General features: G+C 48.2%; 9 protein-coding genes and 1 long non-coding RNA gene across 10 annotated transcripts in view; 6 read left to right on the plus strand and 4 right to left on the minus strand.

The window, feature by feature from the left end:
• Positions 1–15243, minus strand: part of LOC144147389 (uncharacterized) — a 35457-nt gene extending 20214 nt beyond the window's left edge. The window contains exons 1-4 of the mRNA XM_077679513.1: positions 14943–15243; positions 12705–12753; positions 9785–11582; positions 8773–8889 (exon numbers count right to left, since the gene is read on the minus strand). Of these exons, the coding sequence (XP_077535639.1) occupies positions 8773–8889; positions 9785–11582; positions 12705–12753; positions 14943–15112 (2134 nt within the window). The 5' untranslated portion in view covers positions 15113–15243. The remainder of the gene's footprint in view (positions 1–8772; positions 8890–9784; positions 11583–12704; positions 12754–14942) is intronic.
• Positions 15244–16415: 1172 nt separating this feature from the next.
• LOC144146220 (kelch-like protein 7) lies at positions 16416–28680 on the minus strand. Its single transcript, XM_077678184.1, has 5 exons — positions 28597–28680; positions 22680–22820; positions 21709–21861; positions 17773–17975; positions 16416–16437 (listed from the first exon to the last, which is right to left on the minus strand). Exons 1-5 carry the CDS (start codon positions 28678–28680, stop codon positions 16416–16418), a joined length of 603 nt encoding a protein of 200 aa, XP_077534310.1.
• Positions 28681–55868: 27188 nt separating this feature from the next.
• Positions 55869–61471, plus strand: LOC144146222 (polycystin family receptor for egg jelly-like). The gene is made up of 4 exons (XM_077678185.1): positions 55869–56077; positions 57391–57625; positions 58579–58761; positions 60869–61471. Exons 1-4 carry the CDS (start codon positions 55869–55871, stop codon positions 61190–61192), a joined length of 951 nt encoding a protein of 316 aa, XP_077534311.1. The 3' UTR covers positions 61193–61471.
• Positions 61472–64941: 3470 nt separating this feature from the next.
• LOC144146223 (high-affinity choline transporter 1-like) lies at positions 64942–83442 on the plus strand. The gene is made up of 8 exons (XM_077678186.1): positions 64942–65134; positions 65416–65523; positions 67377–67532; positions 68037–68185; positions 71648–71797; positions 78071–78200; positions 78689–78906; positions 83425–83442. Exons 1-8 carry the CDS (start codon positions 64942–64944, stop codon positions 83440–83442), a joined length of 1122 nt encoding a protein of 373 aa, XP_077534312.1.
• Positions 83443–86748: 3306 nt separating this feature from the next.
• Positions 86749–95611, plus strand: LOC144147390 (uncharacterized). The gene is made up of 4 exons (XM_077679514.1): positions 86749–87073; positions 89550–89833; positions 94449–94732; positions 94804–95611. Exons 1-4 carry the CDS (start codon positions 86899–86901, stop codon positions 95414–95416), a joined length of 1356 nt encoding a protein of 451 aa, XP_077535640.1. The 5' UTR covers positions 86749–86898; the 3' UTR covers positions 95417–95611.
• Positions 95612–106290: 10679 nt separating this feature from the next.
• Pelo (pelota mRNA surveillance and ribosome rescue factor) lies at positions 106291–130753 on the minus strand. The gene is made up of 11 exons (XM_077676532.1): positions 130571–130753; positions 129610–129702; positions 126925–127075; positions 125323–125413; positions 122680–122843; positions 118194–118254; positions 115529–115569; positions 112998–113118; positions 111839–112031; positions 108246–108352; positions 106291–106509 (listed from the first exon to the last, which is right to left on the minus strand). The coding sequence occupies exons 1-11, from the start codon at positions 130609–130611 to the stop codon at positions 106418–106420; spliced, it is 1155 nt and encodes a 384-aa protein (XP_077532658.1). The 5' UTR covers positions 130612–130753; the 3' UTR covers positions 106291–106417.
• Positions 130754–140033: 9280 nt separating this feature from the next.
• Positions 140034–145333, plus strand: LOC144145031 (uncharacterized). Its single transcript, XR_013317401.1, has 3 exons — positions 140034–140448; positions 142903–142987; positions 145214–145333. It is a non-coding gene; the product is annotated as an uncharacterized LOC144145031 (long non-coding RNA).
• A 482-nt stretch (positions 145334–145815) lies between these two features.
• Positions 145816–174082, minus strand: LOC144146224 (high-affinity choline transporter 1-like; the record flags this gene model as incomplete). Its single annotated transcript, XM_077678187.1, has 9 exons — positions 172209–174082; positions 166641–166748; positions 164725–164880; positions 162281–162429; positions 156709–156858; positions 155186–155315; positions 154474–154691; positions 150760–150961; positions 145816–145943 (listed from the first exon to the last, which is right to left on the minus strand). Coding segments are annotated over exons 1-9 (1248 nt in total), but the record flags the coding sequence as incomplete, so codon positions are not given.
• LOC144145030 (fasciclin-1-like) lies at positions 168128–172248 on the plus strand. The gene has a single exon (XM_077676534.1). The coding sequence runs from the start codon at positions 168423–168425 to the stop codon at positions 170436–170438; it is 2016 nt and encodes a 671-aa protein (XP_077532660.1). The 5' UTR covers positions 168128–168422; the 3' UTR covers positions 170439–172248.
• Positions 174083–182441: 8359 nt separating the features above from the next.
• Positions 182442–214556, plus strand: LOC144145032 (SEC14-like protein 2). The gene is made up of 12 exons (XM_077676535.1): positions 182442–182612; positions 188515–188584; positions 190025–190068; positions 197385–197447; positions 198955–199048; positions 200454–200548; positions 205459–205537; positions 207995–208075; positions 209252–209338; positions 209740–209846; positions 212360–212651; positions 214283–214556. Exons 1-12 carry the CDS (start codon positions 182574–182576, stop codon positions 214378–214380), a joined length of 1149 nt encoding a protein of 382 aa, XP_077532661.1. The 5' UTR covers positions 182442–182573; the 3' UTR covers positions 214381–214556.
• The last annotated feature ends 12159 nt before the right edge of the window (positions 214557–226715 follow it).

Genomic DNA, 226715 nt, shown 5'->3' on the forward strand with positions numbered 1-226715 from the left:
CCCCCTGCATTCTCGCTGAATGCCACGTGATAGCGTCACGTGACCTGTCGCGCCACTGTGCGGTCCGCCTACGGCACATCTAGCGGCCCTGTGCGCGCCTTGCGCATGTGCTAAGAGTTACAAAAATTAAAGGAAGCTCACACCGATGCATGGCATCTCACTTCTAGTACGCCAATGTGCTAAAGCCTGTGGCCTCCAGTGTTCACGTAAAAAGGCACAGCTCCTTGTCGTCCACCCTCACGCCAAACGACACATCAAGAAACACATTCAAATACTCCTTGATGGCCAGGCCATCACTCCAAGCCCCAGCATCAAGATCCTGGGCCTACATCTCCAGGCCAACACCGAGTGACGAATCCTTGCAGCGCCTCAAACAGAGCATAAATCATATCATACACATGATCAGGCGAGTTGCCACTGTTGCGACCGAGTGGGGGCACCCGATTGGAGCTCCGTGGCCTCAGACATACGAGTGGTAGCGTGTATGATGCGAGCGGCCAGCCGCTGTTGGAGCCGTGAAGAAGTCCAGAAGCCGAAGGCTAACGTAACTGTTTACTTCATAGCGAGAAGTGAGCCGAAGCCAAAGAACAATGCCCCGACGGGCGAGGTTACAATACATGACTCGATCAGAGCGACAGCATGGATTCGCTGCTCAAACAGGAATGAATTACAACGCTTGCGGGGCTTTATTTATACCCAAAAGCGGTAACGGTCAAAACGCCAACAAGCAGCAACACGCCACGAACGTCACAGACACACACAACGCTCTTTCCAGAGTTCGTAAGTCGTCGGTAGCCTCGGCGCACGTTGAGTCCGAGAGAGGGGAGAGAGGAGGACTCCGCTGAGTTCGCGGGGCCTCTGTGTCCTTGAAGAGCGTTGACACGAGCCTCGCCGGCAGCCGCCGAAGTTTTGAAATGCGCCGAAAGCGAAGCGTCCGACTCGGCTTGTCGAAACTTGTCACCGACATGGTGGCGCCCGACGGCAGAAAGGCGCACGCAGTGGCTTCGCCGCAAAGCCGAAGAGTGATGCGGGAAAGTACGGCGGCGCTGGCCGATTCGTAACACCACCAAGAAGTGAGGCCTCAAGGAATCCGATACCTTTCGATTAATTCAAGCTCTTGTCCTATCGAGAATCACTTACGTCAACCCCCTGTCTGCTTCTCGGCAAGGAGGACATAAAGATGCTTTATATAATGATTAGAAAGGTGGTTTGGCAGGTCATTGGTCTTCCCATGAGTGCGTTCAGACAGGCTGCTCAGCACGGGGCTCCACAACACGGTGGAAGAGCTGACAGAGGGCCATCTTTCTAACCAGAAGCTTCGATTGAGCAGAACTGGGGTGGGTTGCCGCATCCTTCACCAGATTGGCTGGGCAGCACAGAATGTCACTCCGCTTGATGTACTCCCGGACTCTTGGAGACAAGAACTAAAGATGCTCTCTTTGCTTAGAAATATGAACCCCTCACACGACGAGGGTCGCCGACAAGCACTGGCTCAAGCGCTCAACACCACCCTCGGTGGGGATCATGCAGTTATCTACACAGACGCCTCGCAACATCGAGGGCAGCAATACGCCATCATAGTAGCTACCTGCAGAACCAACCTCCTTGTGTGCAACTTACTCAAGACCCAAGACATGACGGCAACAGAAGAGGCAGCCATCGCCATGGCTCTCACTCAACCAGGGGTTCGGAAGGTAGTCACCGATTCCCAACAAGCATGCGGGAATTACCAGTTGGGTTGGGTGTCCCGACATGCACTGCGTGTGCTAAAAAACACTCCTTAAACGGTTCCATTCAGCTCATCTGGACACCCGCTCGCGCTTCCATGGCGGGCAACGAATGCGCCCACCAACAAGCCTGCGCTTTTAACCCCTGTGCTATGAAGCTGCACGAGGAGTCACCCGCTTGTCACGTTCAGGGAGGTAACCCAGCATTATCGCCCTCAGAGACAGACCCTACCTTCGCCTTACCCTGACCTTTCCAGAGAACAACAAATGACCCTACGGCTCATACAATCCGGCTCCTTCCCACACCCGGCGCGTCTTATCTTAATGCCCCCGAATCGCTACTACGCTGAATGTAAATTTTGCTGAGAAGTAGGAACACTCAGCCTCATAATTGGGGTGTGCGACTTTTGCCCTGAGCACCCTCCTCTCTTTCTGTCAACTACCCAGCAAGAGCAATAAGAGATGCTGCTGTCCAGCCCCTCTCTGCCTACCCAGCTTCAGCTAGTGGGTACAGCACAAGCGGCGCGGACTGCATATGGGCTCCAGTGAAGAAGGAAGCACTCCCCTGGGCCGCACTCCGGGCCGTTCAGAAATCTGAAGTATTTCATCCTCCACCTCGCCCTCCTCCTTGTCCTCCTCCTCCTCCGCCATCTCTGTCGCCGATCTCGTCGCGTCCGTCCGCGTCGGCAGAGACGGAGAAGTAAGATCGTCTAACACCGGGTTTGAGCTTCCTTTAACTTCATAAAAAAAGAGTTTCCACTCATTTGCTACACCAATACAACTCATACAACCACACTTCATGCATCATGCATTGATTTAACCTTACCAAGAATATCTATTTGAAGTAATAAATGGTGTGGTTAAAGGCCAACTGCACTCAAATTTTCGACAACGTAAAAATAATGTCACCTAATACTACATATAAAAAGGATGCAAAATGCAAAATACAGCGCTTTAAACAACGCCCGCGACACAAACGGCTCGCGACATTTGCGTTTTCGGAACCGAAACTATAGAGAACTATACCGAAACTGGATAGAAAAGGCGGCCATAGCAGCGGCCGTACGTGACGTACGTGATGGAACGGAAGCGGCCGCGCCAGGACCGGTGGCCGCTCAGAGCCGCCTTCAAATGCGCGTGGTAGCGCCGCGTTTCGCTATGTTATTTCCACAGAATGACTTCCACTAACGTTTGCCCATGATAATGGAGTTAGGCTCAATTCCGGCATCCAGTTGCTATCAGTCGAGATGAAGTAGACCGCCCGACAGTAATTTTTTTTTCCATCATAATAACTGCCGCAGTAGCAATGTTTAGCATTGCAAGTAAAAAAGCGGACCCTGATTTACAAAGCTACTTGCCCGTACGATTTCGAAAAGCAGCTTTCGTTATAGCCGACGCCTCGGCTATCACGTCGCTCTCTTTGAAGGGAACAAACCGCACGCGAGCGGCGATCAATCACTATTTCTACTATACATTACATACAAACAGCTTCGTGAATATCAGCCCAGTATTTTTCGCCTTACTGGACATCGAGAATCGAATTGTAAAAGTGGTGTGAGACTAAGCCATCTTCCACAGCTAAATGATGCACCAAAACACGAAAACATTTCGTATCTACCGCAGTTTTCTACTTTAACCAGAGACACGTGCTGTTGAAAATGTTTTACTTTCAAATAAAATATATCTAACGCTCAAACTAAATACTTCACGTGGGGATTGAACAAAAATATAGCCTATTGTTTAGGAGAGGAGCAGTTTCGTTAGTTTTCGCACTTCGCGAAGACGACTTTTTTTTTATTATTATTAAATGGGCTCATGAACTGAAACCCTGCCCGTTCCACAGAAATATAAAGGGTAAATTAAATACATTAAAATGGATGTTTGGATTTAAAATTTAAAAAAGGTAATTAAACAAGATAATTACGCAGAAAATTACTCACTACTGAACAATGATAAATACAAAATATCTAAAAGCTATTATCGCGTTATTTGCCGCTGACTTTGTTTCTGCGTGTGTGTGAAATTGTGACAAAATATTTGAGGGGTTAGTATTGTTTTCTGCGGATGTATGGAGAAAGGCTGATTTTGGTTCACTTAGCGAGTGAGGCAAAAGTCACACAATTGTTTATATCCGCGTGTACAACAATTCTATTTAGGTCGTCAAACTTTTGGAAAGGTCTAAAGGATAGAGGTGGCGTTGGGTCAGCCCAAATATTGCAAATATTGGACGCAGAGGTGCAAGTGGTCAAGAATTTATAAAACTTTTTTTTTCTGAGGTTAAGGCAATATGAAAGACAAATGTAAGGCAGGTGGTCGTTTCGCGCTATTTTTTTCTTTGAGTAAACATATTTACAAGTAAAAAGAGTTTTGCTATCTCCAAGACGTTCGCAAGTGCGTTAATAGTTTGTAGACTGCGAATTTTTCTTTTTTTGCATTGAAAAAAAAAAGAGAGACGGCGGTACAGCGCGCTGGTCTAGCAGAGAAACCCCGGGCGAGTGCATCCCTGCGCCCGGCGGAGCGCCCTGCAACTGCAAGTCGCCGGAGAAGCGCGAGCTTCACGGGACAGGTTCCTCAACCTCCGTCACAGGCCGCTCGGCACTTGTTTCGGCGACTCTCCGCCAGGTGCAAACGTCGTCTGCTCGGAGGTACTTTGAACAGCGGTACCTAGCGCTCTCTGTGATTACAAAGCTAAGGATTTCGCCATGGTGATTTGAAGAGCATTGGCCTTTAAGTGCATTTCACTTCTCTCTGGTTTCACTATTTGTAAAGCGATGTGAGTGGATTTAAGTGACGTCGCATGGGTAATCGTTGTGGGTGCCGTTTACAGCTTTGCTTTCCGACCACATTCACAGGGTGCATTGGCGCGAATTTTTTTGCATGCGCTGTGTTATTTGCCTTGTACCATGCTCTCCTGCTTGTACCGGATTGTGGCCCTCAGTATAATAAATCGATAAAAATAGATAAACTTCAAGGAGAAACACCCAACTACTTGGTCATTAATTCACCTGGTCTGCTCGTCATGAAACTTAATGAATGCCCCTTCATCAACCAAGAGAAGACACAAAAAATGAAAGCCGTTCCGCTCAATGTGAAAGCTGTCGGAAGTGCAGAGCAGTGACTCGCCATAATGGTCTGCAGCGCCGTTATACCCTCACTTCTGCATTTCAAATTTCCCGCCTTCCCAGTGCTCGCGCGCCCCCTGCCTGAAACTGCGCCGGTGGGGGTTGTTATTTTTGCGTTTGCTTTACTTTCGTATGCTGGAGCTATTTTGCGTCATTTAGAAGGCGTAATTTTTTCTTGCGCGGTTGGAGCCTTTCTGCATCATTTCGAACGCGCCACTTTGTTCTTGCGCGGCTGAAGCCTTTCTGCGTCATTTCGAACGCGCCATTTCTTGCGCGGCCGCTTTTTTCGCTTACTATAGTAGAAACCAACCCAACGAGCGTTCCTAACTGAAGGAACGCGGGGGCTGCCGGTTACAGATTTTGCCTTAAATGTACAGGCGTCCACAGAATAAACCGGACCAAGCGAGCGGCGCGCGATAGCTATCGGTGCGACACCTTCCGGCCCAGCGCCTGCTGTTGAGATAGCGGAGGGCGCATGCGTGCCCCTCCCTATAGTTTGTGCATGTCAGTTTCCTTGACTGCGGCTGCAGCACTCCGTTCCTTTCGAATGCGACGCGCGGCGGCGCCTTGCGCGGCTCGCCTACCGAGCGGGCGTAATGCTTGGCATGCAGCGTGCGCCATGCGCTGATCGCCGCGTAACTGTGCGTTCATCTGAGAATGTTTGTTCGGCGCTCTTTTTATCATTTTAATGACTGTAACGCAAACTGGCGTTGCAGAAAGGCTGCGATAAACATGACTAAAACAGTGCTGGTCGTTATGCGACGAACACAGTTGATAGCAAGAACTGAATACAGCGAAGGTTTATTCGGTTCGGAACAAAAAAAAAAAAAAAAAAAAAAAAAAAAAAAAAACATCGGTGATTGTCCGAGTGGTTCCCCTTATTAATTGTGTGTGACATTTCCGTCGTTTTTGATAACTTCACGAATGCGTCGGAGGAGCGACTCATAAAGCGACTTTATGATTTCGGGACGGGGGCGCAGGCGTCCCCACTCATCTTCCACTGCCTGCCACAACTCGTCCGCCGTGCGACCGCAGTCATTTCGTTTGCCAATATTCATCTTCATAATCCCCCACACATTTCCTATCGGATTTAGGTCTGCCCCGCACGGAGGCCACCGCAGCTGTCGCACCGCGTGGTCCTCGAGCAGTGAGCTCACGGCTCGGGCTGTGAAGACAGGGGTTCGGTCCTGTTGCAGGATGAAGCACCCGTCCAGGACGTAGGGGAGCAGACTTGTCGAAATGATGTTACAGTACTGGGAAGCATTGAATGGCCCAGAAATTCTGACGAGGGGTCCCAGGCCGTCCGCACTCATTGCGCCCCATACGCTGACGGAGCACCTCCCACTGGAAAGGACGCTTTGGATGTAGTCGGGCTGGTATCTAAATACCATCGGGCTAAATACAGAAATACATTCAGGAAAGATATCTCCGAGGAAAGATATCTTCGAAGATGTTCGGAGGGTATACTAGATAAATCAATGAAAGGACATTCGCCGTGTTTGATAGTTTACATCGATTGAAATTACTGGCACATGTTTTTAGCGGGAGGCTGCACCCCCACTGCCACGTAGGCGAACAGTATCCTGTATAAAACTATGCATCAATTTCATCCTCTTTCCACATCGGGAATTACAAAAGCCCCGTTAGCCGATGCGGGTTACCTGAAGTGTTTCGTAAAAAAACAGCGACAAGAAACGCGTAACAAACGGTGCTTATAAAACTACGATTAAAACGCTTCAAATGAACCCAGCTGAATAAAATTTACAGGGACATTGTATATCGGTTTCTCCGAAATATAGTTATTAACAGGTAGTTATGCATTGCTAGACTTAACAATTACGATTAGCGTTGCACTCGGGACCCCCGAAGGAATGCTCAGCAATTCTCACATTAAACCGTGCTCCCGATTTGACCTCTTACACATTAAATTGAGAACGACTCAGCGTGCAATGGAGCGGAAAATGACAGGTGTAACATTAAGGGAGAAGAAGAGAGCGGAGTGGGTCAGGGAACAAACACGTGTTAAGGACATATTAGTAGAGATTAAGAAAAAGAAATGGACGTGGGCAGGGCATGTAATGCGAAGGCAAGATAACCACTGGTCATTAAGGGTAACAGAGTGGATCCCTAGAGAAGGCAAGCGTTGCAGCGGGCGGCAGAAAGTTAGATGGGCAGATGAGATCAAGAAGTTTGCGGGGATAACTTGGTCGCAGTTGGCACAGGGCCGAGATAATCGGAGAATAATGAGAGAGGCCTTTGCCCTGCAGTGGGCGTAGATAGGCTGATGATGATGATGATGATGACTGTAGTAGTTTTTATATCATCTAGAATGCACATTACCAGCTACGGTTCACAGTTTAGTTTCGTACCTGCAACTCATCGTACGCCAAACACGCCGCTGTTGATCCCAGCGAGTGGAGAAAGTCGATTCATCTGTGAATATAACTTCCTTCCACTCGTCCGTTGTCCACAGCTCCACTTCCCGGGCGAACTCCAGCCTTTCCAGCTTCTGGCGGTCCGTCAAGCGCGGTTTCTGCGCTGCCAGGCAACTCCCGAGTCCCGCCTCCTTCAGTCGTCTTCGAATTGTTTCGCAAGAGACATTCAATGACAGCTCCTGTCGAATTTCTTTTGCAGACAGGAGGGGATCTGCCACAGCGGCTGCGACAATCAGTAGTTTCTGATCCTCACTGGTGACTTTAGGCCGCCCGCTGCGCTCTGCGTCAATGCGTCTGCCCTGATCATCGCGGTAAGCTTGAATAATGCGGCTTACAGAAGTCCTAGACCTCCCGGTGAGGTGGCAACTTTCCCACTGAGTAGTCCCTTCGATGAAAAGTCGAACTATGTGACTCCGTTGCTCGATGGGGACGCGGGAAGGCATTCTTCACGAATATGACCATGCAGGACGAGTTACGTGCTTTATACGCTTCATAGCTATCACTGTCAAATGGGTGACATCACTCACACCGGCAGCTGTGTATTTCGGTCTATTTTTCCGAAGCGAATAAACTCTTTCCTTCCTACTTTCTTCCCTCCTCCCATCTTTAAACCGCCTCTCATATGCCGCACGGGAAAAACTCGAAATTAAAAAAAAACATCGCTGTTTTTAGTTCTATCAACTGTGTGTTGGTCGCATAACGGCCAGCACTGGTTCAGTCATGTGTGAATCTTTACCGCAGCCTTTCTTCAACGCCAGTTTGCGTTTCAGTCAATAAAATGATAAAAAGAGCGCCGAACAAACATTCTCAGATGAACGCACAGTTACGCGCGATCAGCGCATGGCGCACGCTGCCGGCTGCTGACATGTATCACGCCCAGTCGGTCGGCGCGCCGCGCAAGGCGCCGCCGCGCGTCGCATTGGAGAGGATCAAAGTGCTGCAGCCGAAATCAAGGAAACTGACATGCACAAACTATAGGGAGGGACACGCATGCGCCCTCCGCTATCTCGACAGCAGGCGCTGGGCCGGAAGGTGTCGCGCCGATACTATTCGCGCACCCCTCGCTTGGTCCGGTTTATTCTGTGACCGCCTGTACCTGCAGTTTTCTTTGAGCTAAATAACGGGGAGATGTTTGACAAGCGCCAGCGGTTCACGATGTTTGAACGGTTATTAGTGTTTAAACCGCGTGGTTTTCGAAGCCTCAGTGTGACTCCCTGACCCCGGTACAGAAGGCTCTACTTGGGTCCGTTATCTCTCTGCGCCGCCTGATTCCGGCAATCGCATCGACCGTTAGCGAGTTAAGACGACAATGCGAGCCCATGAAGTGCTCTGCACTTAATAGCTGCTCCCGTCGAGCCCGCACTGAAAGTGGCCGATTTAGCTCGCCGCTCCGTCTCAAATTCTACACAAATGACACTTTAGCTTTACGCTTGCGCCTAAACCATTTTTTTACTGGCGTTAATGCTATCGCTTATCCGTGGTGCTTACCGACGACGTAGATGTGCTCTGTGCCTATGACGGCTTGGTGTCCGTAGCGGGGCTTGGGCATCTCCCCAGCGGACTTCCACTTGTGGTCGGACGGCCAGAAGGAGTAGATGGCGGCGCCTGCGAAAAGCCATCGTCTTGGAGCATGACGAATTCAATAACGGCGTGTTCCGTTAAAAAAAGGGCTAGCCACTAATAGATCACCAATAAATGTGCCACACCCGCTGACTCCGGTTTTACCCGCCGCGGTGGCTCAGTGGCTAAGGCGTTGCGTTGCTGAGCACGAGGTCGCGGGTTCGATTCCCGGCCGCGGGGGCCGATTTTCTGATTGAGACGAAAAGCAAAAACACCCGTGTGTACGAGATTTCTGCGCCCGTTAAAGATCCCCAGGTGGTCGAAATTAATCCGGAGCCCTCCACCACGGCGTGCCTCATCGCCTGCGTTGCATCGGCGCGTTACACCCTACAATCAATCAATCAATCAATCAATCAATCAATCAATCAATCAATCAATCAATCAATCAATCAATCAATCAATCAATCAATCAATCAATCAATCAATCAATCAATCAATCAATCAATCAGTGACTCTGGTTTTGAAGACCAACAAAGCTACCTCCATGGAGGCCCATCTAGGTAACGCACGATCGCGTGACGTTGAAGCCGAGTCTTCTCGGACATGCGACACCCGCGGCCTCCTCTCAGCGATGCGCGGTCATTCCGTTAAAACAGATGAAACTGGGAAGGTGCATTTGGCAACAACGCGCTGTTAATCACAGACTGACTTTAATCAAAACGTGCTGAGGTGAGGTTACGAAAGCCCTGCATAGCGCGTTGCGGCTGGAAGACGCATCGTACAGGTGTCATAGCTATTATATTGACAAAAGCAGTATTTATGAGTGGTATCTAAATAGTTAGTCATAGAAAACCACAAAAATTGAACGGGCTTTATAGCACGTCGTACTCAATTCAGGGTAACGGAGCCATTTCAGGTTTCTACATCGGTAAGATCATACTTTCGGGAGTGGTGCCCTTGGTATCCACGGTGAGGCCTCCCAACAGCGCAACCACCATCTGCGGGTGGTCGGCCGGATTCTGCTCGAAGCCCCGGACACTCAAGTCGGACGCGCGCGCCGCTACCGAGCGTGCCCGATGCGGAACGTTCGACAGGCGGCGGCGCCGCTTGTCGCGCTCGGTCTGGAACGTAGCTTTGCCGCCCACCAGCGACAGGTCCGAGCCGCCGGGCGCCGAAGAAAGCCGGTTCGCGCTGCGGGTTCTGCGGTGGGCACGTCCTCCTCCGGAGTCCGACTTCTTAGTCGTGAGGGCCAAGTCGGACCTCCCCTTCTCTTTCTCAGGTCTGCGCCTGGGCACCGTAGAAGAGCTCCTCCCCGAAGACCTGGCCCGACTCGAGCTGGAGTGCGACTTCTTGGATGAGCTTTCGCTCTTGCGCGACTGTTTGGAATGTTTGGCCTTCCTCATTTTGCCCCCTCCGCTCTCGCCTCCGGGCACGTCCGCCGAAGCCTTGTCTTTCCTCTTTGAGGGAGAGTGTGTTTCGCGCTTCTTGTTGCCACCCCCACCCGCGGCCTCTTTTGACTCAGACTTTGACCCGGAGTGCTTCTTGCTTTTGTCCCTTTTCTTGCCCTCTTTGCTACTCGACTTTTCTTTGCTGACCTTCTCCTTGCTGTGCTTGTCCTTGCTGGGTTTCTCTTTGCTGGACTTTTCCTTGCTCCTTTGCTTGTCCTTGCCGCCGCGCTTCTCTTTGCTGCCGTGCTTCTCTTTGCTGTGTTTCTGCTTACCGACGCCCTCCTTGCTTCCGGCCTTCTCCTTGCTTCCTTTCGCAGCCTTTTCCTTGCTTCCTTTGTCCTTGCCCTCTTTGCTCCTGGATTTGGTGCTCCCCTCTTTAGAGGAGCTTTTCTTGTCCTTCTTAGCTTTGCTGCCCTTGACGGGCTCCACCGCTTTGGAATCTTTGTGACCCCCCGCAGCATCCTTTGACGCGGACTTGCTTTTACCCTTTTGTTTGTCGAGGGACTGCTTGGACTGCTTGCTGCTTTTTTTGCTCCCAAGCCAGGGACAGAAACTCTTCTTCTTCTTTGGCGGCTTCCCGGACTTGCCCTTGCTCTTTTTGTCTTTGTCCTTCGCTTTCTTATCTTTGTGCTTCTTATCTTTGGTTTCTTTGCTTGACTTGGGCTTGCTAGGTGCCGACTCCACCGTAGAGGGCGGCACGGTAGTGGCCGAAGTGGGCTCGCTCACAATGGGCGGCATAGTGGTCGCCGTGACCGCATCCGAAGCAGCAGGTTTGAGAGCGTCCGCCTCCTTCTGTGTCTCACCGGCACCGTCCTTGAGTCCGTGCTTCTTTCCGGACTTCTTGTCCCCTCTCGAGTCCGGCTTGTCGACGGAGTCACGCTTCTTAGGCATTTCGAGTTTTTTGCCCTCTTCTGTCTTTATGAAATCCTTTGCTGCCGTCATGGGCTCCTGGACAGGCATGGGCTCCCTTGGTGCTTCTTTTTTCTCAACCTTTTTCTCTAGAGCACTCCCGTTGTCCTTGTGCTTGTCCTTTTCACCATTTTTGTCCAGCTTCTCTCTCTTTTCCTCTTCAGGCTTGAGGGTTGGCAGGACTGCCGCCTGCTGCTCCAGGCTGAGCACAACGGGTTCCGATGGCTGCTTTTGCGGCGGCGGCGCCACCGGCACACTGGACGCAGTGTCTGCTTTCATTTGCTCCGGCACTGCGCTTCCGAGGGTGGAGGCGACAACCCCCCCCGGTCGTGGAAGCGAAGTCACCGTGGCCGGTGTGGCTACAGCACCCGCTGTTCCCATCTGCACGAATGAAGGAAAAGCTGCCGATTTTGCTACCTGTTGTATTCGAAACTATAGCTGCACACTTGCGCATCCCGGCAATATCACACCATGCATAAAGAAATAAACGTCCCCCTTCCTGTTCATACAAGGAGCCACGAGCGCAAGAATGCGTAACACACGCGCACACGCACACACGTCAATAGATATACTCAGTTACAACTCAAGAACGGCACCATGTCATGTAGTGTATCACTCCGCCAAAGCGCCGGACCCGTCGCGTCAGTGCGCGCGCGTTTTGAAAGGGGTTTGCTATGAATGCGTGATGTCGTCTGCCTTGTCTCACGCAGTTTGTCGTCACTGGAATCGTTTATAAGCATAGTAAGTCCCAAAAATCACGGGAACGGCTCAAACCTTGTTCAAAATATTCCCAGTAACGCCCAACTTGCGCCGCGCGGAGAAACATCTGGCTACGGTGATAAGGCACAGCGGCAACTTCCGGTGCTGTTCTTAAGTTGTCACCGAGGATGGATGGATGAATGGATGATTGGATGGACGGACGGACGGACGGACGGACGGACGAACGAACAGACAGACAGACAGACAGACAGACAGACAGACAGACAGACAGACAGACAGACCAGACAGACCGATAGATAGAGACAGACAGACAGACAGACAGACAGATAGACAGATAGACAGATAGATAGACAGACAGACAGACAGACAGACAGACAGACAGACAGACAGACAGACAGACAGACAGACAGACAGACAGACAGACAGACAGATAGATAGATAGATAGATAGATAGATAGATAGATAGATAGATAGATAGATAGATAGATAGATAGATAGATAGATAGATAGATAGATATCCCTTTCTCCCAGGCATACGCGCACCCAGGCATGCGCGCTCTCACCTTTCCACATACGCACAAAAAGAATGCAGAGCACGGCTTGGAGCTTGACCTCATTGGTCAGGGAGGAGCTAATACAAATACTCGCCCGACAATCTGTACACTGTACTAGATCTATCAACTTAGTTGGCTGATTAGACTGCGGGCTTATTACAAGCAAGTCAAACTCTACTAATTTCGCCTGATAAATCAAATGCATCGCCCTTTGAGGGACTTTTGTTACCTTTTGCGCCTGTGCATATTGCCTCGCCTTGTCCGTTTTCTGCTGGCCACTGCAAGAAAAGAAAAAAAATGCATACCTTTCGCGCGGGCTTAGCGGCAGCCATAGACAACACTAACTGAACACAATGACCACTCCCTTTGTGACATTTGCAGTTTCTGGACACGCACTGATGACCTTCTACGTCGTTTCAGCAGTTTGACCAAAGCAAACGTCCCCTGAGGGATTTATTAAGTTCTGAGTTTAGCGCGCTTTAGCAACTAAGTGTTTAGAGCGCACCCTGTCACGTATGAAAAACATGAAGGACGGACAACGTTTTAGAGAATATGGCGCAAGCGTGACTCATCGAAAAACAAGAAAAAGCGCATTGAAAAGTTATTTTGCTAAGTTCGTCTCGAGCATCCTCGTTTGAGTTTGAGTTCCTTAGCCAAGCAGCATGTTAGAACAGAGAAAGAAGCGGTCAGAAGAATTGGCGTGACCACAAACAGGACAGCAAGGCAAGCGTGAGAAAACGAATGGCATAACAAGTGACCGTTTTCAAGATACCGTTTTCAATTCTATGTACAACCTAAAACCCAATTACAGGTACAACCTAAAACCCAAATTTACTACGGTGAATTTGCTTTACGAGTCATACCACGCAACTCTTCGAATGAAAGCGCTACAAAGGCGAGTTTTAACGAAAAACAGTATTTTGCATTGTAGTAAAAAGTGCTAGATCATCTGCGTACCATAATTTGCGCGACATACGGTTCCAATGTTCTGAACTACAGGTCTTGTATATTCTAATGTTTCTTTCAATCCACAAGCCTGGTTAGAGACCGTCATTACTGATAAAACCTAACTTTTACCAATAGCACAACTTATATTTATACACAAAATAAATTTGAACACCATAATTTTTAGATTCATTACCGGTGTCTGAAAGGCACAGGAGTTTACTGCTCGAACGCTAGACTCGTTCTTGAGAACCTTCCCTTGTACACGTTTTAATTCGTGGTTGTTCCTAGCCAAGAACTTCATAGTCAAACAAGGGCAAAAATTACTAATTAAACGACTGAAATACGACTCGCGTCGGGCCAGACTCGTCATCTCACTGCACAGAACTAAAGCCGCTGGAACTTGAGCAGTACTCGAAAGAGCCGTAGGGCACAATCTAACGTAAGTAGCAGAACTGAAGACACTATATCTTGGTATTTCGCGCTTGGGACTTTACTCAACGCCATCTAACGTGAGGAGCAAAATTAAAGATATCATATCTTGGGATTCTAGTCTTGGGACTTTACTCAAAATTTGAACGCGCCACCTAACATGAGAAAACTTGTCACTGGAACTTGGACTATTTAAAATAGCTTGAGGGTGCAATGTAACGTGAGGGGCTTTAGAAATAAAGCCACTCGCATTTGCACTACTCAAAAAAGCTCGAGGGCGCAGTTTAACGTGAGGAATAGAACTTCAGTCACTCGAACTTCGAGTTAATTCAAGAGTGCTTGAGGGAATTCAGTGAACGAGGAGGAAAGACTTCTCCTGAGTTTTAGTGGTAATTCTCTAAAGCAGAGTGCCAAGCAAGTGTCCCTCTTGAGGAGGGCAAAGTAACGCTCTTTTTTTTTTTTGACTAATCGTGACTAACGGTCAATGATGCGCCATCAATGCACCCATAAACACTCCTCGTATTCGATGCTCTTATCGATTACTTCTAGGAGGACTTAAACTTATTTTTCTCTTGGAGTGCAAATCAAGAATGCTCCAGTGGTGAAAGAGGGGGATGAATTTTTTTTTCTTACATCGCCTTGCTTTGTCCAATACGAGAAGAAGCCCGGGTAACGTTTTCTGCAGTGTAAAGGAAACTAATTTTAACATGCCACTTCAAACTGCGAAGACACCAATTTGCGGGGTCAGTACTATCAGAGTCCTTCAAAGTCCTTCAATGCTTTACATTGAAGGACTCTGACTCTGGTACTATCTTGCTCGGCAAATGTTCCAGATGGCACATCCCGCCACAATGTTATGAAGTCGCGCTGAAGTCGCGTTATGAAGTCACACAAAATGAAGTGGTAGGCCTCCTCGATTATCAGTCCCTGAACGTCCGCGGTCTGCCCGGGACGCCATCCGGCGCTCAATTTTCCCACGTATTGCTACGGAGCCTTCAGTCCGAGGGCAGTCCTCGGACTGCCCGCGGACTATCCAGGACTGGTTAATCGAGGATGTCCGGTGCATGCGGCAGGCAAGCCCACTACTCACGGCTGCGGAATGCGGTTGCTGACATCGAAGGACTTCTGGACTTCGGGGCAGACCTTGAAGGCTCTGAAACCTTCCACCTGCGCGGGCGTCATGTCCTGGAAGCGGATGGCCTCGACCAACGAGCTGGCGTACTTGTGGCGCGCCTTGCAGTCGTGGTGAATCCAGAGCATCAGAGCCTTGTACAGCGACAGCTCACTGCGAGCGATGGCCGTACGTCGCGGACGTTTCAACACGATGGGCCCATCGTCTGTCGCAAACACCCGCCTTAACTGCGCTGCGCGACAATTTGCCGCCTGCTAACACGACAATAGAGAGTTTTAGCTGACCGTTTTCGACGGTCCGCTCCGGTATCGGCTGCCCGCTCAGCGCAACCAATGCCGTTCGCCGCCAAGCGCACCACGCATGCGCAATGGCGCGCCCGCTTGCTATCGGAGCGGACCGGACCGTGAAAAACGGTCAGCTAAAACTCGCCAATAAAAGGCTGTAGAATGGCGGTGGTAAGCTAGTGGAGTTGGTATGGCGACGTCTTGGCAACAGCGCAAAAAAGGAAATGGGCCCTGTTCATGACGAAGACGAAAAAAGCAACGTGGAAGGAGGCATTGCGCATTTTAAGCACGTAGGACGCATACGTTAGCAATGCGTTGATAGCGCTCTGTGATGAGGAGTTCGGTTCCTTGTCGAGCACGGACTGCGTAAGGTGTGAGTGCTGGACTGTGCGGGGTTCGCCATGCTTGCGTGTTTGACCATTAATTTTGCCCCGATAGTGGTATTTTGTCGGCAATTTAAGATATCGGTATTTCGAGGACGCGGGGAGAGGGGGGGGGGGGGTGCGTGAGTGTGTTTACTCTGGGCGTGTTTCGTCATTGCTGTTTTGTTGAGGCAACTGTGTGTACATTTTGTGCAGTCAACAAATAAACCAGTTTTAGGACCCCTCTCGTATTGCTCGCTGCCTTCGCCAGTCTTTTTTCGCGCTGTTGCCAAGAAAAGGCGTCGAAAATGTCGTAAATTTCAAGAATATCATAACTCTGAACTTGTTAATTATGTTCCCAGCCCCGTTATCCGGGTGTAGCACCAGAATACTTATGCTTGTGGACCGCAAATGACAGACGGTATGCTGCGAAGTTTGGCGTCTCGTAAAGCTCGTAAAATGGTAGCAACGGCTGTATTTAGTAACTCCTTACGAACTTTACTACCTCCCAGAACGGTACTTAGGTCCTGCCACTAAGTGTGGAACCGTTGCTAGTCTAGACCGTGCACTTAATAACTGCGTCTTGTTTGATACTAAGATTCACTGACAGTGACAAAATTCTATCAATTTCTGAACGTAATAACTACAGCACTTTTCCCACTACAAATCAGGATTAAAAAGTTTTTGCAAATCCGCATGCTGACTTGCATATAGTCACATTAAAATGCAGAATTCTAAGATTATTGCTAAAATATTCGAGTTTTGCGACAGGGCCACCAACTCTATCAAATGACTTTCCACTGCTGGCTATAAAAGCAAGAAGAGCAGATGTATTCCTACGGTAACTAAGTTGTACTCGCTCTCCTCGTGCATTCCTTTGATTTTCTTTCTCAATTTATTTGTTGGTTGTGCAAGTGTGATATGTGCGTGTTTAATGTGTCTATGTAGGGCTGTACGCTCAGCCGATACACAAGGTCGCGCGTAGCTTTTTTATGCGTGGCCAGTCACTAAGTTTATACTGGGACAAGTAACTGGCTAGTGTTTTGTTAGTAAGTCCCACAACCTTTTTTTTTTTTTTTAAAGAGTGTTTCTTTAAAGTGCATCTCGAGTTCTTTTGTTTTGTTTCTCTCCGCTACACACCCTGAGTTCCAGAGCTTTGAAAACCATATTCGAAACGCGTGCTTTCATATAATATACGTTCGCCATGTATTCAAACGACATGCGCAACGTTCAACTTGCTATATACGCGAGTATGGACCGCATGCGAGCACTGGCCGCAATTTCGTGTTACAGGGCCATCCGGCCCGACCACGGGGTAGTACCCCTGCTATACACTAACGTCCGAATGTCATTTCAACCAAATGTCATTTGACTCAAATACAAAGTTGTGTTGCTTCACTGGATTTCGAAATGCCATTCGGCTCCAATGACATTCGAGCCAAATGAGCACCCAGAGAGACATTTGGGGCTCTCGAATGCCAGTTCTAGTACTCTCGCGCACAGCGTTCCCAGGCAGCATAAACAAATACATTACTGGCGTACTTAGAACAAACAAAATATTCTTTGCTGTGGCAATGTTTATTTCTCGTTCACTTAAGTTATGATATCGTTGCTGGCGTACTCAGAACAAGCAAAATATTCTTAATTGTGGGACTGTTTACTTCTCGTTTACTTAAATTATGATATCAAGATGTAATAATTCCATACTCTCAGCACCAGTGCGAGCAAGTGACAAACAAGTGTGGCCGGACAGCACAAAAAAAAAACCACAATTGCGATTTAGGATTGAGCAAAAACCGTGTCAAAGCTTACTTTATTTATAATTTGATATCATTTTAATGCCAAAGAAGACTGCTGCTTAATTTGATTGTTGCATTATTGTGTAAAAACAGAACTCGACAGCAGCACCACAACTCAGCACGGCGAGCAATCGTTAGTTTTCAAATGCCATCGAAATTGTGTGGAGCACGGCGGTTTCTGAATGGCATTCGAAGCCCCTCATTTGAGTCGAATGACATTCGGTTCGAATGACATTCAGACGCCAGTGCAGCAGGGATATAAGAACAATTCTTGCTCCGTAGGCCCGACGCAAGGGGGCAGGGTGGCTGACTCGTCCTGGCGTTGGTTATGAAAGGAACGTACTCCTCGGCCTTGATGACGTCAGCTCGCAGGATTTCCTTCAGCTGGGAGGCGTCGAGCTCGAGAAAACTATCGGTCTTGACCACTTCCTCGAAGTTGTGCGTGATGTAGCGGTAGAGTTGCTTTTCTTCGTCTGGCATGTTCAGCCTCTTTGCGGCAATCCAGGCCGGCAGACACCGCTCGACGGGCTCTTTCTCGAACACTTTCTGCACGCGATCAACATCACCCACAGTTAGTTCAAGCATGTTCAGTTTATGTTTTAATGAAATTCTGAGGGGCGTGACAAAAAACATAAGTGGCTTAGCTCGGCTATGCCAGGATATACGTAGGGTGAGCTAAGGTTCACCTTGTTATTCTTAGCTTTCCTGGTTATCTAGGATTATTAGCTTATCATGCTTACTGCTGCTTCAATGACACACACACGGCATACGCATTATGTGACATGTATATTTATCAAGCGGCTCCGGCGCAGCGTCACCAATCGCCCCAGAGCTACGCTGGTTCCACAGGCGCGCGCCGGTGTTGCTGCGACGCACGAGCCATCGGTTCCACACCCGGCTACCCCTCGCATGATCATCAAGTGGACCGGGCCGCCACGCGCCGAACGGAGGTCGGCGAAGACGCTGGGCGCGTGGGGTGTGTGAGAGACACCGGACAGCGAGCAACGTTCTGGTCGCCCTGTGACGTTACTGCTCCTCGCGCATGCCCAGCACGGCTCTCCAGGAGCCGCGCGAGACTGCTCAACCTCGGCCAGTGTACCTCACGCTAGAAAACAGGTTTTTTCGTGTCTTTTATGAAAAATTGAAGGAAGGCGATTCCGCACAGACCTATGAACAATTTCTTAAGGCGAAAGCTTCAGATGTCTCATCAAGGGCGAAAACAGACCGTAGTTGCTGGCGACTACAGAAATGAAACCAAATTATGGCTGCTGTAAAAAAAAAATAAGTAAATAAATTATACATCGAAACTTATTTAGGTTCCAATAATATTTGAACCCGGGTCACCAAGAGCCGCAGCCCTACAGCACTAACCCTGTACCGTGGCCGGATGAAAGAAGAATTATCCGGATGCTTGTTGCATGACAGCTGAATGTAACGGCACCGCGAACACTATGCAGCCGGAAAGAAGTCAGATAATCGCTGGCTTTCGCCTTCAAATCTCTTACGAGACCTATGTGCCCGATAAATTAACACGTAAAACATATAACTGTTTGCGAATATAAAATCGTGGTCACTGACCAAGTCAAAAGGAAAAAAAAATTGACGTTTCGGAGCCCATACGGGTTCCTTGTTCACAATAAAGCGGACAAGAGGCCGTCGTCAATTTATATGCAAGATATAGCGCAATGACTTCGTGTAGATTGCAGGCATGTTGCCATCAGTCCGGGTGACAGTATGAGGTGTGGTATGGATGATGAGTGACTCGAGGAAAAGACGGGAGGCCAAATATCTTTCTTTTGCTATGATAGCGGTGTCGTCCCAACCGATGCGGTGATTGTGCTGGCAGGCGTGCTCTGCCAGCGCATTCGTCGTTCGATTTTCTTTGGCAACGTCGCGTTGATGCTCCTTCGTTCTTCGGAAAACTTGCCCGTTTCACCAATATAAACGCAATTGCAGTCAGCGCAAGGGATTTTGTCACTCTCCATCTTGTCCTTTACGCTCACGAGCCTGCTGCGCAGCTTGCTTGAAGGCACGTGCGCTACACGTAAATCGTATTTGGAAAATACGCAGCAAAGTGCCTCTCTGACTCCTTGAACGTAGGGAATGGCGGCGCGCATGGTGGCCGTCTTGCTGGCGATTCCGTTCGGTCGTAGAATCTGATTTTCGATTCGTGCCACAAAATTCCTAGGGTATCCATTTGCCGACTGCTCGTGATGCACAGTCGTCAATTCTTCCTTCAATCTCTGTTGATTGGAGCATAAGCGTTTGGCTCTGGTGATCAGTGCCGAGACGACAGACCTCTTGTGGGCAATGGGGTGGCATGAGCTGTACTGCAGGTAGCGCGCGGTGTGTGTCTTCTTGCGATAAACGGTGAAGGAGAGGCAGCCGTTCGAGCGACGAATGCAAACATCAAGAAACGGAAGGCACTCCCCAGTCTCTCGTTCACACGTGAATTGTATGTGAGGGTCAACCGAATTTAGGGCTTCCAAGAACCTCGGCAAGTCTTCCTTAGGGAGGATGCAGAAACAGTCATCAACATATCGTAGAAAGACCTTTGGGGCGGGCGTGAAGTTGTCCAGGACCTTGTGCTCGACCGCTTCCATGACAATGTTGGCTGCGGTGACAGATATAGAGGCGCCCATAGCTTTTCCGTGGATTTGCTTGTATATTTTGTGCCCGTAGGAAAAATAAGTGTTACTGAGACAAAAGCGAAGTAGCTCACTCAGTTCAGGCACGTCGAAGGGAGTCCGGTCGGCGAGTTTGGCGTCCGAACGCAGGGCTTCCGTGCAGGTTTGCACTGCAAGGTCCGTTGGAACGCTAGTGAACAATGCGGCTACGTCGAAAGATACTATAACCTCGTCCTCGCGCAAAGCCAAGTCCCGTACCTTTTCTACAAAATCCGCTGAATTGGCAATATTCGTCGTTGTCCTGCCAGCTAACGGGCTCAACACTTTGTGAAGATGCCCGGATAGCCGGTAGAGCGGAGACCTGGTGAAGTCCACTATCAGCCTCAAGGGAACGCCAGGCTTGTGCACCTTTGGAAGGCCGTAAATAGCGGGAGCGGATCCGTTTGTACACAACAGGTGGTAATACAAACTTTTGTGTTGCGGAGGAACTAACTGAAACAGCCTTGAAAGCAGCTTTTGAAGCTAAGTCTGCAGACTGCCGGTCGGATCCTTTGCAAGGGGGGCATAGGGAGAAAGAACCCGTATGGGCTCCGAAACGTCAATTTTTTTCCTTTTGACTTGGTCAGTGACCACGATTTTATATTCACAAATATGACCCTTGACCAGACGAAGTTTCGTCGAACACTCGACTACATATAACTGTTACATGCTGCATCACAACCAACAGAGCTACCTCTCTAAAAATCTGCGCACGATTTCACATAAACATTTTGATTTCAGAAAGCTTTTCATTCACAGCAGATTGGTCGCATCAAAATAACGTTTCCCATAGGAGCTGTTTTTTTATTGTTATGTTAGTTTAAAAAAAATGAAAAAAGCCTGTTTTCCTAATGCTTTTTTTATTTTTTTTTTAAACCACTTACATCTCTTGTTCAGCCGAGGTCGAATAAAAAGGTGGGTATACACGTACTAATGGCAGCAGAGTTCTCATACGAAAAAAATGGCAGCATCTCCACTCCGTGGATGATGGCGAGGGTGCGGAGTACGGGGATTCGACGGTCATTCGATTTGAGCCGTGGGTTGCACCTTGATCATTCCCTAAATGAAACTGCAACTCAGGGCACAAACTGAATTTCGCTTGATCTTCGCTCGATGGTGGTGTGCGCACGGGTGGACGCGGACGGACAATGGGATGTCCTAAGGTACTCCGCACCGTTACAGGCGAGTGAATAAACCGTTTGACTCTCGGGTATTAACTTACAATCGTAGCTCAATGGATAAGACGATTGACGCTAACTCTGTCTGGTCTACTAGACACAGGCTCGAATCCTGCCGGTGCCTGTGTGATTTTTGCGATAGTAAATGCTATGCGCACGGACGAGGACGGACATTGTGTGGTTCTAAGGTGCACCGCACTTTAAAAAAATGCGGTCATTTGATGTGAGAGGCAGTAAACAATCACCCCTCTACTCGACTCAAGGTGAGCTCTACTCACGGGAGGTAGACGGGCAGGATGAAGCGTCACTTTCACTGATGAGGATCGAGACCGCAAGGGGTCTGAACCCCTCAGCCCGCGGCTTACTTTAGGCGGTTATGCGGGTACAAGCACAAAATATTTCAAAGGTCATGCTCGGAAATGTTTTGAGGCTCACATTCCAACAGATAATCTCGAGGGGCTTGATTTTGAGGCTGCAGGCAGCGTGGTAGACGTCGACGACATTCTGCACGTCGACCGGCGCGGCGTTGCCCCGCATGAACTGGACGATAACGCGGAACGTCTTGTCGTCAATGCCTTTGATGTGGATCTGGGGGATGAAAATATGGGCTTAATGAGCAGATGTACATGCAATAGTAGAACATTGCTGCTGTTTCAAGAGCCATCGCGACTTTCTTGGGTTCGTTGCATGTTTTAAACCTCTAGGGTAAAGTAACATTGGTTGCGAAAAAGTGCGCTTGATGCATGGCTACCGCGCAGCCTTTTTTGTTCGCGAAGAGCTCAAGAGCTACATTTGAGAAATAGATATTCGCATGCTTATTAATTTTCTGAAAATTCCCGAAAGTCCAAGAATCGCAAGGTAACCGTACACAGTGGGAGGCAGGCCGCATAAAACATCTAACGATGGCGGCTGCTGCGGGCTCGGTGCGAGCGTCACCTGCGCCTTACGTGCACTGTATACTTTTTACCGGCCCGTAAAAGTTTTCTTCCAAGCCTCTTTGTTGCACACGTATATATCTTGGCAGCTCACAATAGAAGCTATCACCCTTGTCACGTTCCGTGTGGTGAAAATTGGTCAGGTTTAACACCTGTAAGCCTAGTTATCACGAGTGAAATGAGGCGCATGCATAGATGGACCAGCCGCCACGGAATCTACGGCGAGACTCAGAGACCAAGCGCAGGCTAAGCAGCCGTTAAACCCTCGCCTAGTCACGTGGTACCGCTGCAATGAGGCTCCGAGCGAGCGCAGCTGCGGCGCCACTCCGCAGCAGATCACGTGGCGTGACGTCCGTGACACCCGCCACACTTGCGCTCCGGCGGCTCAAAGTGATTGCGACGCGATGAATGACCTTGAGAAATATGGCGTAGTTGAGCTTTCGCTCTAAAAAACAGGCAGGCGTCACTTACCCTGGGTATGGAGTAGCCCTTCTGGGCTAAGATGGCCTCTTTGATGACTGGACTGTGCTCGCATAGGATGGAAGTGGGGAGCAGGTACTCGTTCTCCTTCAGCTCCACCACGGCGATCGAATTGTGCTGGCCATCTTTTATCTGCGGACGACCATTGCTCATTTAGCTTGAGTGTGCCTGTGACGTGTGATTTTTTCGCATATTCAAGCGGACCCCTTCTCTGTCTCCACGTTGCTTGGCCACTAATAATCGGTTTTGCTTCCATGTAATAGTTCAATGCCACTAAAACCCCTTTGGCTGAAGAAAATTTGTGGCCATCACATTGTAATGCCCCGAATGGGGCCAGAACCGTGAGGAGAGGATAGCTCTCCCTTGTGTGTGCAAAAGACAGTACATCAGGGAAGAACCAGTGTCAGTACTAGGTACAGGACCTTCTATGTAGACCTTAACTACGTCGTTTTTTAGAGAACAGATTCCCGGTATGCGTAGGTTTTGGCGCTTACGATTAGAACAGGCGACAAGCCCAGTATGATAATTGTAGGCCGAGTCCGTTCGCGAAAATGACAAAGTTTGTTTCTTGGGAAGCGAAGAACCGAGCATTCGTTCCAGAGGTACTTTTCCGCTTTCATACGCGTGACAACTAAAAGCAGCAGAGTGGCCGGTAGTGACCGCTTTTCCGGTATTGTACCCGCCAAAGAATACACTTTAGAGCTTGAAACCTCTGCATGTAAGCCAGAAATTTTAATGACTTCATTCCACAACAAGGGTGTCCCGCCCGCGAAATAACTGGTAAATAAAGCGCGTTACGTGCTTTCGTTGCAAATCTTGAAGCCGAGAACATCGAAATGCTTATTAAAGAGCGAAACCACTATTTTTGGGAAAATGCTTGAAACATCGGACAATTACCAAGGACAGCACGGAATGAGAGGTAATAAGGTGGGCCGACAAGTTCGAAGTAATATTTCAAAGCCACACTTTGTGAAACTCTTCAGTAAAACGCTTCTTCCTGGGGCTTGTGGTGGTAGTGGTGGTGGAAAAACGTTGTTGTAAGAGAGGGAAGGAGAACGAGGGAGGTCTTGCGGTCTTTCCACGTCAGGTGACGGCTAATTCATGCGCCCCTGCAAGATCCTCGCCCGGTCGGACGAGAGCCCTTTGCATCTCTGGATAGGAGCTGAACAGACTGGCCGCCACCGCTATTTATTTATTTATTTATTTATTTATTTATTTATTTATTTATTTATTTATTTATTTATTTATTATTTTATTTATTTATTTATTTATTTATTTATTTATTTATTTATTTATTTATTTATTTATTTATTTATTTATTTATTTAGACTTGAAAGCAAGAAAAAAAGTGTCCCAGTGCCTGATCTCTGTAGCTGGTGGTTTCCGCGGTCATGTCTGTATTACATGTGGCACAGTAGCTTGCCCGCGGAGCGGCAAGTACATCGGTCCGGTACATTTCGAGGTAACTGCGGCTTCAGATCGCAGGGTTAGGAAAGATACTTGATTGCATAGGATGCCACAAACTGCTATCATGAGAGTAAGGGGTCTGCCGCGGAGCATCCGAGGCGGCTCAGTTTGTAATGCGTGACACAGTACCTAATGTCAACAGCCCATCCTCCCTACCAGCCCCCGCCCTTCGTATAAAACAGCAGCTCATATTCGCCGGAGCAATCCCAAATAATGAGGCCTCGGGCTGCCTCGTGAGTCTCGTGGAAGCCGCAGTAGGCAGCGAGGATTCGGTCAGCTTGAGGGCAGAGGGGATCATGCTCGGAATCGGAGGTGATCATGGTTACTGACTTTGTGGGCTTTAGGTGTATTTATAGAGTATAGGGAGTGTTGTGTAATTTCTTCGAAGTCGCTGAGGGGTGCTGGTTCAGGTGTCTCCTGCTCGGGCTACGAGATGGGCATGTTCGTTGCTTCTTGCCGAGGAGTAGGTCAGGGTCTACACCTCGCAGCTTTTCCTGTCCAATTTCTTACATTTTAGGATGTACAACGTCGTGTGTCATTCAGCCCGATAGGAAGCAACGGCATGCCTCTCGCGAGTCCCTGACTATATGGTCGATGTTCTGGTTTGCGTGAGTGTGAAAGCAACCTTACTTTTGCCCTCACCCGCCGAATATAGGCACTGGTCTGGTTCCCGCGCTCCTCCGTCACCACGGCCCTTATTGCTCTTTTGCCGTTGCAGTTGCTGCGTCGTTGTGCGCCGTCGTGGGTACGCGGAAGTAATTTTTATTTTGTGCTTTTGTGCGTGCTTTTCTCTAGCAGCTCGGGACATGTTTCGAGGGATCGGGTGCGCAAATATGGACTGAAGCCACAACTCCGGTATCACCTTCGGTTGGCGCTGGTCTTGCGGAGCTAACCCTGGTCAACACTTCGCGGCCCGTAGGTGTGGGTACGAGCCGTGCCCCATTGTTTTACAAGTGGCCTCGATGAATTCTCTGCTGTGTTTTGTAACCTCATACAGAGCAATTTATGCGCAGATGTGCTCATAGGCAGTGCTTGTATGGCTCCGCGAAATGAGAGAATTACGCGAACTGCCTAGAGCAATTTATGCGCAGATGTGCTCATAGACAGTGCTTGTATGGCTCCGCGGATGGAGGGAACTACGCGAACTGCCTATAGTTATAGGCCCTTACTTTGCAGCCTGTGCTGGCCAAGTTTTGGGGGATCCCCTTGTGGGCCGCATTGATGAAAGATCCCGTTAGGTCTAGAGTGAGCATAGCTCTTGGGCACTCCCGCGAGGCAGGGAAGAGGATATACTCTTTTATTTGAACGCGCACATACCGGATCTAGAGATGTTTTGTCACGCCAACTGCATACAGAATTCGTTGCTTTGCATACAGTAGGCACTGAAGTCTGTTCGGGACGATTCTTTCCATGATTTCGCGGTGCAGAATGTTAGGGGTATCGGTCACAGATGCTCAACGGGGGGCTATTTCCCGGGCTTTGGGATGAAGCGAACTTCCGTCATCGTCCATTGATCCATAGAAAAAGTCGTTGAGAAGAACTTCTACGGTGCGGTCGCCTAGTAAGAAGCTTCTTGATGATGCGGTCTGGGCCCGTGCGTTATTTCGCTTCAGCTCTTGTATCTTGAGCAGTTGGATTTCATTACGTAATTCTTGGTTGGGCAGCCCTCCATATTGATGCGGTGAAAAGCCTCCCTCTGTCTGGAGGTACTTCTCGAGGCCCTTTAGGAGTATACGCTGGTACCCGCACAGGTATTAAGTGCGTATGATGCTCCTGTAACGATTCTTCTCCACAATTCACGGGGCGCTTAGGTGCCTAAGCAGGCGCCATGTATTCTTTGGGGTCAGAGTGCCCAGGAGCGCATCGCAAGCTTCTAGCCAACCATACCTGCAAAACGCTGTCGCGTACTTGACAGCCCGCTTATGAGTGATATGCGCTTCCGGAGCCTTCTACGTATTTTGCGTTTATACCTTCTGTGGTTGTGTCCCGCTTCCTATTTGTGTATGAGTATTGAGGCCACATATTTTATCCTGTATGAGGAGGCTGTAGCCTGAATGTGCGCCTGAGCATCTTTCAGGGTCTCTTGAGTCAGTCCGTGAATCCAGGTTCCAGAGTCCGTCCTGGCGGAACTTGCTCGATAGACTGTACTATTGCTTCCCCCTCCCTTTTTTCTTTGGGGGGGGGGGGGAGTTGTGAGTGTATCGCCGAAGTTGTGGGTTATTGTGTCCTATAATTGTTTACAGTATTCGAAGTTTACGTTATTCGGTCAAATCGTCCCGTTCGTCGTTTGAGTCCCTACCGGGGGTTCGCGTACGTATGGGAAGGGTCTGCGGCTGCTGCGTTGGTTCGCGGCTTTGAGGCGGCCAAGGTGGATGGCGTGGCGCTCCCCTTCTTGCTCAAGGTACCCGCAACGGTGTCTCCGGGGCAAAGGCGTTGTGCTGCTAAGGCCAAGGACGCATGCTCGATCCCGAACGCGGTGGGTGTTTTTCTGATGGAGGCGAAAAGCGAAAGCGCCCGTGTGCCGAGATTTCGGCGCATGTTAAAAATCCCCACGAGGTCGAAATCAATCTGGAACACTCCACTACGGCTTGCCTCATAACCCAGGTGTAGCTTCGGCAAGTTAAACACCACAAGCAATCATCCTTGTTGATCGTGGGTTGTACCACACTGTTTAGGTCCCGTACGTCTTGGCGTAGTCTTGTCGTAGGACGTTATTTCGTACTTTCATGCGTGCCGTCAACGGACCCCCTATTGTTGCATGCCTGTCTGAAAGAACTGGGACTGGATGACTTGCAAAGTGTATCGTACGAGCTTTTCTTGTTGCGGGATTCTTCAGTTTTGCCTTTGTGGATCCCTCGCTGGGGCTGGTGTCGGTGGAGCCGCGTCTATTTCTGCTGCTGCTACTTGTTCTTGGCAGTTCGGTTTCTTGCGTTTGTCTGAAGCATTCCCTGTCTGGGCTTTTTCTGTGGTTTCAAGTTTGTCTTGGAGGGCTGCTATTTGTGCTCCGAGATGTGTCCATTCGTGAAACAGCGTAGGTGAGGGTTGCGCGGGTGTGGAGGGTGTGGGTTACCGAGAGCAGTGGGAGATACGGCTTGTGCCCAGTTAACCTGCTCGTGATTGCTTATGCCTGGCGCTAGTGCACGAGTTCCTCCTCCTGGCGTCTCGAGAACCCCCTCCCCAGAAGGACGTGGGGCTCGCGGAAATGCTTGGGACAGCCCCCAGCCACCGTGAGGTGGAAGTCACCGCACAGGGTGCAAAGATGCTGGCATTTGTGGTCCTCTTTAGGGTCTCAGAGGATGAACTGTGGCACACGTTGACGTTTGACTCTGGACACGCCGTTATTCGATGTCCGGTTTCGTGGCAGCAGGTGCACAAGGGAACTGTTTTTTTTATAAAGCGAAAAGCGCGGTACTCCGCGCCGAAAAACGTCACGAGGTATGGTACTTTTAGTCCAGCAAGCTGAGTTACCAACTTGTAGTGGCTTTGGCTGCGATAGGCGTAGATTTCGCACTGACTTTGGTTAAGGCGGTGAATACTGGGCTTCGGAGAAGCGCAAGGGCCATCCCTGAGTCTCTAGAATTTTCGAATATGAGGTTTAACGCTACCTTGCATCCCCAGAAGCAAAATCGCACGAAAACTGCTGCTGCAGTTGCGACACAGTGGGATCGAGCTTTGAAACAAACAGTGCCCGAAACTCACGGTGCGAACGTGTTTGGACAGTGAAGACAAAAAGAGTGCACGACACAACACGATTGGCAGGGATAACGTCCGAACGAGCGCAAGGAATAAAAAAACATAATTTCGTAATTTGCGATTTAATGTACTTGCAAGCTAGTCAGCCTAATGAAACTTACTAGGTCTACAGTATCGTCCTAACAGACAAATGCGGGGCCGTCCGTTTCAAGGTGGCTTTAGATGCTACTATAAAGTCCTAGGGGTGGCGGCTTCATGTTATCTACATTAAAACTGACTGAAATCTACGATGCGTACTGAAATAAAACCCTCCACGGTTATGCAGTCATTTCAGCAGTCCAACGTAACCATTTGTTTCGCGATAGTTCTGACAGAACACCAATCACGGCCATTTTCTGCAACCATACTCCTCCCGTAAAATCCCATGTATTGAAACCAGACGGGAATTTATATACAACTCAACCATGAAGTAATAAGAAAAAGAAATGGCGTAACGATAAAGTCGTTATAGCGGCTAATAGACAGCATTCGCGAAAGTTGGCTTTGCCGCAAAACGATTTGGTGCGCGATCCTCCGGTACGATTAAGCTCCTTGGGAGGCGATAAAAGACACTATACCGGCTTTTATACGCGCATCTTGAGAACTACTCAAACAGCAACTGGTAACTGGTGCATTCACACGCTACTAAACTGCCTGTACGCTCGCACTAGCTGAAACAAAACGCGTCCACTGCGAGTCGTGCACTCACGTCTTGCGTCAGCTCTTTGCCGAAGCCCTCGGAGCCGTCCGCCCGCGTGCTGTCACAGTGCGCGGGGTCAAGCGTGGCGGCCATGGTGGTGGGCCACGAGCCCGGCCGCCCTGGGTGCCGGGATTCAGAGCACGGGGTCGCCTTCGCCCGACTGCCTGCCCATCGGTGCTGCCGCCGCCGCCGCGCCGAACGGGGCCTCCTTGACCACGCTGCAGTCCTGCGCCGCTTCGCGAGAACGGCTCGCGCCTTCTTCGTCGTCTGCGCGCGGAGGTCGGAAAAAACGAAGACCACTGAGCCCCTGACGATGATGATGATTGGCCGATTTCCTGACTGGGTATGCGCCATATAAGAAGGATCATCATTATCACCCATCAGCCGATAGTTTTGTCGAAATGGCCAGCAGCTAGCAGGTTGAATTGACCATGCCGTGTTAAGGCCCAACCACATGGAGGCGTAAAATAGACGTACTCGCGCAACGACGTACGCATGCGGCGGCCTACACCGCCCCATAACGTCGGAGAGGGCGAGTAACCACAGAGGCGCCGCAACGCGCGCCTACTCCAATGTGCCGCGCAGTGTGGCTAGACTACCCCGGACACAGCTTTGTGGCGACCAGTTCAACTACATTTTAACTGAATTAAAACAAATAATCTCAATTCCCCCCAAAAATTACATTTAAAACAGTACTTGCGACCTAAGAATTAATATGCTTACTTGGCAGGCACAAAACGCTCCGCTATATTTGGCGTAAACTCCTTGCCATCATAGTTGCTTGTTGCTTCGTGTATTTTCCTCCGTTGTCTGCTTACTCTCCGTATCTTACAAATTACTTAGTTTTATCACATGATTAATAGCTAACTTCGCTTATTTATCAATTAACGTTACTTGGTATGCAACCTGACCGGCAAATAATATCATCGCCAGAGGTCGACGTCAACGCCGTGCGTCCGAAAGTTTGCGTCGATGTATGGCTGGCTCTTTGCGGAGATAAATTGGTCGCAGTTAGCACAGGACCGGGATAATTGGAGATCTGTGGGAGAGGCCTTTGCCCTGCAGTGGGCATAGACAGGCTGCTGTTGCTGCTGCTGGTGGTGATGATGATGATGATGGCGGCTCTGATTTGGACGTAACAAGCGCATAGCAAAGTACTCGGCGTACGCCGGAGTACGTCGATTTTACGCGTTCATGTGGTTGGGCCTTTAAAGCCGTCAAACACGACGACGTGTTAAACCCTTGAAAGCATTCACAAAACAAAACGAAGACAAAACGCGGCGGTCATAAATATCGACTTATCATGCTTGCCCCGAGAAGTCGGCAATAAGGTATGGATCGCGTTCACGTGACGCACGCCTGGAGTACCGTGAAACTACGATAGTTTCCGACCGTTTTCGGGCTAGGATGAAGAAAACCGCTCTTATTGAATTGCATTCAATAAGCGTTACTTTTCAGTTTTGACCTTGCTACCATTGCGATTGCTACCATACAAAAAATACATCCTGACAAAAATGTTCACTAGTTTGCGTTTAAAGCTCGCAAATGGATCACACTTTACACACTTCTTTCTTGTTTTTAAGGCTGCTAGTTTCATCGATATTAAAATGATTAGTTCGTGAAACCAACATTTAGCCTGCATTGGACGTAAGCAATGTACAGCCTTTTTCAAAATTTTCTAGGACAAGCCTAAAATGCGCAGGCCGCAAAAAAATTCAATGTACAAGCTACGTCCCGAATGAGGCTGAAACGTTTTATGCCGTACAGAAAACCTCTTTCTTTCTTATTGTCATAGCAAATTTTTGCCACATATAAACGTAAAGGTTATTCTTTGAATTCTTTGAGGTCGAGAAGGCTTAGGATTGGCCTGGAAAATTTTGACAAAGGCTGTACCTTTGGACGGCCAATTGTTCATCACTCGGGCTTTGCGTGATACCACTATCCTACATATTTAAGTGTATAAGGAGATCTTTCGAAATTACCTCAATAGTACCGCGCTTGTGCACCAGCGGTCGTTGTGGAGATACATGTCATAAGCGAAAGCTAATTGCATCGCCTGGCTCGCGATGAACACTTCCTTTTTGCTGGGAGGTGTGGTGGCTTCAACTGAAAATAATGCGTAAATTCCTTATTTTTCAGTGATTAATGACTAAATAAAACTTTGACCTGTCCTCTAATCCTAAACAAATCGCTTACGTCAGGCCGCCGTAACCATGATAGCGCTCTTCTATTAGAGTTTATGGAACCAGCCCCCGGTAATATTCCGAGCTTCTGTAATACAAACCTATGTTTTTAATCAGGTGCAGTCAGGCTGGAGCATAATTATTCCTATTCTTGCGATGGTAAGTGACGAAAGGCAAACTCACCGTGAGAATCAAAAAACAGCGTGAGCGTGAACACGGAAATCCCATCCGGGCTACAAAAAGTCTCTTCACAGGCAGCTGGAATATCGAATGGACCCACGGGGGTGCTCAGAGTGGGTTGGGGATAGGAGGATGATGATCATTATGATGGCATTGACCTTAAAAATCCTAGCCTCAAAAGGGAATCGCTTATGAATGCGTATTTTTAAAATCTGCTTCTGACCAGGTGTAACCAAGTATAAAGAAAAGTCAGCGCAAAATATGACGGATAAACAATCGTGGAAGAACAAGCATGGTGGTCTTTAACTAATACGAATGCCCAAGATCGTGCAATAAGTCTTCGAAATGATGCGCGATGTTATTATTTCTTTCTAAGTTTTTTTTTTTTTTTTTGAGGATATTGCAGTTGTTTCGGGGGTCGTAAAAAGCTGTAGTGACGTTTTACTTCGCAAACACGGGCTACACGCAAGCGTGCTGACTATTCTGTTATGTGCCGTGCTTATGTGCCAAATCTGAAATGTGCCATTCCGAGAGGAACATCGCCATCATCATCATTCTAAGGCTCCAGGCGCCTCGTGCTATTTCTGACGTCACTCCTCGCGGCCCCACCGCCCCGACTTTGACCTCCAAGCTATTCTTCGAATAACCTGGACCCTGCACGAACTTTCGTCTCCGCTGTTAAGGCAGCGCTCTCGCTACGACGGCATCGTTGACAGCTTCGTCACAACTGGGGCCCCCATCGTTGAGCGACCCTTGTCCTCAAGCGAAGGAAAGACGGAGATGTAAGTGGGACCTGTTTGGCCGACGGTAAGCCTGAAAGCTACAGGCATTCTTTACTGAGAGAATTGAAGCCGGGTAGCTACTCCATGCGTAACTTACTTCTCAACTTCGAAGATATAACAGCTGGGTAGTGTCTATTATCGCGGAAACCGGGAGAATTACCGTCAGAAATTGCGTACCGCAGTCGCCTCTTATTCGCTAAGTACCCTACGCGGAGATTCCATTGGATAGATATTCCCTAAATAGCCGTGTTTGAGGCTGCCCGTGTGGCGCTGTGGTATAGTACTTGGTTTAAAATTGAAGCGATTTTTTTTTAGCTTTCAGAATTTTTCAGTCACCGTGATTTTGTTAATGCTTTCTTTACTCTGGTTTTTACTATATCAAGAGATCGACGCACCGGAATTCTAGAGTGGGTTGAATGACGTTTAATATTGGTTGTGTTCTGTGTCGTTGGGCTGGGTTAGATCAGGATTGTTGCAGTAGGGCTGTATTTGTTCGGTTAGGTTACGCTAGGTTCGGTGAAGTTATGTTATGTTAGGTTAGGTTACATTGGGACGTAATATTATTCGGCAAATTTTAGGCCAGCCAGCTTTTATGGAAACTGCCGTGAGAATTTCCCGGATGTAATTCTCACGGCTGCCGTGAGATTAGACGCAGCCTAACAGCTGAAACGATACCAGTTCTTCTATCTGCTTTACAAAGATGCTGCCGATACGATCGCTTCCCAGTGCCTCAAGTCTTTACGCTGGTCAACTCAATTTCAACGCTGCCAATGCGTGGGCTTTCGAGCTATGCTCGACAGGTCCGTCAATCCCTAGCCGCTTCCATAACCCCGGGGGGCGCGATTCTACACCTAGCACCACTTACCTACAAAAAAAAGGTCATTCCTAGAGTGAGAAAGTAACCAGCCATGACGTTATTACCAGCACTGACATACTTTCAGGTTACGTCACTGACGACTTCTTTTCAGGTTGGGACGTCGCGCTGTCGTTAAAAGCTTCCATCCTCGCCCATAGCCGGTCGTTTTCGAGTCTGTGACTGTACCGTTCGTGTTTTTTAATGCGCTTAAAACTCCTTCTTCGTTTGCTTAGTTTTCTGACACAATTTTTTAATTTTTAACATAACCTTCTAACGTACGCTGTTTAGAAATCAATCCTCTCTTCTCTCTCTCTCTTTTTCTTTCTCTCGCGTTCTTGGTGCGAGTTCGCAAATAAGCATACCACGATGGGCAATATCTCCCCACTGAAAAACTGGCAGCTTCTTATGACGGAAACGACTCGTTCCAGTTCTGCGGCTGTCTCAAGACTTCCCGTCGCCGATAGGATCTCCTTCGGCGAACGAATTCAGCTGTACGCCCGATACACTGTGGAGCAAAAGTAAATGCTGAGCTTGGTGCTGCTTCTGTCCACGATGGTGGCCGTTTGCTGGTGCGAGGACGCTGCCGAGCCCCTTCGATGCATCGTGCAGCCGACGCAAGGCGCGGTGCTGGAGACCAGCTTCCTGCTCGGCTGTACAGGCGGAAACGCTGCCGCACCGCTTCTGGTCTATCTCGGGGACGACAGCCTCGGAGGCCCGTACAAGGTGCGCAGGCGTCGCACGATCGCCTTCTTTCCGTTTTAAAGGGGCTGTGTAGACCAAAATACAAGTTTTAAAAACGATAGTCTTTATTCAGCTACTTGAACCCAAGAACTTTGTCTGTCTGTCTGTCTGTCTGTCTGTCTGTCTGTCTGTCTGTCTGTCTGTCTGTCTGTCTGTCTGTCTGTCTGTCTGTCTGTCTGTCTGTCTGTCTGTCTGTCGGTCGGTCGGTCGGTCGGTCGGTCGGTCAGTCGGTCTGTCCCTCGATTCAGCCTTCAGGCCGAAAAGTAAGACTTCTTGAGCGAGAAGTTTACATAGGAAAAACATTTCCGAACTACTAAACATGGTGGTGATGTCAATGCTTGTTAACACTGTTCAGCGAAAGGAAAACATTAGGCACGCTAGGAAAGCATTAGGCACATAAGCAGTGCATGCAATGTTAGTTCATGTGCAGCTTTCCCGCTCATGGCAGTCCTTTCAACAGTTATTACTCCGTACTTATTTAGCGAAATGTAAAGTTTTTTTTTTGCGCAGCTAATATTGGGGATGAAAACTAGCTTTGTGCACAGTTTCAGGTCTCGCACGTTGCGTCACTAGGTTCCTGAGCCATGGAAACTATCCCATAGAAATTCATGGGGAGTAAGATTTGACAGCGTATTACACACATATTCAGAATCCTGGAAAATTCTTTCCGCGTTTTTATCTTCATGTTGACTTCTTGCTTTATGCAAAATATAACTTTCCTGAAGTGCTATTGCTAGGTTTCTGAGAGGTCGGAATTTTGAGCGAGAAAGCTGGGGATGTTAAATAAAAATGCATGGCTGCTTGATTTTTGCTACAGGAATAAAGAAAACACGTATAAAGTTTTGATCCAGAATTATAGAAAGCGCCCTCAGGCGGTTCAGTCCTTGGACTGAGCAACGAGAAGTCCAACAGTAACGAAACGTTTCAGCAGATGGCGCGTGCCGTGGAACGCGGGAAAAATGAATTCACTAGGGAAACCTCCACCGGGTTTATGGTGGGAGGAGCGAGACGGGAGGCAAAATGCATGAGAGGTGTGCGGGAAAGGGAAGAGAGCGATTTACGTGGTACAGGCGCCGGAAGACTAAAGTCTCTCGACGACATTCGCGAAGCGAAGGGAACAGATACGCGGCAAATTTTTTATTCATTAAGAACACTGCATTGTCCCGATAAAGCAACCCTTTCCTGGTCAATCCCCCTGAGTGGGTAAGAGCCATTTGTCTGGCGTTAGCACCTCACATTACCACCACCATCCGCTGCTCCCACCATAGATTTAAAAATAATTTTCGGACGTTCTTATTCCAACCTGAATAATTTGACTTGGTTGTATCATGTTGAGATTTGTTTCTTTATTCCTTGGATTACTAATGTCTCTTGCTTACGCTGTTCTTGCATATATACCGTAATTTATCTTGCTGATGTTAGTTTTGTTTCTTTTTTCCTTGCATTGCTGATACGTTTTCTGATTGTTATGTTCTTGCACATATACCATAATTCATCTTGCTGATGTTATTTTGCGTTTGGCGCTGATTTATATATTTCTGCTGATAACGTGTTTCCGTCTGTAATGAATAACAGGAGGGCCCCCCTTCAGTCTCTGACTCTGGGGCCTCCTTCTGAAATTTTGCATTGTACAAACTCTTGTTGTAACACAAAATAAGATAAATTCAAATTCAAAATGTCCATTTTATCGCAAAATTGAAACAAATAACCGAGATATAAGAAGGGAACGTATGAAGCAGTGGCGACTCCCCAGCCGCTTTCCAGCGATTTTTCAATGACGTCGCAGAATCTTGTTAGCGCGATTGGTGGTCGCCAGCCTAACCACTGCCGCAGAAACATGACTGGGCCTCTCCTAGTTCCCTTTGGCCATATCACTTGAATGCTAACGTGCAGTTTGCACACTGATAACTAGTGGAACCCCGTTAGTACGTTTTTCACCGGACCGGGAAAAGAAAACGTAACAGCCGGGAAAACGCAAGAGCGAGGAAAGCCACAAAAAGGGGCCGGCGTCTAACTGGCGTCGTTAAATTACCCCCCTATCTAGGCCTCCATTGTTGCCAACTTGGTTTCTGCCCTTTCTGCCAAATGTAGCGGTATTTTTTGCATTTTAATGTGCCCACTTAGTGTTGCCAAGAGCAATTAAAACCAGCGTCAAGTGATGTTAGTCGTCGTAAAATCACTGTACTACTCACTCGCCGTCGCCCTACTCGTGAAGGTCGACAACAAAATAGGGCGTCCTGAAATACCCGTACCACTCGCTCACCGTTCCGACCATCTGTATGGGTGGTGTAGAAGTAGAAAGCGCAGTGTGTAGAAGGGCGGTGTGGAAGGACTGGCGCAAGTGCTGTATGGGTGGTGTAGAAAGCGCCGAGAGTATAGCAAGGGTGGAGCAGCAGACGACGCGCCGAGATCTATCTCAACTAAGGTCATTTTAGGGACCTTAATCTCAACGCTACCGCAGCGCCACTGCCTGGTCGGCGGCAACACTGGCCCGTGCGGCGGTACTGGAAGGACGTGCTCTTTGCCAATTGACCTTATCTAAAAACGCTGCACGGCACCATTACAACAGTGCGGCGGCGCTAACATCACGCACTTCCGGCGTTCCGAAGTGAAACTTCTGTTGTAAGCTCAGACATGATCATCTAGTGACGGCCTCTCCAGCTCGCTTGCGGCTTCTTGTAGACAGTTCAGTAACAAAGCCTGGCCAAGACTCATCAAAAGCCCAAATGGCGGTGCCCCAGCCGCTTCGGAGTGTCAGGTTGCGATGCATTATACGAGAACGGGCCCGCAGTTGCGACGTTACAGCGGGGTTCGCAATACATTATATCCTATGGGAGCTATGCCGGGGCCGGTGGTACACAGCGTAACAGCCAGGAAAACGCAACTGTGAGGAACGTAACAGCGGGGTTCTACTGTATGTTGTTAGTTCTGGCCCATATTGCGTATCTGTAACCCGAAATTTAAAATGTTTTCAATTTTGTTGGCGTTTTAGGGCGCAGACCTTTGGCGTCCGTCTCTGAGCTGAGCCGCGTTGTCGGCGTAACCGAGTGAGTGGACGACGGCAAGTGAAAGAAAAACTGCGCCCACCTCCCCGCGAGGGGAACCCTGTGTAGATGCGACGCATCGTGGGGTTCACTTGGTGTTTCCGTTGGATTGATTCTGAAATCGCGTCGGGAACGCGTATGATTATTATGTTTTATGAATATTATTATGTTTTATTGGCCAATCTTGGTCAATCTCTCTAAGTTGTATGCTTGGGGCTTCGCTGTCGCAACGACTTTTAATCCATCATTGTTGCTGTAAGTGGGAGCTTCTTTTCTTTTATTGCAAGTGTTAATCATTGCCCCATCATGCGTTGTATCAGTAGCATCTTGACGTAGTTTGAATGAGTCAAGGATATAAGGCGCGTTCGTAGCATTTGATTCTGTCTCGGTTTTGTGGCGCAGTGGGAAGAGCACCATGTACCTCGCGTTCCGCCCACGGGGTCGTGGGATCGAAACCGGGAGCCGCTAACTATTATTTTTTTTTATAGTGTAGGGGGACGGGTGTGGACGGACAACAACGCCGTATGGAGGGACAAGGCGAGTGAATGAGATGCACTCGCATCTAAAAGCGAACGATGAAAGAAAGCAAAGGAGAGTGCCGCGAAATTGGGAGGGGAGGGTGGTTCAGCGTGGCGGCGCGAGCCAGCGCTCTCCGAAAGTGTGCAATGGGGGAGGGGAGGAGGCAGTATCCTGTGCCCTTACGAGGCGCTCGACAGCACGACAATTTGCGAAAACGTTAGGGGGGCTTGCGTGTGACTATGATACGCGTTCGCTCAAGACGCAGTTTGCCGTCCCTTCCTGAGACGCACTTCGCGCCGCCGCCGCAGAGGCTTACCATATAGCTGCCGTCGAGAGAACCCACGAGTGAGTGCTGCCTCAGCGCACTGCTGCTGCGCCCAAATATCGCATTAGGGAGTAGTGGGAGAGTTCCTTTTTTGAGGGGGTCTTGAGTGACTGCAATGGAGCTGAGTGAGCGACCACAGGCTCATTCAAAGTTGTAGTTTGTCATCATGGCCCCTCCAAAGACATTTATGAGGGTCTTTTTGGTCGTCTGCGAGTACGTGCGTGTCGTCGTGTTCGATACGGCGCTATAATCAAGCGCATACTTCCGGTTATTCACAGCGATGTGTTCAGCCGTTTTCAGGGCATTTGTGAGGGTCCTTCTAGCCCTTTTGGAGTGCGTGCTGTCGTGTCTGTTGCTTACGGCGCGAAATTCAAACGCATACTTCTGGTCACTCGCAGCGACCCATGCGCCTTCTCGTTCATGCGCGAAATGCGGTGAGGCATGGCATTAGGGGGTGCAAGCAAGCAATGTTTGTGGTGAGAAAGCGCCATGCGTTAACGGTGCTGTCTTTTCCCCGAGTTTGCCGTCGGGGGACCGTGCAATGCGTGTCGCTGACGATTCGGCGACGGTCGCTTGCGCAGGGGATGCATGGGCTATGTGAGTCAGGGAATTTTCTGATCTGCTTGTCGCCATCGCACACCAGTTATGTGGCACGTCCGCCTGTCTAGCGTAACAAAATACAGCTAGCATAACAAAAATACGGGAGGAACTGGGGACGAGGATCAGTAAATGTTGGCCGCATGCATGACATGGCATGTACAGTCGCCAGCAAAAGTTTGCGGGATGTGCAGCGCGTGGCCGAGCGGCGCAAAACTGCGTTGCTGCGCCATCTGCAGCCAGCGAACGCCGGGTCCAGGCTGAAAGAGCTGGCGTGCTAGGCGCGCTTTGCGCATGCCTGGCCTTTATCTCTCATCGCTCGCTTGCCCGCGACGTGCTTTTGATATTCGCGGTAGCCGCAGTGGCGCCTCGTGACCATCGCCGTCGTTCTGCTATCACTGGTGCAACAAAATACGTAGCCCGCGGCCGCCGTTTGAGCGGCGGGCAACATTTAATAAATCTTTAATAAATTAATAATAGTTTAATAATTTCATAATAATAAATTAATAATAATTTAATAAATCTTAGGCTATGATCAGACTACCGAATCAAAAGCCATATCGTTATCTTGGGACGTAACAAAAGACGGTGTGTCAGGCGGTTTGGTTAGCTGAGACGTGAAATGACGTTATTCTTTAAAGTTATTACGACAGTTGCGGGAACAGTCTGAACCCGGGCTTATTTTCCAAGAGGCACTGCTGGTTGAGCACGAAATATATTTTTATTTTTAACCGAACCTTATATAAACTGTCAGCTAACCTATAATTGCCGTTGTCGTCTCAGCGGCTAATTGTCATAAAATTTGTTTTGGGGTAGTTCCGACAAAACAAGAGTTACATCCCTTTTACAGACAGGTATTTTGTATCGCTTACAGCTTCCCTAAAAACTAACTATGGCAAGTAAATGTGATTCGGTGTAAACCTAACGTCGTCCTCGCGGCCAATTTCAGTATGATGTTTAACATGATACCTACATAGACTGAGCGCTAGGTCATTCACCAGAAAGCTAAATTTGCCGCAAGATTAAATTTGCCAACGCGACTCTTTTCTATGCAGCCCGTCGACGGACGCAATTTCCGACAGGTGGCCTAAATAGTTCCTCTAAAGTAAATTTATTCGTCGACCATTACATGACTTGAAAGATCAGGTTCATTTAATGATGCGCGCCGCGCAAACGGCGGGCGCGGGCCATGTATTTTGTAGCACCAGTGATAGCAGAACAACGGCGATGGTCACGCGGCGCCGCCGCGGCTGCCGCGAATATCAAAAGCATGTCACGGGCAAGCGAAAAATGAGAGATGCCCGGTAACAAATAAAGGCCAGGCATGCGCAAAACGCGCCTCGCACGCCAGCTCCTTGAGCCTCGACCCGGCGCTCGCTGGCTGCAGATGGCGCAGCAATGCAGTTTTGCGCCGCTCGGCCACGCACTGCACATCCCGCAAACTTTTGCTGGCGACTGTACCACATGCACGCTTAGTCGCTAGGTAGGGCACGAACCAAGGCGTAGTGTTAAATTTTATGGCGTGAGAAGCCGCCTTTTGCACACAATGCACGTTCATACGTTCGCGGGAAACTTAACAGGGGGGGGGGGGGGGGGGGGGGGGTAAGGGATCGCGGGTGGATGATGGGAACGACAAGTTGCAGGGTTACTGAAGAACTAGCCCAACAGAACTGAATAAGCCTGACTTCTAGCCTAAATAAGATGGAAACTAAGCCTAACTAAGCCTTACTAAGATCAAGCTAAACTAAGCCTAACAGAAAGCACGCAATTGGCGCTCTGCTCGACTACACTTGAGAAGTAGGCATTCAGGGCCGCTTTAGTTGCCTATCTTTTCTACATTGATTTCCTTCCACCCATTCCTTCCCATCCCACTTCCCCAAGTCTTGTCCGAGGCTTCAGGTCGTGGTAAGAGGTCTTCCCTGTGTTGTTCCTCGGTGAATAAACGTGTTCAAATTATATTCTGTGTGACTCTGATTTTCAGAACTTGAAGGCTAGAATTGATATAAATCATCCATATCGCGATTTTTCATGCATAACGATATTCTGGTCACTAGCCCAAAATTTGGGGGACCCCCAGCCATCTTCTGGAAGGCTTTCCCACTCATTTTTACACGCGTCCATAACTGACTTATTTCCCATCTAAGGTATAGGGTAGTTGGGTGGCAGCGACAGCAATATGACTGCAGTCAAGTCATTGTGGGGCATATGATTAGGTAAGCGTTTTGGCCTGCAGGTAAACGGAGACTCTGCATACTTCATTCAAATGTATTCACCTTATTGTTACGATAATCTGTTAGTAATAATAGTAGCAGCAGTGATAGCGGTATTAGTATTAGTACAAGTAGTATTGTTTGTTGCCAATACTTGTAGCTAAATGCATACTGAGTGATTTGTTAAGGTTTGCAAGTCGCGTTCTCTTATGCATTTTTTAATACTCGAGGGAACGGTCTGTATGCCATTCACAAAAGGTTGTTTTTACAGAGTCAGTGCATGTAAACGCGTTACTCGCCCAGAACACTTACACATGTATACTGGGTAAATATGAATAACTCGGATGCCAGTGGATCGCTTGACTTGCATGGCGACATTGCAAGCGTAAGCGCAGTGTATCCTAAAGCATCCCGACCAGTAGACTTTACAACCGGTCATCCGCATCCACTCCTATCGCAGGGGTTCTCCAACGCTTCATCAAGAACCTTCTGAACGATGCCTGACTGCTAGGCGTACCCCAACAATAAGCACAGTTATCTGGTCATGCCCCCAACCAAAATTCCCATTCCGAACCTTCATTTTCTCCATTGATCCTCACAAGCATCGAACCACACGGTAACTCTACCATCACCACAATTACAACAACACACTGGCAAATCATCGTTGCCCACATCAAATGTAATCATTTTATTATAGCGGCTGCATCAATGGAAACAAACACCGGCATCACGAGTGGCTTAAATGGGCACATGACTGTTTTCTTTTCGCAGGGGCGACTGGTGCACGTGCTTCCGGGTCCGGGCGCATACCGCGTCAAGCTGCCCATGGGTGACCCCGAGCGCGGCTACAGGGTCCAGGTTCGCGTGCAGGGCGCCCACTCGCTGGTCGCCGAAGTCGCCGTGGGGCCACCGCGACAGTGCGAACCGCTCGCCCAGCTGGTGCGCATTCCTTCCACTCACGTACACATGTCTCAACACACCTCGCGGCTTTTACAGGGCTCTAAATGTCAGACTCCGGCGTTCTCAGGCATGCACGGGATATGCACTCTGGGGGGATAATGATCGGCGTTTGTTCCCTGCCGAGCAAGCCCACGGTGCTTGACCCTGTTACGTTGAACGTCTGACGCTGCGCGATGAAACTAGGCTCGTGTTCTGCTGCTATAGCAATAAAATGGCTCATTTAGCGGGGAAGCAGGTGTTCGCGGCGTCTGTGTCAGCGAAGCGTCTCCTAAACCCACGTGACTGCACCGCGTTCCGAAGCACGTGCTCCGCAATATTACAACAAAAAATATGCGTTGCTAGGCACCGTCTTGGCATGCACAGAGCCACATCAAAAGCGGATATTGCGGGGGTAAGGGGGCGCCTCGCCCAGCGGCGCAACAGTTACAAGCGAGCCAGGCCGCTTTGCGTGGCAGCAGACTTTTCAGCAACATCGTCCAGGTGATTAGGTCTTCGGCCAAAGCGCTAACGTAGAAACTGTAAAAAGTGCCCCGCACTAATTTAATCGAGAAACTCTGAAACATAGCTCCTAATTCTGAAAACTCGGAAGAGCATTCAGCGGCGTTCGATTGGAGGTTAATGATTTCGCGTTCACAACTCTTCAGTAGCGGTCCGGTTCTCTAGGATTCTTCTGGGGATACTGTACGCGGCACTTCCGGAACACCCAATCGCAGGTAAACTCAAAATGAAGACAAACGCGTTGAAAAAAAAATATCTGCTCGCTTTCTACAACTGCGAGCTTCCAAGAATGCAACGCTAAACGATACATGCGCTCGTAAAGTAAGCACGTGCTTGGGCAATCAAGGGCAAAGCTAACGCCGTACTGAATGCGTGTCGATCACTGTATCGCCATGGAAATTCTTGTGTAACCATTGCCGCATAATGGTCGCGTTTGGATCCATTTTTTGCCTCCGTTTTCCCAATTCTGGTGGCAGATTAACAGAAGCATTAACAGTGGCGCATTAAGAAAGTGACCCGATCAGCCCATCTTAGGCTACATCTCCCTCATTGTTCACTGTAGTGAGAAAACTTATGCGGCTGTTTTAAATGCCTAATCATTTGCTTGTGGTATCAACGGCGAATCATGATTTAACAGCGCAAGGAACAAGACAAGGAGCAGAAACACACGGGGTGAGCGCTGTTTTCTGCTCCCCGTCTCGTTCGCTGCGCTGTTAAATCATGATTCCAAACCAACTGGCCCAAATTTCCCTTTTTCAATGGGGAAACCAGCCTGCCCGCCAGCCCGCTCCGTCCGCTCGTTCGCTCCGCCTGCTTAATGTGTCAGCATTTCGCCGCGTTTGCAAATGCTATTAATGCAAAGGCTCTATGACATTCATATTTTCATGTCGAGCCACCTATATATTGTCACGAAGCCAAGGACGACGCAGTTGTTTGGAAAAGAAACAAGTTTATTGGAGCGAACTTGTGCTCCCCTAACAACTGAAAAGAATACAGAGGCGGCGAAGCAGCGGTCAACAAAGTGACGTACGTGCGTCGGCGAGCGTCGCAGAATCGGATGCCGCGGCGTCTGCTGTGCAGGCTTTTATCTTTCGGCGCGAGAGTTTCTGGAACCGTCGATTCGCATCCAGAACATTGTAGATCACAGAAGATTATTCTGGGCTAGCGGCGTTAGGGCGAAACACTCTGCTTATCTGAATGAGATAGCCCGTGCGGCATAAAAATAAAGAATGGAACACGCGCTTCGCATGGGACACAGATAACAGAGCCGGGCGCGGCCGGGCATTAAAAACAAACAATAAATAAACAAACCCGTACATGGTTCGCGGCAATATTGTCCCTAAAAACGGTCTTGATGCATTCATGTGTCTTCTCGATGAGCAATGCATTTGTTGTGCGTGGTATTGGGGCTGACTTAGAAGATGGTTTGGTGTGCACGCACCATAGGGTTACATTAAAATTTAACGCAGGGGCCTTCATAGTTTGGTATCACACTTCATGATACCGCGAATTTGTATATGTCTAATCCTCCCAGTTCTCGAGCTTGTGTTGAACGAACATTTGGCTTGTGGAACAAAAACTCTGGGACTTTTGTTGAGCGTAGAGGAAAGTTCATCAATAAAAACATGCTTGGCTTAGGGCCTCTGATTCTAAAGTTTTATATTGCCCCTCGAAAAAAAAAAAAAAAAAAAAAAACGTCTTCTTAGCAAGGCATTTCTGTTCAGAGGTGAAGCTGACGTTAGGCACATCCGAGTAGGCTTGGGTTTTGTTGGCGTTCCCATTTTGTGTGTTGCGCAGTGAAGCATGGCCAACTCTGAAGGGAGTGTGCTTACATATCCACTTTATACCGCTCTCCCCCGCTGCCGCCTCTTTCGCTCTTCACGCGTGTAGTCTATGTCAACCCTGCCGTTTTGTGTGTGCATTCCTAGAAGGGGGAGGGCTGGAAGGGAGGCAGGGTTCATGCGATTACCGTTGACACGCCCGTCTTCCTGCGGGGAAATATCAACGTGGACGTCACACGTCCCTATGCGACCTGACTGCTGTCCTCTGGGGTCGAGGGGCTGGGGTTGGTGCGTTACACAGACAGTAAGATGTCTACGACGCGGGAAGGAAAACAGACAGCTCCATGTTTGTCCCCTAGTACAAAATGGTAATCTTTCCAAGTTTCATTCGGCTAATTGGCTGGGAAGTATGAGTCAATCGCAAATTACAAACAAACGTGGTTTCGTGCACTCCTTGCACTGCGCCCAGCCCTTCGCAGGTCATCCTTCATACCAGGATAAGAGGGCACTGATATTTTTCCCCTGAAAAAGTGTATTTTTATAAATACGTTTGTTGTACAGTGGTGAAGCCAACTTTAAGAGTGTCAGAGTATATAGTAGGACGGCTTAATTACGAATTTACCGATGATTCACCTCGAGAGTTTCCGGAAAGGTCTTTTAAAGGGCAGTTCATGCCAGTTGAGGAGATCAGGGTCGTCCGGGGTTGCCGTGACATCGCTGTCCACGTGGTGTTCCGCGCAGGTTGCCACCCCCGCCGGCCAACTTCCCGAGGGAGAGCCCCTCCACCCGACGCTGTCCCTGGTGGCCGTGGCAGCCAGCTACGCCTATGCGTGCGGCCAGTCGGCGGCCGGCACGGCAGCGCTGCTCCTGCCGCTGCTGGACAGGGCCCGCATGAGGACACCCCTGCACCTCGAGCACGGCGCCGAGGCCCTGCACGCGCTGGGGTTCGCGCTCGCAGGCAAGCCCCTCTCTCGTGCTCGAGAGAAAATGACGCGTCGTTATAGATGCACCGCCATCCGATCCTGTCTCTCGCGAGCAAAGGGTTTCGGATTCCGATACTCGTTCCATTCCCTACATTAGGGGAGCGGGGACCCGCGAGGAGTGAGTGAGCAATTGGAAGGGACAGAGGGAAGAGAGGAGATCGCGTGCTGGTTAGGCCTGCGCTAGCATTTCGGCCCAGTCCAGGATATTGCCCTCGAAGTCAGGCGCTGGGCTGTGCAAGGCAGCCTCCCCCTGCTGCTTGCAATTAATGTTGAAAGATATGGGCGGGAGGTGTTGAACACAGCCCCGCAGGATGTGGTCGAGGTCAGCTCTGGCCTGGCAGAATTTACAAGCTGAGGAAGGATAGGTAATTAATACTAGATGGATGAAGTGGCGGGAGCCAGTAAAACAAAAAAAAATAGCCCTGAGAAAAACTGGTCCCGGACAGAGAATATGATCCTGGAAAATATGTTCCCGGAAAGTTTGGTCCCCCCCCCCCCCCAAAAAAAAAAATTGTCCTCGCGCCAGAGTGGAAAAAATGGCGCCGGAGATAGTGCCATACTCGACCAAACACTATCCCTGGCGAGGACTGAGCCACGGTGACAACGGCGCTGACGATGGGAATGCTGCGAGTAACTTAGTACGAACGCACAAGTTTTTGCTTGTAGTCAGCAATACATATATTCTCACGTCCACGAGGATATGTTCTTTTATGCTTTTTCAGCCGAAGAACTGACATCACTTGAGTTCAACAATCTGACGATGACTGTTCGGGTGATAGTTAACCTCCTCTGCCAATTTCATTCTCTTCGGTTAATCTACCTGGGATAAGGTGGGGAGTGTTACGATTCCGTGCGCCGCTACCATGTTCTCGCGCTCTGCAAGTTGCTGAGTGCTACGGTGCTAAAAAATTTCGCCATCTTCCCGTAGGGGAACCCTGAGTAGTATGCGAAGCAGCCATGGGGTCTACTCAAATTCCCATTACTTTTCAGTTCGATCGCGGCGTTGCGGGAGGAGAATGAGGGGAGCGGAGCGCGGGCGCGCGTCATTTATACCGCAGAGCTACAGTGGCGCCCCCAGCGGAGTATGCAGCGGCTACTGTCGCGTCTCTAATCCTAAGCTGCTTCTCATTATCGCGTGCGAAGCCGCAGGTGTTGCCATTCGTTGCGCAATCCCGGAGAGGAGAGGAGCTTCGGAGAGGAGAGGAGGAATGCCTCGCATACTACCCAGGGTTCCCCTACAGGAAGATGACGACGGTGGTTGAACGCGAAGCTATCTCGTGATGGTTTATCTCTTGGGGCATCCTGCCACAATCATCATCAGCGGTGCCTGGCCAGGCATGCGCAGTGGGGGTGTGGACGCCGCACAACGGCGCCCACACAACGGCGGAGGGAACAGGCTCCACCATAAGCTGCTTCGCATCTAAAAAGCTGCCTCGGACGGGTTATAGCTTGCCGGAGAACGGGCGGCGCGCGAGAGCCTCGCTGTCGGTTACTAAACTTTGGCGTCTGCATATGGTTCTGCGTGTTGAGACTTGCCCCCGGTGAAGCGGACGCGGCAGCCGAGATCTCCTCTCCTCCCTATGACTCACGAGCGCCACTAGTGCCGGCTTTCATGAACTTGGGAAAGAGCGTCCTGTGTGGGTGTGTACTATTTTCAGCCCGTGTGCACAGAAGCATTGTGAAAGCCACGCAGCCATTACGGCTACTGAGTACAAAACCCGCCCTCTTGGTGGACAGCCCAATTCGTTTGGCAGCAGCGAATATATGCTGTCGCTCAGTTCGAGCATTGCTGTAACATCGCCCAGAAGGGTCTGTTCCTGTATTGCTTCGGCTCATCTCTCGCCATGCAGCAAAACCAGTTAAGTTTGCCTTCGGCTTCATGTCATAACCAAGGCAGCAACTTTTGCTGGCCGCTCACCCCCACGCTACCACACGTATGACGGAAGCGACGAAGCCCGATTCGGGGACGCCTTCCCGAATGTAACAGGAATAACTACTCCCGAGGTATTCCAGGTTGGTGGAGCGCCGATATCAGAATCTGGATGGTTGTGCACCGTGCTACTAAAGTATTTGCAATCCAGTGGTGTCATATAAATCGTAGCGTTTATATATAGAGAGTCCCAACGTGACCAAAACTTGCCCCAAATCTCCCTTTTGGGGAGTGATAAACAGAGCGTGTCATAAAGTCAGAAATAAACAGGGCAATCATCATGGATACCTGAACACTATTTCGCTTGTTCTAGCTGCTAATGAAATAATAAAGCTCACAAACATCCATGCATGAAAATTTTACTTAGTCGACCTGTTTTACCCGCATTGCTCACAAGATTATTTCTTTGCAGGTTCTATACGCAGTCACCAGATATTGTGAAAATTAAATTAGGTCGTAATGAGAACAAAGCCTTATGAACCAATCATGCACCCCTGGTCTCACAGCTATGCGCCGTCGTAAGGCGAAATTTCACGACCACCCGCAAAGCTCCTTAGTAAGCAATGCAGGTTCACCAAGTCGAAACAGAGAGGCAACTATGTAGTTACTTAGATTACCGGAGTTCCTTTGCGCGCCCCGTCTTCATCAATTTCCCATCCGCACAGGGCTGTCGCCGGACCGGCAGCTGCGGGTGTCGCGGCTGGCGTCTCGCTGGGCGGACGGCCTTCGCTCGCGGGGTCTTCTCAGGGCACCGCAGGAACCCCGGCTGGCCGCCTCGGTGGCCCTACTGCGCGCCGTCGCCACGCTGCACCGGAACGCGCTCAGGGCCAGCGGGCAGTCCTCCTGCCACCGGGGCCCCGCAAGGGCTGTCTCCAGGTCTGCACGCTTACCCTCACGGCGCAGGCTTCGGATTTTCCGGAAAGGCGTATAGTATACGTTTGAAACCCTGAGCCGTAGCTATCACGCAAAGGTAAAACTGAGCCTCGCTTTATTGCTTACTGCGGATTTTAAGTCTAACTACTCGGCCTTCTTGGTTGAAGGAACGAAACATTTTAAGGGTGCCATAAAAACAAAATACGTATTTATTACGTTTGAAAGAACTGGCCTTTTCTAACTCACTCAGCTCCGTTCCGGCCACGAAATACGCTTTTGTAACAAAAAAAAACGATAGAAAACAGAAAAAAACAGTATTAAACTTGATGCTACAGTGACGTAATATTGGCAGGAAGATTCTTCCAGGTCGTTCCTGCCCATGAAATGGGCAGGAAAAGATTGAAACGACCTTTCCTGCTCCATTGTTTCAACCACCTGCTCATCAACCTCCGTAGCTAGTGTTAAAATCCACCTTTGTTACCAGAACTTATGCGTTCAATGTACTTTTTCTCGTGTAAACACCCCTTACGTAATGACCGCTAGTGGGATTCTTAAGGAAATAAAAATGAAATGAAATTGAATGGAGTGACGTAATATGCGCGAACATTAAATACAATTATCAGTGTGTTAACTGCACGTTAACACTCGTGACACGATAAAATGGAACTACTGGTTCCTCTACGGAGTGTGAGATGGGCAAGGTATAGAACCAAGTCTCTACTACATAAGTATCGCAGGCTGGCCCCACTACAATCACCAAGTCATGTTTTTGGCGGTGGCTTAGGGCGGCAGCGGCCGCCAATTGCACAAGCAGTATTCTGTGACGTCACAGACAAATTCCCGGGAAGCAGTTGTGGAGTTGTCACTGCTTCGTATCTTTTTTTAAAGGGACCCTGCAACACTTTCTTCAACTTTTTTTAATTGAAATGTTAAATGCTTGCAGAGCGTAATCACCCAACACACCTAGTGCTTAGATTAGGGGGTCGCAAAGTACCTCAGCCAAAAATTACTTCTCTATGCCGATCAGATAACTTGTAAACTCGTTCAAAAGATTTCTCTCTCTTTCCCAGTCTTGACGTTCTTCGACGGCTCAAATTACGTCGTTAAGGCCATGTAGCGGCTTCTGGCCGGTTTTCCTTCAGTTGCAGCGATGAACGCTTTTCGATAGAAACTTTAAATATAAAGCCACAAAATCGAAGCAGAAACGGAAGGCGTATCTGGTGCGACGAGCGAATCACGCAGTGCCGCTCCGTGCTGGCGATAACTATAGCTTTCGTGGTGGTTCCAGACGCGAAGGAAAGAGTGAAAGCGCTTATCGAAAGTGTTGCAGGGTCTTTTTATTATTCGGTTTTTTATGCGTTAGAAGTTATTTGCGATGATATGGTATCATCATTATCATCACCACATCTTTTTAATGAACCATATTTCTATTTTGCCGTCATGGACCCAGTAAGGTGCATGAGCTCACAGTTATTAATTATGCGGTCCAAATGGGTACTGTACCAACCGCAATAAAGATGCGTGTTTAACGAAACATTAACGAAACGTGTTTAACGAAACGAAATTTAACGAAACAGGATAGTATTGCACCTTGATCGACAGCCATTATTACCACGCGGTCCAACCACCAGTTTCGGGCTTTTATTATCTAACCTGCAGGGATGTTCAGTGAAAATGGTGAAGCTGCATATCTGGGTGCTTCTGTGCTTTGTTTTCAGATCATCATGCAGAACTGTGCCTAAAATAAACTGCGTTTCCTTTTCGCGTGCTTGATGGGGCTAGGTAATAAGCTTACATAACGGCAGAAGTGGGCAGAAGGCTTTCCTTCGTTTGACTGACCTCAGAATCAAATTACCACTCACCCTAACCAAAGAACTTTAGGGCCAGTTGGGCAACCTTAGATTCTACGATGAAATGCAGAAAATTCGCTTCAAAGTAGACCTCTTACCAACGTCAAGCTCATAAATTGGTCTTCCCAGATGATCCCGAGAGCTGGAAAATTTCTTTAGAAACGATGCACACCGTACATGTGCAAATGATAACTTGTATGTCTAGCACTAGGTGGCAACATTACCAGACATTATTGGCAGTACGCTCCTGAATGTATTGGCAAAAAAGTGAGGCAACATTTCGCTGCACCGGAAGTTCGCGGTGGTGAGTGGGAGTTTGTGAGTATCGTCCAAATGAGCGAAATATTGGCGGAATGAAAACGCAAGCAGCAAGAGCGGCGGGCGTGCACAAAGATTCCAGAGGTGATCAATGAGTTACATACTTAATACTTGTTATACGTGAGTTTGAAAGATGTGTTTGATTTGGGCATACGCTAAATACTACATGTTTCTTGGTCTTTGACTTTCGTCTCAAAGTCAAGATGAACTCAGTGAAAGTGACAACCACCATTCCCACCACGCCTTTAACCTCAATGACGACGAGGTTCGTTACAAGGCAGCCTCACGAGGTTTCCCATCTCTGCAAAGACGGAATCTTAAAAGGCTTCGATTAGGTTCCGGGTACAAGTCTGCGTTCGCTCTTTACAAACATTTTTTTTTTAAGTAATGATAAGAAACATACACGAGGCTAAACGTCCTTGCCTGCCTACACTTCCAAGCAGGGCGCTGCTGTCGACGCTGGACGAAGTTCAGCGCTTCCTGGCCCCATCGGTGCAAGACACTCTGTCGCTCTACCTGTCCGGCTACGGGGTCTGCGTGCGCGGGTTCCGACCCCGAGAGCGGGCCACCACACTGGGGCTGCCCAACGCCAGTGTCGTCACCCTGCAACCGCCTTCCTCTGCCAGGTGCAGTCCTTCTCCCTTTCGGGCCGCTGCGCCTAAGCAAACGGGTCCAGCGGCAAATCGCTTTCAGTTAACGGAGCTGTAGCGTATCTTCGCGGCATCTTAAAGTAAAAATTACAGGAAGCTCACACCAACGCGTAGCATCTCCCTTCTTCTGTGTCTCTGCCGCCTATCTATGGATTACTTGCGTTTCGGATAGGCAGTAGACAGCTAACGATCGATTCGTACATAACAAACCAGAAACAGTTTCAGTTGTGTTCTTCGCAGTCGACCCCCAGGTGTTACGCAGCTGCGGAGCACCTATAAAATATGACTGCGGTGAAAACCCAAAGTCTGAGTGTGTATCACACCGATAATAAGGTCATTCTTAACGTGGTCCTGAAGCTAAATAATAAAGAACGTGTTACAGATACAGTGTAACCTGTGATTAAAGCATGCGGGCCGTAGTCACCCGTGGTAGGAGGTGTATAAAATTTCTCTTCGCAACCACCTGCACAGGGTGGATTGGCCCGCACTTTTTTCAGCTTCCTTTTGCTTCCCACATTTTGATGCGCAACGAAAACTGAAACGGCGAACATTCAGTGGACAGGAGAGGCGCTAACTTCGGGCTAATTTTTTTTGCATTTGGCATGAGCTTATATTCCCTGCAATCGTGTAGAAATGGAGGAGACGGGAAAACAATAAGGGTGCAACAAACGCACCCGTTATAACGTGTTTCCCCGGCTGCAAAAGAATTGGTTGAAGTGTACCATATCAAGAAAAAAGAAGCCGCAAGTGTGAGTGATACCTCAGTTACGCTACACTATACGGCAACGAAATAGGCTTTCTGGAAGAAGCTTTGTGAACATCTTGTAACTTTGTCCGTGTGAACACGTCATCACGTGTGTATTGTTACACCGTTACAGTTGTGCCTTCTCTTCAATTTCTACAGGATATCCGGGAATACAACCCCATGTCAAATGCAATAAAATAAGTTGGAAATTAGCACCTGCCTTGTTTATTTTGTGTTCACCATCCGTATTTTTCGTTGCGCATCAAACCACGGGAACTACTCACCAACTAGCCCACTAAGGTCTCGCTGAGTTCGTTCGCTTCTTAGTCATTCTGGCCCATTCCCTAAACCAACCCGCCTGGTTTCTTAACTGAGTATACATACTGTAGATTATCACCCGTGCCCGCGCGGTGTTGCAGGTGCCTCGTGATGGACACCAGCCCGTTCCCGTGCGCTGACGACACGCTGCTGAACACGCAATTCGTGATGGTGAAGCGTTCGGACGGCCGCTCCGACGCCTCAGTGGTGGAGCTCTTCCTGCGGAAGCTGAACCCCGAGCGGGACGCGCCCGCGAGCCGGGCCCACGCCACCCGAGGTCTCGTCACGCTACACAGACTCGACGTGCCGGCGGCAGCGGCCGGCTTCGACCTCCTCGTGCACTTGGAGCCCGAAAGACCCATCGATCTTCTGCAGGTGCAGCAATCACTCTTGTACTGACGCGACCTTGGCATCTAGCAACCGTTGGTCTGTGCCACTGCAGGCAGCGCTGTTACATCGTGGCTTCAACTGTGCGAAACAAGACGCCAGACGAAAGAGATGGTACGACAGGACCACAGTGCAGCGCTGCGGTCCTGTGTTATGGTCCTGTTTATCCTTCGCTTTCGTCCATTGCCTCTGTTGCCCAGTTGAAACCATGTTGTCGAAGCACCAACTCTGCAGTTTCAACGCGCTATACACTTGGCGTGCACGACACTCGCGGAAACGTGGAGATTTCCATGGGAATATGTCCCTGTACGTTCAGCTACATAAGTGGAAATGGGACCTTGTTTTCTTGCGAGACCCGCCTTCTAAGAGACCGCGGCTTGCGCGTACCATAAGTTGTGATACGGCTTCCGTTGGCAACGCCTACCTAGGCGAATCCGCGCCGGTTCTCTTGCACCGATTTTTAATTGTCTCTGCGGCCAGAAGGGGTAGTTGAGTTCAAGTGCGCCCGTGATTCCCGGAGCTATGCTCAACTTTCGGTGTATCGTAACACTACCTATACGTATTGAATTGCTTCTTTTGGTGAGAAGAATAGAAATGTGTGGGTGGGCTCCTTCTGGAAGCAGACACGTGTTTTGAAAAGTGCAGTGCTTAGAATCAAGCAGTATGGATGCTCGTCTTAAAGGGGCCATGAAGACAAAATACAAGCTTCTTCATCTTTAGAACAGCGCAAAAATGATGCGGACGAGACGTTAATGGGACACTGCAGACCAAGGAGCATGGTTTAAGAGAGGGACATTGAAAGGGCCTTTTGTGGAAGAAAAGGGTCCCTTGTGTCCCGTTTACATCTCGTCCGCGTCTTTTTTTTTTTTAACACGAAGGTGTTTTATTCCGGGATTCAAGAAGATTTCGCTGACGTCATATCCGTCCCGGAAGTGACGCCAGTACAACGAAGCAAGCGGTCTGCTGTTCCAAGGATGTTGTTCCAACACACGCAAAAAGCCTACAGACGGCACCGAAGCTGACGCACAACCAGAGCTGCCGTGGTAGCACCTCAGCCTCTTCTTCTTCTCAGACCCAGTGTTCAGAAACACACATACCCAAACAGGGAGATTGTTCATTTCTTCTACAAGGGGCCACTTTCAATGTTACTCACTTAAACCATGCTCCCTGGTCTGTGCTGTGTTCCGTTTACGTCTCGCTCGACCTTATCTTTCTTGCGCTGTTTAGGGATGTTGTATCAACACACCCAAGCTTATACCTTAGTGATTAACTTCATTCAGTTTGAAAGAACTTGCCTTTGGTAACGCACTCAGCGCCATTCCGGCACGAAATGCGTTTTTTAACCGCTGAAATGCATGAAACATAGAAAAACTCGAATTTCGGGCTACAGAGGTCACGTAATATGGGCCAGAACTACAAACATAATTGTCAGAGTGTTAACGGCACGCTAGCACACAAGTGATACGATTAAACGAAACTAGAGGCCCCACTGTAATCGCGCAGTCATGTTTCGTGGTTATGGCTTAGCTCGGCGGCCGCAAATCGCAGATAACATTCTGTGACGTCACACTGAAATCTCCGAAAAATGGCTGGGGAGTCTGCAGTTAGTCTGTTTTCTATATTAACACGATTACTTTTTGAAGTTCGCGGTAAGATTGGTTGGTGTCGTTGTTATCCGGACGAAGAAGACTTTTTAATGAACCAAAGTTCTATTTTGTCTTCATGGCGCCGTTAAGGCGACGCTGCTGGAAGCCTTTTGCGACGTAACAGTCGGCTTCGTGAAACTGGCAGGAGCATGAGAACGCTCTCCTCTCGCTCCTCGAGCAGGTGACGTTCAGCGCCGGCCGCGAGCCCACGGACGTGGAGCTGCTGCGCAGCCCTGGCCCGGATTGGCGCGGCAACCGGACCCTGGTGCCCCGGCTAGCCCTGGGCGCCCGGCCCCTGTTCGTGGCCGTGCGGCTGAAGCTGGAGTGGGGCGTGGGCGCCCTCAGGCCCGCCGACCCCGAGCGCATTCGCTACCGGCTCTGGACGGCCCTGGTGGCGTGCCGCAGCTGGCGGCGGCCCGCCTGGTCGGGGCGCGGGTGCGCGGCCGAGCTGGACTCGTCGGCCCACGTGCTGCACTGCCGCTGCACCCACCTCTCGTGGTTCTCGGGGGCCCACTGGGTGGCGCCCAACGAGATCACCTGGCGGAAGGTGACCCGCTTTTTGGCACTTCGTCTTGAATTTGTCGACCAGGGCGAAACAGACCCAGTGCTTAGAGGGCTGAGCCTGTTAACACGCGAAAATATTGTGTACAAGTGACGAAGTATACTTCGGCAAGGAAGGCCTTCGTAGAAGAATGTTCAGTTTACCTTTGCACACACGAGGTGTCTAGCAGTACATGCATGCTTTATTCGGTGAGTTTAGTCATAAGGGCAGACTTGAAAATGGGCCGCGCAGTGCCAGGCAAAACGGTTCATATGGGACTGGGTCTTCACCCCGCGCGCACTGTGGATTGAAAAGAGCGCTTGGGGTTTGCTTAGGCTCGTTTATAAGATAAGAATTAAGGCGTAATAGAGGAACAAGCGCGTCAGCAGTGGCCGTCTCACGACTAAATGCGTGGCGCAGGTGTCGCGCGGCGTCCGCGAGCGCCATTTGCTGGTGAGCAGCTGCGTTCTGGCGCTGTGGCTGCTGTACGGCGCCGTGCTGCTGTGGGCGCGCCGAGCGGACCAGCGGGACGAGGTGTACAACACGGTCACCGACCTGCAGCAGAACCTGCCCACCGACCAGCAGCCCTACATCGTCACCATCATTACGGGCTTCCGCAGGAACGCCGGCACCACCAGCAAGGTATAGCCACTCCCGCTGTCCGGCTGCTGCGCCAGCGAGCAGTACCGCTGCATTTCGCTGCAGTTTTACCTATAGATGTACTTCGGAAAGCTAGCTTCCCGAAAGCTACTTTTACAGTAAGCTCGGTGCACTAACAACGCGACAGAAGTCTTCTTTGTTTGCACCGGTTTAATAAAGCTGGGTGGCATGCGCCGCCTCTGGTAACCCGCTAGCAACCTCATGCTACAAGTAACCGACAGAGTGCAGAAACAAGGAGTGTCGCGCGTCCGGCAATTCTTTACCAGTATTTGTGCTTTTAGTCGAGGCCTAAATATGTTTCCATCATACTTGACTGCCTATGCCTACAGTGCACAGCACAGGTCCAAGTAATTGAGCTATCATTGCGCTACAGGTGTAAGCATGGTGTATTACCATTACAATGCCGAAGAGGTGGTTTCCTTTTATAAAAATTGGGATGAAGCGCCACTTCTTCCAAGACTAAACGGTATTAGCAATACCTTCCCAAAATCTCACGCTGTGCTTCGTATACACCGCGTAGGGATACTGTCAAGAACGATGGTCCGTAAATATTTTTCAGAGCCTCATAACCTCAGTTCCTATTTCATAGTTTTAGTCTGTTCTTGCAATCCGCTTTTGGTAGTTGATCCGTAACCATCACGAGGGGGCAGCCAGCCCTGGATTTACAATATTACTAACACCAAAAGTCGATAATCCATTCGAATTGTTTCATTATCATTCGTTTGGACAGGGATGAGCGAGCTTAAAAGTGACTTTAAATTCCCGGAGTTTGAGTTTCCGGATAACGCACGTCGTGGCGCACTTGGACGTTGTTCTGACTTGGCAGGAACGGATGAAGATTTCTAAAAATGTGCGCCAATATCGTAAAGAAAAAAAAAACGTTCCAAATCTCGTTTATTCCAAAGCTCTAAACGTGCGATTCGAGCTGGGGGTGTAATACCTCCTAGCGGCAGGCCGCATTGTGAACGAGCCAGGATCCCGATTTTGTGCGTGCGTGCGTGCGCGCAGGTTTTGCTGCAGCTGGTGGGTTCCGAGGGTTCGTCGCGCACCTTCCTGCTAAAGGACGAGAACGTGAACCCGGGCACACTGCAGCGCAAGTCGGAAGACTACTTCCTGGCCACCACGGAACGCGCACTGGGAGAGATCACAGAGGCAAGCCGCATGTGCGCGAGTTGCACGTAGCCGCCGAATGCTGCTTGAGCGACAAGCGTTGGAATGCGGTCCACGAGTGTGACGGTCGATTGGGGGAGTGGCCACAAACTTATCCTAGTCGTCCTTGCAAATCAGCCGCCGCCAAAGGCTGTGCCTGTTAGACCGCCTAACGTCTACTATTACTGTATCTTATAACTCTGGCCCACTAAGTCGTCTGTTCGACTTAATAAACGGAGTTTAACTCAGAGTTCTTGTGAAGAACTTGTTGCTGGGCAGGTTGACAGATACTTGTTGACCTGCTTTAAGCGCTAAAAAAGGCACCCTGTCCTGTCACCTTTCTTACGTGCGTCTTTTTCTAGCGCTTAAACCACGTCATAATGTGATTTCTCGTCGATGTGTAGAACAGCCCGACTAAAGCAACCATGACGTTACAGTTTTCCCTCGCAGTGCCGAGTGCATCATATAGCGTAACGTATAGGCACGCGTTATTGCAGGTCCGCGATTGCAACAGGCGGGGCTCCATGTCACCACCCTTTCTCCTCGTAACCACGCATGCAGGTGGTGTTCACGCTGGAGGCGCGTGGGCCGCGGCCCGCGTGGTTCCTGCACACGGTGGTGGTGCAGGACATGCTCGAGGACTTGGTCTGGGTGTTCTTCGTCGAGCAGTGGCTGCAGCCCTCGTCCGAGGAAGAGGAACCGCGCGGCTTCAGCTTCCGGCCCGCCGACGGGCAGCAGCAGGCGGACTTCTGGACGCTCTTCAGGTACACGCACCGAGAGGAGCGCTTATTAAAGGAGCGCTTGATGCCGCCTGAAATGGCATATAGCGTCCCGTCATTGTCGGGAAGTGTCTGCAGCGACGTTTTAAAGTTTTAATAAACTGCAACACGGATTGAAGGCGGGCCTGTTGGTACATAACTGAGTTATGAAACAGCACGGGAAGCAGGGCTACAGAAAGGGCACACAGACAGGGCGTTGACTAACAACTGAGTTTATTGTCACTGAACGGGCAATAAATACGAAAAGAAAAAAGACGTGATATGCTTCTTTAGGAAAGATATAACAGCTAAAGAAGACAAAATACAACCAGTTCTATAAAAGGTACAGTAATCTGCATTACTAGCACATTCGTAGCAACTATCATGCCTTGTACCACAACCCTACTTACCTTTCCCCGTTAGAGCAATGGAGGGAGCGCTGACGCAATCCTGTCTCCGGGCATGCATGTTTCAGGCTTCTCTAATATCTCGTCGAATCAGGTCCCGGTATCGCCCCAGCACGTGGCTTTTCTCGAACAGAGGCGAGCAGCCTGGGCATTTGGCAACGTGTACAGCGAGTGTGCTACCTGTGGCGTTTCTTACGTCGCACGCGTGCTCCCGAAGACAATCGTTGAGGCAGCGCCCCGTTTGTCCCACGTACAACCGCCTACAAGACAGTGGTATTTCGTACATAACCTACCCCTGGCATTGGACGTAAGGCTTCGCATGTTTCTTCGCGCACTTTTTCGTCGCTGGTCTCTCACTGTTCACTTTGCTGCAAAGGCTACTTAATTTGTCAGGAGCAGAAAACACGAGGTCAACACCCGACCGCCCTACTACTTTCTTGAGCCTGTGGCTCACCCCGTGAATGTAGGGAATCACGGCTATCTTTCTCTCTCTGGATGGAGGCTCCTCTGGGGTGGTTTTCTTAGTCATTTCAAGATTTTGTAGCCCACGCCTCAGAGTAGCGAATCAGGAAAGCAGACGGCTTGTTTGGGCGTCAAGGCTGCTCTGGACTCGATGATGGCAGGACCTTGACAGCGAGCTTTGTAATGCAGAAGTGGCAACTCCTCGCTTCAGAAGTTTCATCATCCCCATGTGCCCTTCGTGAAACCCATTGTGCAAAAGTTGGCTTTCCTGCAGTTCGCTTTCGTGTTACCCAATCTACGGCGCATTTGAGGCACACAAAGCTTCGCTTTTATGCGAGGGCTGTTGACACGACGTCGGAGAAGAGAAAGCATGGATAAAACGGGTATGAATGGTGAAACGTCACGGGGAGGAATAGACATTCCCCCCCACCCCCTCCCTCTTGCATGCAGGCGGCGCCTGCAGCGGCACTTCTTCACGGGCCACACGTGGTTCAACGTGATCGCGCGCTACCGCAGCTCCAAGTTCACGCGCGCCCAGCGGGTCACGTGCGCCCTGTTCGTCATCCTGTCGGCCATGATGTTCAACGTCATGTACCACGACGTGGACACCAGCTCGGACTCCTCGGAGCACCTGAGCTTCTTCGAGGTGCCCATACACCTCAACGACTTCCTCCTGGGCCTGCAGGTCGGACACTCCCGTCGTGGGCTCTGGGTCGGGGATACTGTATTACCTGGACGGAAACAGCGCCTACGCTTTTACCTGGAAAAGGTCGATGCGACAACGTGTTTAAAGGGGCCATGAAGACAAAGACTGCTTTTTCTTGATAACAATTACGCCAATTCATTGCAAATTTCATACAAGTAATCGAGATATTGAAGAAAACATATCAATCAATGGCGATTCTCCAGCCACGCTCCGACGACTTGTCCATGACGTCACAGAATTTTGTTAGTGTGATTGGGGACTGCCGATCTATGCCATCGTCAAGAAACGTGACTAGGCGATCGTAGTGGGGCAAGCACATTCGTTTGATCGTATCGCCTGAGCGCTGAAGTTCAGTTAACACACGAATAACTGTTTTTTATTATTGACGCCTATTACGTATTATCTGCCCATATTACGTCACTGTAGCGCGAAATTTGAAAGTTTTAGTATTTCTTGCGCTTTCTCGGTTAAAAAGTATTTCATGGTTAGAACAGAACTGACTGAGTTCACAAAGACTACTTCATGGAACAAATGCTTTCATGGAGCATGAAACATGTTCCGTGAAATTCATGGAACGCTTAATAGAACATGTTCCAAGGAATTCATGGAACACTTCATGGAACAAACAAAACTGAACAAATTCTTCATGGCACCTTTAACAGCGGCAGGAAGAATTCCGCTCATGGTTCCTTAACCATCTTCCGGCGTCACCACCCAGAAAACAAGCCCAGTAATGAACAGAGGACGATGCGAGGACAGGACAAGCGCTTGTCCGGTCCTCGCCTCGTCTCCTGTTCATTACTGCATGCGCTTTTTGTCTGTGCGGCTATGAACCAACACGCCCAAACCTTTTCCACTGTGGTGTCGTTACGGTAAGACCAGCTTGCGGTTGGTGCAGCTACCTGAGGCTTCCTCCACCCCTGTCGGCGCAGGTGAGCCTGGTGACGGTGCCGCTGGGCGTGTTCGTCATTTTCGTGTTCAGCAACTGCCGGCCGCGACCCATGAGCGCAGCGCCCGAGCACCGCAAGCCCCGCATATCGCTCTTCAGCTACCTGGACAACCTGTCGCACAACTACTCCGAATCGCGCAGCGAGCACCGAACCCAGATGCTGCAGGTCAGACCGCGCATCCGCCGGCACTAGCTTGGCGTGATGTTTTCGTTGACGTGTTGGCAGACAGCTACCGCTGGATAAAGATGCCCAATCGGCAGCAACCCGCAATTACTATCGGTCGGGGCCTCCCTGGCATTTGAGTGGTTCACCTGTTGTAATATTATGACCGGTTCGACGTCAGCCACTGCCGGCCATATTTCTAGAATATCAAATGAACCGTAATTTTCTTGATTTACTAGACACAACACGTTCTATATCTTTGCGTTGCACCGTTCCAGTTAGAAGCAGCAGAGTATGACGAACTGCCGATGAATATTTAAGAGGATCGTGAAGACAAAGCATTGTTTTATTTTTAAAAAATCATCACTTGAAAACTTGCGTAACTCCAGCACTGGTCAAAAGAACATTGCTTGCGCGAAGAAAAAAAGAGATCACTGTTGACAAACATTCAAATTTCCCGCTATGTAATTGCCGCTGCGCTAAATTTCCTACTGACATCATAGGGGGTATATTAAATGCCTAATCAGTCCTAACTACATGCTATCACTCAATCAGAGCTATCAAACGGAACCAGGGCAATAAAGAAAAAATAATTTCACAATAATGTTCATTGGTCATATAGCTTCTGTTATCGGCCCCCAGTCACACTAATTACTTCGTGCGACGTCGAATGGGCAGTGCGATAGCATGGTTTGTCAGTCGCCACTCTTGTTTGTTTCACTGATCCTCTAGCCTAATTGTACGAAGTTCGCGTTAAAATAAATCCTCACAGATTATCTGACATGGCGATTTTCAAGCGAGCCAAACTTGTATTTGGTCCTCATGGTCTTTTTAAGGATCCCCATCAATCATTGTTTTTAGTCCATACTTCCCCTGAAATAAGGGGTGGCTACGAATTGAGAAATTTCGCCTTAAAATGATTCATTTTCTTGGCGACTTTGCGGCGTGGTGGTCAACAACCAGTCAATGAACTTAAAAGCATTTCTGTTACGTTGAAGATATGTAGCACCCTTTTACGTTTTTCGAATTAGCCCGTAAAGGGCTTGTCTACATGCTGATGTTATTTCTTTAAAGTCAGGTTAATGAAGTTTTTCACATCCTAATGCCGGCCTATAATAGGGACGAAATTATGGGGAACGCCCAGAACTTTATAAGAATGGGAAGGTATTGATTGATTGTAGGGTTTACGCGCCGACGCAACGCTGGCGTTGAGGCGCGCCGTAATGGAGGGTTCCGGATTATTTTGACCACCTGGGGATCTTTAACGTGCGCCGAAATCTCGAACACACGGGCGTTTTTGCTTTTCGCCTCCACCAGAAAAGCGGCCGCCGCGGCCGGGAATCGAACCCGCGACCTCGTGCTCAGAAGCGCACCGCCTTAGCCACTGAGCCACCGCGGCGGGTAGAATGGGAAGGTAGAAAGCCTATAGTTATTTCTGTCCAGTTTGGCGGCCGCGCCCATCCCTGCACAGCACCATCCGATGCTCATTTGTAACGTTTGCCATCACCAGAAGCCTTGTATTGCACGTGAAGCTGCGGCCTACCCTCCTTTAGCTCTGATGTTTCCCTTTCCCCACGCGCGTTCCATCCCTCTTTCCCAAAACCCCATCCGGCCCTGCGGTTTCCCTTTCTCCCCGGCTTGGAGAATATAAGCCCGGCTCCCCGGCTTGGGCTTATATTTTCTGCACCTCACAACGCATCCCATGAAACGTAAAGTTATAAGCCTTTCGTCTTAAAAAATACCCTGCCGTCCTGCTACTTTGGTTTCGAGTACCATACAAAAATGTATTTATATTACTTTATCGAGTGAGATTGTGGGTGGATGTCCCAGCCCGGTAGTCCACGCTGTGCTGCGGCGACGCGGGCACAGGTCGTCAGAAATGCATGTTCTGCGAGAGGGCCACTGCTCAACGGTGGGTGGGTGGGTGTATGTGGGTGTGTGTGGGTGTGTGTGTGCGTGGGGGGGGGGGGGGTGCAAATGAGTTGTATTTGGGGTGTTGGGGCAGTATTGGCAGCATCAAACTTAGCGATAAAAGGCAATGCATGCCTCAATGAATGCCCATTACTGCTATAGCAAGCGTCGTTGAGCTGCCCGCACGCTTTCTCTACAGGAGTACGCGCGACTGGTGCGCGAGGGCCGCCGCGGCCTGCTGCCCTGGTGGTTCCAGCTGGTGGGCTGGGTGGTTGCCCTGGCCGGCTCGCTCGTGTGCTCGGTGGTGATCTGCCTGTACGGCTTCTCGTACGGCGACAAGCGCTCCAAGGAGTGGCTCTTCCGCTCACTCACGGGCCTCCTGCACAACGAGATGATCCTGGAGCCGCTCAAGGTCATCCTCATATCGGCCTGCCTCGCGCGCCTCATCCCGCGGCCGCCCGAGGTCGACGACTACAGCCTCCGCAACACGCTCACCGAGCTGCCGGACGACCTCAGGCCCTGAATAGGGTGGCGGAATTGTGTTCGGAGAAGATTTTTTCGATTATTTGTATTGTAAATAATTAGCGTAATATAAATCCAAGTGGTATCTTTTGTGAATCGCTTCGGCAATATTATATTTGAACTCATAATATGTACTGGAGGTGTGCTTAGGCGTGCTTCAGAGGGCACTTAAGATGTGTGATTTCGTTGGCATTCCTGCTATGCACTGATCATTACCGTAGTTAATTGCGATGCGAGGGGACACTAAAAACTGAATAACTGCCGTTACATCTTCTTTAACGCTGGAATTAATGCTGTTCGTTTGTCTGGAAATAAACAATTCGAGGTGTCATATTACTCCTCCGTTTCCATTTCTGTGTGTTATGGAGAGGGGACATGCAAAACAAAACGTGAGAAGTATTGAGCGCATAATCCCTGTGACTGCAACCGCCACGGGTGCAGGAAAACAAGTATTACCAAGTCGCTACTGAACTTTCTGTGTACGAAACCATACTCCATGCTTTCATACTACAGACCTGCCTTCACACTATATCACTTTTATTGTTCTCCTCACTAATTTTCATGTCCCCCTTTCTTTTTCTGTCGTACTTTATTCTCTCATCCTTCTTTAAACCTGCTCTCATATGGCGCATGACAAAAACACGAAGAAAGAAATGTTGAGCAAGACGGCCATACAGCAAAGGAAACGCACAGGAAGCCGCAGGCGGGGGACGATGTATAAATCATTTTTTATCTTCGTATATGTAAGAAGTAACCTTTTTTTGGGTAGCGACATTCCAGTCCAAAACGGCCCAAAAGAAGTTATGTCCTGCCTGGTGCAGGACGTCGGAAAACGCCGTGGTATGTTGCATACAGGCGGTACACAGCGACCTAAAAGGTATAAAGCATGCACCCCTTCCTCTAACGAAGACGATGGTTGTTGAACGCGAACCTTTGTCGTGAGGGATTCTTTGGTTGTATAAGTTCGGACGCAGTTTCGACCATGTCGAGATGACGCAATCGGATAGACGCCGGCTTCATAACGCGAGGGACCCAGGTTCGATTCAAGCGGCCACGGGAAGCGTTTTTCCCTTTCACTTCACCCACGATCACTCATCATCATCGTCAAAGAAAGTTGGCTTTTCTGCAGGACGTGCTGGCATACAACGACATCAGTGAGGACACTAACGCTCCACTTTAAAACTTTTTTAAGCGAACGTGTAAAACCGATGTATGGGAATGTCAGACAAAAAAAAAAAAAAAAAAGACACGGCGAAACAAGGAACGTATATAGGTTTGCGAGAATTGGAACCCAAGCCGCTACCGTTGGAACCCGGTAGTGTACCTCGAGGGCATGGAAGACGAACGGCGAATTATATTTATCAATTCCTCTAAGAACACCGGTAGGTGGACTAGCATCGGCTGGCCCAAAAAGCTGTCGATGCCCCCCGAGCTCGGACTGAGGACGTCCAATCCAACAATCCAACCTTTTGTTAATTCCGTGAGTTCTCTCTCTCTCTCTCTCTCTCTCTCTCTCTCTCTCTCTCTCTCTCTCTCTCTCTCTCTCTCTCTCTCTCTCTCTCTCTCTCTCTCTCTCTCTCTCTCTCTGCTCCGTACTGTTCGGGAAACAGAATGTAGTTTCAGGATACGCGGGCATGCTATCACAATGAACTAGACAGTAGACACCCAAGTCATGCCGTTGTTTTCCAAGCCCGTCGTTGATACTTTGCAACAGGCTTCGGATGACGCTGCTTCTTCAGTGGCTTCAAGATTCAGTTTTACGAACCTTACGGCAACTATGACACCACCTGTTCTGTTGGGAATTGGTAATTGGTGCGTTTAATGAACCTTGCTTATCATACATCGCTGCAGTCCTTTAGATTTCTGGGTACCTTTCCCGGTTCTGTACGCGCCTGTCCATTCCATATCCCGTGGAGGACAATCACAGCGTATGTAACCTTCATGTTATCATTGCATCTGGCTGCAGTTCGTTAGTTTACTGAGTACCTTTCCGGGTCCTGTACGCTCATGCACTATATATATACCGAGAGGGCCCATCACGCGTGGCGTCATCTATGGGCTCGTTCGAAATATACATTCACGTGTTACTTAATGCTCTATTTAAACGACCACGGGTCTGTTCTTAATCTTGTATTCAAATCATCTGTATGTGTACACAGTTCCTAATATGTGTTAAAATATAATCTCCTACATTGACTTCTAGTGCAACAAATACCACGAGGAAAACAAAAAAAAAAGTGTGGTGTGTAGGGGTTGTGTTTCTCTCTAGCAAACGCATGAGCCAGTTTGAAACCCAACAGGCGCCGATTTTTCAAATTGTTTCCTTCCCTTGCAAAACATTTTCAAACACACGCGGGGTCTATTTTCGCACACTTTGGCATTATAAACAAAATTTTGAGGCGTTCCGCTCCTTTTAGGTCAGTTCCAGCTCTTGTTTTGTACTTTTAGGTTCGGCTACTTTTCTTGAATATTTTTGGACAGTCGAGCGATTTTATTCTGGGTAAGTCCGGGTGCAGACTGCTGCCGCAACTGTAGTAATAACTTAAAAAAATGACGTCATTTCACGTCTCAGCCAACCGAAATCCGTCACATGGCGCTTTTTACGTCCATAGATTACGGTACGGCTTCTGCGTCGGCAGTTGGAACATATTGAGAACTTTTTGTCACTTTAAAATGCCCGGTATCTAGCTGAGCGATTCCTAGCTGTAGTAAGCATATCTGCAAGCTTTTTTTTTTTTAATTTGAGCTTGTTTTGCCCGTTTCAGGTTGGTTTTGCGTGTTATCACTTCCCTTAAAATGCCTTTTCCTGTGGGCAGGTTTCTGGTGTCAAACGTCTCCCAAGCAGGCGCGGGCCCTTACGAAATATGGATTGCTAAGTTGTTGTTGCAAACTTTATTAGATAGGATGGCCAAAGGCCAGGTGGGGGTTGGGGGGGGGGGGGGGGAAGGGAAGGGAGGACGGAGCACTGTTCTTATAATGCCGGCTTCAAGGGTTCTCTTCAGGAGTCGTGCAGACCACTGCTATATTGCCCGTACTAGGCCGCTCTTTGTGGCATTTCGCGCCTCGCGCGCTAACATCTGCTCGTGCAGCTACTGCAGCCAGGACAAATTTGCTCAGAATACCTTAAGTTTTAAATTTTCGCGCTTTCGGCCCCGTGAAGCTTCTCGCAGTTCATCTTCCCCGGATCTGAAAAAAAAAAAAAAAAAAATTGTGGCAGTAACATTGAACGTCAAGCCTTGGAAACTTCTGTTCTGTGAACACATGCCATGTAAATTGAATTTGAACTCACTCACGTCTATTAAGATGCGGGAGGCGACATGGCGATGGTTGAGGAGGAGGAAGAAGAGAAGAAGAGGAGGAGGTGGTGATCATTCAGTCATGATTATGGCTGGCTGGAGATGATGCGTGATATCTTGGGAGGGGAAGTGTGGACCCCATCTCTCACTACCCTTGCCAGGCCAGTCTAGATTGAAAACAAAACAAAACACCTTGAGCATGTAAGAAATTAGGGCCTTCATAAGAGGAAAAATCAGGAGACGACATAGGGGGCAGATCACGGACATTGTCGTGGAAAGAAAAAGAAAATTAAGAACTGTAAGAAGAAGAGGAAGGATTGGAAGAAGAGGAAGAAGAAGAAGCACGCGCGAGCAGTACCGGCACCCGCACAGTTACGCAGTCGCACGAGATTCGAGAGTACCTAGCGCACCCCGTCTTCAATCCAGCCCCGAAGTGAGACAGCAACCTGGCACCATGGTGCTTCAGGTTCCGGCCATGATGGCGGTTATCGGCTACTTCGTCATCGTGGTCTATGCGGGCGTCCGGTTTGGTCGCAAGACGCACGTCTTCAAGGACGCTTTCCAGCTGTCGCACATACAGGAACAGCAGAAGCTCTTCGGGACCGACAGTCATCTGTCGCTTCTTCTCGCCATCTGCTCCATGACCGGTGAGCGGGCTTCCCCTCTGGACACGCCACTAAAACACGCAATTATTCACCAACTGTCCTTATGGGCCGAGGGCTTTGCTGCAACGGCGTAATGAGGGCGTGCACCGGAGTACAAGGAACGTTGAAAATTCCTTGTTACACAGCTTGTTTTATTGAAGTTTGCATTAAAACGAGGGAATCGAAACGAGTGGACCAAACTTGCATTTTGTCTTCAAGGCTCGTGCACGTTGTGGTTCCTCACCTGCGCGACTGAGCATGCTGTGCTTCGGCGTCTTCTGCAGCGGCCTGGGTCGGCGGCGGCTACCTGAACGGGACAGCCGAGGCGGTGTACATGAGGGGTCTCCTGTACTGCCACGCGCCCATCGGCTACGCCATCAGCCTCGTCATCGGTACGCATGTATCAGTTCGCTCGATCTCAGCTCACCTACGCGTAGGTTGGAAAGCGTAAACTCCACCTCACACTGAACTCCATGCCTCTCCACCTTTAGGCTTATATCAGGGCAAGAACGTTCAGTTGCGTCAATTTGAAACGTTAACTTCACGTCCGTTTCAATCATGACCTGGTTCCGGTTGCAAGGTCTCTGACCATCGACATGACAGAAACAGACGCCCCGCCTCGCTTGTTTTGCGTCACTTTCGGGTCGTCTGTTTTCAGTCAATCAGGGCTTGTTTGAAATTGACACTCCGAAGTGAACGTGAAACAGACAAAACTGTAAATTCCGCCACAGATCAGCCCCGTCGTCTTTGTACGTAACGTTTGCGATGACACCATTTTTGACGAGGCGAAGGTAAAGTGTCAGGGGCATTCATGCCTTCGCATTCACAAACCATAGGACGTGCTTAGGTGTCCTCAGATTTTAAAAATGATTTTCGCTCGCAAGGAATTGCGAGATTATTCGGCAGGACGTCGCTACTTCGGTCAACAAATAACCATGCGTCACAGGTCTGACCACCGCCGTGGTCAGTTGCTTCGCAGCCGCTGGGGACTGAGGGCCGAGGGTTGATTGGCGCAGTCATGGGAGGTCGTGGCCATTACTACACCAGGGTGGCCAATACTGCTGTGGTGAGGGAGTGCGTTACCGGCAATGGTCACCAGGATCAGGCCGCCCCCCAAGCCTCCCTGTGACAAGAACACGCGGATTTTTTTTCGGTTGGAATCGCGCGGCACCGGGATTCGAACCACGGTCCTTCTGCACGCGAAGCGGATGCTCGACCTCTACGCCACCGCTGCACCGCTGGACAGGAAGAGAGCGGAGTGGGTCAGGGAGCAAACTGGTGTTAAAGACATATTAGTAGAAATTAAGAAGAAATGGACATGGGCAGGGCATGTAATGCGAAGGCAAGATAACCGTTGGTCGTTAAGGGTAACAGAGTGGGTCCCTAGAGAAGGCACGCGTGGCAGGGGACGGCAGAAAGTTAAATGGGCAGATGAGATCAAGAAGTTTGCGGGGATATAATGGTCGCAGTTAGCACAGGGCCGGGATAATTGGAGATCCGTGGGAGAGGCCTTTGCCCTGCAGTGGGCGTAGACAGGATGATGATGATGATGATGACGACGTAGAATTTTTTTCCAGTTATTTCCCGTTTACTGTAGTTACCTTCCTTTTGCGTAAGTAAATGTCGTTATATTATTTCTGCTTAAAATGTTTTTTGCGCTCGTTTTTGTTATTGTGGTCATTTTGTTGATGAAGTAATTGAGCATTGGTAGTTTGTATAGTCATGTGTTTTTCACATTGGTATTTGTGTGCTATAAAGTATTCATTATTGCACCGAACGTTCTTTTTCTTTTTCCTTTTTTTTCCCTTTACTTTTCTTTTGTATTTCTTCCTTTCTATATTTTCTTCCTTTCTTTTTTTTCTTTTATTTTGTCTGCTGATCACCTGAACAATAAATTAAACGCTGGTTCGTAATAGTGTATAAGCTATAATTGTTTGGATGTATGTCTACCGATTTGGAACATTTGTTTGTAAATTGTACGCCTGCAATAATGGCTAAACCGCTAATATTAATCACTTTTCATACATTCAATAATAAGAGGTCCCCTCGGCAGTGCTTCACTTCGGGACCTCTTTCTGTACCACTCCAATGTATTTGTTCACTATCATGTAGCTAATAAACTTTGATTTGATTTGATTTGATTTGACGGCGATGATGATGATGATGATGATGATACGGTGCTCAGTGTCTTTCCGTTTGACTGCTGGTCTTGGCTTGGCCGAACAAGCAACTGTCTTCCTTCCAGGCGGCATATTCTTCGCCGAGAAGATGCGAACGGCGAACGCGGTGACCATGCTGGACCCGTTCCAAGCGCAATACGGTCGCTGGATGGGCCTGCTCCTCTGCCTGCCCGCTGTGTGCGGTGAACTCCTCTGGACTGCGGCCATGTTTTCCGCCTTGGGTAGGCATTCGCACAGTTCGGATTTTTATTCATCGCCACGAACACATCCAGAAACGACAAAGAGAAGGACAATACCCGATGGGTTGGCGCTTTTCTGATATTTTGTATTGCAGCTCCTAAGTTTGATGCCGAATGATACCAGCGCATTCGGTAATCGTTGCGTGGTGCCAAATTTTTAGGCTACCTTAAACGCATTTAAACCTCGAGCAAGATCCGGAGACCATTTAATATCGGCAATTCAACTCAGTTCAGTTCAAGGGTGGCATGGCCTCGGCCCTCGTCCGACATCACCTTTAGCGTTTTCACCGAGACAGTACTTGTGTAAGAATTGTCTCGAATAAATTCGAATTGTTTTCTAGAAGGCCCAGTAGATTCCTAGGCAAAAAGCTGTCCCGTGCAATAACACTATTTTTAGCCTTTTTTTAGTAACCTTTGCATCTGTAATGCAATTTTTTGTGATAGAAGCCTAGATATGTACATATGAAGTACGACTTCGTAACGCAGGGTACACGGCGGACGTGATCATGGGCATCGACGCGAGCCTCTTCATCATCGTCGCCTCAACAGCCATATTCATCTACACGGCCCTCGGCGGCTACTACTCAATTACCTACACCGATGCGCTGCAGATAGGCAGCACCGCTGCTTGCCTGGTATGGCGGCCATTCGCACCCACTTACCGCAAACTGCGAGAGTTTTACGATGGCTTTATTCTCACCCACGCTACACCTCGGTTTTGGGACGTGCCTTGGGGAATGACTACGGGCACTGTAGAGTTCTTTCCCGTGCGTGAAATTCAAAAACTCCCGCCTGTCTGAGGCTCCGGTCGCTGTCACGTGTCAACCATAGCCCCTTCATCTGCGCCATTATGAGCATCTTCATGTTTTAATCTATGGGCCCTCTACAACCATATATACAACTTTTTAGGCAGCGACATTTCTCACCTCCTACATATTTTAAGCACAAACCTGTCATTGAAGGACCACCTATACTCGGTTACAACTTAAAGGGGCACTGACACAAAAATTTAGCATCTTGTTTTTTTCGTTGCGATAAGTAGCTAGTGACCTACTTATAACCTGCAGAAACCTCATTTGCTTCAGCGTGCGACGGTTGTTTAATTAGAGGCATTTTCAATGCGGCCAGTCGCAGTTTCGGTTTCAGCGAGTGCCGCGAAACGATGGATTTTGTGGATTTTGTGTGAACAAAGCTGACCACGTGACCGTCGGAGGGATATCACAGAGCAGAGCCGCCGTAGCACTGTCGAATCCGCATCGACGGCAGTTTCTGCGAATGCCCCCACGTACTGATCTCGTGAGGCGCTTAATTAAAAAGTGACCGTGGATGTGACGCAGGTGCTGCGAGTGCAAATGCTACCGCGGCTAAAGAACGACGCGCGACGCTCGAGACGGTGGGTGGCAAGACGCGCGCTGGGAGCAGCCGGCCGGTCTGCCTACAGGTCCGCCTACAGATGTGTTCGGCTCAGCACTGCGGCGGATATTCCACTGCCGCTCTCGTAAGCGGTGCAGATGACAATTTTTAATGCAACCCGCCATCGCATCATTAACTCCTTTCTCCCGTAAGCCATTATGGTCGGGACTTGGGGACAATTTCGTGCAGCGGTAACAAGCTATCACTCGAGCTACCTGCGCCGGCCTGGGCCACTTCGCGGCCGTGGCCGCCGCCTGCACAGCGACCGTGCGGCTAGCTCAGTGAGCTTTTCGTGCCTCCGGCGCGTTTTCGCATCCAATGGTAATAAACAGTAATAGAAACAGAGTGCATGGAATCGCTGTAGAACTTTGGTCGCGGCCAGCTGCCCGATTAGCTGACGAAATCACGGCGCCTCCGCCGCCAACGATCGGGTCGTTCGTTCTCGAGAGCAGAAGCTCCGCCCTCCGGCCCTCCGATTGGAGCGGCGAGCCGCGCGAGCCGGCGCAAAACGCCGGTAGTGCGGAAGCGGCAAACACAAACTCGTGACGTGTTTGGATGTTGTTTATTTACAATTGCGCGTGGTCCTCTGCTGGCTGCTCGGTTGCGTTTCGCACACTTCAAAACTGATTTTAAATATGTTCTAGGCTGTATTCGCCGCTGATATTTTGCAGATGATGTATGTGTGTTCCCACCAATCTATCTCCGAAGTTATCTCGCCTTCAAAATTTTGTGTCAGTGCCGGCACTGACACAAAATTTTGAAGGCGAGATAACTTCGGAGATAGATTGGTGGGAACACACATACATCATCTGCAAAATATCAGCGGCGAATACAGCCTAGAACATATTTAAAATCAGTTTTGAAGTGTGCGAAACGCAACCGAGCAGCCAGCAGAGGACCACGCGCAATTGTAAATAAACAACATCCAAACACGTCACGAGTTTGTGTTTGCCGCTTCCGCACTACCGGCGTTTTGCGCCGGCTCGCGCGGCTCGCCGCTCCAATCGGAGGGCCGGAGGGCGGAGCTTCTGCTCTCGAGAACGAACGACCGCATTGACACAAAATTTTGAAGGCGAGATAACTTCGGAGATAGATTGGTGGGAACACACATACATCATCTGCAAAATATCAGCGGCGAATACAGCCTAGAACATATTTAAAATCAGTTTTGAAGTGTGCGAAACGCAACCGAGCAGCCAGCAGAGGACCACGCGCAATTGTAAATAAACAACATCCAAACACGTCACGAGTTTGTGTTTGCCGCTTCCGCACTACCGGCGTTTTGCGCCGGCTCGCGCGGCTCGCCGCTCCAATCGGAGGGCCGGAGGGCGGAGCTTCTGCTCTCGAGAACGAACGACCCGATCGTTGGCGGCGGAGGCGCCGTGATTTCGTCAGCTAATCGGGCAGCTGGCCGCGACCAAAGTTCTACAGCGATTCCATGCACTCTGTTTCTATTACTGTTTATTACCATTGGATGCGAAAACGCGCCGGAGGCACGAAAAGCTCACTGAGCTAGCCGCACGGTCGCTGTGCAGGCGGCGGCCACGGCCGCGAAGTGGCCCAGGCCGGCGCAGGTAGCTCGAGTGATAGCTTGTTACCGCTGCACGAAATTGTCCCCAAGTCCCGACCATAATGGCTTACGGGAGAAAGGAGTTAATGATGCGATGGCGGGTTGCATTAAAAATTGTCATCTGCACCGCTTACGAGAGCGGCAGTGGAATATCCGCCGCAGTGCTGAGCCGAACACATCTGTAGGCGGACCTGTAGGCAGACCGGCCGGCTGCTCCCAGCGCGCGTCTTGCCACCCACCGTCTCGAGCGTCGCGCGTCGTTCTTTAGCCGCGGTAGCATTTGCACTCGCAGCACCTGCGTCACATCCACGGTCACTTTTTAATTAAGCGCCTCACGAGATCAGTACGTGGGGGCATTCGCAGAAACTGCCGTCGATGCGGATTCGACAGTGCTACGGCGGCTCTGCTCTGTGATATCCCTCCGACGGTCACGTGGTCAGCTTTGTTCACACAAAATCCACAAAATCCATCGTTTCGCGGCACTCGCTGAAACCGAAACTGCGACTGGCCGCATTGAAAATGCCTCTAATTAAACAACCGTCGCACGCTGAAGCAAATGAGGTTTCTACAGGTTATAAGTAGGTCACTAGCTACTTATCGCAACGAAAAAAACAAGATGCTAAATTTTTGTGTCAGTGCCCCTTTAAGAACGGCAACGAAGATGCCGCTGTGCCTCATCACAGCAGCCGGATGTTACTCCGCGTGGCGCAAGTAGTGCATTACTGGGAATATTAAGAACATGACACGAGACGTTGCCCTTATTTTAAGGACTTAATGTGCTTATAAACAACTGCAGCGACGACAAATACTACATGAGAAAAGGCAGGCGATATCACGCATTCATAGCAATCTACTTTCAAAACTTGCGCGCTTATTGACATCTGGGTCCGTCGCATAGGCGGAGTGATACCGTACACGAGCTGTTGCCGTTCTTAACTTGTTCCCGAGTCTTGGAGCTATTTGATCGTAGACACCCTTGCGCCAATAAACACAAACGTAATACTACTCCTGCGTGGACATAACTTTTCTGTCTTGCTGACGTTACTGGAGACTTCTTCTGTCCCCGTCCTGGTTGCTCTCTTCGAGCTGGCGCATTTCGTCGGTATCGTCGCAGTGGTCGTGCGTCCCGTTCGTCGTCACGAACCCGGGCATCGGGACAGTGGGACCACCTCAGAATGACTGGAGCGGCAGCACGGCACTGGGCAACATCGGCCAAACCTTTGACGTTTTCCTCATGACTTCTCTCGGAGGCATCCCGTGGCAGGTACGAGTCCGACGGCTCTGAGCACAGCCCATTAAGCAATCAGTCGAACAGAAAAAAAAAAAAAAAACGGTTACGGTTCGGGTTCGGGCAAATTCATTTCGTTCCGGTTCAGTTCCGGTTTGACTATAAATCACGCACCGAACTGGTTCGCGAACCGGTTCGGAAGCTTTAAACCGCTTCTCGAACGAGTTCGATTTCTTGAATTATCAGCGAAGCCAGAAAAAAATATGCAGTATTTTAGGGACACCGTAAAAGCAAAATAAAAAAAAATTCAAAATACCGCTTTTACCAATAACAATGGTGCAATTTTAAAAACAGCTTGAAAGAATTGCGGCAAATATTAGGGAAAAGAGACGAAAAAGTTACAATTCACCAGCCACTTCACCGCGAAGACCTTCTGTCGTCGGAGAACTAGTTGGGGTGTCTTCACCAGAGGTGGGGCAGGTGTGTCCGGTCGAAGTGCGGAGCACTTGAGGGGCTCGCCTTGTCGTCGTAGCTCGCTGTAAAGCTCGATGTCAAGCGACTGCCGGAATCAGGCGGCGCAGCAAGATAACGGACAGGGGGACAGAGTCCGGCGTTCCGTCGTAGGGTGCTCCGCCGAGGCTTCGAAAACCAACCGGTTTATATAGTCATAAGCGTTCGAAACTCGTTAAACGCTGGCTCTCGTCATAAATCTCCCCGTTGTTAAGCGCAAAAAAAAAAAAAAAAAAAACTGCAGGTACATTTGACGCAAAATATACGTAATTAATCGGCAGCACCCGCGTTCATTTAGTTCGGAACGCTCGTTGGGTTGGGTTTTGCGATAGTAAGCGAAAAAAAGTGGTGGTGCAACGCCGGCACGCGCGGGAGGAAAAGCAAGCACAAAAAGAACAGAACGCCCGCTGGCGCAGTTTCAGGCAGGGGGTGCGCGAGCACTGCGGAGGCGGGAAATTTGAATTGCATTGGGTGTTATAGCAGTGAGCGGATAACAGCACTACAGCCGATTATGGCGAATCACTGCTCTGCACTTCCGTCAGCTTTCAGGTTGAGTGCAACGGCTTTAGTTTTTTTTTTTTTTAATTTGGACGACAAATTTGTGTATAGCTCCTTGTTGCACAGGGAATAAGATATCTCAAGTTAATTGGCAGGGAACAAATCTTTCCCTTTCTAAGAATAGGCCCCACAGCCGGCTTCAGTCACAGGCGCGTTTGACGAACCGCGCGAAATTCGAAAGTTTTACGTCTTTGAAACATACGCTATTGCAGCTATCCCCACAGAAATTTTTCGATCTTAACTTTGCTTACATTTAAATGAGTTGACGCATTTATTTTTTATTTCCAGTAGTTCTTTCCAATAACAATTATAAACGTGACACTTTTCTAGAATAATTCCCAAATGGAGGGTACAGTCTTTGTCAAAATTTTGTGGGCCACGGCGACCGTGGCCGGAGCAGGCGCGCGGCTGAGCAGGGGCGCTGCGCTTACGGCTGTCGACTGGTTGCGCGGCTAAAGAGAGCGAGGGGAACTTTTGCTCTTGCTTTTGTAGTGTGTCCGGCGCGACAAGTGCTGCGCGAAGTGCCTGCGCTGAAGCGAAGTGCGCCTGCTCTGAGAAACCGGCCACGCTGCACTTAGCGCGATAGTTCCACTCACTCTATTTAGCCGCGTAACCAGCCGACGACGGCAAGCGGAGCGCCCCTGCTCGACCGCGCGCCTGCTCCGGCCACGGTCGCCGTGGCCCACAAAATTTTGACAAAGACTGTACGTTTTTCAGCATCTAAAAAAGCTATGGAGTTCAATATTTTGCCATCATATTTGTCATAATTTTTCGTTTTTCTTGCCAACTTTAGTTCATGCAACAAAAAAAAAGGTTCAATTAAAAAATGCACTGCACGGCAAGTAAATTAGACATTTTGCTCTAATTTGAAAACCAATATAAAAAAAACGTTAGCTTGTATATTTTTTCAAACTTTCACAAAGCGAAGCCAAGGTTGTCTTTTATTACATTCATCTTATCCATGTTGCATTAGTTATGTAGTTTTGCAGCTGCAAGACACAAAATATGACATAGGTAGTTGTATTGCGGTGCAGAGCTGGGTTATCGGTTTGTCTGGCAGAGAAAAGGTCGAGTACTGGCACGAAAGTTCGATGGTGGTAACGTGATTCGCCTCCATGACGAAACCTACCTCGAAAAAATGACCTAAGAAGCTTTCCGTAGTTTTTCACGCAGCCTAAAACCTGTTGTGTCTGAGTCTAAACAGTACCAGCATTATGACGCTGACTCTTTTTCTTCCGTAACGTCGAATAGTTCTAATTCTTTCCCTTCTATCACTTGAACGCGCGCAGCCTAAGAAGCGAAGAATACGAATTAAATATTTTCCTGTCCTCTATAAATTATGACTTCGAGGTTCTAACTTTCAGTAAAACATGGTTTTCGAACAGTGGTGAACTTGTTCAGCTTGAAGGGTACAAGTGGGAATCATTATTCAGGAAAGACAAAAGGAGCCGAGGCGTCGCTATAAGAACACATTTTTTACGAAGGAATACACTACTGTGAACACTAAGTTTAAATCACTGTTTGTGAAAACCAGTCAATTTATCGTTGCCCTTATCTAGAGAATTCCCTAACGACTCCTTGACGATTATCACTTCTTCGAACTTATGTTGGAAGACTTTTCAGCGTCAAAAATTACTGTCGTGATATTAGGTGACTTAAATATTAATCTTTGGCTTTTGTCCAATTCTACTCGTTCATCCACTGAAATGACGCTTTCTTGTGGTTTTTCAAACGTTAAGGCACCTACCCGTATTTTCTGAACATAGTGAAACATTAATTGATCTATGTATAATCAATCTAGGTGAAAGTCAAACAAAGTCAGGAACAATCTAAAGCTTGACTTCGGGTTAGTTGGGTACAGATGACACCTTAGGAAACAGCGCGAAAAACTTGGACACAGAGAGGGCAAACAGACAAGAGCGTTCGTGTCTGTTTTCCCTGTCTCTGCCCAAGTTTTTCGCGCTGTTTCCTAAGGTGTCAGGAACAATAACAAGCGATTTGAGTGATCACCTATCCATATTTTGTTTCATTCCAAAAATCTCGCCCTTAGTTTCCAAATCGATTAACGCATGTTGACCGGCTCTTGTAATGGGAGACTCCAACATTCATTATTTCCGTCACTTGGTAGCAAATGTCAATTGGTCGGAGCTATCAGCCGCAAACAATCTGAATCCCTTGTACAATATGTTTCTGGCTAAACAAATAGAACTTTACGAACGTGCATTTCCAAGAAAAACAATAAAAAAAATAAAAGAGCGAAAAAGCCGGGCCCTGCATAACTGGAGAGCTGTTATAAAGAATCAAAGAACATAATCTACTGTCTCATAAGTTCATTATGTCTAGGGCTGTAGAAATTATAAAAAGTACAAAATAATCTAAATAAACTAGGAGCTGGTATAAAGAAGTCGCGCATTAAAACCAACAAATTTTCTGACGTTCTGTATGATCCGCAAAAAAAAAAAAAAAAAAACATGGCGTACGCTTAAGAATTTATTAGGTATGTCGCGAACCGTTTTACCGCATGCAATGACAGTTTCAGGTCGAAGCGTTCGCGGCAAGGCTCTGGCTGATTAATTTACTAGGCACCTTCTGCTTTCCGGAGCCCCACCAATACAGAGCATTGGAGGTTTTGAAAATTATGCTTCTTGCAACCTTTCTAATTTTCTATTCTTTTATCCTGCTTCACCGGAAGAAATAGTGACGTGAATTAAAAATTTTAAACAAATTCCTGTGGGTTTGACAGAATTAGCGCAAAGCCGATTAAAGTTTTCTCTGACCTTATTGCCGACTTGCTGTGTCAGATAACCAATGTATTTCTCTTCACTGGTATTTTTCATGATAAGATGAAGATTGCAAAAGCGTGTTTTGTATCGAGGAGGCAGCGTTGACAACTTCAGTAATTGCCGTCCGATATCCATTTTCTAAAACAGTGGAAAATGTAATAAAAATAGTGAAAAGCCTAATTAACGTGTGATTAACCAGTCATTGAAACAAACATGAATTGTTATCTCCACATCAATATGGATTTCAAAACAGCAAATCAACAGAAATTGCATTACTTAATTTTAGAGATAAAATAGCTACAAGCCTAGAAAAGCGTCTCTACAAAGCATTTGATTCCCTTAAGCTCGACATACAAATTACCTCACTATTGCATACGAGGTATCTCCCTCGAGCTACTGCAAAACTACTTATCAAACCATATTCAGCGAAAAATCAATGAAAAATTTGATTTAAATAGTATGTTCCTCGGTGTACCACAAAGATCTATTTTAGGTCCAATTTTATTTCTTCTTTATGTTAATGACATAACGGCTATTGTTGGTACCCAAGACATTGTTCTGTATGCCGATGACACAACGCTGTTCTTCTCAGCGGATGATATACCGTCTCTTATAAGTACACTGCTAACGTGTAGCCTCACAACTTGTCAAATTGGCTCCATGCGAACCAACTTAAACTGAATACCAATAAAACGCAATGTATACTGTTTTTTTTTTCATTAACAAACCAGTTGACATTAACGATAACGTGACCTCTCCAACAGAGGTCCTCGAATGCGTTCCTGAACATAAATCCCTGGGTGTGCAATTTAATGCAAACCTTAAATTGACATCTTATGTAAATAAAGTACGGCATAAGATGGCATATTCTATAGACCTTTTGAACAAGCTTCCTGCGCCGCTACCTGCGCATCTAAGACGCCAACTTTATTTCAGTACGGTTCAATCGCGGATTGACTGCTGTCTATTAGTATGGGGCAACTCGTCGAAATACAACATTGACAGTCTTCGCATCATGCAGAAAAAAAGGATCCGTTTCACCTCAAACCTGGCTAGGCATGAACATACGTCTCCTTACTTCAGACAGCTTCGGATCCTTCCAATTCATAACCTGTATAAACTGCGGTTCTCAGAAATTGTGTTCTCACAAAAAAAAAAAAAAAAAAAAAAAGAGGCCGTGATTTTTCTCAATGTATGTCGATCTTGAATGTCACTATAATTTAAGACACTATACAGTTACACCCGAATGTAACGGACTCGGATAGAGTGAAACAAGTTTTATAGCGAACACTCAAAGTTCTGCCATTATGCATGTAAAATGTATTTTTTACAATGAACTAAACGTTGGATATATCTAACTCAGCTCAGGCGATCGGCCACCAAACGCCAGCCAACGCGCTTCTGCGCCGGCTGCACCTTATATTAACAAGAGGTCCCCTCGGCAGTTTAATTTGGGACCTCCGTCTGTACTTACAACTGCGTGGAATATGTATCTGTGAAAATGTATAATAAAATCCTGAAACGCTAATGACGTTAAGTGTTGCGTCTGGGTTAGGCGTCCGCCACCTAATCGGCGTCGTTGTGGTAACTGTTCTTCAAAGGGGTGTTGAACGTGTATACGGAACCAGTGGCGCCGGAGCCACACACGTGCGCACAAAAGAAAACAGAGGTGGAACATAAGAGTGAAACGAAAGTAAATCATAAGAATAGAATTGGAAACACATTTTGTTCTGCATAGCCTTGTAATCGTCATCATTTTTTTTTTTTTTTTGCACGGACATCGCGGAATGGCTGGTCTCTCCGGTGAGAGGGAATGTCGAAGCGACGAAAGCTTGGTGAATCTCGTGTGACAAAAAATGGAGGGTGGGTATTCAATATTTTTTGCAAGGGGTAGTCGGTGGCTTCCCTTCCCCCCTTCTGCGCACGCCCCCCCCCCCCTTCCCCCCCCCCATTCAAGTTTAACTGTAAACGTGAAGAATTGTCCACGAGTGAATGAACTGCATGTCGACGGGGAAGAACGTCTGTATTAAAGCGGATTTTTTACTCTTCGGTGGGGCTAGACTTGTTAGGCTGTTATGGCACGTGGCTACCTTTTCCGACCACGCCCCGTATCGGTCCCTTAGATACCCGACTGAAACACTGCCTGGAAATAAGGAAGGAGGGCTGAGTGCTTTCTTCTGTCTGAGCTTCCCTCGCTTCTCTTGCTGACGGGATACCTCAGGCACGCATTCGACGTGAGGTCCATGTTCGTCGGCGGGCGCTGTGAGCAGGAGGGACGTGCGCCTTTATAGGACATCCTACGTGAGTTTCGACAGCCTTCAGCAGAAAGCCCTACCAAGCACTGACGCTAAGTCACTAGGTGATTGCAGAAATGGTCCGCTCTAAAGCGTACCGAGCATGCCCAACACCCATGTAGCCTTGTTGAAAACTCAGCCGGGTTCTCTTTGGTTTGCCCCAGGTCTACTTTCAACGAGTCCTAGGCTGCAAGAATGACTTCAATGCGAAGATGATTTCGTTCGTGGCTGCCATCGGGAGCTTCGCCATGGCTGTACCAGCGGCGGTTATCGGAGCCACGGCCAAAACGACGAGTATGGTCCGCTCGTAGAGTGAAGTCGATTGTGCTTGAGTAATCGCATCAGCAAACGTCCTACCACGCATTTCTCAACCTTGCTGTTACCGGGCGCGCGGATAACACCGAAGCAGTAGAAGCATTTTATACTGAACAGTTAGAAACGGCGATGGCCAGGCACGCCGCAATCATGAATTTTCTGAAATTTATTATTATAGATGCACGTTCGTAAATCTATCACGATTAGAGCACGAGTATCTATCAAAAACGAGTACCCTTCCAGCCTGACCTCGAAACTCCATGAGAACTCTCCACCACGCTCCAACGCTGCTCTGGCTGTTAATCGCGATAGCAGTAACCCTTGAGGAGGAAGGTTCCTCTGGTTTCCACAAAGGCGTATTTTTTTAGAAGCTTCCCAGCGACACAGAAATAAAGGAGCGAACAAAGAAGCGCGGAAACAGATATCTGAGGCCAGAAATCAAAGTCAACATCGTCACCACCGTGCAGACCTAACAGCCCTGGGCTACGCCGGGCCATGGCCGCTGAGCGATGGTGACGGCGCCAGAGTGCTGCCCTTGGCCATTCAGTACTTGGCTCCGGGCTCGGTCTCCGTCCTGGGCCTGGTCGGCGTCACCGCGGCCGTCATGTCGTCCGCCGACTCTTCCATGCTCAGCGCCTCCGCCATGATCACCAGGAACATCTACCACGCCATCTGCCGCCCCCAAGTGCGTTATCTCATATTGTTGAATGTGATATCTTCCGAACTGGCGACAGCAGTGCAGTGCGAAGCTGTAAGGTTTGCCCGCCACGCTACTCGTTTGTCCATTTTCGACCCGTTAGCTCGATTTAACACCTGCATGCTTGCTCGTTTATTTGCTAAGATTCTCCCACTGGCTAGCGTGCTTGCTGGCTTGCTCAGTTTAGCCCCTCCCCCAAAGAAAAAGCTGATGCAACTCAACGCTCTTGACATCAATCCCAAATATGACGCATTTAACACAGAATGTGTTTATACGCGTCTTTCCATGAGAAAAAAAACTGGTCGCGTATCTGCTTGATTCGTTGCCGATGGCGGCGAAAGTTGCTAGCGTTTCTGCCACCCCTGCCACGGAACGCCCCCGCCTATTTTCCCTTCACGCCCTGTGCACTTACCCTTTCCCCTCATTCCTCCCTTTTATCTCCCCACACGTACACGCAGACACTCTTGAGACACTCCTAGAGCTATACAACAAAATATGGCTTTCGGGGCAGCTTCTAAGTTTCTTGGAGGGAAGCTATTGTAGTGGCTTTCCTGAAGGAGGGCAATGACCCATCCTCTCCTGCCAGCTATCGACCGATCGCCCTCACAAGCTGCCTGTGCCAGCTTCTCGAAAAAATGATAAACAGGAGACTCGTGTACTTCCTGGAGTACAAAGGTCTTCTTGAGAGCTGCTAGGCAGGCTTCAGGGCGAGGCGATCCACCAATGATCAATTGGTTGCATTAGAATCCTACATTAAAGATGCCTACGTACAGGTGCTCGAAAAGTTCAACGGAGCACGAGAGCGGTGGCCGGAGCGGACAAAACTGCATGCCAGTGCGATCTATGAATGGATGCGCCGCAGATAGCGAGAGTGCGTGGGCACATCCGGATGGCCCATCTCGATACTCAGACGGTCGCCTTACCGCCGGCTCAAGCGAAGCTGCGCCGCTGCCATCCCTGCTCGCCAGGGGCGCCTCCAATGTTACGTGTCAAGCTAGGATACCGTTCGTTTCTAAAATAATTTGCTGAAGTTTGTTTAATAAAGCCGATTTGTTTTGAAGGTGCTAACTTCCGATAGGCTCAGCGCCTCAGTTCTCTTGAGCGCAAATTAAGACAACGGAAGCAGAGCAGCCAATACACGCATGAACGAGCGTGGTTACGGCAGCCGCTGCTGGGTGACCCTTGGGCGTTTAAAGCTCACGGAACAACATACTCGCCGCCGGGATAGTCTTTAACCACGGCCGGGACGTGGACAAACTGGTGGCGTTCCGAAGAAAACGGAACCCATACGCCGCTGAAGATAGCTTTCGTCCCGACGCGGGCCAACAGATTCGTTCAAAATTTTCGCAAAAGGCATCGGAATGGCCTTTGGCGAGCAGAGATGGCAGCGGCGCAGCGGCGCTGGAGCCGGCGATAAAGCGAGCATCCGATATATCTGCGGCGCATCTATTCATGGATCGCGTTGGCATGCAGTTTTGTCCGCTGCGGCTACCGCTCCCGTGCTCCGTTTGACTTTTTGAGCAACTGTAGATGGGCAATATTGCATGACGGTATTTTTTTATATTAAAAAAAATTCCCCCGCATTTCCCCGAGGGGGAGAATGTGAAAGTGCGAATGCACGGTTGTCGGCCCGCTTGCGGCGCTTGCGCTCGGCCCCCGCAGCCCACCACGTCGCCGCCTTCTCTTCCATCTCTTCCATCGGGTTTGTAGTATCACGTGTACACCACGCAGTTATCAAGCCGCTATAACGCCGCTGAGTCGCCAACGCACGCCGCTGACGACGTAGTTTGAGTGCGTTAAAGATATAAGGCGCGTTCTGACACCGATATCAGCGTCGCGTCCGTAGCTTATTCGGTAGAGCGTCGGGCTGCGGCCCGCAAAGTCCTCGGATCGAAACCTGGCGCCGGATGCTGTTTCTTTCTTAAATATAGAGGAGCACTGCGGACGCCGCCGCCGGCGGTGGATGGTTTGGGGTCGCTTATAAAGAGATTCGCTCTTAAAAGGCTTGTGATACCGCATGATGCAACGGCATCCTTAGAGACCTCAAACCCTTTGGTATATCAGGTAACATGGTGAACACTTTCCAGTTGCCTTTCTGAACGAAACTTTCGTGCCAGAGTCGGTTCGGCCCTATCAAACATTCACGTGCAGGAAAATGGCGTGCCTCAAGGTGGCGTTTTGAGCTGCACCTGTGTATGGTTAAGATGAACTCTCTCCGAAAGGCATTGCATCCAACCACCTCCTGCCTGATGTGTGTAGATGACGTTCAACTATCTTGTACACCATGTAACATGTCTATCTGAACGTCAGGTCCAGCTTGGGGTTAACAAACTTGCTCGCTGGGTAGACGAAAATGGGTTTGAACTTAATCCTGCTAAAAGTACCTGCGTTAGAGACGAGGGATGCAAGCGGTCCCCAACATTAAGCTCCATGGCGACTCAATTCCCGTAAAAAAGGAACACAAGTTTTTAGGTGTAGTCTTATGATGAAAAACTCTCATTTATTCCACATATCAAACAACTCAAGCATAAATGCCTCAAAACGATAAAAATTCTAAAGGTCCTCTCACGCCAACCCTATGGGGCGGATAAGAAACTTCTGCGTGTTTTTACCAGTTTAGTGGGATCTCGTTTGGACTATGGGAGTGTGGTCTATGGCTCAGCAACAAAAACAGCACTCAAAATGCTCAACCCAGTGCTGCACTTGGGGCTTCGCTTTTAGTGTGGCGCATTCCGTACTAGCCCTGTCCAGAGTCTTTACGCGGAGTGTGACAAATTGTGCGTATCACACAAGCGAACCTATGTTGACTTGTTATACGCCTTTAAAATTTCACCAATGAATAACCGTTTTTTCAAACCTTTTTTTAATGATACAAATCGCCCAACCATGTCTGCACCTTCCTCACTCAGAGTAAACGAGCAGGTGTCTGAACTGGCTGTCTCCTTTTTAGACGCCTATAAAACATCCTGCAGGACGCTTTTACCCCCATGACAAGTTCGCCCTGTGCTATGCGACTTTCATTGGTAAAAATTGAGAAAAGTCGAGTTCCAAGAAGCGCAATTCTGCAGCACTTCTTGTTTGTACAGGATAAATACGACTTGCAGAGTTTTACAGCGATGCGTCCAAAACATCCTCCGCCGTGTCCTGTGGTGCGCACGGTCCCAATTTTACTGCAAGTATAACTATAAATATAAACACCTGTATCTTTACGGCGGAGGCGTATGCCATTTTACTTGTTGCAGGTCATATCATTGTACATAATGTCCCTAAGTCTGTAATTTATACCGACTCGTTGAGTGTGGTGCAAGCGTTGTCACCCACAAAGTCATCCGAAAACTACGTCATCAATCTCTTCCTAAAAACCATTATCTCTGCATATGCCTCGAATCTTGAACTGACTGTGTTGGGTCCCTGGCCACTCTGGTATAGCCGGTAATGAGACCGCGGATCAGGCGGCCGCTGCTGCTGTACTTAGAAATGCACTACATAGCAACAGTACCCTACACTGACCTCAAGCCACACATCAAAAAACACCTTCGCAATACATGGCAAGCAGAGTGGAATACAGAGACAGACAAGAAGTTACACTTAATAAAACCACACTTGGGACCATACCCTACACTGACCTCAAGCCACACATCAAAAATCACCTTCGCAATACATGGCAAGCAGACTGAAATACAGAGACAAACAACAAGTTACATTTAATAAAACCACACTTAGGACCATACACTACGGACTCGCGCAACAGACACACGGACGTCGCCTTGGCCAGGTTACGGATAGGGCACACGCATGCGACGCACTCACACCTCCTCACTGGGCCTCCAAGACCCGTGTGTAACGGGTGCGGGGAGGGCCTATCGGTAGTCCACATCCTAATCACATGCAAGGTACTTGACACAACACGGCACAAACACTCCAGAGAACTCTACAGACACACATTCCACTACACCCATCGTTGTTTTTGGGTGTCGATGCCATGGTTTCCATGAAACGCGCTTCTAAGTATTTTTCAGATTTTAAGTTTTTAAACCTCACTTCCTATTTTGCATAATCAAAACTGGCCCTATACACCAGCCATCATCATCACCTTTAATTGATTATAGTATTTGTCTGACTTATACGTTTTAATATCTACCTTCTTGTGGTCATCAATTTTGTTTGGTCATCATCATCAACCCTCTGCCCCCCTCCCCTCCTTGGTTTACCACTCCTCACTTAACTTCCCCACACCTCCAATCCTCCTGCGATGACACTTTCCTGCCCTTTACCATTCCTTCTTCCGTGTTCTCCCCGGTTCCCGCCGATCCCCTCTTCCCACTCCCTCCTCGGCTTCTCCTCCTCGTCTAGCCCCACCCCTCTGCTCTTTCGCCCAATTCCTTTCCCCACCACCCATTCTCTTTTCCTGCCTTCATACACTGCTCGCCCTCTTATTCTACGTTTGCCCATTAGCACTCGTCCACGTCAACCCCCCTCCCTCTACACATTTTCACCCTTTTCCAGCCTCTAACGAACGACTGATGGAGATGGACATGCACAACACCCTAGACGAACTCGTCGAAGCCCAGCGCACAGCACAGTACAACAGACTATCCGGAAGCGCCACCGGAAGAGCCATCTTAGATCTCCGCATCTCCTACGCAGACCAACACGGAACAAAAATTTGGCTAGGGGACGAGTTACGCGCGCACGTTTCCTAAAACTATGCATCCGGAGCATCATCAAGAGAGACGGCTGGCCCAAGCCACGGCACTTCACAAGCAGTACCACACCAACTTAGAGGTCTGCTATGTTGACGCGGCGGACTACCCCCAGGCGAAGAGCGGCAGTGGCTGTTGTAGTAAACCAGCAGGGCAATAAGGTCGTATCATGCTCCGTCACAAAGGCTAATCCCGAAATTGGGGAAGAGGTAGTCATCGCTCTAGCCGTTGCGGGCACGTCGGCCACGACCATTATCTCCGACTCCAAGACCGCACTACGAAATTATTCACGAGGAAGAATATCCAAAGCTGCAGCCAAGATAATTCAAAGCAAACCAATCCTGCACTCACGACATATCCGTTTGATAAGGACACCAGCACACCCGTCTCTCCCGGGAAACGAGATGGCACACGAAGCGGCCCGAGGATTCAAATATCAGGCCGACTGCGAAGACAACGTGCTGTCATCGACGTGGGGGAGGGACAGGATGGCTACATATCAAGAAATTACCCAGCATTATAGATTGGGCCGACGCACACTTCCAGCCGCTCGTCGTACACTTAGCAGAAGGCAATCGGTTCCATGGCGCAGGGTACAATCGAACACCTTCCCACACACCACCCTGTGCCACCGCAACTTTCCAGAAACATACACAGACACTGAACGCAAGTGGTGCAGCGCCGCAGACGCCACACTCCAACACGTGGTTTGGGCGTGTCCCAGGAAACCGGAGATACCACGTGTACGCATTACGAGGCACGAGCAATGGGAGGCCGCGCTGCTTAGCTCCCAACCCGACGTCCAAACAGCAGTCGTCCAGCTGGCGGAAGACGCCGCCAGGGCCCATGGGTTCCTGACCGCCGTCTGAAGGGACGAGGAGGACACTGCCACTCCCAAGCAGTGACTCCGTCTTAACAGAGACGACTATAAAGTTTTCATCATCATCATCACCCTTTTCCTCACTACCTCTTCAACTTTCCTCTTGCCTTTTCTCCCTTCTCACTCTTTCCCTCCGCATATACCCCACTTTTTCTGCGACACTCTTATCCTCCCATCGTCATTATTTAATCACACAACCAATTCGCCTTCACCTCTTCTTCCCGTCCCACCCTCCCTTTATCTTTCCATTCCGAGTGCTCCTTACACTATTTCTTCCTCTACGTGCCGAATCCCACCCTGTCCCGGTACATTTTCATGATATCCTTCCGCATTTCGTTCTTCCTCTCGAGCTTATTTTCTTCCCTACCCTTCCGCCATAATCTAGCCCTCCCTTTACCCCACAACCGGCGCCAATTATCCTCCCCCACCCCTCATCTCCTCTACGCCAATCGCACTCCTCCCCTCCACGTCACCGCTCTTCCCCGACTGTTCCCCTCCCTGTCTCCTTCCCGCTGCACTTTTTGTTCCTTTTGCCAACTCCCCCCTATATTCCCCTCGCTCTCTATACCCTACTTTACTTCCTCGTCTTCCCCTTTACTAAATAAAAGAATTGCGCAAAATTGCAGCGCACAGACACATACGACGCTAATTTCGCCGTGTGTGTCTGTCCTCACTTCGTCCGTGTCTCCCCCTTTTTTGCGCAATTATTTTATTTAGCTATGAAGTACCAACGTGCCCAGGACACTACCCTTATTAAAACCCCCTTCACAATCCTCTTCCCCACACCGATTGTTTAACTAACGATTTTTAGTGACCATATACGTAACCCGAATGAGTGAGCAGGTTCTCTATACAGTCAAACCCGGTTACAGCGAACTGCAATATGCGCCACGATTAGTTCAATATATCCAATAGTTTGATAGAGCCGAACCCGCCTATAACGAGTTTATTGTTACGAGTTCGCAATACGCCGGAATCCCCTTGCCATCCCCGTATGCCGAAACGAACAAAATGAATTGCCATTACCATACACAAAACAAAGCTGCTTTCCGCTTTAATCTGCCTACTTCCAAAAAAAGCGGTGATTTTTGTTTTCCCTTTCGTTTTGGCAGCGTCAACTAGCACAGCATTCTTTACACGAGACATTGTTTGCACCAGTTCGAGTCCGTGTCCTTCAATATCGAAGAAATATTGGCGGAGGACACCGACTGCCGAAAGCACTTCATTAAGCGTCGGACGGCTTTCACTCGCGACATCCTCGGCCTCCGCGGCGCTTTTCATCAGCATTACGACGGTGCTGCTGACGGTGCTCGCGTCCGAGGGGCCTACAGTGGCGGCAACGTCGTCGTCGACACTCAGGAAATCTTTGAAGGACACTCCTTTCGGCACAGCATCGGGAAGGTTGGCGAGCTGCCGTCTTGGTCCGGACTCAGTGACTGGGCGGTTTCCGTCGTGAGTTCCGCGCATCAGAAACAGTTACGAAAAGTGTCGGGCGTCATGTCACTCCATACGAGGCGCAATGTCTCTGTCGCGGCCTGTGCTAAGTGGTCGCGGCCAATCAACATCTCAATCGCCGCTCTGAGACCATGCATTTTGGCGGCCATTCTAGGCACGCCGAGTTCGATATATTAGATGTGAAGTTCGTCATAAGGAATATGTTTCGCGTGTATTTCCGTAACTGTTTTATTTTTGTTCGATATATAGCATAATTCGCTCTATCCGGGTTCGTTATAGTCCGGTTTGACTGTACTCTTGTACAACTTAAGGACGGCAACGGAAGTTGCCGCTTTGCCTCATCACCGCAGCTGGACGTTACTCCACGCGGCAAAAGTAGTGCGTTACTGGAAATATTTTGAACATGGCACGAACGGTTACCGTGATTTTTCGGACTTAGTATGCTTATAAACTACTCCAGCGACGACATCCAAACTACGTGAGAAAAGGCAGACGATATCCGGCATTCATAGCGATCTCCCTTCAAAACGCGCGCGCCCGTTGACATCCGGGTCCGTCGCTTAGGCGGAGTGATACCGTACATGAGTTATTGCCGAGCATAGTAGGTTGACTCGGGCGGCAGACATGCAGACTAGCCTAATTGCCGCGTTTAATTAAGCACAAGAAGGGCTGTCGTCTTTAAAATCTCCGTGTCAGATTATCACGTACGAGCGACACGACATGATTCACACGTGCAACTGAACCGCACGTTGCCTATTACGTAAAGTCATACGCCCCATCGGTCTTTGTATAGCTTAGCTTCATACCGACACGGCTATGAAGGTGCAACGTTAGAGTGATTTCGCAGAGTTACGTTGTTCCCGGCTAAACAGGTAGTCTGACGTGCTGTAGCCGGCTGCTTTGCGCGCGTTCAAGCAGGCGGGCGAGCCGGAGGTGGCGGTCATGCTGCGTCTCGTGGTGTGCATTGCGGGCGCCGGTGCCACGTACCTGGCCCTCTCGGTGCGCTCGGTGTACGGCCTGTGGACGCTCTGCTCGGACCTCGTCTACGTGCTGCTCTTCCCACAGCTCGTCGCCGTCCTGTACTTCAAGCACACCAACGCCTACGGCTCCTTCATAGGTCAGCTGCCTGGGTTAACAGCGCGAAAGGGAAGGGGGTGGGGGACGACTGATTTGGAGGACAGTCTGGACAGGACAAGCGCCGACTCTCGGCAGTTTATTTCACCCACAGCACACGTGCATGCATCACGCCATTTCGCGCGGAGACAAAAGTGAAACAGCATCATGCATTATGGCTGGCAACTGTTGCGACCGGGCGGGGGCACCCGATCCGATCTCCGTGGCCTCCGACAAACGAGTGGTAGCGTGTATGATGCGAGCGGCCAGCCGCTGTTGCAGCCGTGAAGAAGTCCAGAAGCCGTAGGCTAACGTAACTGTTTACTTCATAGCGAGAGGTGAGCAGAAGCCAAAGAACAATGCCCCGACGGGCGAGGTTACAATACAGGACTCGAGCAGAGCGACAAGATCGATTCGCTGCTCTAACAGGAATGGTTTTCAACGCTTGGGTAGCTCTATTTATACCCAAAAGCGATAACGGTCAAACGCAACAAGCGGGAACACGCACGAACGTCACAGACACACACAACACTCTTTCCAGAGTTCGTAAGCCGTTCATAGCCTCGGGCACGTTGAGTCCGAGAGAGGGGAGAGAGGAGGACTACGTTGAGTTCGCGGGGCCTCTGTGTCCTTGAAGAGCGTGGAGACGAGTCTCGCAGGCAGCCGCCGAAGTTTTGAAATGCGCCGAAAGTGAAGCGTCTGACGCCACCGACATGGTGGCGCACGCACGTAGTGGCTTCGCCGCACAGCCGTGGAGTGCTGCGGGAAAGTACGGTGGCGCTGGCAGATTCGTAACACAACCTATGGCCAGATATGTGTGCGTGTGGTTTCGGCGAAAGAAACAGTGCAGAGTCGGCGCTTGTCCTGTCCCGAAAGCTTAAATCATAGGCGTTGTTAGTAAGGTGCCAACACTGAGCTTCTGAAGGATGGACCAAGAAGCTTGAAAAAAACGCGCCTTCTTTTGTTATTGCCAAATAACATTTACCCATGTAGCCCCGTTTACATTGACCCGACGAGGGCGCGTTGAGTCGAAATAAACAGGTTTTTTGGATTCCCCTAGGTGTAAGCGGACTGGTTGGGTGGGAGAGCCGTCGTGGCGAGTCCAGTCGACCCGGAGGCAGGGGGTAGGTTGACTCGTTCGTCGGCGGGCCACGTGGAGAAGAATACCGTATTTGCGCGATTCTAACGCGCCCCAAATTGTAACGCGCGGATAAGTTCGCGAATGAAATTTCGAAAAAAAAAATATTAATTTGACACTGACTCTACCGCGCAGATGAATGATATATGACACCACGTACCTGGAAGAAGCAGATTTTATTTGGCGTATGCAACTGTGAAAGCCAAAAATGAATTGTACTTCATAAGATTGTTGATCCAGCTGCTGCTGGAAATAAAGTTACAGCGAGAAACATTGAAGCTGTTTGCGATTTCAAGTTCCTTTATCTTCATAATTCTAGGCGTGACGGGCTAATTGCAGCAGCACAAAAAAATATGAAACAGCAGACCAAGGTATGCGGCATGCCATTGAGGAATTAGTGCGCCGAAATTCACTCACCTGGTGTTGACGGATTGTTTTTATTGTATTGCGTTGGATTTTGGGGGGGTCTTCGTGACCGCTCCGTATTGCGATGCTGCTGGCCTCTTTAAAGCCTATTTTTGTTTTGAGCTCGATTGTAACGCGCACACGAATAATAACGATACCTTTTAGCAAAAAAGGGTGCCCGTTAGACTCGTGAAAATACGATATCTCATTTTCCGGTAACCTCTCTGCTACCCTCACCTTGATTATTTGGCAGGGCTCATATAAACGCAGGAGGGGTCGAGATAGCTGAACCCGCCAGTCGACTCGACCCTTTGCCATCGTGTAAATGTATCTGGGGCTTTTGTGGGCTTTGATGGGTCTCTCTACCACGAATATCCATGGGAATCACTTTGAATAATCTGTTGCGCAATATAAGTACGCGTAATTTTAATAAAGCTACTATTTCGGTGTGTGCGTAGGTGTGTCCTGGCGTATTTCGGTGTGTCCTGGCGTAACCTTGCGGTTACGCCAGGGGCGTAGTTGAATCGCAGCAAACGAGTCGTGGGGGGTCCCACTATAGGTGGTATTAATTGAAAAGTTTAGTTGTCAGATTCTTCGCTGGGAAACACTGGAAACGGCCACGGGCATGGCCGATGCACCACGGACATGGCGCGGTTCGTGCCACCGTGCCCGCACGCCGAAGAAAAAGAAACACCGATTCTCAACGGCGGTGTCAACACAGATGTTATCAATAGCAGTTTGAACTCGAGGCACTACTTTTCGTTCGATAAGGTATAGTTTGGAACGTCCAACACAATTCGTGTGCTTAAACGGACAAGTACCGCCACCCCGCGGAGCCCGACGTAACCAGTAACGGCGCACCCACATGGTTGCCTGCATGCGTGCCTCGCCAGTGAATACAAGCTATAGTGTGCATCGACTCTTCCTGTTTTGGCAGCTTTCGTGGTGGGCGGCATCTCACGGTGGCTGTGCGGGGATCGGTCGGTGAACCTGCCAGAGTTGGTGCGGCTGCCCCTTCACGACCAGCAGAGTGGCCAACGGTTCCCGATTCGTCTCGCCTGCATGGCCCTGGGCCTGGCCACGCTTGTCCTTGTCTCGCTGCTGTCCGCGACGGCCTTCGAAAATGGCTGGCTGCCACCCTCGCTCGACTTCTTCGGGTGCTTCAACGCCAAATCCCCGACCAGGAATGTGGCTGAGCGGCCCCAACGTGACAACGTCGAGGTACGTTGTCGGCTGCTCAGACAAGAACCACGCTGCAAGTACGGAGTGCGTACTGCTTGGTGGGGCACAAACTTGGCCAACTACTGAACACTTCAGAAGAAAATAGAAACGAGTGTCCTGAATTAGGGAGAAAACCCTCGTGAAAGACATCCTCAAAATTAGACCGTTTCATCCCGTGTAAGATTTGCTGAAACAGAGCAGCTTGGTTCCCTTGTGTCGGCTTGAATGTAAGCGGGCGCTCGCAACGCCGTCGCTGCGAAAATTTGGCGGTTCGCGCATTGCAACAGGCAGCTAAACGTCTGCGGCGCGAGGCTTCTTTCCCTAGCGGGAGGGAGAGGAACCCGTCCCTGCGAGACCACTGCCCTTTCTATCGGTGGGTCTGGGAACCTTCCTCAGCCCCTGCGTGACGCATGACCGACAGCAGACGGACGAAAATGCTCTACCTACTCCGCTGCTAATAAATGGAAGTGGACTCTCACTGGGCATGTAATACGTAGAGTTGACTTCTGGTATACCACCAGGGTAAGAGAGCTGCTTCCGAGATACCGGTCTATCAATAGGGAACACGTGAAGCTTGATGGGGTAATACAAAAAATTGATAGTAAATTATTAAGGAAGCGCAGGGTGGGAGCAGTTTAAAATCAATAGACGACGACAACGATCATCGATGACGTCTTGAAACATTGATCTGTACCTAAAAAATATTGTAATCAGATTTAGAACAGGCGATATAACTTATTACAGGCTTATTAACATGGGACGACTGATTAAATCACGTCGAGTCGAAGCTATAATGTTACTGGCCTTGCTCATGTCAACCGGCCCGTTTTGTCAACTACGGTAAAAGTTCTTATCCCTGGTTGCGGATTCGATTCCCGGCCGCGGCGGCCGCTTTTCTGATGGAGGCGAAAAGCAAAAACACCCGTGTGTACGAGATTTGGGGGCACGTTAAAGATCCCCAGGTGGTCAAAATTAATCCGGAGCCCTCCACTACGGCGCGCCTCATCGCCTGCGCTGCGTCGGCGCGCTAAACCCTACAATCAATCAATCAAAATCAATCAAAAGTTCTTATCTACAAATCGCTATCCTTTGCCACGTAAGTTACTGCCACTCAGTCTGGACGCATACAGGCACTAAGGATATCGACAACAGGCGCGGAAAGACGTAGACTAAGAAAGAAATACACACGACGACGCGCTTTCTTAGTCTACGTCTTTCTTAGTCTACGTCTTTATTAGTCTACGTCTTTCCGCGCCTGTTGTCGATATGAATCAGCACCAACTCGCCCAACTTGCCATCTTGTTAAAGGCACTAAGGAGTTGCACAGACAGCACTTACAACAAAAAGATCAAATATAGCTGATGTTTTCCGTAATTCAATATTTTGAGCGTTATAACATTTATGCGTGAGGTATGTGCTAAAGCTGAAAAATTGAAACGAAAGTAACCATTATTTCTTGCCACCATTTCCTTACAGGAAAGCAAGAACTGCCGCATACACGACACGTTATCGAACTATGTGGAATATTTGCTCGTATAGAATTAGTTACGGACAACTCACGTTAAGGCCTACATCACCGAAATTGTTTAACTTTTGCATTACTTTTGTATTTTGTAGAAGAATGGGCTAAATATGTATACACGCCTGTTTTATTGTTCCAATAAAAGAAAATAATTTTCGTGTTACCCCCCTAGTTCTTGCATTTACGCTACGTCTGCACGCTCCGATGATCATAAAAAAAGATCTTTCGTTGCCTACATGGTTCTATTCAAATGGCCGTAATTTTTTATAGCCCCCGTATACAAGTGACATAAAAATCGTCATCTCCACAAATATACGAAGTACAGTGTAAAACTATTTCTACTGCATTTATTCATTCCAAAAACCCCTATTTCATGTCTATTAATGGGTGTTTGGAACGTCGAAAGTATTATGCTCTTCTGCACTCCTTGTAGGAGTAGACACAAAATTTTGAAGGCGAGATAACTTTGGCGATAGATTGGTGTGAACACATATACATCATCTGAAAAATATCAACGGCAAATACAGCCTATAGAACATATTTAAAATGAATTTTAAAGTGTACGTAACGCAACGGAGCAGACAGCGCAGGTCCTCGCGAGATCGACATCTGCTGGGATGTAGAGTAAATAAACAACATCCAAACACGTCACGAGTTTGTGTTGGCCGCTTCCGCCCTGCCGGCGTTGGCGTTTCTCGCCGGCTCGCCGCCCTGATCGGAGGTCGGTGCTTTTGCTCTCGAGCTACAAACGATCCGATCGTTGGCGGCGAAGGGGCTGGGATTTCGTCGTCTAATCGGGCAGCTGACCGCGACGTAAGTTCTACAGCGATTCCAGGCAGTCTATTTTCATTGTTTTTTTATTACACTGGTCACAAAAACCCGCCGGGCACACGACAGGCGCACTGAAAAAGCCGCGTATACCACCAGCACGGTCGCTGTGCGGGCGTCGACCGCGAAGTGGCGCAGGCAGGCACAGTAACGCACAAGCAAAGCTGGAGATACGAGGAAGGAGGTACTGTGTGGTGGCGAATTGCATTAAAAATCGTCATCTGCACCGCTTACAAGTGCGGCAATCGAATATCCACCCCAGTGTTAGGCCTAACATTTCTAGGCGGACCTGTAAGCAGACCGGCCGGCTTGCTCCCAGCGCGTGTCTCCCCACCCACTGTCTCGAGCGTCGCGCGTCATTCTCTAGCCGCGGCAGCATTTTCACTCGCAGCGCCTGCGTCACGTCTACGGTCGCTTTTTTTAATTAAGCGGCTGACGAGATCAGTACGTAGGGGCATTAGCAGAAACTGCCGCCGACGCGGAATCCACAGTGCTACGGCAGCTCTGCTCTGTGATACCCGTCTGACAGTCATGTGGACAGCTTTGTTTATACAAAATCCAACCTTTCGCGGCCCCAGCTGAAACCGAAACTGCAACTGGTGCCATCGAAAGCGTCTCTAATCAAACAAAAGTCGCGCGCTAAAGCAAATGTGGTTTCCACATTTAGGTCGTTCGCTACTTATCGCAACAACAACAAAAAAATCAAGATTCAAAATTTTTGTGTCAGTGCCTTTTTAAAGCATTGAAATAAACTGACGCCCTCAGCCAATTTAATGGACGCGGGTTCAATCCTGGCAGCGGCAGCCGCTTTTCAGATGAGGGCGAAAAGCGAAAACGTCGGTGTGTCGAGATTTCGACGCACGTCAAAAATCCCCAGGTGCTTAACAATAATCTCGAGCCCACAACTATGGGGCGCTTCATAGCCCGGGTGAAGCTTCAGCGTGCAACCCCCCCAATCTAACAAACCTATAGCTACCACAGAGCCAAGGATGCGTTTCATCCTGGCCGACAGCACTTCAGGTGGAGGCGAAAATTAAGTGAAACGGCACGTGTGTCGACATTTTAGGGTGGTCAAAATTAATCCGTAGCCATCCGTAGGCCCTGGCGCCAGCGTTTCCGATGGAAGCGAAAGGAGAAACGGCTGTTGTGTCGATATATTGAAGCTCATTACAGATTGTTACTGGTAATCCAAATTTAATCCGGAGCCCTCCACTATACTGCGTCCCATAAGCTAAGTGTAGCTGCGCCGCGCAAAACCCCCATAATATGACGTACGCTTCTCCTTAAGCCTATTGACGTGGGCTCGATCCTCGCCTTGGAGGCAGTGTTTCTGATGGCAGCGAAAAGAGAAACTTCTTGTGTGTGAAGATCTCGGGGCGCACTAAAGATTTCCAGGTGGTCAAAATTAATCCGGAGCCCTCCCCTATATTGCGCCCAATCTCTTTGCCCTGGCGGCAGTCTTTCGGATGAAGGCGAAAAGAGAACCTGCTTGCTGTGGAGCTAGCGGGTCACATCAAATATTACCGGGTGCTCAACATTGTTTCCGAGCCCTCTCCTACGGCGCACCTCGTAGCCCGCCACAATTTGACAGCCTTAGTCGGAAATCTTTCGCGGATATATTTTCGCCCGACTTGCTGTGAGAAATCCGTTTTCTTTATCACGTTTTGCATGTGGGTTGTCGAGGAGGAACATAACCAGCCAGTTCAGTGGGTCTAGCTTTTCTCTGCGACTAGCTTTGTCATTAAGCCGTCTTTCGCCTGTTAACGAGACGGTCGGCAACGGATTTTACCCAACCGGACAAACCGCTTCCGCTCACGAACTAGCCCGAGTCATTATTACTAATTACAGTGAGTCTGGCTCGTCAGTGAGCGGAAGCGGTTCGGCCGTTGGGTAAAATCAACTATGACTGCGCCCATCGCCGCCATCAGGCGACACTAATTAGACCATTGCCGACGGTCTCCAGGTCAAGGGCCCGTGTAACTGACTCCTCGGCGGTTCGAGGTCCTTTATGCTGATCGCTGTTATCGCGTCACTGCACTTGTGGTTCGGCTTTCGCATTCGCGGCCGGTTTATGGGAATGCCCACGCCGGCTATCCCCCTGCCTGGTTCTGCCGTTACGTGTCGTCAATCAGGGGCACGGTTATCTAAATCGTTTCTAAACATTCGGCTTCACTAATCGAAAAATGTGACGCACGTGGAATTGCTCTGAACGCTGCTATTTATATTTTTGCTATACACAGTGTGCTAAAGTCTTCACACACGCAGACGAGCGATGCGACGAGTTCAAAGGCTGACGTGGGATTCGAGCGCAACAGGAAGGCCAGCGCGGACGCTCAGATGTCCGCGGCAGAATCCAAATCGCAACGTAGCCTGAGGTCCAGCATGGATGCTGGCGGAGCCTTGACCGACACGGCGTTTGAACGGCGCCGCAAGTCCGGCTTGGATTCCCCCACTCTCGAAAAAAACACCCAACGCCGGTCGAGCTTAAGAAGGGGCTCGGGCGTGACCGCGTCGGAATTCGAGACCGAGAGACGACGCAAGTCCGATATGTACGTAGATAATTACTGGGTGGGCTTGAACCACTGACGCCTTCTCAATGGTACACTGTGGATGCCCGCAGGAATCCTTCAGGCGTTGGAAGTTCACCTCGACGTAAGCCGAGCACGAGCGCATACACGACGGTGGCAGACACTACGTCGAAGCGCTTCGATGCGAGCAAGCTCAGGGCCAGCGTGGACTGGGGTAAGACCGCGCTGCTTACAGCCACCGAGAGCGGGGCCCCCAGCAAAGGGCGGTCGTCCGAGAAGAAGCGGAAGTCTAAAAAGGCCGGCGACGAGTCGACCCGAAGCATGCGAAGCAGCCGAAGCGGTGCCAAGGGACGCAAGGCCAGCACCGGCAGTTCCTGGAAGTTTTGGCAGCGCAATGCGAGCGTTGATAAGGGGAAGGAAAAGGCAAAGGCAGGCTTCGACGCGAGCAAACTCAAGGCGAGTATGGACTGGGGCAAGTCCACGGTTTATTCAGCGGCGGAAAGCATGGGCCCCAGCAAGGGGCCGTCGTCCGACAAGAAGGGGAAGCCGAAAAAGGCCGCCGACGAGGCCAGCCGGAGCGTGCGAAGCAGCCGGAGCGGTGCCAAGGTACGCAAGGCCGACACCAGCAGCTCCAAGACCAATGGAAAGCGCCTTACTAGAGAACCCTCGAAATCAGCCACGGCACCCCAGCGAGTCGACCTATAGGTCGTGAGGTGGACATGCGGGGCTGCTGGCAACATGTTGCGGAATTTTGGGGAATGTCGCCGATCCTAGTGCGTCCCTCGGCGCCAATTTTTGCAACTCGAAGAATAATCGCCGCTGTAATCTGTGAGACTTTATAAGCATTATCTCGACCGATAGGGATGTTCCTGTAATTTTATTTTGCGCGATGATACTGTATGTAGGCACACGATGATAAAGCGTGTTTTCGTTATCCCTTTCCTGTCATCTGTGTTCGGATATCTTTGCTAGCTTGCTTCGGTGCTCTCTGTTATAAGCGCAAGCCTATCCAGACTTTACATATTGCGGCAATACGTTGGACATTAGGAATGAGGAACAGTCTGAGAAGTAGTATACTGGGAGCTCCTGGAAAACGTTCTGGGGAAGGGTGGGCTGGGGGCTGTGCTGTTCATGTTGGCGAGCTCAGTTTTGATTTCGTGTATAGTGACGAGTTCGTCCAAGACTTCATTGGGTTCTCCTTGGTAATCTGGGTAATCACCCCGGCATCGTGGACGCCGCCGGTGAAGCGGCTTCCATTGCTGTCTGCTGCAGCGACGGCGCACCAACGCACTCGTGCGAAGGCTGAACGGGCTGTATATTGTTGCTGACAAGGATGAATTGCTTGCGGATTCATCAGACTAAGATGCGACAGGCTCAGAATGGGCGCTAATAATGCCCAGCGATTGGTTAGGAGGACGCGAGGGCGCAAAAGAAGGCTGCATTCATGGCCGGCCAGTTGGAGCTTTGCATTCGTTTCGGTTGAGGAAATTACGCATACAGTTACTCGAATGTCAGACTATAGAGACCTACATGCTTTGCTGTAGCGGAAGGGTAGAACATAATAGGCACTCACGTTATGGCCCTCAGGACGAAGATGAGAAGCTTGTAGGTAGCTGTTTAGTGGAAACGGTGGAAGTACGTTGTCGCGCATCATTGATGTATATGGGTTTTGTGTACATATACACCTTGAGCTCCGCAGTCACTGTGTCTCCTGCCGCCGCTTCTCCACGGCGCTTACGGGAGGAGCACTGTGTGGCTGATAGGGGCTCATGCAGTGTTTTGATTCTTTCACTTCTTTTTGCCTTTCCGCACCCTAAACAACCTGTTATGGTGATGTCTGTAAGCAAATAGTACATTTAGGATACTTCAAAAAACAGCTGCGTTTTGGTAGTGCTTGAATGCCAACAAGAGCTATCAGGGGATGCGGTTCTGCGCGCTTCTAGGCCGCTCCTATGGGCGTCGGTGACAGCAGCAGCAGATCACCACTGTCATCTTCGAATACATCAGGCACAAGTGAATTCTATTGTCGCCTCGTTCAGACCTGACACTGGCACAGTGAGAGGTTGGTTTCGTTTTGCAGTGCGGACAACTAATGCAGATTTGTTTCGAATATATACGTCGTAGAAAAATATGTTTCGGGGATGTGATTACTCAATACCTGACAATAACTTGGCTCTTATAGCCGGTATTCAATGGCGTGGAATGCATGCAGGCAACCATGCGAGTGCGTCGCCAGCTGCCATATCTGTGGCCAAGCGTCTGTTGCTAAGCGACGTGGCCCAAGCCGCGCCGTGTCCATGGCGCATCGGCCATGTCTGTGGCCGTTTTCAGCATTGCCAAGCGAAGAAATTGACCGCTAAACTTTTCAACGAATACCGCATATAGGAATATAAGCCATGCGATAATGTTAAGTACATTCCAAGGTTGTGGTTCATTAAATGAGTGCCCACTCACGCCTTATAGCAAGGACCAAGGAAAGGAAAGAAAGCATAACTATTGTTGTTTACAAATGCGGAGTGAAATAAAGGAATGAAAGTTTCAGTAATCACACACACAAGCCGTGTGTAAGGTTGTGGTTCATTAAATGAGTGCCCACTCACGCCTTATAGCAAGGACCAAGGAAAGGAAAGAAAGCATAACTATTGTTGTTTACAAATGCGGAGTGAAATAAAGGAATGAAAGTTTCAGTAATCACACACACAAGCCGTGTGTTCACTTTTCCTTTGTTTTTCGGCTTCAACGAACAGCTCATCACTCGGCAGACGCATTTTTTAAAGTATACTGGAAGTAAGCAAGTATAGCATTTATTCACTGGTGAGGCACGCAATCAGGCAACCATGTGAGTGCGCTGTTACTGGTTACGTCGGGCTTCACAGGATGGCGGTACTTGTCCATGCTAAGCACATGATTTGTGTTGGACATTCCAAACTCTACCTTACCGAACGCAAAGTAATGCCCCAAATCCAATGTGAGTGCGATTAATACCATATCTGTAGACACCACCGTTGAGAATTGGGTTGAAACAGAGCAGACGACGCATGCCGGTTTTTCTTCGGCATGCGGGCGCAGTGGCACATGACGCGCCATGTCCGTGGCGCATTGGCCATGTCCGTTGACGTTTCCAGTGTTGCCAAGCAAAGAAATGGACAGTTATACTTTTCAATGAATACCACCTATACAGTAACAAGTTTCATTGGAGGAGTGTGGTATCTGGTAAGGCCCTCTGATTTCAGTTTGTGCTAGATTCTGCAGGCTGCCTGTGTCATATGACGATGTTTCGAAGCGTTTAATCGCGGACATGAGTTACTCTATAAGCCCATCTCCGCACTGTTCGCGGAAGACATACGTTGCAGATATAATCGACTGCAAGCGCTGACCTCGCGACAAGACGACCTAGCATTAAATTATTTGTCATGTGCTGATTCCCGCGTAGAATTTTTCATGTCCACCGTACTTATTTCATAGAATGTGCGTGAAATTTATGCCACATTGGCTTGTCCTGAGCCTCAGGCATCTCATCTAAAGCATGCATGAAATCTATGCCCTTAGTATTGCGAAGACGGTGAAATGCCTTACATGGTGCAGTAAATTTAATTGATTGCCCGGATTCCATTTCCTGCCAGACAGCATCCGTTCACAGACCGGCAGGAAGCAGAAATTGGGCAGTAACTGAGTATGCCAGGAGTGGCATAAAGCCCTTTTGCGAGTCATAGAGCTGTTTATCAACAGGGTACTTTAAACTACGAAATATGAAAAAAAAGCAAAAAAATCATTCTAGCGTATCACAAAATTTTCAATTTTTTGAATAAAATAAAGTTGTAGGTTGCGATCATAGTCTCTTTAAAGCGGCGACCTCAAAAAATGTCACTGGCACAACAACTGACAGCAATGTATATTTAAAAGAGCATGTACGTCCTATCTAGCAAGGATAATCTTATAGGGGCCATGAAGACAAAATACAACCTGGTTTAATTAGGAAGAACCAGGCTTCAGTACCTCACTTGGCTCCATTCCAGCCACGAGAGACGTTCTTTAACCGAAAAAACGCCAGTGTTGAAGAACTTTTAAATTTAGAGTTCCAGTGACCTGTTATGGGGAGGATGATGCCAAAAATTTCCCGCATTTCCCCGAGGGGAAGAATGTGAAAGTGCGAATGCACGAGTTGAATTTGCGCGGTTCGGTAATGTTCGCGAAAGAGAGATCACACACACACACACACAACTACAAAGAAAGAAAGATGCATTTATTCACACACACCTATTTGTGTTGTCATTGTACTTGATTGCTAGAGCGGATCTCAGCTTTGAAATTTCGTCTCAGTACTCCTTTAAGCGGGTGCATTAGCCCTTCTCACGCCCGATTCCTGGCCAATCCCCCACGTGGGTACGTGCCATGCACAGACACCTATTTGTGTTGTCGTTGTACTTGATTGCTAGAGCGGATCTCAGCTTTGAGTAGTAGTAGTAGAAAACATTTATTGAGCTCAAATAAAATGACGGCGTCTTCTCAGACGTCGGACGGGGTGGTTCCCTGGTTTCGGGACCCATATACGGCCAGCAGCTCCTGGCCCCTGGTCGCCAGCGCGAGCTGGATCGGCAGGGCGGGGCTGGACCGTAAGGTCTCCCATCGCTCATGGGGTGGGGTAGTGGAGGGTGGAGGGGATAGGGGACTTGAGTGAATTGCACTCCGTCAGGATGTGTGCGAGAGTGCCTATGCTATTTCTGCAAAATGGACAAGTGTCCTCTTCGGTTTCTGGGTAGAATTTTTTCATCAGGACTGGGTGTGTAAGTGAACCCGCCTGAATGCGCCTGATGATTGTTTGTTGTTCCCTGCTCAGGGTGCGGTGCGGCTCGGGGAAGGTGCGCCGATCCTCCCTATAATCGGAGGTAATCTCTCTGTACGTGAGCACCGGGTTGGTGGTGTCGGTGTCCTGCCCTGCCCGGAGGGTCATCGCTCGGGCATGATAGTCGGCTATGACGTTGCCGGCTACCTGTGTGTGGGCAGGCACCCATACGAGCTCTACGGCTCGCTCCGGCGCCCTGTTCTTCGTTAATATCGCGGCTGCCTCTGAGGAGATCACCCCTTTCCTGTAGCCGCCGTATGCTCTTTTGGAGTCGGTGACCACCACCCTGGCACCCGGTTGGACGAGCGCCAGGGCTATGGCCACTTCCTCTGCTGTCGCTGACTCTCTGGTGTTGACTGCAGCGCTGTTTATCAACCGTTCCCCGTCGGTTACCACCGCTGCTGCTTTGCTGCTGCCCTTGACGAGGGACGCATCCACGTATAGGACTCCCTCAATCCGCTGCATTTTGGCATTAACCGCCTGAGCTCTGGCTTCTCTCCTGCCATCATTTTTCCCCGGCGTCATGTTCCGCGGTAAGGGCTTGGTGGTGATTGTCGTCATCCATTCAGTTGGGATGGACCTCTTGATTGTTGCTCTTTCCTTGCGCCACCCTATCTTATCCAGCACCGCGCGGCCATGATTTGTCTGGCTCAGGCGGAGTCGCTGGTTAGACAGGTGGGCTTCTATGAGTTCGTCGAGTGTGTTGTGTGCCCCCATGGCTTGAAGGCGCTGGGTCGACGAATAGATGGGTAGGCCGAGGGCTTGTTTGGTGGCCTTTCTGATGATGGTATCGACTGTGTTTTTTTGCGTCTTGTTGAGATTAAGATACGGGGCCGAATATGTTATCCTGGATGTAATGAATGCCTGCACGAGTCTGAGGCCGTCGTCTTCCTTCAGTCCTCTGTTTCGAGTTGAAACCCTTCTCAGCATGGCTAGGATCTTCTCCGCGCTGGTCTTGATCTTGTCGACGGCGGCGTCTGCTTTGCCATTGTCTTGTATTAGGAGACCGAGGATTCTACATGTGTCTGTCGGCTTGACTTTGGTGCCGTCAATTTGGATGTGGATGTCTGGTGGGGGCTGCTTGCGGGGCTTCCCTGGTTGGATTACGAGGAGTTCCGACTTCTGTGGCGCGCAACTGAGTCCACAGGTCTTCACGTACTCGTGCACTGTGAGTGCTGCCGCCTGAAGGGTCTCCTCCATCCAGCCGTCGGAACCCGCTCGCTCCGTCCATATAGTAATATCGTCCGCGTAGAACGCGTGTCCGATTCCCTCGATTTGGTCTAGCAGACGTGGCAGTGGCAGTAAGGCCAGATTGAACAGGAGTGGTGATAACACTGCTCCCTGTGGGGTTCCCCGCTCCCCCAATTCAATGGGCTCCGACCGCTCTTCACCCACTGAGATTCGTGCCTTACGGGAGGACAGAAAGTCTTTCACATATCCAAAAGTGCGCTGCCCGCACATCGTCTCATTGAGGTTAGTGAGTATACTAGCATGAGTGACATTGTCGAATGCCCCTTTGAGGTCTAGGGCGAGGATTGCCCTGGGGCTGTTTCGCGTTGCTCTTTTGATCACCAGCTCTTGAAGTTGTAGCATGACCTCCTGTGTTGATAGATGCTTGCGGAACCCGAACATCGTCTTCGGAAGTTGGTCGGTGATCTCAAGGTGTTCCTGAAGGCGATGTAGAACCATACGCTCCATCACCTTGCCAACACAGGAGGTCAGCGATATTGGCCTCATGTTTTCGATCGCGGGGGCCTTGCCCGGTTTGGGAATGAATCGCACCTCAGCCTCTTTCCACTCCGGCGGGAGGTGTGAGGTTTCCCAAGCCTTATTTATGTGTTCGAGCAGGGATTGTGCCGTCCTACCACTCATATTGGCGAGAAACCTGTAGGTGATGGCGTCTCCCCCCGGAGCGCTTTTCATGTTGCTCTTGTCAATTGCTGTCCACAACTCGGAGATTGTGAACGGCCTGTCGAGGTCTTCATTGCTGGGTCCTGTGTATTCTCGCGGGGTCGGGTGTTGCCCTCGCTCCGTTTGAAGATAGTGGTCTTCTAGGGCCGTCATAAGCCGGTCGCCGTCTCCGTCGTACGTGTTTAAAACCTTCGTCAGCAACCGGTTGTTTGCTGTCTTGCTGCCTGCGGGGTCTATGAGATGCCTCAGCAGTTTCCATGTCTTGCTCACGGACAACTGCCCCTGAAGGCCGTCGCATACCTGCAGCCAGTTCTCTTTGCTGAGCTTAGCCACGTACTCCGAAATTTCGTTGTTAAGCTCGGCTATGCGACGCGCGAGCTTCCTGTTGCGCCTTTGCCTCTTCCAGCGCTTTGTGAGCGAATGCCGGGCCGCCCACATGTGAGCGAGCCTGCTGTCGACGAAAGGTACCTTCGTTGTAGTTGCAATTTTTTTGGTAAATTTGTCGAGGATCTTCTTCTGCTTATCGGCCCATGTCTTGTACGAGGTATCTTGAGGCTCCCCTTCGTCCGCGCCCTCGCCGTCTTGTTGTGTGTATGCACGCATCTTATCCCAGTCCGTCATGCGAGCTGTTCCCAGCTTGGCCCGGAAGTCTGGGCCCCGTATGGTGAGTGTGATGATGGTGTGGTCAGAGCCCAAATACTCGTCCTCACACTTCCACGAGATATCCAGCGTTCCGCTGAGCCATGACAGATCTGGTGTTGTATCTCTGGAGACGCTGTTGCCTCTTCTTGTGGGTACTCCGGGATCGTTGAGTAGAGAAACGTCCAGGTCTTCCATAGTCTTGATCAAAGCCTTTCCCCTTTTGGATTGAAATATGTATCCCCATAGGGTGTGTGGCGCGTTGAAATCGCCCAAAATCAAGAGTGGCCTGTTGCCGGCCAATTTCTTCGCGCCCATCACAACTCGATCGAATTCATATTGTCTTTGCGATGGTCTGCAGTAGACGCTCATGACGAAAATATTACTTTTGTTGCCAATTTCCTTTGCGTGTATTTCTACCAGCGTGTGCTCACACCCTGCCTGTGCAGTAAGGTGTTGAGTAGCTGCTATGCGATTCTCCACTAGGATCGCCGTACCCATTTTGGTTGGGTCGGTGTACGCAACGTATCCCGGAACTTTTGGGACTCCCCTTGTCTCTTGTAACGCAAGAATGGCCGGCCTAGTTTCAACCTGATTCATGTAAAGTGCCAATTCCGTGTCTTTAAATCTAATTCATCTGCAGTTCCATTGAAAAATGGTCGTGGGCTCTTTGCGGCCCATTTTCTTAGTGCTGTTGTTACTTGGGGCCATTGTCCTCGTTGGCGGATGTCTCTAGCCGTCCCCTTCTCTTTGAGATGGCCTCCTTGATCCTACTCGTTCGTTCCTTCTTTAACAATGTGGATTTCATCCTGACCTCGATGGCCGCCACTCGTGCCGCATACTTCACGTGTTTGGTCTCGAGCGTGTTAACTCGATCTTCCATGCGTTTCAGCGCCGCTAGAATGATCGTTTCGCCATACGATAGTTCCTTCTGTTCCTCAACAGGTGGCTGCGTAGACGGTTCGCTAGTCTGTGCCTCTTCAGCCTCCATGGCTTCCTGCTTCTGCGGTGCCTGTGTTTGGCTAGGTATAAAAATTTCGTGTCAGTACTCCTTTAAGCGGGTGCATTAGCCCTTCTCACGCCCGATTCCTGGCCAATCCCCCACGTGGGTATGTGCCATGTCAGCGGCCAGGCAGCGCGCGCCCATCTCCCCCCGTTGCCAAGGAAGACGAGGAGATTCCTGGCCAATCCCCCACGTGGGTATGTGCCATGTCAGCGGCCAGGCAGCGCGCGCCCATCTTCACGTGCGCGGACATCGCCGGTGGACGCAGGTTCAGGGTCGCTTAAGAAGTGCATTCGCACTTAAAATGTCACTGGCACAACAACTAAGCAATTTTCAGCGTGTTTCAGCATTCAAGTGACGCAATGGAACGGAACCAGAGGCCTTGCTACAATTGTCCAGTCATGTCTTACCAATGAGTAAGTTCGGCGGTCGCCAATCCCACAAACAAGATTCTTTGATGTCATAGAAAAGTGTCTGGAAAGTGGCTGGGGTGTCGCTGCACTTCACATGTTATCTTCAGTATATCTATCACAGTCGAATCTCATTACTACGAACACCACATTACACAAATTTTTCAAATTTAAGAATATCTTAAGAATTCCCACCAGATTACCTATTTTTTTCAATGTAAAACGTTTTCAGGAACTACAAATTTAAAATAGGGCATACTTCAGAAAAACGCACGTAATTTATTTCCCCTTTATAATCGAGGACCATCAGTACTATCACGAATTCGGCTAAAAGTCACAGCGTCGAAAATTTCGCGTGAAACAGAAACCTCCATTTCCTCTGTGTATTCCCTCAGTGCAGTAGCTATCATCATCACCATGTCGAGTGTAAACTGCTGGCACCACCACGAAGCTGTGGTTTATGTGCAGTAGCCGAGCAGGCCTAGCCGAGTTTGCCTCTCTTCTCTCTTGTTGTGTTGGGTGACGGTGGCCCGTCAGTCGTTCTTCCTGCTAATCATGTGTGCGGGTATTATTTCTTTGGTGTGGATGATTTGGCTGCAATGTTAGTGAAGATCTAAAGATGAATGCAGCTATTGACAAAGCAAAGAAGTCAAAGCTGTCATCATCTTTAGTGACGATGACAACCCAAAGAGAGACTACTGTAGTTCACCTAACGCAGAAGATGAAATCGTGTCGAACATTGATTTTTTTGGTGCACTCGAACAAATTCTGCACTTTCATTGCTCGGAGCAATAACATACCCCATGAGGTGTTGTGCAAGGTGGTATATGTAGTGGCATTCCTGAATGGTCGTGCATGCTGCACGTGCGAGAAGAAAACTGATTTCTTCAAATAAAGTAGCTTTGAAGTGAGCGCAACATTTTTATTTGAGAATTTGCCTGTCTGCACACCACTCTACTGCTAACATTGTCATTTTAATTCCTAGGTTTGAGCACTGGCTTATAACCGCCAGTTCTTCATTACGATATTTCAAAATAACGAATAATTTCAAAAATAACGATATTTCAAAACGATATTCCAAAAATAACGAAAATAACGAACAACGATATTTCAAAAATAACGAGCCACGTGATTCGTTATATCAAGACTTGACTGTATTTGTTTTAAGTTTGCAATAATATTTGTGTCATTGTTACAGGACAATGCAGTCTTTCTAATGAACAAAACTAGCATAACGGGGTCATGGCCCCTTTAAATCATAGTTGCAACAGAATTCGTGCTACACCTTGTGGTTGCGCTGACAGGCTAGGGGAAAACTAGTAGTCTATACAACATTCAGACCAATCATTTTTTGAAAGTCGTAAAGTAACATTTGTAACAGAAAACAGACATATACGTTGAGGCAATTGTTTTGTATGCCAAGGGTACCCATGCAATTTGCTTACAGACGTGGCAAACTTGTGCACTACGTAAGGATAAGATACCAGCCTGTCCTACACAATGCACTTGCTGTTGACCAGCTAACCACACATACATGAAGGGGCTTACTGCAAAAATGTTATCCAACAATGTGCAATGTAGCCACTATGCATGCTGATACTGAATGTTGGGTGCTGTAAGCTTTAGGGTAGCGATATTGGAACTACATGGGCTTTCTAATCATTGCAGCCAACACCAGGCCATAGAGCAGGTTAGATGTTAGTTGCCCCAAATTCTGCTAGTGCTTGTAAAGAGAGTGTTGTTAGCCTTAAAACTAGCTGAGGAGCTATGCGAGACACACACTGCATTGCCATTGCTTTTACCATCTAAATGCGGATGAGGGCACAAATTTGTTTCCTTCCTGCCTTTCCATTCCTCCACAGATATATCTAAGAAGGCCATCTTAATTAAGAAGACAGATGGATCTTTGGGGCTTAAAAATGGTCAGAACATCGTGTTTTGAAAAATGGCATTTTTCGCAAATTTTTGGCTCTTAGTCCTTAGTTCACCCCCATAGCGGGCAATATTTTCTCATGATTTTTCACCATATTTTATTGCAAATAAGATTTTAAAATGGACTCTTCTGCCACCAAGCTAGTGTTTTGCCGACGGATATTTCGGCACCCAGGGCGGGTACGACCACAATTTTTTTTTGCTTCTGATACCTAAATGTATAGAGAATGCACTGTTGGGAACAAATTTTCAAGTGGAGGCTTTGAAAAATTATGTTCAACTGACAACACCCGTGAGCCATTTCTGGCAGAGCGCAGGAGGAGTGAAGTTCAGTGTCTTGTAAAATGACCAAAAAAAGCTAAATAAAAATAATCAACTCGCAAAGAATCAAATTGCAGATCCACAATATAGTGCTGTATTAAAAGTGGTTAGTAAATAAAAAATATAGCTCTAAGACCAGTCTGCCTTATTAACTGCCAATTAAAAATCCCCTTATGAACTTCTCTCCTCCTTTTATTTTTTAACGTGGACATAAAGCTCTGCCAATGCATGCCCTTATTGCAAAGGCTTGTAGCCTGCTCGTGAAAAGGCGAGCCAATATCCTTACCCATCTCCCAACTTGTTCATTTCCCAACTACCTCAAACCACAACTTTTGGTCACTTTCGTGTCAGCTGTCAGTGCTTTCCTTTGCACACTGTCGGTTGGTACCAGGACAGGCATTAATTAAAATCTTCATTTTGTTTCTTCTGTCAATGTGAGCGTCGAACAAACAGTAAGCTATGCTGTCATCACTACTTTTATGCTTTCCACTTACTTGGGCCTAAAAAGAGAAACACGCAATGCAGATGCTCGATAGCCCTTTACTTAGGTGCATGCCCTTTGCAGTATCACACTTTGTGTACACATTGTATATACACGACAATAGTGAATATAAATTATCAGCCACTGTGCTAAACCAGGTCTCCTTTCAGGATTCTTCGTCAGAGCTCAGTTCTTCTTCTTCAAGCTCGGGCATCGGGTACCTTAGGATGGCCGCCACACCAGTCAATTGGTCCAGTTCTGAGGGTCAAAAGGACAAACAAGACTAACCTCAAACCTACGCCTAAGGCACCTCAAACCCCACTTGTGACACCTAAATTAGGGTAAGCAAAATGTACAGCACATCCAAGTGTAAAGGCATATGCAATATAGACTCTGCTCACGCAAGCCAACATGTTGCATAAACGCCAATTGCTAATTCAGTAAATGAAAGCTAGAACACTAAGTACGAAATACACAAAGGATTGCACAAGCTCATTTAAAATGTAATTCCTTTTCCATGAGTGTTAAATGTCTTCACAAGAGGAGGATAAGAGCTTGGAGACATCTCACTCGACACATTATTGTGAGACACTCTTCACAAGCCATTTCTTAGAACATAAGTGTGGGAAGGCTATGTCATCATCAATAAAAACCAGTTGCAAACAGCCCTTGGTGTTCTGTCTTTTTAGCACTGTGCACTTGGTGTGTTACTAACTACAGTCAAATCCCACTACAACAAAATTGACGGGACGTGCAAAAAATTTCGTTGAAGCGAAAATTCGTTGAGGCGAAATCTGCCCAAACACAGCCCGAAAGGGCGAGAAAAATAGCCCCGGATATTTCCGCATCATTGGCAGCATAATACGATGTTTAGAAAAAGGAGTGATGCGCAGTAACGTCATGTTTATTCAGATAACAAACATACCAATGGTTATCTGTTTTTTTACCAGCATCCAAAGAGCACAATACTGAGGAGAAGGGCAGAGGTGAAGAAATGAAGAAATGCAGGCGCAAAGCGTATTGCTGCACAACAAGGCATTTCCACCCAGCTGATTACCTACTTGCAGATAGCTGCTAGACGGTTGGAAGCCCCCCTCTCGCTTATGGCAGGAACGGTGCCATTATCTTATCCTCTGACAAGGCAGGGCAGCAACTGCCCTTGGCAGGCAAGCCGGACGACACGGGTTCAAGAATAAACACGAAAACATTATTTATGCTTTTGACTTTGAAGTTGTAGAAGGAAAACTGTAAGGACAGCTGCTCACAACAAATACATGACGGCATTGCGCCAGCAGCACAGCACATTCGCGCGATTTCAACTGGATACGGATTGGTTATAGCTCCGGGTTGGCGAACCTGGCCTGCGCCTCGTGCAAAAACGGCCCGCCACATCGTTATCACCATCAAACAATGGCGTCCACCTAGGAGTTTGTTTTTGTTTTGGGTAGCAGTGTGGGTGCACCGCGCATGTTTTCGGTGAAACTAAGCGTCCTGAATGTGTAAGAAGTTACAGATAGCTGGCGCCATGCTTATTTTATTGTAAAATAATTGTTCAAACCCAGCCCAAATCATTGAAAATTTCGTTGAAGCGAAAGCAAGCCAGGCAAATGGTTCGTTGTGCCGAGGACTTTGTTGCATTGACTTCTATGGCTAGCTGACGGGGAATTGGAAATATTTCGTTGAAGCAGAAATTTCGCTGAAGAGAACTTCGTTGTAGCGGGATTAGACTGTACATCATCTACATTACCTACGCATATGGTACTATGTATTATTGTGTAGAGGCATGAAACCCTCTCTGGCTCTGAATTGCCCTGATTACAACAATAATGCTCCTGGCTTCAGCGAGGGCCAAAACATTTGGTTAAGTTGTATATTTTCATTTAGGTACTAGTCCACTTCACTCGTCCACACACAGGTGAAAACATAGAAGTGATGGTATCCTGTTCATCTGGTAGTAAGGTACGAACACACAAAGAATGTGGGGTCAAACTCACGTTCGCCAGAGATGTGCAAGCTGGAGAAGATTTTAACGTCGCCTCCATTTTCTCGCACTGAGTCCACAAGGGCAACGTAGCGTTTCCTTTGCTTCACGTCCTGGCAACTGCCCAGAAAAAAAAAAGAAAGAGAAGAACCCAAAGTTCAAATATTTACCCACACTTTCTTCATTGAATTACAGATAGCCCACTTTCTCCCACTTAATGGAAAATGCCAAAGAGCACATTTCTGTGAAGTACCAAAGTATTAAAGTAACACTAGGTGGAACTCCGATGTTTCATCCCCCATTTTACCACAACCCACTTCTTCGATGTATCACCATGGTCCCGGCCAACTCCCCATAGAAACAATGCGTCAAAAACCCCAATGATACAGTGCTGGCGGGGATAAACTTTTTTACCTCCGCTTTGTCCCAACCTTTAAATAAACCTCCGTTTGGCACTGCTCGATGTGCAAGATAAACAGTCAGCAGCGGGCCCGACCACTTGCTGAACAGACTCAAGCAAGCAGGCGGTACTGGGGGGTGGGTTGAGGGAGCCTTCGACGGTCCCACGCGGCAATAGAGAGCCAATGTCACTATGCGGCAATCGCGAGAAGTCGAAGTCGAGGTAGCCGGCAGACCACCAATCTGATGCTCCCTTTGAGTCAACGAACACGAAAACGTTGCTCGTGTAACGCAATACCCCACGGTGATGGCTGAATTCCCACTTCCCTGCCCCCCTTACTCTCCCCTGGATCACTTGCCTGCTACCTTGGTCACTTTTGCCTTTTCCCCTCCTATAGCTCGGCCACGCCGGCCTTCCTAGCTTATCTCGCATGTGTGACGCACACGGCTGGTGGTCTAAGCACATACGTTGCAGAGGAGGGGGCACAAAATAGGAAATTTTTTTTAGGAACTTGGGATTTCAGTTAGAGGTTCGCAAATTACGTGAGAACGCGCCACATAAAGTAATTTAAATACGTAAGTCCTTGGTTAGCCCACCTGCTGCGTGAGATCGTCTATTAGGGCAGCATTTACCCATACACCGATTGTATTACACGCCGGCCATACGACGCTTTCGCGCAGTCCCTTGAAAGTCGTATTATTGGGGTTCCACTGTATTTTGGCAGCCTACTTCTTAGTACCGTTTCTTTTTTTTTTTTTTTTTTTGCGATGAATAACTCGGCGTCTTCTGAGACAACTGGAAAGCAAACTTAGGTCGGCCCAACGGGCCGTGGAACGAAGGATGATAGGCATAACACTTCGGGACAGGGAACGAGCTTCCTGGATCAAAAAACAAGCTCGTGTGCAAGGTATCATAGTTCAAACTAAATGAAAGAAATGGACTTGGGTTGGCCATGTAGTTGAACAGACAGACAACAGATGCACCCCCAGGGTAACAGAGTGGATGCCAAGAGACTGGACTAAAAGGAGGGGAAGGCCATTAACTAGATGGAAGGACGAAATAAGGAAATTCGACGGTAAAGGATGGACTCGGACAGTGCAAGACAGAAACTTGTGGAGGTCATAGGGGCAGGATTTCGTACTGCTGCGGACCGAAATAGGCTGTTGAGGATGACACTGGTATCAGTACGTTGCAATGTGTTTCACATAATCTGCCCTGCAAATCCGGCAAAAGTTGTCTGGTAGCCGATTTCCATGAATCTGCCAAAGCACTATAGCCAGTTAAGAGCAATCAGAACAGAGTAGCTGGAAACAAGCACTCAGCGCAAACTACATTAGGCGAAAATCAGGATCTCAGCTGTTAGTGTAATTAAACACTTACCCTAAATATAACGCTAACTAAACTTTACCGCACACCAAAATAAAAAATTGCAAAACCACATTTTGTTTACATGTTAATCGTAGTGCAGCCTACACTCGTTATAGTGGATCTGGCAACAACGGACTTACGCGGTTATAACAGACCACTTCTGTTGGTTTGTTTGGTCCCCATGCATTTCAAATGGAGTCCACTCCGCTCATAACGGACCCGGCTAGACACTATCGGCTACAACAGACTAAATTTTAGGCAAAAATTGTTTTTACCAAATGTTTATAGCGGACTTCCGCGGGGCCGGCACCCGATATGGTTTTTCTTTGTTTAGTTTGGCAAGAAAACTGTTATGTCTAGCAACATTGTTTGCAGCCGCATCGTTGGTGCAGCCAAGACAATGCCAGTGGCCTTTGTTTTCTTGAACTAGGGTTAAGTGAAGTTTGGTCTTTTTCCTGTTCAGTGAAAATGGTAAGAAATGCCTCAAGTTGGTTCCCATCCATTGCGTGCAATCTGCCGGCGGTCGTGTGCAGTCCAACTCCTCCAACTTTCGACTTCACAGCTGTCCCCCAGATTATTTCATATCAGCTGTTTCAATGACCAGACTAAAATCATAAAACATGTGGAAGCTGCCTTGGGGGAACATCAGGCAACGATCCGATTTGTTTCATGAACTGTTTCGGGTAAACCTGTCCCGTCACGAAGGGATTTTAAAGAGCCTAACTAATTCTAATGGCCGTGACTGATTTTTATAGCTGGTTAATAATTGCTTCTAGTTATAATATTCTCACTTTATTTGCTCTGCTTTTCGTGCGTCTTTACACACCTAACCACATGCACTAGCCTTTTTCCAAGTGCCGGTGCTAAGCTTCGTAAATGGTTTTTAGGCGATTCTTTGCCCTCATGCGAACACTGTGCAGAGGTGCTGCAGGCGTGTACAAAGAACAAAGTGTCTGTAGTATGCATGTGCAATACCGGTCAAAGTACACCCCCCCACCCGTCGGATAATGCATATTTTGGCTACAGCGGACGTTTTTTTTTTTCTGGATTAAATGGGTCCGTTGTAACAGGCGTAGACTGTACAAACATTTTTATTTGCATTTCTAAGGACCCAACCAAAGGGTGACATTGTCAACAGAATTAACCCTTTCATAAAAGCGTGAGGGTTCCGGCTAGTTGGTAAGCCATGAGCTACACAGCACGAAAAAAGACCAGCGACAACAAGAAGACTACAAATAGCTCTTGTTTCTTGTTTGTAGTCTTCTTCTGTCCTTGGTCTTTTTTCACGCTGTGTAGCTCATAACCCTTCAGCCCGGAATTCTTTATTTAAAGCAAAAAGATTTTTTGTGTTTTTTTTTCATTATTGTGATTCTATAAGCTCACAAACAAAAAATTGAGCTTGTGGTGCAGGTAATTAGCGATTTAGAGGCAGTACATCTAATTGGGTCATCAGGCAACTATACATTTTAAAATCCAACAAAAAATTTTGTTTGCTTGTTTTCTTAAACCAGTGAGCCCACATACAAAAAATAAAGCTGGGAGTTACAGACATGTAATCAATTAGGACTTCGGTCCCTGGGGTCACTGCGATGTCAGTTTGGTCTTCACTGCAATGCCTTCCTCTCTCTATTGTTCAGCAGTAGCAAAAAACAAGCAATGGTAATACGTATCGAAACAGGAATCCTTGAAAAAATATTTCCCAGAAAACTAGCCGTTACGGTTTTGTTCTGAAATTGCTAGGAGAAGTTTGGTGAATGTCCTAAATATAGGACACCAGGGCGAAAAAAGTTAACGCCACCTCTGCGGCCGAGCTGCAGTCTGGGGGCTGGCGCTCTCACCGGAAGAGGTTGTCTGAAATGAGGAGGGTCTCGATGGCCTGGCCCTCGTTGGCGGACTCCACGTGCTTGGTGCCATAGAAGGCCCTGCTGGGCTCGGTCTGCAGTATCTGGTAGAACTGCTCCAGCGCCTTCACCTCTCCGGCTGCCTTGGTGTCACTCAGCTTGGACTGCACCGACGGGTCCTGCAGGATCTCTGCAAAGGCGACAGAGGTGAGGGGCCTTTAGTCCTCGCCATGCCCGCAAGTTGCACGCGTCCAGGTAATAGGCAACGTGCCCCTGTAGAATCTGTGGGCATTGAACAATATTGAAAATATGTGGTAGAAACCTGGTGATATGCCATGAGTCATGCCTAGGAACTCGCTTGTGTTTTGTTACCAGCACATGGCCACACCTGGCTCTCTGATACTGTGTTTCAAGGGAAATGTGCATTTGTTCCTTTTGTCACATGCCCAGTAACCTTGTATGATTGGAAAAGTTACTTCATCACTATTCTAAACTGTTCTTGCCTGATCAACATTGTTCTCAGACTACTTAGATTTTTCTGGAAAGGAGAGCCCTCAGAGATAAATGCATGCAGAGCAAACACCTTGGCATTCAACGGACCTTAATCCAGTAGCTGCCAGTCTGCTATTCTCGGCAGGCACCTCGGGCAAAATAAACAAAAGGGTGCCGTTCAGCTTGCTGCCTGGGGAGCAACTATGCTTTCTAGCGCTGCATATTTTTATTTCCTCTTTTTAAACAGCTCATGGCGAGCTCGTACGTGCACACAAAAAGGCTTTCAAAAGGAAGGGGCAAAGATGTTTGAGCCTGACCACACGCGAGCACACACTGGTGGGTGTGGGAGGGGCTCCAGGACACGAATATTTTGTGCACAAGTTCTCCAAAAGCACGACCTTCTTGGGGGCGTGTGCCTTACTGCCATTTTTTGCTCGCCGTGGCGGCCGCTAGGAGGACTAGTACTGGAAAAAGGTCCATTCACTGAAGCGAAACTGTGCACATCACTTGTTTGACTGCTTTTTCAATGCTTGTGTTTTTCTTAGCTTCTTATGGAGCACAAGTTTGCTCAAATGAACCTTAATCCCATTGTGTCATCTCTGGTTATGTGACGATTTGACCCTGGCTGGCACGAATTTCAGTACGAAACGAAGTATCACTTCACCTTTGAGAGAGTGCTTGAAGCCCGACGATGCGTGGGTCAGCACAAACTTGCCCTTATTTTCCAGAAGCACTTTCAGGTCAAGCTTGGTGGCAGCCTGGAACATGTACTCGTAAAACTGGTCCTGCATAGAGGAGGGTGCGGGGAACATAACCAGTCAGGGTGGAGTAAGTGAAAGTGTTGAAATGCCACGTAGAACAGCAAACAGTAAAAAGATCTAAAAAATGGCGACATAGATGTCACAACTGCAAATCTTCCTCCAATTCAGAAGCTGTTCTGTGCAACTTGCTAACAATCCCCACAGAATCGAATGCATCCTGCAATTCATCCTTCCAGCTCTCATTTTTGCACTGACTGAGCTGCTACCCACTTGGGGTAAATGCTCGCGTGAAAATGCCTTGGACGGCGATTGCTGCTCAGCACGTACACAGTTTCTTACACATGAAGAAGCTATGCCTTTTTTTGTGCAAATTTTGTCCACCACTTCGCATTCATACCAATCTGAACACCACCTACACAAATAAGAGCAGTCTAGCCTTTTATAAATACTAGCCGACCTGTCAACATGCATCTATCCTCTGCCCATTCTTACATTGCATTAGCAGTGCTTAACACAGAGCTACTCCGATAAGCGAGCAAAGCGGGACATGTTTACACAAGACGAACTTCAAATCAGGGAATGGATTTGGCCTACTTTGACAGCAGACAGGTAGGGTTGCTTTCTACTTGGGAGCAACGCCGTGGTTTGCAGGAAAATATAAGCCAAAAAGCCAAGGACGGGAAAGCTTAACATGGCACCTGCACCATCCCACACAGTGAATGGAAGAGAATGCTCTAGTGAAGGTGCCTTGCTCAGCCAGTTCTGAGCAGAGCTGAGTGATGAAGCGGTTCAGGTGATGGTGAGCTAAAGAAGCATTTACATACAAAAATGTACACGGACATCCTATAGTCGGCTCGCACAAAGGTGGGAGCACGTCTCAGCTCGGTGTCTCCATCACCCGTCGCCTGTCGTGACTCCGTTTCACAGGGCTTGAGCTTTTTATAGCCCCGGGATCCATTTCAGCTGGCAGCAGTGAAGATTTCTCTAATCAGGACCCTCTGCTGGCCGCTGTTTGAATTCGATGAATGGCTGTGAAGGTATTGCATGAGACGATCCACCGAAGAGGTGGGTAGGCGGTGACTCATCGGCTCCGCTTTGGCAGGCCCCAGACAGGCTTGAGCGTGTTTGCCGCCGGCCATTGGACAGCGAGGTGAGATTCCACCCATCTGATCAGTGCAACGCCTGCCTTCAGCAGACAAGTGAACTTGCTGGGTGCTCTGGCCCAACAATGCCGAAGACTTCAATTTTCGGCTGGCAGGTGTTAGGCAACAGAGGACGCCGTGCATCAAGGTGGTGTTTACAGCACAGTCTCGATGAAAAAACTTGAGTGTCAACATTCAAGAAAACATCCCCAGCATGGAGGCCTGAACCATTTGCAGTGTGGAGTGATCACTATGGGAGTTCCAAACAGCGAACACCTCATGCTGCTCGTTGATACTTGCAGTAACAATCCCACAGCAATGTGCGGGTGGGGATAACTGGGACTAATGGGCCACTATGGAGGGACTAATAAGACAACAGTATGGGAGGCTCCGTGTACCACATGCGGACAAAAAGGACTCAATCACGGGCAGTAACTGACCACAATTCCCAGAAATTGTGCGCATGTTACGACTGGTCCTAACTGTACTGTAATTTTTTTGTCTTTAAAAGAATGTGTACTTTGTGGAAACAAGGAGGAGAGAAGGCAAACCAGACTCTGGCAGGCATGCCACATTCTGAGGAGCCAATCTGAATAAATGTTTACTAGGTATAAGCAAGGTGACAATGTATTGTACTGAGTCTTCTGTTGTCGTTGCTGACGTTCATAAAGGTGGTCAAAAAACATGCAGACAAAAACATGCAGAACCACAACTTAGGGTAGCTTTGGAGCTTTTTGTTGGAATTTGAGCATCTTACCAAGCTGCAATTGTTTCGGACATGTCCAACACATATCACTTGCTTACAGGTGTGACCATAATGTATTTTGTAGACCGTGGACAGACCAGGAGAAGCAAGAGAAAGCCACAACATCGCACTGGCACCTTGCTAATATGTGGCAGTTATAGACCCCATGGAAAAGCGGCAACAGGAAATGCTGGAGTCATGGCACCCATGGCTTATTTGGAGTTACATGTCCCACTAAGCTGCATGTCTGAAACTTAGGAATATTCTAGGCCTGTAGATTTTCTCCCTGGCAACGCCATTAGCATAGCAGACATTGCCTAAAAGTTCTATTTCTGGCTAAAGCACAAAGTTGCTGTCCTTTTTTTCTTTTGCTGAACAAGAGCTGTTTCACGAACAAGAAACAGAAGTCGAGCATAGTAGGAGAAATACAGCGCCATCTTTCTGATGAAGTTGGTACTGGGCTCAAACCGGCTACAACGGCTGGAATACAATTTGCTTTTCAGAGCTGGAACGTCTGGCAAGCACGAGATGTACAAAAGTCACTCACTTTCACGAAGCCAGGGCTGGCAACCAGGACACACTTGACAACTGAAACAGAACAAGAGGTGACAAAGCTGTTCAGCAAAAGCATTGAGCACACTTAGACACAATTCTCCTGTAAAAGCAAGCATTCGTTTTTGTGATTAAACTATGCACTGCTGGGCTCATATTTGTACAAGTGCACGGTTGCTATTTGTATAGGCTACGGCTAGAGAGATAACACTAAATTTGCCAACAACCATTGTATAGAGTACTAGTACCAGAAAAGTGCAAAAACTGTTCCATCACTCGCCCAAGTGGCTTGAAACTTTGTAGCGTAAGGAGTCACCAATCCCACAACAAACACTGAGCAGACACAACAAAAAAGCATGCAAGTTCACAAAAATTACCTTTTATGGGTGTCCTGTCATCTTGCATATAACATAATTTGTCAAGCTCTCATTAAGCTGCATTGCGTACTTCAGATCTTAGCAGTACTCGGAGCCTCAGCTCACTTGCGAAGCCCAGAAGAAATGAGCACTCCAGGCACCCATTACGGCCACCTCACAAACTACCGCACTGACCTCACACTGGTCTGCAATGCCACCTGATGCCATCTGTAGGGTCAATATAGGCTTTTTCTTTGTCCACACATAGTTTACCAAGGTCAAATATGCTCATAGTCCATAAAAAGCTAACATATCGCCAATTAATGTTGCGAAATTAGCGAGAAGCATGGTGCGAGAAGAATGAACTTGTGAATGCATTTTTCACACAAACATCTTTAAGCAAAAAGGCTGAAAAAAAAAAAAGAAAAGAAAAAGAAAAAGAAAACTGACAAGATGACTTATGCATCCTAGAAACTAAAGGGTTTCTAAGCATTCTCCACTAACGCTATGGAACACCCGAATACCCACATAGCACAGTTTAAAAATGACATAATCCCACAATAATTTTGTAAATATGATCAAGAATAGTAATTAAGTAATGATGCCATATCAAAAGGGCCCATATTATGACCCCTTCTTTTCTTCTCTCCTGAGCCACTGGTACACTGGACCATAGAGTTTCATACCAATATATACTAGAGGGAAATCTGTCGCTGCAGTCGCGGGCCGCCGTGGATGGCGCCACTGCCGCTAGCAACGTTCCTCGCCTACTTGGCTTAGCAAGCCATATGGCTTCTTTTTTGTGTCGAAGCCAAAATCAACAAAAAAAGGGTAACATTTTTTTTCTTGTTCATCATGCATGAAGCTTCTACATAATCACTGACAAATTAATCTTTTTGGAGGTTCAATTTTATAATAACAAAACAAAATTGATGAACCTTCTACAGTAATATTGTTGCTTTTTTTGCAGCCAGAGGCAACTTTTAAGCCTGTTCATGAGCCATGCCAAGGACAAGTGGAACGTGACTGCCCGGTACATGACGGAACACTCGCCGAAGCACGGCTCCCCTAGACAGTGGCGCCAGATTTCCCTCTAGTGTATATTAGTATGAAACTCTATGCACTGGACAGGGACAGGCCTCATCGTGCATACATTCTGCGAACACCCGCCAGTTTGAAGCCTTGATAAACAGCCCTCGATGCACAGGCTTCCTGTCGTTGTTTGAAGCCCCTAAACCCATGTTTTTTGATTGACACCAGGGCAGTGACACCTGTTTCGCACACAATGAAACACTCGTCCTATAATTTTGCTAGCAGGCACTCAGAGCTAAAGCCTCAGCATAACTTTCGGCTTCAAAAAGGTTTTCTGGCCAGTCCGATAGATTGTATAGCCTCCCGATTTCTTCTGTCAGCTTCAGCAGCAATAAACGTACTCCCGTTTTTACATGTCTGAAGCTGAAAGACAGATACACTCTAGCCATTTTTACTGCAACTCACTCTTATGTCTGGTGGTACATGATGGCAACATTCCCTGTGGTGGCTTTACAGCCGGAGACTGCAGAGCAATGGTTTTGTGTACACATGAAAAATGATGGCCGAAAAGCGACGGAGAATCTGTGTTCCAATACATGTCTGTTTGCACTGTTCAACCAACTGTTCAGTCCGATTTCTACAGGAGGCGCAGGGCAAATGATTGTCGCGCTCAAGCAGGACACACGCAAATTTTGACAAGCTGCACCCATATCTCAACAAATGTGACAAAACAATTTAAGGAAGGATGAGCCTAGACAAATAAGATAACATGTAAGCATGCTGCATGTAATGCTAATTAAATACTGCAACTTTTCCTCGCTGGAAGTGCATGAAAAAGCTGTGCAACAGCATAAATGGGCAAATGATTGCCATGATTCAAAGGCAAAAGAAGTTGCAAACTTTGTTGCAATGCTGACTTTCTGTTGTACATAAAAACATTACACTCAGCACAGATGGCATTTACCACGTAGCCTAATGAAACGACTGCAGCATTCCTTTCCCTATGTTCAAAATGTGTTTTAGGACCTGTGCTAATACATAATTTGAAAATGTTTAAATTTAAATTCAGTGTCTCCTTAAAAGGCTTCACCTTTTGATCACAGCTCAGTGAGCAGAAAAGCAGGTTATCTTATCTGTTGAGATCTTGCAGATGTCTGTCCAAAATGTGACCCCCCCCCCATCCCCCTTCCCTGTGATTTTCTTTTGATTGTCAAATGTGCACCATCCATAGCTTTTGGGGGAAACCCTGCGTGTCGATTGCAGTAAACTCACCATCAAAGTTGACATGCCGCAAGATTGCTTGCATCACTGCTTCGTAAAATCTTTGTAGACCCTGAAACATGACGGCGGCAACAATTTGCACTCTAGCTCAACAAATCTGCTTAGCATCACTTTGTTGGCAGCAATCTTGTTTCGCACTTGCAAAAGTACTGCTTCCTTGAGCAGCTTTTTGCCAGCACAAAGACAGCACCATGAGTGGATGACAGAAAGCCGCAAGTAGTTAATCTTAATTCTCGAAAAGCGGAACATGACACCGTAAGAGCAAATGAACAAAGGCCTTTGTGACAGGCATAGTGGCACTGCAAGGTCTGGTGCTGTTCATACTTCTCATACCTGCCATAACCTTCTTCATCTTTCTCCAACAAGAAAAAAAAAAAAAAAAAAAAAAAAAAGACGATAAGAAAGAAAGCGAGCACAGAACAAGTTGACGGACCACTTCAAAGATGTCTAAGCCGCTGTGCTATATTCGGAGACAAGGTTCTGCGGCAATGGAGAGAAAGCTGTGGGGGTAGGGGAAAGGGGAACTTAATGCTCTGTGTTGCTGCAACAAAGCAGTTTCCGATAAACTGGTTTTGGTTTCAGTTTCAGCTTGACAGATATGCATTTGCTACACTCAATTTCTTCGCATGAGCTCTGCGTTTGAGTGCGCTGAACCACGACCACCGAGCATGCAGGCATATTGGCATCTCCTTCCCCACGCTTCAATTGTTTGTAAACACAAGCCAACACTTCGATTGGAGAATTCAGACCGACCGGTGACTATACCGCCCAACTCTGTATCGTTCAGAAGTGAAGTGAATTTTGTGAGCGCTCCAGTTTTGAGGGCATGCACTGATTTGTAAGCTCTTCTGGAGCTCAAAACTGGGCAGCACCTGCGACATGTGTAGCGTGCTTACATAGCATGGGCGCAGTATACCAAAGGAGCCGCATGTCCATGCTTATACACACACTCGTGTACGCCAGCAAACTGGCTAACCAAACGGATTGCGGAAACTGCGGAAAGTACCGGTTGAATCAGCCTCACCTGGGTGAACACTTTGCAAAACACTTGCTTCGTTTGTTTTGACAGCTTTTGCTGCCCGAGCTTCTTAAAAATCCTATGCCTAGAATGAACTGGCGAGCTGACTAAGGTCATCTACAAGGACGCCATGTCTTTTTCGGAAGAGAACCTATGCGACGCTAGTGGCAACGGCCCCAACCAAAAATATCCTAAAATCTAAAAAATAATTCTCTCTGTTTCATATATTACCATTTTCAATCCAAGGCTAAAACATAAGAAATATATATTTTTTACTTGCTTAGGTTACAGCCAGCCAATTATTTTTGTCGAACTACTTTTAGCTGTGCAAAGAAATGGTGTGGTTTGGATCCGTAGCTTTGACTGCATTGCCACAGAAAGTTGCCCCCGAGTAGAGTAACTTCCATTTATTTTTATTTTTTTTCCGGTGGTTATTGTACATGCGACGCTGGCAGTAAGAAGGGACAATTGCTCGCACATTCACCCACATTATATTTTTAACGGCACTGGTCTGAGGCAGGAACATCTCACCAAAATCAAAACTGAAACCAAGCGTAAAGCTAGTGGGAGTACGACAGCCTGTGTTACAATTATCACTGGAACAAGCCTGCTTTTAATGCATAAGCCTTCTTAAGTGACTACCCCCAGAAATCTGCCTGTCCATCCATCTGCAACGCATGACACAATTCACTCCATAGCTATACATGGGCTATAGCTAGTATTCACTGGCGAAGCACATATGCAGGCAACCATGTGAGTGCGCCATCACTGGTTACGTTGGGCTCTGTAGGATGGCGGTACTTGTCCGTGCTAAGCGCATGAAGTCTGTTGGACATTCCAAACTCTACCACACCGAACACAAAGTAATGCCTTGACTCCATTGTGAGTGCGATTAATACCATCTCTGTTGACACCACCGCTGAGAATCAGTTCAAACGAAGAAGACGCCGCATGCCGGTGTTTTTTTTTTCTGCGGTGTGTGGGCAAGCGGCACAAGCCGCGCCATGTCCGTGGTGCATCAGCCATGTCTATGCCAGTTTCCAGTGTTGCCAAGCGAAGAAATTGACAGTTAAACTTTTCAGTGAATACCACCTATATGGGGTATTTTATATAATGCCCTCAATAAAATTCCCTAGGTCCTGGTGCCTCCAAGGCAAAGATACGTAGAGACATATGTATGGAGATGAGCCCCTGAAAAGAATTATATGATAGTACCCACTAGGGAGTTTCTACAAAAAGAGTTTCTATGAGTTTTCATTAAACATGAGCACAGGCAGAAATCGTTTCACATTTACATGTCCCTTCCTGATTTCTGACTTTTCCTTTGTTAGAAAAAGCGCTCAGACAAGCTTTGCCAATCCCGTTTCATTATCCTCATCATAATCATCATCATCCTACTCATGTCCACTGCAGGTTGAAGGCCTCCACCATTGACCTCCAACCGCTCCTGTTCTGCTCTGCTCGAGTTCACCTGTAGGTTCCCCCGAATTTCCCTATTTCATCCCTCCATCGGGTTAATGGCCTTCCCCTTCTTCTAGACCCATCTCTTGGTATCCACTCTGTTATCCTAATTGTCCACCGGTTGTCGGTTCGCCTCACTACGTGGCCAGTCCAAGTCCATTTCTTTTTCTTTATTTGAAATATACAATATTTTCTACTCTAGTTCCTTCTCTGATCCAGGTAGCTCGTTTCCTGTCCCTGAGTGCTACTCCTAACATTATTCGCTCCATGGCCCGTTGAGCCGACCTAAGTTTGCTTTTCAGTTGTTTAGTACGGCGCCAAGTTTCAGTTCCATACATCATAACCGGCAGTATGCACTGGCCGTAGATTTTTCTTTTGAGTGACAGAGGTAGCTTAGTTATCCTTATTTTGGAGTGCTTGCTGAGTGCCGAGTTTTTCTGCGGCTTTCAGAGCGATTCGCACGCTCACCGCTTCATGATTAATATTTGACTCAGGTATTCCTGCCAGTGTAATCTAAACGTCGCGCAGGTTTACTTACACTGCAGGGTCCCTTTAATGCAATGCTAAATTTCCTCGCATCACACACCTGTTCTGCTTCTGTTGCGAAACACAAGGCAGCACAACCAACACTGTTAAATTTTTGCATAAACTTGTGCCTTTTAAATCTACTTTTAGCATGGATAAACATATTGTGGTATTCAGATGGCTGTCCGTTAGTGATTTGTCCGTTAGAGAGTACCTCCATGTTTTGAATAAAAGGGGGAAGGTAGTGGCAGCAGTGTGACTAAATGACCCAAAAACAAAGTTTTTTCAACCACAATTAAACATACCCTTGGTAGACATCTTGCTTTGCCATTGCAGTTACTGCAAGGCTCAAGGATTCACCAATGCTAATACACATTGCCAATAGGGGGTGCCACAGAGAGGAGGAAGCTAGCTAGACCGTTCCTTCAGTCCTGAATTTCTCAAAAAACAGTGAAAGGTTTCCTGAAAAGTATATACAACTCCAAAGCCAGGGCTCAGAGAACTACAGCGGCTTCGAATGCCACACACAGCTGGGAACTTCTTTGCACACGGAGTGCACAAATTCAAATGAAATGTCATTGTCACAGGTGATGCCAACTTTCCCGCCATGCCAACAAGCCAGGTGTGGCGTTATTGTCACTGGACACACTGTGAATGGCATTTCTGAAGGAAAATGGAGCCCTTTTGATGCGCACTGAATGGCGCACTCACTACTGCTATAAAAAAAAACTTGCATCACTCAATCAGGCACACACAGTGCGCTGGGCCTAAAGGTCACAAAAGGGAAACGTACAACAACGGCACTTGGTTGAAGCGTTCGCAAACTAACACAGCAAAGCTGCCTAAGATGATGAAACAAAATGCTGTCAACAAATTCTACATCCTCAAATCTGTTCACCCATCACCACTGCTATCCATAGAGTTCTATACTAACACATACTAGAGGGAAATCTGGCACTGCAACCGCGGGCCACCGTGGGCAGTGCCATTGCAACTAGTGACGTTCCTTGCCTACTTGGCTTAGCTAGCCATATGGCTTCTTTCTTTTTTGTCTCAAAGCCAAAATAACAAAAATAGGGTAAATTTTTTTCCTTCTTCGTCGCGCATGAAGCTTCTAAATAACCACTGTCAAATAAATCTTTTTGGAGCTTCAATTTTATAATGACAAAACAAATTTGATGAACCTTCTACAGTAAATTTGTTGCTTTTTTGCAGCCAGAGCCAACTTTCCAGCCTGTTCATGAGCCATGCCAAGGACAAGTGGAACGTGCCTAATCGGTACATGACGGAATGCTTGCTGAAGCGCGGCTCCGCCAGACAGTGGCGCCAGATTTCCCTTTAGTATATATTAGTATGAAACTCTATGCTGCTATCATTCCCAGCCCCATGCAGGGAGCACTCTAAGGGCGCACTCAGTGTGCCCAACATGACGCAAGCTTGCCCCCGGGGGGTCTGGTTGAACGCCGTGCCCACCTTGTCGTGCTGCGAGCAGCTGCCCTTCCGCTTGCGGGGAATGCTGACGTCGATCTTGGCTCGCACCAACGTCATGGAAGACGTGACAAGGCACAGGTGAGCGAGCCCCTCCTGCATCACGACCGCCGCCAGGTCCGCATGTTGTGTCGGATCGCACGCCAAGTCTGGAACAGTGAAAAATTGGCGTCACCGGCTGCACAGCCCAAAAAACCCGTGGATGGTCGGCCTCGCCATTTAAAAGCCCCCAGAACATAAAATGCCCCTAACCGGCCCCTCTAAAGCACAAAATGCTCTTATGCTTGTACATACACTGCTTCCATGTGACACTGGTTCTAAACATAAATATGAACATTAAACAGTGAAATCTACGCACGTGCGCAACTGATAGTTTAGTTCCAAATTATTTAGCTTTATTCCCACTGTGAATGCTCTATATAGTAGCCTTAGACATCAAATTGGGCTCCCTAACATACGCTAAAACTGAGCTCTGAAAGCCCCCCCTTCCTATTCGGTGCACTAACAGTGGCATCAGAACTATTTTCCCCCACGGGGAGCGAAAAATATGCTACCATATGCATCATAATCATCATCATTTAAATATTATCATGGTCTTTTATTTTGTTTGAGTGCTTGTACAGGGGCTGTACACTGGTGCTACAATGACATTATGCACAAGTGATCACAATCAGCCCCCCCAACATAAAACCAAATCAAACTCAATCAAATATTCATTCAACATCACGGATGCTGCAGAGCACAATAAATAGCCCAATAAAAAAGCTTTCTTCCCTGCTAACTGAGTTGAGGCCAAAGTTCAATATCCAGACAGCTTCGACCGTGTCAGAATGGGGCAATCACATAGACGTCGGCTTCATGGCGCGAGGGATCCAGGTTCAATTCCAAAAATGGGCAGCGTTTTTTTCTTGAGGCGTTTGATGTGCCTTCACTTTTCAGCATCTTTTTGTCAAATTCACTGTGTAAAGTTGGCTTTCCTGCAGTGTAAGTTGTGCGATGAATGATTTTGCTACACCATCTGTAAAAGAGGGAAAGCCATCGCCCCCCCTGTTCCGATGCCCCTGAGCATCAATTCACGACTATTTTAACGTCTTTAATTTTACGAAAAACCTCGCACACACGGGTGCCTTCTTATTTATCCCTCATCAGACCATCCGTCAGAAATGCAGCTTCCGTGGTAGCAAATAGAAGCCGTTACCATGTGTTTGGCAGCACAGTACTTTAGCCGCTATGTACACTTGAATGAAACTATATTTTGGTCAATCTGCAGCTTTTACAGTGCTTCAACTCACACATGAATGTGAACTAATAAAAAGAAATTGGCACAGCTTGTACTACTAGTGGCGCAAGGCTGGTGGAGAAAGAGCAGAGCTGGAGGTTGACCTAGCTTCTTCCCACACTGACAGCGGATCCCAGGAGAAGAGCAGCCGGACCCCAGCAGTGCAAAGCCGTTTTGGATGGCACTGTATGGTAAAGGCCAATTAAGTATGTACAGTGTTTTATCCAGTAGCAATCGTTGTCATCCCTTTTGTCGTCGTTGTCTTCCCAAAGCACAGCCGCATAGGTTAAATCCTTTTGTAGCGTGTCCTTGCATCGGTAGACGTCCACTTCTTAGTCAGCTGGCACAGTGGCCGTCTCCCCGTATGGATTGTGAAGAAGTGGCTTGACAGATTAGTCGTTATCATCTTCAGCACCGCAGACCCGTGGCGCGCTGGTCGCTACACGACGATGGCGATGACAGGAGCTCCTCATGTGGTATAAGTCCACGCGCAAGCCTGGACGACACTGGGCGGTCAACGGGAGGCAGGTGCTGACATGCACCCAGGTTTTCAGGTTTTCCTCCCCCCCCCCCCCTCTAAAGCCATGGCACGTAGGTCGTGCCCAGTGCCTTGTGCCGGGGACCCCAGGCGGCCGCCACGAGGCATGCGCTCATGTGCACTCAAGGTTTTCTGTCTACGCCGGATGGATTTGTGTCGGCCTCAGCAACTCTGCTATTAAAATCAGACTTCATACTTATAAGCCCCAACGAGGGGTAGGCTTGGGCTAAGGAAAAACTGACACCCACCTAAATTGCAACCATGCGACAACAAGCGAAAGTTATACAGCTTCAACAGGAAACTTTGTAATTGAAGAAACATTCACCGTGGTTTAGGGTTCAAACAGACGATTACCACTCTCCCAGGGTGGCCCCTTGGCCAATGCTGCCAAAAGGAGGCTCGCCATATGTGGTGTAAGCCTGAGTTGTACCTTCGAGCGCAATTTTTTCTTGGTTGCAGTGGTTTTCTTGATGATGCTCAAGTTCCCAGAAGGAGCGATGCCGTGCCCTGTTAGTACGACTGCCACACTTCGACTGATTGTGAGGTTTAACGCGCCGACGCAACGCAGACGATGAGGCGCGCCGTAGTGGAGGGCTCCACACTAATTTTGACCACCTGGGGATCTTTATCGTGCGCCGAAATCTCGTACACATGGGCATTTTTGCTTTTCACCTCCATCAGAAAACCGGCCACCAAGAGGGAATCGAACCCGCGACCTCGTGCTCAGCAGTGCAATGCCTTAGACCCTGAGCCACCGCCGCGGGTGCCTGCCACACTTCAAGCATGCATTCTTGAGGCAGAGCTCACTCACCAAGCCTCTCCAAGTGCACGCTGTCCCAGTGTGATTTGGCAAGCGTGAACTTTCTGTTCATCTCCAAGTCCAGCGTATGGTACGCACCCATCTGCAGAAGCAGCGCAAAACAACGGTGACAGTAATCCACACCAGAACTGTCACTCACTCAATAAGTATGGATAACAGCCTTCCGAACAAGTTAACTGCACTTGAATATCCAAACAAAATGTTAAAAAATGCTTGGACTGCAAAGCACTGAATTGTACAACTAATCCCGCCGAAAAGTGAATTCTATATATCATGGCAAGCTTGTATGTAAGAGTGTTGTCAGCTGCCGGGCAGTGCCTCCTGAGGCTTTGGCAGGCCCGCATGTGTATTTTGTATTTGGTTATAATAAGGCATTATTATTATTCTCTCTCCCCCTGACATGTTTGGCACAGCAATCTTCCAAGGATTATGAAGCTTGTGCAATATTATTGTAGCGTATCCTGTTTCGAGTGCAACCCAGGGTCTGGGAAGTGAAACAGCAAAGACGATACTAGGCACCCTGGTCGGAGCATGATGCTTGGCGACACAGAGGGTGAAATCACAACCCATTCAACAAAACTACACTTGCATTGAGATGTTCAAGCAGCAAGTGTCAAGCAGTGCAAAAAAAAAAAAAAAAAAGAAGGTTGCTCGAGCTAACAAAAACAAAAAAGCAGTAAAACATGATTTGACAGTACTTAAGATGTAGACATCATCTAAGTGAACCCAAGACCTCATTACAAGAGACACTCAACAACCAGGGAAACATGTCTCTTGTAATCAAGGTCTCTTGTATGTGATACTATGTTGCTTACATGGGCAACACAGGAAAACCTACCAAACTGTTTTCATTTAAATGTCTCTTATAACCAATTGTATCGTGCAACCAAGTGTATCTCATTACAGTGTCTCCTTGTAACGAGGTTTTACTGTAATATCGGATCCAAGTTGATTTGCGGGTAAGCAATTTATATCACGGCTGTATCCTATAGACACTGCACCAAAGCTGAAAGGCAAGAATAAAATTTAGAGACACACTTGAGACTCCTTACGTGCGTTATACGCAACAGCCTTATAGTATGTTTAATTCCCACTATGAGTACGTCTACATGCGTCAGCCATAATCTTCTGACGGCAGCTGTCCCGTATGATGACACCGCACACTATGGGAACTGGCGAATTAGTCGTGAGTGAGCTTCTGATGTCAGCTGCCACCCCAGTCCCGGTCAACATACCCAATGAGTGGGTATATTGACACTGCAGCCAAACAGGGATTGCTGAATCAGTCGTGAGCTTTCCACGACCACTGTCATTGTCATCGGCCAATACAGCTGAGTGGTATGTGAGGGGTGGGTATGCAGATGCCGCGGCAAATGTGACAATTATTGGTGGGTATCTTGACACCTCAGCCGATGGTATTTTTGGTACCAGTGCAGGTACCGTACTTTCACACAACTGGCCACTAGAGGCTGTTGCCTTAGAAATTAAGTTTTCAATGCAATTAGTTAGCCTTAAGTTCCGCAATTGCCCTTTGTGGAACCCAGCTACCACACTGTTTCAATCTACCTAAGAGGACAAACATTGAAACCATACCTTGACATACTGGTTTTCTGCAATGTTGCGACCCTTGACACGAAGCACACATGCTTGAGTATCGAAATCAATGCTCTCTATGCAGATGACAAGCGTAGTACGGACACGGTTGCTTCCAGTACTACCTGTCGCTGACTCAGTGGTGACCTTCCTGCATCAAGAGAGCGAAATAATGCTTAGAGCTTGTCAACAATACAGTCGGTGCTTGCTGAGCTGAACATGAGTACACTAAATTGGTGAGTGTGCAAAGCAAGCTGCCAAAAAATCTGGTGTTGTCAATATTGGCATGAAGAACAAAAATTTGCATAACATAAACCTTTTACCAGAAAGTAAGAATTTCAGAGCCTTGCTAAATTGTTCTATAAATGTAGACCGACAGATTTTTTAAATGCTCAACACAATCACAAAACTCAGCATGGACTCCTTCACCATCACATAGTTGGGTGGCTGGTGTAAGTAATCCAACCTAGAGCACTGCATGACCCGCCCTGGTAGAGACATGGCCCGCACCCGGCCGGCACCCAACAAAATATTTACATAAATGCCCAAGCCCGGCTCCAACCCGACAAACTTTTAAAACATGAGCCTGAGTCCGGACCAAGCCCGGCAAAATTTGAAGCCCCAGTCCTAAAATCTCGCTGTCTTCAACATTTAACTTTCTTCGTTTTCATCATAACAGATCACTGAGCAAAGTTCTCGCTGTCAACAATTTAGAATAAATGGCACATGACTGCCGGCCCTCAGGCCCTGCCCAGGCCAGCTCGGGCTGGCATGGCCCGAAAATTCTTTTTGTTCAAGCCCGAGGCCAGCTCGGGCCTGAAAAAATGCGTGCTACCCGGCCCAAGCCCAGGCTTTCTGGCAGGCATGGGAGCATGCAGTGCGCCAATCAAACCCTAGGTGAAAGGGCATGGTAACTCTAACTTTCAAATATATGTGTCCGATGCAAATCCACATATGCAGCTTTTAATACCAATATTGTCCAGTTTGAGACATCTAATAGCCAGCTTCTGAATTACTCGAGCTTAAAATTTAACATATTCAACATGTATCTCAGGACCCCTTTAAGGGTGATGGTAAACCTTCAAATCTCATTAAAGTTGTGCCAGCAACAAGCACCCAAGTTGTCCTCACTTTGAACTACTGACACTTATGGCTGTTGATAAGAACAATGTGAGTAACGATAAACCAAGTTACACTGGTGTCCCCACCAATCCCGGCCTGTGGCTAATTTGATGAGTACTCCTAGCTAATGATGTTAGCAGGATACCATCTGTGAGTAATGAGCATATCATGATAACAACTAATTCTAAAGGTTTAATGCGCCGAAGCTACACTTCAGGTATGAGGCATGCCTCATGGGACAGCTACAGATTAACTTTGACTGCCAGGGGATCTTTAATGCATGCCAAACAGCTGCCTGAATTGTCCACTGCAGGCGGAAGGCCTCTCCCAGAGACCTTCAATCGCTTCTGTTGAATCTCCCAATGGGTATGCGTCAGTAATCATCAGCATCATCATGTCGATTTCACGTGCGAGTAAAGTGATGATCCCGCCTAAGGGCAGCCACAGCCCAGGTCTGCCTTGCGTCGTTCTTCCGTAATAGCTTCTATAGGTTGTATTCACTGGCGTAGCACGCACGCAGGCAACCCATGCGCATGTGCCGCCATGCTGTTGCCCGAGCGTCTGTATTGCTAAGGCGACGCCGCACTAGTTACGTCGGGCTCCACAAGATGGCAGTACTGCTTGTGCTAGCACCCGATAAAGCACAGCACGTGGCAACAGCGAGTTGGTCACAGTTCCAAACTATGACCCACCGAACGCGAAGTAAAAACTCGACGCCAAATACTGTTACTTGTAGCACTCTACAATCTATTTATCGCGAAACATGGTTGAAATTGTTGCACGACTAGGTAGAGTGGTAAAAAGTTTGGAGGCTGTAAATGCGTGCAACTTCATGATGGACCAAGTCCCGTGCATATGCAAGTGAAGGCCGATTGCCATTAAAGGTCTGTCACCTGTTCCAAGGACAACAACAGAACTACTGTTGCTGAAAAATTTGCCATGCGGAAGCCAAACCTGAGTGATTTGTTCAAAGGTCACTTGCGATTCACCAGCGCTTGTGCCGGCTCTAAGCACGGCACAGCTCCGGAGACGGCCTCGCATGCTTTAGCTTCTACACTACCATCGTATCTAGAGCGGCGTACGCACGATACATTTATTCAAAACCATTATTTGGTTTTTGTACTCAACCACGCATTACAGGGCACTTGTGACGACATCCATGGTTGCAGGCAATTGCACCGTTGGCCTCTTGTGTGCCATGTCGCTTTCATTTGCAGTTACGATTTCGTTCTCTGGGGATGTGAAGTGTTCGAGGGAAAGTAGATCGCCAACACATAATCTGAGTGCGATTAATAATACATCTGTTGATGGCACCACCGAGAATCGGGTTGAAACGTGGCAGACGATCCATGCTGGTATTTTTTTTTCTTCCTGTGAGATGCGGGTGCAAAGTGCATGCACAAGCACAGCTAGCACTGCCATGGCAGTTTTCAGTGTTGCCAAGCTAAGTAATCGCCCTCTAAACTTTTCAGTGAATACCGTCTATAGGGAGTTTTACCAGTCCATTCCTTGGCCACGAATTTTCTCATACATTACCCACTAAAGGTGAGGGCGCTTACAAACCTGATAGTGGATGCCTTGAGGCTGTCACCCTGGGACATCAAGTTGTATGCATGCCACATGTCTTCGGCTTCCTCAGGAATCAGCGTGACGTTGCTGCAATGTTAACCATCGATTACTAGTACTACGCTACTTACGAAAAACATGAGCATGCACGTTGTTCGTTTCTCAAAAATGAAATGTGTGAACATTGTAATTTCTTTTCGACCTATCATTCCCCCCAATCTTTTCAGAAAACAACAACACAAGCAAGCCGATACCCTGGAGAGAATGCTTATCGTAACGTGAAAGTAATTTTTTCCGTCAGCTTGAGCTTCCTGATATTGCTTGCTGTATATAGACTCGACACTTGTATAAAGCAGCAAGCGCAAGGAAATTAAGGATATCACCACATGTTTAATCATTTTACGTACTACACACTGGACTCTACAGTTTTCTAAAGAAGCAGTGCGTAGCGTAAGAAAACTAAGGATATCACCACACTTTCAATCACTTTACGTACTCCCGAGGAAACCTCACACCTTGCACGGAATTTCCGGCTGATATATCTGGGCACCTAACGCCACCTCGAGAGGTGGGACCAAGTTATAAGTGCGGTACTTCCAAGAAGAACAAACAAAGGTGTTTATCACGCTGTTTTCGCGCGCCTTAAAGTGGTTTCCTTAAGTACGCGCGCAGAACAGCTCTTCTGCAAATCTCTGGGTAACTAGAAGCGACATTGGAAGGCACTCCCGCCTATAATGTGCTAGGAACGGTAGTCATTCGCCGGCCTCCGTCCCACGGTCACTGTAGAACCTAAGCGAACTGTTTGGAATATTCGCCACTTAGTAGAAATACAATTTACGTTATATGTTTCAGTGGCTATAAATCGTCGTGTAATGTCAGCAGCACAGTACTGCATTACCTGCGAATGCCACGATTGCAGCGAGGTAACATTCGAGTGATGTGTCGAATAAACACTCACCCACTGCCGTCCTTTTCGATGTACTTGTGTACCAGCTTCATCGTAGCAGCTTTCAAGCCTGTGTCACTCTATAAATAAATGCGTGAATCTGATGAATGGGAAATAGATGAAATCAGAGCCGGACTTCACAGACTTTTGCAGCTCGCCGTTATCCATGATTTTGCGCCATGCAGCCGCCTCGTGGCGAACATCAAAAACGCTGAGGAATGTAAATCACAAAAATAAACAGCTAGTAAAATAAAAGACAAATGTTGGGAAGGGCAGTAATAAAATTAATTGTTCGGCAAGTTTTCTTTTTTTTTGTTTTGGTCTTCATGCTTGAAGAAACGCGGTAGATTCAAATGGGGCTCGTGCAATAACAAATGCATCCTCAGAGCAAGGAGGCTGCGCGATTCTGTAGTGCGCGTTTTTATTACTTGCAATGCAGCACATGCACACCCAGGCAGTCGCTGCGCCTCGGTACCGAGCTATTGAAGTGTGGACGGCCAGGGCTGTAACCGTGAGAGGGGGGAAGGGGGTGGGAGTGGTTGGTTCTGTCTCCCTTCCCCCCCCCCCCCCCCCCCCCCCCTCTATTGGTTACTGCCCTGGCCGGTAACACTTCAATTGCTCTGTGACCCCCCCCCCCACCCCCTCCTCCGAAATATTTTCTGGCTTCAACATTTATAACTTTCTATTTTATGTCACCAATGCGCTCGATTCACATGCGGAAATAAGCCGATACATATTTTCGACATGGTCGCTGTTGTGCCCGAAAACCCCCCGGAGAAAAAATTCTGGGTACGGCCCTGACGGCGCAGATAGATCTTTGGCTTGCAACCGCGAAACATACCCCGCATGCGGGGTACGGAACATGCGTCGATCGTTCCCATCGACCGTTCCCGCTTCTCTTCAGAACGAGGCGTACGTGCGCGGATACCTCTGGATTTATTTATATAAAGTTTATGGGTGCTGGCTGCACCCCTGCTGAGTAAAAAGAAACTTTTTGTGGTAGGAGAAGCTATAAATTACCTATTAGTACCTATAACGCATTTTGTAAGCAGCCACAGCTGTTCAATCTCTTTCTCGGATACCTACACATCTAAATTGAATGGCTTGACCAATTTACATATCTGCAAAAAAAAAGAAAAAGAAGTGATGTATTGGTGACAGTAATGGTGGTATTCCAGAAATATTTATTTGAGCCGATTAAAACCTCTCTTCGTCTACCTTTTCTTAGTCTAAAAGGCCGCGAGCGGCCGCAATTGCTGCTCTAGCCAAGGAGATGATGCGTTCCCGAGACTCGAGATTTATGGCCTTTAGAAAATCTTTCTAGTGACCACACACGAGCTGAGAGTTGGTCAGCCTCCACTCCCACTGCACCGGGGTGGGGGAAGGGAGGGGATTTGAGTGGTGTTTTATTGGGGCAGGGTACATGATCGGACAGCGATGAAGCGCCGGGGTTAGTCGCTGCGACAACCACGACAAATGTCAGCCCGGAAGCAAAGGAAAGGTACATCCATGGTACGCCGCTAACCTGCATGCGCCGGTCATCTTGGTGCACATTTTTGCCCGACTATACCACAAACTCCGCATCGCTCCGCATCGCTCCGCATCGCTTCGCTAATGTGCGCCGCGTAGCATTTCGGCTGGCGTACCCGCAAATTTTCCCGCCATTTTTACCCGCAAATTTTCCCGCCATTCTTTCACGGGGCTACCATGGTTGCCAGACCAGGACTGCCCTCCTCTTTACGGACTGCCTTTACGGGCCCCATACGTTTGTAGTACCTCCCGTGGGGACGAAGCGAAAAAAACCCTGATACCTTTATACATCTAAAACAACGGCTTTCATTGCCGGCGTCGAGCTCCGAACGCGGGTTTCCATGCGCTGCCGGCCGCATGCGGTACGACATCAACCACGTGCACGTTGCGCGAAAAGCCATGTTCGGCTGAGTTCGGCTACAGATCCGGTTTTTTTTTTTTTTTTTTTGCAGTAAAACTGCTTCTTATGTGCTTAGAATAAACCATAGGACCCCTTGTGGCTCTAAATTGACTCGAAGTTGCCGACAACAATTAAACCCGGTTTTACCCAGTGTGAAACCTCCTGAAACAGCAGAGCTGTGGTTCTCTTGTGTCGGATCGAACCTTAACGGGCGCTCGTCCAAGAACGGCAGCGACGTCGCCGCGCAAATTCTACGGTTCACCCAAAAGAATCGGCAGCTGAACGTCAGCGACGGGAGGCTCCCTCTCCTCTCCCTCCCCTAGTGGGAGGGGTGGGGGTGGGGGGGGGGGAGAGGATCCTGCTCCTGCGAGACCACTGTACCCCTTATCGGTGGCTCTGGGAGCCGGTTTCTGCGAGGCCGCTGTCGGGTTTGGGGACCTGCTTTTACTCCTGCGAGACGAACTACCTTCAGCAGGCTTACGAAAGCGTCGACCTACAACAGCTCCGCTGTTAAAAAAGCCTGCACGAAGGCCCCATTTTTCATTTTTCCGAAATTAGTTGCCACAGTAGTCAGCTTTGGAGCTCAGCCGGGGAAGGAAATCACTGGATTCTGAATCCCTCCTCCACTCGAGCTTCCAATCAAAGAGGTCCTGGAAAGCAATTTTCGCACGCAAACCATTGCGGAATCCTCCACTCAGTCGAGTCAAGGAAACACGTGGAGTGGAGAACAGACTCACCGTATTCTGAGTCCCTTTTCCACTCCATTTGCTTCATCCACTCGGCTGAGGAGAGGATGCTGGCAATGCTTATGCATTGGGGAATGATTTCAAGGCTCTTCTCCACTGGAGGCTCGAGTGGAGGATCGAAGGACTCAGATTACCAGGATCAGAATACGGCCATAATGAAAAAAAAAGTACTTTACTCACAACGGATCACCACTGGGTCACAGCATCGTCTGGGCAATATACGGATCACACATGCTCAGATACTGCTGCCAGCAATGCCTGCTTCCAAACATTTTGCCCAGGTGCATCGTCTCACTCGCAGTAAACCGAGTCCCATAAGTTTTATTCCCCGAAGCGTCGAAGTGCCGCCTCGCAACGACATATTCTACAGAGGCCAGTGTTTCACTGTCACGCTTTATGACAGGAATCGCCAAAGGCAGGTTCTTATGCTGAACAAGTTTTGCACGCATAAATGTGTGCGTGTGCGCGTGTGCGCGCGTGCGCGTGTGCGCACGTGCGTGCCTGTGTGTCTGTGTATGTCTGTGTGTGTGTCTCTGTATGTGTGTGCGTGTGGGTGTGTGCGTGTCTGTCTGCGTGTCTGTGTGTGTGTGTGTCTGTCTGTCTGCACATGTGTCTGTCTGTGTATGTGTGTGTGCGTGTGTGCGTCTGTGTGTGTGTGTGTGTGCGTCTGTCTGTGTCTCTCTGTGTGTGCCTGTGTGTGTGTGTCTCTGTGTGTGTGTATGTCTGTCTATGTGTATGTGCGTATCTGTGTGCCTGTGTGTGTGTCTGTGTATGTATGTGTCTGTGTGTCTGCGTGTGTCTGTCTTAGTGCGTGCCTGTGTGTGTGTCTGTCTTTATGTGTGTATGTGTGTGTGTCTCTGTGTGCCTGTGTATGTGTGTCTGTCAGTGTCTGTTTGTCTGCCTGCCTGTGTGTGTGTGTGTGTGTGTGTGTGTGTGTGTGTGTGTGTGTGTGTGTGTGTGTGTGTGTGTGTGTGTGTGTGTGTGTGTGTGTGTGTGTGTGTGTGTGTGTGTGTGTGTGTGTGTGTGTGTGTGTGTGTGTGTGTGTGTGTGTGTGTGTGTGTGTGTGTGTGTGTGTGTGTGTGTGTGTGTGTGTGTGTGTGTGTGTGTGTGTGTGTGTGTGTGTGTGTGTGTGTGTGTGTGTGTGTGTGTGTGTGTGTGTGTGTGTGTGTGTGTGTGTGTGTGTGTGTGTGTGTGTGTGTGTGTGTGTGTGTGTGTGTGTGTGTGTGTGTGTGTGTGTGTGTGTGTGTGTGTGTGTGTGTGTGTGTGTGTGTGTGTGTGTGTGTGTGTGTGTGTGTGTGTGTGTGTGTGTGTGTGTGTGTGTGTGTGTGTGTGTGTGTGTGTGTGTGTGTGTGTGTGTGTGTGTGTGTGTGTGTGTGTGTGTGTGTGTGTGTGTGTGTGTGTGTGTGTGTGTGTGTGTGTGTGTGTGTGTGTGTGTGTGTGTGTGTGTGTGTGTGTGTGTGTGTGTGTGTGTGTGTGTGTGTGTGTGTGTGTGTGTGTGTGTGTGTGTGTGTGTGTGTGTGTGTGTGTGTGTGTGTGTGTGTGTGTGTGTGTGTGTGTGTGTGTGTGTGTGTGTGTGTGTGTGTGTGTGTGTGTGTGTGTGTGTGTGTGTGTGTGTGATTTTGGATACGCAAACACAAAGTTTCAATGTAAATCCAAAACAATAGTGGGCTAAGTGGGCATCCCTGGCGCACCGAGCGTTGCACGTCAATGGGCGCTCCCAATGTCTTATTCACCACTAACCGCGTAGTGCAGTTTCGGTACGCCAGAGCCACCCCATCTTTGATAACAGAACCTACATTGATATAATCCAGTATACAAAGCAACACTTCATGTGACACACAATCAAAAGCCTTCTAGAGATCCAGCTGAAGAACCGCGACACCTACTTTTGCGGCATCGCTACACTCAAGCACGCACCTGGCCTTGTGAATGTTAGTACATATAGATCTCCCTCGTATACCGCAGGTTTGATGAGAGCCTACTATTTTATGGATCACTCCCTGAAGTCTACTTGCTAATATTTTCATAAAAATTTTATAATCAACATTCGTGAGTGAAATGGGCCTGTATGAAGTCACTTGTTTAAGTTTTTCCCCATCCTCTGTTTTTGGGATTAATATCATGTGAGCGGATCCATACGAAGGTGGCAGGACATTCAAATCAAACGCTTCATTGAAAACTGCAGTTAGAACTGTAGCTATTTCACTTTTAAATTCTTTGTAGAATGCCGCACTTAAACCGTCCGGCCCTGGTGACTTCCCCGGGTTTAAATTGTCAATAGCTTTTTCAACTTCTCTTACTGTTATTGGCTGCTGTAACAGCTCCTTCGTTTCATCATCATCCAATGACGTAGAGATTCGTGGATTCCGCCTCCTGGAGACCGAAGTGAAACTGCTGGCTTATGCGGATGACATTGCTGTGTTCTGTGAAAACAAAGAGAGCATTTATAGAGTAGTCCAGGTCACAAAACGGTTCAGTACCACAACCGGAAGCCTAGTAAATTGGGGAAAATGTCTTGGTTTCTGGCATGGCGAATGGCAATCCACCCCCAGCGTTTTTGCCAACGTAGCCTGGACAACAACCCCAGTTAGGTATCTGGGAGCCCCCTACAGTTTTATAGGGATAGCGAACCATATTGGCGAGAACAGACAAAAGAAACTCGCGCGAAAGCGGACAAATGGAAAGGGGCTTATTTGTCCACGTTTGCTAGGGCGACAGTGTGTAATTTGTTCTTAGTATGCAAACTGTGGTATGTGATGCAGGTGTTGCACTGCTCACGCATGAACGTGCAACAGTTGCATAGAGTGCTCGCTGTTTTTGTTTGGGCCTCAAATTGGGAGAGGTGCAGTCGTAACAACCTTTTTAAGCGTGTGAAAGATGGAAGAGTGGGGCTAGCGCATTTATTTGTGCGACAACTACTAAATAGATTTCTTTTTTTGAGAGAAGTAAGGGACCCTTTTCTTCGTACAGTGTGTCAATTAAGGCTAGGCAGGGTTCTCCCCGATTTTGTGATTACGACTGAATACATGACGGGAGGTATCTTTGGATATTTTAAGGAGGTCGTGGCCAGCGTAAAGTTTTTAAACGCAAGATTTTCAAAAGAGTATTTAAGTATGGTTACGCGTAAGAAATTGTATCATGATATTGTCGATGTTGTGTTCCCTGTTCCCATGTACAGGGCTATGTACTTTGGAAGGCCCGGTAGCGATGTGCTTAAGAGGGTTAAAAGAATGCAGATTCAACCAGGGGTCAAATCCTTTATGTTTAGGTTGCATACAGGAACATTATTAGTACGAACATTTATGGAAGAAAGGGGGTTATTCGTACCATGGGGGACAGATTGTTTTAGTTGTAAATCCCCCGAGACAATAGATCATGTATTTTTGCATTGTTGGGAGGGAGTATATTTTTGGGATGTGCTACAGAGGACATTACACAAAGATTTTCCTCTAGATCCTCACGGTATACGTTTCCTTGCAATAGACAATGAGGATGGAGTGCCTTACAAATTTAGTCATGGCACTGGGTCTCCATAGTATATGGCGCTCTCGTACAGCAAGGTTGTACAATGATGTTGATGCGCAATGTGCAAGGGAGTATTTCAAAGAGAGCATTAGGCGATTTGTTGAAGTTATTAAGTTCCACCAGGAACTACCTGATTGGCTGCCGCAAATAGAGCAACTAATCAATATGAGGGCATTTTAAATGGACAAAGTCAGCCCTGTAGTGGCTGGCAACTGCACCTCCTGTATGTGTACATATTTGCAGTGTTGAGATGTAATCTGTTGTGAATTGTCAAAGACAGGCAATAAATACAAAAAAAGTGTGTGTGTGTGTGTGCCTGTGTATGTGTGTGTGTGTCTGTCTGTGTGTGTGTCTGTCTGTGTGTGTGCGTCTGTGTGTCTATGTGTGTGTGCGTGCGTGTGCGTGTGTGTCTGTGTGTGGGTGTGTCTGTGTCTGTGTGTGTGCGCGTGCGTGTAAAAGAAACAAACGGAAGTACGTGCACTGCCATCATTTGGAGAGCAAGCGAACCAGCATTTCTGGTCTTTATTATATATTCGAAATGTCCCCAAACATATACTACCAGCCCACTGAGTGCGGCGGCGGAACTACGGTAATTATCTCTGCAAATGCAATCAGTTATGGATGCTCATAAACCAAATTCAAGGGCAAAGGCGCAAGGCGATGAACATATAATTTAAAAATTGCGCTACATATTTTCTAGAAAGCTGAGCATGAAATAAAATGAACCCAAGAGTATACTTTGTGCGGCTACGAGTGAATAAAGAGTATCGCTGCGAAACGCATGTTCGATTAACTCAGCCATTGACATCGATGAACCGAAACAAAACAATGTGATCGCAGTGGGGATCAAGTCGTCTTTGGCTAGGTCTTGGGACGGTGTTCCTTCTTCAACTGCGTGCGTTTGAACGAGCTGGCACTTTTAACCGCTGTGGTTTGCTCTTTCGGCCATTCTAAAATTTTATGAGCCGCTGTCAAAGCACTCTTAGTTCCCATGGCTGTGGCCATCGTGCTCACATTTGTCGTCTCAAACTTGCGGCTGTCTCGCGTCTTCTTCGAGCCTTTCTTCTTGTCTGTCGTCTGCTTCGGTTTGTGTGTAGCAGCAGCCGTCACGTCCGGTCCATCCGCAGGCGTCGTGGGTGACGTGGGAGGCGTGGGGGACTTCCGAGAAGACGCGAGCACCCCTTGCTGGTTGACGTCATCGCTACCAGGTGACAGCACCGCATCATCACTCGATGGCCGTCCTTCCGGGGACGACACACTTGCCACCGCGACGTCCTGCGCCGCCATAGAGGAAACGTTCGCCGAACCGGTGCCCAGAGAAACGGTCTGCGCTGCTTGGCGCTGCTCGTCGGCCTCGCCTTGCTCGGGAGGTTCCATTTTCTGTACGAAGCACTTCCAGACATCCATCCTATCGGGTATGAGGTTGTTCTTGAAGGCGTACTTGGCCATCGCGGAAACGAACAGGAGGGTGCCCAGGCTGACTGTCATCCCTCATGAAAATGAACTTTTCCTTTCTGTTTACTTTGTGTCTCCTGCATGTTGACTGTGTGGCCTTTCTTTTGACTTTTCCTTTGTGTTACCTCTAGGACATAAGCAGGCTGTGTACTTTTTATAGACTGCCGGATAAACAGCCATGATGTTTTACCTTTATATGTACTATGGTAAACACAAAGTTTAAATTTCTATACGAAGATTTCATTTCGGATGAGAGGTATAAAACTTTAAAAATGACTTGCTTTCTTCTCTTTCTGAGTTCCGCAATGCTATTGCCCATGTGTGTACTCAAGGCAAAATGAAGTCAAAAGACTTTGGCCTGTTTCCCCTGTGTTGCCTCTAGGACAAAGGCTGTAAGATAGAACTTGAATTTGCTGTCTTAATTCTTCTGTGTGCCGTAATGCTGTTGCTTATGTATGTACTGAAGGCAAAATGAAGTCAAAAGACTGACTTATGTCTTTTGTGTTGCCTCTAGGACACTGGGAGGAAGGATAACTATTTGTTGCCTTACATTCTTTTTCTGAAGATTGTGCTTCCTCAAGTAAACATAAAGTCGAGCATGTAAGCCTTAATTATACTCGAAAGGTTAAGTTTCTGGCTTGGCTAGAGATGGTAAGAAACAATGCCGATGGTTTGTGGAAATTCTGCAGCACTGTATACGTTATTTCGTGCTAGTGAGGTCTGATAAATTCGCAGAATTAATATTACCAACTGGTACGTTTGTATGAAACAGTGGCGTAAGAAGGATACATATTGAACGAGGCTGTTCGAAGTGCCTCGTCCCTCCCATTACGAAAAAAAAGTGGGAGGGAGAAGAATACACAGACCAGAAAAAGTAAAAAGAACACAAAAAGCCGAATATAAAACGAAGCAATGAAAACAAAAACAACCTAAAAAGTGGCTTCCGATTGTCCTAGTCTGTGTTTTCCTTCAGGGTCGTTGTAAAATGGCTTATCCTTGCAACTAAATGCTGAAGCGGTGTACTGTTTTTTGGGGCAGAGCTTGCGCTAGAAATATATTGCGACAGAAAAAAAAGGGACACAGCCAGACGAGAGCAACAAGAGCAACAACAATGTCAAAATATAACCTAAGGCAGAAAAACTTTAATTAAAGCACGGTTAAAAAAAAAAAAAAAAAAAAAGGTCACTGAGCGGGTTTCGAACCTCCGCCCTTTGAATCAGTAGGCGGGTACTTAACCTCCAAGCCACCAAAACATTACACGATTAGGCCGTAAACCTAGGTGTAAATACTTGAGCTCACATAGTCTTGTTAAGCCTCCATTTGAGTGAATTGTTTGCCTGCGTGGATTTGACGCACGGTGCTTTTGTGTGCGTGCGTGCGTGCGTGTGCGTGCGCGCGCGCGCGCGCGCGCGCGTGTGTGTGTGTGTGTGTGTGTGTGTGTGTGTGTGTGTGTGTGTGTGTGTGTGTGTGTGTGTGTGTGTGCGTGTGTGCGTGTGCGCGTGTGTTTGCGTATGTCTGCGAGGAATAATTATTTTATCCGGCCGTTCTGTTTGTGAAAAGCGCACAAACAGTGAATGGTGAATGCTTGGACTGCTTGGACGCTGAACAAAACACAAAACAGTCAATCTAGATGTAGATGACGATGATAATAACTTCGTTTGTTAATCCATTTTTATTCGCTTTTGAGTAGCAACAACTTACGACAACAAAAGACGTTGCTCGCATCAAGAAAATATACTGCCATTATATATATGTTTGCTATTATCAACTTTAACAAAATACTATAATGGCGTCTGCCTAATTTGCTTCAGGGGTGATGATGAAGGAAGAAAGTAACTGCTAAACTCTATGACTGCTAGATAGCCAACTGTAGTAATAAGTCTAGTCTAGGCTAGCATATATGCAGTCATTGTTATAGGTGCGCAAGAAAAGACGTGCTTGGTTCGTTGTGCGTGGTTTTGGTGGTTTGTTTTCGATTTGCTGGTGTTACGTGAATTACTACGTGCTCCTCCTGCCGTAATATTACGTGTTAGTGCTCTTGTGCCACCTGAAACATCGTGAGTGCTGGCAAAGCGTCTGTGTCGTCGCCGTACTGCGCTGCTGTAGCAAACGCACATCGAGGTCGCCATTTGACAAAATATCTGACAAGTTGTGCGTGCCTACGTGAATCAAGAGTCTCTACTGCAAGTTCCAGTCTGTCGACGCGACGTGTGAAAAATGCTGCGTGTTCTGCCGTAAGTGATTGTTTATCGTGGTGCATGTTAAAATTTTATTACGCGTTGCCGCAGTGCTGTTTTGTTAAACGTGTTGAGTATATTCCTTGGTGTTCGGCTCGCCGCGCTTCTTTTATTGTAAATTACCGGCTGCGTCGGCGCGGTCATAATGAGCTTCCAGGAGCGGCGGCCAGTATGCTGTGTGAGTGATCGACCCCCTTGCCATTGCCGGCAACGAAAATATTATGCTGACGGCCCAGCGGCCGCCGCTTGGCTTGGGTGGATTCGACGCTAAAGCTTGTTGCATGAAAAAAAAAAAAAAAAAAGAAAGAAAACTGCGTTAATGGTTGTAAAACAAAACGCCCACTCCCCGATTTTTTTTTTTTTTAGGAGGCAGTTGACCCACAGTATATTTTTTTTACAGGACTAGGCAGCTTAGCATTGTTCTAACGGGTAGTTTTCGTTTACGGGTAAAGAAATGCAAGGAGGCTGCATTACATTTGTAGTTATAATACGTAAGAGTTGCATATACGTTGAATTTTCAACATTTAAGCATTGCTAGCAACTTTGTAAGTAGTACCACATGCACAAGGTCTTTAGGCAGTGAACATTTGACCAGATAATTGTTTAGACGTCGCAGCTTGAAAACATGCTGTTCCAGCCTGCATTGCTGGTGGAGTCACAGGGCAGCTTTCACTGTTTTAATGCAAGAAATTTTTCCACCTTCCTAAGCTCATCCAGCATCGTCATGATCAGACAGAAATTCTTGTGTGGTGTGACATTATTTGTAGCTGGCTTGCATAAATTGTGTTGACCGTAACATGTTGAGCATGGGTTAAACGTGTTGATTCTTACAAATATGCATGTGATGGGGATACAATCACGGTGCGAAAAAGATTAAACAGGGCGTGGGCTTGCCACCGTGCTCCTTCGCCATCCTATTTTTTCGTTTCGTCAGCATTTCAACTTGCCTACCCCTTGGAGGTATTGGCACGCTGAGACGTTCACCATGTGCCTCAGAATTTTAATAGCGCCATGAAGACAAAATACAAGTTTGTGTTATTCGAAAGATTTCGTGTGGTATGGTGCCCCCAGCACTTGTCCAAATGCAAACGATGCTTTATTCACTGAGAAATTCATTAATTGAAGCTAAAATTTTGCTTTTCCCGCTAAATCGTGCATTTTCAGGGTCTGCAATGACATCACAGGAACCGGCCGCTCTGCAGCCGATTGGGAAACCTTCTTTACCGTTAGTTAACCTAGATGGTGCCACTATACCGTGGCAAGCCGCTTTCTGCTTTTGTTTTGTTTTTACCGTATTTAAACGTGGCTTGTTTTTGTTCAGCGAGAAAATAATCGTTTCGTGAAACATAGTGCTCGCTCCACAAATATGGTCACGTAAGACACCGTTGCTTGTGTCAATCGGCCATTGTTGTCCGAGACAACCCCAAAGCCCCGCAGTCCTGTGCAGCTAAACCAAGCATAGTGCGCGCAGTACCAACAGCAGTATGCATCGGTACTTCTATGCTTACGTGTGCTTTCCTAACCTTTACTGTTGGTCCCACCATTCTTACTACTGTAAAAAGAATGTGCCCTAAATTTAAGCGCAAATAGTTCATTCGGCAAGCTTATAGCCTCTGCCTAATTCGCGTTTGCTGTTGCCGCCCTCCGCTAACTGCAGAGCTGGCTGGTATGACATAGGTTCTGTTGCGGGAAATGAGCTAGTGGGTCGCATGGCCATTTCCTTTGTTCCTAATTTGTAGCTTATTTGAGTGGAGTTTGTTAAAAATGGTGTCAGCATGATTCTAGCAACGGAATCCTTTGAATGAACCAAACTTGTGTTTTCTCTTCATGGCTCCTTTAAAAGCCGTAACCACGTTTTGCACCCTCTGGACCAGAGAATATGCTTGCACAGTGGAAATCTGGGGCCACAGATTTCTACCACCTAGGGATATTTAATAGGCTTAGTTTAACATTAATTCAGTGTAAGGATGCTTCTGTTCCTTTAAAGTATGGCTGAAAGCCTTGTAAGGATTGTCATGTATGTACAGTGCTCACGGATTGAAACGCGACACTGCAAGCGCGTGGCCTGCACTACATGCAGCGCCGCCAGTGGACGCCCGTGGAAGCTAGGTGTTGCATTGTGGTATACCACGAGGATGAGAGTGTTTTGACCATAAGCTTGCTGCTTCCGGTTGCCAATAAGCGGGGCAGTGGTTCCCCGCAGCGACAGCGGTGCGCTGTCAGCGACAGCGGCGTCTATGGACGGCGCTGCATGTATTGGCGGCCACGCGCTCGCAGTGTTGCGTTTCAATCAGTGAGCACTGTACTTATTTTTTAGCTTGAAAGAACTGAAGGTGCCTTTTTTGCACCTACAAAAAAGAAATTCTGTCATGTCCTGTCAGAGCGAGTATTTCACGGCATTATACCGCATATTTACAGCTTGTTTACTACTTGAACTTCCATTTTTTACAGGGCCAGGTGTTTGACATGGAGGATGTACGTTGTGAGCTACCAGAAGAATTGGCTGCCTCCTGTTTCTATCTATCCTGCACGACCTGTAAGTGGAGTTTATTACGGCTGTGAAATGCATGAAAATCTCGATTTTGAAGGCTGAGAGAATATGAAAACATAGAAAACCATTGTGGCATTCTTGTGGTACCTTAGTGATATTAAGACAAGAACATTGCAGAGATGGGGCAAAAAATAAGGAACCGATGAGGGTGAGAAACTTCCTGGTACCTTTCTTATTTTTTTTGTCGCATCAGGGCTGCGTCCTTGCTCCATGAATTAATTAATAACGACTTTGTCACCCTTGTTCACTGTGGTAGTTGCGTGGTGCCCACAGACAGTGTGTGGGGATTTTTCTTCTACCGCCTATTACAGATGAACTAGATCTTTAGACTTCTACTCAAAAGTCATATTATGGATTACATGAGTGAAACAATTCCATGCACCCAGAAATAGAATTTAGGTGAATTCACTTCAATGCCCTAGACGCAACTTGTGCCTAGCAGTGAAAAGGGTGTATTGCGTGCCTTTTTGCCACTGTGTTTCATGTAGTGTAATGAGTCTCACTGGCCATCGTAGCCCCCCCCCCCTCCCCCTCCCCCCCCCGAACAGCTATTTACTCTAGCAAATATAATGATGGTCCTAATCGTAGAAGGGTACCCGCCGCGGTGGCTCAGTGGCTAAGGCGTTGCGCTGCTGAGCACGAGGTCGCGGGTTCGATTCCCGGCCGCAGCGGCTGCTTTTCTGATGGGGGCGAAAAGCAAAAACGCCTGTGTGTACGAGATTTCGGTGCACGATAAAGATCCCCAGGTGGTCAAAATTAATCGTTGGCGAAGCGTTGGCGAATTGAATGCTGCAGGGTTTCTTTTGCACTCATTCATTTAGATCGAGAACATTTTCAATAAAAAACAGGAAAAGCTAGGATAGGGATCGCAAAGCAACACCCTTTCCATATCAAACCGGACTGCTGGTGCAGCATACAAAGGAAAAAGGGGAAAAAGACGGTTCCCTTAAAAAAGGATAAGATTGCAGGGTGTGGCCAGGTGCTTGTAACAAAATATTTTGTAAACAAATCAAATGGCATGGTTGGGGGCAATATTATTATGTTTATAGTAGGAAAAACCTGCATTATTTCCGAACAGTATGAATGCTCTGTGTGCAAACATATGCAAAAATGCTTGTGTGTTTTTAGCATTTGAGTGCACGTTACAGAGTAGTCAGCTCAAGTTACTGCGGTAGCTTTCCTCATTGCTCGTAAGCATAAACCGTGAAATTAAATTTGCTGTATTCGACCGCTTTAACCCTTTCACTGTCACTGATGTCCTGGTTTGTCTTCGAATTTCTCCTCCACGGTGTCACTGACATACCGGTGCGTTTTCTGTTGTGCGTTGAAAAATTCGTGCCATGGTGCAAAGTTGGCGCACCTGCACTGTTTGTGCTATCTGTCAAATCTTTCTAGTAGCTTGTATTTTCACAAAGTACAGAGCGACCACGCCCAGCTTTCGCTGCTTGGGGGTCACTCCGTGCACTGTACATCTGTTGGGATGAGTGACCACGTGGCACGCGTGCAATGATGGGTGCAAGTGTGCTATCCACCACGTTTTTCTAGGGTTGTTTTTTATTTCTGTTCCCGTGTCTGCTACTTATCGACACAAGGAAATATAAAGAGTGAGGAGCCAACCTAGAGGTTGGTCAGTTCATGGTGATGTACATTTTGCTTTTTGTAAGCAAGCACAGACAAACAAACTAGACAATGCAAGTGCTGTCTCGTAAACGAAATGCACAATAAAACTGCTGCCTTTATAGGTTCCAAAGAACGCGTAGACACAAGCAACTACTCATGATGACGACTGATCAATGCCTGTCTTAGCATGTTCATGCAATTTTATGTTGCCTTCTCTTCCCCCCTCCCCCCCCCCCCCCCATATTGCTTTGTTCCCACAGTGCTGCTGTAATAATCTCATCTCAAATGTTCTTGCGAGGCTGTATAAATGCCCGTCATGAGGAGGCCATGAATCTAAGCAGTACTTAGTTCTGGGTTGTGTTGCCTATGTAACAGTATGTCATATTTGATGTTCGTAAGCTCATTAGTTAATTTATGTGGTCTAAATTTTGTGGCTAATTTTGCAACCTAGAAGTTATACCTTCTCTTTCAGGACACTTGGTTCAGTTTTGTATGGGAACACTCCTTTATATTTATAAGCATAACCAGGAAATGTTTGAGACGTGTTTGTTTAAACCCCTTCATATGCGATCAATGCGTTTTTCATTTCAGGTTCAAGCGTGGCAGTGGCTATCCCGTCCTGTGAGGGGTAAAGATGAGGCGACACCTGGTGTGGCGGGCGGCAGCAGCACGTATGGATCCAACCTGAATAAAATAGTCAGGTTTGCAAGAGTCGTGTGATTCATGTGATTTTCGTCAGCTTGCTCTTACAGAAACAGCTGCAGCATGAAACAGTGACTGTGGAGCTGGCTGACATTTTCTACATGCAGCTGGCTGTGGGGCGCTGTTATTTGACAGCATGCAAAGGGCACTCAAAAGGTGGAAGCTTGTGGGATACGTAGAGGACGGAAACATAAAGGATTCTTGGAGGACGCAGAAAGTCGGTGGCGAAATTTCAATACAGGGGACACACAAGGGACGAATGCGGTCTGTTGCCTTCAAGACATATAGGGGACACACAAAGGCCGTATGGTGTCTGTGTTGCCTTTGGGAGATAGACTGGACGCATGGAGGACGGAAACACACGGGACACTTGGAGTACGCAGAAAGTCGGTGGCGAAATTCCAACACAGAGGAAACACACAGGACGCACGCAGTCTGTTTCCTTCGGGACGCAGACTGTCTTTTGACTGGACATAGAAATTTTCATAAGGGATGCAGAGTGTGCGGAATGGGAACTCCTGGCCACGCTCTGGACTGTAGAATGGCAGGCGGATGGTGACCGGAAGGTTCACGTGTGGCTCACCGCACAGCAGCCGCAGAATGATGCCAACTACGAAACCTGCGAGGACAAAACAGTACGGCGTGTCTGCTGCGCACGATGTTTAACAATTATGCAACCGTGGTTGCTACGCGAATTTTAAAGCTCGATTTAAAATAGCTGGGCTTCTGTACCTCACTCAGCTGAATTCCAGCCACAAAAGAGGTTTTTTATCCGAGAAAACTCACAAGGTATTGAAAAACTTCAAATTTCGCACTGAAAGGGTGTGCTACGAGCGGTAGTGACGTCATATACAACGGCACTAAAGCCTAATTTTCAGTGGGCCTTCTCGATTTACCAGTCCTGGGTGGTTCGCGGGCAGTCCGAGGTCTGCGTTCGGACCGGAAGAGTCACAGGAATACATGGGAAAATCGAGTACCGGATGGCGCCTCAGGCAGTCCACGGACGATCCGGGACTGATAACCGAGGAGGCCCAGAGTGTTCACTGCACGTTAGCATCGGAGTTACGCGATAAAACGAGAGTAGAGGCTTTACTACAATCGTCCAGTTATGTGTTAGAGGTGGTTTTTGTCGACCGCCGCTATTCGCATAAGCAAGATTGTGTGACGTCATAGAAAAGTTGCTGGAAAGTGTCTAAAGAGTCTCCACGGCTTCATACATCTTCTTTAATATCGTCGTTATTTGTTATAAGTTTGCGATAAAATTGTGTCAATGTTATCGTGACAAAGCAGCCTTTCTAAAGAACCAAACTTGTATTTTGTCTTCATGGCCCCTCTAACGCAGAAAAATTAAGTGCCCCGTCGTGCGAAGAACGACGTTGTCGTTGTGCGGTACAGAAAATGGCCGCAGCGAGGAAGGCATACAAAATCACGGAATTGGTGCCAAATTAAGTGCGTAGGCGGATTAATTTCTGTAAAATACATAACTAGCTGAAAAGAAAATTGGGCACATTGGTGTTCGTATGGGAATCGAACCCGGGGCTCCAGAGTAGAAGCTGACCGCGTCAGACCGTTGCCTGTGGCGGAGACGGCGCTGGCGTCATACCACGTGGCAGATGCAAGTGACGGCACGTGACGGCATGTAAGGAAAACGGGTGCCCCCCCCCCCCTCCCAAGCACTGATACTGGGGGAGTAGTGCTCGCATTAAAAAACTATATAGAATAAAGCGTCTATTTCAGCGGCCCCAGCGAAATGCTTTCGAATTTCCATGATGGCAAGCGTTAAGTATCTTCCTAATTTTAGTCGCAACGTCAAGAAAACGCCAGTATGTCGCTCGGTGGATATGCGTGAAGTTTGAGTGTCTAGTTCATTGGTATCGAGTCTAGTCATTGGTATCATTTCCAAACTTGAGAAGAGGCGTAACGCGATAGCATGCTGTTTATGATGGAGAGAATGAAGCAAACTCGCGAACGGCAGCGGAGAATAAACAACGACAGAGTTGGCAGTTCAAGTTAAAGGGTATAGTAGTGGAACTGGCCGTGGCAACACCCACAGGTTCACTTAAGCAGGGTCTAAATTATGGCCCGCATAGCCATTGCAGCCCTGGCCACGCTACAGTTTGAAGGTTGAGAGTGAGACTTGAAATTGGATATATTTTATCCATTATAGATATCCGTGTTATCTGCCATTTGTAATCTTTGTATCACAATAATATAAAAGGATGGGTATACACTCCGTTTTCTGGCTTTCCTTGGGCTTCCTGGTTTTTGGATATACATGAGAAAGAATACAAAAGATCAAAAAGGGGGAGAGGGTGTGAATACAAACATGGAATAGGTCAACCGTGTGCGTGTGTGTGTGCGTGCACGTTTTAACCATGACAAATCAAGCTATTACATCCGCAATCTCTGAAATAACACCTCAGAAAATTTTCAGTGTCATGAACACCGGCACTTCAACTGAGTGGCAATTATAGGCCTAACTATATGACTGCTTCTCCAGGCAGTGCCATGTATCGCACGTATTGTGCCGTTTCGACAATGCTGTATTTCCTCCCATTCGAATTGTAAATGGCCGAAACAATGGTTATATTTGTAATATTATCGCTTGATTCATCATCATCATCATCATCATCATCATCGTCGTCGTCGTCGTCGTCGTCGTCGTCGTCAGCCTACAGGTCCACATCAGGACGAAGGCCTCTCCCAGTGACCCCCAACCGCTCCTGTCCTGCACTGCTCAAGCCCACAGTTTACCCCCGAATTTCTTCATTTCATCCCTCCATCGGGTTAATGGCCTTCCCCTTCTTTTAGATCCAGCTCTTGGTATCCACCCTAATTGTCCACCGGTTGTGGGTTCGTCTCACTACGTGGCCAGCCCAAGTCCATTTCTTTTTCTTTATTTGAACTATATGATATCTTCTACTCTAGTTCCTTCTTTGATCCAGGTAGCTGTTCCTGTCCTAGAGTGTTACTCCTAACATTATTCGTTCCATGGCCCGTTGAGCCGACCTAAGTTTGCATTCTAGTTGCTTAGTAAGGCGCCAAGTTTCAGCTCCATATATCATATCCGACCCTGTGCGTTTCTGACGTAGCACAGAACTTATTTAAAGTTTTCCCCCTTCGTAACTTAGTGTCCAATGCTGCGGAATGTTTTCTGTAGCTTTGCCAGCAATCTTTGACCCCTGCCTAGCGAATTTCCTCTTTTCAAATCTAACACAGCTGGCTGGGCAGGTTAGGTTTATGGTTACTGCAGCTGTTTATAACGTGCTTCGACGAACGTTATTATACGGCTTTTCCTTGTTTCTGACTGCATGTGCGATGCGGTGGAAGGATTTTTTAAACACAAAAGTGTTTTATTTCGGGATTCACGAAGCTTTCGCTTACGTCACATCCGTCACGGAAGTGACGCCAGTACAACGAAGCAAGCGGCCTGTAAAGGGTGCACCCCTGCACACAGGGTCTTCTTGCGGGGAAGCAACCTTTAGTACTAAAGATGACGTTATACTTCGGGTTGTTCGTTTTCGGGTTTTATATTTAAACACGAAAGTGTTTTATGCCGGGATACACCAATATTTCACTGACGTCATTTCCGTCAGCAAAATGACAGCAGTACACCTTTGCCGAAGCGACCCGCCAGCAGGACATCGCTCCCCAAGCGCACCCAAAAGACAGCCTCCGACCCGCAAACCATGCTCAGCTGCAGATCTCGCTGCACATTAAACTTTCGTGTTTGACCGATTCCTATTACAGAGGAATCAACCACAGTTTTTTTTTACCTATTTCGACTGTTTAAAGGTCCCTCCGGGTGAATTACTTGCTTATTCTGTGATTTTGCACAGGCGGCTTTTCGCCGAATAGGGCTACGGTGACTGTTTTGTTTACATTTGGGGTTTTGGCTGTAACCTTACCAAAAACGCGTTTAGCGAGCTAATTTAACTTATCCAACCATCGGAACAGTGCCGCGATAAAGCGAGTATGGCCTTTAATTGGCTACCCTGTCACGGAAGTTAGCTAAGTTTGTTTTACTTGCCTTGACACCAGGTGTGACTCAACGCGGCCACCCCCGCGCCGAAAATAAGAAAACGTTTATATCTCTAAAAATATAAATTTAGTACAAAGGTGCTCTAGAACCTTAAGAAAGGGGTATGCGAAAGGATTATCTTACATCGAAAGGATTATCTTACATGGCACATTTCCTGTAGAAAATTTAAGCTTCCCTACATGGCGGACGTGTTTAGGCGGGGTAGTTTGAGTAGGCAATTCAAAGCAGAAACAAAAAGAAATTTTAATCGCGTGCGCAATCTGGCCCGGTTTCGACATAAGGAAATGAATGACCCTTTTAGGAATAAAGATCCTTGGGCGGTCTTAACGGCTCGTCTGAACACTGGAGAAGAGAGCACACAGTGTACATCTTTTAAAAGCGTTTGAGTGTGCCGATTTTGATATATAAAATGTTCGAAGCGTCAACTACGTGCCATGTGTATTAAAATGTGTTAACCTTTTTTTTTCATGTTTTTCATTTGCTTTCCTCTTTGCCTATTTCTTACACCAGCTGAAGATAACGCTCGTTAAGTGCGACACAAGGAAATGTATTATTGTTAGCTTTTTATTATTTATTTTAATGGTTGTCTGATAACTGTGTGCTTTGCCGCGATGCTACTGTATGGAGCAAAAAGTGGGCTGCGGCCTGGTCTCGCTGTCGACGTGAACTTTTTCCCGTGGTTCCTATTTCTGTATCTGTATTCATAGAACAGAAATAAAGTTTTATTATTATTATTATTATTATTATTATTATTATTATTATTATTATTATTATTATTATTATTATTATTATTATTATTTTGTTGGAAAACCTTGGTTTTATACGTAAACACTATGTAATGTTCATTCAGTATTTGCTTGTATAGTTCCTATTTATTACGTGTCTTGAACATTTCGCTGGCCGAGTGTCATGGCTTGCAACACAAGGCCTTTCTTTTCTTTTTTAACTTTTTGTTTTTTTTTTCCTTTTTTGCTTTCTGAGATTTCTGTAACAATTTTTCCTTTGTTTTTGCTGTCATACATATGTTTTTTGTGTGTTGTCTCGTCTTAATTTTAGTGTTTTTGTTTTTGTTTTGTACGGTGTACCAGAACCAAGACCCTAGGGTTGTTCCTGGGCACCGAAAATAAAGGTTGATTGATTGATTGATTGATTATTGTTATTATTGGTCTAAATAAAAAAAAGCCTATCCACGAGAAGACACCTGTCTGAGGAAACGTAACAATGACCTCCGTCTGTCCGATTAACCGTGAAATCGGAGAGGTGAAGGTAGAAACTACTTTGGCCATTACCCGTAGATTGCGCCGAGAATGCAGCATTCTCAGCAGCAGTTTATCACAAACAAAAGTTCAAATCAGGGGCCTTATAATAGTAATGATATGCCATATGGGCTTACCGGTTACAGCGCCGTAGGCGTTGGCCATTGTCTTCAAGTAGAAGAGGGCCACAAACTGAGGAAACAGAAGCACGTAGACGAGGTCAGATGATAATGCCCACATCGCGAATACCGACGTGACCCCGGTGGCCATGAATGTGGCCACGGAGCCCACCGCCAGCACCCCGAAGCGCAGAACCATGCAGACTTCCACGTCCGACGCCTGGGGCAAAAGAAAAGGGCAACGAATTCAAGGGCGATCATTAAAGGGACCCTGCAACACCTTTTTCAACTTTTCTTGAAATCTTAAATGCTTGCAGAACGTAGTCACCCAAAACACACAGTGTTTAGATTAGGGGGTCGCAAAGTACCTGAGTCAAAAACTGCTGCTCTACGCTCATCAGATAAGTTGGAAACTCGTTCAAAAGATTTTTCTCTCTTTCCCAGTCTTGACGTTCTTCAATGGCCCGAATTACGTCACTGAGGCCATGTAGCGGCTGTTGGCCGGTTTTCCTTAAATTGCAGCAACGAACGCTTTTCGATGGCACCTTTAAAAATAAAGCCACAAAAACAAAGCGGAGACGGAAGGCGTATCTGGTGCGACAAGAAATCACTAAGTGCCGCTCCGTGCTGGCGATAACTGTAGCTTTCGCAGTGCTTCCAGACGCGAAGGAAATAGTGAAAACATTTATCGAAAGTGTTGCAGGGTCCCTTTAAACGTGATGTGAATAGACAGTGACAACTGCGGCCGTTTATGAAAAATTCTGATAATTAAGCCTGGATAAGCTTCTGTCCAGCGCCGTTACGGCTGGGCTGCCACAAATAGCGAGGTATCTGAAATACTTGCCATGATGTTCTGGCGAGGAGGAGTGGGTATAAGGCCCTTCGCGCTAAGTAGGAGTTGGAATCAGTGTCTAGATTAGTCGTTGGAATATCTTTTGTAAGCACCCCCTGCTATGTGTGTACACTACCCAAGGAACGCTGAGGCGCTACGACATGCCCAGTTTTCGAGTGCTGCCTACCCCGGTGGATCGCAATTTAAATGCAAGTGAGAGTACACTAGAGAGTTTAGTTTTAATGAGAAAGTATTGAATAGCGATGGGTTTGGCGTCTGTAACTTCGAAACGGCTCCTACACCACAATTCTTTGGAGCGCTCCATGGCACGCGCCTAAATTCGGCAGTATTGAAAAGTAGTCATGCACGCCAGTGCACCATAGATGTAAGGGAGGGGAAGAACGGAGCCAAGCTAGCGAACAGACAGGTAGAAAAATCCAAATTTGTCAACTTTCCCACTACATGGCAGCAGGAACGAGCAGCGGCGCAACACATACGAGACAGATCGAAGTCACTCGAAAGTGTAAGGCGGAAGCGGGTCGTGAAGCAATTCCCATCAAGCGTCTAGAGGAGGAAGCCCTTGGAGAATGCGAAGCACCTAATATCAAAGAATATTAGGGGCTTAGGTGCCTTCGGATTTTTCCATCAGCCTCGGGCAGCTGCAAAGCACCGGTCTACGCGGCGGCGGTCAGATCTGCGGTACAGCGGAGGCGGGGGGTGCTAAGAAGCTCCGGGTTCGGACAGGCAGCCTCTGGAACTTGAACCTTGCCCCATTCAACGCTCGAACTCTGTCTGGCCGGCACAGTGTGCTATAAAATGAGCTCTTAGGCATTACTGAAATATAGGATTGAGCTAGATCCGCTGAATAGTTCGTTGATGAACAGGTGATGTCTTTAAAGGAGCCATGAAGACAAAATACAAGTTTGTTTTATCGAAATATTTCGTGTTTTATGGTGTCCCCAGAGCTTGTGCGGATGCAAACGATGTTTTATTCGCTGAGAAATTAACTTACATTAAAGTTTTATTTTCCCGCTAAATCGTGTTTTTTCGTGGTCTGCAATGACATCACAGAACCGACCGCTCTGCAGCCGATTGGAAAGCCTTCTTTACCGTTAGTGAACCTAGATGGCGCCACCATACAGTGGCAAGCCGTTTTCCTCCTGTGGTTTATTTTTGACCGCATTTGAACCGGGCTTGTTTTTGTGCAGGGAGAAAATAATCGTTTCGTGAAACAGAGTGCTCGCTCGACAAATATGGTCACGTAAGACACCGTTACTTGCGTCAACCGGCCAGTGTCGTCTAAAACTACACCAAAGGCCCGCAGTCCTGTGCAGCTAAACCGAGCATAGTGCGCGCAGTACCAACAGCAGTACGCATCGGCACTTCTATGTTTACGTGTGCTTTCGTATCTTGCATTGTCGGTCCCACCATTCTTACTGCTTTAAAAGAAGGTGGCCTAAATTTAAGCGCAAATAGTTCGTTCGGCAAGCTTATAAGCTCTGCCTATTTTGCGTTTTCTTTTGCCGGCCTCCGCCAATCGCAGAGCTGGCTGGTATGACAGCATAGGTTCTGTTGCGGGAAATGAGCGAGTGGGTCGCATGGCATTTCCCTTTGTTTCCTAATTACACAGCTTATTTGAGCGAAGTTTACGTTAAAAGTGGTGTCAGTATGATTCTAACGAGGCAATCTTTTGAATGAATGAAACTTGTGTTTTGACTTCATGGCTCCTTCAAGAGTGGAACCCCAGACATGTTCTGTGCTATCGAAGACAGAAAAGATGGAGCTTGGGGTTGTATTTTTGGCAAACAGAGAGATTGAAGGAGTGTTAAAGAATTCTATAGTATTGCAGAAAAGGTCCCAGCCGTTGTGATAAAGCTAGACCAGAGGTACAGGTTAAAGATAGTATACAATCTTGTACACCCACCTCTAGCTACGATGAGGCTCTTGAAGGTTTCAACGAGGACGTCTAATTACCAGTGAATAAGGTGGAAGAACAGTGCAGGATAATGATGGGAGGCTTTAACGCAAAGTAGGAGGAGAGAAGCAAGTTGGAGAACTTGCATTGGAAAACGTCGAAATATTCCAAATATACGAGGTGATACACTGGTTTGATTTGCAGAAATAAAGAGCCTGAACATGGAGAGTACACTGTTCCACAAACAAAATAATGGGAAATGGACATAAAGAGCGTTAGTCCGCCCGTTGCATTGAACAAGCAAGAGGGAGAGAAGGGGAATAACGTTCTGATTGCCACTTTTTTGAGTCACGTGCTTGGAAAATGCCACGTTACGTGGAATTTTCCAAGCACGTGACTCAAAAAAGTACAGTGTCGGTACCACCATACCACCGTACCGACACGTACAGTGTCGGTACGGTGGTATGGTGGCCCAGTGGCAACCACGTGTGGCTTCGAATAATAGGAAAAAAAAAACCTTACGGCCATTAGCTTTGGTCACCATGGCCAGTTGCCATAGTTGCTCATTAACTAAGACGCTGTGCAACTGAGCACGAGATCCACGTCTCATTAAAGGCAGTGAACATTTCCTCGTGTATTGGCAGAAGGCAAAAATGCCAATGCTAAACAACATCGTTAAATAAATGCAGTTGCACTTAATTTTTGTTTTGACATCCTTGGACGGCGGCACGTGTTGTCGAGCCCATTTTTTAGGGACTCAATAAATCTGAAATTATTTTCACCCTAGTCCATTTTTTGTAGCGGCGGTATTTACATTTGACGGAGTACTTCCGTTCACAAAGGTTACGAGACTATTGGAAGCTAGGCCTTGCACACAGTCCGTGAGTGATTTATCTTCCAGTTAATGATGTTCCATCATACACATAGCTCGCATGGAAGTTCCCAATCATCTTTTTTAGCGTAGTCTGCTTTGTGGCATACATACCGTCGGCCTGATGACGAAGTGGTAGATGTTCCTAGCGATGAGCGTGCCAGCGCTCAACATGGAAGAGTCCACCGAGGACATGATGGCTGCCGTGATGGCAATGAGGCCTAGGATGGCGACGAATTTGGGGGTCATGTAGTGGATGGACAAGGGAAGCACTTCACGACTGTCTGCCATCGTCAGGTTGAAGGGACCAGGGTAGCCGGCTGAAGTGAAGTCTGCCAAACAGAACAGCACAAGAGCAGATAATGCAAGAGTTGCAGGCGAAAGGGTTTTTGTACTAAACCGCGTCGTTTGCGAGACTTAATTTTTCTGTTATCATACCGAGGAAAGGGAATTACGAGTCATTACAAGCTACGCCTCTTTGTTTTTCTTTATTGAGCTTTTGACAATCAGAAATTGCCATCCATGGTGTTGAGGAAAAAGGCCACTGTAATAGTCGCCTGATTTGTACTAAAAGTCGGAGTGGTTCTGCTAAAAGTAAGAGTGGTTGTGCTAAAGAGTGGTGCTAAAGCTAAGAGTGGTTCTGAAAAACGGCAGACAAGTTTTCTTCGTTTCTGTGCTGGAAAACTACGCTTCTGGAGCACTCCAAGACATTGAGGGGCCCAATTTCGAGACGAAACAAGACAAAACAAGGCGAGATGTACGGGACCGCCCGTACATCGCGCCGAAACCCAAGGTTAGCTACGTTTAGTGGTGGTTATTTTCTTACTGGCACTTTTGGCGACCGCTCCAATGATGATTGGTGGAACTGAGAAGAAGACGAAGCCAACAGAAGTCAAGTAGGAAAGCATCTTGGAGGTGAGGACGCTGTCAGCGGCGAGCACACGCTGAAAGTAGGCCTGCGCTGAGCAAGAACATTTCCCTGGACGTATTTGTATGGACAATGTGCTTATTTTCCCTGTTACTGTAAAAAGCTCCGAAGTGCACAAGAAAAATGATGGCGATCGCATGTGATGACGGCCATCCGAGAGCACAGTTTTGTTTTTCGGTTTGATTTGTGCTGATTTCAGTAGATAAATGAAAACCTTAGCGAGGGTGCCATATAATGGATTCGTATTACAACACGCTACACTTCACTAGTTAGAGGTCCACGGCAGCTCCTTGTGCACGGTTTTTACAGCCCTTTATGGTATACCTGCTACGGGCTGATGCTTCACTTCTACTCGGCCTCAGCGCACGTTCTTTTCTGCAGCGCTGTTCTTGGTGTTATTGTTCTTATTATTTCCATCCTCTCCTATCGGCTCGTCGAATTTATATCTAGACGAGGCACAACGGCTTTTCTTGAGTTGAATGTTATTTGGCTTAAGCTTTAGTACTGCAGTTTGCATTTCACATACCGCCAAGTAAAAGAAGTTCAGCCCTATACACTTTTAAAAACATACAAGAAGCATGTGCGGAGCCTACTACCTGCTCTTTCGTTGAGCTAGAAGCCTCTTCGGAGCAACAACGTTTATTCTTTGTCTAGTAATGTTTCTTTTAATAGCACGGTGTCCATTAGGTGTAATCGACTTCAAAAAGCAAAAACAAATAAAGAATAAATAAGTGACGGTAAAGAAACTGGCTGTGACTATCTAGGAGTGCTTGACATTAACAAAATTCGTAAAAACTAAAAAAAATCACAACATTGGGTTCAAAGTGCATGTATTGTGGGCAACGAAATTCTCAACTCCACACCTAATTACCTAGTTGATATGGGCCAGCCAAGCAGCATATATCAGTGCCGCTATTAAACAAATGTGGAAAAGTTTTTGCGACCTATTTACGATCCACGTCATTTTTTGTTCGTAACATTCGTCGAATTCAGACAGGTTTTTTATCTGGCTGTATATAACACGTGTGGCACAAGCCCGCCAGTATCAAGGCCGTAAGTTTGTTGCAGGCCTCCTGATTAAATTGAATGTATTCGTTCATTGACTGATAGGAATGCAGCTAATCCGAAGAGGACTTTCCGTGTGTCAGCTGCGCTTCCGTTCCCTGATCATGTTCACCCAACATGCCCAAATCGCCACTGTCTAGCAGTGATAGCGCAGGGACTATACTGCTTGGAGAAGTCGTACTATATACAGTGTACCGCTACCGGTACTCATGGGTACACCGGGCGAACTTCCTTCACGCTCCATTCCAGCGAACTGCATTAAGTCACAGCCGGTCCCATGGTTCTTGCCTTATACACTTGGCTAAAGGAAGCTGAACAGTGGTACACGAGGAGCAAAAGCTTGTGGGTGCACCCACCTGCCATGGGATGCCGCCGAATATGGTCATGAGGAGAAAGTCTAAGACCTGGCTGACGTCCCGACTTTCTAGCTTGCCAAGCCAGTCGTTCGAAGGCGGCCCAATTCTTCTCACGCTAGGATGCGTCAGGAAGTACGGCACGCACGTCCACTGCGCAGAAGTCACGGAAAGGAAGGCTTCAGGCACAGAGTTCCCGGTGAAGTTGGGGGTGGACAGCGTGCTTGTGAAGCCATGGTCCACTATATACTCGTTCGGGGAAAGTATAGCACACCGCTACGGTGTTCTGAACCATGGCACCATGGCGCAGCACCATGACACTTATTTGTTGTGCCTCGTGTGTAACTATTTGAAAATGGTGCAGCCCGCCAACAGGAACAGCGGCTTTGCACGTTGGTGCATGGGATACCTCCGCCGAACTTGTGAAAAGAAAGTCAAGGCCGGACGCGGGAGCAGGGTAGTTGGTGTGTTTATATTGAAAGTGACCATTTAGTTTCATCATCATCATCATCATCGCCAGCCTATCTACGCCCACTGTAGGGCAAAGGCCTCTCCCATTAATTTCCAATCACCCCGGTCCTATGCAACCTGTGACCAATTTACCCCCGCAAACTTCTTGATCTCATCTGCCCATCTAACTTTCTGCCGCCCCCTGCTACGATTGCCTTCTCTAGCGATCCACTGTTACCCTTAACGACCAACGGTTATCTTGCCTTCGCATTACATGCCCTGCCCACGTCCGTTTCTTCTTCTTCTTAATTTCTACTAATATGTCCTTAACACGCGTTTGTTCCCTGACCCACTCCGCTCTCTTCTTGTTCCCTTAATGTTACACCTATCATCTTCCGTTCCATTGCTCGCTGAGTCATCCTCAATTCAAGTTGAACCCTCGTAGTGAGCCTCCGAGTTTCTGTGCCGTATGTGAGTACCGATAAGATGCAGCTGTCATACACTTTCTTCTTCAGGGACAATGATAGGCTGACATTCATTATCTGAGAATGCCTGCCGAATGCACTCCACCCCACTCTTATCCTTCTAATTACCTCTGCCTCCAGTTTCAGTTTACTTTCAGTTTATTGTCATACTGAAAATACAGTGTGTACAAAGACATACAGGAAGGGGTCCCAGAGTTACAAACTGCTAATGGGACCCCTTCGAAAGGATGGCACGAGTCTTGCCTTCGAGTTTGACGCTAGCAAGTTTGTATTGATAAATAAACAAACAAAAAGAAATATCGAGAAAAAGACTGGTGCAGCATGCACTTGTGGTGCAAGGCTGGAGAAGCAGCAGAGCTGGTGGCTGTCCCCCTTCGTCGGAGACCCGGCTGTTGCACCTCAAATTAATTTCCGAATATGCCCCTGAAAGTTTTCCACGACTGGCAGGCCCGGATCGTTTTGTGCGCGGCTCTTCACATCTCCCGTGGGCCGCGTTAGCACGAGCTAGAACCTGCGGCAACCAGCTGCGCGAGCTCGGCGTCTGTGCTCCCTTCTTCAGGTGTGAACGCACGTGAACTGAAGAGGAGAGCATCATGCGAGAGATCACGCCACGAACGCTGGGCAAAGTGTTCTCGAAGGTGGAGTTGGCCGACGCCGGGCACTCCTCAAAAGGCTCACGCGCGCTCGGTACTTTTCCAGGTATTTTTCTGGGTACTCTTCTGGGTATCTGCTAACGCTGGACGGCGGAACTAGAAGCTTAAACAGCTCTTTGCGACAGGGTTGAAGCGCTAAAAAGGGCAAAGACAAGAAAGATGGCAGGGCAAGCAGTAACTATCAACTGGTTTATTAAGTGGTGGTGGCAAGAACATTTTTATTGTCATGAAGACAAAAAGCAGCGGGGGAGGGGTGGAAAAAATGGCAGCGTCTCCACTCCGTGGATGATGGCGAAGGTGCGGAGTACGGGGACTCGAAATGACATCCAAATTGCGCCCCAAGTGACATCCGATTTGCGCCCCGACTGTCATTCGATTTGAGCCGTGAGTTGCACCTTGATTGTTCCCTAAATCGCTTGATAATGGTGTGCGCACAGGTGGACACGGACGGACATTGGGAGGTCCTAAGGTACTCCGCACCGTTACAGGCGAGGGAGTAAGCCGTTTGACTCTCGGATACAAACTCACGGCCGTAGCCTAGTGGGTAAGTCGACTGACACTACCTGTGTCTGGTCTACCAGACACGGGCTCGAACCCTGCCAGTGCATGTGTGTTTTTTTTGCGATTGTAAATGATATATGCGCACGGACGCGGACGGACATTGTGAGGTCCTAAGGTACTCCGCACCTAATAGCCTATACACGGTATGCCCTTGCCATCTTCTCCGCGCAGTCCAAGACTGTGCTGGGTTGTGGGAGTTAAAAACATCCTGAAGTTTCACAGTATGTACGCAAGGTCTCACATAAAGTGAAAAAGGTTGCCAATCGGCATGGTGTCTCACTCGTTTTTTCGGCGCCAAACAAGCTTGCGCCACTTTGCGCACGCACAACCAAGGCGGCAAGAAAAAAGGCAGTGTGCTAAAAGAAGTTGTGCACGAAATTCCGTTTAAATGCGGCACGTCGTACATAGAGCAGACTGGCCGCGACCTTGATCGGTTAAGGGAACCTGCCAAAAATTTAAAGAAAGTTGATGGGCCCCATCTTTCGTCCGATTGCAGTAAATGCAATGAGTGGAAGCCAATGTTTATCCAGGCCAAAATTCTAGGCAAAAACCGGGACAAAACAGCCCGTAAACTGTTGTAGGCTTATCACATAAAAAAAGAGGTGATTGTGTCAGCGACACGTCTATATCTCTTTACGACTGTGGAATTAGATGAGTTGACACCACCCGAACATAACCTGCTAAGTGGTCTTGTGACGTTCTGCGCAAAGCACATCTGCGCACCTTTCTTCTTCTTCTCTCCATATATCGTTGCACCTCATTGCAATAAACCACTGCAGTTGATAGTTATCGCTTGTCCTGTCATCTTTCTTGCGTTCATCCATTTTCAGCGCTTCATGTTGCAAAGTTCGCACCAACTCGCCCAGCAGCATGTCCTTAAACAGCTCTGGTGTTCACAGAACTCCGAAGCGTATACCATTTTTCCACCTCTCACCCATCTCTATCTGTTAGTCATCTATTGCCAGCTCTAGACCGGCTCCTTCCCACTCCTTCCACCATGACCGCGATCTTTCCTGACATCTCCATAGACGCATGCCCGTACTGCTCTGCTCCTCGCGCATCCCTAATGCACATCCTATGGGCCTTTGGCAGCATCCAATTTTCCCTACCATCGCCAGCGAGGAGCGTTCGGAGGCCGCCCTGCGTTATCCAAACCCCCCCAAGTCTAAGAAGACCTGGCCCGCTTGCCCGACGGCACCGGACCCCTGCCCAAAAGGGGCCCTGCTGCCCGTCGGACGACGACGAAGACGTCGCCAGCGTAATCGCCGCGGCTGTGGCCAAATAAGGTTATTCCGTCTATCTGTCTGGCGCCAGGTGCCCGGCACGAGGTTCGTGCAGCCGCGGAAGCGGATCCAAGCTTCGCCGAGCTATGACGTCATCGAGCGCACCGCGACCGTTCGACCTTTCGAGAACACTCTCCACAGCGTTCGTGGCGTTATCTCTCGCGTGCGCTTCTTTTTGCCAGTTCACGTGCATTCGTGCCTGAAGTGGGAAGTACAGAACAGCTCGCGTTACAGACGTCGAGTTCGCGAACCTATTGGACCCCTTACTCCCATCTTATTTCAGCAACATATAAAGCCCTACTAAGAAATGCCAACGCACTTCTTTAGTTTTTAAAGTGCAGAGCACTTTAGGGGCTCGCCTTGTAGCTCGCTGTAACGTTCGATGTCAAGCGACTGCCGGAATCAGGCGACGCAGCGAGATAACGGACCCAAGTAGAGCCCGGCGTACCCTTCGTAGGGCGTCCTGCAGAGGCTTCGAAAATCAAGCGGTTTATATAGTCATATCGTTCGAAACTCGTGAACCGCTGGCGCTTGTCATACATATCTCCCCGTTGTTTAGCGCAAAGAAAACTGCAGGTACATTTGCCGCGAAATTTACGTAATTAACCCATTGCGCCAGCGTTCATTTAGTTAGGAACGCTCGTTGGTTTTGTTTTTACGATAGTAAGCGAAAAAAATTGGCCGCGTATCTGCTCCTTTCGTTGCAAATGCCGTCAAAAGACGATAGTCTTCATCGGCTTTTGCGAAGTAAATGCCTCCCTTCGCTTTCCCGCTCACCTCTCATGTTGTTCCTCTTGCGTCGCGCTCCTCCCAAGGTAAAGACGCCAAAGGTTTGCTTAAATCATTTTAAATTTACCGCGTTCCACTGCTCCAAACCGGGTGACTCGATGAGAACGCTGCCGTACGGCGAAGACGCGCGTTAATCGAGGCGCCCTACTTCAGCGTTTATAGAACCGCGTTTCCCTACTCCACGAGCGTTGCAAGCAGAACGTGGAACCTACCTAGTGGAACCTTGCGTAACTGTTGCCGGTTGATTTCTTAAAATGGCCCCAGAAGCTATAGTGGCGCGGGCGACAGCAGGCGACGGCGGAGTGAATTCTTTTTCTGCAGTTGATGAAGTATTTAATTTCGAAAATTCAAGCATGTTTGATTTTTTTATAAAGGAACACTGCAAATATCACTTCTGTATTGATTTGTTGTCTCATATTTGCGTAATGTCTTGTTCTTCTTCAACAATGTTGACAATTATGAACATTCCACCGGACATAGACGGGTAGATTTAGCTGTGACTATATAAGACTATTGCGCAGGCATTGTATTGCTTTGGCCGGGTGGCTGAATCGGGTCACAGACAGACAGACGGACAGACATACAGACAGACCAAAATTTCTGGGTTTAAGTAGCCCAAGAAAGACTATCGTCTTTAAAAAAATTCCCCCGCATTTCCACGAGGGGGAGAATGTGAAAGTGCGAATGCACGGTTGTCGGCCCGCTTGCGGCGCTTGCGCTCGGCCCCCGCAGCCCACCGCCTCGCCGCCTTTTCTTCCATCTCTTCCATCGGGTTTGTAGTATCACGTGTACACCACGCAGTTATCAAGCCGCTATAACGCCGCTGAGTCGCCAACGCACGCCGCTGACGACGTAGTTTGAATGCGTTAAAGATATAAGGCGCGTCTAACACTGATATCACCGTCGCGTCCGTGGCTTGGTCGGTAGAGCGTCGCGCTGCGGCCGCAAAGTCCTCGGATCGAAACCTGGCACGGGATGCTGTTTCTTTTTCAAATATAGAGGAGCACTGCGGACGCCAACGCCGCCGACGCCGGCGGTGGATGGTTTGGGGTCGCTTATAAAGTGCATTCGCACTTAAAAGTGGCAGTGCAACGCCGGAACGTGCGGGAGGAAAAGCAAACACAAAAAAGAACCGAACACCTGCTGGCGCAGTTTCAGGCAGGGGGCGCGCGAGCACAGTAATGGCGGGAAATTTGAATTGCATTGGGTGGTAGCAGTGAACGGATAACGGCGCTACAGCCCATTATGGCGAATCACTGCTCTGCGCTTCCGGCAGCTTTCACGTTGAGTGGAAGGGCTTTAATTTTTTTAACGCATGCATGAGGATGGGGAAGAGTGATTTACGGTTACTTACGAGGCCAAAGGCAGTGGTACCTATCTGAAGGACGTCCGTGTACAGGACGGAATAGAGGCCGCCCAGCGAGGTGTAGAACAAGACGACGACTGCGGAGACCACGATGCACGCGGTGTAGTTCAGGTTGGCGATGATGTGTATCGTGTGACCTGGAGAGGATAATTTGGTTGCGAGAATATTTTACTGCGACCCAGTACTTCTAACCAGCCAAGGAAACTTTCATGTCCGCGTCAGCAGAAAACTCCCAGGTTACACAGACAAACATCCCAGGCTACTGATGACTACTGGCTACACCAAGGCTACACAAAAACTACTGGCACCGCGAGGGATCGAACCTGGGGCTGAATGGAGGATCGAAGCGAGAGCCAGTCGCTTGGCCGACTAAGCTACACCCAGACGCGGAGACGGGGAAACAGACGGTGGCTTGTATTCAGCGGCTGCGGAGCGGAAGGCGCTTTTTGGAGGCGACATTTGGAACAACAGTAAGGGGGAGGCATTGAAAGAGATGATGCCATTGCCACGCGTGCCGCCCCCCTCCTCCTCACCCTTCGAAAGACGCTACTCTTCGTTTCCTTTCTTCCGACGCTGCTGCGTTGGTGACGCCGCCCCGGCGAATCCCACGTAACGGTGGCAGAGTCTCTGGTTTCCCTCTCTGTAGAGCCACGTGTGTGAATTAAAGTGACGCCGCATGGGTAATCGTTGTGGGTGTCGTTTGCAGCTTCGCAGTCCTACCACCTTGACATCGTGGATTGGATGCAATTTTTAAGTACACATGAAACTGACTAAGCAATTTATTCTGTGTGTTTTCCACCATATTGTTGCGTCTTAGTAGACGGAGGAGTAGACAGCAGGATGGAGCTGTATACCTATTTATTAGGCGTAGCGCTACACCGAAAAGTAGAGGCAGCACGGCGAGGCTCAGCGAAGATGGCTGAATCAGTGTGACCCGCGAGCGGTGGACCCACACATTTACGTCGTCGTCTTCAAACGTCTGGCTGGCCAAGAAGCACGGAACGTAGCACTAACTGGGGATTGAACTCTGCACGGCGAGCAAACACACAGTAACCAGGGGCGATCGCACACATCGCGAGCAGGGCATCGCGGCTTTGCAAATATCCACTTGACAATATTCTTTTAGGGGTGAAACTTCTTAGGTGCTCGGGCTGTCGGCGTCTCCTGTCGTCGTCGTCGTTTCATGTAGTCACGGTACTAAAATATCGGGACACTCGTTTTCCAACGCCTCGCGCTAGAACGTAAAGCGTACTAACAGGACACACGTACCGGGACACTCGTTTTCCAACACCTTGCGCTAAAACGCTTCGTGCTTCAAAGACACGAGATGTACAGCAAATATGTATACGTCTACCCCCCGCTGGTTTCATCTCCGTCGGCAAAAACGCCAAGGCGCCAAGAATACAATTATACACTGCATACTTCGCCCCGCCCCAGGTTTCACGTTAGTGGAGATGGCACGGGATTTAAAAGAAAAAAAAAACGCTCCAGATGAGTATTTTAAGCCGTAGTGGTAATATTAAGCGTCTCCTATAATGATGGATACCACGATTCTTATGCCACTCATCCTAAACGTTGCGGAGCAGGATCGAATACCACTACTACTACCCACCTTGAAGTGCGCTAGTTCTTTACCGAAACCCGTATAAGGCTTGCGGCTATTCGTCATCTATAGGTTTGCCATCAAACCTCTTAGACGCCCTACTCTTTTTAAAAGGAGCAGCGCTACTCCGCAGTAGAACGTTTAGATTTTCCCGCTGATTGGAGTACGCCAGCCTCAGCAACTCGCTTTAACATTCGGTCGTCCAAACATATGACTGACTGTCATAAAAACTTGTCGCGTATTATTTTTTTTTAATTTCTGATCATACTCCTCGTGTCCTCTTTTATTTTCGTTGACTGCTTTCCTTTCATAAGAATCCTTAATTAGCCCTCCTACAGAATACGCACTCCTATAGAATGTGTGGCACTGCATTGTGCAGTCCTCCTAATGGACAAAGTATTCGCCATGTACGCTTCAATTAACCTCTCACCTGGTAAACACTACTTACAACTACTACCACTACTACTACCATTACTACTGCTACTACCACCACCACCACCCCTACTACTCCTACTACTACTACACTACAACCACTACTGCTGATATTACTACAACTACCACCCCTACCACTACTACTGCTGCTATTACTACAACTACCACCACTACCACTACTACTACTGCTACTGCTACTAATGCTACTACAGCTACTGCTACTACTACTACTACTACTACTACTACCACTACTACTACTACTACTACACCACTACTACTTCTACTACTACCACCGCTGCTACTACTACCACCACTACTACTACCACCACTATTGCTGCTCTAAAGAGGGTCATTCGCTTCGCTACATACTGGAGCACGCCTCAGCCACCCTTCTTACCAAGCGCAGACAGCATGGAAGCCGTCCAGAAGATTTCTCCACACACGGCGGGCACGCAGAGCATGACTCCAATCCATGGTCCGTAGAACTTCTGGAAGGGATCCAGCATGGTCAGGGATGCGGTGATGCGCATCTTCGCGGCGAACAGCCATCCTCCTGCATTTCGTACACAGTGTGCGCATTGGCTCACGCCGATGGCACTTTGTTCGCTCGAAGAACTCCCCTGGTACGCTGTAAAATGATTTACACACTTAAGGGCGTAAATAGCTGCCTATAACTGACACCCTTTCACACTAGGGTGTTTTGTCGTTCATGACGCCCTTGCACCCTATCAAAAACAAAAGAATAAATACACCATTTTATAGGGTTTTTTTATCGTCAATTAAACCCTTTACAAAGATGTTGTTTGATTTTTGACAAGGTGTAAGGGTGTTAGTTATAGGCAAAAAGGTGTAAATCATTTTGCAGAGAGAGAGATAAAAACTTCTTTTTTAAACTTATGTTTCATTTTGCAGAACGCACAAACAGCTAGAACAATCGCTTTTATTGACAAACTTTTGGTAAGAAATGCAGGCCTCTCTGCGTGCCAGCCCCTCGAAAAAATTTGGTGCAAACTTTTAGTTCAATATTCATTAAAAACCGCACGGAGACGAGGACGGAAGAAGGGGGGAACAATGTGTGAGCACGCCATCGATTGCATGCCCTATTGGAACGATAGGTATCATATCTAGCCAGTTGAATCTGACTTGTACTAGATAGCAAGCTTGACACTTCAAGTCTGATTGTTTTATCATTGATGTAAGCCTCCATTGTATATTTGGAGTGACATCTTATCATTGAACGTGCGCATGCTTGCAGCCCGTGGTTTTCGACGTATTTAATGTCGCGTAATGAATTGTTCTTCAGTTGTTCATAGCGCTCTAGTTTGTCACTTCTTCCGTCCTAGTCACTCCGCTGTTTTTCAGTGAGAATAATGTGTACCCAACTAGCCCAACGTCAAGTTTTAGTTCAAACACACTTCGGCCCATACACATTGTGGTATATAGTGCTCGTGCCTTCGCGAGCCCGGTGTAAAAGAGTAGGCACATGTGACCTGTCTGAGAAATCATGGAGATGCCGCCTCCATCGTCAGGCGGGTGTTGTTGGCGACCGCCGGAACGTGTTGCGGTGATGGCACGGCTAATGAATCAAATAGGCTGCGAGGCCAATTGGCGGGGCGCGCAGTTTTTATGCCGTGCGTTCTGTCACAGCAGATGCCTCGTTTTCAGTCCAGGCACGCTCCGTCTGATCATCTGTACAGTCGGGTCCAATACGACCAACGACGCTCATTCTTATGCGCAGCTGTGCGTTGCCCCAATTTATAATCGGTGCTACTCTACGCTCCTGTACGCGAGACACACAGCATCGTTGCAATAAAACTTTGCACATCTAAAGAAGATCCATCACCCTGAGACCCCCCCCCCCTTTGTATGTGTGTGTGTGTACGTACGTGCGTGTGTCAAATTTTGTAAGAATGTGCCCCGCAAAAATCATTCGCATGAAGGCCATAGTGCCTGAACACAACCGCAACACGGCGGGCACTGTAAAATGATTCACACCCTTTCTGCCTATAACTAACACCCTTACACCCTATCAAAAAACAAAAACGCCCTTCGAAAGGGTGTAATTAACGATAAAACACCCTTCAAACGGATGTATTCTTGTGTTTTTGCTAGGCTGTATGGGTTATATACGTAGGTTATATATAGGTTATATAGGGTTATATAGGTTATATAGGGTGTATGGGTGTTATAAACAACAAAGCGCGTTTAAGGGTGTTTTTCTTTGCTTATTTTCCTAGGGTGTAAGGGTGTTAGTTATAGACAGTGAGTTCACCCTTAAGGGTGTAATCCATTTGACAGTGTAGGCACACTCACCGAGGAAGAGGCTGATGGCGTAGCCGAGGGGAGCGTGGCACCAGAGGAGGCCGAGGGTGAACACCGCTTCCGCGGCGCCGTTGAGGGTGCCGCCTCCGACCCAGGCAGCTGCGGAGGTAACCGATTCACTTCCGGCTTATAGTCCAGCCATCGAAATTAAAAACTCCTGAACGGCCAGTATGATAATCATGTGTGGTGCAATTTGCCAGCAGTTTCGTTCCACAGTGACAAGCTTGTCAGCAAGACTTTTTCGCGTAGCGAACGATATCACAGCTTGTGGGAAGGGAGTTCTTACGGCGACACAGTCAACGCTGGGCAAAGTGTTCTCGAAGGTGGAGTTGGCCGACGCCGGCCACTCCTCAAGGGGCTCACGCGCACTCGGTACTTTTCTAGGTGTTTTTTCTGGGTACTCTTCTGGGTATCTGCTAACACTGGACGGCGGAACTAGAAGCTTAAACAGCTCTTTGCGACAGGGTTAAAGCGCTAAAAATGGCAAAGACAAGAAAGATGACAGGACAAGCACTAACTATAAACTCCTTTATTTAAGTGGTGGTGGCAAGAACATTTTTATTGTCATGCAGACAAAAAGCAGCGGGCGGCATAGGCTAGCTCCTGGCGCGTTAACCACGTGGCCACGGCAGTACGAGGTTCACCGTTTAGAGTTCACAATGGACACAAGGGACATCAGTGCCGAAGCGCCGAAGCACAGTGGTTCATTTGTGACCTCAGACCAGACACAGCGCGCGCCTCCACTGTAGCCCGGCCGTGTCGAAGCCGAGTAGGCTTCAAAACATTGGGAACGCTTTCATTGAAAGCTTCGGTTGGAGTGTTATAGTTTCTTGTCACCTACATTTTCACCCAACCGAACAAGACTTCTGTAGACGGTGTTCAGATTTAACCGAAGCACAGTGGTGGCTCAGTGGTGAACCCGCCGCGGTGGCTCAGTGGCTAAGACGTTGCGCTGCTGAGCACGAGGTCGCGGGTTCGATTCCCGGCCGCGGCGGCCGCTTTTCTGATGGAGGCGAAAAGCAAAAACGCCCGTGTGTACGAGATTTCGGCGCACGTTAAAGATCCCCAGGTGGTCAAAATTAATCCGGAGCCCTCCATTACGGCGCGCCTCATCGCCTGCGTTGCGTCGGCGCGTTAAACCCCGCAATCAATCAATCAATCAATCAGATTTAACCCAATGGTGTGCGCATACTACCCGCCGACGGCTGAGTAGAGGGACAAAGCCTCAGTGGGAAGGGGGGAGGCAGGGCCGGCTTTGTTGCTTTTCGCATGGTGACCTAGCCTCGCGTTGCGTCTGCAGGGCCTTGAATGGCCTTGATACTGCGGAGAGGGCGGCGTGCGACCGGCGTCCTTGGCGGCAGCGATGGCGGCCTCCGGCTGATCGAGACCACGATAGGCGCTTTCCCCTCCCCTCTCTGGGTGCCCGCGCCGTCGTCCGAGCTCTTTCCGAGCTGGGTGCCGTAATAGACGAGCCCGCGCTTCTTCCGCGTGAGCACCCGCGGCTTCATGTCGCCGTCGTCGCTGCTCGCGGGTATGGGGACGTGCACGCAGTCGGGCAAGGCCGGGCGCCTTCACGTTCTCGGGCAGCACTGGCTAAAGCGCTGAACACTCCCCGTCGGTTACGAGTATAGTTTCCTTCCAACGTTGTCACCACGCTGCTCGGAAACACTACGGGTCGCTGGTTCCCCCTCCAACCGCACAAGGACCACCCTACCCCGAGGTCATTCTTATCCGCCTGGATAAAAGCCCCAGTCAGAACCGGCGGTTTCCTTGATGCAGCGCAAGCAGCGACAGCTTGATCCCTTAGGCTGTTTTCCGCCCCTCGCTCCGTTCACAAGTGGAGGATTTCACCCAACGACTAAGATGCCGCCGATGGTTCTGCGTGCCACCGCGCTCCTGTGCGTCGTCGCCTGGCTAGCAGCAGCAGAGAACGTGCTGGATGCCATGCGCAACGACGGCGAGCTGTCCTCATTCTACCAGCTGGCTGAGCGAGTGAGGCTGTTCGTGGTGTACAGCGAAAGCTCCGACATCACGTGCTTCGCGCCTACTAACGAAGCCATCCAAAGGTTCCTGGAGAGATTCCCCGAGAAGCAGATAGAGCCCACGTACCACGTCGCTTCGCTGAACGTGGCGCAGGATAACCTGCCCTCGGCGGTGCCAACCATCACCAAAGGATCTCCGCAACTTTACCTCACAAGAGGAGAGGATAAAATGTTCTTTGTGAACAACGCCAGAGTGATTCGATGGCAGGGTATGACGCACGAGGGGCACAGGCAAAAGCTGTACGTGATCGACGACGTGCTCGAGGCCTTCGTGCCAACGAGCGGAGTGACGCCAGATGCCTTCGATTTCCTGAAACAGCCATCCATATACGACCTCTATCATGGTCTGAACTTTTTTCTCTCACGTGTGAAGATGACGCACGAGCAGTACCTCTTCACCGAAGACGGCTTCCACACTTACTTCGTGCCCGTCGACGATGCCGATCCTGCCAGGCGCACGCGCGTCGACATGGACAAGTTCGTGGTTCAGGGCCACGTGATTAAGAACCGCCGCCTCTTCACGCGCACCATGGGCAATGAGACGTACGAGTCGGCAGCCTGGCACAGCAACGTCAGGGTCGAACTCTCGCTCACCAACCAGACTGACTCCGCTGAAGCAAGGGACGTACTGTTTGTGCAGAGCAACACCCTGTCAAGTGAGCCACAGCGCAAGAAAGGCGTTGTCATCTCCAAGATTGTCAAGCCCAACATACCAGTGAAAAACGGCGTCGTGCATCTCATCGAGAAGCCGCTCATGGTCGTCGACACGTCCATCAGGGACTTCTTGCAAAGAAATAGGCATGGGCGAGTGGATGATTTTGTGCGCCTTGTCGACTACTCGCCCGACTTCCAGAGGGACTTAAATGGGAACCAACCCAAGACCGTGTTCGTGCCAACCAATGATGCCCTGAAAGTGATCCCCCGTAGTGTTCTGGATGCCCTCAAAATCAACATGTCGGGTCTCACTCTGCTGCTGCGGTTACACATGATAAAGGACGAGGCGGTGTCGACGGACGAAGTGCTAGAGTACGGTAGCGCAGGAATCTTGGAGCGGGAGTCCGCTAGCAGCCGCCGCGGGCTCCGCATGAGCGTCGGGCACGGGGAGCACGGCCGTGTGCTGACAGTTGAAGGCGGTGGCGTCAATGCCACGGCCGTTCAGTCAGACATTGGCACCACCAATGGCGTCATCCACATCATCGACCGCGTGCTCGGAATGCCATCCCATACCATTTATGAAAAGGTTAGCAGCGACCCAGAACTCAGGGAGACCAAAACGTTCTCTCAGCAAAATGGCTGGATTGATCGTCTCAAGGACATGGGCAAGCGGTACACCTTCTTCGCTCCGAGTGACAACGCCTGGCACGACTTCAAGCTCGAGAACCCATCCGAGTACCAGGAGCTCTCCACGGACCAGTTTGCGTACCCCGCCGGACAAATTATGGAGCGTCACCTGGTAGTTGGAAAAGAAATACCTCGAGCGGAGTTGGAACACCTGAAATCCATTGAAACGGCCGGAGGGAGAATGGGTGTCCGAAACGTTAACGGCAAGATCCACTTGCTGTGGCAGGGCCGCGAGGCGGTCATTGTTCGCGCTGACGTACAGGCCACGAACGGAGTCATCCACGTGATCAGCAAGGTGATGGTGGAGCGCAGGGACATTATTTCGGCGGCCACCGCGCAGCCAGCGTCGGTCGCCGAGTGCTTGCTCGGGCTGGCCGCAGCTTTCGTACTCTGGGCGGGCGCCTGAGTCTGGCCGTCGCCCTTTCTGTGCCATTTCCCCTCCGTATTGGTGACATTTTGTTTGGTGCAGTGTGCGATGCACCATCGTGGGCACTGCAGTCGCCTGACAAAGAGTAATCCTTACTTGTTTTTTTATGCCATTTCCCCTCCGTATTGGTGTCATTCTGTTTGGTGCAGTGTTCAATGCACCATGGTGGGCACTGCCAAAAAGTGCGCCTGCCAAAAAGTAATCCATACTTAACTCGTTTTAAATTGAACACAATGTGTTAAGGGAAGATGCTTCAACTGGTGCGTAAAAGCCTGTCACAACGTAGTGCCCCTTCCCCAACATTCTTCGGCGTTATGTTCTGCCATTCAATTTGGCCCGTTTTAATGTCGCTTCCTTTGACTTCAATGTTTCATTTACCTTTAGTTTCTCTGTGCACACCGAAAAGTATATTGGCCATGAACGCTTATTCGTGGACAGCGGGGCTCTCGAGTGCTTAGCCCTTTTTCTCTTGCTATCAAGGTGGAAGTCGTGAGAGTGCACACCGCGTCCCTGGCTTAACCATGCCTCAAACGCCCAAGGCTTGATGCGTAGCTTTGAAGTAACATTTAAGTGATAGTATACTGTCACTGAAGTGTTAAGTACAGTTTCTTTCTGCTCAACCTAAATTGCCTTCAAGTATAGCATATGTGTGCTCATACCGCAATATCTGTGTATTTCTTGAGCATCGATATTTGTGTGTGGCTCTGATCTCCGTGCCTCCATCGGGTGGGCCCAGCTTCTCGACTAAGTCGACACGTCCTTCGGAGATGCGCATTAAGCACGCCGTATACAGGGTTCCGCCTCTAGAACGTCTCTGGTCTCTGAGATAATACTCGCTTGTGTCCTAACTGTACCAAAGAATAAACCGTAGGCATTCTTTAATTAAGAATACCATTTCGTTCTGTCCGGGACTTCTACTGGTGGGAATCCGCAGCTTGGAATGTGTGAGGAGGCATTCGTTGCTTCACACTGTTCAAGTCCTCTTTGTCCAAAAGGCTTGGGCAATTTCCAAACTGGGCCGTTAATCATTAAACTCAGGCCAACTTTTGGATGCGCTGAGAATCAGATATCTGGCATGATACAAATGTGGCAGCAAAATTGGCGCTACTCCGGCTATGCAGCTAAATCGTGGAGTTCACGTGAACGCGTGACAAGGAGTGTAACAAGCATATGTACTTGAGGCCAGCAGTGGGCAACACGTTAAATCCAACGAGACACAGTTTACGATCAAGTTGAGAAGTTTATTCGTAAGGTGCAGTCCTTTTCTCAAAGCGCATATGCTCCAAACACGTGAGCAGTATCTATAATTTCAGACTTGTTTACGAAAAAAATCATTAGAATCCCGTGACAAATGATATTTTTATACTGCGGGGGAAGATGTAAAAATTTTGCGCCTTAAATGCCCTAGCACAGTTATAATTCCTGTGACTTGTGATTGTGATTTTGGATTGTGAGTGAACTTTGTACTCCCGCGACGAATTTGTAATGCCAGTAGACGTCTCATACGGCGTAGATTAAACATGAACGAAGCTACAGCAAACACGTGCAATAACAGAAATATAACATATTACCTGATTTAATAATCTGACTGCACTTATTTTCGAAATGAGATAGTACAAAGTGTGCGCCGGGCAAGGCGGTGGCATGCTACCGCACAGAGTACTATGCTGGTGCTCGCGAACTATTGCATTCAAGAACAACGGCTCTAAGGAAAACTGCTAGCGTTCTACTTGCCGCCAGTAAGCGTACCTGTCATTGAAGCGACACTCAAAAAGAGTGGGACTTCGCGGTTGGCCAGGAAGATGCGCAGCAGGTACTCGCTGGCATCGGCCACCTTGGAGCTGGCATCTGTTTTCAATCGGCTGCAGCGCGAAAAAAGAATTAAGTCTGCTTTTCCACGCTCACGCAAGGAGGTTTAATGTGACAGCTCAAGTCAACCGTGCCAGCGTACAACATGGACAGAATTCCGAGTTGTGTTCGTTTCTATAATGTCTATTTCGTATCCGTCTTAGTTGGGACGTCGTTGCACTTGCGAGGTCTCTGACCAATGGATGCGCTGCGTCACATCTGGTCGTCTGCTTTCAGGCAATCAGGGCTCACTCAAAACGGACACTTTGAAACGGGCATGAAATAACAAAACTGAAAATCCGCCCCTGCTCGGTTTATCACTCGGTTTATCATCGGTTTATCAACGCACGCAAGTCGCGTTATCAACGCACAGGGGTACACGATCGTGACCACAGAGTATCAGAGTTACTCGATGCTCCAACCATATACTGCTCACAAGTCAAGTCGAACTCGCCCAAATATCGCCCAACGTAAAAAAAAAAATAAATCCCGCCAAATCTCAAAATTGTACGTAACGCGTGTGTAAAACTGGAGGCTTTCACGAAATTATGGCCTCATGCAGGTGACCTCGCACGTACTTTTCTGCTCACTCACGGGCTCAAGAGTCAGGGGTTTTTCAGAAAAAGACACGTTCGACAAGCTTCCGAAAGCAAGACTGAAGTACCACAACAGTGGATTGAAGCGAGGGTTTCTTTCCCTCGATCAGCTTTTGGCTACCTTCTGTCTTTTGGCGGTGTTCAAAAGACAATGTACTAAATATACCCCCTGTAATTAGGCCTGCCCACCCCTGCCGTCTTGCTTTAACGACCTCAGTCTTCGCTTGGAAAACAGGCAGCTGACCGCTGTCCGTCCTTCCCCGTCTCGGTCCAAATTTAGTGCAACGAGCGGCACGATAGGTGCAGGACAATGCAATAGGCGTAACAATATCGTTCCGCTCTCAACTAATAAAACTTTTTAGCATAGCGGCTGCCGTGGGCTACGCTAGCGCCCGATAGCTGCTACGCTAAAACTCTCTAACGTCAAGGCGGCCCGATGAAACGGCCGTGGCAGCACGCGATTGTGTTTGAGGCAGGCTCACATACCCGGTGGCGTGGAGGCGCGAGCGAGCGGTGTGCAACTTGCGCCCGGACCAGACGCCCACGTAGACGACGGCGATGTAGTAGAACATGAGCGCTAATGATCCCGCTGTGTTGATGGCCATGGCGGCTTGTCCGACGTGGGATGGCCCGTCGGTTGCGTCGCATCAACATCCGACGAGATCGAAAGAACGCATGCGAACGCGACGCGCCTCGTGCCTTTCTCGCCTCCTTCTTCTACTCAATGACTTCCCCGCACGCATTTGTGGTTTATTGGCCAGGCTGGGCTGTATAATAGGCTTGTAGCCTCGACGTCCCCCTTTGAGCTTCCAAGAAAATGGAGTTCTAAAAACGGCAGGAAAAAATAACGTGGAGCGTAAAGATGGCAAAAAAAATTGCAGAAAGTTTGAGGGGGGAATGCCGATAAATGATGATGAACAACCTTTATTGAATAGAAATAAGGCCTCTACGCTGGTACAAACTAAACTTTTTTCCGCCCTTTTCGGCCAAAAAGAGTGCAGCATAAGTGGGAAAAGGGTGTTCGGAGCCCGTTGCACCCTTTTTCTTGAATGTCAACACCCTTTTCCTAGCTCTACACCCTTTTCGTGTGAAAAGGAAGGGTGTTGATCAACTTCAACAGCCTTGGTTTTTATTAGGGTGTTGAAAATGTGTTGAAAGGGTGTTCAGCTGATCATTGAATAAGGCCATGCATGCATGTATAATTGCACTGTAAATAAAACATCTTCATACCCTCTTTAGAAATGTTCAAAAGCAATACAACTGTTCGTCTTCAATCATCGCTGGTTTCCTTATACGGTGCACCCCATGCCCCAAGTTTGGCTTTGGCACATGAAAGGTCAATTTTAACCTTTAAAATTAAAAAAAAAAAGACTATAGTTGTGTGGCGAAAAGGGTGTTGACCGATCGCAACACGCTTCACTTTCTCTAGGGTGTTGAAACGGTGTGAAATAGGTGTTCAGTTGCAAAAAAAAAAAAGACCAGCGGAGCTGGATGTCGACCGAGTTTCTTCTGGTGTTGCTAAGCTTTGCTTCATTTGCTAGGCTTTGCGACATTCTTGCACAGCTAAGATAAGCGCTGAGGGGTGAGGTCAAGTTTAACCGGATTTTACAAGGCTGTTCCAGTGTGTTCCCGCCACTGACAGCGGATCCAAGGGGGAAACAAGCTGGATTGACCCCCAGGCATGCTGTCTGTTTCTCCAGCTTTGCACCACCATTGCAAGCTGCGCCATTTTTTTGCATGTTAGAATCCCAAGAAGGCTAGTACTTTTGAAATGCTATAGTAAGATGTGCGCATACGCTTGCGCCCTTTGTGATCACACTCAAACAGGCCCCAAAGCCGGCTTCACTGTTATAATGCCATATCTGCGGTGGTGCACCCTTTACAGGGGGTGCAGTTCTTTTTCTCTGCCTTTTTTTGCTAACGCCACCGAACCTAGTTAAAGCGTGAACAGCTTCACTTGTAATAAATTATGTCAATTTATATTGTCTGAAACCTCGTGAGGTACAAAACATACTCCGCTTGCAGAAAATGTTCTGTCCACCCGTGTAAATGGGTATGAAATCCATCAAAAGTTGGAGTTCTCTTACGCCTCTTTTCTTAGTTGACGGTCTTTTCTTACACCCTTTTCCTAACACCCTTTTTCTTAGTTTCCAGCACCGTAATTTGTAGCTTTACACTTTTACGGGAAAAAGAGTGTTAAAATAATGACCACCCTTCTTGAAGGGTGTTGAGATGGCGGGGAATATTTGTTTGGTATTTAAGAAAACTATGAGTTATTGAACATAACTACCTCGCGATTAAAAAGTTTTTGCGAACCCGCATGCTTATTTGGGTATGCTGACATTGAAATGCATAATTCCAAAATTAGCGCTAAAATATGTTATTTTTGCGACAAGCTCACCGCCTTCATCGGAGGACTTTCCGCTGCTGGCTATAAAACCGAGAAGAGCAGATGTATTCCCAAGTTAGTATGTACTCGCTGTCCCCGTGCATCCCGTTGGTTTTCTTGCTCAATTCATTTGATGGTCAAGTGTGACTTGTGCGTGTTGAATGTGTCTGCATGTCGTGCTGCACTCTCGGCCCATCCTCACCGCCACGCTTAGCTCCGCTGCCCACACCCTAATTTCAGGGTGTTGAGCAACCTTACACCCTTTTTTAGGGTGTTCCCACGAACACCATTTTTTCATCCTTACATTCTTTTTTAGCCAAAACACCTTTTCAAGGTGTTCGCCATGGGACAAGGTTCTCACACCCTTTTCGGCCAAAAAGGTTGTAAGGAGGTTTAGTGTGTAGGATCAAAGGGGGAGGGGTAGGTGCGAGAAGGGATGCTCCTTTGGCGCAATTCAGTTCGGGCCAGCTGCAGACATAACGGAACTCGCTGTGACCATACAGCAGCCGCGCAAACGGGGGTCTCGCACAACTCTTGCCCGAGCCGTTGTGATAGCATGCGTGCTCATAATAGATATGTATAAATTTAGGATCGAGGCGGGTTTCCCGCGATCCTGATCTGCGTAAGCCGCTCTCCTACACACTGAGTCACTATACTGGTCTTCACTACCATATCTAAGTGCATTCCTGGAAAGACATTTTTCCAGGGGCAATTTTCGCGTGCGGCGAAAGTGTGACTCACAAGCGATACACACGCGAACAGGCGACTTTCCGAAGCTGGTTGAGTCCGCACAGGAATGTTACGCATTAAGAAAAAAATAAGAAAGCCGGCTTTGTGATGACACGACGCAGTAAGAAAATTAACCGCGCGTTATGAAATACTGCAAGTTCGTGAGGTGCGCAATGAACGAGGAAAGCCGTATTCTTGAGGGTTTGCATTTGTGGGGAGTTGATCAACGGACGATATATAAGAAAGAAAACGCTCAGCTGCCGAATAGACCCTTCGTGCGCCGTAAGCGGCTATTCCTGCAATCACATTGAAATTTCAAATATTTTCTTGTTCTCCAAAGAGAGAAGTATGCACTGGTCGTGACCTACTGGTTTGTGTACGCATAGCCAGCGTTCTCGCTCAAACTTTCGACACCTCAGGAACATAGCAAAACCACTTCAGGAAAGTAATATTTAGCATGAAGCAAGAAGTCAACGTGAAGATGAAAACTTTAAAAGAAGTTTCCAGGATTCTGAATATTTTTTGCTCCATGGCTCTGTTTCCAGCTTAGTGGCGCAATGTGCAAAACTTGAAACTGTACGCAAAGCAAGGTTTCATCCCCATTATTAGCTGCGCGAAATTACTTTACATTTCGCTAAATAACCACAGTGTAATCACTGTTGAAAGGGCTGCCATTAGCGGGAAAGCTGCACATGTATACACAGGACGGCTCGTGAAGTCAGTCATCCGTCATGTTAGTGCCAGTTATCGCATCGAACAGAACGCAGAACTGCTTTGTTCTCTCACACTTGTTCGCCCGCAGTTGATTGCGAAACACAGCTCCAATAAGAAGACTAAACATAAACACCGACCTGCTCTTGGCAGTAACTACAGTCTCAGGAGACGCGACCGATAACAATGGCGTGAACTTCGCAATTTCAAACACCACACCCAACATTTATGGAGTCACCGATGATTCAAAAACCTTGTGGACTACAAGCTTACCCACATAGCAACTGAAATATGACCCATCCATCTTTTAATATGTGCGCTGTCTGGATAGGATGACAGGCACCAACAAGCGGTTTCTGTCGGTGCACTCGCACTGCCCCCCTCCCCTATCGTATATGTTTATTAGTTGTTCTGCTAGCGTGTCAGACTCGGCGTAACTGTTTCCAGAGGGCAGCGCTCGGCCCTTCAAGGCGCTGATTGCATTGCTGCTCGCAGCGATCAGCGGGGACCGAATCCGTCGCTGTTGAGCAGGACGAAGCTACGCCCGCACAGATATATTTTTAAGTCCCGTTCACAGCGGCATAGTATTGCCTGCCTATCTGGTTTTTTTAACGGCGCGTGTTGAATCTATAGTTTTTTTAGCTTACCATCGACATAAACGCGATTGATTGTATGATTTAACGTGCCGACGCAACACAGGCGATGAGGCGCGCCGTAGTAGAGGGTTCCGGATTAATTTTGACCACCCGAGGATCTTTAACGTTCGCCGAAACCTCGTACACACGGGCGTATTTGCTTTTCGCCTCCATCAGAAAAGCGGCCGCCGCAGCCGGGAATCGAACCCGCGATGTTAGAATCGCGGTTTTACTTCGGAATAACAAGAATTCATCCTCTGATAGCGCTTTCCATACAGACCGGGACAGCTTTGTTGTCGGCGTGTAATGTATTATATCAAAAAGGCGTGCAGTGAGAAGCTGGAAGGCAGGTATATACGTGCCGCCCGTGAACAGGACATCGTCAATGTTGCCCTTTAGAGCGCACAACAACGAATGCGTGCGCGCGCTTAGCTTCTTCCCGCTCAAAAGCGAAGCATTCGGTCGCCGCTGCTGGCTGCGATCGGCATGGCAACCGTAGCCACTGTCTATCGTGGCGATTCCCTTCAAAAACTGTTACGCCCAGTCTGACACTCCAGGAGAGCGACGATAAAACGCATCAGATATATGGGGAGTGGCGGCAGTGCGAACGCACCGTCAGAACTGCGTCCGTTGGTTCCCGTAGACCTTCCTAGGCGGCGCAGCGGTGCATTTAGGCCACCGCTTCCCTGCTCCGTTTACTTCTGCGCGGACCTGTGCGTGGCCTGCACAAATCACTTCCTTTTTATAATCCTACAAGCATCCTCCACTCTGTGGTCTAATTCCTCGCTTCGCAAGGACATTAAACACGTTGTGTACATGTGCTCTGGTATTCAAGAGTGTCCATCGATGCGTCTCTTGGGGGCCCCTTCAGGCTCGAGAAGTCGGCGCCTCATGTCGTCGTAACAATCGTCTCATGTAGTCACGGTACTAAAACACCGGCACAATCGTTTACGCCTCGCGGTAGAACATAACGCGTACTAAAAGAAATACACCGGGACACTCATTTAAGCCTCGCGCTGGAACGCTTCGTAACGCGTACAAAAAAAAAAAAAACCGGGGCACTAATTTACGCCTCACGCTGTAACGCTTCGTGCTTCAAAAACAAGAGATTTTTACAGCAAAGCTATATACCTTTACTCCCCAACGGTTTCCGCTTCGTTGGCAAAAACGCCAATGCGCCAAGAATACACTTATCCACTCAATGCTTCGCCCCTCCCCAGGTTTGACAGTAGTGGAGATGGCCCGGGATTTTTTTGGTTGAGATACCTTCGTCCGTGGACGCCTTCCAACACGGCCGCAAGCGCAACAGAACACTTGTGGCATTTTTACGGGGAATGGTCTTAAGTATGTCACTTTACAAACCCTTACACAGGGCTGTTTCCAGCAGGTGTACGTGTGTGCGCGCCTATGTTTAGGCGTGGTAACTTCGCACGATCGTCATCACCTATGACGTCGCAAGTCAGGATGCCTGCCAAACTGACCTCGTCAGCTCATTAAATCATTTTCTCTCTCTCTCTCTCTCTCTCTCTCTCTCTCTCTCTCTCTCTCTCTCTCTCTCTCTCTCTCTCTCTCTCTCTCTCTCTCTCTCTCTCGACTCTTCGGCTGGTGATTTTACGCCTAGCGTATCAGCTCTCAAACCCCTAACGGACAGTTTTCGGGCCAGTAACCTTGGGGTGTAATTTTAGTGGCTCTGAACAAGCGCATGGAACAGATACACATATCTGGAGCCACTAGGCAAATCTGTTGCGGTCACACTGGCACTGACATGTAGATTGTGTAATTATTCACTTCAGCATACATCGTTCGCTTCGCGCCCATTTTCTCTTTAGAGATTGTATGCCGCGTAACGTTTCCCACGAGCTCGAAGCCAGCGTTTTCGCGCTTTCGAGCCTCCGCTTTTGAACTCCCCTTGTTTATCTATACTTACTCAGGATACTTTCAGGGCACAAAAAATGTACTGGAACGAGTGGTACAATGAAACGTTTGTGATCTTGATAGTGGCACAATACTGACACGGACAAGAAATCACAGTATCAAGTCAGGACGACTCACGTACAGCGACTTGAAGCTATCGGAACCAGGAATGTCGACTATGGAGGCAGGAAGGCGGTTCCAGTCATCGCTATCCTTTTACAAGTGAAGAAGTCATGCAACACGTACGACTTGTTGGTACGCCCCCTTTATGTTTGCAGTAAGAGCGAGATAATATGTACGAGGGGCGAGTGAAAGCGTTTGTTTTAGAACGGTGTTGTGGCCTGTATGGTCGGTTTACCTGCTTTGCTTTATGCTCCCTTTATATGCGGGGTTTGCTTACCTCCACCTCCCGCCCCCCTCTTTTCCTTCTTCTCACTCTCGCTTCTTTCTTCATTTGTTCCTAAATCTTCCAAGCTCCCTTCCCCATGGGCAGGATAGCCAACCGGGAGCTTCCCTGGCTAACCTCACTGTCTTTCCTGAACTGTTTCTACTTCCTGCCTTCCTTGCTCGGCGTCGATGAAAACGGTGGTGAAGCCGGCTGCATCGACGAAGGCCATGAAAATTATGACGATTAGCTCCATGATGAGGGCAGCAGTCGCAGTTTTTGTTTTTGGCCGCAATGCATGACGTCCACGATGGCGGCGACGACACGTATACACAGCAAGTCGCCAGTCACTTGCACCGATAAAGGCGGTGACGGCGGCATAGGCAACTATTAATTTCGCAAGTGATAAATCGCAGCCTTAGCCGGTCGACGATTTTCCCCTCAGTTAGTTCAGTTCGGTAACTTCAGTACGGTCCCTTTTACATTGAGGTTGGAAAAGGGATTAAACTTCGATAATTGAGCGACCCCCTTAATGGGTAAGTGCAGCGCCGAGGATTGTTACAGTCAAACCCGGTTATAGCGAACTGTAATATGCGCTGCGATTAGTTCAATGTATCCAATAATTCGATATAGCCGAACCCGTCTACAGTCAAACCAGACTTTAATGAACCAGGATAGAGCGAATTATGCCACATATCGAACGAAAATAAATCAGTTACGGAAATACACGCGAAACATATTCCTTATAACGAAGTTCACATCTGATATATCGAACTCGGCGTGCCTAGAATGGCGGCCAAAATGCATGGTCTCGGAGCGGCGATTGAGATGTTGATTGACCGCGACCACTGAGCAAAGGCCGCGACTGAGACATTGCGCCTCGTATGAAGCGACATGACGCCCGGCACTTTCCGTAACTGTTTCCGACGCGCAGGACTCACGAAGGAACCCGCCCAGTCAGTGAGTCCGGACCAAGACGACAGCTCGCCAACCTTCCCGATTCTGTGCCGAAAGGAGTGTCCTTCGAAGATTTCCTGAGTGTCAACGACGACGTTGCCGTAACTGTAAGCCCATCGAACGCAGACACCTTCAGCAGCACCGAAGTTTGCTGCTAAAAAGCACCGAGGAGGCAGAGGATGTCGCGTGTGAAAGCCGCCCGACGCTTAATGAAGTGCTTTCGGCAGTCGATGTCCTCCGCCTATATTTCTTCGATATTGAAGGACACGGAGTCGAACTGGTGCAAACAATGTCTCGTGTAAAGAATGCTGTGCTAGTTGACGCTGCCAAAATGAAAGGGAAAACATAAATCACCGCTTTTTTTGGAGTTAGGCAGTTGAGGCGGAAAGTAGCTTTATTATTTGCAATAAATGGATTGCTTTGTGCATGGTAACGACATACTTTATTTTGTTCGTTTCTGCATGCGGGGATGGCGGTGGGATTCCAGCGTATTGCGGACTCGTAACAACAAACTCGTTAGAGGCGGGTTCGGCTATATTGAACTATTGGATATATCGAACTAATCATGGCGCATGTTGCAGTTCGCTACGACCGGGTTTGACTGTATAACGAATTTTTTGTTACGAGTTCGCAATACGCGGGACCCCCGCCCCCTGCCATTCCCACATTACAAAATAAACACGAAGTATGTTATTACCTTACACAACACAATCCATTTATTGCATGCAATAAAGATACTTTCCGCCTTTACTTAACTGCCTACTTCGCAAGAAAGGGGTGATTTTTGTTTTCACTTTTGTTTTGGCGGCACCAACCAGCCCCGCATTCTCTACACGAGACATTGTTTGCACCTGTTCAAGTACGTGTCCTTCAATATCAAAGCAATATTGGCGGAGAACATCGGCTGGCAAAAGCGCTTCACAAGGCATCGGACGGCTTTACGTTGTAACATCCTCAGTTTCTTCAGTGCTTTCAGCAGCACAAGCTGCCATGACATCGGCGACGGTGTGCGCGCTCGAGGGGCTCTCAATGACGGCAACATCGTCGTCAACACTCCGGAAATCTTCTGAGGACACTGCTTTCGGCACAGCATCTGGAACGTTCGCAAACTCTTCCAGCAGTTCGCCGATGATGCCGTCTTGGTCCGGACTCGCTGGCTGGAGGGCTCCGTCGTGAATCCCGTGCGTCGGAAACAGTTACGGAAGGTGTCGGGCTTCACGTCGGTCTATGCGAGGCTCAACATCTCAATCATGGCCAACCAGCCCCTCAATCACCACTCCGAGACAACGCATTTCGTGGGCAATTGTAGGCGTGCCGAGTTCGATATATCCGATGTGAGCTTCGTAATGAGGAATATGCTTCGCATGCATTTTCGTGACATATTTGCTTTTGTTCGATATACAGAGTAATTCGCTCTATCCGGGTTCGTTATAATCGAGTTTGACTGTTTCATCATCATCATCATCATCATCATCATCACCACCACCACCACCATCATCATCATCCTCATCGTCGTCGTCGTCGTCGTCTTTGTCATTGTCGTCGCACGAACAGGTGGCGCTGTTACTTCAACGAAATAAAATACAAAATGAAGCAATCGTACGAATGTGTAGCAAGACAGAAAACGAGCTTAATAAACCAAGCAGTAGCAATAGAGGCCATTTTTCGCTTCTCTGAACTCCCCTCCTCTTCGTAGTCCGCCCAGCCAGATTGATCAATGGATTAGCGCGGCGCTTCGGCCAGATGTCAATAAGGATATGCGGAAGGAGCAAAAGGCTGCTAGCCTTGGACCGCATCCTGCGTAATTCAACCGGTGACCGACGAGCGGCGTGAGCTGCCGGGAGCCGTTCGAAGTGGGACGCGATATTCGCCACAGCCGCCGCCGCCGCTGCTACGTTTTCCTCTAAGCAGCGGCCACTGCTGGCCGCGGAGCAGGTTCATACGACAGCCATGGCAGGCGACGCAGTGGAACGGCGCGCTCTGGCCGAGGTGAGTGTTGCCGACGACACGGCGCCCTGGACGGGCGCTGGGAGTGCGCAGAAAGAGTTCGGCCTGCAGTCCACTCACTTCCGTAGCGATAGGCAGCTGTTGACCCGCTAAGAAGGAACCAGGTGGTTGGCTGTTTTAAAGTACTGTCCACTGAGGAAAACATGCGTGGTACCGAGCGTGTACAGCGACACCTCTTCGCGCGAACAGCACTTCCGGGTTTTCAATTCAATTCCGCGTGGCCGATAACCACTGAATTACTGAACTGGTTAGTGACCGAATGAGTTTGGCCTTGATACCGGGGAAACTCATGAAACAGCTGACGGTTAAAATAAAACTGGTTGGTATAAAAGGCAGAATCAAAAACCAGAACCAACAATAAAATACAGCAAGTATTAGAAACTGAAGGTTGAAAAAAAAATTGGCTCACAGGATGAGCGGAGAGTGAAATGGTCTAAACGAGACAGTAGAATCTCAATAATTCGAACTCGAAGGGGACCATAAAATTGTTTGAGTTAAACGGAGTTCGAATTAGCGGGCGGGCGCGCGCTAGAATGAACGGGCATATCGCGCCACACTGCGCGGGCAGAGCACACAGAAGCCACCTCTGGAATCGTCATCGCGAATTAGGTGCTGCTACGTGTTTGTGGCATGAGATTTTTTGAATAATGACCCTGTTTATGCTCGAAAACACGTTTATTTCCACGGCAAGGTCGAGGCAATCACAACTAAAAGTAACCGGCCGCTGCGGAAGCGAAATAAGCTGTCGCAACAACGTAGCGCGCGGCGCTATGCTGTTGTTTTTCTGTTTCGTTGTGTTGCATCTCGAGTAAACTTGGTTTGGTTCGGATTTGGGATACATGGTAATCACTCTGGGCCAACTTCTACGAGGAGCGATGGTAACCAGGGGATCCCAGTTCGAATTAACCGTTCTGCATGCCGACGCGTTCGAATTATCTGGCGTTTTCCCCCATTGAAATATTATTACACAGGGCTGTGCCGGGACCAGGGCATGTTCGAATTAACTGTAAGTTTGAATTAACTGAGTTCGAATCAACGAGCTTTTACTGCATTTACAATCGTAAATTTCGGGGGAATAACTGGCTGCATGTCCTTGAAACATTGTCACGTGAATGGTTTTTAAGGGGGAGCACATATTGAATAGAGAACGCATTACGACATTTCAGATAGGTAATATACCTGCTCTTATATGTTGTGTTTTTGTCTGTTTTGTTGGTTATATAGCTTTGTTTTTGTAAAAGAAGGTCAGTTCGAGATAGAAAGGGAGAACAGCTTCATTGTCCTGGTTCCTTGCCCTGCAGCTTTTTGGCGGGTTCCGCAAAGAGTTCAGTGCGGCTCGTGAGGTGGTCACCCGAGCTGTACTAATTAAGCTATATGTTGGCAGCAAGCTTTCAGTAGCCGCTGTGATCTCTTTGCTGTCCACGAAACAGCATTAGTGATACAAAACTGTCGATGCGTTCACTATTGATACTTCCCGTACTTTTTAAACTATCGATTACGTTATTCTGACATCGATAGCATTATCGGTGGTCTTGCGATAGCCATTTATAGGACCATTTTGAAAGTTGGCGCCGCCTTCAGTGGCGGCATCCCGTGCCGTGGCTCGATTCGTTTTGCGTCTGTGACTCGATTCTGCCACTCGGCCAACTGACATAAAATTTGCGCAATAGTCGTATATACTCACAGCCAAATTTAAATGTCTAAGTACGGTGTCAGTGTTCATACTTGTCAACATTGTTGAACAAGAACAAGACATTACGCGAATATAAGGCGGAAAATCATTACATAAAGGATATTTGCAGTGTTCCTTTATTAAAAAATTCATGGATGCTTGGTTTTTGCGATAGCAAATAGAATACTACATCAACGGCAGAAAACCGTCGCCTGCTAAGAAATCAAACGGCAACAGCAACGAAAGGTTCCACTAAATGGGATCCACGTTCCGCTTGGAACGCTCGTGGAGTAGGGCAACGCGCTTCTATAAACGTTATAGTATGGTGCCTCAATTCACGCGCGTCTCCGCCGTACGTCAGCGCTGGCATCGAGACACCCTACTCAGAGCAGTAGAACGCGGTAAATTTAAACTGACTTGAGCAAAACCTCTAGCGTGCTATCTTGGGATGAACGAGACGGGAAAGGAACAGCGTGAGAGGTGAGCGGGAAAGAGAAGGGATGCCTGGCAGGGGCGCCAGTCGATTATCGTCTTTCAGCGACATTTGCGTGGAAAGGAGCACATACGCGGCCATTTTATCTCTCCTCCACACCATTTCTTCGGGGCAGGTTGAAAGTAGAACAACTTCAGAATGACAACGTAAGTTGCCCCTGCACCCCTTTCCCGCAACCGCGCTGTTCCTACGTGTGGCGCTATAGAGTGCGTTATGTCGGGCATTTTGAACGAGACACCAGTCGTTTCCGTGATTTTTCAGACTTAATCTGCTTACAAACTGCAAACTACATGAGCTAAGAGCTACATGAGCTAATCTCGTTTCAAAACGGGTGCGTTGACATCCGGGTCCGTCGCTTTGGCGGAGTGATACGACATTGCCGTTCCTAACTTGTACCCGAGTATTTATTTCTGGCTGGATGTATTGCGTGCAGAATTCTCAAGTTGAGGGACGTGTTGCTTCTTCAGTGGAGTTTTTTGGCGTAAGGACGTCTAAGCCGAAGTGCGCGAGGACATGTTGCTAAACGGATAGGCATGCAACATTAAAAAAAGAACTAATACTTCCATCGTGCTCTTTATATATGCGAATGAATCAGATTGATTGATTGTAGGGTTGAACGAGCCAACGCAACGCAGGCGATGAGGCGCGCCGTAGTGGAGGGCTCCGGATTAATTTTTACCTCCTGGGGATCTTGAACCTGCGCCGAATCTCGTACACACGGGCGAATGAAGTAGAGAGCATGAAAGTACACGTTTTGTCCTTTTCCGGAAATGCGTTTGACCCCGTGGAACGCCGCACATGTTTTTAATTCTGGCCACGGCCGGACTAGACGACCCGATCGACGAGCCCGCGGGGAACGAGTTTTCGAGTCTGGACGAGTTCTTGGGAAGCGGTGTTCTCAAGGCTCAAACCATCACTTTCTATACCACATTCGCTAGCGTCATATGGAGGCCTATATTGAAGTGCCGAGGGAGTGTATAACTTGCTTGTAAAACTGTAAAGTTCTGTGTTTTAGTTATTTTTTTTTGTTCATATATTCGGTCGTATTTCTTCCGTGTTTATTTTCTTGCTACGAATGCGTGTTTTTCGATGATAACTTCACTGCCAGAAATAAACCGACGTGCTTGGCGCTTGCTTTCTACTGCGATGAACAAATCTCAGGTTATATAAATTGTATCCATTGCGAAAAATGTGGCCATCACACAAACTTTATAACAAACTGCATTCGATTAAATTGAACCAGAAAAAAAACGTAGCATTCTCTTTATTTTAAAACTAGGTGAACGTGATGAAAAAAAAAGTCCTCGTGTCCATGTGAACACTGTGGACAATTTATTGTATCGTAGTTTCCTTGCGCAGAAACGAGAATATGGGTTTCACGGCGCCGCTCGACACGCGGATGTCAAAAAATGAAGGAAACCTTTTCACAAGGCTGATCGTTCTTTGATGTGAAGTTTCCAAGGCAAACTTGAGCATTAAAGAAACATATACGGGGAATATTACATTTCATCTTTGTGTATACGGTCTGCAGATGTCACGACTGGCGAAAGCTATCCAGTCAAATCTTTCACGTCGACGGTAGTACACGAAGGGGTTTGTTTGCATGAACAGGCCCTTACAAGCATTGCAGCATATATATATATATCTATCTATCTATCTATATATATATATATATATATATATATATATATATATATATATATATATATATATATATATATATATTCTTCGCTTTCTTTCTTTCTTTCCAAATTCTTGATCTGTTTCAATGGCCTACCACAACCTCCCCTTTGCTTTCCGAGGTCTTCTTGACTGCCAATCCTTATTTCTGTGTTGTTTCTACGAGTCCCTCATTTCCTATTCTGATTCGCTATATATATATATATATATATATATAGCGAATCAGAAATGGGAAATGAAGGGCGCAGTGAATTAAGACAGAATAAGGGTTGGCAGTCAAGAAAACCTCGGAAAGCAAAGGGGGGAATGCGTTGGGTTATAGAAAGATATGAAGAATTTTTTGAGTCAGAAAGAAAGTGGTGAAAAAATACCCGCCAGGTGGGATCCGAACCCACGACCTCCAGAATACCGGTCTGGTGCGATAACCACTACGCTACCGGCGGAGCTGTTTCCCCACCACCTTCTCGGGTATTTATGTTAAGAAATTTTTTGTTTCTCCTGCACTTGGGGGTGGTAGCCAGCGCCACTAGGACTACTCGGGGTGAAGGGGACCTTCTTTTACATCCCCTGGCCGTGACTTGAGTGTCTACGACATGTCGAGAGTGGTCGACCGGCGTTAAACCCTTTTAAGCTACCTTTGGCACCAAGACTGCCAGAACAGAGGCCCTCGCTATGCATGTAGCGAATCATAAATGGGAAATGAAGGGCTCAGTGAATTAAGACAGAATAAGGGTTGGCAGTCAAGAAAACTTCGGAAAGCAAAGGGGGGATTGCGTTAGGTCATAGAAAGATATGAAGAATTTTTTGAGTCAGAAAGGAAGTGGTGAAAAAATGAATATATAATTATTAACTATATATATATATATATATATATATATATATATATATATAGACACTTAGCAGATTGCTTGTTAAACAGCATGCCTGCTTGCCGGATTTCTGGAGTGACAGCGCGCCGGGTCCAGGGCCTGTTAGGTTTCCTAGGATTTGCAACGGGGCAACTCACGGGCTCCTCATGTCAACGCTATGGCCAACGAAACGGGCCACCTGACAAGGCAAAGCAACGGATCTTGACAAAGTTTCGAGGAGATTAACATAGGTTGCCAAAAGCACCATGACAGCTCCCGCCGTGCTTGGACTATCTCTTCATTAGCCACTGCTCCAGCTGGATCCAACATGACACCCTTGATCACTGCTAAATTACCCCATTAAAAATATGCTCAATATATCCAGCGTCTCTGAAGTGTAGTATATTATTGAAAATGCGAAGCAAACGTCTTCACTATTAAATGGTGGCTTGATCGGGATGGGGATTCTGATTTCACCTCTTCCGAGGGACGTATTTGGGGCTATTTGGTTTGTGTTCATTGGAAATAACTGAAAACACAAGACCCTACTTAGTAAGGGAGCCAATGACGTCTCATTCATTTTATTGACCCAGCACGCCGATAGTGCTCTATAGGTTTATAAGAGAATCCTGGGCGCTCCAGATTCATAAGAAATTTGAAAGCCTTCTAACACGTTTGAACAACGGAACTAAAAAGTAATCGATAGTCGGCTATCGGTACCATTTGGTCGTGTACGATTGATGTGTTGTCTAAGCAGAATTTCTACCTCTTCTTGCTGCTGTGCAGTGGTTCTTCAATTGTAAGTAGTTTTCCGATTGCCCCTCGATAATTACACGGGTGTTTACGCTTTCAATGGCGTTCTTCTGAGGGACGCAAGTTCTTTAAATGCACTCCTGACGACGCCAGTCCCCGAAAAGAAGTACAGTTTAAAGCATCAGACCGGTTTTAATGTATCGATGGTTTTATGACACTTGAATCGTTAGTGCTATTTACGTAGTTTAGCGAATACAGAATAACAGCGACCTGACAGCGACAGTCTTCCAAAAGTAACCAACCGACACTATATTTATAGTTGGCTATCGGCAGCGTACTGTCTATTGCTTTGAATCACTGAGCGTTCTCTGTTTCCACCATTGAGTGGCCGCGTTGCTGGTGCGGATTTAAAGGGTATCAATTTTCTTGGTTTCTCAGCTGAAGGCCGCCCTGAAGGACATCTGGCAGGACGGGTTCACGGACGCGTACCTTCTTCGTTGGCTCCGTGGTAAGTCGGTGGAAGCCGTCGAACATTTGTTTGCGGAAGTTCCTTCCATAATTAGAGCGCTGGCACAACACTTATCACTCTACGTTCCTAACTAGAACTATTTCAAAGCGAGTCAAAGTTTTTTCGATGCTCGCTGTCCCAAGCAATGCAGCATGACCTGGTTTACTCAGAAAGATAAAATAAAAGAAAGAAGGACGCACAGAATTCTGCCTCTTCCGACGGTACCCTGGCTGTGGACTCCAGAATCCCTTTCGTTCATCCTAAGGACTGAACGTCCTAAGCCGCCGCGGTGGCTAAGTGGCTAAGGCGTTGTGCTGCTGAGCGCGAGGGCGCGGGTTGGATTCCCGGCCGCGGCGGCCGCTTTTCTGATTGATGCGAAGAGCAAGAACGCCCGTGTGGTCAAAAGCAAGATCCCCAGGTGGTCAAAATTAATCCGGAGTACTCCACTACGGCGCGCCTCATCGCCTGCGTTGCGTCGGCGCGTTAAAACCCTAAATTCAATAGATCGATCGATCGATCAATCAATCAATCAATCAATCAATCAATCAATCAATCAATCAATCAATCAATCAATCAATCAATCAATCAATCAATCAATCAATCAATCAATCAATCAATCATGTCGTTGTTAGTGTTTTAATTGAGAAGTACACTTTAGCTACCTCCATCTGTCTGGACTCGTAACACAGATGGAGTAGCTAAACAGCGCCGGGCGAGTACGGAGAAGCAGCCCAGTATACAATGCTTCACATTAGTAATCCCTCAGAACCGAACTAAAAGTGGCGCGCTGCAGTCGCGATGACGTCAGTGACAGCGTATTTTTGAACCGTTCACAAAAGCCGATCTTGAGAGACTCGTTCTGTCTGATGGGATGGAGCCTCGCAAGCGGCCACTGAGGAGGCCGCGATGCGAGGTGCGGAAGAATGCGAGAAGTCAGGCGTCATCACGGGTCCCAGCGGCCATTTACCGCCAAGGCCGATGCCTACTTCGCTGAGGCCTTCACGCAAAACGAGTTGGAAGTTCCGCGCAGTTTGCGTGTCTGTAGTAGACTAACTGGGACGCGATTTCCGATATGGCTACCCGGTCTTATAACAGCATCTGGCCCCTTCCTGTAATGGACGCCGTGAGTATCATGCACGATACATCGAATATAGCGAGAAAAACCAAAGTGGTGGTTTCTGCAACATTTATCCTGCTTTGATTACGTATTCCACCACAATAATGTGCGAGTTTTTTTACAGACGATTTCTTGCGTATATGTCAGCGAGGCTATTCAATGTAGTGGCACTGTTGAGGTCCATCGGCATGCCAGTTTCCGCAAGCTAAAAAACCTCTTTCAAATGTTCAACAGCAAAGGCCCGTAATGCAATACTTCATCGCAAAAGCAAACAGGGCGACGACGCGCGTGGCCAGTTCCTAATGCGGTGTTATCGTTTGCAGCTCGAGACTTCGACGTCGCCAAGGCCGAAGACCTGTTGCGCAAGGTAAGCGGGGAGGAGGCAGCGGTTCCGCAGACGCCACGTGCATGCCCTTGAAAGCCAGCGGACCTATTAAGCCAACTATTACTTCGAGGTTGCGTCCACGCGTGAGCTGCCGGAACCCACACGCCGTCGCATTACTATATGCTACTTCATTAAAGGGGCCATGAAGACAAAATACTAATTCGCTCAATTTGAAAGAACTAGCCTTTGGTAACGCACTCACGTCCATTTCATCTAAGGTGCCTTTTTAACCGAAAAAAAAAAGCGCAAGGAATGTTGAAAAACGTTCAAATTACGCGCCACAGGGACACAATGTGGGCAGGATTGACGTATTATTGATTGATTGTAGGGTTTAACGCGCCGACGCAACGAAGGCGATGAGGCGCGCCGTAGTGGAGGGCTCCGGATTAATTTTGACCACCTGGGGATCTTTAACGTGCGCCGAAATCTCGTACACACGGGCGTTTTTGCTTTTCGCCTCCATGAGAAAAGCGGCCACCGCGGCCGGGAATCGAACCCGCCACCTCGTGCTCAGCAGCATTTGACGTATTATGGGGCAGCATTAAAATATATTTATCATTGTATTAAGAGCACGTTCGCATTCAAGTTACGCTATCAAATAGAACTAGAGAAAAATAGCCCAGTCATGTTTCTTGGCGGTAGCTTAGTACGGCGGCCGCCAATCGCACAAGCAATGTTGTGTGACTTCATTAAAAATCCATCGAAAGTGGCTGGGTAGTCGTTATTGCATCATATGTTTTCCGTAACATCTCGATTACTTTTTGAAGTTCGCGAGGAAATTGTTATCGTTGTTATCTAAACGAAGCAGACTTTATGAAGAACCAAACTTGTGGTTTGTCTTCATGGCCCTTTTAAGTATGCGGAGACTCTTGGTATGCGCGTCGATTTCCAAAGCAGGTGGTTAGCTTGTTTCCAAAGTTTAACGCGAAAACACCGCTTTGTCTGAAACATCTCGTAAGCTGGGAAGGTATGTGAAAGGTTAGAAAATTTGCAATAACGACAAAAGCCTTCCTTGTCCTTCATGCTTGTCTTGGTCCCACTTCTTAGCGTATTGCGATAGATTAAATGGACTAACCTGACGTTCGCTTTTAGTTAGTTTGGTTAGTTTTGGAGAAAAAAAGGACATGTACACAAGTAGAATATGCCGGTGGATACACTGTAGCCCTACCTTTCGGGGTTCCTTAGCTGTTCTTTTTCAAAGTGAGAGACTTAATGTCGGAGAATGTTTGCCGCTAAGTTTTCTCATGCCTGTCTGCCCGACATTGAATCGGGACAGAAGAAGAAAAAAAAAAATCCCGGGCTATCTCCACTAACGTGAAACCTGGGGAGGGGCGAATCATGCAATGTATAAGTGTACTATTGGCGCCTTGACGTTTCTGCCAACGGAGATGAAACCGTTGCGGAGTAGAGGTATGCAGCTTTGCTGTAAAAGACTTTTTTATTTGATGTACGAAGCTCTCTAAGCGAGGCGTAAACGAATGTCCCAGTGTTTATTTAGTACGCGTTACGAAGCGCTCCAGCGCGAGGCGTAAACGAGTGTTCCATTGTTTTTCTAGTACCGGTTACGTTCTATAAAACGAGTTTCCCGGTGTTTTAATAGTGTGACCACATGAGACGAACGACGATTACGACGACTACGACGATAGCGACGACGACAGCAACAACGACGATAGCCCCTAATAGCAACAAACAGAAAATACAATAGATGGCAGACAATGTGTATGTCTTGTGCGGAGCAAGCTGGCTATGCTCAGCCGTGGCACCCACGCGTGATGCAACTGACGCGTTCAAAACATAAGGCGAGGAAATGCAAAAAAAAAAATGATCGAGAAAGCCCAAATAATTATAAGTAAACGCACAGAAAACCCGCTAAAAAGCAGGCGTGGATGTCTAGAGGGTTGTTTAAACTGCAGGTGTTTGTTTCGTGATTGGGGGCTTTTTATTGATAGGCCTCGATAATTTCAGGCGTAAGTACATATTGATGTGTTTCGGCGATATATCTGAAATGTACCTACTGTTCAGTCAAGGAGAACAGCCCATGGCTCGCAGGTGCATTTGGAAAAAAAGAAGGGTTCGTTTCACGTGCCACTTGCGGGTTGGGCTAACCTGTAAGGCTGCCGCCTTCGTCATCTGACACGATGTTACCGGCGCTTGGCTTTCAGCTGTGTGTGCGTGTTAGTATTGTCGGTATGTTTTTCTGGCCTCGTCGAAGCTACAATTTCGATTCAATTCAATGCAATTTATTTGTTTGCACCCTTACGATGCGGTAGGCCGGCCCGGTCGAAAAGTGAACTGCTTCATTTGAGGAGAGCCCGGGCCCAACGGTACATTGCATACAACGTCGGCAAAGAGTATTTCTTAAGTACAAAGCAATAAAATATAAAAGTACAAAAAATCGTACCGGTTTCTATATGTTCGTCGTGTATATATGTAAAGAATACACCTGCAGTTACATGGCTATAGTTTCTGACCATACATCAAGTCATGTTAAATCAATTTATGTATCATCTTGTATTTAAATCACAGCAGTGGCCCCAACACAACATAAGAAAATCAACAACATAAATAGAAGAAACAAAATACAACAGATGAATACAACAACAGAGAAAATATGCACGTAAATCAGAACTATACAAAGTAATGCATTAGGTGTTAATGCAGTGTGGTCTTAGAGCTTTATACATAATTAGATTAACGTACACAAGATTACACATCAGTCTCGCAAGTTGTTTGCGGCATGATACTACCGGAAGTAAAATATAATATCATATACTTGAAAAACAAAGAAAAAATTGCCTGGAACAGTGTTTACAATAGCGTGGTTGTGTTTTTTTTTTATACAGAATGTTCCAGCTACCCCAGACGAGAGGCTATTCATGCTCTTTGTCCAACTTGAACATAATTTTTCAGAGACATTTTTTTTTCTCATAACGATTAGCTGCAAGTAAGCACATCTTTTATGTATATCGCTTCATCTGTTGCACCTCACGCTAACTGAGCGTACACCGGAGTCAACTAGCCTAAGTTTCCGCTGTAGTTACTTTTAACAGCTGCCTCAGTGCTTAGTCGAGTTAACAGGGCAGCGTACACAACGTGTATTTAAAACTACACTTTTTTTTTTTTTTGCGAAAGTATGCCCTTTGGCATAAGTTCCTACAGGTTCAAGTGTGCACCCGTTTCCCGGATGAAGTCCAGAAGACAGCGGTGGTGGGGCCCCCACAGCCATCGCTGAAGATCGGGGGGTCTCCCCGGATGCAGGCCTGTGCCGCGAAGGTGTCGGGATCTCGCTGCACTCAGTGAAGGGCCCGTCCATAGCAGGTGGTTGGTGTCGGCGTCTTCGGCAGGAGCCGTGCAGAAGGGGCAGGTCGTGGAAAACGGGGCATGGTATCGCGGTGGCCACGCCCGGGTTACGGCAGGAGAGAGGGCCACCCCAACTCGTAGTCTACGTAGCAGGACCTCCTCCCAGCGAGCGAGCCCACTGGGAAGGTCTGTTCCACACGGTGGGATGAGAGCACGTGTGGCGTGACGCAGATCTTCCTTTAGTTGGACAAATTGGTCATGTGGGTCAGTTGTCAGCAAGGGTGGGCCGTGGCCACCGGCCGTGGAACCGACGTGACGTGACGGGCCGTGACGGGCCGTGGAACCGACGTGACGTGACAGAAACTATCCGCCGCAATATGAGCGGTGATAGTATTACGCCGTATCCACGACAGTCGGAGAGGGCAGGGCCACGTGTCCAGCAGGTCATGAATGTCTCTTGAGACAGACGAGTCGGAGGCTACACGTCGCAAATCCCGTATGGCCGCCGTTGAGTCCGTGTAAATTTGTGCCGTAAAACGTCCAGGAGCTTCAAGAAGTGCCGGTAGGAGAGCTTGCAGTCCGTCCCGGATGGCTGTAAGCTCCGCCAGCATAGAAGGCCAGGTGCGGAGTGTTTCATAAGCACAGTTTTGGTTTGCTTCTGGATGAGAGGGGCATACGATAGCTGTAGTTAAAACGCCGTCTTGGGCGCCAGCATCCACAAATGCCTCTACAACCTGGGGCAGGTTCGCAGTCGCTAGTAATGGCACGCCCGCGGATTGCTCGACTGCGTTTCCCATCGACAGACTGTGAAGTCGAATGAGAGGCCGGTTGTCGGTCACTTGATGGTACAGCCAGGGAGGCCTAGCTACAGGGCGGGCTAGTAAGGCGGGTAGAGAACGGCCCATGTAGATCGCCAACGCCGCTGCCTCCGGAACAAAATTTAGTTTGTTCTGGCGTGCGGAGCGGCGTTGATGTACAAGCTCATCCAGGGTGTTAAGTTGAGCTTCGGCCTGAAGAGCTGGTATAGGCGTTATTTGAGGGAGGCAGGTGATCGTCCGCATTGCAGCTCTATTAATTGCTTCAAGTCGGGCCCACTCCGCTTGGGTCATATGCTGGAATTGAGCCTGGTAGACAAGTCGCGGCTGAAGTATTGACCGCACCAAGAGTCGGGCCATTTTGAAGCAGGAGCCTCCAGACTTTTGTGAAATGCGTCGTATAAGGTGTAGCAGTTGACCTGCTTGTTGGCGGGCAGATCGAAGCCACAAGGCAGCTGACCCTGATGATGAAATCTCCAATCCCAGCACACGAAGAGAGGTGGCAGTGCGCACAGGCTGGCCGGAGAGTTGTAGCGAGATCGGTGACATCTCCAGTCTACGACGGCCCCAAGCATTGGCCACGGACAGAATGGCTGTCTTTTCAGCTGAAAGCGAGAGACCAGCGTATTCACACCATTTCTGTGTGTCCGTTAAAGCTTGTTGCAGGCTGGCGGCTTGCCGAGACAGGTTTGGGTGGACAGTCCATACTGTAACATCGTCCGCGTACACCAGAAGGTGTAGGTCTGATATGGAGCCAAGATGCCAGGCAAGCGGCAGCATAACTACATTAAATAGGAAGGGTGAAATCACCGACCCCTGAGGCACTCCACGGACGGCCGTAAAATGGCCATAACTAGTTCCGCCAATCCGTACGGAAAATGATCTTTTAGTCAAGAAGGTCCGGATGAAAGAGCGGACCTTTTCCGGGACAAGTAGGCTTTGGAGAACTTCCAGGATAGCGCTGTGGCTGACGTTGTCATATGCCTTGTGAATGTCCATGGCAAGCAACGTCCGCACTTTGTGAGATCGGCCGCCAAGTAGCACCATTGATGATAAGTGCTCAAGTCCATCTTCTGTCCCCAGACGAGGTCTGAACCCAATCTGTGCCGGGTGGTACCAATGGTAAGTGTCCATCCACCACTGAAGTCGCGTAGCTAGCATTCGCTCCAACAGTTTCCACAAGGTGCACATTAATGCGATTGGGCGCAAATTGGGGAGATGCTCGGGTGGTTTGCCTGGCTTCGGTATAGCGACGATATCTGCCCGGAGCCATGACTCTGGTATTTGGCCCGAGAGCCACACCTCATTGATGGAGTCGAGAAGACGGCTCAGAGCCGGATCGTCGAGGTTTTTATAAGCCTCGTACGCAACGCCGTCTGGGCCGGGAGATGACCGAAGTTTCGCCTGGTCTATCGCAGCCAGGAACTCTGCCATAGTGAAAGCTGATTGTATTCCACGGACTGCATCATCAGACGGAGAGGCACCGACGTGGCGCGCTAGAGGAAACGGGCACGGGTTGCTAGCCGGGAGGATGTCAAATGCAGGGTACAAGGCGCGAACCACATCGAAGGCAAATTGGTTCGGGTTCTTGCCTGATGCCAGGCACGCACAGGCTGCTGCATCCGGAGTGCGGCCGCCTGATTCCATTGCCCGAAAAGTGCGCCAAATAGACGATGTGGTAGACGAAGGGCCGAGTGACTCGCACCAGCTAAGCCATCGTTGCCGTGAAAGACGCTTCTCATGTCGTCTGGCCGCAGCGGTCAAGCGTTGCAAACGCATTCGAGCCGGCGCACACGAGGGATCTCGCGAGGCAGCCACTTCAGCCTGTTTGCGCTGGGCCCACAGCTGCAAAAGTCGGAGGTCAGGCTTTGGCCGGGACTCCTCTACCCACGTCCACCGACTGGCAGTGCTCAGAGCTTCTTTAATCACAGTGGTGGGGTCTATGCTGGGGGCCGTCATGGTTGCATTGATGTTGCACCGGAACTCATCCCAGTTTACTAGAGTGCAGCTTCGCCGAAGTCGGCGCGTCGAGTTCGGTGCAATGCCAAGCATGATAGGGTGATGATCACTACCCCAGCAGTCAGCCTCTCGCTGCCAAGATACCACTGCACTCCCAAGCCACCAGGTTAAGTCGGGTGAGTAGGGCGGCATCCGGGGATGAGTGCATCGACGCGTAGGGCTTGCTATATCATTTAGTAGTGCGAATTGAGCATCGTTGAAATGCTCAAGTAACATGCGTCCACGTTCACTTGAGGTAGGGTATCCCCAATTGCAATGGGGCGCATTGAAGTCGCCAGTTACAAGTATGGGACAGCCAGCGTTCGAACGGCGCAGAGATGTTAGCCAGCCCAATCGTAGCCGGGGTGCACGTCCGCTGTGAGGCCGCACTACACTTAAAGCAAACCAAAGTATTCAATCAAATACCGAACAAGAGGAAAATGAGGGTAACTAGCGAGCCATAATGGGAGGATAAATTAAACACCGGGGCACTCGTTTACGCCTCGCGCTATAGAGCTTCGTGCTTCAAAAACAAGAGACTTTTGCAGCAAAGCTGTATACCTGTACTCCCCAACGGTTTCTTCGCCGTTGGCAAAAACGCCAAGGCGCCAAGAGTACACTTTTCGCTGCATGCTTCGCCCTAGTGTCACTAGATAAGGTTCCAGAGTATTGACACTCTACTCTCCTATTGTTCATTGCCGCTGCGGCGATCATTGGTCAGTTCGCATCACGTGACATTTGTTTACACTGCAACTATTCATGGGCACCGCCATTGTGTTGTTTATGCGTTTTCTGTCGGTCAACTGTGGTAGTCTCAGCTTGTCCTCCCTGCTCTGCGGGTGCGCGCGACTGGCGTCGTTCCGAACGCGAATCAAAGATAACGTGCTTCGGAGCATTTCAGCTGCGGAAGTGTGCCCGAAGATGCCGTGTTGCTGCGTATTCGGCGGTGTAATTTACAAATGACCTCGTCAAAGTTAGCGGTGAGGACGCAGAAGCGGCAGTCTGGGAACGCTGATACACACCAAAATGGCCGCCATTGCTCACTTGCGTGCTTCAGTGATGGTACTCTGTATCTTATTTAATGACACTACTTCGCCCCCCACCATGTTTCACGTTAGTGGAGATGGCCCGGTGCTTTTTTAAGTTATAAAATTGTTGGCACGACAATTTTTTCCCCTCTCGCAGAACTTGCGCTGGAGAGAAGAAAACCAAGTGGACACTCTGGTCGAGCGGTACGAATGCCACCCCGTAAGTGACGCATCATTGCCTAGTGAGGATAGTGATGGCGGCCAATTGCATGTTTAATGCTTGCCTTTTTTGGGAATACAAAAAAACTACGAGGGCAGTAATCCTTAGGATGTAGGCAACGCGAAAGTATCGGTGTCTGATCGCTGAACGTATGCTCCCGTTGTTGTCATGATTATTTTCTCCTGCTTCTCTTTCTTCTTCTCTCAGTCATTATGGCTAAGCCAATCGCCGTTTTTAGGACAATCAACACCACCATCATCATCACCATCTTCATAACCATAGTCATCATCATCATCATCATCATCGCCGCCACCACCACCACCACCAGCCTATCTACGCCCACTGCAGGGCAAAGGCCTCTCACATTAATCCCTGGGAGAATACCTAGGCTTAACGTTTACGTAGCCGTAACGATGAGCCTTATCACGTGTAAAACAACGTAAAAACTCGCATACGTCAAGTTACTCGCATACTTTACCGCGGATATGTTCCGAGTCATGGTAACAGTGAACAGAGGAATATGCAAAGAGAAAAGGATAAATGTGGACTTCAGGAATGTGCTGCGACCTTAGAGTTAGAAGCGTACGCACTGGGGCCTACTTGAGTCATTTGAGCATGTTTATGACAGAAGTAGCAATTAGGGAAGTACAGAGTGCGTTCGCGATAAATGTCCTTCTTGCTTGGCGATACCAACGCGGGTATTTTTGGGGTCATGATTACTTATAGGAGAGGAGGAGGTAAAGGAAAAAGGATGACGACAATTATGAGAAGACCCCTTTGGAAAATCAACCCTAACGCTTTCTCAATCACTGCATCGTTAAGTATGCTTATACGTCTTCGTAATTTTTTTGCGCATTCTCCTCAGGCTCGTCGAAATCGACTCGCTAACTCTATCCAGCGACGGAGGCAGCCTTCTATCTACCGTCTTTCAAGTGCAGAGCACTTTAGGGGCTTGCCTTGTCGTCGTAGCTCGCTCGCTGGACCCAAGTAAAGCAACACGGCGTTCCGTCGTCGCGGCTGTCGTCGCGGCGTCCCACAGAGGCTTCGAAAGCCAAGTGGTTTACATAGCCATTAGCGTTCGAAACACGTGAACTGCTAGCGCTTGTCATACATCTCCCCGTTGTTTAGCGCAAAGAAAACTGTAGGTACATTTAAGGCAAAATATGCGTAATTAACCTGCAGCGCCCGCGTTCATTTAGTTAGGAACGTTCGCTGGGTTGGTTTTTACGATGGTAAGCGAAAAAAAGTGGCAGTGCTGCGCCGGCACGTGCGGGAGGAAAAGCAAGCACAAAAAGAACAGAATTCCCGCTGGCGCAGTCTCAGGCAGGCGGCGCGTGAGCACTGCGAAGGCGGGAAATTCGAATCGCATTGGGTGGTAGCAGTGAGCGGATAACGGCGCTACAGCCCATTATGGCGAATCACTGCTCTGCACTTCCGACGGCTTTCACATTGAGTGGAACGGGTCTAATTTTTTTTTTCATAGTGCGGGTATGTTGCACCTTTTCAGGTCCTCAAGAAGTATTTTCCTGGAGGAATATTCAACCACGACCGGGAAGGTAGCCCCGTGTACATCGTTCCGATTGGCAACGGTGACTTCAAAGGCAAGCGGTACAAGTTTGCTCTACCTGTATGCTGACTCAGCACGTATACGCAGGGGACGTTGCTGAACTGTTAATGGGTAGTTACTCGCTTTTTATGACGGAGTGTAGACTTTATGGCGGCTGGCTTCTGCTTGCGGCTGTTTTTGAGCACGCTGGTGCTTTCATACATTCCTGAGCCCTACACGCTACTCCATTTAGATTGACCTAATCTAAATAAAATATATTTTACAGAGCGGGGCAAGGCGTATACGTTCATATCTGTGGGAAATTCTGGTGTGAACTTATCAAGAACGCAGAATGCAAACTTCGTTGAAGGCACCATCTTAGAGGCACATGAAATTCCTTTTTCTCAGTTAGAATGGCTTATTAGAGGGTTCGTGCTTGTTGATAGCGAAGGTCGAAGCCTTAAGTCTAACGCTAACCGAAATTACTTCAGCCAATGAGAAATAGCTCGCGTGGGATTCTTATTTCGCCATAGAGTTAATCTCTGTTTTACTCCAGAGTACTAGTGACCTTTATCCTGGTAGCGCGAGACTAAGATCCGAAGTTCGAACCCTAATAATTTTGCTTCCCCGCATTGGTTCCTTAACGGTGAAAGCGTCGCTGAAACCAATTTAAGTATGCTTATCATACCACCGCCATTATCATATAGGCAAGATATGGTGAAAATTGGAACTTCTTGCGAGATTAAGTCGTCTTAAAACAACAAAATGGTGGTTTCCGGGCGACAATTTACAAAATGCAGAAACTACCAAGTGGGCATCATTTTGGGATAAATGTGCAAAACGCATTGATATATAGCCATCCCCTCTAAAGTTGGCTTCACTATTTCACACACATGCATTGCTGAGAAGTGCATTTAAGGGCAATGCAAGGAGTCTTGTGGTAAGCAATGAATGCCGTAGCGCCTTTTATTACACACGTACGTAAGACCCCATTTATCCCTTTGGAGAGTTATACCCCAGTCCCTGCGATGTAGCCCTCACTTGTATATGCAAGTGCATTAATGTGAAGGCATATTTTGGGCACAATACTATAATTGTGTTATGCATTAATTTCGAAGGCCCTGCGTCCTTTCATAAGCAGAGTTATTGCATGCGGCGAAGTGTAACGCATTAGGCGTTACGGACGTTCGGGCGGATTTTGTCATCGAGTCAACATCGGAATGATTAAAAGCACCTGAAAAATTCGCACGCCCCAAAAGAATATAATTCAGATATCTGCAATCTGTTTACTGAACTTGCAAATAGAATTTTATCTGGCTGCCTTTTCCGCGGCACAAACTGACAAAACATCAACTCTCCCGCGGCATCTGCGAGCGTTGTGGAGCAGCACGCGCACAGCAGCAGTGTAGCACTAGGGTTGCGCGGAGTAGCTTCAGCGCAGCGGACGGGGGGGCACGCAGGCATGCTCCAGTGCCTGCCCAAGGAACAGCTGGTGCGCCACGTGGTCTGCATAATGGAGCAGCTGCAGCGTGAGAGGGACCGCCAGTCGCGCAAGGTATGTGTCCTGCCAGTGTGATGCACCCACGGAATGCGGAAATGGGAACGAGGTCACTACAGAGGCATGACCGACAAAATCCCGGGCCCTCTCTACTGACGCGAAACCTACGGTGGGGGGAAGCTGCAGTGTATACGCCTCGAGCTTCGCGATCGCTGCGCCGCCTGCCGCCGCACCTCCGCGGCGTTGACGGGATGTGCGCCGCGTGGCTGATTGGGGCTCTTGCAGTGTTTTAGTTCTGTTTCCCTTCTTTTCGCCTTTCCGCGCCCTAAAAAAAAACTTGTTATGGTGACGTCTTTTAGCAAAGAGTACGTTTAGGTCACTTAAAAAGCAGCTGCGTCTTCGTACAGCACGCGATCACCTGCAAGAGCTACCTGGGGACGCGGTTCTGCACGCATCGTTGCCGCTCTTCCGGGCGTCGGCGACCGTAGCAGCATATCATCCCCGTAACCTCCAAATAAGTAAGGCTCAAATGAATTCTACTGTCGCCTCGTTTAGACGTGATAGTGGTTGGCTTCATTTTGCAGCGTGGACAACGAATGCGGCTTCGTTTCCAATATAGGTATAGGTCGCAGAAGAATATGTTTCGGGGATGTAATTAGCCAATCCCGGACAATAACATGACTTTTATAAGAATATCAGCCACGCGAAAACGTAAGTATATTCCAAGCCTGTACGTCATTAAATATGTGCTCACATACGCCTTATAGCAAGAACCAAGGCAATCTAATATGAAACCACGGAACAATATATGCTGTGTAAGTGCGGAAGATACATAATAGCTCTAACGGAAATTAAAAAAAAATACAACGCAGCATCTGACATGCTAACGATGTTCGTCGAAACTTAAGCCACGTAGGGCTCACCAGACCAACTATACGCGAAATGCACTGCTATTTCGTGAGACATAGGTGGGGGGTAGGGGAGGGGGACAAATGCGGAGCGGAATCAATCAATGAACGTTTTAGTAATCACACACAAAAATCTCGCGTTCACTGTCGTTTTGTTTTTCGATTTCAACGAACAGCTGATCATTCGGCGGACGCATTTTTGGAAGTAGTATACAGGGTAGGCAGTTCACAAGCGAAGAAATGTGTCGTTGGAAGAGTGTGGTATGTGATAAGGCCCTTCGATTTTAGTTTCTCCCTTATTATGCAGGCTCCCTGTGCCGTGTGACGATATTTCGAACGCTATTTGGATATTTCGCGAACGCCGATTATATTCTAAGCCCGTCTGTGTGCTGCTCGCAGAGGATATATGTAGCAGATGAATGTTTGCGTGCGCTCACCTCATGACAAGACGACTCTTTGTCGTGTGCTGATCCCCGAGTATAATTCTGCATTGTTCATCGTACTTACGTTGAATATTCCCGCAATTAACACAAACTGGCTTGTAAATGGTGGTGATCAATATCTGAGGTATATTATTGGCAAAAGTAACTGGCGTGCTGTCAGGTATGGGTGTTCCGCTGAATATGTAAGCGCACAAAACTGATTTACGTCGTAGTGTATACCCGTAGCATGCACATCTGAGGAACCGGTGGTTACGGAGACACTGCTAGTAAATTCAGGTCAGTGTAACTACAATCAGGTCCATGCATACGCCGGTTCCGCGACGCTGGCCTGTGACAAACACCTGGCGCTTATACAGAACGAATATACCACACTAAGATCGCGTCAGAAACATTTACACTCTCGTAAACACACCCCATTTGCGAACAGCGTGACTGCTCCTCAAAACGCTAAATCTCAGTCGCGAACATGCCGCAAAAGCAGCGGCGACAGTGGGGAGCGGGACGGAGACTCCCCGCCTGCTTTCGAAACGGGCCGCTAGGGGGATTTCAGTGGCGCCCCTACAGGCCGCGCTCGAGGCGTATAAGTGTATTCAAAGATTGTAAGTGTCTCTCTTGCCACACGGCACGCGCTGATTGGGCGTCGGAGAATTGCGCCGGTCGGAGGAGCAATCGCGCGCTTGCTGAGGCGGTGGCGCCCTCTCTTGCGTTGAACCAGACAAATTATAACCCGCCTAGAAACAGCTTCTGCTTGTGCTTGACGATTGCTGAAGCGGAAAGGGAGCGGTCCAAAAATTTTTAAACCGTGTTTCTAATATTGCAGAACAGAGTGCACAACAGAGCAGAGTGCACAACAGAGCAGAGTGCATGCAAGCACAGGAATGTCATTTCGTTCGCAAGCAGCATCTGTGCAAAAGAAAGGACGTTTGTGGGACATCTTTTTTTACCTTAGCTGGCGGTAGTGGTGCAAGCAGGGCAGCATATATTCCTTTTTTTTTACTAATTGATTTCTCAGAAGCACTCTGCATTTGTGTGCACAACACTGCGCTAATCTTCACAAGTGCAGGTAAAAAAATGTCCCTGTACTTTTGACATCTTGAGGAGGGTATGAGCATTCGACTTCGCTCTTCCTTCGTTTAAAATTATAATAGCATTCGAGCTGAGTTTACTGCACTGCGCAACGACGAAGGCCCACACCCTATACGTGCCTCCTTGTCGCATTTCGTTATATGCATAAAAAGGTTGCACACTTGGAAAGTGTAAATACTTGACAATTGGTATTCGCAGGAGTGGTTCAATGGCTAAGGCGCTGGAAAGGATACATGTTCGATCACCACCTCCGGCGGCCGTACATGTCGATGAAAACCAAAAATGCCCACGTGTTGACATTTCGATGGTTGTTAAACATTCCCACGTTAGGAAACAGCATCAAAAACGTGGACACAGAGAGGGCAAACAGACACGAGCGCTGTTTTAACTCTCTCTGTCCAAGTTTTTCGCGCTGTTTCCTAAGGTGTCTTGTGTACCCAACTAGCCCAGAGTCAAGCTTTAGTACGAAACGTTCCCGGGTGGTCAAAATGCGGCAATATTTTTTTGAGGAGTGTGTTTCCGCGGGAAAGCAGAAAGAAAAGCCCATCACTTTGCTTTGGGTTATTCCGCACAGAGTTTATACACGAATTGTTGGTGCTCACTTTCGTTTCCTTCAGCCAACGAATAAGCACAAAACGAAGAGGGTTTTTTAGATGTCCTTTCCTTTGTCCGACCTTTCACATACACAGGCTTTGTCATCACGGCGAAGGCGTCGAGCGCCGTAGTGCCTGGTATATTCGTTAGTTTCTCAGGACGCGTAGAGCGGAAAAGCGTGTGGCGCCCAATTCTAGTCTTACGTTGATAACAGTAGTTTGTTAAAAACCACACTAGTATGTCACCGCAATAAATCCAACAAATACATCATTAGTACTTTATAGCTTCAAAACTACACAGATAATGCGACACGTTTTTGAGGCATGAGAAAAAGAGCAACTTTGTCTTCGATTCACGAAAGATTAAAAAAAAAAAGAAAATCTAAGATGGCCTTTCTCCATATTGGTTTTCAAATTAGAGCAAATTTCCCAACTTCTCTGCAATGGTTTTCAAATTAGAGCCAAATTCCCAACTTACCTGCAATGCAGAGAGTATGAAAATATTAAACCACATTTTCTCCAAAACTACAATTGACGCAAGGAATGAAAATTATGGACGGATAATATTGAAAAATCTGGATCCCTAGCTTGTTTAGATGCAGAAAAACAGAGCCCGCCATTTTGAAAATTTTCAAAAATGTGACATATTTGTAACATTCTATAGGGGAGAAGGAATAAAGCAATTCAAAAATAAATACTTTAAATTAAAAAAAAGTATGCAAAGTATTCACAGAAAAAAAACATGTGGCAATAGCTGTAATAGTTTGTTTTACAACGTAAAAGTTTTGAATTTCGAAAGTTTCGAGCTCGCCTAAAGGGTTTTGCGCTGTAGGTATTTCTGCCTACCGAGGGGGGTTCAGGCAACAGCCTCGTCAAAACATTACAGCACAGAACATTGCGAAAGGAACAAGGGGCTTTACTGCAGCAGTAGAAACGAAATATAAATGGCACAGAAGATACAATCAATAACGCACATCACCAAAGCACTTCAAGGTACGGAGGCTTACGCACGACGGGACGGACGGCTGACCGCTTGCTGACGTGCGGGCTCCTTGGAAAGTGGCTGGCGGCGGCCGCTTGTCTCTTCCGGCTCGCGGCACTACATTTACCTTGGCACTACCGGCCGGTGACTCCCCCCGATAACAAGCATCGCTGCCCTTATCTAGCGTGCCCAAAACGTGCCACGCCCCCCCTCCATCGCACAGTCTTTCCGCCGTGTGTTCACAGATGGCAGGAGAGGTGGCGCGCGGCCGTTAGAACCGAACAACGCGAGCGCTCACAGGGGAGAATCCCCACAGTGCTTTGGTTGTGGAAAGTTCTTTTTTCCTGAAAAATACTTCATGTATTTTACGAACGGACACACCTGTCCTATCTCCCGTGAAAACACTTTAAACTAGTGTCTAGGATGACTAAGGGCTGGCTGAGAAAGGGGCTAGTGAGTCGTCAATACTTCATCCGTCTTCCTCATTCGCTTAGAGTTTTTTAATTGCACTGCTCTTATTGGGAAAAGGCAGTATTTTGAATTATTTCCTGGATGTTGCCTTCGTGGTCGTTTTAAACTAATAAACATTTTTCTCGCTTTACTGATAATTCAACTCATCGAACCGGTTCGCGAACCGGTTCGGAGCCTTGAACCGGTTCGCGAACCAATTCGGCACGTGATTTAGTCGAACCGGAACTGAAGCGAAACGAAATAAATTCACCTGAACCCGAACTGTAACCACACCTGTATTTTTTCCGTTCAGACACACTTATTGTGTCACAGACAGAGCATGCCGTTACATTATGAAACAATCGCCACGTCTTGGGCCGTTTTGCTTAATTTAAGATAACCGAACTGCCGCTGGATGCGATTTCTTTTTATTTACTTGCACTGACGTAGCCTGAGTGATCTTGAATTTGCAAACAACGAGTGGTGTTCGTTTTTGTCTGCGCAGTTGGGAAAAGTTCTGGACTCGTCCATCTTCCTCGTCGACTACGAGAACTTCAGCCTCAAACAAGTTTACTCCTTGCAAGGTGAGAGGCTATTGGAAACCTAGGTCGCACGCACAGTACAATGTATAACTTAAACTTACCAAAAAGCAGGAATTTTATGCGGTAAAGTGCATGTCATAGACGGCGTCATGTTTTGATTGACGGGTAAAGGGGGCACTAAACTGAAGGACAAGGCAGCATCCCTGCAAATCTCTTTCAGTGTAGAAGCGTAAAGCGCAAAATTTAGACGAAGGCGTACGACGGGGACAAGCCCTCCTCCTCCGTTCTTCATCTAAATTTTGCGCTTTACACGTCTACAATGAAATACCAACTTGGCCCAAAAGTCCTCATCAGGCATCAATTCGCCTGACTCATACTTAAAAAGATAATAGTAACCGTATGTTCACTGCGAATTTAGAGAATTGTACGCATGAGGCGCCGGTGCAGTTCCCATATAATCTAGACGGCGTTAAAGCATTGCCAATATTATATCCGTCGCCGCTAAGTTATCAGCTGGCGTGGTCATCATCATCGTGTGTATTTATTTTTTCGATGGCACGCTTGCGTCATGATTATCGAGGCAACTGCCCGTTAAGCTGCTCCACGCAGCGTTTTGTTGCTGCTCTTCCCTGGTACCCTGTACCTAAAAAAAATGGGGCTGGTTTGATTTAATTTGGGTTGGAATGGGAAATTAAAAGCTTCTTAAGGGATTTCCAATGGCACAACTGGAAGGCCGTACATGCGACTATTAAAATTATGAATGTGAGATGTAAACCGAAGGGAATGTTTCCAATGGCTTCGGAGGAATGAAACGACTTTGGCACGCCGAGTCAATGGTTGCAGTGGTGTTGGTGGGGAAGGGGGGGGGCAAAAGGAGAGCCATTTCTCATTTCCCCCTTCTCATTTCCCCCATTCCCCCTTTCCTCAATATTGTGGGCTGAGAGGCAGGGTAGTTTTGATTGACGGTTAAAGGGGCACTAAACGCAAGGACAATGCAGCATGCTTTGCTAATGATTCTTTGTTTTGCTGCCGGTTCCGTTCTGCTTACCAATACCTTTTGTTTGAGAGCAAGGCATTCATTTCTCGTCGACGGAGTCAAGGCGTGCGCAGAAATTCTGTTTCGGAAACCGAGACATTTCGCAATGTCCGCTAATTGAATAGATCATTCTATGTTGAACACCAGTGCTTTCTACCTCTGCCTGAATTTATGAAAATCACGGTACGATATTAGTGAACTGTCCTGCTCACATGCTATACGATGCGGTATGGAAATGCGGCAAATCAAATGCGGTACCCAACGGTCGCTTTCATGTAAACGCGCTTATAAACGCGCTCTTTTGCTTGTGTTTTTTCCTCCAGTGCTTAGGTGTTGTTGTTTGGCGTTGCTTTAGGCATGTGCTTTAGTGTATCGATGTCGCACTCATGTAGAGTATTAGCGCCTTTATAGTTGTATTTTGACGAAAAAATATTCTGCATTCCTGATTGTAACCCTGCACAATTTCTCCTATATAGTACCTGCATGGGCATTTGGGATTGTCTTAACTAACTAGCTAACTAACTAACTTACTAACTAACTAACTAACTAACTAACTAAATAAATAAATAAATAAATAAATAAATAAATAAATAAATAAATAAATAAATAAAAGGTAACCGAACGCCCTGGGATTCCATTAGCCGGCTCTCAGCTGCGCATGCAGCCCTGTATTTGTTGTATTACTTTTTTTCATGGGCTGCTTGTAAGTTAATTTAGGAGCACAAGTTAGTCTTTCTCTATTAAACTTTTTTTTTTGGAGCAGATACCTTTCGTCTTCTTTTCCTTATACGGTAACAACATGCTTTAGACCCACTTAACAGGTACCACTTTCTCCTGCAAAATGGTATCGAATAAAACAATCGTGAAAATTTGTAATTATCTCTGGAAATAATTATGCACGTACGTTGCGTTACAAAATCCTAAGGGGCACTTCTTGTGGAGCTTACCAAATGGTGATTACAATTTCAGTAGCAGAAACACTTTCTGATAAGTTACTAATGGCAACTTAGGTTCAAGCTTTACTGCCGTAATAACGCAGAAAACCTTGTCCAAACTTTCAAACTCCGGCTTTACTTTATTAAAAATTACGCATCTGTAACCAAGATAAATTCCTCATTGATCAATTGTTAGCTGAATAAAAGCCCAAAAAGCCATGCGGGTCATTTTAGGCAAACAAGGTTTGTACACTTTTCAAGTAAATGGCGGAGATTAGCTCTCGTTTGCTCACAGATGCAATAGGAAGTTACAGTTAACATGGGACCATATTGGTTTTTAAAGACGGTTAAATGTTGCGATTTGATTATAGTACCATCGAAATGTTTCTGTTTCCTCATTTCCGGATATACTGAGCTGCCGAATCGGAGCTATGCCGGTGAACGTTTTCGTATTTCGTGTTTTTTTTTTTTTTGTCGCTCTCTGTATTTAGCAAACGCGATTCCCTTTCTTTCTGTTTCTTTTTGCAGTATTTGACTACATTCGAGCGATGCTCGCACTCTACGAGAACAACTATCCGGAAACCCTTAAGCTGGGTATCTTGATAAACAGTAAGTGACTGGCTACGCAAATGCTAACAGTTGCTGTTAGGGTACGTTACAGTAAGTATAAGCCTGCTCTCCGGCATCACTTTTCAGCTATCTAAGCTGAAGCGTAAGTGGCTTCGGAGTGAAAGGGATGTGGTGTGTGCCTGGGACCGCTTTGGTTTAATTTTGTTTCCTACGTTTATAAAAAAAATTATCCGTCCTTTCCCAAAATAACAATTTGTACAGTTTCGCTACATCAAATCAAATTTGCTAGGATCGCCGAACAACGCTTTGAAAGGTACAACCTCAATGAATGGGACGTCAATGAATGGCACACGTTGCGAAAAAGCCAGTAAGAGCGTTCGCGTTCGGACCGCACCCGGCTGCGCAACAGCCACGGTTACTCCCAACGCAAAGCTTGATGAAGGCGCACTTAACGGGATTAAATTGAACATGAATGCTTTCGCATTTATGACTAATTACAAGTGCTCAGGTGTCCTGTAGGCTTTATCTTTGATTTTAGCATATTGGACGCTAATTTGCAAATTATACAACCAGAAATGGCGAAAATCGATAATCGTCGATAGAAATAACATTGCACGGTGCGTCACAAAAAATACAGTGGACTACTTGTGAAGCTTACCAAATATGGTACGAAATAATTTGCGGTTATTTTCCTACACGACGTCACTTAATTGTCAGCAACAGAAAAGGGTGTCCCTAAATCAAGACAGCGGTTCACACATTTTTATATATTTTTGGTCCGGTGCGATGATAATTAGAATACAGCACAAGCAATCTCAGGAAGAGTATTTAAATGAAAGCTATTCGTAGACATCTAGCAGGCTGAAATTTTGTCCTAGCCGTTTATAATTATTAAATACTTCAAGGAGTAGTTTTTTTTTTTACTATTGGCGTGATCTTTGACTAATGGGGCTACGAGGGAGTCAGGAATTTGAGGCACGATAAAAATTTATAAAGAATGTATAACCTCATCCCAAGGCTGCTGTACGCATGAATCCGAAATGAATGTGTTAGTGGTCGGACACTGCGGGGGCGCTGAAAAATAAGCTTATAAACACAGCTCCTTCCTTTGTCTGACCCCTGAATTTGACGTTGTCTTACTGGAGGGTTTGTTTGACGTTGCCTTTTTTGTTGAGGAACTGGGCGGTTTCTTTTTTTTTTTTTTTTCACTTTCAGCGCCAAGCTTTTTCCCCTTGTTCTGGAGGATAATCCGGCCTTTCATCACCGAGAGGACAGCCAGCAAGCTGCATATATTCACGCATGGTAAGTAATTGTCGTCCGAGGCGAGCAGATGCTTATTCAAAGGGGTTGTGACATAAAATGTGTTGCTTGTGCATTCTTTGTCGCAAGCGTTTTCATATTGCTTTAGAAAGCATGACGCACGCTCTCACATTCACATATTCTTAGTGAATAATTTATTATCGGACGATTCATGTGAACAGGATTCGGTTTCGGTTTCTGGGCGCCGATTTGACCAGTGACGTCACAGGGTTGCAAGTACGCTCTGCCATGTGTCTACCATGCGAACTGGGATGATATGGAGACTTGTGCTGTGCTCAAAGGTTGGACAGCGAACTCCACAGAGAGCAAAGCAAAACGGGGGCAGCTAACAATACGTGCATCCTATCCCATTTGTGAGAAAGTCGGTCCCTTCGCGTTCGCAGATGGGTGGAAGAAGATGCTGTTCGAACACGTGGACCCATCCCAGTTGCCAGCCCACTGGGGAGGCACCATCGTGGATCCGCAGGGAGGCCCTCGCTGCACGCACGTGGTACGTCCTTGCCATCAACGAAAATCAAAGCAAAACCCCGAAGATGTGTTTTCTTGTATTTCTCCACTGGCAACGACCACCTCAAGCAGTGTTACTCCCGGAATGAATCCATGTACCCGGTCAGCGCGAAAGGTTTGCTTTATATGCCACCGCAATGTTAAATGGACCCTGCATCACTTTAGATAAGCGCTTTCACTCTTTCCTTCGCGTCTAGAACCACTGCGAAAGCTATAGTTATCGTTAGCACGGAGCGGCGCTGCGTGATTTGCTCGTCGCACCCGATACGCCTTTAATTTCTGCTTTGTTTTTGCGGCTTCTTTTAAAAGTTTCTATCGAAAAGCGTTCGCTGCTGCAACTAAAGGAAAACCGTCCAACAGCCGCTACATGGCCTTAGTGACGTAATTCGAGCCGTCGAAGAACATCAAGACCGGAAAAGAGAGAAAAATCTTTTGAGCGAGTTTACAAGCTATCTGATGGGCACAGAGCAGTAATTTTTGGCTGAGGTACTTTGCGACCCCCTAATCTAAGTACTCGGTGTGTTGGGTGATTACGTTCTGCAAGCATTTAAGATTTCAAAAAAAAAAAAAGTTGAAGAAAGTGTTGCAGGGTCCCTTTAGGTCACTGGTTAAAGGGACACTGCTGTCAAAATACAAGTTTATCTCGATTGATAGACTAGTTCACTGAGAACACGAATATTCCACTCTTACGCGTTGATTTTTTAAAGTAAGGTAGAAAATGGCGAAAATGTGAAACACGTGCCGCCGTCACTTGTACCTCGCTGCCTCGCTTGCTTCTAGCTTATTGTGACGCAAACAGCGGCCGCCGTCAGCGTTTGACTAGCGATTTCTCAGCAATTAAGGCATCTTTCGCCGCCGAATCAACGCTAAAATCGCTATGGCAAGGTTAAGATTTCGTTTGAAACCAACTTGCTAGTCGCCTTCAGTGTCCCTTTAATCTAGGGGCGTTGGTTGTGGGTATTTTAATTTTGAGTCAGCGCCGCCGTACCGCGGCGCCAAAGTGGAATGAATAAAGCCGTTCCGCTCAATGTGAAAGCTGTCGGAAGTGCAGAGCAGGGGTCCGCCATAATGGGCTGTAGCGCCGTTATCCGCTCACTGCTGCCACCCAATGCATTTAAATTTCCCGCCTTCGCAGTGCTCGCGCGCCCCCTGCCCGAAATTGCCCCAGCAGGAGTTCTGTTCTTTTTGTGCTTGATTGCTTGCTTTAATTTCGTATGCTGCAGCTGTTTTGCGTCATTCCGAACGCGTAATTTTTTTTTTTTTCTTGCGCGGCTGGAGCCTTTCCGCGTCATTTCGAAAGCGCCATTTTTTTCTTGCGTGGCTGGAGCTTTGCGGCGGTATTTCGAACACGCCATTTTTTCTTGCGGGGACGCTTTTTTCGGTTACTATCGTAAAAACCAACCCAATGAGCGTCCCTAACTAAATGAAGGCGGGGGCTGCCGGTTATCTACGCCGATTTTGCCTGAAATGTACCTGCAGTTTTCTTTGCACTATATGAGATGTATGACAAGCGCCAGAGGTTCACGAGGTTCGAACAGTTATGACTATTTAAACCACGTGGTTTTCGAAGCCTCAGCGTGACCCCCTGACGACGGTACATCAGGCTCTTCTACTTGGGTCCGTTATCTCGCGGCGCCGCCTGATTCCGGCAGACCGTTAGCGAGGTACCACGACAAGGCGAGCCTATAAAGTGCTCTGCACTTAAAATTGTCTTGCATTCGTTTTCACGTCACTAGAAGGAGACCAGGATAAATAAAGCAGAGGAAAATCTTGGATTAAGTGTGATTGAAGTCTTCCATTGATTAGATTCAGCCATTCAACATCTTGGTTATTATTTTACTAAATTTAGTCGTCTGATCAGAGTAGATATTAACCAACAAATACTTTGCGTAGCGAAAACAGCGAAACTGTAAGGAAGATGAAGAATGAATGTCTCACTTACTGTTTTGAATCCTAATTCCTTGTCTAATGTTAGGAATTTTGGGCTGCAAGCTTATGTATTTATGCATTTCCTACTTTAAAGCATACGCATGCAAGAAAACCTATATACACAAATGTAATTTTGAATGGTGTTCAATCAGAGTTGGCTACTATATTAACAAATATTTGATTAGCGTGCAAATAATATCAACCATACATACGTCTGAAAATTTCCTACGAACAAACATTGTAATAAAATAAAATCGCACACATATATTTCAGTAAAGTAGGCGTGAAAAGTTGAATGAGGTCGTATTTCAAAATCACCTCGCTTAGGGGTTACAGAAAAAAAAGGCGGCTTTGATAGATAATACATGGAGACATTGAGGTCTGGTACCACCTTGGCTGTCCGCGAGCAGACTACCGCGTTGAGAAACTAGGCTCATATACAGGATATTCTGCTGCTGATGCTCGATGGAATGCGCCGTAAGTGTTTGTCCTGACGGCGGGGTAATCGTCATCGCGTCTCGTATCCACGTTGTGGCCGCGTACGTGACCGTTGCACTGCTCTTCCAGATAAGACCTGGCGGCGAGCTTCCAGAGGCCGTCGGGAGAGGCGGAGGCGTGCTGGCAGCCGACCCCGAAGCCACCACCTGCTTCCTGGAGAGAGGCCGCCGACTCGAGGTTCCTGTGCAGGTCGACGTAGCAGGGGCTGAGCTGCGCTGGCAGCTCATGGCGAAGGACGTGCACTTTTCTCTGTGGAGAACCGAGGGAGACAAGAACCGCGTCGAGCTGATAGCACCCCGCCGGATCATCGGCGACCACGAGCCGGAGTGCGGGAAGATGTCCTGCCAAGAGCCCGGAACCTGTAGGTATATTTTCGTACTCACAGAGGACATTTCTTTGGGGGTGGAGGGATGGACCGCGTGCCCATGCACCAAGCAACAAATTATCCCTGAAAAACAAGAACAAGCACAGAAAACATTCCTCCGTTTTGAACTCTTTCTTTTACGTTTCGTTTCCAGCTCAATTTTAGGTTTCTTAAATAATAATAAAGAACGGGGCGATCTCCATAAAAGAGTGGAGGTTACATGTACGACAAAGCAGATAACACGAGGGTTTACGTCCCTAGAATCGTTGGTGTGTGGGCCAACCAGGCATTGTTTGACAACCGCTTAGACAGCACGCCCCATTTACCAACGGGCAGGCACCTGGCCAGTCACTGTAGCATCATCATCATCATCAACAACAACAGCCTATCTACGCCCACTGCAGGGCAAAGGCCTCTCTCATTAATCTCCAATTATCCCGGTCCTGTGCTAACTGCGACCAATTTATCCCCGCAAACTTCTCGATCTCATCTGCCCATCTAACTTTCTGCCGCCCCCTGCAACGCTTGCCTGCAGCACGTTGCACGTACGCGCTGTAGCACGTGTGCACTTAATGAAATTCTCAGTTGTAACCACAATGACATTAACTATTGGTATATTCTATAAAGGCCATGGGTATTGTCCCCCCATATAACGTTGCTGCCGTTAAGATATCTCAATCACTGGTCGCAGCTGCTTATCGATTTTCGGCTCGCCAGACGCAAACCGAGAAACGTGGGCGCCGGTACTGCTTGCTGGAGCATCCTCGCCCACCCGAAGAATCCCTTGATTGGTGGCTTGTGGGTCGCTCGTCCGCATCGCATTTCTGCTCTCCTTAAGACCTGCTTGTATCAACCGCCTCAAGGTGAAGGATCCAGTTCGAAAAAGAATCAAAGCCATCTTGCACAACGGTACAACCCTGATGTCACAGCGGGGCGGTGTTCGTCTCACTAAGCTAAACTCGACGAATGCCATATCAGTCACTCAGAACAATTTACCCTGCGTATGGCGCTCGTCAGAAGGAGACCAAATAAAACGCAAAAAAAATAGAAGTGTTTTATTTGCACAGTGCCCTCTTCAGTGTTCTTATACCTCATCGTGCACCGCCGCAAAGTCTTCGTAGAGCGCTCCTTCGCCGTTCAAGACCTGCACTAGTACTACTTCTTTTTATTCTTCTGGGCGATTGCATGCGCCTGGCAGCGCGGCGCGCTTCCTGATAAGCCGCCTCTTTTTGGGGCGTCCGGATTTTCTTTGGTCGCCCCATTCCCCATTTCTTTCGCCGCCGCCGCGGCGGCGAGATTTATGAGCTCACGTGATAGCCCCTAGCAACGCGGAGCGAGTGGCGTCAGGAGCAGACGACAGTCGTTTTGTCGACGACGCTCTTTGCTCAAATGCTGACTGGCACTTGCGCCCGGTATTTTTTTTGGCGACCTCCTCACGTGGCGCAAGCCCACGCGCAAGCCTGGACGACGCCGGGCGCTCCTCACGAGACGCACGCTCACATGCGCTGGGTATTTTCTTTGTGTTTTTATGGACCGCGCAACCAAAAGCTTAGATAGCTCTGCCGTTGAAAAAATCTGACTTGCTTTGTGTTTTTCTGTTCATTGAATTCCCCTATGCTCCTTTCCAGACACGTTCCTGTTTGACAACTGCCTCACCTGGTTCACCGGCAGGCAACTCTCGTACGTGATACGAGTGCACCAAGCACGCGCATCCAGCATCGATTAGAGCGCACGCAGCTGATACCTTCCAGCGGGGGCAGAGTTCGACTGTTGTACAGGATCCACAGGCTCGTCACTATGAACGCGGAGCCCGTGAAAACGCGTTTACAAAGCGTATACTTGTTTTTTTACCGATTTGTTTCAACGTCGATACAGCGAAATAAACGATGCTGAACTAGTTCAGTTACAGTTTTTCTTTTGCAAGACAAGTGAAAACTGACGAAACATTTGCATCCTTACAGATTTCTTTGAAATTATTTTAAAACTTCCTCGTCGTCTATGAGTTGATCACTCAGACTGACATGTCCCGACGCAACCGTGTAAGTGTTCGTGTTTTCTGGGTACATGAGGATGTGTGCGCTGGAAATCAACCGGCACACGCTGCAACACAGGAGCGCTCGAGAAGCTAATGGGTGCACTGGCTCACCAGGTTGGACCACTGGACCGAGCGCATGCTGCTTGAGAAGGCACGAGCATCCAGCAAGGAGCAGGGAATTCCGGACGTGGGGACGCATTGGTGGGCTCGGGGTTAAAGATGCTTATTAATGCGTAGCATTCTTGTCCGAGTACCCCCCCCCCCCCCCCCCAGCCAGTATCGTGTAACGCCCTGCATTTCCACAAAAATGCAGATATCGCGGAAGTTCCACCTGTAATCGCTATAATGGCGTAAATTGAGATAACTGGTCGCACGAAATTTTGAAAAGCTAAAAATTAAAAAAAAAAATATGAAGCAATTACGGAAAATGGCAAACCGTGCAACGCCCTGCATTTCCACAATAATGCAGGCTTAGGAAAAGTTCTAAATGCAATCGTTGTAATAACAAAAATGGACATAATTGGTAGGACGAAATTTTGAACAACCAAAAAAAGTAAGCAATTTCGTATGATGTCACAACGTATACCGCATGGCATTTCCACAATAATGCACATTTCGCGGAAGGTCAACGTGTAATCGTTATAATTGTGTAAATCGACATAATTGGTCGAACGAAATTTTTAAAAGCTAAAAAAAAGTAAGAAAAAGCAAAATTATTACGGAAAATGGCGAACCGTGTAACGCGTATTTGGAGATAATTGGTCGGACAGGATTTAGAAAAGAACAAAACATTTGGCTGGAAAAAACTCACAGTCAGGACAGGCGGCTTAAGAATGCTTCGCATTAGTAGATAATTCCCCGAATTTTTGCAGAATTTCTCTCTCTCTCTCTCTCTCTCTCTCTCTCTCTCTCTCTCTCTCTCTCTCTCTCTCTCTCTCTCTCTCTCTCTCTCTCTCTCTCTCTCTCTCTCTCTCTCTCCCCCCCCCTCTGCTGATTCCCGGGGAAGCGACTCCCCCGACACTTCCTCCAGCCCTGCGCACCATGAGACACAGAAAGCTACGAAGCAGTGTTGCCAAGACGTCACACCATCCGGTTTTCCCCCCAATCCGTAACCTCCTCCCACATTCTGGTGAGACGTTTGTTAACAAAGGAATCGCCAACGTAGCCTGCACTCCGAAACACTTCGCAAGTGGTTTCTCCTTCATCTTGCTCGAAAATTTTCAGTATTTTAAGCTTGGTAATCTGAGTCCTTGATCCTCCACTCGAGCCTCCAGTCGAGGAGATCCTTGAAATGGATTTCCCCATTCATAGGCATTGCGCATTCCTCCCCTCAGCCGTGTGGAGGGAGCAAATGGGGTAGAGGAGGGACTCAGAATACCGCCATAAGTCTTTACCGAAGCTGACCTCCATCATTTTGTTTGGAACTGTTTAAGTTTCACCCAAAGTAGCACGTCCATCCTATATAGCGCACAACCACCGGGCCCACAAACAATTGCACTTGATTAGAAGAAGACCTGCTACATTTCACCTATAGGAATTGATTCTGTAGAGTAGCATTGGGGGAATAGGGGAATCAAGATCGACAATAACCCCACATTTTCGATGAAACCGAACAGTCTAGAGTTCACAACCCACTACCTCCTCCTTGCACATTAGCCACTCGGCAGCTTCCACAACGGGATTAAACGGTATACTAAAACTCTTATTTCTTCTGTCTGTGAAAAGAAAAATACTGCCTCACTTAATTTTGATTTCTCACTTCGATCTATTAAGAATTACACTATCTTTCGGGGATACAAATAAAGTGCATATAACGCATTCCCGTATTTCTTTTCCGCGGCTACCCTTACATTGGCGTTCTCTTACATTTCGCGAGGAAGTCGTAGCGAACAAAACAAAAGGAGCAGTGACGGTGCCAGTTTAGTGAAACGAAGGAGCGATTATCTGAGGATACCAACCAGCGACATTCCGTTTCCGAGTTGTGCAGAACGGGCACTTGTTGTTACACCTAGCGCCGCCTAATGCTTAGCTGATCTGTACACTGCGGCAATCTTCTTGATCTACTGCTAAATCGACCTTGCTGTTCGTCCTCCGTGGTCTCATAACGGGTAGCATCACGACTTTTAATGCTCACATTCTCTGGGTGCGATCCCCAGCTGTTCCTACCATTTTGTTTATTTTCGAGACAATTTTATGCAAACAAAGCTTGTATTCGTTGAGTTGAGCCGTCGGTGGTGCCGCACGCCGAAACGCCTTGCGACAAAGCCAACTTTATTCAACTGCTCTAGTAATGATGATGATGTACTTGAAGTGTTTGGACAATACCCACCCGAGGGGATTGGCCAGGGATGAAGTGTTGATTGTGCCAACTTTATACACGTGCTCTTCGGGTGCAGCTCTCGCTTCCGCAACTTACTAAAAGAGAAGTAATACTCAGAGGACTCCAGACAAACACCTTTCCTCACCCAACTTGGCTACATCGGACGTACCCCGCCCAATACCCTGCCACATGTAAATTCTGCCCTAACCTATATACCCTCATACACATGATCTTGAGGTGCGCACACAACCCCGCCCTCCCACCTTTACCCACTTCCCTTCCCCTTCCTGAGCTGTGGGAGAACCTGACGACAAGCGCCGGCTTGGATGCGCAGCAACTCCTGGTGTCCAGGGATGAGACAACACGGTCGTCCCATGGTCTCCTGGACTGAGGGACCACTCCCACATCACCAGGCTCAAAATAGAGTTTTTCTTCCTTCTACCTTGCCGTTGGCAGCTGGCGCGAGGGCGCGCGCACAAGTAGGGTTGCCACCTGCCCGGTTTTGGACCGGCCCGACCGGTTTTTAAAACAGCGGGCCGGTTGCCGGTCCATACCTAAAACCGGCCGTCATTTGCCGGTTTTTTGGCCTTCAGGCCGTGATTATGTACGTTTTCGCGTTTGATAAGCGTCAATTCAACAACTAAGACGATAAATATGTGTCGACAAGCTGCTCAAAGACGCGAGCACATAAAATATGCGGGCGAGCGCGCTGCCTGACTTTGAGAGGGACCTAAGGAAGGAGCAAAACAACGAAATGCTGCCGCTGCGGTAAGCAATTGCAGTTACTTTTCAGTGAAGCACATACAGAGCAATAACCAAGCTGTCAATCACATTCAGTACAAACTTTATGTTGATTTCTCTCTAAGAAAACTCTATAATAAATGGCACTGCATGTCAAAAACATGGCGTCTTTTTTCAACACAAATTAAACATTCTATACCCCCCCCCCCCGGAGAGGCCGGTTTTTTTTCCGGGGAAAGATGGCAACCCTACGCACAAGTGTCGCGCTATATCACGCAACAATGAGGCCCGCATGCGTTTCCAAACGCTTCGCTGCACAGAGCACCCACGTGACAGTGTGATGTCACGGCGTGCGCTATGCTTTTGAGCGCCTGCTAAAGAGAGTCCACCGTTAGGACTCTGTGCCATCAATGTGGAGTACTTTTTTTCTGAATTTAATTTTTTTCAAACCCAGAGCTGTGTATTTTTATTCTTAATACTAGGGGTTTGGTATGCTTTAGGTAGCTTTAGGTTTGGGGCGCAGCCAATGATGACGTTCAATTGCCGTTCTGCATCGCGCGAAAAGACATGTCACGCGGGGGCTCTGTGCAGCGAAGCGTTTGGAAGCACGCGACCCCTGTCACGCCCCATCGCAGGTGCGGTCGCTCGCTCTCGTCGGGCTGTTCACCTTCTAGCGCGGCATGGGTAGGACGCACATGGTAGCGGGCTGCCAAGGAAGAACGCAAACATTCCCGATAATCGCACAAAAATCATCTACAATAACGTATTCCAGTCATTTGCGTTCGGGTAATTCCCCAGTTAGCACAGGACCGGGATAATTGGATATTAATGGGAGAGGCCTTTGCCCTGCAGTGGGCAGATAGGGTGGTGATGATGGTGAAAATCCAGCGAAATGAAAGGGTTTCGTCGATGATACTGTGCTTACATTTAGGGCATTGCGTTTTCATTTTGGCGGAAGTGTTTTCGTTATCGTTTCGCGGTCATTGCGTTCCGATTTTGGTCGTTTTCGTTTTCACTGAGGTCAAGCTTAGCGTGCACCCCTGCTTCCGTGGTGGAGGGGTTGGCTACCTTTTACTGAAAAATAAAATCCTTCCTTAGACCAGTTATACGCCTTCTTTCCGCAGATAAGTGTGTTTTAGCGTCTTTATCTCACTGAAGGTGTGAGGAGCCTATCAGAGGAGCCTATCACCAGGTGCAATTAAGGTTCTGCATCGCACCGGAAGTGTCCGTCCTGCACTGACCTGGAAAAAAAATGTCGCTGCCAACCAACCCATACTTCCCGAAGAGAAGATGAAGAGGAATAAGAAGAAGATGAAGCCCGTTGCCAGCGGTGCCACGCATTTTGCGGCCGCAGTCGACATTCATTCGCTATATGACCGTTTGCAGGCCTATTAAGTGCAATGCACTTCTTAAGCGACCCTGAACCTGCGTCCACCGGCGATGTCCGCATCACATACCCACGTGGGGGATTGGCCAGGAATCTCCTCGTCTTCCTTGGCAACGGGGGGAGATGGGCGCGCGCTGCCTGGCCGCTGACATGGCACATACCCACGTGGGGGATTGGCCAGGAATCTCCTCGTCTTCCTTGGCAACGGGGGGAGATGGGCGCGCGCTGCCTGGCCGCTGACATGGCACATACCCACGTGGGGGATTGGCCAGGAATCTCCTCGTCTTCCTTGGCAACGCGGGGAGATGGGCGCGCGCTGCCTGGCCGCTGACATGGCACATACCCACGTGGGGGATTTGCCAGGAATCGGGCGTGAGAAGGGCTAATGCACCCGCTTAAATGCATCTTTCTTTCTTTGTAGTTGTGTGTGTGTGTGTGTGTGTGTGTGTGTGTGTGTGTGATCTCTCTTTCGCGAACATTACCGAACCGCGCAAATTCAACTCGTGCATTCGCACTTTCACATTCTTCCCCTCGGGGAAATGCGGGGAATTTTTTTTATCTGTCTTGGAGACATGGCTTGACAGCATTTATTTAACGTTAAATGTGTCGAAGAGTGCTTTACTTGTCTTCCCGGTTGCAGGAACAATTTCAATTTCTCTCGCTTACAAAAATCAAGTCATTCCGCAGGTGGATTCGCTGAAATATCTTGGTGTTACATACACGTCTGCTCTTGATTGGAAGGCACATATTAACGCATCGGTCACAAACGCGGAGAGAGCATTTGGTCGCATGAAAAGACTATGTGGGAAACGAGAAGGAATGCGCCGGGACACACTTTTGCTGTTGTACCGAGCCTACGTCCGGCCAGTTATGGAGTTTGGGTGCGTCTTGTTTTGCAGTTGTCCTATCTACAAACTGCGTCCGTTATACCTGTTGGAGAGGTGCATTCTCCGATTTTGTCTTGGCTTTCCCCGGTTCGTTTCGAACCGAGTTCTGTACTTAGAGGCACGCGTTCCTGAACTCAGGGTCCGTTTTCTCTTGCTGACGGTGCAAACTTACCTCCGCATGTACGAAGCCCCCTCTGGGGCTGCCAAGCCTGTATTTATTTGCGAGCCGAGTATATTTTTTACATCTCCGTGGCCTAAACGTATCTCCCCCCAAGTGCTATTCGTTCAATCATGCCTGGATTGTATTTCTGTTAAGTTATTTGAGGTTATTCCGGTATCCACAATCGAGCGAGAAACTGAGTTTTACTTTCAAAACCCCTTCCCTTCCGCTGCAAAACTTCTACCACGCTCGCTATTAGCCGCTATTTTGAATGAATATTTATCCAAGTATCCTGCTTCTTCTGTGATTTATACTGATGCATCTCAAAATGGCGAGAAAGCTGGAATTGGTATTTTTTCACAATCTTTAGACTGGAGTTATTCGCTGCGAATCCCGGATTACACACCCATTTTTATGGCCGAATTTTTAGCAATAGCTCTCGCTCTATGCAAAGTACCGCAGCATGTATCAAAAATCATCATATTATCTGATTCGATGGCAGTTATATCGGCGTTAACTTCCTCTTCGGACTCTCCATTGTACCGCACACTATTATTTTTTGTTCCCAGGCACGTGAAGGAGGTACGCTTGTCTTGGGTCCCTGGCCATACGGACATCAGGGGCAACGAGCAAGCGGACCATTTAGCTAATCTCGCCGTCACAGCTCCCATTCAATTCGGAATTCCTAATCTGGCTCTATTTGCATCTGCGAGACTAAGACGATATTGGCATTTAGACGCCACCCGTTACGACTCACTTTTATCATTTGAAGAGTTCCAACATTTAAAGTTCGGGTGGAATGTTCATTTTTGTGGCTCTCGGCAATGCGAGGTGACCGTCACCGAGCTGCGCTGCAGGGTTCCAAGGCTTCAAGGGACACTGAAGTGAATTTGTCAAGCTCACGTTTTTGCTTGCACTGCGTAGACTGGCTCAAATTAGCACACTTTTCATCGTTTATCCGGTTGACAAATCGGTAATTATTTTACAAAGCGCGAAAGAAGAAAAACTACCATGCGCGGTTTGCGGCGGCCGCACCAACTAAGGCTGTGACGTTGAGAGGAGGGGCGCCGTGATTGGACGATGCCCAAGGTTAGCAATCACACAAGTTTCGGTTTCGGTTTCGGTTCTGTAAAACATAACCAATGGCTTTGTTGGATGGGCATTCTCAGTATCTCAGTAATCATCGTACTGCGCTTCTGCCATGTTGTCGGCTGTAAAATGCACAAGATAAGCCTCCCAGGACGGCTTGTAGTCGTAGCATTCACTAGCCGAGACCTACGCAGTGCATGAACGCCCTCCGCGTACCCGCAGACGCCCAAATGTCATGCGCTTTTCCCCCATATTTGGAGCTTGCCTCCCTCATGCCTGTATCGTAAAAAGCGTGTTCGCACCAGGCCAAGGGTCTGTTCATTCTGGCCTGTGCCCACTGCCTGCAAGCAGTCGGTGCTTATGGCAACAGCACGCCAACGAGAACTCGCTAGCGCGCCAGTGCCAGCCTGCGCGCGTTTTGTGAACTAGTTCGTGTAGCCATGAACGTTGCGGCCCAAAAAAAGATGAACTCAATATAGAAAACATCGGCGGAAAACAAAAAAGTTAACTTACAAAAAAAAAAGCACGTACCCGCGGGGATTCGAACCCGTGACTCGCAAAACATTTGCGGTGAAATCCCAGCGCCCCAAACCGCTAGGCCACGGAGCGCTTTTTTTTTTTCCTAACAAAACCAGGTTTATTTACATCATAAATATGTACAGGGCAAGACACAGGGGAAATATGTACTGGGCAAGACACACTACTATACATGCTGCTGCCTTTGTTACATTGTTGATGCCACTTTCCTGACTGGCGTGTTACGCCGTTCAATAGAAATCACACTCATACACTAAAGAGAGCGCATTTACGGGTAAAAAAGGAAGAAGGGGGAGTTGTGTTTCGTTGCAGCCTAGCCTGTTGCTGGCTTCATATCCACTTAAGGCGTTCTAGCTCCTTTGTTTTAAAAGCTACCGTCGCACGGCAGCAGCTCGCAAGGGCTTGTCCTAGTTCTGAGTCTGAGTCGGGTGCCCCGAGCGCACTGACGGTCCACTCCATCTTGTGGACGAAATGCCTCCACGCTGGCTTCGGGGTGGGGGTACGCTCCACCGCATCCACTCGCGCACGCCACAGTGAGTGTAGGCCAAGTGTAATGACGCATTCGCACAGCTCCGAGTGTTCTATCGGTACGTCCAGGTAACGGAGACCTGCCCAGTCAATGTCCCAGTGGACGCCCAGAAAACACTGCACCTCGTCCCAGAAATAACGTGCAGTGTTGCATTCTAGGAACACGTGCTCCGCCGTCTCCAACCTCCCGCACAGGAAGCAGCCCGCACCGCGCGGCAGAAAGAAGCCACGTTCTTCCTGTCGTGATCCCACCGGTAGCACCCCGAAGTGGAAACGGCAGAAAAAGTTTTTCGTCCCAGTCGGAATCGGCAGGCACATGATTCGCTTTAGTACGCCCCGCTTAGCCGCCTCGACTGGTGGCTGTCGGTACAGGGGTGGGGGAAGGAGCTTTGCGAGAAGATCGCGGTATAGCCGGCGGGGCTTAACTGCTAGGAGGTAGTCCCATGAAAACTGCTGTTCCAGTAGGGTGATGGCGCCAGCGATTTCTCTATAGAAAGGGGCGGCTCGGGCGCCATGGTGCAGTTGGACAGTTGTGACCTGCCACTTTGATATGTGGGCAGAGCCGATTGACTGGAGTGCTCCACGGAGAAAAGGGTCGGACTGGTCTCGGAAATATATAAAACGTTGGACTGTCAGCTTAATCTCCACGTGGACCAGACCCAGGCCTCCGGCATCTAGTCCCCAAAAGAGATTTGTGCGTCTCATAGGCTCGTACGAGGAGCGCCAGACGAAGACCGCCCACTGTCGGTGCAACTTGTTCACTGATTTCTTGTCGATGGAGGTGACTCGCGCCGAGTATAGGGTAGCCGGGTACACTACGACGTTGCAGATGTGTGCTCTGGAGACCAAGGCGATGTGGCGTGTTCTCCATGGTTGCAACTTGGCCTCCGCTGCCGTTAGCCTAGGTCGCCATCTGGCTGCGTTGGCTTCCCATAGGGCCATGTTCACGCCCAGGTAGCGGTGTAATGAATCCTTCCAGCGAGCGCCGCAGAAGCTGGGGGGCTTGAGTTCCCATTCACCCAGCCAATACCCCTCCGATTTGGAGAGGTTTAGCTCCGCTCCAGAGAAGCGGCAGAAGCGACGTGCGAGCTCCGCGACCTCGCTCACCTGGGTTCGTGATGTGCAGACGACGGCGATGTCGTCCGCGTACGCAAGCACGCGGAGTTCTTCATTCCCGAGGACCAGTCCCCTGATCGAATTGGAAGTAGCGATCATTCGACAGAGCGGTTCCAGATAGAGCGCGAACAAGACAGGAGACATTGGACATCCCTGGCGGACCGACCTGCTGACCTCTATGGGTGGTCCGAGTGCTCCCCCCAACATCACACTTGTTGTGATGTCTGCATAACACGTTTCTAGCCATTTCATCATTGTTTCCCCTATCCCGCAGTGCTGAAGTAGAGCGAAGAGAAATGTCCGATCGACTTGATCGAAGGCCTTTCGAAGATCCAGTTGCAGTACCGCAATAGGCATCACGCCCATCTCTGCAGCCTCGCAGGCGGTCCTCATCCGATGTAAATTGGTGTTGATAGAGCGACCTTTGAACCCGCAGGTTTGATGCTCACCAACCACGCCTCGGAGGGCCATCTCGAGGCGTCGAGCTAGGATCCTAGCGAGTATCTTATAGTCGGTCGATAGGAGTGTGATTGGGCGGAAGTCGGTAACGGCCGGTAAAGCTTTGGAGCTGGTCTCTTTGGGGATCAGAACGAGGTGGCTTTGCCGCATGGAGGGAAGGAGCCGACCTTCCTGCCTGCATTTTTCAAAAACGGTCACTAGAATGGGGCCCAATTCTTTTCGAAACGCCCGATAGAATTCGGCGATGATGCTGTCCGGACCTGGAGACTTGCTCTTAGGCAGTTTTTTTTTTATTTCGCGGTCTACCTCCCACGCGGTTATAGGCGCGTTGATTAGGTCTTTTGCGTCGTCCGGCACTGAGGGTAAGGAAGAGAGTACCTCGGTGGGCACGCCGTCTGGCGTCGGTCTAGACCGGAAAAGGTCTTTAAAATAGTCGTAAAAGGCTGCCGCCACTTCCTTCTGCCCCTGCGCGACTCCGCCACCGTGGCTGACCTCGTTGATCTTTTTGCGGGCGATGCGCTCGCGCTCGAAAGCTCGGAAGATCTTGGACGGCTGCGCCTCGTACTCGACCCTCTGCTCGCGGCTGCGGACAAGGGCGCCCCAGTATCGCCGCTCTAGCTCACTCCGGAGCTCTTCTTTAGTTAGGCGGATGTCTTCTCGGAACTCTCCCGGCCGTTCTTCGTCCGCCTCGATGAGGCCACGGAGGGTCTCCATAAGGCGCCGCTCGTTGGCTCTCTGTTCGGCCGCCTCACGCCTTCCATGGCTACTTCCTTAACCGTGGTTTTGAAACTTTCCCACGCGACATCATCATCTAAGTTGTCTTCCAAGATCTTCAAGGCCTCCCTTACCCTTACGGTGAAATCAGGGTGTTCGATGCACTTCGCGTTCATTATCCAGCGACTGCTGGACTTCGTTTGTGAGCGCGCCTGGCCCATTGATATTGAGCAGGACACCAGCCCATGGTCGGAGAAGGCGATCGGTATGACATTGTAGCTAGCTACCCGCTGTAGCAAGTCGCCGTTAACGTAAAAGCGATCCAGCCGTGCCTGGGACGCGCCACGCCCCCGCGTGTAGTGGGGTGCACCCCAGTCGCGATCACGTGTCACGTCAGTTAGGTCGCTTTCGCGTAGTACAGATGACAGGGTGCGAGCCGCGACGTCGGCGTTGCCACGGTTCCCCGCCCTGTCGCTGGCGGTTAGTACGCAGTTAAAATCTCCCCCAAGAACGACATTTCCCGCCACGTTTAGGATTGGGCGAAGGGTAGAAAAAAATGCCTGCCGAGCTTTGGGTTCATTGGGGGCGACGCGAATGCCTTGCTAATATAGGGTATATATTGTACAACCGGTTTACATTTTTATTTAATTTTGGCATTTCAAGCCGCTTAGGTGACTATTTGTTGTACTGCGATCGTGCAGTAAGCGTCGCCCGAGTTTCCACAGTAGCTCACGTCTAGCAATTGCATTTCGTAGACGGAAAAACGTTCGCAGATGCGTAGTCGTGCTGCTGACCGCTGTGCTTGTTCGCCCAGCGCAAAAAAGTGCTTCCCGCGCCCTAGTTTTACGCTGTACGGTAAAAATATCAGTTGATTTTATTTGCTTAGTACCTATATTGACTTCGCTGACTCTTCTCCCGCCTTCAAGAGGCCTTATATTTTCCTACTGGCGTACCAGTCAGCGAAGCGTCGCATGTGCAGCGCTTGTGTGAAGCGACCTTGACTTGGAGCTAGATACAGTGTACAAACAAACTAAGTAAAGAAAGGCACATTCTTCCATTCACAAACGTGTCCTGGCTTCGTTTCAACTAAGCGAACGAATTGCGACCAAGCAATTTTTTTTAACCTCCTTGATTGCGACGACCCGCCGGCGGCCGGCGGACGAAACGCTGGGCCGACTGACTCTGTCGGCCGGGGAGCCGTGTAGTAGCGCAGCCGTGGCGCAGCCAATTGCCAGCTCATCCCCTCCTGACGTCACACGAAAACGCCACAGAAAATGGGCGAGCGTAAAGAGAGGAGGACAGCGTTTTCGAATTAGTTTTTCTACTAAATAAAATCGCGTAAACGCGCCTAGAGTGGTCGAAACATGGCCTGGGGACTCCGGACTACAATTTGCGCTAGTAATCCCGCAATGTTTACATATCACTTCAGTGTCCCTTTAATTTCTATCTGTTCAGATCAGAACTTTCACCTACAGAACTATGTGTGCGGTGCCAGGTCCCCGAAACAATCGAACATTTTTTTCTCGACTGTCGCCGTTTCTCAACAGCTAGACAACTGTTTTTGAAGGACCCGATTGAGCGGTTGGGGTTGACTTTATCGATAACACTTCTATTGGCGCATCAAAGCTGGGGTTTGCAAAAAGGGATATATATAATTGCATTCAAAATTTTCTTTCTGCCTCAGGTCGTTTGAATTGCTAAACGGTGCTGATTAATGGGTAATTCGGGTTTCATTCACAACTAAGTTTACTTTTACAGCCTCTTTCCGGAAATAAGTATTTTGAATTCCCCACGTATTTAACCGGTTTAGCCCTGGCCAATCCCCCCATGTGGGTACGTGCCAAAATATTTGAGGACATCATCATCATCAGCAGCAGCATTCCGTAGTCTCTGCTGGCAACTACTATAGTGCTAATACACCCTCCAGGAGCAGGGAATTTCAGACTTCAGCCAGTCCATGAGCGCAAACTTGGCCGCGCTTGCGGCTCTGGCAGCCTACTTCGTCCTCGTGATCAGCCTGGGCACCTGGGCAAGTCACCGGCGTGGCCGGTTGAGGAAGATCCGCCCCGGCCGGCACAGGGACGGCAG

The sequence above is a fragment of the Haemaphysalis longicornis genome, unplaced genomic scaffold (genome assembly GCF_048455015.1).
Source record: "Haemaphysalis longicornis isolate Haplotype H1 unplaced genomic scaffold, Haemaphysalis longicornis Haplotype H1 scaffold_7, whole genome shotgun sequence".
Lineage (NCBI taxonomy): Eukaryota > Metazoa > Arthropoda > Arachnida > Ixodida > Ixodidae > Haemaphysalis > Haemaphysalis longicornis.

Coding starts and splice junctions, on each gene's coding strand:
- LOC144146220 (XM_077678184.1), bottom strand. CDS start 28,680: ATGGCCGCCACGCTTGACCCCGCGCACTGTGACAGCACGCGGGCGGAC. Junction 22,821..28,596: donor GCAAAGAGCTGACGCAAGAC/GTGAGTGCACGA, acceptor GGTCGTCCGCAG/ATAAAAGATGGCCAGCACAA. Junction 17,976..21,708: donor TCGAGATTATCTGTTGGAAT/GTGAGCCTCAAA, acceptor GATCGCGTGCAG/AAAGTGTTCGAGAAAGAGCC.
- LOC144146222 (XM_077678185.1), top strand. CDS start 55,869: ATGCAGGTGGTGTTCACGCTGGAGGCGCGTGGGCCGCGGCCCGCGTGG. Junction 56,078..57,390: donor GACTTCTGGACGCTCTTCAG/GTACACGCACCG, acceptor TCTTGCATGCAG/GCGGCGCCTGCAGCGGCACT. Junction 57,626..58,578: donor ACTTCCTCCTGGGCCTGCAG/GTCGGACACTCC, acceptor CTGTCGGCGCAG/GTGAGCCTGGTGACGGTGCC.
- LOC144146223 (XM_077678186.1), top strand. CDS start 64,942: ATGGTGCTTCAGGTTCCGGCCATGATGGCGGTTATCGGCTACTTCGTC. Junction 65,524..67,376: donor CGCCATCAGCCTCGTCATCG/GTACGCATGTAT, acceptor TCTTCCTTCCAG/GCGGCATATTCTTCGCCGAG. Junction 78,201..78,688: donor AGCCACGGCCAAAACGACGA/GTATGGTCCGCT, acceptor ACCACCGTGCAG/ACCTAACAGCCCTGGGCTAC.
- LOC144147390 (XM_077679514.1), top strand. CDS start 86,899: ATGCTGCGTCTCGTGGTGTGCATTGCGGGCGCCGGTGCCACGTACCTG. Junction 87,074..89,549: donor CGCCTACGGCTCCTTCATAG/GTCAGCTGCCTG, acceptor CTGTTTTGGCAG/CTTTCGTGGTGGGCGGCATC. Junction 94,733..94,803: donor AGACGACGCAAGTCCGATAT/GTACGTAGATAA, acceptor GGATGCCCGCAG/GAATCCTTCAGGCGTTGGAA.
- Pelo (XM_077676532.1), bottom strand. CDS start 130,611: ATGAAGCTGGTACACAAGTACATCGAAAAGGACGGCAGTGG. Junction 125,414..126,924: donor CAGAAAACCAGTATGTCAAG/GTATGGTTTCAA, acceptor CTGCTTCTGCAG/ATGGGTGCGTACCATACGCT. Junction 108,353..111,838: donor ATTTCAGACAACCTCTTCCG/GTGAGAGCGCCA, acceptor TTTTCTGGGCAG/TTGCCAGGACGTGAAGCAAA.
- LOC144145030 (XM_077676534.1), top strand. CDS start 168,423: ATGCAGCGCAAGCAGCGACAGCTTGATCCCTTAGGCTGTTTTCCGCCC.
- LOC144145032 (XM_077676535.1), top strand. CDS start 182,574: ATGGCAGGCGACGCAGTGGAACGGCGCGCTCTGGCCGAG. Junction 188,585..190,024: donor CCTTCTTCGTTGGCTCCGTG/GTAAGTCGGTGG, acceptor TATCGTTTGCAG/CTCGAGACTTCGACGTCGCC. Junction 190,069..197,384: donor CCGAAGACCTGTTGCGCAAG/GTAAGCGGGGAG, acceptor CCCCTCTCGCAG/AACTTGCGCTGGAGAGAAGA.